General features: G+C 38.6%; 8 protein-coding genes across 17 annotated transcripts in view; 2 read left to right on the plus strand and 6 right to left on the minus strand.

Annotated features, from left to right (window-relative positions):
* Positions 1 to 388: 388 nt before the first annotated feature.
* LOC144085535 (polypyrimidine tract-binding protein 2-like) lies at positions 389 to 17,539 on the minus strand. The gene is made up of 17 exons (XM_077614904.1): positions 17,421 to 17,539; positions 16,912 to 16,933; positions 16,309 to 16,360; positions 14,703 to 14,866; positions 14,567 to 14,638; positions 14,409 to 14,480; positions 13,343 to 13,501; positions 11,749 to 11,859; positions 10,915 to 11,080; positions 10,451 to 10,528; positions 9,286 to 9,398; positions 7,226 to 7,259; positions 5,818 to 5,910; positions 4,912 to 5,028; positions 4,717 to 4,816; positions 2,682 to 2,759; positions 389 to 1,079 (listed from the first exon to the last, which is right to left on the minus strand). The coding sequence occupies exons 1-17, from the start codon at positions 17,426 to 17,428 to the stop codon at positions 950 to 952; spliced, it is 1,569 nt and encodes a 522-aa protein (XP_077471030.1). The 5' UTR covers positions 17,429 to 17,539; the 3' UTR covers positions 389 to 949.
* Positions 17,540 to 20,098: 2,559 nt separating this feature from the next.
* On the minus strand, positions 20,099 to 38,202 carry dpydb (dihydropyrimidine dehydrogenase b). The gene is made up of 25 exons (XM_077614903.1): positions 37,775 to 38,202; positions 34,681 to 34,791; positions 34,497 to 34,579; positions 34,206 to 34,293; positions 32,643 to 32,804; positions 32,146 to 32,342; positions 31,869 to 31,950; positions 29,997 to 30,084; positions 29,345 to 29,452; positions 29,110 to 29,279; positions 28,513 to 28,723; positions 28,249 to 28,433; positions 27,587 to 27,802; positions 27,341 to 27,505; positions 27,181 to 27,249; positions 26,690 to 26,773; positions 26,452 to 26,572; positions 26,223 to 26,342; positions 25,659 to 25,801; positions 25,486 to 25,540; positions 23,412 to 23,533; positions 21,924 to 22,073; positions 21,703 to 21,765; positions 21,517 to 21,594; positions 20,099 to 20,863 (listed from the first exon to the last, which is right to left on the minus strand). The coding sequence occupies exons 1-25, from the start codon at positions 37,802 to 37,804 to the stop codon at positions 20,699 to 20,701; spliced, it is 3,066 nt and encodes a 1,021-aa protein (XP_077471029.1). The 5' UTR covers positions 37,805 to 38,202; the 3' UTR covers positions 20,099 to 20,698.
* A 2,148-nt stretch (positions 38,203 to 40,350) lies between these two features.
* odr4 (odr-4 GPCR localization factor homolog) lies at positions 40,351 to 52,922 on the minus strand. Of its 3 annotated transcripts, none has more exons than XM_077614967.1 (14): positions 52,790 to 52,922; positions 52,371 to 52,474; positions 52,013 to 52,129; positions 51,837 to 51,929; positions 51,171 to 51,280; positions 51,061 to 51,097; positions 47,820 to 47,963; positions 47,653 to 47,748; positions 46,664 to 46,711; positions 46,356 to 46,478; positions 46,166 to 46,280; positions 43,400 to 43,603; positions 40,657 to 40,710; positions 40,351 to 40,455 (listed from the first exon to the last, which is right to left on the minus strand). In XM_077614967.1, exons 2-14 carry the CDS (start codon positions 52,467 to 52,469, stop codon positions 40,385 to 40,387), a joined length of 1,311 nt encoding a protein of 436 aa, XP_077471093.1. In that variant the 5' UTR covers positions 52,470 to 52,474; positions 52,790 to 52,922; the 3' UTR covers positions 40,351 to 40,384. The 3 variants fall into 3 exon arrangements, with proteins under 3 accessions (XP_077471093.1, XP_077471092.1, XP_077471094.1); XM_077614966.1 differs by having other exon boundaries at positions 52,371 to 52,477; positions 52,790 to 52,914; XM_077614968.1 differs by lacking the exons at positions 40,351 to 40,455; positions 40,657 to 40,710 and having other exon boundaries at positions 43,400 to 43,529; positions 52,371 to 52,477; positions 52,790 to 52,914.
* A 1-nt stretch (position 52,923) lies between these two features.
* On the plus strand, positions 52,924 to 86,135 carry LOC144085569 (nucleoprotein TPR-like). Of its 2 annotated transcripts, XM_077614965.1 has the most exons (56): positions 52,924 to 53,058; positions 53,312 to 53,477; positions 53,871 to 53,975; positions 54,123 to 54,187; positions 54,264 to 54,354; positions 54,958 to 55,061; positions 55,301 to 55,465; positions 57,227 to 57,319; positions 57,552 to 57,632; positions 58,148 to 58,235; positions 59,199 to 59,336; positions 60,180 to 60,274; positions 61,506 to 61,703; positions 61,790 to 61,897; positions 62,009 to 62,226; positions 62,897 to 63,060; positions 63,395 to 63,507; positions 63,575 to 63,723; positions 63,838 to 64,000; positions 64,778 to 64,912; positions 66,432 to 66,572; positions 66,672 to 66,852; positions 66,935 to 67,122; positions 67,198 to 67,338; positions 68,872 to 68,988; positions 69,170 to 69,373; positions 69,491 to 69,669; positions 69,802 to 69,949; positions 70,128 to 70,265; positions 70,778 to 70,909; positions 71,198 to 71,328; positions 71,519 to 71,729; positions 71,803 to 71,934; positions 72,851 to 72,964; positions 73,109 to 73,192; positions 73,329 to 73,520; positions 73,600 to 73,638; positions 73,724 to 73,915; positions 74,039 to 74,150; positions 74,234 to 74,418; positions 74,506 to 74,576; positions 75,738 to 75,937; positions 76,083 to 76,271; positions 76,392 to 76,507; positions 77,306 to 77,377; positions 77,559 to 77,780; positions 77,856 to 78,090; positions 78,173 to 78,372; positions 79,905 to 79,976; positions 80,222 to 80,313; positions 80,436 to 80,548; positions 81,745 to 81,843; positions 81,919 to 82,054; positions 84,716 to 84,843; positions 84,998 to 85,093; positions 86,076 to 86,135. In XM_077614965.1, the coding sequence occupies exons 2-56, from the start codon at positions 53,327 to 53,329 to the stop codon at positions 86,123 to 86,125; spliced, it is 7,476 nt and encodes a 2,491-aa protein (XP_077471091.1). In that variant the 5' UTR covers positions 52,924 to 53,058; positions 53,312 to 53,326; the 3' UTR covers positions 86,126 to 86,135. The 2 variants fall into 2 exon arrangements, with proteins under 2 accessions (XP_077471091.1, XP_077471090.1); XM_077614964.1 differs by lacking the exon at positions 52,924 to 53,058 and having other exon boundaries at positions 53,225 to 53,477.
* Positions 86,136 to 87,195: 1,060 nt separating this feature from the next.
* Positions 87,196 to 95,553, plus strand: dusp12 (dual specificity phosphatase 12). Its single transcript, XM_077615969.1, has 8 exons — positions 87,196 to 87,339; positions 88,160 to 88,433; positions 89,436 to 89,549; positions 90,953 to 91,071; positions 91,389 to 91,476; positions 93,268 to 93,359; positions 94,102 to 94,181; positions 95,192 to 95,553. Exons 2-8 carry the CDS (start codon positions 88,171 to 88,173, stop codon positions 95,357 to 95,359), a joined length of 924 nt encoding a protein of 307 aa, XP_077472095.1. The 5' UTR covers positions 87,196 to 87,339; positions 88,160 to 88,170; the 3' UTR covers positions 95,360 to 95,553.
* A 7,461-nt stretch (positions 95,554 to 103,014) lies between these two features.
* Positions 103,015 to 155,775, minus strand: col15a1b (collagen, type XV, alpha 1b). Of its 5 annotated transcripts, XM_077615965.1 has the most exons (45): positions 155,582 to 155,775; positions 155,305 to 155,369; positions 133,395 to 133,582; positions 132,938 to 133,147; positions 130,820 to 130,972; positions 127,966 to 128,040; positions 127,596 to 127,691; positions 125,998 to 126,106; positions 125,821 to 125,861; positions 125,560 to 125,724; positions 125,188 to 125,214; positions 125,050 to 125,112; positions 123,357 to 123,434; positions 122,562 to 122,624; positions 122,328 to 122,480; positions 121,909 to 122,064; positions 120,205 to 120,258; positions 119,653 to 119,688; positions 118,840 to 118,977; positions 118,705 to 118,764; positions 118,590 to 118,625; positions 118,484 to 118,525; positions 117,640 to 117,702; positions 117,013 to 117,048; positions 116,858 to 116,941; positions 116,471 to 116,536; positions 115,424 to 115,459; positions 115,075 to 115,137; positions 113,914 to 114,003; positions 112,741 to 112,776; positions 112,195 to 112,248; positions 112,076 to 112,132; positions 111,098 to 111,157; positions 110,650 to 110,694; positions 108,962 to 109,043; positions 108,844 to 108,869; positions 108,624 to 108,713; positions 107,898 to 108,042; positions 107,733 to 107,791; positions 106,355 to 106,486; positions 106,128 to 106,226; positions 105,979 to 106,053; positions 104,323 to 104,520; positions 104,103 to 104,218; positions 103,015 to 104,009 (listed from the first exon to the last, which is right to left on the minus strand). In XM_077615965.1, the coding sequence occupies exons 1-45, from the start codon at positions 155,590 to 155,592 to the stop codon at positions 103,787 to 103,789; spliced, it is 3,954 nt and encodes a 1,317-aa protein (XP_077472091.1). In that variant the 5' UTR covers positions 155,593 to 155,775; the 3' UTR covers positions 103,015 to 103,786. The 5 variants fall into 5 exon arrangements, with proteins under 5 accessions (XP_077472091.1, XP_077472088.1, XP_077472087.1 ...); XM_077615962.1 differs by lacking the exons at positions 155,305 to 155,369; positions 155,582 to 155,775 and adding an exon at positions 139,095 to 139,611 and having other exon boundaries at positions 107,733 to 107,788; XM_077615961.1 differs by lacking the exons at positions 155,305 to 155,369; positions 155,582 to 155,775 and adding an exon at positions 139,095 to 139,611.
* A 1,952-nt stretch (positions 155,776 to 157,727) lies between these two features.
* Positions 157,728 to 197,896, minus strand: LOC144086150 (solute carrier family 12 member 7-like). Of its 3 annotated transcripts, XM_077615966.1 has the most exons (27): positions 197,706 to 197,896; positions 197,290 to 197,445; positions 193,108 to 193,196; positions 192,576 to 192,701; positions 187,824 to 187,970; positions 183,160 to 183,214; positions 182,840 to 182,970; positions 182,618 to 182,754; positions 182,435 to 182,539; positions 180,432 to 180,643; positions 180,086 to 180,253; positions 179,887 to 179,985; positions 178,705 to 178,762; positions 178,459 to 178,633; positions 177,392 to 177,510; positions 175,558 to 175,656; positions 175,298 to 175,417; positions 174,055 to 174,159; positions 173,050 to 173,218; positions 171,815 to 172,010; positions 171,572 to 171,741; positions 170,146 to 170,277; positions 169,959 to 170,066; positions 169,702 to 169,871; positions 169,289 to 169,303; positions 164,669 to 164,802; positions 160,999 to 163,978 (listed from the first exon to the last, which is right to left on the minus strand). In XM_077615966.1, the coding sequence occupies exons 2-27, from the start codon at positions 197,426 to 197,428 to the stop codon at positions 163,887 to 163,889; spliced, it is 3,270 nt and encodes a 1,089-aa protein (XP_077472092.1). In that variant the 5' UTR covers positions 197,429 to 197,445; positions 197,706 to 197,896; the 3' UTR covers positions 160,999 to 163,886. The 3 variants fall into 3 exon arrangements, with proteins under 3 accessions (XP_077472093.1, XP_077472092.1, XP_077472094.1); XM_077615967.1 differs by lacking the exons at positions 160,999 to 163,978; positions 164,669 to 164,802 and adding an exon at positions 157,728 to 158,724; XM_077615968.1 differs by lacking the exons at positions 187,824 to 187,970; positions 192,576 to 192,701; positions 193,108 to 193,196; positions 197,290 to 197,445; positions 197,706 to 197,896 and having other exon boundaries at positions 182,840 to 182,981.
* An 11,342-nt stretch (positions 197,897 to 209,238) lies between these two features.
* The window catches only part of LOC144085981 (cysteine-rich secretory protein LCCL domain-containing 1-like), a 17,157-nt gene continuing 1,395 nt past the window's right edge, over positions 209,239 to 225,000 (minus strand). Inside the window, exons 3-16 of the mRNA XM_077615691.1 lie at positions 224,673 to 224,971; positions 222,897 to 223,015; positions 220,667 to 220,799; positions 215,605 to 215,720; positions 214,389 to 214,489; positions 212,940 to 213,110; positions 212,787 to 212,847; positions 212,641 to 212,707; positions 212,406 to 212,536; positions 212,286 to 212,329; positions 212,123 to 212,195; positions 211,920 to 211,989; positions 210,521 to 210,654; positions 209,239 to 210,061 (exon numbers count right to left, since the gene is read on the minus strand). Of these exons, the coding sequence (XP_077471817.1) occupies positions 210,010 to 210,061; positions 210,521 to 210,654; positions 211,920 to 211,989; positions 212,123 to 212,195; positions 212,286 to 212,329; positions 212,406 to 212,536; positions 212,641 to 212,707; positions 212,787 to 212,847; positions 212,940 to 213,110; positions 214,389 to 214,489; positions 215,605 to 215,720; positions 220,667 to 220,799; positions 222,897 to 223,015; positions 224,673 to 224,939 (1,539 nt within the window). The 5' untranslated portion in view covers positions 224,940 to 224,971 and the 3' untranslated portion in view covers positions 209,239 to 210,009. The remainder of the gene's footprint in view (positions 210,062 to 210,520; positions 210,655 to 211,919; positions 211,990 to 212,122; positions 212,196 to 212,285; positions 212,330 to 212,405; positions 212,537 to 212,640; positions 212,708 to 212,786; positions 212,848 to 212,939; positions 213,111 to 214,388; positions 214,490 to 215,604; positions 215,721 to 220,666; positions 220,800 to 222,896; positions 223,016 to 224,672; positions 224,972 to 225,000) is intronic.

Raw genomic sequence — 225,000 nt, forward strand, 5'->3', positions numbered from 1 at the left:
GCTATTTTATTAATAACACATTTAAAAAGGACCAAGACAGAAAATAAAAACTCTAAAGCCACATACGTGGATATTTTACAGTTGTGTGTCACAAATGTCTTCAAGTGGTTATTTCTGCAAATGAAGTATATATATTTATATGAGCTAAAGGATTCATTAAACCTTTGGTGACCTCTTGTGGACTACTAAGGAGGTGCACTTTGTCAATAAGGAGTATCCAGAACATTCGGTAATCTTATAACACAATTTGAAATGAAGTGCAGTAAAGTGTTTCTGTAAATTTGCATAACCAAAATACAACAAAATGCCTTCAACAGTGTACTTGGGTTTCATTAGAAAGCTACATTTAGCCAGACTGGAGTGTCTGAGAAAAAAAGTCAAGAAGGAAGAGAGCTGAAAAGTTTATTGACAGTAAAGATAAGGAAAATAGTAGGAGATAAACCAACACAAGACAGAATTCACCTACAATTGTTGGTTTAACCTTTTTTTTTTATTTATACTAATCTGAACACGTTTCACAAAGTATAAATGGTACAATCGGCAAAAAAAGATAGAACAACGAGCCGCCTGCTTTAAAGATTTCCATTTTTTTGCCAACACATTCTCATTTGCAGTGGTGACCTATCTTAGGTTTGAGCACTGCGTTTAAAGCAAAAAGTGTGTGGAGTGAAATACAAAATCAGAACATATTATTCAGTGACAAGAGTGTCAATTACAAGAAAGCAAAACACAGTCAGACTGCAGGCCTCACTTGAACAGTGGTATCACATCAAGGGCACTGGCATCACAGCCACTAATACATCACAAATTCCTTTAACTTCATCTTACAATAATGCTAACCTTCTGGTCTATTGGTCAAAGAATTAAAGAATTTGAAACAGTTTGAGGCTTTTATGTGGCTTTGACATTAGTGTACAATGACAGTGACCTCCTAGTTTGGCTGATTGGTTTAGATGGTCGACTTTGAGAAGGAAACTTTGAGATGGTGATTCCCACCCATGTCATAGTTATGAAGATCCATCAGCGTCTGGATGGCTTCCTCAACTGATGACATCTGAATCAAGGCCATTTTACGGTCCCTGGGGGATTAGACGGGGGAACAAAAAATAGGTTATCAAAATTTAACAAAAAGGTTGAATTTCACCAAATTGCACACCATTAGTGGGAGCCAATTAGTTCAATAAAAGAACTACTATATCTTCTGCTCTACACATCTTTTTTCACAGCCTGCCACTAATACTCAAGTGCGATTTTTTCTCTCTCTCTTTCTGACAGCCTATGTTATTTTTTAAAGCTATTATTATTGCTATCAGAAAAACTATTACGTTAAAATATGCCTATTTAGCCTGTTGTTCTCCATTTTTCTTTTGTTACTATAATATATTTGTTCTTGGTTTCTAATAAAATAAAAAAATGCCCTTCCTAATAATGCAACATAAATATTTTTTTTGCCTTCTCAGTGTGAATTCTTTGCTAGGTGTGACTTATACTCAGGCACGAGTTATTGTCTGAAAAATATGATAAACATTGTGTATCTGCGTGTGCGTGTGTTGGGGGAACCACTGTACAGTGGTACCTCGACCTACGATCAGCTCTACCTACAACATGCTCGTGGTACGATGAAAATTTCGATCAAATAATTCGCCCGCGATACGATCAAAATTTCGAGATTCGACCAAGCCATGTGGCCATGACATGAGGCTGTTTATCATTAGCGCACTGTCTTTTTTTGCCGCATCTCTTTCGTGTATAACAGATATCTACGAGCACTGGACGATTTATTCAGACGAGTTTCGACCAGGAAACGCACAACGCGCATGCGCGGGCAAAAAGAGGGCTTTCTGGGTAATGAAGTATACTCATGCACCCTTTCTCAGAATAAAACTTCATTACCCACAATCAATACGTGGGTAAAATCAGCTGTTGCATTTCCTGTTATTCTTTCCTTAGCCTTAGCTCCCGCGATCGCTCATTCAAGACTACTTCTCGTTGGCAAGTGGTCGTGCGTTATCCTATTGTGAGGACATTTGTGTGCATCCTTTTCGTAATATTTTAAAGGGAATACAACAGCAAACAGCCCATCGATAGCGAACGTGAGGGTGGAGGCGTGGCAAACAGCTAACCCAGAAAATGAAGGTAAAAAAAGATTAAAACAAAATTAGAATTCCGTTTTGTTTAAAGTTACATTAAACGTATGTTTGAGTGTCTGTATATATTAATCCAAGTTAATTTGAATTTGTTTGTTCGTTTACGAGTGCGTTGCGGCTAAAGTCTCCCTAACAAGCGTATGTCGCTGTCTCTACCCTCCGCGAAATGTGTCTAATTTTACTTCTATTAAACACATTTTATTACTATTAAACCACTAGTTGTGTTACTTTGTTAATAGATGGCAAATTAGAAGAAATAAAACATTGGGTGGAACGAATTAATTTGTTTTTAATTCATTTCAATGGGAAACGTTCGCTCGAGTTACGAAAAGCTCGACATACGATCTCAGTCCCGGAACAGATTAAGATCGTATGTCGAGGTACCACTGTAAATGCTTTCTAGTGGCACTGTGTTGCAATGGAGACTGCCTAAAGTCAGCGGAGATAAGTTTACCCTAGCCATAGCCTTGGACACAAAAAGCAGTATAAAATGAATGTGAGCATTTTGAAAAAATATTTGGAAGTGCTTCTTACTGGAAGAACTTGAAGGCCTTCACTGATCCTCCGCTATTGGAGAACAGGACTCGCAGGTCGTCCTCTCCCATACTGTCCCTGAACAAAAGGCAAACATTATTTTAGATAGGAAAACAACACTTTTGCACTCAACGTATAAAATTTCACAACCTCAGATACACCTGATACCCTTAAAAGAAACAACATTTCCTTAATGTATTACACTTTGGCAACCTATAATTCTTTAAAAAGGATCCCTCAACTGGTGGATTGTAAGTAAAATTATGAGATATAATTCATAAGTGTGACAAACATTTAAAGAGTGTGTGTGTGTGTGTGTGTATGAGTGGGGAGGTTCCAGGTTGTTTTGATTTTAGTATTTTTTTGCTCATTGAAGAGAAGTATTGTTGAATTAAAAATACATTGGAAACAATATTTACAAACACGTTTAACAAAGACTTAATGTGCATTTGATATAGGGTTTTGACTTTGAAAATAATTGTAATTTGGTGGGCAACACAAGATATTTAAAATAGAAAAGCTTAGAATGGAATGAGTATTTTTATTTAGGGGCTAAAACACAACTGTGTACATAGAGAGTTACTTTTTGGGCAATTTTGATATTCAATTGTACTTTACTTCTCTGGCCCTTTGCAATATATTTTAAAAAGTACACAAGTAAGTATTTTCTATTGGGCGCAATTAAAAGTCAAATTTTTTCCCAAAGTGACTGGGCACCCAATCAGTCGGTGGGCCTTTTGTATGTACTAAATTCAAGATTCTGTAGACGTCGCTGTATGACGCTGACCGCTTGATTGCTTGGGTGCATTTCTTTCCGACACGCTATATTTATATAGTGAAAATGTGGACGTCTGGCAAGTCCAGCATGTGAACGCCGAGCTTGGTATCATTCCGGGAGGCTTGACGAAGGAACTACAACCGCTGGACATTGCCATAAACAGAGCATTCAAAACGAAGTTGCGAACGGCTTGGGAGCAATGGATGTCTGATGGTATACGTAGTTATACATAGACCGCGACAGGCAGCGTCGGGGCAGTTACGCGACAATATGTCAATGGATTGTGGATGACTGGGCTCAAGTGTTGGCCACCACTGTTGTTCGAGCTTTCGCCAAAGCTGGCATCAAGTTCCCGGAATTCTCCGGCGACAACTCTGACAGTGAGATGGAGCATAGCATGTTGAACGGCAAACTCGCTCACTTGGGCAAACTTTTATATATCAGATACAGAAGATGAGGAGTTTGACAGTTCTGTAGATGTTTAACTGCTTCAATTTCTTTTAATGTGAGTGCCTTTTACCTCAATAGAGCACAATCAAGTTTACTTTTGCTCAGGCTGCCTTTGAAAAAGACACGCTAGCATAAGATACTCTAGTTCAGTGATTCTTAATCTGGGTTCGGTGAGTCAGTTCCAAGGGTTCAGTGGAGCCTCTGCCGCAGAGGTCAAGACACATTGACTCATCATGTCTATACTCGATAACATGCCCCGCTTGACCGTCACTGGCTGCAAATGATCATGTGACATTGCCTTGCCAATCAGTGCTGCGAGGAATTGATAGATCTTAAATTTGAAAAAAAAAAAAAACCTCATTTTATTTTACACTAAAGTAGGGTTCGGTGAATGTGCATATGAAACTGGTGGGGTTCAGTAACTCCAACAAGGTTAAGAACCACTGCTCTAGGATAGCATACCATACGCTAGCATAGTGTCATGCTAGCGCCCTTTGGGCTGAATCACCTTATCTATGGGCAAAAAACAGAACATACACCCGCAACTGAGACGGAGCCCTTTCAGGCGGTATGTCTTATAGGGGTGAAAATACGGTATGTTTATTGGGTAAAATGAGATTTAGATTGTTTTTCCGACTAAATTTCTCACTTCCTTATTAAACTGGTCTGCACCTTAGTGAATAAACAAAATTGACTAATCTAGAAGCCTGTGTAAGGAATAAAACTTAAGTTGCTTATTAGAATGGCTGAGATTGTTATAAGTAAAATTAGACTGAATGCATGCAGAATTAATTCTATGAGCTCTACCGGATGTTGGAGAGGTGAAGTGTTGCAGAAGGTGGAAAGATATTCTGAAAGTTTTTGGATCCAGGTTTCTTGAAGCGATGTAGTGGAGAGCCTGAAAAATCTGTGGAGAAAACGAATTTAAGTCAAGTGTCCCACTTTCTGAGATCTTTGTATGAAATTACAGTGTCATCATGAACGCCAAAAGACTGTGTTCACCTTTAGTCAAGAGCTGGTCATCCAGCCCTTCCCTGGGAAGAGCCACAGTTTGATGTTTGGACAGTGTCACTCTCATCACTTTACCAAAAACCTTTTGACCATTCAGGTGGCTCATGGCTATAGAGAAGAAAAGACACGAGTGGAAAAATTGGCTCTGCCCTGCCCGACTTGTATTAGGCTTTCACTTAAATTTGAACTTTTTTCTCTCTTCATCAAACAAATTGAAATACCAGTCAAGAACAGCACAAGTAAAACCAAATTGAAAGGTTTTATTGTAAAGGTGGAAAAAAAATCCTTAAACTACTACGGTTAATGTAGAACAAACATGGCCGCGATAATCGAAAAATCGCTAAGTAGGATCACCCCTATTATAACTAACTTTTTTTAATTCAGTGCTGAGTCCTAGTTGCACGCGGAAGACAGTGGAGTGGCTTCCGCTTACGAGTTTCAGCGTGGATTTTCACATTTTTCAGAACTTTTCAATTTTTTGTGAAAATATTTAATAGCAAAAAAAAAAATCACTTCTTTGCGATAAGTGAAGTCGCGATAATCAAGGGAAGACTGCACATGTTCCAGTGTTAAATATATTGATCTTGATTTGCCATGACGTGATCAGCTCATGCCAACTTCTGTTGAAACATTTTACCTTGATTAATTCATTCAACTAACTGTCTATATATCTGTCTGTTTCACTTTAGTAAGAAACTTTGAAGTGCACTGTAGTTAAAAGTTGTGCGAGGGCACATTTTCATCAGATGAAGAACATGTTTATATTCTTTAAGCAAATGGTCAAATAGCCTAAAAATTGGTTAAAATATGAGATGAATCGCCTAAAACATCTCACTCGTTTTTTTTTTTTACTTTGGAAAAGTAGATCTGCATAAATGTATGATAACGTAAACTCACCCAGCTGAGCCTGGTTACCATCTGATAACTGGATGAGAGCACTGTCCTTTTTATTGTACAGGATCTTCACCCGTTGCACGTCACCATAGACACCTAAATATGGAGAGATAAAGAGAGCGAGAGGGAGAGAAAGGTGGACCAAGACAGGGAGAGAGAGTAACAGACAGACAGAGCACAGGGTAGAGGAGAGCACGAGGACAGAAAAGACAGAGCAGGAGAGCAGGAGCGGATGTAGATAAAAAGGAGAGGTGTGAATGACGGAAGGAATTCAGTTAGTGCTAGAGAGGAAGGATCAGAAAAGACCGGATCTTCCCATTTGACTGCCACTTGAATACAACATTTCAGTACCACAATGATTTTCTTTTAGAACTGTCAACCGTCTCATGTTTAGCATCTGTGTGGGGAAAAAATGGCCTTTAAATCACATTTGTGCACTGACCTATAGCAGGAAAAGCTGCATAGGACGTCTGTTAAGTGAACACATTTACACGTGGAGCAATAATTTAGGAGCACAAAAGATAACAGCGGCTGGTTGACAGTGTTTTAAGATTGTGAGAGCAAAGTGTCGAGCTGCAGATGATCCGACTGCAGAGTTTCACTGTTTGACTGGAAATATGAAATAAAAAATTGTGAAGGCATTTGTTTGAAAAAATGTTGAGTTCAAAAGACGAGGAAAGATTTAACAAGAAGAGTCTTAAAGTGAACGTGGTGGCCTGTGTGATCAACGTATCCATTCTTTTGATGAGAACAAACAGACAAATCATTTGATCAATTTGGTGCAACTAAAAAAATGCGAACTGCAATGTAATGTTTTTATAGTTGGATATATACAAGAAAATATCTGTATTTCATTTTGAATTTTAGATTCAACTGTTATACCCTCTCTCAATGTGTGTCTTTGTCTACAACTAAGATTAACAAATTTGAATTTGAGAGCTACTTGGAGCCAGATTAAAGAGGATTTTTCAGATTATTTATTTGCTAAATGTTAAAACTGTCTTTTTGACTTTACAATTTGTACCCTTCCAATATAATAAACCTAATACCTTGTTGAATTAAAAAAGCCTTTTGCCGCTCCCTAAATTGAACCTTACTATATATAAACATTTGTCTGTGAAGCTATTGTACTCAAGAAACCTACAGATGGAAATCTGATTGTTGATATCCTTTAGTTAATGAAAGAAAAACCCACCACGGTCAATGAAATCACTTGGAACTTACAAAGATACACGCTCGCTTATCTTTTCATGTTGAGAGGGCAGTGAATACTTATTTTGAAAAAGTACAGCACGTCATTTTTGAGAAATTACGTGAAACAAGAATGTCCACGATACTATTGGAGAAAAAGTAGAGCAAACTGGATAAACAGAGAAAGATAAACAGACTGAAAAGTAGAGATTGAACATACCGAAGAGGGTAAAGAGACTTTGAGGCGTGACCATCTTTACAGAGAGAGACCGCAGAGTAGAGGACAGGAAGAGGAGGAGCAGAGGAGGAAGAAGAGGAGAGACGAAGGCAGAGATCAGACCACCCAGCATTGGACGAGGGGAGATGATGGTTTCCATGATGATGAGCATTGGAGCAAAGATTATTTGGGGAGAGGTCAACATTGTCACAAGTTGGGTGACACCAATTTATTGAAAGGGGGGGGAATAAATAAAAAAATAAAATGACGTAAACATACGATATTAAAGGTTACAGGGGAAATGGGATTGGCAAATAGACCGTGCATTGGAGCAGGGGGAAGCAGGGAAGGAAAGAAAGGAGAGAGGAAAAAAGACAAAAACCAAAGCAGAGGTCAGTAAACGGCACCAACGGAGTGAATGAGTGCTATCTTGATTTTCAACAGACACACACACAAATCCTAGGCGCACGATCACACACAGTGCAGGATGAGTAAATAAATTAGGGTAAAGAACATGAAAATGCGTAAGGTGGGGAGAAAAAAAATACTCGGACAAAACAGGTGTATTTGACTGGATAAAAAGGGCATAACAACACCTAACTGGAGGGATGTGTAAGTATATTGACTGGGTGGTGACACAATAACAGCAGATAGCATTACTTTATATACAAAACATAATTTAAAAAGCATAAGATACCCAATTTCTGAAAAATCAATCACGTGGATGATAATGCGGTTCAGATTGCTAGCAAATGTAGTCTTGTATATTTCTATCAACACAGAGTTTTGGCTTCCACTACATCTCTATATGAGAACGACAGCCTCACACACTGGATATTTTATCTACTTTCTACAATACGTAACCCATGAAAAAACATGGTCTGGATTTTTCAATATTGCGATACTAAGTTGAAATAATTTTCTACTGGGGATAACTAATGTAAGAACTAGTGTAATTAAGAAACAAGTAAAAAATATATATATTTGTAGGAGCATTTGTTAAGAACACAAATTCATATTTGATATGCCTACTTAGTATTCTTTTTTATTTGAACCACATAACGAGTTGTTTGACAGATAGAGGCTTATGCCAAATTCACAGCTAGCATTTTGAAAGGGAATTAATCCTTTATTTTAGGGGCACTATTGCTTCAGTAAACATTCCCTTATATTATAAGAATTTAATAATAAGCACAAAGGGGCATTTGACAGTGGTGAAATGAAGATGGAAACTAAACACTTCATGCGTTTCAGGCACAGTAGAACCTCTAAAACTGAAGGCCCATGTGTGGTTGTTTACTGTAGGAGATATAAAACTCAGGTGGATAACCATCCCAGGACAGATTACATTCAACTTTAGAGGTTCTGCTATACAAGCAAGGGACGCTACAGTGAGGCGTTTCATCACTCAGTGGCAATGAACGCGGCAGTTGAATGAAGACGATGACACATGGGGAGCGAAATGTGAAAACCACCACTCCGCTGTAAAGGCGTTCTCAATAGGGAGATGAGCAAGGATGGATTGAAAAAGTAGAAGGATAGTCTCTGACAGAAAGTAATTCATAGGAGAGATTGTTATTAAAGATAGATCAATGTAGAAAGCACATTAGGGTTGATCTAAAATTGAGTTAGAAGAAAATTACTTAAATCATGAATTTCAATTCCAAATTGTTTTATCTCTTAATTTGATGTTCTTTTATATTCATAAAAATGTTGAAATTTAATTGAAGACATTTTTAACCTGTGGCATTCTAACACTAACAAATAGGTGTGTAACGATCATCTTATGATATTAAGGGATACATCGATTTAAAGTCTTAACATCTAACCGTCTTGATATGTACTTGTCTTAGAAGTTGTGTCACATTGATTGTGCAGTAGAGAGTAGGAAATAATATTTTTAATTACAGAGTAGTCATATACTTTTTTAAACGTGCATATTTTAGGGGCAAATGAAAACCACACCACCTGAGTGTGATGGCAGGCAAAGGATTATTTTGGATGTGTACAATTATTTTGTAGACATGGGTCCTAATATTATTATTAGGTTTATTTATTATTACCTCTTCGTTCAGGTTGGATGCCAATAGCACCCCAGAAACACCGGACCCCGATAGAGCAACACGTCCCGCAGCAGCCGCCGCAGCTGCAGCTGCACTCAGTGGGCTAATGGCTCCTGTTCCCATAAAATCATAGAGAAAAAATACAGTTCAAACCAAGGGTTTACATCCACTACACAAAATGTTTTAAGACAATTTCAAATACAGAGATTACCAATTGTCAGAACCATGACAGTATGATACATGTGTATAATGCATTCTATAGAATGAATTACTTGCTTCAAAGTCAGAAGATCACAAAGGTTTTAGTTTAAAGCCTAGAATTTACATGAAACGTTTTGGTATTCTTCGTCAAGCACTCATAGGAGTTAGGAGTTTCAGAAAATTCTTGCTGATACAAAATTCATGCTTTGTACACTTTGGCCAAATTCAAGCACTTTCAAGACACACTCCAGTAGTTTTTATACATTATCCCAATTGTTAGTTTTTATTTTAACATGAGGCAGAAAAAAAATATGGTGCACTCAATTATGCAAACGTCTCCCAAAATGTTCAAACCCCAGAGACTTAAAAAAATATAGTTTGAATGGCGCCGATTCAAAAGGGTTGTATTCCCAGCTGCAGTGAGCATATTAAAAAGTTTGGGACACTTGGAAATGGCTCTGACACACTTCAATTGTTAAGCTAAATGATATCTCAATATTCATTTGTGTGAAAATGTGGTTCTACCACACCACAGCAAATGCACATGTATGCTTTTAAATACTACTGTAATTGTATACTGTTTGCTTGATTAAAATCCAACCTACTAACGGACGGACTCAAATACACTCACTATACTCTAGTAACAAGCAATGTGACGCAAACACCAAGGAAAAGCAACTTCAGAATGAGTGTGTATAAGCAATGAAGCAGATCTATTTTATTTTCCTTCATTCAATAATTAATATTTTTAGACAGGGCACTGAGAAATAGTGTGCCTAACACTTCCAAGCATTTTCAAGGACTGTACACAAAAGCGTTTTTTTTACACTTGAAAAAGCTTCAGTAAAGTCCTAGCATTTAAGGATCTTAAAGGGCCATATAAACACTGAAAATACCAACGATTCCAACGTCAAAAATAAATACACATATAAATCTTTATGTAAAAGTATCCCTAAAAAAGTACCTGCACTCTGTGAGAGGGAGAGAGAGGATGAGTAACCTGCTCCACCGGAGTAGGAAGCTAGCGCTCCAGATGGGGTACCTATAAGAAAGCATACATCTAATTACACCACAAACTGCAATAAAACAGTCAGTAAATAGAGATGCTAATCTGCAAAAAAGGTACTCCAGATTAAATATAAATTGATTTTACGTTTAAAAAAATAAAATAAAACAAGGCCTTGTGGGCCATTGCTCTACTTTAAGAAAAAAGAAACGTAGCTAACATTTTCTGAAGAAACCATGAATGCCAATGTTAAAATTTAAACTCGTCAGATGAAAATATACAGAGCATATTCACCGAATCTGAGTTGCCTACCGAAATATTCTGGTAGTGTGCATCTGTTTACCTATGACCTGCCTGTGAATTTAATTAGCATCTGGGGTACAGCAGATACACAAATGCACAAATGTAATTATTGTAATTACCCAATAAAGAATGATCTTTATTCGAATCTCCATCTCCTGTAGGTAAATCCGGTCGAGTATAATCTCGACTCTTATCGTTGTTGTATTTGACGTTAAGGTTGACAAGTTTACTGAAATCGATCCTCAACGTACAGCACGCATTATAGATGTTCTGTCCATCAAGAGACTGGAAAGAACAGATAAAAGTCAGAAGAGAGTCAGAAATGTAGTCGAAACATATTAAGCATCTTGTCACCATCAATGGTAGAGAATGAGTATATTTTGGTTTGTTAGGAAACTATCGAAATGAGCTAATCCACCGTCTGCCAACTGGGAGTAATCTCTACGATGAGATTGACCTTAGAAGCCATAGAATACAGTGAGTCCTCGGGTTACGACGTCAAACCGTACCTGAGCGCGATGTAACCCAAATTTTGGTGTAAGTCAAAACATAAACATGGAGTATAAAATACACTTACACTGCACATACAGTGCTATACAGAAACCACCTTGCATTACTATTTTACCAGATAATTTAGTATACATCACACAAATGTATACAATTGACGAGAACAAATCGGTATTGACCAAAAAAGTATATTTTTCCGTCCTGATGTTGAATAAAATTTGGAATAGATTAAGTCCATTTACGTAATTTGTCATGGGAGAAGTTGATTTTTTTTTTTTTTTTATCGGGCGTTCGTAATGACGAAATGACGCAATTTGAGACTGGCGTAACCCGAGAACTCCCTGTACTAAGAAAAACTCTATGCAGTAAATATTGTGTGTTGAGATGGTAGGGACTACAACTACTGCAATAAATCATTCCACATTTAGAAACTATGCTATACCTACCAATTTAGCCTGCTGAGCATTGACAGGATCACTAAACTGCAGAAGCGCTTGAAACTGGTTGTTCTTTGTGAAGGTAATTATCTTCATCACAGTTCCAAATTTACTGAATATCTGAAAAAAATAAAGCAATTTTATAGTTTTGGACAGTGTTGTTAAATCATCATCATTGTCAAAATAACTACAAAGGCACCGCTAACAAGTAATTTACATAATAGCAAAAAAACATCGTAAAATTACTACGAGGATCACTGCACTGGGCGATATGACAAAATTATGATCATGATAAAAAAGGAATACATAATATCAATAATTATCACAATAACTATCACATCTTTTTTGTTTCAAATGTGATACTTCAAACCTCTGTGAAAAGGTATATAAATTACTTTCCAATAATGTTAAGAATTGAAATGATTTTTATAATTTTTCCTTCAAACCGAAAGTTGCTGTGCAATATGAAATAAATAAAATAATCAACTGACAACATCATCTTTGGCAAGCAGACTATTTTCAGCCTCACATAAAAACTGAGTAAATTTAATATAAGGTCTTTATAGGGTTGTTACACCTTTTTAATTTGATGGATCATTCTCAGATGCCATTCTCTGTCAAATACTGCAGGGGAAGAAGCTCACAAAGTTTTCTTCGGAGGAAATACCTTCTCATATCCGCTAAAGACGCCATTGGGGGAATCAATGCTGACTGAGGCATTCACTCATACGCACACTCACACTAGACTTCTGGGGGCAAAAATGCTGCTCTGCTACGTACATGGAACACCACTCATTTGTCAGATTTGCACCAATATTTCACATAGTGCTGGAATCCCAGAGCCTTGCTACTACACTGTACTGTACTCTTGGGATCCGTGACCGGCCGTTTGGTCGCCCGGACCCAAACAACGGGCAACCAAACAACGGGTGACCAAAAGTCCGGCGACAAAACAAGGTAAAACAACACGGTCTACGCATCAATAAAAGCCAACAATGGCCCTGAGCAGTTTCACTGAGCGGACGTGTGAGTGTATAAGAGTTTGTATGTACATGAGTTATCCCCTTAGGAAGGGACGTCAGTCAGGGTCTTAACAAGTTCTCCAACAAAACACAATAAAAGTACGGGAAATTTGGAGCTTTTCTTTAGCCTAATAATTAATAAGGCATTAAGTATGACTAAATAATAATTCACAGTTTGTATTTAGGGAATTTGAGCAACAATTTTAAATGGTAATTATCAATACCTTCCGGGCGACCAAACGTCCGAGTACCCATGGGATCAGCAATGTGACATCAAGAGAAAGCAGCTTCAGAACGAGCAATCTTATTTTTCTCTCTTTGATAATTTGTATTTCTAGACAGGTTGCTGAAAAATATTGAGTGCTTAACATTTCCAAGCGTTTTCAACGACTGTATGCAAAATTGAAGCATATTCCTAACATTGAAGACATGACAGTGCACAAGCTTTTTGCACTAGAACATCTTGACAGTGGACAGTTGAAATTCGAATCACACCGCAGACCCTTTGGGTACGACCACATTATCAGCTACCTCTCCTACCGTATACACCCAAACGTGTGCGTGAAAGTCAAATTTAATACCTGTTGCAGAACATCGAGTGTCACGGGATAAAACATGTTGTCAATTATAATACGCAGGACAGGACTGGGTGGTGGAGCGAGGTCCAAAACTCCGTGGTCAGATGAAGGAGAATTTCCATCCTGAACTGCTGAAACTGCCTGGAGCACTGCCTGAGCTCTCTGGGGGGAGAACATAAGAAAATTCAACAACAGATTGAAGCAAATATTCATTTTTATTCAACCCATTTAGAAATTTGCATCTTCATGGCTTTATCTTAATGCAAAACATTTTCAAGGTCCAAAGCTTGGTGCCACAACAGAAGAAAGATTTAAGGCCAGCCATGGGATGTGAGACAAGGTTACAAAAAGGCTGTTAAACTAGCATCAGGCACTCAAGGGCTTTGGCCGATGCTTGGTGCCATTATACGAGGACGACAAGTTAAGGCTATCCACGAGCGGTTCAATAGATTTAAAAAGAAAGGAAATGCAGTCTGCCACCAAGAATAGAAACCATGAGTCACGCTTGAGTCGCACATGCATGTTGTGCAATGTGCAAATGTCGGCTTCAACATGGGATATTTCGTGGAAGACGAACCAATAAACTTCTGCGAGTGTCTGGATTTCTTATTGGAAGTTTAATCTAAATTGCCATCCATTTTGCGCTTAAGCCGAGCAGGCATATTGATAAGACTTACCAGTGCTGTGTACGCCTACTTCTTTTAGAAGAACCCCAGAAATTGTAAGATTTATTTCAAAACAAAATACTTCATAATCTTACTTCCCTTATGAAAAAAAAAAACGAAAATGTTAAAGCGATAGAGGTGACCTATGTAATCGATTGCCACGCTGAAGTCGCATAAGACGAATCATTTGTCAGAACTTGTAACTCAGATGATTTACAATGCACTCGTGTTACCAAATTCATCCGGTTTAGAGTGGAGTTGAATCAAATGCGGAAGTAAGATGTGGAATCCGTAGCGATGGTGAGAATTTGAGGCAATTAAATTGGAAATTTGGTACTTTTGCGAAATGGTTGCTTATGAGAAAAAACATTCGAAGTACAAAGATTTCCTCAAAAAGTAAATACCTGGTTAAGTGCAGAGTCTGTTTTCAATTCCTTATGGTTGGAGTATTGGATGAATACGGGACTATTTCTGACCTTAATAAAGGAATTCACACATTATGAAAGACATTCAGGACTGCATAGTAAAAACAACTAAAACAAAAAAATATCAAATTTCTGACCTGAGGTGTAACAGCTGTGTAGTAGTTCACCATTGTAATGGCAGCTTCCGTAGTACTGAGCTCCAAAAATGCCTTCAAGAGAAATTTTGTTATTAGAGGATAAAAAGTCTGTATGAAACCACATGATAAATTATACCTGGTTTTTCCCCTTCAGCATGAGTATATTGGTAACCTTTCCAAAAGGAACCCCCAGTGCAATGACTTCAGTCTCTGATACTTCATTGGGAAGTTTTCTGATGTGAAGAACCTTGGATGGAGGTGACTCATCCAGACGTTGCTTTTTTACGTCAGTGCCATTTGCTGGACAAACATGCAAATATTTTAAGCAAAAGTATGAATACAGTACAACATTCGACAAACTCAAGTAGTTTGACTGCAAACACTTATGAATTATTTTTCCTGTGTCGTCGAATCTATTAAATTGTACAGCTCAAAGACACAAGGCCTTCATTTACACTGATAGTAAGGTTCAAGGTTTTTACTCATTAGTTTGTCTCAACTAGGGACATTTTCGCACAACCATGTTACCTGATTTTGAGGATCCACCAATGGTTAGCCCTGATTTTATATCTTTGTGATATATTAAGGAGAGGGAAAAAGCACGTCTAAATGTTGTAGTTTTTTTAATTGAACAAAACTATCGTAACATGATAGCCATAGGGGCCAGTGCAACTGGTTTTGAACAGGTAAAAAATATATTTTCTGTAATCAGTTCTTTTTTTTTTACATAAATAATCTTGTTTAAAGAAATTAAATGCACATATTGCAAAGCATAAAAACGTCTTATAACCTCGGGAGTATTTTGGTGCCTGAGAGCAGTTAAATTTGAAAGATATGGAAAGAAAAAGATTTTTCTCCCAATCCTGATCATAAGAAAATGACATGATCGGGCATTATTTATCTAAAGGTGCTATGAAATACTACAGCAAGTGGCTTTAATCATAGCACACAATCAATTTAATGAAAAGGACAAAAGAGGGTCGAAAATGATCAGTTTTCAATTTTCAATTCATTCATTCATCTTCAGTACCGCGCATCCTCATAAGGACTGCAAGGGTTGCTGGAGCCCATCCCAGGTGATTTTGGGCAAAAGGCAGACTACATCCTAGACTGGTCGCCAGTCAGACGGAGGGCACACAGAGAGACAGACGACCATTCGCACTCACAATTATATCGCCACCATCACGAATTGAGCCCACACCTGCCCGCACCGAAGGCAGGCAAGTGAACCACTACAACATTAGGATGTTCCAATCTTTAATTCTGGTTGTGAAATCACAAGTACTGTTTGAAAATAGTGGGTGTTCCCAAATGAATAATTTGATGTGGAATAACTATGAATTGAAGGGGAAACAACATGTGGCTATAAAATGATAGCAGACCATATTTTGGACACAAATCCATCCAAAAAGTGGCGGAAGAGGCTTAATAATGATGAATTTTCAATCATCAATTCTGGTTGTGGTGTCAAAAAAATTGCTGAACAAGAGTGGGTGTTTCCAAAAGCACTGTTTGAGGTGGAATAACTATGAACTGAGGGGGAAGCAGCCATATTTGAGTGATAATTTATTTTTTTACATGTAAAATTACATTAGTGAATTCATTTTCATTTTTGAAATGGTCATCATTTGATAGCACCTATTAATAAAATATTGCATAATTTTCTTCATAAACAATCCAGAATAGGACAAGGCTTTTCAATCATTCTATCTTAAAAGAAAAATGCAAAACTTTTTCCTTACCGGTCATGGAGTTCGGGCTGCCACCATACATGCTGAGCTCCTCAGAGCCTCTCTGTAGTAAGACAAAAAAAGAAAAAGAAATGAGATACCTCTAACATCTCATCTCATTTTGTGAACTGCTTTATCCTCATTAGGGTGGCGGGGGGTGCTGGAGCCTATCCCAGCTGTCTCCGGGCCACAGGCGGGGGACACCCTGAATCGGTGGCCAGCCGATCGCAGGGCACAAGGAGACGGACAACCGTGCTCTCTCATACCCATACCTAGGGGCAATTTAGAGTGTCCAATCAGCCTACCCTAAATGTTTTTTGAATGTGGGAGGAAACCTGAGTACCCGGAGGAAACCTACGCAGGCCCGGGGAGAACATGCAAACTCAACACAGAAGGACATGACCTGGATTTGAACCCAGGACCCCAGAGCTGTGAGACCGACGTGCTAACCACTCGGTCCACCGGGCCGCTACCTGTAACATTTTCATCAGGATAACTTTTGATATATTTGCATTTGAAAAGAAATAACCAAATGGCTTAGTCGTACATACATTATTACTCACGACAATATTAGCCAGAAACTTGACAAAAATAGTAAAAAATAATAATACTTGCCTTTACACCAACCGCAACATCGCTGCCAATGTAGAGAATGGATACATATGGAAAAGAGAGAAGATAAGTAAACACAAGTCACGTTATATACATTTTCATTTAAAACTATAATATTGTACGTCTAATGCAAACATCTTTCTTACGTGTTCCAGTTAGTGTTAGTGCTTCGATTTCTAATTGTTTATACTCTGTCACACCCAAACTGCGGCACGTCTGTCATGTATCTTTTAAATGTATTTTGACATTTTAATAGCACACCATGCTTGCGTCCAATGTCCTTCTACAACTACAATAACAAATAGACTATATAAAACTACACCAGTTCATGGATGGACTTCAGATTTAGCTAGCTGGTACTGCAGCCGTACAGCTCAGCTAATAATAGTAGCATCTCCTAAATCGAGACTAGGGAACAGCGTCTCTTCATATGATTTATATGAACTACATGCATACTTTACAAAAATGTGTGTTTAAACGCATGCCTACAAAATTTAGAAATTTTATTTTACCCGTCCATTGCAGTTCTTTGTCTTCTTCAGCGTGAAAGTACGTCAAATACAATGCCCGAACAAGTGGGAGTAAAATGGAGGTCTTCGTCAGCAAGGTAGGCTCTTTACCGCCATCTTCAGCTTTGGATGATCATAACAGCACATGAGGATTTATTATTTCGCCCATGTAGCTACAATTGTGGTCAAAAGTTTACATTCATAATGTCATGGCTCTCTTGAGTTTCCAGTTATTTCTACAACTCTGATTTTTCTCTGATAGAGTGATTGGAACAGACACTTCTTTGTCACAAAAAACATTCATGAAGTTTGGTTCTTTTATGACTTTATTATGGGTTAACAGAATAAGTGATCAAATCTGCTGGGTCTAAAATATACATACAGCAACACGAATTAGCAATTGTGGTGACTTAGAAAGTTGTCAGTGAAATGAGCTTCATAGCATGGCCTCTTAACTTCTTGTGAGTGATTATGAGTGACTACAGCTGGTGACTTCTCTGAGGCCATTTAAATAGGGCTCATTGGATGCAAACGCACACAAAGGATACAATGGGAAAGTCAAAGGAGCTCAGCATGGATATGAAAAAGCGAATCCTTGACTTGAACAAGTCAGGAAAGTCACTTGGAGCCATTTCAAAGCAGCTGCAGGTCCCATTAGCAACAGTGCAAATAATTGTTTATAAGTATAATGTGCATGGCACTGTTTTGTCACTGCCACGATCAGGAAGAAAACGCAAGCTATCACCTGCTGCTGAGAGAAAAATGGTCAGGAGGGTGAAGATTCAACCGAGAATCACAAAAAAGCAGATCTGCCAAGAATTAGAAGCTGCTGGAACACAGGTGTCAGTGTCCACAGTCAAGCGTGTTTTGCATCTCCATGGACTGAGAGACTGCCGTGCAAGAAGGAAGCCCTTGCTCCAAAAGCAGCACCTTAAGGCTCGACTGAAGTTTCCTGCTGATCACATGGACAAAGATAAGACCTTCTGGAGGAAAGTTCTGTGGTCAGACGAAACAAAAATCGAGCTGTTTGGCCACAATGCCCAGCAATATGTTTGGAGGAGAAAAGGTGAGGCCTTTAACCCCAAGTACACCATGCTTACCGTCAAGCACGGTGGTGGTAGTATTATGCTGTAGGGCTGTTTTCCTGCCAATGGAACTGGTGCTTTACAGAGAGTAAATGGGATAATGAAGGAGGATTACCTTCAAATTATTCAAGATAACCTAAAGTCATCAGCCCGAAGATTGGGTCTTTGGCACAATTGGGTGTTCCAACCAGACAATAACCCCAAACACATCAAAAGTGGTAATGGAATGGCTAAATCAGGCTGGAATTAAGGTTTTCGAATGCCCTTCCCAAAGTCCTGACTTAAACCCCATTGAGAACTTGTAGACAATGGTGAAGAAAAAGTCCATGTCAGAAAGCCATCAAATTTAACTGAACTGCACCAATTCTGTTAAGAGGAGTGGTCAGAGATTCAACCAGAAGCTTGCCAGAAGCTAATTGAAGTGAACATGGCCAAGGGACATGTTACCAAATATTAGCGGTGCTGTATGTATATTTTTGACCCAGCAGATTTGATCCCTTTTTTTTCCTGTTCACCCATAATAACGTCATAAAAGAACCAAACTTCATGAATGTTTTTTTGTGACAAAGAAGTATCTGTTCCAATCACTCTATCAGAGAAAAATCAGTTGTAGAAATAACTGGAAACTCAAGAGAGCCATGACATTATGTTCTTCACAAGTGTATGTAAACCTTTGACCACAACTGTAGATAGATAAATCTACGGAAGTTATTGTAGGGATTCTTATTACATTCACCTTAAAAATAAAATTAAAAAAACCTGGGGGGTTTTCAACCACAGATGTAAATTAAGAAGAAAAAAAATTATTAAAAAACAACCCTAGAAAATAAATTAATTTGAAAAACGACAAAGAAAAATAATAATTTAAAAACAACCCATGAAAATATTAGTTTGAAAAACGAAGAAAGAAAAAAATCATAAAACAACCCCACAAAATGAATTAATTTGAAAAACTGAGTTTTCCCAAAAATAATTAATTCTAAAAACAATCCCAAAAATAGATTAATTTGAAAAATTTAGTTTTCAAAAAATAATTAATTCAAAAAACAACCCCAAAAATAAGTCTATTTGAAAGACAGCCAGGGCTGCTTAATTTTTTACGGTGAATGCAATAAGATTCCGTACTACGGAAGAAAGAAAAATAATTCAAAAATAACCCCTGAAGATGAATTAATTTGGAAATTGGAGTTTTCAAAAAACATCCCCAAAAATAAATGAATTTAAAAAACATCCAGGGATTTTTATTTTATTTTTAAGGTAAATGCAATAAGCCTCCGTACCATATAACTCATACAAATAAAGGATCCTGTTTTTTTCCCCAACTGATCTAACACAGTTTACATGCGATGTGAGGGACATTGAATCCAAGTGAACTATGTTCCATTTCTCCATATCTGAGGAGGTCGACCATAGCTGTAGCCATAATGTGGAGCATGCCTAGTATGGCGGCAATCCCCAGATTTGTAGATGGACACCATCTGGAAGGGATGCCCTCCAACTAAAGGAGTCCTATTTGGTCCTTATGGCCAGGTAAGTACATTACAGCATCAGTTATCAATGAGCACAAACATGGAGGAGTTCAGTGAGGCCAACCACTCAGACTAGCACATTAGATACTTTATTGATCATGAACAAAATTTTGGGAACCTTTTAATTGTTTAGTATTTAAAACAAATACAATTACTACACCTTTTTATCTCAAAATAAAATACTAACATTTTTTCATCTCCAGCTTCCCTGGGAAGATTAATTTTAAACTGTTAATTACAAAGAATCAAGCAAATGTTAAAAAGCCCCACCAAGAACTCATCTAAACTATTAGTGCATGTAAATTTCTCAATATTTACCCGATTACTTTTTCTCCAAGCTACATCATGGTATGGATGCGTAAAAATAGCTTGGTTTCCAGAGACAACAGTTTCCCAGGGAAGTACGGTTATACTGTGTTCTGGGATAATACTTAGAATTAAATAGAAATGAAAAACAACAACAACATGCAGTTTTCCAAAGAAATGTTCACAATAGAGAACCCACTTTTGGGAACACCTCAATGCTCTTCTTTTGTTTGAGTCGAATGAACAAAAGATACTCCCTGAACTCCCTTTAAAAAAAAGCAAAAAGGACACCGTCACATAACCAATACTCTTTATGCGAAAATAGCATTAACGGACGGTGATGTTTGGGTTCATTTATCGATCAGAAAACTGGATTAATTGGCACACCCCTCTTGGGTTGATAAGGTGTTGTCCTGTTGATCATCTTGATACAGTCTATGATAGGACAGACACTAAGGCAGAGAGTACATCCAGTACAGCTGTCTGTTACAAATGGAAGATGGGTCTCAGGGTCAAACGTTATAGCCTGTAAAGACAAGAGACAAAGAGTGTCTTAAATGCAATTCTTGGAGGGAAAAAATCACATGGTAAAAGAATAGTACATTCTTACAGTGACACTAATTCCCAACACACGTGTTGAATTTCAAATTTGAGTTTAAGAGAAAATACATTTCACATGGAAAGCCAGACACAAGATTCAAACTCTGAACTTCAGCCCTGTAAGACAGATGTGTTAACTACTCCAATACTGTGTTGCCAATTCAACATTAAGATCCAGAGAATCTATTTGTCAGTAAGGGGGGAGCGGATATACAATATGGATACAGGTGTCTGACCGTGAATGTAAAGCAAACAAGAAAATACAGTATACAGTAATCCCTCAAATATTGGGGTTAATGTAGACGAGACATGGATGCGATAATCGAAAAATTGCAAAGTAGGGTCACCCTTATAACTACGTTTTTTCTTCTTCTCTTCAGCGCTGAGTCCAAGTAGCAAGAGTGGCTTCCGCTTACAAGTTTCAGCATGGATTTTCACATTTTTATGAACTTTAAAAAAAATATATATTTTCTTAAAATAATTAATAGCAGAAAAAATCGTAAAGAAGTGAATTCGCGATAAATGAAGTCGCAATAATCAGGGGAAGACTGTATCTTGCTTCCACACAAGTATGTATACCTGATAGCCAGAGTCATTGCAGGTCATGTAACATTTCCCACAGTTGATACACATTTCTTCATCTATTAGAGCCTGAACCTGATAACGCAAACGATATACATAGTTAGACCATAGTTGTAAAGATTTTTTTTTACAATTCTTGCTCATATAAGCGCTTAAACAAGTAAACAATAATTATTTAAATACCTGTTCCATATTGTTCAGTTCTTGGTAGGCCCCAATGTAGCGCAACGCTCTTGCTATCACATCCTGCAATTGTCAAGAACCATAAACATAAAGGTATAAACATGCAGCTGTGCAGAATGTACACAGTTAAAGCTTTGTTTTGCTTTTAATTCATACTGGAGTAAACCAGACAACAGGTATATGTGCTGTATGTGCTGTATGTGTGAGAGTGCACACTCCACCTTGACAGCTGGAACAGGTTTTTTAGGTGAGGTCATTTTGTTGACGTTGTCTTCAATCACATCAGGATCAACAGTATCTCTGAGCTGCTTCTTATATTGCGAAATGGCCTCTGTCCTCCTCTGAAGGTATGGTCCAAAACTTGGGAGACTCTAGACATGCATATACATACACTGCCTGACACATTTATTAAACCAGTGTTGACCAAACACAATGTGAACCAGAAGATGTTTGGTTTCACGAGCTTCAAATTTTGGCAACGCAAGGCCGGCCGGCGTGAACACAAAACTGCTTTTTCTGTGTGAAAAATTAGACATTGAAATACTTGTTTTGTCTTGATTTGAATACTGGTGATAAAACTTTGATGAGAATCACTTTATATTCTTAATATAGTTGACAGTTTGAAATTTCAAGATCGTCAGCTGGTGGTGTGCATTGAGATTTTCTCAATGCAAAAACGTGCCTTAGCTCAAAAGGGTTGGGAAACACTGCATTAGACCACCTATAATTAAGACCAAAAGAAACCTTCCATAAAATATTTTGTTCACTTCAGTGTGTTCACACAAAAACTTTACACATTGAAAAGGTATCCCTTGATGAATATATTCTGAATATCAGTAGGACTTCCTGGTTGAATAAACTTGCCCTGACTTATATTTACAAACTTATGCATCTATCTTTTTCCTCTCATTACACTTTTAAGTCAAAGTATTTGAGGACAGTCAGATTGACGTTATTTTAGGATATGCTGGAATTAAATTACACTTGTACTATTGTTTCCTACAAACAGAGGGGCCCAGCTTCGCAGGTCCCACCTGCTTGGGCGACAAAGCCTCTCCACTTTCGATCCAAAATCGAGTGTTTTTATTGATTTTTAGTTCTGCAGTACAGATGACTTAGAATAACACAGTGTTTGCCTGTGTATTGTGCTATGGAAAAGCAGAGAATTATTGGTCTGGCTGTTTTGTGTGTACCGGAAAAATTGACCCAAAGTTGTAAAAGGCTACCCTCAAACTTGGCGACCATGCCTGGATGAATCGTTTTTTTGAAGGAGCTGAAACGGAAACCAACACTTGATCGTCACCTGGACATGAAGCACCAATTGAAGTAACAGAAGCCGGGCCCCTGCATTTGTTAGATGTAAAATGCACCTGTAAAATGTGCTGAACTTAATAGATTGTTTTTGAGAATGCACTCGAGTGTCCAAAATCGAGGGTTTTTATCGATTCTTAGCTACGTGCAGCCATTGACCTGGAAAAAGATAGACTCAAAATGTTTGCGTCTTCATAGTGCTTTAAATAAACAGTATTTTTTGTCGCATGTACTGAAAAAATGAGCCCAAAGTTGCACTTTTTTTACCTTAAAAATGTGACTCCCAGTTATAAAAATCTATTTTTTTTTAAAATTGGGGCCAAAATTAAAAATTGAGCGCGGTAACATCCTAGAGCCAGACATTTGCAATTTTTTGTCAAACCTCAATTTACTATTACCTTCCCAACCAGGTCTTCCAGTCTTGGAACGGGTTTCCCCTTCTGGTGTCTTTCTGTTGGAGGAGACTGCCCATCCCAGTCTTTCATGTCGAGGCTCTTCAAGTACAGCAAAGTCTTCAAACCTATTCATACATACAACACTCTTCATGATGTTGCTTCAAGCATTATTCTCCTATAATGTTTAAGCTGTGCAAATTCAATAATACTGTCGTACCTCTACTTAAGAAATTAATTGGTTCCAGAACTTTTTTTGAAAGTTGAAAATTTCATAAATTGAGCAGTACTTTATATGTAAATACTCTAATTCATTCCACGGTCCCCATAAAACTACCAACTACATAAACCCTTAAAATTCATCAAAGAGTCTCAATTTTATAGGAAAAGTGTGAAGACACAAAAATGAGGCAACATCATCATATTTTTTTTAATAAGCAATTAAAATTTCGCCGGGATTTGGTTGCGCTCGGGGGGTGATGCGATGTATCTATCACGGCAGAATGCCAACAAGTCTGAAATTATCACTTATTTGGGCCTTTTGCCCGGAAAGCGCACCTTGTGGAGAAGCACTACCAATTTTGTCATACGCAGCAGGGTATGATGACAATTAGGCTTTTGTCGAGTCAATGATGATGACGAAGCCTATGTCCGATTATTATTATTACAGACGCTCCCCTACTTACGAACGGGTTAGGTTCCGAGCGATTGTTCATAAGTTGAATTTGTTCGTTAGTTGATTCAGTGCTATATTTTGTATTATAATTTATGTTTAAGGCCTATATAAGTATATTGAAGGTTTATATAAGTGCATTTGTATGTTTAAGGCTTGTATAAGTAACCTGCATTGATTTGTACTGAAAAAAACATTTAATAAAATGGAGAGAATACGTACAGTACTGTATACATACTACCGACGGTCGAACGATTCAAGTTGTATGCCCGTGCAACGCTCACCATTTTCTCACCCGCATCAAGCTTCTTTATTATTGCCACTTTCGTTTCAAATGAAATGGCTTGCCTCTTCCTTGCACTACCACCCTCACTAGAAGCCTTTCGCTTTTCACCAACCATATTGATTTAATGGATGCACGAGATATTTAATGATAACAATGTTCTTTGCGCACTGGAGATACGTTCACGCACTGCAACGAACTGGGCAGAGGAAGGTGGATGCTGGGTGAGCTCTCACAGTGCCAGGTGTCAGTATTAGCGGCGGAAAGAAGCACTACAAGAAGTAGCCAAAAGAAGCACTACAAGAAGTAGCCGAAAGAAGCACTACAAGAAGTAGCCGAAAGAAGCACTACAAGAAGTAGCCGAAAGAAGCACTACAAGAAGTAGCCGAAAGAAGCACTACAAGAAGTAGCCGAAAGAAGCACTACAAGAAGTAGCCGAAAGAAGCACTACAAGAAGTAGCCGAAAGAAGCACTACAAGAAGTAGCCGAAAGAAGCCAGGCTCACAGAACAAAGAAAGTTGTAAAAACATTAAAGTAAAAAGTATAAAGTACAAAGTAAAGTAAAGAGGAATGTAAGAAGAAATATTAAAATGTAATTTAAAAAAAGATAGAAGGGCTGTAAAACACGAAAAACATAAGAATATACAGAGCTATTGTCACTGGCTTCCGCGTGACGGCACCATCTTGGGGGAAAAAAAAACCTATGCGCAGACATGTTCGTATGTACCGTTCGTAAATCGAATGTTCGTAAGTAGGGGAGTGTCTGTATTATTAAAATGAATAAACATGCAAAATCTATTCATGTTGAAGTGCATTGCACAAGTGTCAGGAAGCTAACATTAGGCAAGCATAAGTTTAAGCAGACAACGGCAGTCAAAAAAAAGGAGGGTTGTTGTGAGACAGCCAATGAGAGCCCAGTAGTGTAGAAAAATTGTTAAGCAAGAAACTGCATCCGCGGAAATTTTAAAATAAAATAATGGATATAGGAAATGTATTGATGTTTTTGTAACTTCGATCTTTTTCATATCTTGGGGCACTCATTCGCATCTCAAAAGATTTCGTAACTTGAAAATTTCATACCTAGAGACATCCGTAAGTAGAGGTACAACTGTATAGTTACTTACCTACACAGTAGTCTTCAATCAAGGTAAAGTCCTGGTTTTGAACAGCACTGCACACCTTTTGATAGACACAGCGAGCCATTGAGATTTGTAGACCTTTTTTGTGTGTCATTTAGTATAGCCATAAAAGTAAGTAAAGTAAACGAGCAAAAACATTGTCCTCTTGATATTGTCACCTGTAACACTGAGGCACCAGCATGAAGAAACTGTAAACCAGTTTCTGCAGAGTCTATTCCTCCCGTGGCCAAAACCGGGAAACCAGGAATTGCTCTAGCGATGGCTGATACAGCTCTGAGTGCGATTGGTCGGATGGCATTTCCTGTACACATAAAAAGTGCAAGTTATTTAATTATACATATACAGTTATTTATGTTGTCATTTTGAGGCTGGTGCAACATATTAATAGAATTGCTTCAGATATAGCGCTTTTCAGGTCCGTCAAATACCCTTTACATTGCATTATTGTTTCACACAACACGAAATGGTGGTAAGCCACACCGGCTCTGGATTGGAACCCCTAATCATTCAATCAATAAAAGACCTACTGAACTACTTGCACCGCTGTAGTAGAATTTAGTAAGTTTGAATTTTAAAATGATTTCTGTTCATAGAAATTTGGCGTAGGAATTGCAAATGGCTGTTAAGAATTGATTTTTAAAAATTATATCAAGTGTCTTTCATAGCAACCAAAAAAAACACATTACATACAGTTGATTCGTATTGTGCATGGGTCTTTTTACCTGACACTCCCCCATATGTAGTACGTTTGCCAGCTCCAACCCCTGGCCAGGGTGAGCCGTCTGCCTTCAGACCCATCATACCTGAAACTGTGTTTGTGGCTGTAACTCCATCTGCTTTACCTGTAATACACATTTACATGCATTTGATATTTATAATATTTGAGTTATGGAGTGTTAAATCATAGAATCACATATGAGAGCGCATTGGAATGGGGAGCTATGTGATTACCTTCGTAGGCAGCCATGGCAATATCAACAATGTTGGTCACGTTTGGCGTCAATTTGGCAAAGAAGGGGATGGAAGATGCAGCTCGCACCCAACGGCATATGTTCCGCACAAGCACAGGGTCCTGAAGTGAATATTGAAAACCACTAATCTCTTAAAAAGTTGGCTTATTACTTTAGTTAAGCATGTACATTTGTAAGTGTGTATTAGAGAAAAAGGCCAAGAGAGAGTACAAGTATACCTGCCCACAAGCCAGTCCCATGCCTCTCTCTCCCATCCCATGGGGGCAGGAAAGGTTCAGCTCCAATGCATCAGCACCTGATTTCTTAAGAGAAATGAGTTCATGTCAATTTTATCACCAAAACAACACATCTACAGAGCTGCCAACCTCCATCCAACCCCATTTCAGGATTCCCCTTGTCCCATTTCCAGAGTTTATCTGGAGTGAATGTGATTCACGCAAAATCAATATGCGCTGAAGTCGCACAAGATGAATCATTCGTCAGAACTTATAACTCGGATGATTCACAATGCACTCATGTTACCGAATTCTTCAGGTTTACAGTGCAGTTGAATCAAGATGGCGGAAGCCGTAGAGTTTAGGGAGCTTGTCCGGAGTCCCGGAGTTTGCCGTGTATTTCCGGTTAAACTCCTGAAATTCCGGAGTAGTTGGCAGCTCTGCATCTATAGCATTTGTGTGAGGTGATTCCACTTCACTACACTGCAGCTTACCACAGCCATCTGAGTTAGTTCTGTCCAGTCTTCCTTGTTGTAACCGCACATGATGCTAGCAATCACTACCTGTTTGGCAGGCAAAAGTAGCATGTTTATCTAAATAATTTCAGAAAAGCAGTGACGCTCTAATTGAAACATTGGTAGTGATGAAACTTACATTATTGGGAAAGTCTTTCTTTAATTCAACAACTGACTGACACCAATAGGCTGCAGTTTTTTCACTGATCAACTCAATGTTGAGGAATGATCCCTGACCTGGTCCATATACATGACCAGAGGTGGTACCACGCACAATACGAGGAGACACGTTCGTAACAAGATCCTGAGACGGGAGAACAAAACATCGTTATCAGTTATATTATCAAATGTATTATTCAGCATTATGAAACAGGTATGCATTTACTTTATCCAGTCCAAAAGTCTTGGTCAACGCGAAACCCCATCCTTGCTCAAAAGCTCTTCGAATCATAGCTGTGCTGGTGGTGGGAGGCGCAGAAGCCAGGCCAAATGGGTTGGGAAACTTTATTCCACAAACCTCTACACTGATATCCACCTGATCAATAGCACTGTAGAACAGTGGCATCTTTGGAGCTGTGCCCACTGTTTGGCCATGGAGAGACTGAAAAATGAAGAAGAAAGACATTAAAAAACGAAAAGTATCAAAACATAACATGTGTCTGCACATTAGCTCATAATTTTGCAACTGCTGTGTAATAAATTTTGAAGTTCAGTTTGCATTTCAGTCTCTTGAATCTGGTTGCCCGCCCCTGTCCTAACCCATGGGCTTAGAGCTGTACCTGGCTGGACCCTGTGAATGTCTCCATGCTCCCATTTTCAAGATCCCCTTTAAAATTGTCTGTAAACTAATCGTAGGAAATTTAAAAAAAAACGGCTATAATACTGTAGATTATGACTGGTGTTAATAGTATGGCATAATACAATGAGGGGAAATGGTCCAAATAGTAATAGTGAAAACAATTCATGTCTGTTAGGTAAGCACAAATAAGAAACATATCGCTACTTATTATTCATTATTTCTTTAAAAAAAGGGTTTAGACACAGTACCTGTAAGTATCTATGAATGTGCCATGATGCCTGTTTGCCATCATTTACTGACTCCACCGTGGTGTTTGCTAGTCCAGCAATGTCTCCTCCTGCAAACACCCAAGGCTCACTGGTCTGCATGGTTTCTGTGTTGACCTCTGGAGTACCCCAATGACTCAGCTTGACTGGAGACATGGCCTCACTCACTGCATGAAGAATAACCACGTGTCAAATGCATAGTTGGTACAACTTCAAATAAATAAAACAATATTAAAGTTTGCTTACCTGTTGGCTCACTGAGCATGGACCCAAAGGCACTGATGATGTAGTCTGCCTTTAACGTCATAAGTTGTTCTTCATCTTCCAACCACTTTCCTTCCTCATCCTGTTCAGTGCGACAAAACTGTATTGCGGCAACCCGTCCTTTCTTCATGATGACCTCCCGGGGAGAGAGGAATGGATGGAACTCGCACTTTTCCTCTTTAGCCAATTCCATCTGACCAGGGTTAGTGGTTAGGAAAAAATAAAACACTGGCATTAATCAATTTCTTTCTTAGATTCAGTCATTACAGAATTGGAGGATATATTTCTTCAAAACTCTTAAAAAAGATTTTCTCTTTCTATTTTTTTTGCTACACATTCATCAATAATTGCTAATGTGACAGTGAAAATTCCCGCATACGCGATGAATAAAGTTATCCAATCTAATCTAATCTAATCTATATTTGGATTTAGTCTCCAGACAAGTACATTTACTCAGAACATGCATGTTCTAATAATTTTTATGTGGATTGTTGAAAATTTGAAGTGTGGAATGTAAATTTTTCTTCAATTCTGGAATGACGGTTATTTACATCTTGATTCTTCTGTACATACTCATACCTCCTCAGGTACAGCCCTAATGTTGGTGAATCCCTTCCTGAAACAGACAAAGACTTTCTTGGCTCCACAGCGGAGGGCAGAGGTTGCACAGTCAAAAGCAGTGTCGCCAGAACCCAGGACAATCACCACTCCTCGTAACTCAGGGAGCGAAGAACGACAATGGCACATCCCTAAAGTGAGAGAGACAGGATGGTGTGACATCGGTGGACGTGTATAATTGCATATACTGCAATACCTCTCTTGCTTGCTGTGGCCACCATGGGCAAAAAATCTTTGGAAGTGAAAAAGCCTTGATCCATGGATAACCCCTGAAAGATTTTTGCTCTGTTGGCCTGGGGAAGACCTAGAATCAATCGCACAAAGAACTTTTTTTTTTACTATTTATCAAGGTAGCATAAAAAGATCCATTATGTTACAGGTTTTCTGAAATAATGCTTTGAGTATCACTGAAACTTTATACAGGCTTTGTGTATTCTATACATTTTAATTATCAATAAAAAAAAGGATTCAAATGCATGTAACACATTTATTATTACGAGTCATTCTTAAAATTCATTCTCCAACTATGGACTTTTTAGATTTTAGAGCCTTCAGAGTTCATTTTTGAGTGAGGGAGCAAGCTGGAGCATAGGCAGAAAATCCTGCCTGTATTAAATCCTCTAAAACAATCTAACAAAATTGATCACTCATTTAAGTATTGAAAACATTTTAGTTTATTCATTGTAGTCATTGTCCTTTTTAAAGTAAGACATTCCAGTTTAAGTTAACAAACATCAATTAATATCTTAAAACACAATTTAATTTCCTCCATGAAAAATATAAAAAAGGCTAAGGTTGCTTGAACATGGACCCCCATCCAATCGTAATATAATTTAAATTGGACTCACCAATTCCAATGAAGACTGCCTTGAATCCATCTTCTCTCAGAGAAGTTAGAGTCATTCCATCCATACCCAGACCCTTCTCACACACCACCTGGAATTATGCATTATTAAATCTCTTTTTACTTATATAATGACATTAAAAGTATTCAATAAAGATGCGCAGAGGCTTGGTAGATTACAAATCAACATCTCTTAAGAAAGGACAGCAAAAACATGAAAAGGGTTAAGTAGGACACCATTCACACTTACATTCATACCTTTGCCAGAGAACATGCAAAAAGGAAGGTCGGAACCCTTGCTCTCAGAACAGTGAGGCGGACGTGCTATACACTCTCTTGCTCCGACATCAATTGTAGAACACGAGTAAATTGGCAAGTAGACACATTTCTTACTATGAGACAGTTTTTATTACTGATGACATTTCTGCACAAAAGTATAACAATTACATGTTACTACTGTAGTAGTAAGGCAAAACTGCAGTACGTAGTTGATATTTGTGTGCAACTAATCATACTTCTTAGGGTTCCCAACATAGTAGCTCGCGGTCCCTTTCTAAAGATTGCTCATCTGTGATGGGACATTGTGATAATTTATATTTTGAAATCCAATTAATTACTTAATTAATCAAGTGTTTTCAATCGATTAAACTGTCATTTTCTCTTTGGGTTGAACCTGTCATGTCTCCGCTCACTTCAGAGGTTAGGGTCAAACTGTTGTTTAAAGCAGTGGTCCCCAACCACCGGTCCGTGGACCAGTACCGGTCCACGAGCTACCTAGTGCCGGTCCGTCAGAGTAAAAAATATTAACGTTTTCACTCTCGCCCTCCTACTTGAAATAAGAAAAGTTGTTATAATAATAATAAATAATTGCTGTTATGCTTGGACTTGTTTTTTTTGCCGTATAGAAAGAGCTTTTCCGGTCCGCGGTGAGAAAAAGGTTAGAGACCGCTGGTTTAAAATATACCTAATTGTTGTTATTTGTGTGCACACTATTATTTTTAGTTATTCCTACATTTCTTGGGATATATACTCTACAGATGTATATGCATTGATTCTTGGAGATTTTTTTTATTTTTATTTTCGACTTTTTTTTTTAATCGAAGCCTTGTGTAGGTTCGAAATTTGGCTAGTGATGATTGATGGTGCCAGTAGGTTATGAGTTAGCCAGTAGAGGGCAGCCAACAGCATGTAGCAGTGCATGTTCATTTAGATCAGGAGTCTCCAAACCAGGGCACGGCAATAAATAATTGGTAGAAAATTATTGCAATACATTTCCATGAATATATTTTTAGTTTTTGCAATATAAATATATTATTTTTTATGCTGAAAAATTATGAATTATTGGTCGCCCGACGGCTTGAGTGGTTAGCACGTCGGCCTCACAGCTCAAATCCAGGTCGGTCCACCTGTGTGGAGTTTGCATGTTCTCCCCGGGCCTGCGTGGGTTTCCTCCAGGTACTCCAGTTTCCTCCCATATTTCAAAAACATGCATGGTAGTCTGATTGGACACTCTAAATTGCCCCCAGGTATGAGTGTGAGCGTGAATGGTTTTCCGTCTCCTTGTGCCCTGCGATCGGCTGGCCACCAATTCAGGGTGTCCTCCGCCTCTGGCCCGAAGTCAGCTGGGAAAGGCTCCAGCACCCCCTGCAACCCTCGTGAGGATAAAGCGGGTCAGAAAATGAAATAAAAAAAGGGAACTATTAGGAATTTTCTTTTCCAGAAGGAACATTTCCAAACCTAAAAATAAATGTTTCACTCAGAAGCTAAATTTATTCTTGATTCAACATAAAAGTTAAAGACAAGTTTATGGCTTAGTAGACGTTCACACACTTCATATGCTTATGAAAATGGTACAGAGTGTACATAGAACTCATACCTTAACGCCAAGGTCTTTCATCAAGTCTACTTCAAACTGGACAACCTCATAAGGAAGGCGAAACTGGGGGATTTCCGATGTACTGCACGAAACCACAAATGTAACTCATTTCCATTATCCATCTATCCATAAAGCTTTGTTCCATACTGTGCACTAAATGACTCAAATAAAGTATTCTGAGATCCATACAACTCATACTACAGTGACTACAATTATTCTACATAATAATAATTATATAATATGCAACAGGGCATTAGATAACGATAAATAATGATACCTTAGTCCACCGGTGAATTTCTGCTTCTCAAATATGGTAATGTTATCATATCCAAGGCGGCCAAGAAAAGAGGCACAGCTAACAGAAGCAGGGCCACAGCCAATCAGAGCAATGGGCGCATGGTAAGACTCTGGCATCTCATGATGTGGTGGTAACTCAGGATTTCGTATCTGAGGGATTCCCATCTTACTAAAAACCTGTGAAGAAAAACATACGTGAATCACACTTGAAAAATGCATTTAAAAAAAAAATCACCACTCTGACCTACGTCATACAGCAGTTTGACCCTAACCTCTGAAAGTTTGATTTTAAAATCACTAAGACAGTCAATTTATGGAGGATTTAAAGATTTATATATCTTTGTAATGAATGCATCTGAAATGAATCTGTAATGGAATCCCTGCCCGCCGCAAAAAAGGATAAATAATAAACAAATTCAATAATATTGTAAAGGCGTAAAACTGTATTGTATGCCTGTGTTCCTGTGTCTCTCGTACCTCAGTAGCAAACTGCTGCAATCCTCCAATGTTAATAGGACCTTCTTCAGAGGCATACAAGTTGCAGCCCCCAACACACAGCTCCGAGGTTGGGCAAACCATTCCGCAGGTCAAACCAAGGGGATTGTCAGATAGAATAGCCCGTGCTGCTCCATAGTAGTTCTGATAAGTATGAAATAAGTAAACACAAACATGCTTCAAATTACAGCCATAGAAACCTTGTAAAGAATCACTTCCTAAAACACAAGTGCTATATCATATTATTTACCTACTGATTACACAACAGGAGAAATGTGGAGTTCACTAGCTTAAAGCTCAAGGATGCTTAGATGAGGTAGCCAGGTCGAAGTATCAAACCCGCAACCTCTGGGTTGGGGAACAACTACTCTACCACTGAGCCGAGAAATCCCAGGATATATGGACGTATGTATTTTTTTATTTAACATTTATTTGATTTTAATGTGGTTTTGAGTATGGCCCGGCGGCGCGAGTGGTTAGCGCGTCGGCCTGTTCTCCCTGGGCCTGTGTGGGTTTTCTCCAGGTACTCCGGTTGGCTCCCATATTCCAAAGACATGCATGGTAGGCTGATTGGACACTCTAAATTGCCCCTAGGTATGAGTGTGAGCATGAATGGTTGTTTGTCTCCTTGTGCGCTGCGATTGGCTGGCCACCAAATCAGGGTGTCCCCCGTCACTGGCCCGAAGTCAGCTGGGATAGGCTCCAGCACCCCCTGCGATCCTAGTGAGGATAAAGCGGTTCAGAAAATGAGATGAGATGTGGTTTTGAAATTAGAAGTTAGTAAAAAATGCTCTGTTAAAAAAGTTGGATTCTTAATAAAAAAATATTTTAACATTCATTATTTTTCTGAACCGCTAATCCTCACAAGGTTTGTCGGGGTTGCTGGAGCAAATCCGGCAAACTACCGGACCGGCACCAGGTGGGAGACACCCTGAATTGGTGGTCTGCCAATTGCAGGGCACAAGGAGATTGAGAACCATTCACTCTCAGACTCATACTTCGGGGCAATTTAGAATGTTCAACCAGCTTACCATGCATGTCATTGGGATGGAGGAGGAAACCAGAGTACCCGGTGAAAACCCACACAAGCACAAGGTGATCTCATCACTATAGTCAAAATACGTACAAGGGACAAGGACTCCAAGACGTCTCGGCATATCTCGTTTTGAATTAGGATAAACGAAACGTCCTTCATTGTTGGCAAGAAATGAAATGATGGTGCATCTGTCTAAACCAAGAATGCGCTCAAATTCAGCCAAATGCTTATCCTAAATGTAAGAAATGTATGATAAATGATAGTGATGTGCACATAATTCCAACAGTGTTAATATTTTGCCGAAAATATTAGCTTTTGCAGCCCCTACAAAATGATGTGGCAGGTTGGATCTGGCCTAGCGCCTTTAGTTTGACACTGATTCTTTTTTTAGCTAGGTCTACAATGTCTTGTGTGTCTTGGTACTGCAACCAGGGAAATTTCCCGAATACGGGATGAAATAAAGTTCTAATCTAATCTAATCTAATCTAATTCTGACTGAGTGTGTTTACCTTATTAGAAATGCTTGTAATAAATGACTTGATGTCCAAATTAGTGGGACAGCTCTTCTGACAAGGTGCATCTGCACATTTAAGACACCTAAATGACAGAATTTACAATACAGAGTTGATAACATAATCAGGTTGTGCTCTTCATACTGTATAATTGAGTATTAGGTTAGTCAAATATGTGTTTTGACAGAAGCCTTCTACATTGCGTGTATGAAAAGCATTGTTAGTGTCGGGTTAGATGGCACTATTTAATGGCATTGGTAACATATGTTGAGGCAATTTAATTCTCACCTTAAAGCTTCTCGAAGAGCTCCACGCTCACTCAGGGTTGTGTGTTTTATATCATCAAAGTTGCTCTCTAACTTCACACAGGACTGGGTAGGATAGAAAAGATACAATCAAATCAATCTGAAATACAAAGCAGGTATATACATTTATAAAAAAATAAAAAAAGGCTAGTGAAGAAAGGCATTACATCACAGTTCCTCTCAGGATTCCGCTTCCAATGTTTCTTTTCTTTCTTCTTGTTTGCAGTGGACATGATCTGAGCGTGAGTCTTGACCCTTGGGTTCAGAGCCAAGATGCTCTTGAAATAAATAAATAAAATAAAATAAAATCAGGAGAAAAAACATTCAACTTAGTTCTCTGCATTTATATTTTTCTCCCTTTTGTTATCGTTGAAAATATAATTTATGGCTGCTTTTAAAAAAAACATCCTACTTATCTGTCTTTATGGCCAAAACACGGATATTATGGAACATTCTGAGAAGAGTTTTTGTTTGAATGGTTGGGGTCAACAGATAAGTAATTGAACAGCTGTCAGGTCATTGCACTGAGTTTGTGTGTGGGGTGAGGGTCACAAAATACAATGATATGCAGAATTTACAAACTAGGAGAGAAGGCATTTTTACATATTAAAAAAACAGACTACTGTACAAGCAAATAAGAAATGCTAGCTAGCTTCATTTATGTATTTTTTGCCTTTGTTGTCATTTTAAATACTGATAAGTTATAACCAAGTAACAATTAACTTACACTCATTTTCTTAATGTTTTATTGTTAAGACTTCAGATGTAAATGTTCATGTTAATTTAGAAAACTGATGTATATAATTTATTATAAATATTTAATTATTATTTTGAGAATTATTTTATAAGTATTATATATATAAATAATTAATTATAAACAAGCAGTAATGTAATTTTCAAATATTTGTCACTTTTTTCTGCATGTTAATATGGAGGTGTGTCCTGGTTTGAATCTGTTATGTAATATTTCTGAAAATGGTGTTAAAATTGGTCAGGGTGTGGCTAATTAGGCACACTGTGCTGTCCCCGCCCCATTTGTTCTTCTTCTACAGCTAATAATGTGAGTGCTAAATAACTTATCTCAAAATAGACCACTTTTCCATTCTTAAGTTAGCCGCACCAAGCATACAGTATGTAAATAATAATAAAATCGGCCTACTCGCCTTGTTCTCAATCAACCTTTTCTCCCTCATGACCTCTACCACCCTGTTCGTCCTCTCTTGTCAGCAGAGATGAACTTTTCTCAGCTTGCTCGCCGGTGAAAGCCCGAAATAAATTCTGAGTTTATTCATTAGAGGGCATCTGGAAAGTATTCACTGACTTGTTTTATATTTTGTGACAGCCTCATTCCAAACTAAAATAAATGAGGTATCTTTCTTGTCTCAATAGACGTATTCTATAAAGAGAAACAAACTAATACTTTTTTCAAGGTTCCAATGTGGCCTCCATCATACGTAGGAAGAATAAGATGTCAAGGTGAACAACCGTTGACACTTGGTCATCTTATCAGATCTCAAACAACCTTTTGTAAGAGAGGAGAACCTTTCAGAAGGTAAAAAAAAAAATTCTGCATCTTGCGAGAAAACATTGTCGTCAGGTGGTGTGGATGTAAAAAAAAAAAAAAATATATATATATATATATATATATATATATATATATATATATATATATATATATATATATATATATATATATAAAGCAGGCCTTTTTATATAATACTTTCTTACTTCCCTTAAGTTAAGACTGAGTACACAAATGTAGACCATTTGTATTGAAAAGTTATTTTAATGGAGCCTATAACCTCTCTATGCTTGCAGAGTGTCGGTCAATGAATGGAACATTCATAAGACATTCCTGAGTCTGGTTTTGACATCAAACTCATCACCTGACCCATCATGTAGTAGGGACGTTTTTTCAGTAGGAGCTGGAAGAGGGAATTATGAATGAAGCCATGTACAGAGACTTCATGAATGTAAACCTGTTCCTTAGTGCGGAAGTGGTGAAGATTGACTTTGCAACAATGAAAACAACCCTAAGAACAAGAGCCAAGACAGCCAACGAGTACTTGTAGCTCCATGGCAACTCTGTGAATGTCCTCAAGTGACATAGCGAAAGCCCAGACATCAATTTGATCAAATTTCTCTGGAGAGATGTAAAAATCCTCACCGAGGCTACTGACTATGAGTTGCTCCAAAGAGGAATGGCAAAAACGTCCTAAATTTTGGTTCGAAAAGCTTATGGCATAGTAGTCATAGTTTTCAGGGTGGTATTACGAACAAAGGTAGTAACAAAGTATTGCGCAAAGGCTTTGAACACTCACAGTATGCAAATGTGATACACTAATGTGCATGTTAGCTTGTTTTAAGTAAATTTGCAAAATCATAAAATATTTGTAATTATGAAGTGTTGTATAGGGTTTTGATCGGGAAAATTTGTGTAATTAATTTTGGTATGACACTACAACATAAAATGTAAAAAAGTGAAACTGAATATTTTCCGTAAGCACTCTACATACAGTATACAAATTGAATACTGCATATTTGCTTAATAAACTACACTGTGGCTGCATACATATACACATATATGTATACATGTTTACATATATACATATATATGTATACATATATACATATATATGTATACATATATACACATACATATATACACATATACATGTATACATATGTGTATATATGTATACATATATACACACATATATATATGTATACATATATACACATATGTATACATATATACATATATATATGTATACATATATACACATATATATATATACACACACACATATATATATACACACATATATACATATATATGTATATATATACATATATACACACATATATATGTATATATATACATATATACACATATATATATATACTTATATACACATATATAGAGAGATATGTAAATATATATACATACACACACACACTACATTTATTTGATTTTTATGTGGGTTTTCTAAATTTACTTATTTCAGAAATTGGAAAAACTTCACAACAAAACTGCATTAAAATTTGGACATTATATTTTCATAATTTTAAGCATCTGTGCAATGAGAATCCGTAGTCAGAATAGTCTGGCTGCACCTAATTAGAATATAATAAAATATAATCATTTCTATATAAAACAAATGAATAATATGCATCTAGAATGGAAAACAATCAAACACAGATTTACTTTACACATCATTGTAGTCTGACCACCATGAGACAGAAAACACAAGCAGTTACCTCAATATCTGGAAGATCTTTACTTAGCATGATGACTCTCCTCGTGGCAGCAGCAACAAATATTTCCTGTTGTGTCAAACTGCTCTTCAAGACTCTGTAAATGAGAGAACTCCCCAATCTTATCAGTTTTCTGTTACACAACAGTCATTAAATGTACATTCTCTACCAAACTTGACATTTTCTTCTACTGGGCGGAGCTTGTTTTACTCACCAAAGCTCAAAGTTTAGCAATCCTGACCAGTGGTCAGACTTGAATGAGTCTTGCAGCAGTGTTGTGTATAGATTAAGCAATAACCACAGTGAATCATTGATTCCAAAATTCCCTCCCAATGAGATTTTTCCTTAAATATATCTTTACGTTGTTTTCCCCTCACGTGTAAATGCGAAAACTCTGAACTATAAAACCCAGTAATTTATGAATTTGTATAAACCAGGGGTGGCCAAGTCCGGTCCTCGAGAATGTCAATCCAGTCTGCTTTCCATGTCTCCCCTCCACCAACACACCTGAATTAAATAATTGGGATGATTATGAAGCTTCTGGACATCTTGCTGATGGTAGAGGAGGGAGATATGGAAAAAAAAGACTGGATAGCGGCTCTCGAGGATCGGACTTGGCCACCCCTGGTATAAACCATCTCCGACACATGTGGAAAATCATTAATGCTCCTAAAAAACCAAGACTAATAATTCTAAGGGATTCGTTTGAAGGAAAAAAAGCATTATATCAACACGATTTATTGTGTCGTGTATGTACTGCATGTAAAAGGACAGAACAATCCTCACATTATTTTTCACCTTATTTGAGCTTTTTAAATATATTTTTAGATTTTACAAAATGATTTTTGAACTAAAAACACAGAAAAAATGATTAAAAAAGATACAATTATTGATTTAAAAGGGGGAAATCAGGAAATTTAATATACAGCAATACTCTTCATTTTAATTTGATCCTAAAACAGCAAGTCGGCACTCATGATTTACTTTCCCGGGCCACACAAAATGATGCGGCGGTCCAGATTTGGCCCCCGGGCCGCCACTTTGACACATGTGCTCTAAATTGTCCCCATTTATGAGTATGAGAGGTCCTTCGTCTCAGTGTGCCCATGATTGGAAACGAATTCAGGGTATCCCCGCCTACTGCCCACATTTGGCTGGAATAGGCTCCAGCAGGCAAGTGAGGATAAAGGCTGATTTATACCAATTGCAGTTGTTTGCATTCACAGAGTTGTAGGTATTCTCAAGCGTACTAATCAATTGAACTAATTGACAAATTTCACCACCCGCGAAAGCGGTAAAGAATGTGGATGAACACTTTGAATCGTCCGAAGAGGCTCAGCACACATTGCTATGTCTCATATTTTGATAGATTGTTTTGTCTCATCTCATTTCATTTTCTGAACCACTTTATCCTCATTAGAGTCGCGGGGGGTGCTGGAGCCTATCCCAGCTGACTTTGGGCCAGTGACGGGGCACACCCTGATTTGGTGGCCAGCCAATTGCAGCGCACAAGGAGACAAACAACCATTCACGCTCACACTCATGCCTAGGGGCAATTTAGAGTCTCCAATCAGCCTACCATGCATGTCTTTGGAATGTGGGAGCCAACCGGAGTACCTAGAGAAAACCCACACAGGCCCAGGGAGAACATGCAAACTCCACACAGGTAGACCGACCTGGATTTGAACCCAGGTCCCCCACTGTAAGGTTGACGCGCTAACCACTTAGCAATTGGTTAGCGGGGGCTGCTGGAGACTAGCCCAGCTGACCAGGGGACACCCTGATTTGGTGGCCAACCGATCGCAGGGCACAAGGAGACGGACAAGGACGCACACACCCATACCTAGGGGCAATTTAGGGTATCCAATCAGCCTACTATGCATGTTTTTGAAATGTGGGAGGAAACTGGAGTACCCAGAGGAAACCCATGCAGGCTCAGGGAGAACATGTAAACTCCACACAGGTGGAACGACCTGGATTTGAACCCAGGAACCCAGAGCTGTGAGGCTGACGCGCTAACCACTCGCGCCACCGGGCCGCCCGTTATCAAAATTATGTAAAAAAAAAAAAACCAAGAACACACTTAGTAAATTGAATATGTCAAGTGAAAAGGTCTTGAAAAAGGCCAATAAATACTCATTCTCAGGTGTGATATTCTATATTTGTAACATTTTTGAATTTGCACATTTTCAACAATGTATCTCAAATAGGCAACATCAACGATATTTAAGCTTTGTACAATGGAACTTATAATGTTAAGCAGTTGTTGAGGGTGTTAAAAACGATAACAAGTGTATACATGTAAAGTGCCAATTTGCACTATTTTATCATATTAAAAATTATAGTGCAGTTATTTTGGCCCTTAGATTTTTGGGTCTGAACACTCATTTTAAAAAACAACAAGTATACTACTGTAAGCCATTATGATGAATCATTCATTCATTCAACTTCCATACCGCCCATCTTCGAAAGGGTTGCGGGAGTTCCGGGAGCCTAACCCAACTGTCTTCGGGCGAAAGGCAGACTACACCCTAGACTGGTCACCAGTCAGTCGTAGGGCACATAATGAATCATTTGAATTTGATTTTCAAGTACTTTATTTTGGTGCATGTGTCAAAAATCATTGAGGTACAGAATTGAGGCACCAGTGGCAAGGAGGGCGACAACAGTCGCCATGGCAACACCTAAACACAAAAAGGAGAATCAGAGCAGTGCGACTAACGCAATTGCGATGCACAATGTGTGTCAAAATGAAGCAGAACATGTTTTGGAATGACTTTCTTAACTGATAATGTGATTTTTTTAAAAATAAATAAATCTATCTCAGATCGTAAATACTGTAATAGTTAAAAAAACATGCAAGAAGATGTAGCTGGTGTCTTTACCAATGTAGTTGTTCTTCCTGGGCTCTTGCACTTCAACATTTTCTGCAGTGCATTCTGGAAACACGACACAACCTTTTAAACTAATAAGGTACTGAATTATGATGTACTAACTTACTTTAAAGAGGCCCTTTCAGAATTTTGCAAACTAATAATCACATTCATGAAGCATTGTGCAACTGAAAAACAGGAATGTTCGAATTTGATTCCCTAAGGGCAAAACTTTTTGCTTCAAAACTCAGAAAAAATATTCGTAGGTCAAAGAAATCGTCATCTGGCATATTTCGCAATACTTTGGTTCAGTGAGAATGAAGTAACCGCACAAGTATGTTTTGCTTTTTACTTTTTGTGTGTGTTTATTTGCAATGCCCTTTTCAAAAGCTATCCATGACGACAAAGAGGAAACTGGATCTTTTTTCAGTGCAGGAAAGTGCTATATTATTGGGGAAGAGACAAGTTGACATCTATAAACATAAAATAAATATGGAATGTACAAGGCAAAGTTAGCTGAGTTTAGGTTAAATGTAAAGTGACTCACATTCAACGACTATGGATAATTTATTCTGACACTAAATCTAAGCAAAGAATATTTTATATTAAGGATGTCACGATTGCATAATTTTGCCTGCAAGTTACCGTATTTATTCGAGTATAACGGGCAAAATTTTGTACCAAGAAACTGAAGCACAGTTCAGCTGGGCGTTATACACGAATGTCTTCGCTTTTATGACCAAATCCCGGTGAAAAATTGCCCTCCGCCGTTGAAAAAGTCCCTTCCGCAGCCGTTATAATAGGAGACGTAAAACCTGTCTTTGTCGGCCAGATGGCGATAATCTACCTTCTTTTTAAAAAAAACAGCCCTCTCCAAATAGCCTTTGGCAAGTTTATAGGGTAAAAATAAAAAGGGTAAAAATAAAAAGGGTAAAAATAAGAAAAAAAAGTTGCTCCAGGGAAATGTTAGCGGGGCACCTGCTCACACGAGTCCACCCAGGGAACACTATCCTCGCTCGAGAAGAATGAAATCAACTGTTTGCTAAATCTGATGATGATGAATCAGACTTTGAACATATTTAAATATTGTGATGATGAATTAGACTTTAAGGATTTAAAATTGTAAATTGCATTTGAGAATTGTGTTCATACTGGTAGTAGTTTGTTTTACCAGGTTTCCGTACCATATTGTGAATAAATGATTTGTCATGGCAACATATGTTCAGCATTTGCCAGTTACCAGTACCGGCGCAATCGTTGGTGTGAGCTGAGAAAAACTCACGGACGACCAATTTTAGTCATCAATTATGGGTGCGCGTTATACACGGTCCAAGTCACCTGATTTTGTGGCTCTCCAGATACCATACCATATAGTATGTACAGTCAGTTCAATAAGTATTTGAACACTGCTATTTTACAAGTTCTCCATTTTAGAAATTATGGAGACGTCTGTAATTTTCATCCTAGGTCCGTGTCTACTGTAAGAGAGATAATTTAAAAAGAAAAATCAAGAAAACACTGATTTTTTTTTGTAAACAATTCATTTGTGTGATACAGCTTCAAAGAAGCATTTAAACACATGATAAAACTAATGTTAATATCTGATAGAGAAGCCTTTGTTTGCAATTATACAGAGGTTACATGTTTCCAGTAGTTTTTCACCAGATTAACACACACTAAAGGAGGGATTTTGCCCCACTGCTCCACGGAGATCTTCTCTAGATCAGTCAGGTTTCTGGGCTTTGGCGATTTGAGATTGGCCTTCATGTTTAGCTTCTTTCATTTAATGATGCTAATGAGTGCTGTAACAGTCGATCTTTTTCGCCAAGCTGCTTGGCAATTTCTCCGTAGCTCTTGCCAGCCTTGTGGAGGTGTATAATTTTTTCTCTAGTGGTGTCTATGGACAGCTCTTTGGTATCGGCCATGTTACAGGTTTGAGTCTTACTGATTGTATGATTATGTACAGGTGTCTTTAAGCAGCTAACGATCCCAAATAGGTACATCTGATTGAGTTTTATACATAGAGTGGGTGTGGACTTTTAAAGATAGACTAACAGGTCTTTCTGGGTCAGAATCATAGCTGATAAAAGGATGGTAAAATAGTTATTTGCAGCTGTATCACATAAATAAATTGTTACAAAATAATCTATTGTAATTCCTGTTTTTTTTTTCTTTCTTTCTAGATTCTATCTCTCACAGTGGACATGCACCTACGATGAAAATTTCAGACCCCTCCATGATTTCTAAGTGGGAGAATTTGCAATATAGCAGGCTGTTCAAATACTTACTGAGCTGACTGTATCTTTGTGGGATATAACGAAAACAGTGATATGATCCTTTAAAAAATATTTTTAAAATTAATATGCTAGAACCCTTTAAGTATAGGTATTTATGTCATTTAAAGCTTATACTCTCTGAAACAGAACAATAAAAATTGTGTTAAATCCTAAGCAGTATTCAACAAACTACAAAGCAACCCTGATCGTGCTTTTTATTTTTTATTTTTAGTACATTTCCATTACTGATCACCAAAGAGTTGTATATATCTCATTTAATAAATTTATTAAATTATTTAGCCTTTTTAAACCTATCTTATAAAAAGCACCGACAACAGTAAAAAAATACTGTTAGATTCCTTGACAATTTTGGTTTGACAGGCCTAGCTATAGGCATCTCCAACACCCAGGAGTATTTTTTTTTTACATTCTTCTTCCTAATACCACATCTCCATGATCATTATAAAATAGTTCGTTACCTGCTGGTTCTCCACTTTCTATGATTTCAGCAACAACTTCCTGCTTGGTATCCAAGTCTTGATGAGTTGAATCGAAGTCCAACATTTCTTTTAGTCTGTCAATGACTTCAGTTGGGTCCTCGTCATTGAACTGGTAGTCACAAACACACAAAGTCCCACTCAATTTTGCAGGACAAAAGACACGTTGAGGGAAGCGGAATTGTTCTGGAAGACATGATCAATTGGAGTACATGAAGACCTGGACTGGTTCATGAGAATTTTACTACGTGGTATAAGCAGGTCCGGTTTTTGCTATGGGCAATGTGGGCCACCCCCCGGGGAGCAATCTAGGTAGGGGCGCATAAGAGCCCTCCAAATTTTTTTGGGGCAAATCTATTACGGCGGCCCGGTGAAGCGAGTGGTTAGCGCGTCGACATAACAGCTCTGGGGTCCTGGGTTCAAATCCAGGTCATGTCTACATGTGTGGAGTTTGCATGTTCTCCCAGGGCCTGCGTGGGTTTCCTCCAGGTACTCCGGATTCCCCCCACATTCCAAAAAACATGCATGGTAGGCTGATTGGACACTCTAAATTGCCCCTAGGTATGGGTGAGTGTGCATGGTTGTCCATTTCCTTGTGCCCTGCAATCGGCTGGCCACCGATTCAGAGTGTCCCCCCCTCAGAGTGATAAAGCGGTTCAGATAATGAGATAATGAGATGAGAATATGTTACCACTTGTCTAGACTATCATCATGGCGGAGATCAGCGGTCGCCAACCTTTTTCTCACCACGGACCGGTAAAGCTCATTCTATTTTCTTGCGGACCAGCTAATGGGGAGGGCGACAACTTAAAACAAAATTGTGTGGGGGTGGGGTCGGTGCACGAACGACACCCATGACGGCAAAAAAAGACAAGTCCCAAGCATAATAGCAATTATTTATTATTATTATAACAACTTTTCTCATTTCCAGTAAAAGGGCGAGATTGAAAACGTTAATATTTTTTACTCTTATGGACCGGCACTAGGTAGCTCGTGGACCAGTGGTTGGAGACTACTGGTTGAGATCATCTGCTCTGCGGCGTAGTTTGCACAGGGGCCATTGCCTCTCCGGTAGTGCACATGACGCCACTTTGAACACTGGCGCTAGTTCAAAAGCATAATATACCATATATACCAGCTTGCAACCATTCTAAAATTGTCTTTCACCTTAATGTCAGCTGTCAAACAATGTGTTGTTGCTGTCATAACTTCAGGAGTTGGTTAAACATAATGTTAAACTGTAACGTAATGTGAATTGTCCCTAGCAGACGGAGGTCAAAGTCAGTGAATTGACTATGGGTAGTTTGTATATACGGCAATATTTAACCACTGTGCTGCTCTTAGACGATGAACTCTGCTCTTTGGGTAGAACATGTATTTTCTATGAGGCAATATTATAAAATAATGTATATTGTAAATTGAATGTATTCTCATCTCATTTTCTGACTGCTTTATCGGCATGAGGGTCGCGGGGGGTGCCGAAGCCTATCCCAGCTGACTCCGGGCCAGAGGCGGGGGATATGGTGGCCAGCCGATCGCAGGGCACAAGGAGACAGACAACCATACACACTAGCGCAATTTAGAGTGTCCAATCAGCCTACCATGCATGTTTTTTTGAATGTGGGAGGAAACCCACAAAGGCCCGGGGAGAACATGCAAACTCCACACAGGTGGACGTGACCTGGATTTGAACCCAGGAACACCGAGCTGTGAGGCCAACGCGCTAACCATTCGTTCCACTGGGCCGCCTTGAATATATTTTAAACCGAAATATTTCGGAAATATTTTTTATCTTTAGATAAGAAACAATTATTATTCAGATTAAAAATATATTATTTACATTTTTGCATAAATAAACACAATTTAGACACTAATGATTCAGACACATTTTCTTATGTTTAGTTTTTAAAATCATTTTTTGTAAATATTCATTTTTAATGGACTTATAATTACAATAAATATTTGATCATATTTAGTACTGACATTTAAACAATGGATAATATAAAAAATTAAAAGAAAAAATACATTTTTATCTTGACCCACTATACATTAAATATGACAATGATGTCTGTTCCTCTGCTCATTGAGAACATTGACTATTTTCCACTGGTAAGGGTGCTTCTTCATTCTTACATCCAAAGATTTCTCTTTATAATGAGGGTCAAGTAATGTGGCTACGAAATAAACAGGCTCCAAATGGTGAAATGCGCACTCCAATAGTGGTCACTCAACTTTTTTGCTTAGAGCATGACAAGTGATTGTCCTATTTAGAGATGTGCCTTGGTTGCATATCTCTTTGGTTAGCTGCTCAAGGTGCAAGAACAGTAAATCTACTGGCGGGAAGTGATTGCCACGTATTCTCTTGTGAGAGCAAGTAACACCACTGCAAGTGCCAATAGTTTCACTGACCCAACACACCTCATTCACCTGAAATATTGCCTTTGGTAGCAGGAGAAATGCATACTACCTAGCATTGTTTGAACCAAAGCAGCTCCAGGTATCGGTAGTGGTATTTCAGTGAAAAAGTCTATCGGACTGAAGCCACATTTTTAGTCAGTTTGGTTGAAAAATTTCGGCCACCAAATTTTCAGTGAATCTCTCGGTGTAATCATTTAAAAATAGTAATTGTTCTATAAAGAAACCAACTAAAAAAATGAAAATGGTTTAGATAAGTAGCCACGGTCATTACGATACTCAAAACAGTTCTCGTTGATGGACAATGTTAATTATGCTTTTGGGGTGGGGTACCTGTTCCATGCTTTTCTCTGCTGACCGCCTCACTCTCATTTTCTGTAGCTAGAAGGTCATCAAGCAGCATCTGAACTCTTGTCACCATGGTTGAGACAATATCCCTCTTTAGGAACTGTAAAAAATATTTTTTTTCATGACAAAATAAACACATTTACCTGTCAATAAGCAATTACTGTGAAAAGGCTACCTTCTCAGCCAATGTGGCCTTTGGTTTGTTGTTGTGTATGTATGCTCGGCCATGGATGGATCCTTTGACTGACAAGCTCCCTCCACATTTCTCTACCACATCTGTAATGCTTTGCTGTTGATCCTGCAGAAAGATACAAAAAAAATTATGCCTTGATTTTTTATGAAGCAAACTGTGAAAGAGCAACTGTTAAAGCTGAGCTATGCATATCATATGTTTATCAATACTAAGTGGGGACCAACAAAACTTCATTATTGTCATAGTCATTGCATTGTGTTGCACAAAACAAAAGTGCGTGCGTATCTTACCGGTGTGAGTAGCAGTTGAACAGTAAGGTTCTGTCTTACATTCCTCTTCTGAAAAATGTTTATCAAACAGAAGATTTTAGAATACAACTTTGGACAACACCCCTATTCTTGTACAGTTTGCGTTTATTTTGATTGAGAGGTAAAAACTGTTGCATACAGCACTCAAAACCCCAAAACCTGAATTTGAAAAATCTTTCAAATTAAAGTATACTTAATGTTAATAGAGTGTGTCTGGTCAGAAGAGAATAATTTGAAAACCTGAGATAAACTACTCACGTCTCTTCACCCAACCAGTTCCATTTACCGTATTTTCTCGCATATAAGCCGTATTTGTAACCCCAAAAAAAGATGACTGAATCAAGGGTACGGCTTATAAGACTTACAGCGTTGCTATACTCTTTTTAACCAGTAGATGTCAGCAAATTAACATTTGATATTTGTTGGTTATTTCCTGTTTTGCAGTAAGAAAACAACCATTACTAGATGAATTACTATAAAACTGTTTTTTTCTGTATGTATCCATATTTGTTTTTTGTGCCTTTATTATTTGTCTGAAAATCCACATGTGAATATATACATTGCTTTTCCATGTCGCCTGATGACTTCCTTTTTGAATTCGTCCACGTGCAGGCAACACCCTTTCGGAATGTGCAATCCAGAAGACGATCCTTTGGATTCATACAGTATCTAAAAATACTACGTGCAAGGATTTTTCTTAAGATTTTCCCTTCAAAGTAACACATTTGTACTCCCTATTAAAACCCTGAATATGAAATTGTGAATCAGGGGGCGGTTAATACGAGGGAAATTGTAAACTTCAATCATTTTAAGGCAATTTAAGGGTGCGGCTTATACACGGAGACTGCTTATATGCGAGAAAATATGGTATGTTGTTTTCAATGTTTAAATGTGATATGTAGCTACGGTACATGACATAGTTTAAATACTGATATTAAAAGTTTAAAACTTTCTTTTTATTTTCATACAACCTGTCCTGCTGTGAGTTCTGCATCATCAGGCAGCTTCATGCCATCAATCAAACAGACCGCATTCTCTATCTGGTTTGTCCATTCTTTTAGTCCCCCCTAAAACACAGAGTACTCTGAGAATATATTTAGATAAAATAAGAAGTCTGATTTAGTGTCAGCACACATACCTTGAGACATTTATCCATGCTCTTTGAACAGGCTCTGTTTTCCGGTAGAGGAACAAATAAATCGACGTTTACACAACAACTCATCATGGACCAGGAGGAACACACATTTGACTGATACTTCCAGTCAGCAGGCTTGGCCAAACACTGGAGGAAGGTTAAAAAAACTTCAAGTGCCAGTACATTCTGTACATTTAAGATACAATTTTTACTGAGGTATTCCCCTTATTTGTTATACAGTATGCCCTGCGATTGGCTGGCCACCAATTCAGGGCTGGTGCCTATACAGTGGTACCTCGTGATACAACATGCTCGTCATACAACATGCAAGTGTTACGACGAAAATTTCGATCGAATAATTCGCTCGCGATACAATTAAATTTTTGAGATGCGACGAAGCCAGGTGGCCATGACATGAGAGGCTGTTTATCATTGTAGCGCACTGTCTTTTTTGCCGCATCTCTTTCGTGTATAACTACTATATCTCAGTGGCGGGCCATCAAGGCCTTCTCTGCTGGCTTAAGAAATATCTGAATCATATATTATATTTTGTCCATCAATACTTCTGAAATAATTCCAAATTGTCTGTTAGCTTCCTTTCATTGTTTTTCCCCCTGGTTGCACAGCCTCCAGATGTGTGTTTTCATATTGAAGCATTTAACCAATCACATTTCAGCCATTATTTGTTGCCAGGGTCAGAAATCTGCCTCAAGGCCTTCACAATCAGTTCTGCAGGCTCTGCTGCATTAAACAAGTGTCGATAAGACTGTTGCTTTAACCAATCAGATTTCGAGTTGGCAACACCACAATGCCTTCTTGCAGGCGTAGGGATAGGTCACCGCTTTCACCAACTATGATTGGCTAGTGATTAGCCAGAGCTACCAAACTGTATTTGGAGCGAGCTGCACAAGCAAATATATTGTTGTGTTGATTTAAAGCCATTTTCAAACGGACTATGCCAGAAATACGACAGGACAGGCTCGACTTTCACCATTAGCTTCGATGGCGATATAAAAGAAGGAAGAAAGAAAGAAGGATGGATATTGTGTACAGTTAAAAAATATTTTTGGTGAGTAAAATATGGCTATATTCCTAAATAATATTTCAATTGTGGGCCCGGTTGTAATGCTGCTAGGAAGTGGATTTTACCCGTTGAAGGCGCTACGAGAAAATGCACGGACCGCCACTGCTATATCTACAAGGACTGAACGATTTATTCAGACTAGTTTCGACCAGGAAACGCATAACGCGCATGCGCGGGCAAAAAGAGGGCTTTCTGGGTAATGAAGTATACTCGTGCACACAACACCAATAGCCAATGGCACCCTTTCTCAGAATAAAACTTCATTACCCACAATCAATACGTGGGAAGCTCAGCTATTGCATTTCCTGTTATTCTTTCTAAGGAAAGGAGCTCCGCGATCGCTCATTTAAGCCTATTTCTCGTTGGCAAGTGGTCGTGCGTTATCCTATTTTGAGGACATTTGTGTGCATCATTTTCGGAATATTTTGAAGGAAATACAACAACAAACAGTCCATCGATAGCGAACGTGAGGGTGGAGGCGTGGCAAACCGCTAACCCGGAAAACGAAGGTAACAAAAGATTAAGACAGAACTAGAATTCTGTTTTGTGTAAAGTTTCATAAAACGTATGTTTGAGTGTCTGTATATATTTATCCAAGTTAATTTAAATTTGTTTGTTCGTTTACGAGTGCCATGGATAAAGTGCCCCCGAACAGCCCCCCCCCTCCGTGTATGTCGTTGTCTCTCCCCTCCGCGAAATGCGTCTAATTTTACATCTATTAAACACATTTTATTACTATTAAACCACTCGTTATTTATTCCTTTGTCAATATATGGCGAATTAGAAGAAATAAAACATTTTTTTCCAATCCAATATCCTGTTTTTGGTGTTTTTTCAGAGGGTTGGAACGGACTAATTTGTTTTCAATTCATTTCAATGGGAAACGTTCGCTCGAGTTACGAAAAACTCTACATACGATCTCAGTCTCGGAACGGATTACGATCGTATGTCGAGGTACCACTGTAGTTGGCTGGGATTGGGTCCAGCAACCCCTTGCTATCCTCGTGAGGATAAGAGGACTGGGAAATGAATAAATTAATGTTATACAGTATAACATACAGTGGTACCTCGTCATACGACCGCTCGTCATACAATATTCTCGTCTTACGACGGAAATTTCGATCGAATAATTCGCCCGTCATGCGATCAAAATTTCGTGATGCGGCCAAGCCAGGTGGCCATGGCACTGTCTTTTTTGCATTTCTTTCGTGTATAACAATATCTACGAGCACCGAATGAGTTATTCAGACCAGGAAACGCAATACGCGCATGCGCGGGAAAAAGAGGGCTTTCTGGGTAATGAAGTATACTCGTGCACACAACGCCGACAGGCAATGGCACTCTTTCTCAGAATAAAACTTTACCTACAATCAATACGTGGGTAAGCTCAGCTGCTGCATTTCCTGTTATTATTATCTAATACGAGGAGTATTATATTACTTCTCGTTCACTGCTCATAAGAACATCAAGGGCACTGGCTCGCAACTCCTCGCAATAGCATCCCCGGTAGCAACTCTATCATAGGCGCCGTTCAAAGCGGTTGCGACCACAGATGCTACAAGCTAAAAGGGAGCCGCGAGCCAGCGCCCTCGATGCTCCCATGAGCAGCGGAGCGATCGCTGATAAAAGACTACTTCTCGTTGGCAAATGGTCGTGCGTTATCCGATTGTGAGGACATTTGTGTGCATCATTTTCGGAATATTTTGAAGGGAATAGTACAACAGCAAATAGCCCATCGATAGCGAACGTGAGGGTGGAGTGTTTGTTCCGTTTACGAGTGCGTGTTGTGGAAAAAAAAACGACGCCCCCTGCCCCTTTTGTGCGTCTCTCCCCTCGGCGAAATCCGCCCAATTTTAGTTAGATTAAACACATTTTATTACTATTAAACCACTAGTTATGTGTTACTTTGTTAATAGATGGGGAATTAGAAGAAAAAAAACATTTTTTTCCAATCCAATATCCTGTTTTTGGTGTTTTTTCAGAGGGTTGGAACGAATTAATTTGTTTTTGTTTTCCATTCATTTCAATGGGAAACTTCTGCTCGAGTTACGAGAACCTCGTCATACGATCTCAGTCTCGGAACGGATTACGATCGTATGTCGAGGTACCACTGAATAGCATAATTGAAATAAATGTTGTAACATGAGATTGAGGACTCACCTTGGGATCTTTTGTATCAAATGTTCGGCAGCTAATTCTGGTACAATGGATTAAAGATTTACAACAAATAACTCAGCTCTGTCTAGAAAGGAAGCAGTGTCAAAGGATACTTTCGGGATTTTGGGTTGATATGCAGTGTCAGGCAGTCTCTGACTTCATCGTTGTCGTCAGAGTTCCAAAGATCTTCAGAGGATATCAGCGATTGCACTGCAAACACCAACTTCACACAAGCAGACATGTCCCTAAATTAAAAATTAGGTAATCAAGTTTGAAGGTGAGTTTGTATGAATTAGAAAAGGACAGTGAGGAATGTGAGGGGGCTTTAGGATATTTAATTTCTTCTACTAATTGAGTCCTACAAAAAAGAATATATATTAATCCATCTCCGTTGTCTTAATGTTTTTCGTCATCAAATGCAAGGATTACCAAATCACCATTTGTGGTACTCTGGATTGACGTATGAGTAAACGAAATACTGAAGCACAAACTCTTGGTCTATACATTGTAGAAAGACTGGTTCACTCAAATGATTTTTTCCAACTATAATTCCATATATAATCTGAGAAAGTTCAGAGTACCAGTGTGATTTTTATGCAAGGATGAGTTCACTCAAATTACTGGGAATTCAAAAGTTAAAATGGCAACGGTTCATTTAGTTCATAATCGTGACATTCTAGCATGGGTTCTGATTAAACAGTTAATATATGGACATACATGTTTTGATATTGAGACTGTTTGTTGCAAAATCTAGTCTGAGATGTATAAATGCAACTCACCTGACGAAGTGAGGCTAATGTTTCCTTGGCATCTACATCAGTGATGACAAACACTCCTAACACGGATAAGCCTCCAGGCAACATTCTGGAAACCTGGAAAAAAATGTAAATAAGTTTGAAATATCGGTATTTGTTTCTTTGCATTGAGTAGAGTATTGTTCTTTTATATTTCCAACCTGTCTAGCATGCTCACTGATCCATTCCTTGTCCAGGGACTTTCCTACATCAACAAGGGGCTCTTCTCTCGAGGGTGTTCGACACGCCATCACTACAAAATCCCTTTGAGGCGAGTTCTGGAAGTCGGAGTAATTAAGGACATTTTTAATTTCACAATGATGTATAGTTATTAACACAAGTACATGTACACGTGTCCCTTCTTATTATGTTATAGATCTATTGTTGGTTTTATATTGGTGTTCACATAGTCCTCGTTTTATAACTTGACATTCATTATTTATAACTTTAACTTTTATTTATTTCCAGTTTTGATGCACATAAACAACTTGACTGGCTCCATAACAGATGTTAACTTACCTGTCCAATGACCAGGCCTGTGACATTATCCGATTGTTGTTCACATTGTTTGGACAGATACACCTCCACACTATCGTCTACTATGTAAACACGGCCCATGATGCCTGCTTAAAAATAGGAAATTAAATATCTCTTAATGTTCATTAATCGAGAGCCTGCTGAATGGCGCGACAAACGGAGACGTGGCAAAATAGAAAACAAACTACAAAACATCAGGCACGTTGAATTTTACAACACGTAGAAGCACAATTGCATGTTAAAATAGCTTTATGACAAATATAAGCCTAAATACAACATCTTACTTTAGCTAGCAGACTTCTGACAAGTAATTTAGCTAACGATAAGTCGGCTAAAATTAACCATTAACGAAATGACGTGGAGGCTAAACGGGAAGAAATAATAAAAAATATAAAATATACCTCCAGACTCGAGAAACCCGCAAAAATAGCAATTCAAATGCAAGAATTTGTACCAATTATTCTAACACGCCGAGACAGAACACCAGAGAAACAAAAACTAAAAGTACCACAATGCTTTGCGCACAGACTTCCGTCGCATACATCTGTCGCCAAATTTTAGCATGGGGAAAGCTATTTTTTTGCAATTGTTAAAATCCGTTTGGAATTTCCAAAATAAAAATAGCTGTAACTAGTTTTGGAATAATTTTGCCCGTATTTTATTGAAAATAGTAAGTATCCATTTTTATTCATAATTTGTATATTTCTATGAACAATTAAGGTAAATACAAAAACAATAGACCCCGTTAAATCAATTCCTAGGGATGATTTTTACATTTAGTTTGAAGAGCAAAGTTAACTTTCTGCTGTTGTATGTTAGAAAATTTAAGGCTTCATTGATACGCGTAACCATACGTTACTGAATGTCTACGCAGCACGTTATTTTATAAGGACTGGATTTAAAATATTCTTTAATTATTTTAGAAGGGGTAATTGGAGATGGCGGCCGTACTGCTGCAGGTTCTGGAGCGGACGGAGTTGAACAAGCTTCCTAAAGGTGTCCAAAATAAGATGGAGAGGTTTGTATCAGAACTACAGAGTGCTAATGAGGTGCTCCGGACCCAACAGGAGCGATTCAAAGCGGACAGCGGTGCGTGGGTACATTTAGTTTATTTCAATTGATCATCCCTGGTAGAAAAACTTAATAAGTTAATATTTATAGCGTATTTTATTTAATTATGGTTGGATCTAATATGTGGGACCATCATTGGCTAACAATAGCTTCATTGCTAACTTGGAGGGAAGTCTGCTCCAAAAACTTTATTTTCCAGACATACATTTGTTTACGGTGTGTATATGACTACATAGCGTATACTTAAAGATTGCTTCAGACACTAATTATATATAAAAATGTATTGCTAAGAAATCTATACATGACTTGAAGTTGTCAGTTAATTTAGCTAAGCAGGTTATATGAGATTCTACCACTGACTACGGTTTTTGGTTTCCAATATGTTTTTTTTGTGTTAATTCGGCTCAACAGAACAACAGTACTTTGACATCGATAAGAAACTTGGTGAGACTCAAGAACAGATATTGTGTGCCACCCGAGACCTGCAGTCTATCAAGGAAGAAAATAAAAAGCTTAGTAAGTTTTCACTCAAACTAAAATATACTTCGGATCGATACTTGTTTCAAGTCAACTGCTATAACTTTGATTTTAATTTGGACTCTTATAAACTTGAGTTCCAAGTCATAACCTCTGAAAAATGATAATTGCTCCTTCACTGTACAGATGAGGAGTTGAATGCTCTGAAGGGAATCGAAGGAGACACTCCTGAGGAGAAAACCCAGCAGCAGGTATGTGTTAATAACATTTAAGTTCTATAAAATGCAGATTTGTTAAAAATTAGTCTGTGTTTTTTTTTTAACACAGCAGTCCAAATCAAAGTATGAGCTTGAGGTGGAAAAACGAGAACTGGCACGAATGCTGGAGAAGAAAAATCAAGAGGTTGAAAACCTTTCTGGTATGATTGCAAACCACACAAGCATAGTTGCACAGCATGAAGGACTATTGTCATTGTTAGGTTAACCAATAGGCATTCCCAAATGCACGCACAAATAAAGAGACAAGACAATCTTCTGGGTTTTCTTGCTAGAGAGAATCGAACCTTTCAGGTCTCTGCCCAGGTTTGTTCTGGCGTCTCACGTATCGTTTCCTTGTTTATTAACTTCAAGGACCCTAGTTACAATGGACGTCTCAGCTCTCAAGGGAGGGGTGGGAAACAGGAGTGAGACGTCAAATAGTCAAGGACCCTAGTTTCAATAGACGTCTTAGCTCTCAAAACAAATGAAGGTCATGTAGAGCCGAAGGTTCTTCTCCACATTCCAGCAGTCCAAGAGGATTCGACCTTCCTGTTGTCTGGTCTAATTAAGGAGCAAAGCATTTACTTTGTTGCAAGCAGATGTACTATAATGACTTTTCTAATATTAATAAGCTAAGTAAAGCAAAGCGTTCTTCATTGCGAGCAAATATATAATAATGTAAGACTAATAACCCTAACAGTCATACATGTGAGTAATTGAATGATTAATCCCTAATTTTCATTTTTATGACCTGTGCATTTTAGAAACTTTAAAGAGCCTGAATGAGAAACTGTTGGAGACCAGCAAAGTCAAGGTGGAGCTGCAGTTAAAACTAGATGAGCTACAGTCCTCACAGGCCTCTGTGCAGGTATACTATGAAAAAAATATATTTCTCAATCTGGAAACCAATGTTAAACTGTTTGAAGATACTGATCTTAGTGCCATCATTTGAGTTGTCTACAAAAGCTCGCTTCAACATTTGACAGTGAAACGTAGGGATAAGATAAGAAACAAATGATCACAGACTGCTTGTTTCATTCAACACATCATTTAAACACTATTGACACACATGATTAAAATATGTACTGCATTTGTCTGTTCCTGTAGCACCGGGAGAAGCGTATGGAGCAGGAAAAGGAGCTGATGGATAAAAAAATGGAATGGTTATCTGCAGAACTGAAGACCAAAACTGAGGAACTACTGAGCTCTAATAGAGAAAGTGGCAAAGAGATATTGGAGCTCCAGGCTAGTGTGAAAAACAAGACTGAGCAGGTAACAATGAAACAATCAATAGTTTTCCGTTCCACTTATCTTCACAAGGATTGTTGAAGGTGGTGCAGTCTAACCCAGCCAACTGTGGGCACCAGGCGGGGTACACCCTGAATTGGTTGACAGCCAATCGCAGGGTACAATGAGACAAACAACCATTCACACTTAAACCCATATGTAGGGTTAATTTAGAGTGTTCAACCAGCCTACTATCCATGGTTTCTGGGATGTCGGAGGAAACCCGGGAATTAAAACTCTCAATCTCTCAACTGTGAGGCAGATTTCTTATCCACTCTTTCACCATGCCACAACAGTGAAACAATGTCGTTAAATTAAGAAATTGTAATGAAAATATGGTGTGATACCCAGACCATATGACTAAATGAGTAGAAAATTAATGAAGATGGAAAAAACACTATTTTTTCCCACCAATAAAAAGAAAAATAGCCTTAAGTAGTATGACGAACATGATGCTAGAGGCAGACCACTTACGGCGTTGGACAGGTCGACCTGTTATGAATTTTACTGGTTAACAAATGTTCCTATTACTGTTCAATTGTAAATGAGGTTTCAATCACAGTAGAATTTTTGACACAAAGAACTCAAAGCGCACTAAAATGCTTCAATTCAGCATCATGAGCAATGTTCCCACCAATTTCGTTACTCGCAGCTGTGTATGATGACAATAAAGGCTTTTGATTTGATTTTGATAAGCTGCGTGCGTGCGTAATTGCGCACCACTCTCGTGTTCTCCGTGCACATCAAACATGGAGCGTACAAAATAAAATCATACCTGAATTGTAAAAAAAAAATTGCATTTTGCAACGCAACTCAGAGAGTTGCATCCTGTCACTCATAAACGACAACAAATGGCCAATTACGGATAAAACTATGACTAACACTGTGTCCAGCCAATTATATGATGCGGTTCACGTCATGCGAGTTTACTTCTGCGGCATGAGTAAATGTTAACGACATTGATTGGCTGCATTAGTTATGCGCTATGCGTAGGTGTCTGTGTTTTACAGGTTAGCATATAGCTAACTGTTCATTGGAGCTGCTGCCAACCCTTTATCATGGCGAAACCACCCGGCTGTGGCAGAGCCACTCAACAAGCTAAAGTAAAATATAAAATGTGGTTCTTTTAAGATGGAATGGCTGTTGGAGTATGTGCAAATAGAAGAAAAATGCTGTGAAATTGGGTGAGTGGTCTCTGCAAAACATGCAGCGAAGCTCAAGTTGTAAGCAAGTTTTCCGATGAAAAAATATTGCATATAAATGTAAGCTTGACCATCTCAAGTGACACATTCAGCAGAAGTCATTTGAATCAGAAAGACAGACGTGAAAAATAAGGTAAAAGTTAAGTCAGATTTGTGCATATTCTAGTGACATTTATTAATATGTTTTATTCATAGATATTACTCCTTAAATTGTATTATGACCAGATCGTTTGTGTAGCAGACATGCACCTGCTTATGGCAGGTGTGATACTAGTGTGTGCCCATCGCAAGCATTTATGATGTTGCTCACACTGGTCCTCATTGTGCTCAGGGAGGTTGTCTGTATGCCCAGACATGAAAAATTAGAGGGAACATTGATCATGAGATGATGAATTAAAAAAAAAGTAATGATTTCGGCCTTTATTTTAGCAATGTGGCAATATTTGAGTTGCCCGCCGTCAACTTTGCACTGTAAAATGTTAAGAACAGCTGCTTTGCATGGTGCTATTGATTTATTTATTTATTTTCATTTTTTTCTCAATAGATGACCAGATTGGAAAATCAACTCAGTTCACTGAATCAATCCTCTGAAAACCAGAATAAACGAGCTGAAGACTTGAACAAAAAACTGAGACAGGTAGACTAAAAACTCAGTATTTGGTTTTGGTCTTGAAATCTTTGGACATTTTTTTTATTTAGTTCATTTATAATTTGATAGTAAAAGAATACAATATTGGAATATGACTATCAAAGAAACGTGGGAAAAGTAAAGCAAATTTGATATTCTCCACATTCTCTGAATGAACATTAGCATGTATGCCTGAACTCGCAAGTGGGACCTATTTTTACAATTCTGTTTCACACTATAGGCTAAGGATGAACTAAGTTCCATGGAGGAAAAATACCGGAATGAGCTCAATGCTCATGTCAAGTTGTCTTCTCTTTACAAGGTGACAAAAAATGTTACATTTTATTTTGGCAATATTTGTCAGATTCTGCATGGTTGGACTCATTAGTTATGTGGGTAAGATAGTCTCTATCCCAGCTAACCCTCAACTGGGATACAATTAATCACATGGCACCTACTGCGGATGGGTAGATTAGGCATTGAGAAGCGTAATGCCACATTGACAAATTGTACTTGCACAGTATCTGTAATATTTCACTACATTTTTTGATAGAGACACTTGCTGGGTCTTAATATCATTGGAAGCAACCTTTTTGAAGCTTCAAACTGACTAATTCAGTGGTCTCCGATATTATTTATATCACCTGAGGGGCTCAACGCATTAATTAATACACCCAGCTGTAGAACATAATGTATCCAAAAACGCCTCTTAATGCTTGCTAGTACATCGTAATGTGGAAGGTAACGTGCAGAATGAGGCCACATATTGAGGAATATAAATTTCATTGTTCATAAGAAAAAGTATGTTTCTCATTTCATTTTCTCATCAATTTGAAGGGAGTAGCAGCAGATATGGAAACTAAGAATCAAGAACTGATCAGAGCAGTGGAAGAACTTGGAAAATTGGTTAAAAACACTGCAGAAGGTTTGAGTCCATCCCATTATTGTCACCCTTATTGTTTTTCGAGTTTGATGTCCTTTTTTATTAATAGACTGTCATCATCTGGTCACTTAGGGTTCAGTGTTAACAGTATGGCAAAAAAATAAATCAAGATTTAAAAAAAAAAAAAATCACAATCTCAATTATTTATCATGATTTTTCTTTTTACATTGTTTCCAAACCATTGCCGCAAGATATCTGCCAAGAAGTTATAATATTATAAAAATAAAGGTAATATTCCGAGAGAAAACTCGTAATATTACAAGAATTAAGTCGTACGTAGTAATATTACAAGATCAAAATTGTAATTTATAAGAGAAAAATTGTAATATTATAAAATGCAGCATATTTTCACGTTACATAAACTGGAATTTGTTTTGTTTCACAAGCTTCAACTTTTTGCAATGCAAGATGTGTGTCAACACAACTTCTTTTGGTATCATATTAGGTGATTGAAGTAATATTGAGAGAAAAAGGTTGTAAAAATTCAGTATTAAAATCATTGCATTACTTATTTTTTTCACGTGAAGCGGAAGATGTTTTTTAAGACCATCTTGTAAACAGCATTTCTTAAAGGTGCTCACTTTTATACTAAAAATATTAATTATCATTTACTGGTTTTTGCATCTGCACCCTTTTTACTGGATGAAAAATTCTGCCATCAGATCAGTATGGGCAAACCATATCTTGAAAAAAAAAATCTGATCAGAAGTAAAAGATTTAACATCGGTTCTTGGTTTCTGAAAAAGTGCCCCCAAAAATGCAACCTATACTCCTCTGCAATGGAGCCCCTTCCAACACCCCCCCCACCATATTTTTCCCCCTTTTATTGTGCATTCTTTAGCAAGTGTGACTTATAGTCCAAAAATATGGTATATTGCCTCACCTTTAATATTGAAAACAATATTACAACTATCTTCTTTTTTTCTCATATCTGTGCACTTGTAGCTAACAAAATTCTGGAAAAGACGGTGTCTGATGCAGAGGAGCAAAAGACCCATTTAGAGGCAGAGCTTCACGAGAAGATCAGGAAAATGGAGAAGGAGCTGGAGAACACTTCATTGAAAGCCTCTGTCAAATATTGCTGTAAATATAGAGAAATATTTTATTTTACTCATTGTTCTTCCTCTAGTTTCTTTCCACGGCACAAAAACTTGAACATTAGATTGCTTCATAACTCGACCTTATCTGAAGTGAATGTTAGTGGCAATTGTTGGTTCTCTCTGACTGTCCTCTGAGATTTACTCATGACCATATTAGATTGCACTTCACTTCTCACCCAATTTCATATATATTTTTCATTTTATTCAAACCTTATACAGTAGGGCTGAACGATATTGGAAAGAAGTGACATTGCGATTTTGTTTAGTGTTTGCGATATTAAATATGGAAGTTTTTTTCAACAGATGACGTGAATTGCTCTTTTTGGGAAGACTGGTGGGCTTAGCATGACAAGTTGGGAGGGTAGCAGCTGAGACTGCTCCCGTCCCACCTCCATCAAAGAGTGCTGAATTGGAGTGTCAAAAATCAATGTATCACTTAATGAGCAGCTGTCACTGCTTGTTTATGTCAGGCAAGGCAGCCGTAACAAGCAAAGAGCTTGATATGCTCATTTAAAGAGCCACATATGTCTTGAGAACAATGACTTCTAATAATATCGCACGTCCTGCGATCTAAGTATTGTACATGCGCACATTGTGATGTCTCAGTACAAACGAGACATCTTTCAGGTTTATTTTACAGAATTGTGCAAAGTTTATCACTAAATGCTTAAACATAGTTTTCTTTTTTTTCCCGCTTTGTGAATTCCTCACTTTTTTTTTATTCCCTTAATTTGTCCCAAGATAAATCAATTTAAGGAATTTTGTAGCAAAATTGATATGCAACCTGCCAATATTAAGCATTGTTATAAAAATTGTTTTCGTTCAGGTGCTCCTTCACTGACTGAGGAGGAGCTTGAGTCAATGTGTCCTTCTGCTGCTGCCATTGCTGCTATTGTCAAGCCTGGAATGAAGTTTTTTGATGTAAGTTGAACAAGTTGATGTAAGTTGAACAAGCCAACCTGTGCTAACTAACCATCTACAACTCAATACAGGAAAATAGATTGTATATACATTATGGAACTCAAAATATGATAATTCCTTCCAACTATAAATGTATTGTATTATGACATTTTTCCTGGTAATGTTTGTTGTGACATCATAGCATTATGCAAGTAATTGTTTCCTGTAGACCAGGCAGGGGTGTTCAAATTATTCCACATTTCCATGGATTACACTTTTAAGACATTGGTGAAAATATTTCCTCTTCATTGGTTGAATTGGAATAAAAACCTGCACCCTCTCTGGCCCACGTGGACCGGTTTGGACATCCATGCTGTCGACAGTATAACCTCAAGATAATCAAGTTCCTGGCAGGGTTTTTCTTTTGAGTGCACCCTTCAGTGATCCTCAATCCATTTCATTCATTCATTCATTCATTTTCTGAACTGCTTTGTCCTCATTATGGTCGTGGGTGGTGCTGGAGCCTATCCTAGCTCACTCCGGGCCAGAGGCGGGGGACACCCTGAATCAGTGGCCAGCCGATCGCAGGGCACACACAAGGAGACAGACAATCATGCACACTCACACCCATACCTAGGGGCAATTTAGAGCGCCCAATCAGCATACAATTAATGTTTTGGGGATGTGGGGGAAAACCTGGAGTACCCGGGGGAAACCCATGTAGGCCCGGGGAGAACATGAAAACTCCACACTGGTTGACCAACCTGCATTTGAACCCAGGACCCCAGAGCTGGGAGGCCGACCCGCTAACCATTCATCCGCCAGGCCGCCGACTCAATCCATATTTCTGTTTATTAAGAATGTGTGTTTGACCTTATTTATCACAGTCCTAATTGTTATTCAAACTGCTGCATCTCTGTGAGCAATACTGTAGTTTTTCTTCATCACTGTGAAATAACTAAGGTTGTCAAAAGTATTTAAGTATTTATACTCATGTTGTATCCGCATACATTATTTGATTGCTAAAGTATTGATACCTAATATAACGGGAACTGTTGTTATTTCTATTCAGATAACATTTGCGTGTTACACAGTATTACCCTTACATAGTTTTCTAATTGGTTCTATTTGTTTTGTTCATTTATTTGTCTGTTTTTGCACTGAATATCGAGTTGAAAATTTAACTATTCCGACAATATTAGAAGTAATCATATTCCTACGACTGATTTCCTCCTTTTTTTCTTTTTATCAGCTGTATAATGCCTATTCCGAGTGCCAGACTCAGCTGCAACTAGAGAAGCAGGAGACCAGAAGGGTGAGCAAAGTGTTGGATGAGGTGGTCCAGGAGGTGGAATGCAAAGCTCCTGTCCTAAGACGTCAGAGGGAAGAGTATGAAACCATGCAAAGTTCAATGGCCTCCCTGTGGAATAAACTGGAACAGGCTCGAACGGTCTGAGACATTTTGAAAGCGTCCATTTGGAAAAAAAAATATATATATATATTTATATATACATATAATGTGTGTGTCATTATTAGGAGATTTACAGTTTGCAGAAAGAGAAAGATGAGGCCAAACAACAATGTGAAAACTTGGAGAAGGCCAAGCTGAGGACAGAAAGACTGTTGGATGATACATCTACACAAGTATGCTGCATTTAGCGACATACAGTATTCCAATGCAACGATTCTCTCAAATTATTTGTTTGTATACTGATGTATATTTCTCACTATGTAATAATTTTTCATTCATATTAGGTTTGTACACTGCTGGTTGAGCTTGAGGAAGCCAGAGGTAATCCCGTGACTAAGGATGAAGAAAGCCCCACCAATATTTCAGAGGCTGGTGCCAGGCCGTGTCAGGTTTCTTTCCGCAGTGTTGAGGAGCTTCAGATGCAAAACAGAAGCCTGATGGAAAGACTAAGAAAGCTTGAGGAAGAGAATACAAGGCAGCAAACCCAAGCAACATCAACACGGTAACAGTGGTATTACTACTATAAATTCTCATTATTATTATTTGTACTTTTAATCTAACACTTATAACGTCGTTACTAATTGTAATAGCAACACTTCAAATATAATTATAATTTGAGAAATACAACTTAAACCCCTTATTTATTATTATTATATATTATTTTTATTATTATTATTGTTATTATTATTATATCATTAATAATATTATTATTATCATTATTATTATTAAACTTAACCTCAAAGACCTTGTGTCCACACAAGTGGACATCACATTTTTTTTTGCATTATTGATCACATTATTACCATTTTGTATACAGGTGTGACCTAAATGACCCAAAATGTTATTTTGGCATAGGTGTGTTCATTCCTGAAAAGGCTAAATAAATCTCATTCATACGAACAATCGCATGTGAGTCGTGTTATTGTATAAAGAAAATTTGTTCTATGGATAGACACTCTCCTCCTCAAATTTTAGTTACTATGTATTTAAATCATCATCATCACCTTCAGTTTTTTCAAAAGCTTCCCCTTTAATGCCATATGTTCATTTTTAGTATGTGAATAAAATTCTGAATTAATGGTACCATCACTGCGTACATACTGAATCATAATGGTACTTTAAATGTTAAATCAAATAATGAGTTAATCTTATGCTCCTCTGTTATTTTCCAGTGTGTTGGAGTTGGAGACGAGTGTGGATAAACTTCAGAAAGAGTTGGAGCAGTTAAGAGAGCAGAGCAACCAGCAGAAACAACTTGCTGACTCCAATGCTAGACAGAGAGACATGTTCAAAGCCCTTCTCTCACATAGTACTGGCTTCAACATTCCTACTCAAGGTGGCATCTAGAATAACATCAGATTATTTTATAATCGTTCAAATAATATTTTTTATGCCTTTCATTACACACGCCGTGAGATGAGAATATGTTGAGAAAAAAAGAAATCCACACATTGAAAAATTCAATGTATCAGCAACAAAATGCGCCAAACACTCAGATTTTATGTTATATAAGTGAACACTTATATGCCAGGTAGTTATTTCATTAAAAAATAAAATGTTCAAACACTTACTTAAAAAACTCCCCCCACCATTTATGATTTCTGGCAATCAAGCGCAACTACAAAGAAATAACTTCTTGTTTATTTTTTAACATTTTTCTTTTACTGCAGATATTTTCTACTCTCCACCCGCTCAGTCATCAAGCCCAGTAACTCGATCAACACCTCCAAGAGTTGCTGTTGAGTCTGCACAAACTGCTCAGGCTAAAGCTGCATTAAAACAGGTTAAAAGTCTTAAATAGTATGATAAGATTTATTACCGATAAATTCACACGGTCTCTGCTCCCACAGCTAAGTGATGCCTTCACTTTGTATAAGAAAGAAAAGGCAGAGAACGACAGAATGTTTAATGACTCTAATGACAGACTAGAGAGGCAGTTGACAGAAGTTCGCTCAAGTAATACCAAATTGACTTCTCAACTGGAGTTCAGCAACAAGAGGTGAGCAAAATCACTGTCATGATTAGTGTAATTCAGTCGATTACGGTACAGTGCTTCATTAAAGACAATCTTGTTTTGGCAATGCCTTCAATAATTGCTTTTATTTCATGACAGGTATGAAATGCTCCAGGAGACCGTAACAGCATTTCGTAGAGAGACATCAGCTCTCCAGAACAGAAACCAAAAAATTGCTGCAACGGTCCAACGACTTGAACTCATTGTCTATACCATGTCCCATGACCTGCGGCAAGCTAATGAAAAGCTGGCACTAGAAGAGGTGAGGAACATCAATCTTGACCTAGCATATATTGTAGGCCTGAAACATAACAAAAATCTAATACAGTTGGACCCCCGGGTTACGGTGTCCCCATCTTACGTTTCTTTCTCGATACAGAGTGAAAGTTTTTCGTCACCTTTTTATGGCATTTCCCCCACTTTATGGTAGCAACAAGAATTTCTCTCGTGTGGCCAAAAAGTTAGGAAATTCAAATATGGCAGTCGGTGTGTGTCATGGCGTCGCTAAGTTGCTCGTTTGCTATTAGTTGGTGTCGCAATGTCACTAAGATGCTAATCCGCTATTTGTCGGGGTCACTAGGATGCTGGTCTGCTATTAGTCGGCGTCACAACGTCATTAAGATGCTGGTCTGCATCACTAAAATTGCCGAAGATTGGCCACAATCTCTCCCCCAATGCCCGAGAGAGATGCTGCCTCTCTCACTCTTTGTTTATCACTCGCTCAGTTCAGAGTCTCGCATGCTTAATTCAAAATTTAATTCTATACCTATAACAATAATTTCTATTGCCCACCATACGTCAATGTCGCATTACAATTACAACTCCGTAATGGATTAATGTCCTAACTTGGCGATCCACTTACTGGGAAACTATAGGAGTAGAAAACTTCAGGGATGTCAACCCCTATGGGTTTATGCCAAATTTTGTTTTATAAGATCCTCTTTCATTCAACAAAATACATGTGCTGAAATAAAATCCACCTCAATGTGCATAGTTTGTTTGTTCACCTGAACTGTTATTGCATGTATAATCTCCATAGGTGCGTGTTGAGAACTTAACTAAAGAGAGAGACATGCTAAAACAAGCAGAGAGTCGACTCGATCGAGAGAAAGAGGCCATGCTAGCAGAGCAACGCAACCAAAACCTTCTACTCACCAATCTCAAGACCATTCAGGTAATATCTCTTTGCTGAATGCAAATATTCAGAGAGACAAATCAGCTCTGTTGGTCGTTTGGGAACAGTTCACTACCGTGTGTCCCTCTGTCTCATTTAAACTACAGTGGTACCTCGTCACACGACCGCTCTTAATACAATATTCTCGTCTTACGACGGAAATTTCGATCGAATAATTCGCCCGTCATGCGATCAAAATTTCGTGATGCGACCAAGCCAGGTGGCCATGGCACTGTCTTTTTTGCATATCTTTCGTGTATAACAATACTACGAGCACCGAATGAGTTCTTTAGACGAGTTGCGACCAGGAAACGCACAACGCGCATGTGCGGGAAAAAGAGGGCTTCCTGGGTAATGAAGTATACTCGTGCACACAACGCCGATAGGCAATGGCACTCTTTCTCAGAATGAAACTTCATTACCCACAATCAATACGTGGGTAAGCTGAGCTGTTGCATTTCCTGTTATTTTTATTATCTAATACGAGGAGTATTATATTACTTCTCGTTCGCTGCTCCTAAGAACATCAGCGGCACTGGCTCGCAATTCCCTCTTTGTAATATTTCTGGTCGCAACTCTCTCTCATAGGCGCCGTTCAAAGCGGTTGCAACCAGAGCCATTTCAACGAGGGAGTTGCGAGCCGGTCTTTATGAGCAGCGGAGCGATCGCTAAAATGTACTACAAGACTATTTCTCGTTGGCAAGTGGTCGTGGGTTATCCTATTGTGAGGACATTTGTGTGACTCATTTTCGGAATATTTTGAAGGGAATACGTAGTACAACAGCAAACAGCCCATCGATAGCGAAAGTGAGGGTGGAGGCGTGGCAAACCGCCAACCCGGAAAACGAAGGTAACAAAAGATTACAACAAAATTAAAATTCAGTTTTGTGTAAAGTTACATTAAACGTATGTTTGAGTGTCTGTATATATTAATCCAAGTTAATTTAAATTTGTTTGTTCCGTTTACGAGTGCGTTGTCGTGGGGAAAAAAAACGAACCCCACGCCCCCAAACGTCTCTGTCTCCCGTCGGCGAAATCTGCCCAATTTTAGTTAGATTAAACACATTTTATTACTATTAAACCACTAGTTATGTGTTACTTTGTTAATAGATGGCGAATTAGAAGAAATAAAACATTTTTTCCAATCCAATATCCTGTTTTTTGGTGTTTTTTCAGAGAGTTGGAATGAATTAATTTGTTTTACATTCATTTCAATGGTAAACGTCCGCTCGAGTTACGAGAATCTCGTCATACGATATCAGTCTCGGAACGGATTACGATCGTATGTCGAGGTACCACTGTATATCCCTTGTTGTATCACAATGAAAATTCAACTCAGATTTCACAATTCAGATTAGAATTCTCATAAACTTTCTGAAATTCATAACCTTTACTTGGTTGTGACTGGGCAAGCACATCACAATGTTAACTAATTTTATATAAGTAATTAAAAAGTAAATTTTGCATTTATGCCTACTTTTATTTTGACCATTTCTTTTTCTTTCCTATAATTGCCCAGTTAACAATGGAACGTACAGACGCAGACATTTGTCAACGACTGAATAGTAAGATTGCAAATCTGGAAACAGAACTGGCCTCAATGAAGACTCGACTAGAGCAGGAAGTAGCCCAGAGACATGCGCTTGGACGCAACATGGATGTATGTAACCTTGTATGCAATTTGATGTTTGAGGTTCAACACATCTTGTGGATGATAATCCTTTTTTAAAAAAAAACAATTTCCTATTTTTACATAAAGGCTCAATTAATTGAAGCTAAAAAACAACTTCAGTCACAAAACACCTTACAAGTAAAGACAAGAGAGTTGTTGAAGAACTCTGAACAGCAAGTGGGTGCGCTGAAAGCTCAACTGGCAGCCAGCTCGTCTGAGGGTGTTAGCACAGTAAATCGAGCAGCAAATTTCAGAACACCTGTCAGAGGTACCTATTTCCTTCATGTGAAATAAGATGCTCTATTTCAATTTGCAATCATTGACCATGCTTCTGCCCTATATTTTGTAAGTGCGCTCCCCGGTTCAAACCACACAGCAGTCTGGCGTGCCCGAACTGGCTGAAGTCAAAAGTAATCTAAATGCTGCTGAGGAGCAGAACAACAAACTAGCAGAGCAGCTGAAAAATGCTAATACTACCGTTGATCAGTACAGGGCTGTGGTCCTGACTTTAGAAGACAGTCTGAAGAATGAGAAAGAGGTAAAGTTAATGTCATTTTTTTTACAAACACATTCAAGCATGAAAATTCACATTATTCATGATATCCAATGTCAGCAACGTGCTCCTCTTGAGATGAGGCTAAAGGAATCAGAAGACATCCAGAAGAAGCTGGAAAACCAAATATTAGAAGTTGAGAAAAAGAATGACCAAGCCCAACAGGAGAGGAGCATGGCTTTGGATACAGTTGAGAAACAAGTACGTCTTTTTACACCCTTTTGTAAACTTGTGGGAAAGCCATGCAGCTATATTTCAAGTTTAAAAGTACTGCACATCTTTTTTGACAACAGCTGATGTGTTCTAAAAAATATGACAAACTGAATAAAATAGATGCCATTGTGCTGCTGTTCCTGGATAGTGGTCATGGTCATATCTTTACTTTATGGTCCTCTACCAAAGACTTTCCCCAGACTTACAAACTGTTGCTATCAGGAACCTCTGAAATATCTACCACCAATCTGAGCTTACAAAATTGTTGCTAATTCTTAAATTTATTGTTGTCATTTTACGAATAACATTGAACGGCCTAATTTCTATTTGCTTTGTTCCTCTTATACCCAAATCCTCTTTTGTGACGACCTGACTGACGCGAATCTCTAAAATCTTACTGCAACGTCAGAGGACACTGAATTGCCGTATTTTCTGGACTTTAAGTAACATTTAAAAAATAATTTGGGTGCAATTTATACTCCAGTGTGACTTGTGTGAAATTACACATGGGCAGTAAAACGATACCAATAATTATCGTTAAGTAATTTTTGTCAACAATAATCAAAAATACTTTCGATAAAATTTCAAAGTTTAAACTGCAGTTACACCACCCAACCACCACAAAGAAGGGGGTGCTGATTTGACAAGAACGCAAGTGCCTGACCAAGTAGAAGATGGTAAGGAAAAGCTGTTTTAGCATGGTTAGCAATTGAGCAGCTAACACGGAGCATGAACACACAAGGACTATAACACAGCCAAAATGAGTAATTACGAGATGCAGAACAACACCGAGTCGACCAACTAAAAAAATCCAAGGGAAATTTCCATGTCATTTTCTTTCTATTTTTAAATGCGCTCTTAAATACATGTGCACAAACCAGTCTTATTGAAACGTTCCTTAACCCATTTTAACCCACTGTCCTCCATTGAGGACAGCCTGTAATAGTAATAATTTTCTTACTTGATATCAAGAAGTTATTTTTTTTAAATTGGATCTTGTTTTCGTATGTTGGGGCATATCAAAGGGTTTAGTAACCCGACACATTCGCAAGTAGAGGTATGACTCTAAAATAAATAATTAGATTTTCTTCTTAAGGTTTTATTAATTTATACATTTATTTACTCCCTAAAATAATTAAATATCTAGTAAAATTGCATTTAAGAAAATAAAAATAATTATGATTGTAGTTGGGTGGCCCGGTGGTTGAGTGGGTAGTGCGTCGGCCTCACAGTTCTGGGGTCCTGGGTTCAAATCCATGTCGGTCCACTTATGGAGTTTGCATGTTCTCCCTGTGTGGGTTTTCTCCGGGAACTCCGGTTTCCTTCCACATTCCAAAAACAGGCTGATTGGACGCTGTAAATTGGCCCTAGTTCATTTTTTTTTTTTTGCCTTTACAATTGCTTTTTGAAAGCCTTTTCAAAATGTTCAATTGTTTCATTAGTGTAAAAAAAAATATGACGGGTTACGTTATGGAGAACTGTAGTGTAATTGTTGTTGTTGTTATTTCTTGTTTATTGCAGGTGAGTGACCTGCAGCGCAATCTTAAGGCCAGCCAAGCAGAGCAACAGGAGGCACTGGAAAGGGCTGCCAAAGCTGCCACTCTGGAGCAGAAGGCTGTACAGGAGAGCCTGCTGCAGGTCAGTAGCAAGCATACACACAGGCTTGTGTTTGTTTTCCGGGGGCCCCTTGCGTTTTGGCGCCTGCATGCATAGGGGGCAATTCCTAGACCACAGTGTTGATTGGTAATAATGCTAAAGGATGAATTTTGAAAGATTGTTTTTGTTGATTTATTTATTTTTTGGGGGTTACTTTTCTTAGACTAAACTAGCTGGTGAGGCGCAAGCAAAATATGAGCGAGAGCTGATGCTTCACGCTGCAGATGTTGAGGTCCTCAAGGAGTTAAAGAAAACATTGCAACAAGAGGCAGCACGGAATAAGGATATTGAGGAGCAAATGAACAAATCTAACTCAATCTTACAAGAAAAAGGTGCATCCTGGACCACTTTGGAGAAGCAGCTAAAAGTAAGCTGAATACGTCAATGACATTTAAAGTAGAATATTAAATGTAATTAAAATGTATTTTTTATGTATTTTATGTATTTATTTTTTGCTTGTTGGTATTTACGTTTACTCCTTCAGGATGAATTGGCTTCTCAGAGTCGTCGCTGTGAAGAACTGGGAAAACAGAACACACTCCTGCATGAACAGATGGACGAAATGGCCGCAAAGAGTCGTCAACAGCAACCGCAGCAGCAGCAGCTTGACTTGTCGCTTACTGAAGAAGGGAAGACACTTGAGCAGATACAAGAAATACTCAGGTATATTAAATTAACCTACCCGTGCGAAGACAGTTTAGTAAAAGGCTTGCAAATTACTGGCTACAACAAGTAAGTCAGATGTTTAATTTTGTTAAGTAGCAAATAACTGTATTTGAAAAATGAATGATGTAGGTTTGTACGGAAAGAGAAGGAGATTGCTTTAGCCCGATGTGAGGCCTCTGAAGGAGAAGCTCTCCGCTATAAACAGCGAGTTGAACATCAGAACTGGGAACTTAAAGAGCTTCAGGACACTCTGAATGCTGAAAGAGAGAAGCTGCAGGTAGGAAATTAATTATGGATATTTAAATATCCAACTGAGGAACTTAACAGTTCATTAGTTTTTCCAGATTCTCTCTGAAGTCTGTTTTCTCCAGAAAAAAATAGATAAATAAATCAAAAATATTACATCGCATCTTTACATATGGACAAAAATAACTGCTTTTCTACCATGTTGTCAGACATCAGTGAAGAAGCTGGCTCAGAAAGAAATTCAGCTGAAGAACATGGGCAATATCAGCAATATCCAAGAGACCAACAAGATGCTGAAAATGGAGAGGGAAAAACTGGGACAGGAGTTGCAGCAAGCACAGGCAAAAGTAAAATTTTCCTCTAATTCCTGTTTTAGCACATATACAATGCTGACCACACATGCGCCAGCACCCAGTCTAAAGATATATGCCACAGTTGCCCTTACTTAATGAGCTTGCTGGTAATACAGTGGTAACTACTTACAAAAATCCTCCATTCCAGAAGTCCCAGACTCGGATTTTTCGTATATTGAGACATATTTTACATGGAAAAACTTTAATTTGTTCCAACCGTTCTAAGATCCCAATATTACCTCCAACATTTTAAAATAAATGAATAAAACGTTGTCACATGTTAAAACTGTGTGAACAGAAAATTTAAATTAATTCATTTGGACGACCAAGCAGTTTGCAGTAGAATAGCTGCCAGTTAATGGTTCAGTGTCATTGATGGCAGGAAACATCCAGTTCATCTGGACTGGGAGATGAATCATTTCTGTTCATCTACATTCTGAGCCTGTTGTAGTTCTACAAAAAAACATGTCTTAGTTATCATTTTTTTCCTTTTTTCTGTCAACCAGGTGAAGAATCTGGAGTTAAACATCAGCCCACTGCATGAGTCATTGTCTCATCTGTCTGACAGAAATGGTTCTCTGCAGGCCGATAAAAAGCTGTTGGAAGAAGATGTGAAACACTTAAAAGCCAAAGTACAGGTAGAAACCTTAGTTGCTTTGTTAAATGACTCCATATATCTGCAGTAATACAGTATCTCATGTCACTATCATCTGTAAGGTACTTCTTATATTAGAAAAGTATTGATACTGAAATAATGCCCCCTTTTGTCTCAATGAACTTAAGAATAGACATGATGCAAAATCCATGTCATTTTTATTCATTTCAGCAGTCTTGGTCCATTCAATCGCTACTGCTGTTGTGAAAAAAAGCCTATGTTCCTCATAGTTGGACAGAACAGTATATTGTCCTTCCCTCTATCACCACAGCAACTGGTTAGCCAACAGAAGGACGGTGATGTTGAGGAAAAGCAAAAACTCGCCGCCGAAAGGGAAGTACAGCAAAAGCGTATCTCCCAACTTGTTGAAGAGGCAGCCAAGCTAAAAACTGAGCTAGCCAGGTAAGAACGAATATAAAACTGCAAAGATATGCAATTCATTATTTTCTAATTCAGTATTTACTACAATATATGGCACCAAATTTGTTGGGTTCTACATACACTTTTTTATACTTCCATTATTTGTGCTGTGAAATCTAGTTGTTAAAATCTACTCCATTTTTTTGTCCGAAATGACATCATATCATGTCAGATCCAGCACCAGCAGCAATTCAGCACAGTCTCAGGTGAAAAGCCTTAGAGATTATTTGACCCGCCTAACAGCAGAGAAAGACACACTTAAAAAAGAACTGGCGACAAAAAATAATGAAATTCAAGAGAAGAGCGAGACCATTACACAGGTTAAGAAGATAGGACGCCGCTACAAGACCCAATATGAAGAGTTAAAAGCCTTGCATGACAAGGTGGGTCTGCAGTCATGAGATTTTTTTTTGAAGATGTTGTGAACAGCTGTTGTAAAAGACTTCTGTTTTGCAGCTGGTGGGAGAAACAGCAGTTAAAACACAAGGTGAAACGAGTCAGGCGGGGCAGCCGCAGGTCAGTAAAAGTCAAGAAGAGCTCAACAAGGTCAAAGAAGAGCTCACCACAATGAAGGAAGCGATGCAGGAAGTAAGCAACATTCCTTTTAATAAAAAAATACAGCCCCATTCAGGTGCAATATAAAGATAATGTATAGTTATTTTAGGAATAAGATTACATAATTATACACGCCTGCAGGCATTGGCACTCACATTCCCAGCTCAGACCACACGATTGTTGCCCAATTTGGGAGGAGAAAGGAGAGCTAAGGGATCTCTACGATACATCTCTACCTGAGAGATGTATCAGAGACTAATGCTCACCTTTCCATAGAAAAATTTGAATTAGGATTTGCGGTTCAAGCATCCCTACCTCTTGCAAATGTGACACCAGCGGTCCAGACTCCCCTTATTTTTCGTATTTTGTCACTGAACCAGTTCAAGTAAATGTATTATCCATTGCATGTGTGAGATAAGTATTTTTGCAAAATTGTTATTTTATGTATTCTCAATTTTAATCCTGAATTGTCAAGTGATTGTTCACAAATTAATAGAGAACATGACAAAGTTGAATTTTAAATGATATATATTTCATAGCACCATAGAAACCCAAGGATCACATAACTAAAGTCGGTTAAAAAGAAAAAGAAATAATTTAAACTTTTTGTATATTTTTTCTAACATATATTGCATATGTATGAACCTCTGAAATTTGTCTTCTAAGACAACCTGAACAGTCTAATTGCGAACGATTCAATGTCCAAACAATTGTATGGCCGGTGTCATTGATGATGTTAGAATTCCATTCTTCTGGCTATTTGCATCTTTTTGCTATAAATTTAAATTAGATTGTAAGGAGTAGATGGCCAATCCATTTGAACTGGGACGGCTGACGCCAAATAAACATTCATTAGCAGACATGCTAAATCAAAAGTATTGGACAATAATTGCCATCTGTAGCAGCCAATAAGTCTGAGGTGCCAGTAAAAATTGGTTTACTTTTTCAGGCCGAAAACCTAAAGCAGCAGCTTCAAAATGCCCAGAAGGAGAATCGACAGACCAAGGAAAAACTAGAGGACATACAAAACCAACTGACACAGAATCAGAATGAATTAACACAGGTAATTTAACTAAAAAGTTGTTATTGTTCTGAGCTTGAGGTTGTCAGGAAATTAAGTTTGTGATTTTTTTTTTTGTGGATGTTACATCATTATTCTCTGTCAAAGTGGATCCAAACCAATTTGTTAAAGATATTGTTTCCCTAGGCCCAATCCCAGTTGACCCAGACCCAGTCCCAATTGCAACAGAGTCAGAAAGAGTTTCAACAAGCCAAGACACACACACAGCAGGCAAGGATCAATTATTTAAGGACAGGCTATCAAATTTCCTTGAAAGTCTTTAGGGATTCTGACTAATGTTAATGAAATTCTCAACAGTAGCTGTCAAGTAAATCCACATTTTTAAAAAAAGTGTTTTAATTTTCAGCTACAAAACCAACTCAAATCATCTCAGTGTCAGGCTCAGGCCCGTCAAAACCAGATTCAACTCATGCAGAAGGAGATCCAGCAGGCTAAGGAGTCTCAGCAGCAGAACCTTACCAGCCAGAAAAAACTACAAGAGACTCATCAACAGGAGCTTACCCAACTTAAGACTTCTTTGGGCCAAACAGAAAGTCAGGTGAGTTTCTGGTTACTAGAGGGCTTTTTTTGTTTTGTTTTGTATTTTTATTTTTTAACATATACTTGCTTCGTCATAGGCCTCTGAGCTTCAAGGTCAGGTGGACACTATGCACACGGTAAGGAATATTTTACTTATTGTACTTGTAAGTGTATTGTACTTAAAATGGAAAATTCAACTGAAGAAAAACAATTGTCTTTCAGATGATGTCTGCTCAAGAATCAGAAAATAAGAAGCTTCAAGAAAAACTGCAGGAAGTAAACCAAGCCAATGAAGCTCTCAGAGCTGGGCAGGTGAACCAAAACCAGAGCCTGACTAGCCAGGCCAGTGAAGATATTGCCGAAACTGACAAAAATGCACCATCGCAAGTGGAACTTGCAAAACTTAGACAAGAGGTACATTTTAGACTTTAGCTAAAACGAAAGTTCTAAACTTTGCTGCAGCGTTATAAATCCCACATGACCGCCAGAACAAGGTGCCTAAAATTGTATGTATGTAATTGTAATACTCCCTTCCAGCTGCATGAGAGCAAGAACAAGGAGGAGCAGTTGAGGCAGCAGATGGCAAAAAAAGAGGAGAAGACTAAAAAAATATTTGTTGGCGCCAAGACTAAAATCAATCAGCTGAATAGTAAGTTCCACATGTAAAATTGTTTTGACTAACACTATACTACTAAGCTATAACATATACATTCTTTTACTGTTTCTTTCCAGCTGCAAAACAAAACTTGAGCAAGGAAGTCGAAGAACTTAAGCAGTGTAAGGAGGAACTAGAGGTAAGAATGAACGCTCTTAAGTCCCAATATGAAGGACGACTTCTTCGACTTGACCGGGAACTGAGGGAGAATCAATCACTCACTGAGCCAAAAGAGGAACCACAGGACCAGAGTGGGTCTAAGGTGAGCTTGACAGACTTTGCAATTATGGCACCTCCAATTATTACTGCATGAAGCTTTCATTTCAATTCACCATATTTTTGTGATTAGGTGGGTGAACAAAACAGATCTCTGGACCAAAGACCGATTTCTTTGAAGAGTCCAGCCCAGGACAGAGGCAGGTAGGTGTCTCCCATTCTTGCGTTTGATTTATTTAATCAAGGGACAATATATATTAATGAACATGCACATGGTTTACCAGACTCGTACATAAATGCTCTAGGTTATTTTTATCTATTTAAAATGACAGCACGCTGGTGCTTACCATATTTTCACCACTATAAGGCGCACTAAAAAGTCTTAAATGTTCTCCAAAATAGACAGGGCGCCTTATAATACGGAGCACCGTGTGTAAGCTCTAAAGCCTGACTGAGAACCCTTCTTGTCGACACGCTTCTTATATAGAGAGAAGGCGGACGTGGGTGGGGTCAGTCGCTAAAGGCACGCCCCTACAAGGTACCCGTATATAGTGGGGGCATGTGTTTATTGCAAAACAATTTCGGTTTGGTTTCTAAGGCCCCCCGAAGCAGCGGTGAAAAACCACGTCACGAAAATGAACTCTGAGCTTGCCGTCATTCCCGGAGGCTTAACTAAAGCGCCGGGCTAGTTACGCCACTATTTGCGAATGGATTGTGGCCGGCTAGACGAACGTGTCTGCTTGCACTGTTGTTAAAGGCACTAACAACAGATGCTTGAAAACCGCTGGACATCGGCATCAACACAGCTTTACGAAGGGTGGCAGGCAGCGCTAGGCTAGTTACGCTACTATACTATAGAGAGGGAACCCGGCGTTTTCGATGACTCATTTGGACAACTGTTCAATTCGGACACAGAAAATGAGGACTTTGATGGATTTGTGGGTGATGATTGATAAAAAACGTGAGTATATTGTAAAATGGCTAAATAAAGTACAACCAAACTCAGTTTTGCTTCAGTTGCCTTTTTAAAAACGTGTTTTTAGCGTGTGTCCGTATGTTTTAAGCTGGTGTATGTTTTGCCATGCCTGGCTGCGCCTTTAAATGCAGTGCGTCTTGTCTGTGGGTCAAATACAGAAATAGCACTCGTTACTGACACTGCGCCTTTAAATGCGGTGCGCCATATAGCCGTGAAAATACGGTAGTTCTCTATTGGCCAATATTAGCAATGCACATGGCTGTCCATCGTCAGCTCTTGGTGTCTTTCTCATCTTAATTGGTGCCACCCTTGCTGATGTACTACTACATTGAGTGTATAATAAAAATATCTTCTAATACATTTCAATAAAACGAGTACTTTTCTAACAGCTCAAACCAGACTGAACCACCCACTGCCAATATTCGCCCTACTCCAAGTACCCCGTCTCCTAGCAACAAACCAACACCATCCCCTGGCAGCAAGTCAACCCCCAGGGCCAGCATCCGACCTATGGTCACTCCAGCAGCTGTCCCCATGCCAACACCCACTGCCACTGTAATGCCAACCACACAGACTGAGAGTCAAGAGGGTAAGAAAAGAACAGCACCCCTAGGGGTAGACATTTCCTTGGACCTGTAACATATATCTTATTTAATGACTGCATGCCCCAAAATTCAAGTGGAAATGAGACGAGTGAGGCATTAACTATGTTTTCTCAATGGTTCTCTTTGCAGTGTTGACTGCAGGAGCCGCTGCCCACACTGTCAATTCCAGTATTAATACACTCACATCCATAATGCAACCAACCAGCTCTCAGGCTACAGCATTTGTCCAGCCAACTCAGCAGCAGGCCACTGCTCAGGATGTCGGCAGCAGTATAGATGCAGAGCGACCATCTACGTCTTCTGCTGTGATTGGAGCATGTAAGCAGTACAGCACCATCTTTCAGCATTTCTTAACTTTTTTTCTGCAAAACATCAACTGTGTTGCATCATGTTATGAAAACACTTATAATGATAGGTAAATATTGTTTTTGACTTCAGCGAGTTCTAAGCGAAATAGAGACGACGACATTGACGAAGAGGAGATCAGGCCAGAGAGTTCTCTTGCCCCTTCAACATCCAAAAAGATCAGACTGAGACAAACCATCTTACTTCAGGTAAAGACAAAAAATGCAATGTTCATACAATTGTTAATTTCTATTTCTGATATTTACTCGTATATCATTATTATTTATTTGTTTGATTAATATTTTAAACCGACAAAGGACACCTTTATCATGTGCATAGCTGCAGAAAGAATGTTGTATAAACCGTCTGCTTTTTGACCCTCGTTTGTCAGAGTTTTCACCCATTTTTTTCTTGAGTTTTTCGTAATGTGCTTAATGCATCTTTATTCTTTGTCTGTCATAATTTTTACCTAAGAAAGTTCTTACTGGTGTGAGTGAAAAGCGTGCTGTTATCAAAGTGTTCACGAGTCTGTGTCTACATGCGTATCTCCCTCCGCCAGATGGCGGCAAGAGCCCGTTCTACCAGGGCCGAAAGTACTGTTTTGACTGGTGGCCCGGTGGCGCGGGTGTTTAGCACATCAGCCTCACCACTCTGGGGTCCTGGGTTCAAATCCAGGTCGGTCCACCTGTGTGGAGTTTGCATGTTCTCCCCGGGCCTGCGTGGGTTTCCTCTGGGTACTCCGGTTTCCTCCCACATTCCAAAAACATGCATGGTAGACTGATTGGACACTAAATTGCCCCTAGGTATGGGTGTGAGTGTGCATGGCTGTCCGTCTCCTTGTTCCCTGTGATCGGCTGGCCACCGATTAAGGGTGTCCCTCCCTCTGGCCCGGAGACAGCTGGGATTGGCTCCAGCACCCACCCACCACTCTAACGAGGATAAAGCGGTTCAGAAAATGAGATGAGATGAGACTGTTTTTACTTATTTGTCATAAACTCATGTTACAGGTGGAGGGTCATGAGGCTATAGATGATCTTAGGGATGAAAGTGAAAGACAAGACTCCCCTGACAATAGTCAGGTCAGTTTACACCTTTTTTCAGTGTACTATTTAGTAATTCTGTGTAAGTTTATAATATTTTAGTATATAAACAGGGGTTGGTAACCTTTTACACGGTTTGATTCAATACACTTCAGCAGTTAATCGAATGGTACTTTGGACAACATGCTCTCAATCCGTCAAATTGATATCTGATCCATAGGAGCTTCCAGAAGGTAGTTTTCCTGTTATTCTCGAAGAGGAGGATGAAGGCTTGTCGCAGTCGGTCCCTTCAGATAGGACATCTCCTGAGGAGTCAGGTGTGACTGGTGAAGTTATTGTTATTGACACAGACAGCGAAAGCCGTGAAAGCAAAGCGGAGAAACTGGAGACCACAGCTCAAGAAGGGGAACAGGCTGAAGATGAAGAGGAAGAAGAAGAGGAGGTGCCACTCTATTTTGTTTTTGTATTCTCAGGTCAATTTCTCCTTTTTAAAGCACTACTTTACTCTACGTATAAGGTGGTGGAGGAAGAAGATGACAATGAGGATGAGGACGAGGACGAGGGGGATGATGATGATGATGATGACGACGACGAGGACGACGACGATGATGACGGAAGTAACCTTGCTTTAAAGGACGGTAAAGAAGGCAACGATGATGATGGGGATGCTGAAGCAGAGGGACGGGGGCCATCAGTTCACACAAGCGCTGATGAGGATGACTTCCAGTATCCCCCTGAACCGTCCCACAGCAGTGAGCAAAGTCAAAATTGATATTTTTTTTCCTCTCTCATTCTTGTCACATACTTGAGTCTGTTGTCTGTGATCTTTTCCAGCTGAAGCAAGCAGCAACGTTGAGTCAGAAGCACAAAGAGAGGCCCACCACAACCCCCCAACTTCTACCCCCGCAACAGCCTCCCCTTCCACTTCTTCACTCACACTCCGCCTACCCCAACCTCGCAGGCCGCCACACCCTCTTCCCCCACGATTGTATATCCAACCCCCTGCTTCAGACCTAGGACCCCCTCATACGCAGGTCAATTATTCAACCTAGAAAAAAAATCTCATTTTTTTCCCTTCATTTCTTGCCTCTTGTATTTATGATGTGCTTATTATTATACAGTATATTTGGAGGCAGAAGTACAGTGTTGTTCAGAAAGCAAAATAATATTTATTTGAAAGAAAAACAGGTATGTGAAGATGCAGTTAATAACAGTACCACAAGGCACTTAAGACAGTGAATGAGGTTCTCATTTGCGAGATGACAGCAGAGGCTTGCTTGGATGCCTGATTTTATTCTTTATTATTATTTTTGCTTGTTCGAATTCCCCAATTTACAAATTTTCTTCTACAGAGATGAAAGCGGATGACTTTATTTTGTAGTGTTCTCACCTTTCAAATTCTGAATAAAAGCGCTAGATGGTTATTCTCTAGGGGGGTGTTAGGGCATAATAGTATATCCAGAGCAATAATAGTGTTTTTCAGTGTTGGGATATTTTAACACTGAAAAACAACTCAGACAGAAAATCTCCCACGCCGCTCAACTGGGTGTAAGCAGGGGTCTGCATGTAATTTTTCTCATAACTTGGGCATTTCATCACCTAGATGCTTGCGGCACCCTTCGTTTAAAAGTGTTGAAGTGTTGCCTCACCCTCCTTTTTATCTGAAGTCAATACACCCCATAGGAAAACAGGAGATAATGCTATTTGATTGTTTCATTGCCCTATAAAATGCTGCATCGATCATGTGGTTATGTCCATATTTTTGTCATTTCTTTTCCCCTTTCCAATGGAAAATAGTGATTGTTTCTCGTGAGGACGAGAAGAAATGAGTTTTATCGAGGTGGATTTCGTGACAAAGTTTGCCAAATTTATTTCAAGTGGAGTGTCCAAGCGACTGTAAATTACTATCCATAAACTAAATTGGATTTCATTACAACAACTTAGTGAAAATGCATCATCTTATTCAGCACTATCGTTCTACTGTGCAGAACAGGCTTAGACCATACAATGAAGCAAGGCCAAAAACAGAAAGTTGTCATTTTGTTTTTCTGTTGCCTTTTGGAGCACATTGTTTTTGTGTAGTTGTAGTCAATATTTGAATAGAAAACACTTTCAAGCCGGCGGCCCAGTGTCACGAGTGGTTAGCGCGTCGGCCTCACAGCTATGGTTTCGAATCCAGGTCGTATCCATCTGTGTGGAGTTTGTAGGTTCTCCCCGGGCATGTGTGTTTCCTCTGGGTACTCCGGTTTCCTCCCACATTCCAAAAACATACACGGTAGGCTGATTGGACACTCTAAATTGCCCCTAGGTATGGGTGTGAGTGTGCATGGTTGTTCGTTTCCTTGTGCCCTGCGATCGGCTGGCTACCGATCCAGGGTGTCCCCCGCCTCTGGCCCGGAGTCAGCTGGGATAGAATCCAGCACCCCCCGCCACCCTAATGAGGATAAAGCCGTTCAGAAAATGAAGGAATTATGATAAAATGAGAGATTAAACGCTTTCAAGCCATGACTATAAAACTAAAAAACATTTAAAGTAAATGTATGGTTCTCTTTTGTGTGTTATTCAGAGGCAGTCTTCTCAGCTCCGTCGACCATCAGTAGGCCGAGGACCACAGCTAACACCTGGGATAGGCAGTATGGTAAGGAGTTATTATACCATGATTGCCAGGATTCATTCTTATGCCATGTTAAAACAGAGTAAGAACAAAATATCAGTAATTGAGAGTTGCATATTAATGTTTTACTTAGGTAGCTCTTCTTGTGCGTGTGTCTGGGTGAGTGTGTTGGGGGTACAGGGAGTTCATTGGATACATATTAAATTACTCTGAGATATTTATACTTTATGCTATTGTGAAATTATATTTAAATTGTGTTGCATTTGCAGCAACATTTCTTTGACGATGATGACAGGATGGTTCCAAGTACTCCTACGCTGGTTGTCCCTCACCGTACTGATGGCTTTGCTGAAGCGATACAGTGAGCTTGAACTTACTACCTAACATAGTTTCACTGAATTCTATATTTCTGACTGGAGTAATAGTTTATGACCAGGCTATCATTTTACTGGATTCAGCCACCTGCTCTGTCTATCACTTCAGCTCTCCTCAGGTTGCTGGTCTGTCCACTCGGTTTCGATTTGGACCTCCTGAAGATCTGCTTTCGCAAACCTCAGCATCACACTCTGACCTGGGACAACTAGCCTCTCAAGGAGGTATGACACCCAACGAGTAACAGTAACACAATTTAGTTAAAATCCACGGGTCGGTGGAATTTAGCCGTTAGAATGTGACCCTTTTGTTGCAATACACCCAAGGTCCTAGCCTCAAAAACATGTCATCTTATTTTAAAACTTCTGGGTTTGGTGCAGTATGCAGTGCTGCTGTAAACGGTTATAGAATGTAATTTGACACAGTCCTAGTCCACTTTAACACACGCTCACGCACAAGAATAATAATAAAAACCTTTGATAAGTCAATAAATAAAAACTGCAATTACATCCACTGAGGCGCTGATGCGACGTGAACGCTAGTTCCAGACCAACGTTCAGTGGATGAAGATGGCAAGGAAAAGCTGTTTTTAGCATGGTTCCCAATAGAGCGGCTAACCTAGAAAATGAAAGCAAATACAGCCAAAATGAGCGATTGAGATGCAGGACAACACATAGCCGACCCACTAAAGACTCCCAACTGAAGTTTCGCTGTCGTTTTCTTCTCTCTTTTTTTTTAAATGTCTCTTAAATGGGCACAAATAACAGCCTTATTGAAAAATGTCTTAACCCATTTTAACCTCATTCATTTTAGGACAGCCTTTAATTGTTTTTTATTTTACTTGGTATCAAATGTTGTGTATGCAAATGTTATTAAAGCATTGCAAAAATCGAAAACTTGTTAACTTGAGTTGAAATGGGTTAAATTCATCCAACTTTGAAAAAATTGATAAATGGCCACATCAGGTAAATTTATATTGTTTCTTTTTGTGGGGCTGGAAATAGTTTGCTTGCCAATGGTGATGATGTCTTCAGTTGATTATTTTGTGTTTCATATTCCACAGCAACTTTTGGTTTGAAGGCAAATTTATAAAAGTAAATATGCCTTTCTGCATGTCTTATTGTTCCCTACTTTTCATTGTGTAATGGAGGGAGTTAGTTGTCTTATCTTTATTGCACAACAGAACAAGAAAAACACTTTTTAAATTCATCATATTTTATATTGTCTTTTAAAGTAAGGTAATGGAATTACTTTCATAATTGAATGAGCTAAGTAATTTGTTTAGTTATTCAAAGAATTTTGAAGTTTCAAAGTTGAAAGACAAAAGATGTGATAATTATATTTGTATGTATTTATTTTCTTGGGATAACAATTTTTGTCATATCGCCCAGGCCGACACAAACCTCCTTTATGTGTTCAGGTCTAGGCATGTATGAATCTCCACTGTTCCTGCCTGCTCATGATGAGGATGGAGGAGGAAGAAGTGTCCCCACAACACCTTTACAGGTTGCTGCACCAGGTGAGTGACTCACACAAATTTTTAGTATTGCGTCTCAAAAAAGATTCACCCATGGGCCTTTGCCTTGTATTGCAGTGACGGTCTTCACAGAGTCTCTGCCTTCAGACAGTGGGGATAACATGGCATCCCAGTCTGTTCCCATGGTAACTGCAACTGCAATATCCACACCTGGTGATGATGTAGATGAGGTTTTCATGGAACAGGAGGAAGGGTGAGCTGTTAAACTTGCTTCATATCATTACATGGGCCATACCAAAATTGAAGGAGATTTTACATACCACCCTTTGAATTTTGAATAATCTACATACAATATAGTACAGTGGTACCTCTACATACGAGCATTTCGAGATACGAGTAAAATTTCGAGCAAATAATTATCTCGAGATACGAGAAAAATTTCAAGATGCGAGAAAGCCATGTGGCCAAGACATAAGAGGCTGTTTATCATTGTCTTTTTTGCTGCATCTCTTTCGTGTATAACATATCTACGAGCACTGGGCGGAGCGTTGCATTTTTTTCAGTGTTTTTTTCCGTCACTCAGCGTGAATGCCGGAACGATCGCTAATACGAGCAGTATAGTATATTACTTCTCGTTGGCTGCTCATAAGAACATCAAGGGCATTGGCTCTCTCCCCCGCAGCTCCTCTTGTAATATCTCTGGTCGCAACTACCTTTTTGTAACGTCTCTGCGAGCACTTAGCGGAGCGTTGCATTTTTTCAGTTTTTTTCCCCCTTAGCCTGTTAGCTCCCGTTAGCGGAGCGATCGCTAATTCTAGACTACTTCTCGTTGGCAAGTGGTCGTGCGTTATCCTATTGTGAGGACATTTGTGTGCATCATTTTCAGAATATTTTGAAGGGAATAAATACAACAGCAAACAGCCCTACGATAGCGAATGTGAGGGTGGAGGCGTGGCAAACAGCTAACCCGGGAACAAAGGTAAAAAATAATTAAAACAAAATTAGAATTCAGTTTTGTGTAAAGTTACATTAAACGTATGTTTGAGTGTGTCTGTATATATTAATCCAAGTTAATTTAAATTTGTTTGTTCTGTGCGTTGCCGTGGAAAGTCCCCCCCCCCCCTCGCCGCCTCCCTCTACGTGCCTCTCTACCCTCCGCGAAATCCGTCTAATTTTAGTTCTATTAAACACATTTTATTACTATTAAACCACTAGTTATGTGTTACTTCGTTAATAGATGGCGAATTAGAACAAGTAAAAATGATTTTCCAATCCAATATTCTGTTTTTGGTGTTTTTTCAGAGGGTTGGAACAAATTTATTTGTTTTTAATTCATTTCTATGGGAAACGTTCATATGAGTTACAAGAAAATCGACATACGAGCTTAGTCCCGGAACGTATTAAGCTCGTATCTCGAGGGCGGAGCGTTGCATTTTTTCAGTGTTTTTTTTCCCGTTAGTCAGTGCGAATGGCAGAGCTTGTTTGCTAATACGAGAGGAGTACTACTTCTCGGGCAAGTTGGCAAGTGGTCGTGCGTTATCCTATTGTGAGGACATTTGTGTGCATCATTTTCGGAATATTTTGAAGGGAAGACAAAAGCAAACAACCCTGGATAGGTTGCATCTGAAAGTTAGGGTGGAGGCGGGGCAAATAGAGCCAACCCGGGAGAAGAAAAGTATCAAAATTTAAAACAAAATTAGAATTCAGTTTAGTGTAAGGTTAGATTAAATTTATTTTTGAGTGTTTTTGCATCGTAATCCAAGTTCATTTAAATTTGTTTATTTTGTTACGAGCGCGTTGCCGTGCAAAAAGTGTCTCTCTCTCCCCGCCCCCTCTCTCCTTGTCCCTCTCTCTCTCTCTCTCCCCTCTGCGAAATCCGTCTAATTTAAGTACTATTAAACCACAGGTTATTTGTTACTTTGTTAATTAGATGGCGAATTAGAACAAATAAAAATGTTTTTCCAATCCAATATCCTGTTTTTGGTGTTTTTTGAGAGGGTTGGAACGAATTAATTTGTTTTTAGTTCATTTCAATGGGAAACATTTGTTCGAGTTACGAGAAGATCAACATACGAGCTCAGTCCCGGAACGAATTAAGCTCCTATGTAGAGGTACCACTGTACACAGAAAAATTCAGTTTTTAAGTAAATTTATTTGTCCTGAGACCCGATCTAAAACACTACAATATGTCTTCAAATACCTCCACTTCTGAAATTAATTGCTTCCAGAACTTGTTTCATAACTTGGATTTTTTTGTAAGTAGAGCAGTACTTTATATGTTGATTCTCTAATTTGTTCCACGGTGCTCCAAAAAACTGCCAACTAAACACTCTAAAAATGATCAGTCTCCCAATTTTGTATGGAAGATGTGAGAAACACAAAAATGAGAGAAAATTATAAGAAAATGATTTTTTAGTGTATTAAAATGAATAACAAATATGCAAAAACTTCATATTTTATTATTATATTTTTGTAGCCCTTAATTTAGAGATTGTAACTGACAGTTATAGACATCAAAACCATTTTAACTAAGAAGGTTGGTATTTAGTAGTGATCATGTTTCACTGCCATTGAAGGTAATAGACGTCTAATTAAATTTGAATGGGGGGAGTTTGCAGCAATTTTATTATGCATCCAAGTCAAAATGGATTGGATGATTATTATTGTCATTGGCAGCGAATGGGTTAATTATTAAAAATAAATAAATACATATATTTTTTTAAATTGTCATTTTTACCTGATTCTGTGAAAATTTTGTAAAGGGTCCAATTTCCGATCATATTGATCAGATCCCAGAGATCCATAGTTATGACCTATTATTGATGAATATGTAGAAAAGACAACCAAAAAAGTGAAGGCTTATTTTTCAAGACTTTGAAGGCAACATGTCCTCCAATTTTTGTTTCTCTTGTAGCCATACCGCGGGGGCTTCTTTAGACAGCCACACGGACATGGAAACAGCAGGACAGCAGAGTGATAATGCGTCACTTCCATCCACCAGTCAGGACCCTGATTCTTCTACAATTTTCAACACATTGTCCAGTAAGATATTTAAATAGAATCAAGAAGGAAATTTTCTTGTAACCTATAGAACTCCATTTTGACACAATGAATATCGCATGTAGTGTATCATCCAATGCCTATTTTGTCGAGTTAAAAATGTCGTCAATGCCTCAATGACCTGCTCTTCTGGCAGCCACCACCAGTGTTACTCAGAGGCGTGCAGTGACAAGTCAACCTTTGGCAAGAACCAGAGGGAGGGGTGAAGGACGCATGCTGATCAGCCGTAGAGGTAAGATACTCAAATGCTTTACACCGGGGGTGTCCAAACTAGAAATCCCGTGCCAACTCCGGCTCGTTGCCGAGTTTTTGTGCCGCTCAAGAAACTTAATTTCAGTCTACATTGCCCTGCTCCGCTTTAACACTTGATGGCGCGAGTCTAGAGACACAGACACGCACGCACGCACACAACCACACACACAGTAGATTTAGACAGTTCTCACCCGATTTCACTGCTTGATAAAAGGGCTGTAAAACACGAAAAACATAAGAGTGGACAGAGCTACTGCCACTGGCTGCCGTGTAAACGGCGCCATCATGGGGAAAGGGGTAAAAAAAAAAAAGTTTGGATTTTATTTACTGCGCGCCATATGATTGCTGCTGCGCGAAGAAGACGAGAGTAGTGCGCAATTGCGCACGCGCGCAGTTTAGAGGGAACATTGGTCCAAACCTCAGAACATAGTAAAACAAATGTAGAAAACTACAATTATTTCAGTTTTGTAAATAATAATGTATTTATTTTTAAATATGCTAGTACTTTTGTATTCTTTTGTTGCTTGTGACCCTTAATTCTTTCAATTCCATTGGCAGTTGTAGACATCAAATCCATTTCAATTTGTAGAGCTGGTATTGTGTAACTGCCATTGATGGTGACACGTCGAGTCCACTTTGACTGGGAGGGGTACCCACATCGTTCGATTTAGCCAGGTCGTCTATCGCCGCCGTCAGTGGCGTTGAATGAGATAATAATTAAAACAAAATTTAAAACCCGATTTTTTTTTTTAAAACCTGATTCATATCGTCTATTTACCAAATAAAAGTGGATGGATTTCAAGTCGGCCCTTGCATCCTTTGATTTTTGTTAATGTGGGCCTCAAAGAAAAACGTTTCGACACCCCCGCTTTACACAGTTTAGATGGAGTTGTTTATTCAGAAGCAACTTTAGACATCCGCTAAATATTAAGAATGTTTTTTTGTTTTTTTTTTTATGTCAGGGACAATTGGTCGATCAAGAGGAGGATTGGGGAGAGGGAGTTCCAACTGAATATCAGTTCCTGCCATCCAATAAACACCCAAAAGAAAAATACATCACAAGAATCAACATATTGTTGAGTTTGTTCACCCTTTCTTGAGAAAAAAAATGTACGATTGTATGTTGTCTGTGCTCATGTGATTTTTGGACTAGAGCTATGGTTTGTTTTTGACTCAGTAGAAAGCTTTTCCAGAAGCTTTTTTTTCATTCATGTATTTTGCTTAAAATTGTCGCGTTCTTATAATAAAGTACCATATTTCTGATCTTTGACATTTTCCTCATATCACCTTCCTTGCAAAATTGAGTTAAGCTAATCAGAATCAAGTTATTGCCAATTTGTTTTTTTCTGAACTCTGTGGCCTTTGATCTCGCTACGTCAAAATTTAATCACCTCTTTCGTTTCAAATTACATACAAGCATATCCTGCAAATTTTATAATAATCCCTTTCTTCATGCTTGAGTTATCTTGAACATGACAAAAGGACATATCTATGTACAACACTCATTGGACTATTTTCAAGGACTCGGGGCAGGCAAAAACGCACTTAGCAGTTTTATTTGATGTAGGCTACTTTTGTTGTAAAAGAATTGCCTAGATTAATTTTAACAATTAAAATCGAACTGCTTTCTTACAGTAGCATCTTCCTTGCTCTAATCAAACCTGGCACGTTCGCGCCTCACAGCGGTTGATGCTATGAACTGCAGGTTATTTCTCATTTGGGGTGCACGTCATAAAAAAAAATCAAAATATGACGTAACTATATATTTCTGTATTTTGGTGCATTTTGAATGATTTGTTTCTTCTTTTCACTCTCTATTAGAAATACTTTTTTCAGGGTTAGGGTGTTGCAATCCGGAATTATCTGTGGAAAATCGTGTCAAAGTTGTACTTGGACAATGATTTCTATTTAAAAACATGTATTTTTGACGCTTAATAATGATTACGCATGCTGTTAATTATACTGTACTTTACTATTTCCAAACTACCGATAGACCTAAATCGAAACCATAATACGTACGTAAAGTCTCGCAAACGGAACTAAATACTGGCGTATGTTTTACCCGGAAATGTGTTAGAAACAGACCAATAACACTAGCCTACTACTAGTTCAGTATAAATCTTTATTTTCTTGTTTTTGTACGTCGCAGACCTGTACGTGTCCCTCACCTTAATAATTTATGACATTGGCCACTTTTGGACGTATCACAGTGGACGAGTTAAAGAGGTAAGTCAATTGTATCAATTTTACCAAAATGCATTAAGGTATGTACTATGTATGCTGTGTGTGATTTTCGGATTGCTCTAAAATCTTGCGGCAGAGCGTCATTATTTTTTTTACCTATTCGAAACCTGAAACCTGAAACGTGCATGTCCAATGATCCATTTCAGAACTCGTTCTCTCGATACACCACAGGTTAAGCACTTGGACGACAAAAATGGAACTCATCTTTTCGCAATCTGAAACGCTCACGGGGTCATTAATGGCCCTTTTTATTTCAGAATAAAATCCAAATAGATCTGCCGTTATTTATGTATGTGAGTTTTTTTTTAATACAGCAAATGTTCAGCACATAAACTTTAGGTCATGTCTCATCTCATTTTCTGAACAGCTTTATCCTCACTAGGGTTGCGGAGGGTGCTGGAGCCTACCTCCCTGAATTGGTGGCCAGCCAATCGCAGGGCACAAGGAGACAACCATTCACACTCATACCTAGGGGCAATTTAGAGTGTCCAATCAGCCTACCATGCATGACTTTGGAATGTGGGAGGAAACTGGAGTACCCGGAGAAAACCTACGCAGGCCCGGGGAAAACATGCAAACTCCAAACATGTGGATGGACCTGGATTTGAACCCAGGTCCCCCACTGTGAGGAAGGCGCGGTAACCACTCGCTCCACCGGGCCGCCTATTACTTTTTCTAATTTTTTCAAACTTTTTTAAGAACACAATACACAGCTATAAAGTTGCTTTCAAATGTTATGAGAACATCAAGTTAAAGTCACAGTTTACATAATGACTTATATATATTCCATCATTTTTTTCAGCTCTATGAGTCATGCTCCTGGTGGATTCTGGGGTGTTCATTGGAACAGCAGCCGACCTTAATGACAATGGGGGTTTGGCAGAAGCAGCAATTACTCACATCGTGTCTGTGGACTCTGTGGACCCGGGGCCTCGATTGCCACTGGATTCTGGCTATTGCAAAAAATGGATTAATGTCCTGGATGAGGTGACATCAGACCTTCTGAGCCACTTAGATGAGTGCTACTTGTTTATTCAAGAGGCCGTGGATGGAGGTGGGGCGGCACTTATTCACTGGTAAGGGTGAAAATCATTTTTGGTTTTAAAATAATGATCAAATATTCAATGTGTTTCCATTGAAATGAAATCATTCAACCAGCCATTAAAAAAAAGTCAACCACTTGAAAAGCAGCCGTTTTCAAGGATTTTGACTAATCTCCCAAGGCCCTCTTAATATCTGTGTATTTTTACATTTACTTTATATTTTGACTAAGACAAATGAAAGAATTAATCCCCTTTTTTATCTGGAAAACACATTTGATGGGACCTTTATATGTGCAATATTATTCAGTGACAGAAGAGGATTGTTTTACAGAATGGAGAATGGTTGAAAAAAGACCAAGGACTTTAATACAATATTTTTGTTTACATGACACCAACCAAGTATAGCAACATTTGATTTATTTTTCTTTTTTTAATGGTAAAATAATATTAATTATCATCATCATGAGTGTTTTAGCTTAGCAGAATGCATACAAGGCAATACAAAAAGTTGTTAGTGTGAACACATTTTTGGGAGGGAAAGTCATGGAAACTCAGACAAATATGTTTTGGCACTGAATGAGCTGTACGGCCAAAATACATGTTCCGTGTTTACACTATGTTGACATGATGAAATTCCCCTATCTCTGACTATCAAGTCAAATCCAACAACATGGCACATTCCAAGATTTTACTGAAACTCATAATGATTGATCCCACATCTAGCTTGTCCTCCTAAATCCGCCTATTATAGGCTAACCTGTAATTTAGCAATATTCTATTATCAAGACTGGAAATAATTTGGATTTAAAAGACAGGAAAAATAATCGTTGAATTTATTCACACACGGCAGCTAAACCATTTTTTTGTTAATTGGCGGAAGGTATGTTATTTTTTATTTGTGCAATTCTGCTTATTGGAAACAGTACTGATAAGCAGATGGCTTAAAAGACTGGTTTCTTCAAAATATCGGACAACAAAAAGGGAGACTAATAAACGGCCAAAAATATGTCAGATATAAATGTGTGTCTCCTTCAGTCAGGCTGGCCGCAGTCGTAGTGCCACCGTTGTGACTGCTTACCTCATGAAGAGATACAAGCTGTGCTTCACTGAGGCTTACCAGAGACTGAAGACTGTCAAGCAGGATGTGCAGTAAGTGTCTCATCACTCTCTTTAATGATGTCCCGATTTGATACTCACTACAGTAATCCCTCGATTATCGTGGTTAATGTAGACCAGACATAGCTGCGATAAATGCAAAACTGTGAAGTTTTTTAATAGGGTTGACCCTATTAAAAAAAAAAACTATCAAATATATATATATTGGATTAGAACTTTATTTTATCCTGTATTAGGGAAATTTCCTTGGTTGCAGTAGCAAGACACAAGATATTGTAGACCACGTGTCAAAGTGGCGGCCCAGGGGCCAAATCTGGCCCACCGTATCATTTTGTGTGGCCCGGTAAAGTAAATCATGAGTGCCGACTTTCTGTTTTAGGATCAAATTAAAATGAAGAGTTTAGATGTATATTAAATTTCCTGATTTTTCCCCTTTTAAATCAATAATTGTAATTTTTTAATCATTTGTTTCTGTGTTTTTAGTTCAAAAATCATTTTGTAAAATCTAAATATCTAAAAAAAGCTAAAATAAACATTGTTTTAGATCATAAAAAACGAATATTCAGGGCTTTTAATCCAGTTCTTTTAATCCATTTATAAAAACAAAATCTAAATATTATATCTAAAATGGTCCGGCCCACATGAAATCGAGTTGACGTTAACACGGCCCGCGAACCAACCCGAGTCTGACACCCCTGTTGTAGACCTTGGTAAAAAAAAAAAACTGGAGCCACACACGGGAAGTCCACAAGGTGGGGAACTTCTGCAGACTGAGACTGAGGTTACCGCACAGTCCCTCAGTAGTTTGGAGGATTTTTTTTTAATTCAGTGCTGAGTTCTAGTAGCAAGCGGAGGACAGGGGAGTGGCTTCCGCTTGCGAGTTTCAACATGGATTTTCACATTTTTCTGAACTTACAAATAAAATAATTAAATTACCCCCCCAAAAAAATCCCCCAGAAAAAAAACGCAATTTAGTGAAGCGACGATAGTTGAAGTCGTGATATTCGAGGGATTACTGTATTGGCATTGGTGTTCGATACGGCTAGTTTTGGAGTATCGGTTTTGGTCACAGGTTCGGATCATGCAGTAGTCGTGTTTTTTTCAGTACCATTGTGCTTTTCGTCTGCTGAAAAGCCAACCACAAGGCAAACGTCTGCTGAGCGGGACTACTTTTTATGAAAGTCATTTTGGTAACAGAGTATGGTGAAATATTTGTCAACAAAGTATTTCTCGAGGAAGTACTAGCAATGCCCCCCTTAATACAAAACAATATTTTTTCATTATTTTAGCATTATCTCTTACTGATCTAAAAATGTTGGTATCAGATTGCTATCAGCAAAACATAGTATCTTAAAAAAACATTGTTAAATGATATCCCATTGCACTGTTTGTGCTGTGTACCAAAATGTAATGGGAGAAATGGTTGTGCTTCTCAGGGTCAACAGGGGTTTTGAGGAGCAGTTGTGTCTTTATGAGATCTTGCAGTGTGAAGTCGACACCAGCAATCCACTGTATAAACAATACAGACTGACCAAGATCACAGAGAAATATCCTGGTAAGCATATATGAACAAGTGCTCTTAGAACAGGGGTGGCCAAGTCTGGTCCTCGAGAGCTCCTATCCAATCTGTTTTCCATGTCTTCCTCCACCAACACACCTGAATCCAATAATCGGGATCGGTATGAAGCTTCTGGACGGCTTGTTGATGAGTTGATCATTTGATTCAGGTGTAGTAGAGGAGGTAGACATGGAAAACAGACTGGACAGGGGCTCTCAAGTACCGGACTTGTCCACCCCTGTCTTAGAATGATTCTTATTTATTTTTCCCCTCAAGTTCTTCTTTCATTAATGGTGTTCTTTGTGCGTGACCAGAGTTGCAGCAGGTTCCCAGAGAAGTGTTTGCGGCTGACCCCGCTCAGTTCAACTCATCTGAACCCTCCTATCGTTGCAGGAAGTGCAGGTAGCGCTGTCTGATGTGGTTCTGTGCAGTATGGAAAAAATCTTATCAGGAAATAGGCTTATTTATATCATGATAGCAATATTCCGCAATATCATTTAGTTTGAATCATTCATTCATTTTTTGAACTGCTTCTCCTCACAAGGGTCGTGGGGGGTGCTGGAGCCTGTCCCAGCTAACTACGGGCACCAGGCGGGGGACACCTTGAATCGGTGGCCAGGCAATCGCAGGGCACAAGGAGACGGACAACCATTCAAGCTTATACTCATACCTAAAGGCAATTTCAGAGTTTTTAACCAGTCTACACTGCATGTTTTTGGGATGTGGGAGTACCCAGAGAAAACCCACGCAAGTCCGTGGGAGAACATGCAAACTCCACACAGTGAGGACCCACCTGGGATCGAACCCTCAACCCCAGACGTGCTAACCACTCGGCCGTTGGGCCACCTGGTTTTAATCATTGAATGGAAAATTATAGGGTATTAAAACAACATCATTCCCCCTCACTCAATAATAATGAATTCAAACATGCATACCTGCCACAAATATGAAACACACCAAGTCATGCTGCAACATAAAAGTATCCAATGTAAACAAAAACAGCTCAGTAACATACATTTTGCACATAAAATATCGAAATATCTTTTCGTAGTACAGTCGTACCTCTACTTATGAAATTAATTGGTTCCAAGACTTTTTTGGTAATTTGACAATTTCGTAAGTAGAGGTGTACTTTATATGTAAATTCTCTAATTCGTTCCACGGTCCTCACACAACTACCAACTAAACCCTTAAAAATTGGTCAAAGTGTCCCAATTTAATATGATAGGTGTGAGGAGACACGCAAAAATGAGAGAAAATTATAATAAAATTATGTATTAATGTCTTAAAATAAATCAAGCATATGACAATGTGCCCTGCGCTGCTGAAATATCTCCCTCCGTGGCCATAATGGATGTAATACATACATAATTTGCCCGCCAGATGGTGGCAAGAGCCTGTTGTATCAGGGCCGAAAGCCGTCCATTTGTAGTACATTTTAGACTTTCACGTGTGCCCTATGTGTGTGTGTTTAAATATGCGCCACGTTGCATTTATAGTTTTTAATTGCTTAATAAGGGGATTTCAAAATTAAATAACGGATAAGAAAATGCATTTTCTTTTTGGGTTGATTTCGTAACTTTTTCGTATCTCAAGTCGCTCATTTGCATGTACCCTGAAACTTTCGTACATAGAGCCATTCGTAAGTAGAGGTATGACTATTATTGATAATGAGATTCATATTTGTTATCTGTCTGTTTGCTGCTATTCCCAATTGTTTTGAATGCATCATTCACTTTTGGGAAAGGGAGTGACAACATTGCAATATTCGTATAGCCAGGTTTGCCCTCAAGATAATACCTTGTTGTAATTTTATTCATTTTTTTATAGTTATATTTTTCAAAGTAATGTAGTAGTCACTGTTTGTATTCATCAGCATACATGATCTGATCTGTAAAACATGACGGTAGCAAGGATAGATGGCAATTGCTGTATGCTGGTAGTCATTTTATCATTGTTTCGGAGATGTATGTCTTCATATTGTCTCATAGGCTGGATTCATGTACTTCATGTCTTGTGAACACACCCATTTGTTGTATGTACATAGAAAATGTTGTATGTGCCTCTTGAAATGTACATAGAAAAGGAGAAGTGGACACTTCATCCATAGTGTTAATGTAGTCAATAGTCTTTCAATGTTGCTCGTTAGATGTTCGACTTTTTGTAACAGTTTCTGTTGTTTCTCCTTTGCAGAAGATCTCTGTTTCGTAGCTCCAGTCTTCTCAGTCACCCGGTAGGAGAAGGGGCGTCAGCCTTTGGCCACAGGAAGTCCGCTAACCTAACTGGTAAGGTGATGCCTATTAATGTGTGTCTAACACCTAAAGCAATGCGTATCAACATGATAATTACAGTATTTTCTGGACTATAAGTTGCACCTGAGTATAAGTCGCACCATCCAAAAAATGCATAATCAAGAAGGAAAAAACATAAGTCGCACTGGAGTATAAATTGCATTTGGGGGGAAATTTATTTGATCAAATCCAACACCAAAAACATGTCATCTTGAAAGGCAATTTCAAATTAAAATAAAATAGAGAACAACAGGCTGAATAAGTGTACGGTATACTAACGTTACATGACTGACATGCCTGGTGATGTCGTAACATTAACGACGTAAAACATTAAGAGTTATTCAGATAACCCTAGCTTAAAGAACATGCTAACAAGTTCACTAAATCCAATGAAATCGTCATCCTCGGTGTCACTTTTAAGCAACTCCCCTAATTCGGGAGGTAGACGCGATTAGCTTTTTTTGTTTTCTTCATTTCAGTAAGAGTAACCTCCACTTTTCGCCAGTCCCTTACAAGTTTCTCGCTAACTGCAAACTTTCTTTCTGCTGCTCGATTACCATTTTCGGCTGCATATTTCACTATTTGAAAATAACCTGAAATGATATAATGTGTTAATAATTTCACACATAAGTCGCACCAGAGTATAAATCGCACCCCCGGCCAAACTGTGAGCAAAAAACTGCAAGTTATAATCCGAAAAATACGGTAATAGAAATGGTATGTTTTCTTTATGCAGAAGCAGTCCAGTGTACCTCATATTTTATTGAACCAGTACAGTGGATGGAACAAGCTTTACTTGGTGTTATGGACGGACAGGTACAGTATACAATGGTACCTCGAGATACGAGCTTGATACATTCCGGGACTAAGCTCGTATGTCGATTTTCTCGTAACTCAAATGAACGTTTCCCATAGAAATGAATTAAAAACAAATTAATTTGTTCCAACCTTCTGAAAAACACCAAAAACAGGATATTGGATTGGAAAAACATTTTTATTTGTTCTTATTCGCCATCTAATTAACAAAGTAACAAATAACCTGTGGTTTAATAGTACTGAAATGTGTTTAATAGTACTTAAATTAGACGGATTTCGCAGAGGGGAGAGAGAGAGAGGGACAAGGAGAGAGGGGGCGGGGAGAGAGAGAGAGAGAGACTTTTTGCACGGCAACGCGCTCGTAACAAAATAAACAAATTTAAATGAACTTGGATTACGATGCAAAAACACTCAAAAATAAATTTAATCTAACCTTACACTAAACTTAATTCTAATTTTGTTTTAAATTTTGATACTTTTCTTCTCCCGGGTTGGCTCTATTTGCCCCGCCTCCACCCTAACTTTCAGATGCAACCTATCCAGGGTTGTTTGCTTTTGTCTTCCCTTCAAAATATTCCGAAAATGATGCACACAAATGTCCTCACAATAGGATAACCCACGACCACTTGCCAACTTGCCCGGGAAGTAGTACTCCTCTCGTATTAGCAAACAAGCTCTGCCATTCGCACTGACTAACGGGAAAAAAACCACTGAAAAAATGCAACGCTCCGCCCAGTGCTCGTTGAGACATTACACGAGGGAGTTGCGACGGGAAAGACAGTGCCCATGATGTTCTTATGAGCAGCCTCTCGCGTCCGATGTATGCTCGTTTATCAAAATTTGTCTCGTATCTCAAGATAAATATTTGCTCAAAATTTTGCTCGTATGTCGGGGCACTCGTATGTCGAGTTATTACTGTACACTAGTCCTTGCAGAGATAGACTTTATACCTATTTGAACTGCATATGAGATTGTTAGAAATAATTTTGTTCTCGTTGCTTTTGCCCCAGCTGCTGTGTCCTAAATGTCGATCCAAGCTGGGCTCCTTCAGCTGGTGCGGGGATCAATGTTCATGCGGCCGTTGGATCATGCCTTCTTTTCAGCTTCATAGAAACAGAGTGGATGAGATCCGGCTCATTAACATACAGAGAGAACTCATCGCAGTTGGAAATGAATGACTCATAATTCAAACAAAACTGTTATGACTCGCAAAGTAGGCCTATCCATCTAGTAAGTATTCTGCTGCCCTTTTATACATATTGAAATAAAATGAGGAGTGCATTTAGCAGACAACTATTGTTGAAAAGTACCAAATTGTCACCAAGCTACTTCAAATAATCTATACCATTATATAAAGGGATCTTTGTCTGTGCGTGTGTGTATCTGTTCTTTCCTTATGGACTTTGCGTCTCGCTGCCTCTGCAGTGGACAAAAAGAACACCAAGTCTCGCACTCGCAGTGAAAACTATCATTACATACAACACACTAGGAACTAAGTCGTGCCTCTGGATGTCATTTTTGAGTGAGTCTACCCGGCAAACTGTCCGTTGATGTCTCGACTTAAATTAAGTCTTTCTACACATCTTAATAATGGAGAGAAAATGGACAACATACTTTTTAAGTCAAATGGGAAGCGTCGTCGTGACGCTAATGCTAAGATAGCTAGTCTCATATGGCACACAGCCGGTGAGGAAAAGGAACCCAAACTTAAATTATTGACGGTGTGTTCAACCTGGCATTAAACCAACACATTTGTTGGCATTTTGGCTCAATTGATTCCTAAAAAAATCTCCAGGTAATAATAATAATAATAAAACTGCACTTAGGCCAGTAAATTGCTCAACGACTTACCTCGTTGGCGTGCCAGTCGTCCGTCAGCATAGAAATGGCTGTTCCAGAGAACACAATACAGACGCTCCCCTACTTACGAACGCAATTGGTTCCGAGCGATTGTTCATAAGTTGAATTTGTTTGTAAGTTGATTCAGTGCTATATTTTGTATTATAATTTATGTTTAAGGCCGATATAAGTATATTGAAGGTTTATATAAGTGCATTTGTATGTTTAAGGCTTGTATAAGTTACACGCATTGGTTTGTACTGAAAAAAAACATTTAATAAAATGGAGAGAATATGTACAGTACTGTAGAGAGAGAGAGATTTATGTATTAGAAACTGGCCAAAAGAAGCGACCTAATGACGATTGCACAGTTTTCTTCTTTTTTTCCATCATAAATGATGCGGTAGCACTGTATGGCATCATTCAATTGATTTGCAAACTTTGTGCAACGTTCAATATTTGGGTCCTGCTGCTCGATCTTTCTGTTTATAAATGGTACTGACGGTCGAACGATTCAATGCCTGTGAAACGCTCACCACTCTCACGCGCATCAAGCTTCGTTATTATTGCCACTCGTTTCAAATGAAATGGCTTGCCTCTTCCTTGCAACTCCCTCAATAGAAGCCTTTAGCTTTTTACCAACCATATTCAATATTGGATGCAGGAGATATTTAATGATACAAATGAAAAAGGTTCTTTGCACACGATACATTCACGCACTTCCGCATTGCAACGAAGAAGAAAGTAGATGCTGGGTGAGCTGAGCTCTCACAGCGCCAGGCGTCGGTATTAGCGGCGGAAAGAAGTACTACTCCGAAAAAGGCGCGAAATACAAAATTGGACCTGCGAACATTTTTGGACTTAAACGCAATTTGCAGACATGTTCGTATGTACCGTTGTTCGTAAGTTGAATGTTCGTAAGTAGGGGAGCGTCTGTATATAGTAAGGCTTTTTTCTTTAAAAAATCGACATAGTATAGTAAGGCTAAGAAAGTTGGAGAATAAATCTGACTTCTGATTCTTCTCCTAGTTATTGCTGTGGTCCAGTGGCAAAAATATTGGTTCAGAACTTGAGGTGGGAATCAGGAGTGAGTTTCAATTCCACTCTTTGCAATTCACAAATTGTTTATTGAGGTAATGAAAAGGATAAATATAAATTCCAATCACTTCATTTCAGAAGTCACTGTGGTCAAGTTGCAAAGACAAACAGTCAGAACTTCTGGTGGACTCAAGTTCAAATCAGGAGTGAGTTCAATTCCACTCTTTGCAATTCTCAAATTGTTTATTGAGGTAATGAAAAGGATAGATATAACTTCCAATCACTTCATTTCAGAAGTCACTGTGGTCCAGTGGCAAAGACAATGGGTCAGAACTTCAGGTGGACTCAAGTTCAAATCAGGAATGAGTTCAATTCCACTCTTTGCAATTTTCAAATTGTTTATTGAGGTAATGAAAAGGATAGATATAACTTCCAATCACATCATTTCAGAAGTCACTGTGGTCCAGTGGCAAAGACAATGGGTCAGAACTTCAGTTGGACTCAAGTTCAAATCAGGAATGAGTTCAATTCCACTCTTTGCAATTCTCAAATTGTTTATTTAGGTAATGAAAAGGATAAATATAACTTCCAATCATGTATAGGCGGGCCGCCTCGTGGTGTAGTGGGTCAGTCACCTGCCTGCGACATGGGTGTCGAGGGTTCACGTCCCGGTGTCGCCAGTCAACAACTGTATGGTGTCGGCAGTCAGCCGAAGGCTGACTGTCGAACACCACCAGGAACCCCCCCCTCCCAACTGTCTTCCGGTCAGCCGAAGGCTGACCGGAAATATTGTTTTGCTGAAAAAAATGACTAAGTCTTTATTTGAATGAAAAAAGGATTACCCATTTACTGAACTACTAATGTAGTGATTAGTCAAACAAGAGCGGGATTCGAACCCCATTTCCCCCATGGCAGTCAAATCCACTAACTTGAGGTCTGTCTGACCCATTGTCTTTGCCACTGGACCACAGTGACTTCTGAAATGAGATGATTGGAAGTTGTATTTATCATTTTCATCACCTCAATAAACAATTTGAGATTTGCAAAGAGTGGACTTGAACTCACTCCAGATTTGAACTTATGTCCAACTACAATTTCAACCCATTGTTCTTGCCACTGGACCACTGTCTTCTGAAATGATGTGATTGGAAGTTATATTTATCCTTTTAATTACCTCAATAAACAATTTGAGAATTGCAAAGAGTGGAATCAAACTCACTTCTGATTTGAACTTGAGTCCACCTGAAGTTCTGACCCATTGTCTTTGCCACTGCACCACTGTAAAGTTGGAAGTTGTATTTATCCTTTTCATTACCTCAATAATCAATTTGAGAATTGCAACAAGTGGAATTGAACTCACTCTTGATTCCTACCTCATGTTCTGACCCAATGATTTTGCCAGTGGACCACAGCAACAACTAGAAGGTGAAGAATCAGAAGTCAGATTTATTCTCCGACTCTCTTAGCCTTACTTGCTATGTCATTTTTTAAAGAAAAAAAGCCTTACTATACTATGTCGTTTTTTAAGAAATTAAGCCTTACTATACAATATCGTTTTTTAAGAAAAAAAGGCTTCCTCTACTATGTCGTTTTTCAAGAAAAAAAGCCATGCTATACTATGTCGTTTTTTAGGAAAAAAAGCCTTACTATACTATGTCGTTTTTTAAAGGAAAAAAGCCATACTATACTATGTCGTTTTTTAGGGGGGAAAGCCATACTATACTATGTCGTTTTTTAGGGAAAAAGCCTTCCTCTACTATGTCGTTTTTCAAGAAAAAAAGCCATGCTATACTATGTCGTTTTTTAGGGGGGAAAAGCCATACTATACTATGTCGTTTTTTAAGAAAAAAAGCCTTACTATACTATGTCGTTTTTTAAGAAAAAAAGCCATACTATACTATGTCGTTTTTTAAAGGAAAAAAGCCATACTATACTATGTCGTTTTTTAGGGGGAAAAGCCATACTATACTATGTCGTTTTTTAGGGAAAAAGCCTTCCTCTACTATGTCGTTTTTCAAGAAAAAAAGTCATGCTAAACTATGTCGTTTTTTTAGGGGAAAAAAGCCATACTATACTATGTCATTTTTTTAGGAAAAAAAGCCTTACTATACTATGTCGTTTTTTAAGAAAAAAAGCCTTACTATACATGGTCTTTTTTAAACAAAAAAGCCTTACTATACATGGTCATTTTTTAAGAAAAAAGCCTTACTATACATGGTCTTTTTTGTAAATAAAAAGCCTTACTATACTATGTCGTTTTTAAAGACAAAAAAGCCTTACTATACTGTGTCATTTTTAAAGAAAATAAGCCTTACTATACTATGTCGTCTTTAAAGAAAAAAGCCTATACTATGTTGTTTTTTAAGAAAAAAGCCTTACTATACTATGTCGTTTTTTACGAAAAAAAGCCTTACAATACTATGTCGTTTTTTTTTAAGAAAAAAGCCTTACAATACTATGTCATTTTTTAAGAAAAAAAGCCTTACTATACTATGTCGTCTTTTAAGAAAAACGCTTTACTGTACATGGTCGTTTTTTTTAAACAAAAAAGCCTTACTATACATGGTCATTTTTTAATAAAAACCCTTAATATACATGGTCATTTTTAAAGAAAAAAGCCTGACTATATATACATAGTATTTATTTTTTAAACAAATAAAAGCTTTACTTTACATAGACCACTTTTTTTAAAAGAAAAAGCCTTACGATGTCCAGCCATTCAAGTCATTTTGCATGCCAGCTTTACGTTTGTACCAAATCTCGGGGTATTCTTTGCTCAGTTATGAAGCACGTCTAATAAGATGAATAAATATTTGACATTATCGTCGACAAGGAAAAAGAGTGTCGCCAAACTTTCGTCAAAACATATACTGCGCATGTGCTTAATTTACGCACCTGTGTCGACAATAGGCGTAACCACGCCCTTATTGAATGTTTAAAAGATGGTGTTGCTTACCGCGCTCCACAAGGTGGTTTGTCCTCCCAACTCAATGTCCATGTTTTGAAGATGACGTAGAATAGTCGTGATTTATAATAATAATAATAATAATCGGACATAGGCCATGTCGTCATTACCACAACACAAAAAAGCCTACTTGTCATCACACGCAGAAACTGCGTGTGACGAAATTGATGGTGCTTCTCCATAAGCTACGTTTAATCGGCAAAAGACCTAAATAAGTGTAAGTTACGGACTTGTAATTTGTCATTCCGCTGTTGTGGATACAGGTCGCTTACCTCTCGATTTCATACAGGTCGCTTACCTCTCGATTACCGCACCCTGTCTGCCACTTACCTTCCTTCAAGTCAGCTAGGAGGCGGCAGATCACCAACCAAACATCTATTCATATGCCGCAGAAGGGAATGTGTGTATGTTAGCGCGAGTTTAGATGTCTGATGGATGTGGGGAAAAAACTGTCCTTAAGCCTATTTGTCCGAGCTTTGTGGGACCTATAGCGTCTGCCAGAGGGCAGCAGCTGGAACAGATTGTGACCAGGGTGGTAAGGGTCCCCTATGATGTGCTTGGCTCTGCTGAGGTAACGCGGGCTGGCAATGTCTTCAAGTGAGGGCAGAGAGCAGCCGACAATCCTCTGGGCAGTGTTAATCACTTTCTGCATGGCCTTTTTGTCTGCCGCCGTGCTTCCAGCGTACCACACTGTGATGCCGTACGCCAGGATGCTCTCTACAGTGGTTCTATAGAAGGTTCTCAGAAGATTGGAGCCCAAGTTGTTCTTCCTGAGCACCCTGAGGAAATGGAGTCGTGTCTGAGCCTTCTTCACCACTGCCGTGGTGTTTGTAGACCATGAGAGCTTGTCCGTGACGTGGACCCCCAGGAATTTAAAGGACTGGACCCTGTCTACACATACTCCATTTATGAGGAGTGGGGCCAGATCTGTGCCGTGTTTGCGAAAGTCCAAGATTATTTCTTTAGTTTTCGTGGTGTTCAGTGTGAGATTGTTCACCGAGCACCACGAAGACAAATTGTTGACCTCATCTCTGTAAGCCGACTCATCCCCTCCTGAGATGAGTCCGACCACAGTGGTGTCGTCAGCGAATTTGATGATGGCGTTAGACTGGTGGGTGGGTGCACAGTCGTAGGTGTACAGGGAGTACAGAAGAGGACTCAGTACACAGCCTTGAGGGGAGCCAGTGCTTAGTGTAATGGAGGAAGAGAGGTGGGGACCAAGTCTAACAGTCTGTGGGCGGTTGGTCAAGAAGTCCTTTATCCAGCAGCAGATTGAAGAGGATAGTCCAAGGTGGGAGAGTTTGTCAGTCAGAATGTCCGGTTTTATGGTATTGAAGGCTGAGCTGTAGTCAATGAAGAGCATCCTCACGTAGTTCCCAGGGTGTTCCAGATGGCTCAGTGCTGTATGAAGAGCAATGGCAATAGCATCATCAGTGGACCTGTTTGCCCTGTAAGCAAACTGGTGAGGGTCAATTGAGGGAGAGATTGTATTCCTGATATGGCGGGCTACCAACTTTTCAAAGCACTTCATGATCACAGGCGTGAGGGCAACAGGCCTATAATCATTCATGCTGCCAATGGTTGGCTTTTTGGGGACAGGGATGATGGTGGCAGATTTCAGACAAGATGGAATGATGGATAGTTGCAGGGAACAATTGAAAATATTTGTGAAGACTCCAGCCAGCTGGTCAGCACAGGCTTTGAGCACCTTCCCAGGTACTCCGTCAGGGCCCGCAGCCTTCCTGGTGTTCACAGACCGCATTACCAGTCTCACTTCCTGTTTTTGTGGTCTTGATGCTATAAAACAGTGTGTTAGTACACTAATTTTACCAAATATTGAGTAACATTTTTGCTTAGTATTTTACATCAATTCACCTTTATTCCAGTGTCCGATCAGCCTACCATGCATGTCGTTGCAATGTAGGAGGAAACTGGAGCACCCGGAAAAAAACCCACGCAGGCCTTGGGAGAACATGCAAACTCCACACATTTGGACAGAGCTGGATTTGAACCCAGGTCCCCCACTGTGAGGCCGACGCACTAACCACTCATTGATGCTTTTTAAAAAAATGTTTCGCAGCTGTAGTGGCAGTAAAGGTTTTATAGCCATAAAACATTTATTGAAGGTGAGATTGATTCACATGTAGCACTACTGAAGCCCTAGGTGGGAAATGCACGGCCCGCCACTGGAGCCTACCAGTGGTGGTCTGTGCATTTTCTCGTAGCGCCTTCAACGGGTAAAATCCACTTCCTAGCAGCGTTTAATGATTAAATACAAATACTGGAGCTTTTAAGACATCATAACCGGCGACAGCGGTGAACGTCGATACGTCCATACGCGAAACGGCAAAAATTGCAGCAAAATGGGGTAAAATCCACTTCCTAGCAGTATTTAGTGATTAAATATAAACACGAGCTTAAATACAAACACTGGAGCTTTTCAGATATCAGAACTTGGCCCACAATTGAAATATTATTTAGGAATATAGCCATATTTTACTCACCAAAAATCCTTTTTAACTGTACACAATATCCATCCTCCTTTCTCTCTTCCTTCTTTTCTATCGCCATCGAAGCTAATGCTGAAAGTCGAGACTGTCCTGTCGTATTTCTGGCATAGTCCGTCTTGAAAATGGCTTTAAATCAACACAACATATTTGCAATTTGCAGCTCTCTACAAATACAGTTTGGTAGGTCTGGCTAATCATTAGCCAATCATAGTTGGTGAAAGCGATGACATATCCCTAAGCCTGCGACAAGGCAATGCATTGTGGTGTTGCCAACTCGAAATCTGATTGGTTAAAGCAACAGTCTTATTGACGCTTGTTTAATGCAGCAGAGCCCGCAGAACTGATTGTGAAGGCTTTGAGGCAGATTTCTGACCCTGGCAACAAATAATGACTGAAATGTGATTGGTTAAATGCTTCAATATGAAAACACACATCTGGAAGCAGTGCAACCAGGGGGAAAAGCAACGAAAGGAAGCTAACAGACCATTTGGAATTATTTAATAAGTATTGATGGACAAAATATAATATATGATTCAGATATTTCTTAGGCCAGCAGAGAAGGCCTTGAAGGCCCTGACGGCCCGCCACTGGAACCTACACGTCAGACACAAGACAAGAAGCACATCACTATCGAGACTTGCTGAGACAAAAGAAGAAATTGTCTGGTGCCAAAACAAAATGCCTATTTATGGAGTAAAAAATACAACTTAAACATGAACATAACCACACAGTATATACAGTATATATTTTTCATCAAGATAAGTAAACCGCAGATTTTCAAAGTACTGTATATGTTGCTACAATATAAATTAATACAAATCCCAATTATATTTGACACTAACACAGAAGCTACACATTGAGGTTCAACTGTTGATGCACCAAATGTCCTCATACAAAATGGATTTACAGGAAAACTCCCTATTTACGGTTTAAACAATTTATTTTCTCTGATGATTGTCATTGACGGGGCATGGTTGTTCTTGATATTACACAAATTTACAGTTTAATGACATCAATGTGTGGACATTTTCAAATAAAGTCAATTTAAACTTTGTTTTAATAGTTAGTAATTTGTCTTACCCTATATGTAGTACTGTATAACAGAAGTTACAATGGAAAATTAAATCTGGAAGCCAGTTAAATTATATTTTAGTCAGACTGTGTAAGAGTACTGGTATGTTGTTCCTGTTCAAATTACTGTATTTGAAAGGTTCTACTTTGCATATTTGGAGCATCCTGCCCTTGTGCTGTCTTCAGACCCTCCGTTGATGGATGTCTCCGACGTACGTGTTTTCTATACACAGTACAATGTAGTGGTTGGAGCACGAACGTGTGTGTTGTCCTAACAGGCGTCCCGTTTGAAGCAGAGCAGCCTGACCCGTCACCGCCATGTCGGCAGTCCTCCATGCTTCGCAGTAGTTCATAGTCGTGCGGATTCCCACAGCACTTGAACCATGCCAGATCAGCTTTTCTGGCCTGAAATGGAAGGAGAAAACCGTTTCAAATCTGCCTTTTAAGAATCATTCGAACTCAAAACATTGGTCAACACATTCACTCACAAACACTTACCATGCTGAGTCAGTCATCACATTGCGCCCATCAAAAGAGTAAATGGGGATGGAGGGGTCAAATGTGCCACCGTTTCCCGAGAAAATGGACATCCAACTTTTGAACAGCATTTCACCCTGTTGGGGGAACAGGGCAAAGAAAAAAAAGTTAGAACAGGGACTAAAGTCTTGTACTGATTCCATATTTTGTGTACTATACTCATTATATCAAATATCCTCACCCTTAGATTAACTACAGGCATGTCGCTGCGGTCTGCCTTCCGCACAATGGTGGCCAGGTCTTGGAGGTGCGAGGACAGGAATGCTCGGTATGTGCTCGTCAGGCCCATAGTCCGTGCTTGCTGGTAGCACTGAAAGTCGGCCCCACGGATCCCTCGCATATCCCCCTTTAATGGAGCGTTTAGAGCCACTAGATGGAGCTACACAAGAGAAAAGAAAATATACATACACTATTTATGGAAAGCACACAAGGAGGCCTGATGCATATCGACAAACCACCAATGCCATTAAAAGAGCATGCTAGCTCGGGCTTTTGGCTCAGCAGTCAGCACGTTCAACCTTTCAATGTGACAGCATGGGTTCAAACCCAGGGTCGTATGCAAATGAGAAAACGAGACAATGTCACTACGACTCTCAGACAGGCTATATTAATCCCATGTATATGTATACATGTACATCTATGTGTATGTATGTATATGTGGGTTTATATATATGTATATGTATATACATATGTATATATATATTTATTTCACCAACTCGCATATTTATTTATATATCTATGTATTTATATATTTATTTATATATTTAGTTCTTAATTTATTTATTTATTAACTTATTTATTACCCTTTTTATTTATGTCTAAAATGTCTTTTCCTGTGTCTGTAATCTCACCCTCTTGCTACTGTGACAATGAAATTTCCCGAATACGGGATGAATAAAGTTATCTAATCTAACCTAACTAATGAACAAGGTGTAACGGATGAAAACCCTTTCAACAAGTCAACTTTAATAATTCAAATACGTAAATTAGCTGAGAGTTCTTCACTACCCACATAAGAATGTAATGGGTCACCTCACTTAGGTTGAACTATCGATAAACGTGAATGAATGCATTTTTACGCCTTAAAGACCAAAATTGTGCCTCTTCTTGGCCAGACATACTCACTGAAATCACCTGAAACATAATAGCAAGCTTTAGTCTTAATCTAAAAGTTTTGAGACAATTTGACATTAAAATTGGCGAGTGGTTAGCACATTGGCCTCACAGTTCTGGGATCAAGAGTTCGATCCAGGTGGGTCCCTACTGTGTGGAGTTTACATGTTTTCCCTGGGCTTGCGTGAGTTTTCTCCAGGTACTCCGGTTTCCTCCCACATCCCAAAAACAAATCAAGCCTTCCTGTTGGGTTTTTTTTCTCCCAGGAGTGACTCTATAATAGTATAATATTTGGCTGTTAACTTAATTATGACTATAACTTTACCCAGGTGTAACTTATATATACTTTTTATACTCCTCTGACAAGAGCTGAAGTAATACTAAAGATGGAAAAATAGATTTATATGTGATTTGGAGGGTGATGGAGTTGAATTCTGGTACATAACTGTTAATATATCACATGGACAGATGCGTATTTGTCCCTTTGTTCTCCATTTTATTCTGGTGAATATTATTACTATTTTATATCATGTTTGTTCTTGGTCCATGATCAAATAAACATTTCCCCATAATGCAAATTATATTACTTTAGTTCTTTCTATATTCCCAAAAGTATGGTGCTCCCTAAATTTAAACAATTAAACTTAACAGCACAACAAAATAAAACTCTAACAATTAAAAAAAAACTGCATTTCATATTGGTATGTGAAAGATTCAAACTCACCCCAGCAACGGAATTGAAGGTCTGTGGCAGTATGTTAAAACTTGGCTGATATCCTCTATTCCCCTCATGTAGCTCCTGTCCAACAATTACAAACCATGTTTTTTAAAAGCTGCATTTGCCATTTGTCTGTTTGTACTCAATGAGAATACCTGGCTGTGGCTCCTGTGTGGTCTGCTAAATTCTCCCAGTTTGCTGTGGGTGCGATGTGCTGCTGTGGATGGCGGTTCAGATCGGATCAAGTTTCCAAGCTGAAAAAGAATGCATACACTTAGGATTGCCATTATTTTACACACTGGTCCAGCATCAGGTGAGGTTTGTTTTGTGCTTAAAGTCAAGCGACTCTACCATACCAGTCATGTGCATGTACAATACACACCTGAACTTTGCGCCATCCACTCTGTGATCTGATGTAAAGCTCTCCTTCGCCATCGGACACATATGCCAATGTTCCCTCTGGAACCAAGTGGGTCTCTCTGGTCAGAGCATGAGTTGTCTCATAGCTGGACACCTGAGCAGACACGCCAGGCACGGAAATGTAAATGGGGTTTTACAGTTTTATTTTGAAAAAAATGTAGTACAGTCATACCTCTACTTAGGAATGCCTCTAGGTACGAAAGTTTCAGGTTACGATTTTTTTAAATATGCAAACGAATGACTCATGATACGAAAAAGATCCAAGTTACGAAATCCCCCAAAAAGTAAATGCATTTCCTTATCCATTATTTTATTTTGGATTCCCCTTATTAATTGATTAAAAACTACAAATGCAACGTGGGACATATTGTCAAACACACATAGGGCACACGTAAAAGTCTCAAATGTACTACAAAGTGGACGGCTTTCGGGCCTGGTAGAACGGGCTCTTGCTGTCATCTAGCGGACAAACACGGGTATTACATCAAGAACGGCCGCGGAGGGAGATATTTGAGCGGCGCAGGCAATGTTCCCTCTAATTTTTCGTTGGTCTGAGCAGAAAGTCAACCTCCCTGAGTGCACCGAGTACCAGTGTGAGCGACATCATCGGTACTCGGATGATTCGCCTAAAGACGTTTCGCCGACGGACGTTTGACAGACGGGCAGGTCGCCGAATGAACGTTCGGCGGAACGTCCATTCGGCGACCTGTCCGTCTGTCAAACGTCCGTCGGCGAAACGTCTTTAGGCGAATCATCCGGTCACGACATCATCATTGCTCGCTATGGGCACACCAGTATCACACCTGCCACAAGCAGGTGCATGTCAATGTTCCCTCTAATTTTTCCCTCTAATGTCAAACATGCTGTAAAACACGAAAAACATAAGTGGACAGAGCTACTGCCACTGGCTGCCGCTTAAACGGCGCCATCATGGGGAAAGGGGTAAAAAAAAAAAAAAAAAAAAAAATCCGATTTTTTTTTTTTTTTACTGCGCGCCATATGATTGCTGCTGCGCAGAGAAGACGAGAGTAGTGCGCAATTGCGCACGCGCGCAGCTTAGAGGGAACACTGGGCGCAGGGCACATTTTCGTATGCTTTATTTATTTTAAGACATTAATAAATAATTTCCTTATAATTTTCTCTCATTTTTGTGTGTTTCCGCACATCTTTCGTACAAAATTTGGACACTTTGACCAATTTTAAAGGGTTTAGTTGGTAGTTGTGAGAGAATTTACATATAAAGTACACCTCTATTTACGAAATTTTCAAGTTACGAAAAAAGTCTTGGAACCAATTAATCTCGTAAGTAGAGGTAAGACTGTACATGTTTTTTTTTTTACCAGATTTGAAATTCCTGGTGGACCAGGAGGACCAGGAGGGCCCGGAACACTGATTCCTGCTGACAACATAGACACACGTAAAAATCAACAATAACACAAACCTCAACTTGAAAAAGGTGAATTTCTAAATATATTCAATCTTTGGTGTCTGGTCCTTCTTAATACCTCCTCTGAAAGTAGCTAGCGGTCCTGGGTTTCCGGCAGGTCCAGGTGGCCCTCTTGGACCCGGGCGTCCAAACCCAGGGGCTCCACGTTGGCCCGAAGAACCGGGAGGACCTGGAGGGCCAATGACTGACTCCCCTTTTGGACCCTGTGATAAACAGATGCGTATATACACCTTAAATTAGAAATGCATTGATATGCATTAAGGACAGTGTTCCCTCTAAGCTGCGCGCGTGCGCAATTGCGCACTACTCTCGTCCTCGCTGCGCAGCAGCAATCATATGGCGCGCAGTAAAAAAAAAAAATCGGATTTTTTTTTTTTTTTTTTTTTTTTTTTTTTTTTTTTTTTTTTTTTTTTTTTTTTACCCCTTTCCCCATGATGGCGCCGTTTAAGCGGCAGCAAGTGGCAGTAGCTCTGTCCACTTATGTTTTTCGTGTTTTACAGCATGTTTTACATGAAAAATGGACAGGTCGCCGAATGGACGTTCCGCCGAACGTTCATTCGGCGACCTGCCCGTCTGTCAAACGTCCGTCGGCGTAACGTCTTTAGGCGAATCATCCGAGTACCGATGATGTCGCTCACACTGGTACTCAGTGCGCTCAGGGAGGTTGACTTTCTGCTCAGACCAACGAAAAATTAGAGGGAACATTGATTAAGGAACTGATGAAATATTTAGGATGGACACGTGGAGGAAGAACATATTTATTTGGTAGCAATGGTGAACTCACCACAAGTCCTGACCGGCCTGGTAGTCCCGGAGGACCGGGAGCGCCGCAGTCACCCTTTTCACCTTTGGATCCCTGGTCACCTTTACCACTCTGAAGATTTCACAAAGAAACTATGCAGTGACAACAATATTAAAAAAACACACACATCTGCCAAGACAAGCTTTAGATCAAAATCTGTTTCTGTTGCCCACCTGAATTCACTCTAAAAAATTGTACTCACCGAAATTACATCTGGAAACCCAGGGGCTGCCAAAAGAGAAGATCAGAAAACATCAAATACTGTGTCTACTTATGAATTAGTAGCTAACTAATGGGACATACTGTAGTCTAGGTTTTACCTGGGGTTCCTGGTTCTCCGGGTATTCCAACATCTCCTTTTTGGCCTTTAGCTCTAGCGACATCAATCCCATTCTTTGAATCCTACACAAAGAAATAAACATCAGCATCAGAATATGTGGTTGTGATGAAGAGCCAACACGCACACAGTGAATGCTGAAACAATATGAATTGTTAAAGACTGTACAATATACGATTAACATGGTGTTTCATTAATAGATTGCCCTTCTGTCTGTATTCAAACATCAAATTCATACAAATGTTAGGACATTGGAAATACAGCTTCGTTAAGGATATAAAGAAGGGGTGTCCTACAATGGGTCACAGTGGGTGAAGATTTTTATTTCAACTGAACCAGCACGGACAGTTTAACCAATAAGGTTTCTCCTGAAGACAAGTTTAGCGCCTGACTGCAATCAACTGATTACACTTTTAAGACACCAGATTGCTAAATGTGTATCCTCTTTATCGGGTGGAATGAAAACCTGCACCTACTCCGACCCTTGAGTACACCCATTATATAAAGTCACAATTATTTTCTATAATCGCGACCCTAGTGAGGATAAAGCGGTTCAGAAAATGAGATGAGATGAAAATTACTCTGGAATGGCAATTCAATAAGGTTTCTTTGTAAAAGTTGAATTAACACAGTCTATCATGCATGTCTTTGGAAGTAACCTATAATTGCTAAAGCTACTTTTTGTTCAATGCACACACTTTGATTGAAGCAGGACAAACTGTAGCAATATGATAAGTGGTAGCAAATGTGTGTACTGTAGATCTAGGACAGGAAAACTTTATCTGGAGCATTATTTCCAGTAAGATGTTCCTTACATATTATTAATTAGAATTGCCGCTTTTGTTTTTATTAACTGCTAGTGTTGAAACTAGTCTCAAGACAACACTTAGAGAGGGTTTTGTTCCTGTCTAGGTCTTGACTTCTTAAAGTCTTTGTCTCTGTTGGTCCTAGTCCTAGGGAGTTTAGTCACAAGCATAACACTAGCATCTGCCTAGTTTACAAAATATCTCTGGTTGAAAGCTGTCAGTCTTCAGTCACACTTAATTGAGTATTTGGCTTTAAGCTTGTTTTTGACATTGTTAAGGGAGTCAGATCACGTGGAAGGCCTTTGGTGAAAACATAAGGCAAGACAAATGCTATCTGTATAGATTGGTGTTAGGTGACAGTGTTAAGCACATCCGGCACGCATAACCCCACAAAACCTTGTTCTTTTTATGCACTCTTTACTACCTTTGAAGACACATAATTGAGCGGACGGAAAATCTCAAAACCCATCTTGCCTTGAAAGCTGGTTTAAATTGTTAAAAAATGCATAAAAAGCTATTTTAGTATTAGCTACGTTCATTTGGAAAAGAATCCCTTCACCACACCCAAGACAAAAAGTTAAATGACCAAACCCTTGTTAATGATTTCAGTAAAGCAGCTGTTTTATCACAGGGACCACATGAGATAGTTGGGGGAACCTTTCCCCCACACCCAAAGCCATAGGGTCTGAAATCCAAAAAATGCAATAATGAAGAAGAAGCCAGGCAGGGGAAAGAGGTATATGAGTGACAACAAGGTGCGGCCAGAGAGCTGCCATGCTGCTCTATCCACACCCCAACAGAACCATCAGATGACCATCCATTTCAAATGGAATTAGGCCATTCAGATGGACTGCCTTAAACTTACTGATCCCTTTTTGCAGTGCGGTCTGGGGCGCACGGGGAACACTGTCTTTAAAAGAAGAGCAAGTTATCAGCTTTGAAAAACGGAACCATCACTTGGGATGGCTCCACCAATTGGACTAAAAATTGAAGCGAAAACAACAACAACAAAAATGTCAAAAATGTCCCAAAATGTGGGAGCAATACAGTTGATACAATCGGTAATTTGGATGTAAAAGTGCCCTTATTTCTCAAAAATTTTCATTTGTTTGACGATGTGCAGCTAATGTTATAATGGTGTCAGTTTAGGTCTAACTGATTTCTACTTTCCAGTAGAACAGATGCCTCTAAAACTCATGAAAGAACTGAGGAAAACCAGTTTAGCACTAATTTAAAGATGTGTGGGAATTGTCATCCTCCCAAGCTATTAACATTATTAAAAATAAACCACAACCACAAAGATGAACACTTACTCCATTCAGGCCGAGAATTCTTCCTGGAAGTCCAGGTACACCAGGTGGACCCGGGGGACCCTGAGAATATAAAAATAAATAAATAAAAAATCAACATGCTGTAAAAGATACCATCCAATAAATAATATATTTTCAGTTTTGCAAAAGCAACGAGAACCTCTTTAACAACACTAAAACCATGTATATGCAAGCTCTGAAAGTATTGGACATAAAACCAAAAACGCACCACCACTTTCAGATATGAAAAAAACACAAATGTCTGAACTGGGAAAATACTGTTAAATATGCAGATGCCACCTTAGTTTACAAAATCTTCCATCACAAAGCTCCTCCTCCACTGCAAGATTTGTGTGGTTGTGGGCAATGTTCCCTCTAAGCTGCACGCATGCGCAATTGCGCACTACTCTCGTCTTCTCTGCGCACAGCAAATCATATGGAGCGCACGAAATAAAATCCCAATTTTTGAATTTTTTCTGCGAGACCTACGCGCGAACCACTCATCCGCCGGGCCGCCCAATCATTGATATTAATCATTACATTTTATTATTACTAAATCATTTATGTGTAGTAGACATGCACCTGCTTATGGCAGGTGTGATACTGGTGTGTGCCCATAGCGAGCAATGATGATGTTGCTCACACCAGTACTCAGTGTGCTCAGGGAGGTTGTCTTTCTGCCCAGACAAACAAAAAATTTGAGGGAACATTGGTTGTGGGTATGTCTATGTATGTTTCATCATTTATCTTCAACCTACACAAGAGACTAAAGATGGAAATTAGCCCTATGCTGCAATCTTCCATATTTACATATATATATGTTCATTAACATAAATGTGTTCATTAATAAGTGCGGTTCCTTGTTAAATAACTCAAACTCCAAACTCTAATTTATCTGCATTTACATGTTCAAATATTTTCATTCAATGAATAGTTAAGAATGGTGTTTTTCTAAAATAAATAAATAAAAAATTCTCTTACTTGTAGGCCAAAACAATCTCCTTTTTCCCCTTTCCTACCCAGCATACCAGGTCGTCCCTGTCAAAAGAGAATCCAAAAAGTTTTTGTATGCATCAATAGGTATAAAGTAAATTACTTACAGAGCGACCAGGAAACCCGTATTCTCCTTTTTGTCCGGGTGGTCCATATGGGCCCTTAAAGAATAAAAAGCAACATTTATCTTTGTATTTTTTAGATTAAATAATGACAGCAAAAACATATTTTTGGTGTCCAAAGCCTACATTCATTTGTATAATTTCTCAGTGCAGATTTGCCTGACCAATAACAAAAAATGCATTTAAATTAGTTGTGTCTGTTAGGGATTGGTTTTGCTGTTTTCTCCCCCTGTGTGACCTGTCCTTGTTATTTGCCCTTGAGTTCACCTGTTGCATACCTGTCAACCTCTGCCGATAACTGCCCTTATAAATGATTATGATTCCCCTTACAAACCCCCAAAAAACCTTACAAACACCGTACGAGTTGTACGGTGTTTGTAAGGTTTTTTGGGGGTTTGTAAGGGGAATCATAATCATTTATAAGGGCAGTTATCGGCAGAGGTTGACAGGTATACTGTTGTTTGGTAGTACACTCTCACTTCATGCTTCACGCTCTGCAAAAACTAACAGTGTCCCTTATGAGAAACTTACAGTGGGCCCTGCAGGTCCAGGCAATCCACGGGCACCCTGTCAAAGTAGAAAACAGTATTTTGTGAAGATAATGATTACATTTGGTGCAATCATTTTTGGGATCAACACATACCTCCTTCTAAAACTTCTACGTTACATTGCACAATATTTTACTCAACATTTTATGCCTGCATAGATTTTACCAGGTCATGCTAATTGTAAATTTGAGTGCAATATATTTGCAAATGGTTCACAATGGACAATCCAATATTTTCCAATTTTAAAAGTTGATTGTCATATCTGAAAAGTTGTTTTGGTTTTGATTCTGTTTACAACAGATAACCTGTTCCTTTATTTTCATCCAGGTTGCCGCAGCTCTGTAGACTATGTCAACTAAAGTTGTTTCCACATTAACAGTCAGAATTAACAGCGTCTTGTAGCATTCAGTCATTTTATAAACCGCTTATATTCGCAAGGGTCGCCAGGCGTACTCCACTAGAGTGAAAAACCTTTGTTCCGAATGTCAAATGAATCATGACAAATTCAGAAACAAAACAAGGATATTTCATCGAACAATGGCAAAATCTGATACCGAGGGAAAAATTGATAAAAACCGCCATGGTTGCACAATTTCTTCTTAAATGGTGACTTTTGAGTTTCCCTTTAATACTTCCTGGATGCTGTATTGAGAATTGGATTATGAACAAAATTGATTCGCTGTGGCGAGCCCTCACGGGAAAATCCATTTATCATAGGTGTTTCCTTTCCCATTAAACAAACTAGCATCCTTTTGGTTTGAAGTTTATTTGTTTTCAAGTAATTGTAGGTGAAAGGGATTTTTTTAACACTGAATTTTGTATGAATCAAAATGAATTTGTAATAATCCAATTGCAAAAAATGTACTTGCAATAATATAGAAGCAGAAAACATTCAATTTGCTGAGTGGGGACTAAATCCACATAACAGGTGATGCAACACAAGTGACCCTTACAAAAAAAAAATGTATTTAAAGATAAACATGATTAATTCACTAAGCTATATTACCAGAGCGTATACTGTAAAAATCTACCCGGTTTTACTTTTTAGCACACTGGTACATCACCATATTTGAAAATAAAAATACCTAATTTGATTTAAGAATCCTATATTGGTGGAAAATGTAGTGGATGTATAATTATAAGTGGGAAGGAAAACCTTAATGCCTCTGGGCCCATGTGGGCTTCTTGACGCAGTTAAAAGGGATCCATCTGCAGCAATGGTCACACCTGGCTCTCCCTTTGCTCCCTGTTAACACAGAAGGAAAATACATAATACAGTAATCCCTCGATTATCACGTCTTCATTTATCGCAAATTCACTACTTAGCGATTTTTTTCCGTTATTAATTATTATTATTATTTTTTTAAGTTCATAAAAAAGTGAACATCCATTCTGAAACTTGTAAGCAAACGCCACTTTTGCTACTAGGACTCAGCACTGACGTGACCAGACGTTTCGTCGAAAGACGTTTGGTCCCCGGACGTTTGGTCCCCCGGACGTTTGGTCCACCGGACGTTTGGTCGACCGGACGTTTGGTCGACCGGACGTTTGGTAGAACGGACGTTTGGTAGAACGGACGTTTGGTAGAACAAGACGTTTGGTAGCACGGACGTTTGGTCGCCAGGTTCGCTCGCTGTCAAATTATGACAGAGAGTTTACTGTTGATATTTCAATATTAGATAATTAGATATTAAACTCACTCTCTCTCTCATGATTATAATTTTGAGAGCTGGTTTCAACAGTAACAACCCGGCGACCAAACGTCCGTTCTACCAAATGTCCATTCCACCAAATGTCCGTTCCACCAAATGTCCGTTCTACCAAACGTCCCTTCTAACAAACGTCCCTTCTAACAAACGTCCCTTCTAACAAACGTCCCTTCTAACAAACGTCCGGTCGACCAAACGTCCGGTCGACCAAACGTCCGTTCTACCAAACGTCCGTTCTACCAAACGTCCGTTCGACCAAACGTCCGGTCGACCAAACGTCCGGTCGACCAAACGTCCGGTCGACCAAACGTCCGGTCGACCAAACGTCCGGTCGACCAAACGTCCGGTCGACCAAACGTCCGGTCGACCAAACGTCCGAGTACCCAGCACTGAAGAAAGGGAAAAAAAAGTTATAACAAGGGTGACTTCACGATTTTTCGATTATCACGGCCATGTCTGGTCTACATTAACCGCGATATTTGAGGGATTACTGTTTTGTGTGCCATAAAACGACAAGATCAATTACCCTAAAATGGTAAAATTTAAATGAAAATACATCATCACCATTGCAATTTCAACTTAATTCAGTCAATTTTCAATTTTCTCACCTTGAGCCCTGCTGACCCATGTATACCTGGAGGGCCTATGTCTCCCTTTGGTCCCCTGGGCCCCTAGATAAATGAAAAATATAGAAAGGTGAGTTGGAAGTGAAATGGTCTTAAAAAGCTGACAGTTTTATTAGTACCCGATTAATAGGATAATGATCCTATATGTTGGAAGCAGAAACACTGGCAACATTTCAAGTTATTGCTTAGTTTTACCTGTCCTTGAAGTCCAATGACAGCAAAAACAATTAGAAAAATATGTTATTTTACTGAAAAATTAAGTTTTGCACAGATGTGCAGCGTACATTTCTTGTGAGAATTAAGTGGACATGTCTGTGGAAAAAGTTCTTACCGGAAATCCAGCTTTGCCAGGTAGGCCCTCAGGTCCCTACATAAGATGCACAAACAAGTGTCATATTTATTCATCCATTCATTCATTAATTTACCATATCGCTTAAGTTCACAAGGGTTGCGGGGAGTGCTGGTGCCTATCCCAGCCAACTAGGTGCACCAGGCGGGGGACAGTCTGGATTGGGGGCCAGCCAATCGAAGGAGACGGACAAACATTCATGTTCACACTCATACCTAGGGACAATTTAGAGTGCTCAACCAGCTTACCATGCATGCTTCAGGAATGTGGGAGGAAACTGGAGAACCCAGAGAAAATCTACACAAGCTCAGGGAGAACATGCAAATTCCACACAGGAAGGTTAGAAACTGGGATTGAACCGTCGATCTCAGAAGTGTGAGGCCGGCCCGCCTGCTTTATTTACCACATGGATGAATTGTACGAAGTAGCTTTTAGAACACATGCAGAACCATACATAAATCCAGCTGTCATAATCAACCAAATGCCACAATATTACAAATCAATAGCTGATGCTTTGGGCGGCCCGGCGGCTGAGTGGTTCCAGCGCGTCGGCCTCACAGTGGGAGTCCTGGGTTCAAATCCAGATCGGTCCACCTGTGTGGAGTTTGCATGTTCTCCCCGGGCCTGCGTGGGTTTTCTCTGGGTACTCTGGTTTCCACCAACATTCCAAAGACATGCATGGTAGGCTGATTGGACACTTAGGTATGAGTGTGAGCGTGAACAGTTGTTTGTCTCCTTGTGCCCTGCGATTGGCTGGCCACCAATTCAGGGGGTCCCCCGCCTCTGGCTCGAAGTCAGCTGGGATAGGCTCCAGCACCCCCCGCGACCCTAATGAGGATAAAGCTGTTCAGAAAATGAGATGAGATGAGCTGATGCTTTAGTAGTGTTCGGTATTGGATGGATCTGCCTCAGGACAACAGAGTGATACTGAGGAATATTGAGTGGATATTTCTTGTTATGTTTGAAGAAGTGAGCATAGAAATAAAGAAATCTGCTGACTTTGCATTTGTTAATATTTTTGCTACATACCTCAGGCCCTGGTGGTCCTCTGATCTCAGTGAAGTTGAGTACATGCTCTCTGTCATTCAGGAGGAACTGCAAAATAACATAATAGAAACAGGAATACCTGTTTAAACTTGGAAGCATAAAAAGCCAGAAAAGGTATTTATACTGATGTGTCTTAATTTCCAAAGCAAAAGGAATACTTCTAGGGTTTATGGGATGACGACACATTTTATTAATTAGTTCGATTTTGCGTGTGGTGGTGGTTCTTAACATGCTCCCTCATGATTGAACTTTAGTCTATGTGTCTTCTCGATCAAGGAATTGCTCAAACTTTCCTATAGCTCAAGGGAAAAAAGCAATAGTAAAAAAATAAAGTAAATACTTGTGTAGGTAAAGAATTGGTGTGCATACATCTGTCATATTAATGAAAGTTCCAGGTGGCCCAGGTGGCCCTGGTGGTCCTGTGATGGATAGCCCACGAGTCCCACAATCACCCTGTAAAATAGAGAATATTGTTTGTTGTTGAGAACACTCGTTAGGTCATAATCAATTGGTTTTAATCCTACCTTTTGCCCTTGGTTACCCTTTTCTCCTTTAACCCCCTGCACATAGTGAAAACAGAGTTAGTGAATCTTGAGTGAGCCAGAAAGAACAATTAAATTGTAATACATGATGAAAAAAAGTTTGAAGATAAAGTCAACTAGTTCAATATCAAGAATCTGTGGTTTAAAATAACTCCTGTTAATTGGCATATATTTAGACATGTCAAACAATTTGCTGCTTAGTTCATCTGACAAAAAAATTGACTTTTTCTTGAACTATAGATTGGCGTAGGTTTCATATCTTCAAAACGCACCTGGGAAAATGTGTTACGAACCAATCAAAACAAGGTTTAACTTCAGAGACAAAAGTCAAAAATATTTGTTGGCACTAACCCCACCATGTGAGTCACCAAAAACAACATATCTACAGTATATAATCGTATTTCGGAGCTGCTTTTCTTCATCCGGAACTACGGCTTTGTTCAAGGTGGAAGGAATTCTGAACAGTTCCATCACATTGCTTCCCCACAATCTGACAGATTTTGAGTTTTTAATTTTTTTTTTAAACAGGAGCAGGGAGATTTTGTTATATTAAGATAGATCACACTGATAGACTCCAACCCAAAAGAACCAATAATGTTGTCTACATACCCTTGCACCTGGTAATCCAGCAGGACCTTGCAAACCATCTGTTCCTGGGTCACCTTTCCCACCCTAGAATAAACGAATGAAACCATGAAATGAATTAATAATGAACAATGAATCATTGTCAAATACTTAAAATCTCATCTCATTTTCTGAACTGCTTTATCCTCACTAGGGTCACGGGGGCGCTGGAGCCTATCCCAGCTGACTTCACGTCAGAGGCGGGGGGACACCCTGAATTGGTGGCCAGCCAATCGCAGGGCACAAGGAGATAAACAACCATGCACGCTCACACTCATGCCTAGGTCAATTTAGAGTGTCCAATCAGCCTACCATGCATGTCTTTGGAATGTGGGAGGAAACTGCAGTACCCGGAGAAAACCTACGCAGGCCCAGGGAGAACATGAAAACTCCACACAGGTGGACCAACCTGGATTTGAACCCAGGTCCCCCACTGTGAGGCCAACGTGCTAACCACTCAGCCACCATACTTAAAATAATTTACCAAATCACAGTGGTTGCTGTTTTTTTAATCATTTAAATTGTTAAATGTCCCTCCCTCCCCACAGGCGTGTGAACCACTGCACCATCAGGAGGCCTGAAGACTAATGTATATGATAGTGACTTGGGGCTGGATTGTTTAGGTTATGACTAGCTGAACAACTGTTAAAGTTTAACATTAGTAGATGCCTATCTTGTTGCTGTTATTATTATAATGAAAAATTTTGGAGATTTATACCCCGGCTTCTTCATTATGCTTTATCTGGCTGTTGGGACTCATACATACTTTATTTTTAAAAATGAGTATAGAAGTTTTAGAGAATAAAGAAAAAGAGAATAGAAGTTTTACCTTGATTGAAAGGCCTGGTGGACCCGGGGCTCCATCCTTACCCTATATAAAATAGAGCATTGAAATATACAATAGTGCAATACATAACATATATGAATCATACAACCTTGGGACCTTGTGGACCAGGAAGTCCAGGTGGACCCTAAACAATGGAGTAGACATATGGTAAAATAGAGTAAAAAATAAATAAATAAAAAATCAACCTACAAAATCCCACTGACCTGTGGACCAGGTACTTTTGCTTCAGTGAGTACATCGCTTTTGCCAGATCCCTCCATATCCTAATAGCAAGGTCAAGTGTTATATGAATAGTAGCAGTGAATGTCACTGAGTGAGTGGAGATAACTGAAAATCACCTCAATAAAAAAATTGGTTCCAGCAAGACTGGGGGGACCAGGAGGTCCTGGTGGACCCGGTGGGCCTGTTTTTCCCGGTGGACCACTGGGACCTTGAGGTCCTACAGACCCTGCAATGCCGGTGAACCCACATTCACCCTGAGAAAATTAAGAGGAATCAGGACAACAATTTTAGAGGCATAACGATGCACCAGTCTGTTAGAAATATCCATTAATTGGCTACAGTAGTAAAGATACAAAATACATTTTTAATTTTGCCGAGCACAATTGAATCAATCAGTCGGACTGCAAAACGTTGATCAATATCATCATCTCTCTGATGTGCCATTTTGTCTAAAAGAATGGTTTTCATTCAAATATCTGATATCTTTCAGTAACAAATTGTCGGAAAAGAAATATTTTATCTTTTTATTGCTTTGGTTGAACTCTAAATGATTGTGTTGATTGAGTACATATCATATTAAATCAATCGAAGGCTGGAATGAAATAGGTGGTTTACAACTCTGAGCTTTTAGCTGCCACCTTAACAATGGTATATCACAGTTTAAATCATGGGTCTCTAAACTAAACCGGTCCTCAAGTGCTAAAGCTTTTCATTCCAACCAATGAAGAGGATACATTTTAGCCAATCTGCAGTCTTAAAACTGTAATTAGTTGATTGTAGTCAGGCACTGCTAGTTTCAGAAGAAGTCTCATTGGTTAAACAATCTGAGTTGGATCAATTGGAATAAAAAGCTGGGCCCACTGTGGCCCCTTGTTGAATAGTTTGGACACCTCTAGTTTAAATGTACTACATGAAATAAATATATTTACCTTTGGCCCAGGTGGTCCAGGTAAACCTCTGTTACCCTAAAGATTTAATGGGAAAGGAAAAAAGAGGGTCTGTTTCAAAATGACTGTAATATAGCAGGAATGCATGCTGTATAGAACAGCTTCAAGAAGTGTAATCCCTTTTGTATTTTTCATATAAGCAGAAATGTTATGTGCATTAGGGCTGAGTGATATTGAAAAAAAACAGACAGATTTTTTGGGGTGTTTGCGATATAATGCGAATAAGCGGTATGGAAAACTAATGAATAAATATTGCGATGTACATGGGGGGATTCCCCAATTTGTATGGGGGGGACAGCTAAGGCATCACCACCAACGAGTGCCGAATTCAAACATGCAATAGCGGCACACTTTTGATGTGTCCAAGATCTATTCATCATTTAATGAGCAGCTGTCACCACTCGTTTATGTCATGCAGTGGCAGCTTAAAATGTTATTGTCACCAGGGAGAGAGAGAGAGACAAAGGTGCTCATTAAAAGAGCAGATACGTCTCCCGAACAATGACCTTTAATGTGCATTTATTTTTAGCATACCTTTTCCCCAATAGTTCCAGGAAGGCCAGGAGCTCCGTCAAGTCCAGCTCGACCCTAATCAAACAAACACAGGCTGTAATTGAGCACACTGTGAGAAAATTTAAATGAACAAATAAAGAACATGATGAGAAGCTGTTTGTTGAACCCTCAGCCATTCACATGTGAGGCCACATCCAAGTTTCAGTTTGTTCAAAGGAATACTCAACTTGCCAATATTGCCCACTAGAATTGAGGTGTTTCATGAAACAAGAGGAAATGAGTGATCACACTGAACCAAAAATGGAACATTTTTTGCCATAATTTTTCATGAACTGCCCTCTTAAGATGTAAAACTATATTTTCGCTATGTAAATAAAATGCCAATTTCCTAATTTGGTTTAGATTATTTTTCTAAATGTATCTTAATCTTCTCTTTTGCTGACATAAAAGTGTGTCAACCAAATCATAATTCTACTGAAGGCCATTATGTCAGCCGAAATAACTAACGCATTATCTGCAAAAACGATGTATTACGTATTTATCGATTATTTATTTATCATCACTATATATTGATTTTCTCAGTTTGTTTGTTTGTTGTTCAGTCCACAGACTTCGAATTAGAATTTATTTTTTAAAATGTTTCATATAATGAAAGAAAAAACAGTGAATAACTATTTTCAATAGCTTTTTTATTCATTTAAAATGAAAAAAACAAAGTACTAGGATTGCTAAATATTGTCTTTTTTGTTTTTTTATTTAAAAGTGAAGACATTACATTTTGTCTTTCTTCATTTTTCATCTTATTTTTATATTTATCGTATTTTCCCCATTATAACGTCTTGACAGTAAGAAAACAACAATTACTGGATGAATTAATTCCTTATGATATTGACCCTAATCATGTGCTTTTGATTCATACAGTATCTCAGAAATACCACATGCCATGATTTTTCTTAAGATTTTCCCTTCATTTGCACTCCCTATTAAAACCATGAATATGGAGGTGAAAATTGTGCATCAGGTGGCGGCTTGTACGCGAGAAATTGAAAAATTAAACGATTTTAAGGCCATTTCAAGGATGCGTCTTATACACGGGGCGGCTGATATACGTGTAAATATGGTAGTGATGGTTGATTCTCATTCTATTGGAAAGATGACAACTCATCAAAGATTGGATTTACCACTGTGTTCAGAAACACTTCATTCCCTGGCAGACTAAAATGTGGGCTTAATCGTCTTCATAATGTTTTCCTTTTCAGTATGCCTCGTAACAATGTGTTCACTGAGAACTTTGATATTTGCGTAAAAGTTGAATTACAGAGAAGCAAAACTGATGTTTGAATTGTGATAGCATGCATGTTTGTGTTCAGTTCCATTCAAGTGAAGTCATTCAGCAAAAAATGTCAAACCAGTCGGATCATCACAGGGTAGAAAATTGATGATGGTTTTCACATTTTTGCAAAGAGGCAGACCCCTTTGTTGGGGAAGAAAAGACCCAGTGGTCAGGTCGAAGTTAACATAAAATCCATAGAAAGAGAGGTTTCAGTCTTTAGCCAGAGTACTGAGGCAAGGAACATTGCTCATAATATTTTTACACAACTAAATGGTAACTTATGTTATCAAACAAGCATAAATGAAGAAACATGCTGACTCAGTGAACTGGCTTTAGACTGTAATACTGCATTATGGTTTGCTGGTTGATCAAACAAACCATTAAATGTATACCTCGCCTGATACCCAAACAGAGCCCAGATCAAGCCCAGTCCCAGAAGCAAAACCGGACTCAGAATCAGAACTGAAACCCGAGCCAAGGTCAGAGTACAACTCTGCACTCAAACCTGAACCACCAGACCCAGAACCACTAAACCAATCCTTAAATATCTGCAACAGAGTGAAGAGAAGGTGGAAATGTTCCATGTGACAAGTAGACAAGGGGAATGAGGTGGGGGACAATAAAGAAGGAACAGCTAGTATTTAACATAAGACAACTTCAATAAATTGAAGCAAAGGAAAGAGTTACAAAACGATACACAACATTTGTTCACTAATTTTTGCAGTAACTTGTAGCAAGAATACATTAAATGTTACAGCACTATTCATAACTGATTAACACTGTAATGTATTTTTATTTTTAGGTGACTTACTGGTATTCCTGGTTGGCCTTTGACTCCATTTTTACCGGGGGGACCATGGGGGCCAGCATGTGTGTGAGCAAAGCCATCAGGTATGTCAGCTGATGAAGGGTTGTTCCCTGCAGGCCCAGGTGGTCCTGGAGGCCCAGGTGGTCCAGGAGGACCCTGGAGAATAAAGTTATACTCATTTACCTGTGCCAGTACTCAACTACGGCTATTGGATTTTACAGCTCCAAGTAATTTTACCCTGATCAGCTCAGTGTCACTGTCCAGGTCTTCAAACCCAGAACCCAGCGCATCTTCTCCATACTAGAGAATAATACAGAATACACGCCCAGGCACATGAGATACACAGATATGCACAGCCAGCAGACACTGTTAGTAATCCTATTTATATTTCTAGATCAGTGTTTCCCAACTACTGTGCCGCGAGCGATGGTCAGGTGTGCCGCCAGAAATGACCTACTATGAAGTCGTACATTGTAATATTACGAGAGAAAAATTTTAATTTACAGGATTCAAATATGACAAAGAATAAGCCAATATTTTAATATTAGAAGATTAAAATGGTAATGTTAGCACATTAAAGTCGTTTCGTTGCTTGTTTTTAATGTAATGTGAAACAGATGTTTGGCTTCAAGGGCATACATTTTTGCCGACTTGAAGTCTGTGTGACCACAAAACTGCTTTTCGCGTAATATTAAAAAATTGAAGTAATCTTGGGAGAAAAAGTAATACAATTATGAGAAAATTGGTACATTACGCATTTTTACATCACGTGATTGGCAATGTCAAGTCGGTGTGAAAAATTTGATATTGAAATACTTTCTTGTCTTTCTTGAAATAGAATGACTTTATATTTTAAATTTAGGTGACACAGTTTTTAAAATAGAAGAATTTCATATGGTGGTGTGCCTTGGGATTTTTGCAAAACGAAAAGTGGACCGCAACTAAAAAAAACAGTTGTTCTGAAACATTGATTTGGCATATCTTATTACTTATCACATACTATAACTTATATGTTAACAATACAGTGCTTACAGGTACACTTCGTGATTTGAGAGGTCCAGGTGGACCAGGTAGGCCGGGTGGGCCTGGTAATCCAACTCCAGACTCTCCCTGTAGGAAGAATAACATAAAAATGTACATTTTTGAAGAAATGGAACAAGGCATTTCTATTTTAAGGTGAAATTGCATTACTATTTTTCTTTTTTCAATTTAATGAAAATATTTTTTCAGCTTCAACTTAAATATATGGAATGGATTTTCAGTCCAAATTTGAAGTGGATAGAATGTGTGGCAAACTAATTTAAAAGTAGAAGCATGAAAAGAGGCACGTGATTGGAGGTCATACAACCATACATTACATTCTTGTGTTAGTCCAATAAATAACTGCAACGTTAACATTATAAAAAGCTTTTTAATTATTAAATTAAATTGAAAAATGAGGTGGCCCATGCACATTCGCTTCAGTTTTGAGATTGAGGGTTCAATTCCAGGTGGGTTCCGACTTTCCCGTGTGGAGTTTGCATGTTCTCCCTGGGCTTGTGTGGGTTTTATCCAGTTATTGTGGTTTCCTCCCACATCCCGAAAACAAGCATGCTAAGCTGGTTGAACACTTTAAATCACAGGTGTCAAAGTGGCGGCCCGGGGGCCAAATCTGGCCCGCCGCATCATTTGGTGTGGCCCGGGAAACATAAAGTGCCGAAACATGAGTGCCGACTTTCTGTTTTAGGATCAAATTAAAATGAAGAGTATAGATGTATATTAAATTTCCTGATTTTACCCCCTTTTAAATCAATAATTGTAATTTTTTAATCAATTTTTTCCGTGTTTTTAGTTCAAAAATCATTTTGTAAAATCTAAAAATATATATATAAAAAAAGGTAAAATAAACATCGTTTTAGATCTATAAAAAAACTGAATATTCAGGGATTTTAATCCAGTTCTTTTAATCCATTTACAAAAAAAAATCTAAATATAATATCTAAAATGGTCTGGGCCACGTGAAATCAAGTTGACGTTAAAGCGGGCCGCAAACCAACACGAGTCTGACACCCCTGCTCTAAATTGTCCCTAGCTATGAGTGAAAGCGTGGATGGTTGTTCGTCTCAATGTGCGCTGCAATGGGCTGGCAACCAATTCAGGGTGTCTACCACCTGGAGCCTATAGTTAGCTGTGATAGCTTCCAGCAATCCTGTGACACTTGTGAGGATAAGCGGTACAGAAAAGGAATAAAATCAATTTAAATATAAAAAGAATCCCTGGTCTCGACTCTCCTAAGTCTAACCCTGTCAGGTAGAAGTTAAGCAACATTAACCACTGTTAAAGGAAATGGACTAAAGCCCATTCATTGGTGCAAATGAGTCGGTGATGTTTACGCAAGCAGCACATTTCGCACTCTTCCCAAAGGGCATATGTACCTCGCCTGCCTACGAAATTACAAAAACCTAGTGTAAAACACTCCTTCACATGATACACACTTGCACTGGTCCATAAAAAAGTACTCTGAAAGTTAGTTTTTACTATACTTTAAGTGTATGCAGTCTGCTTCGTTGTGACAATAATTTCAAACATTTTAACCATGCCTTTCAATAAGTTTTTCTTTCTCTTTCAATGTTACATTTAGAAGAGAATGTGCAAGACACTTTGGAAACAAAATGGTTTTGAACAGGCTTTGTGTTTTTCATGGAAAGAATAGGTAACATGACAAATAAAAGCCAATTCATTTTACCTTCTCTCCTTTCATGCCAGCATCTCCATTCAAACCTGGAAATCCTTGGGGTCCTCTCTGACCCTGAAAGTTTCATTATTGATTAAACTATAAAGCACATCAAAGATGACAAAAGAAAAACTTAAAAAAAAATCTTACTACATCTCCATTGTCCCCCTTCATTCCCTGTAAAATACAGAAATACATTGCATTTATTCATCTTAATGTATATCTGAAAACTTGGGGTATATCTTTATGGATATCATGTGCGCAAATACTAGATTTTCCTGATTTGGTTTCAAGCACAAAACAAGACTGGCACTTGGATTGGAACATTTTATGATGACTTGCTACAAAGAGTTTAGAGCAACAAAAACTCTCATCACTCACGAATTGCAGGATCTTTTAAAAGACAAAAATCGCCCATTGGAGAGTGCGACATTTCAGAGAATAAGAGGAACCGCAGCACAATTTTAAACCCTGTGGTGAAAATCTTGAAAATAAACACCTCTTTGGACTTGATGCACTGACCTGCTGTCCATTTCTCCCTGGAATTCCAGGGATTCCTGGTTCTCCTTTTGGACCCCCTGGTCCTGGTTCAATTTGCCCAGGCAAAAGAGTGGGCCCAGGGGGGCCTGGTGAACCTGGTATTCCAGAATCCCCTGGCTCTCCTTTTAAGGTGTGCTTGACAAGAACCTAAGAGTTAAATAGATTGATATTTTTACAACAGGTGAACACACAATTTAAAGGAAAGATTAGAAATATTAATATTCTATATTAATCTGAATTTACATCTTCAGGTACTTCCCCAGGCTCGTCTGTCTGCTGAGAACCTAAAAATGGCAATGTACAAAATTATGACCAGTATACACAATTATTAATTACAATAGAATCATAATTTTAGAGGGCATCATGATTAATAAATAAAAGGACAAATACACTATAAGATGTCACAGTTATGCCTTTTACCATTTTGCAAGAACTCTTTGGTTTCCACTGAGGTCTGGTGATTTGAATTTTTTTCACTCTCCACCTTTGGAACCTCTGTTGGTGGTGCAATTATTGGAATAGTGTTTTTCTGCAAGAAATTAGAAACAATTTTAAATTTGTCATAGTATAAAAAGCAATAAACAATCAAAAAGTTTGTTCAGTATTGATACTTCTTAACAGACTGACTGTATGTGTAAGCTAGACAAAAGAACAGTTTGCACCAGTTTTACATTTAAATTAAAATAGCATAGAAATCTCACATCAATTTTGGATACATACACAGTGTTAGGAAAGCCAGACAAAATATTGCACTCTAGCATTTCTGTCTTCTTTCAAATCAAAGCTATTGATGTTCTGACTCAGTGAAAACTGAATTTCTTTTGAGGCTTCAAGGACAGTCTGTTTCATGGGATGTTTAGAGTCAAGCTGACTTCACAGATGTGGGAGGAAGAGAGATGACAAACAGGCAAGTATTTACTTGGATCTGGGTTCTTTTAGATCATACAAAAAGTTTTAATTTATAGCATTACCTGACAAAGCCAGGCAATCATCACTTACTAATTCATGTAGCTGAGCTGAATTGCAAAGCTTGCTACCATGTATTTATGTTTTTGAAGCCCATTATTACAGTTATAGTACTTCTACTCACGAAATTAATTGGTTCCAGAACTTTTTCCGTAACTTGAAAATTTCGTAAGTAGAGGTGTACTTTATGTGTAAATTCTCTAATTCGTTCCACGGTCCTCACACAACTACCAACTAAACCCTTTAAAATTAGTCAAAGTGTCCCAATTTTGTATGAAAGATGTGAGGAAACACACAAAAATGAGAGAAAATTATGAGGACATTATTTTTAAAAAGATAAAGCATATGAAAATGTGCCCTGCGCCGCTGAAACAGTTTTCTCCATGGCCGTTATACTGGGAGACGTAATACATGTTTGTGCGCCAGGTGGCGGCAAGAGCCCATTCTAGCCGGAAGCCGTCCACTTTGTAGTACATTCTAGACTTTTACTTGTGCCCTGTGTGTGTGTGAAAATATGTGCTGCATCACATTTGTATGCTTTTTAATCGCTTAATAAGGGGAATTCAAAATGAAATAACGGATAAGGAAATGCATTTACTTTTTAAGGGATTTCGTAACTTGGATCTTTTTCATATCTTGAGTCACTATAAAAAAAATTCGTAAGTAGAGGTATGACTGTATTATGATGAATAATGGAATGTACCTTACACTCCATATCTAAATATTGGTTGGATTGTATTCGTTAGTCAAGAATTGAATGCTTTTATTGTCATTTTAGAACTATAATGAGATTTAAAGCTTTCACCACATAGGGCACTAATAACAACAACAAACAGACAAATAAATAATCAATAAATAAGAAGTAAGTAAATACGTGAGATTAGCACAGCAGAGAGAAAGACAACCACGTCTACTTGTAAAAATAAATTGTTATAACAGCAATCATCACAGTTGAAATGATGATTTGATCTGAATCATAGTCAAATGGCAGTGAATGAGTAAACATTCATGTAGTGTCCCTAAAAATGTAATTTAAAATAACTTTCAATTACCTGTGGAGCTTGGTGTATATTTGCTTCTGTTTTCTTTATTTCTTCTTCTGTCTCTCTGTTATCAACACCATCATCACCACTGGTGTACCCAGAAGCCTTCAACAACATTTGTATATTATTATTATTATTGGATTCAATAATATATATTTTATATATACAATAATATTTCTGCAAAACAATGTCATGGCAGTCATTTGGAACTTGAGGAATTTAATAAATATAATGAATCTCACTATTTATGCACACAGAAATTCTTCTATGGTATTGGTTTTCAGGTGAAATATATATTTCTTATAATTGGATTAGGGTCATCTGATCACTTGGAGAACTACTGCATATATGTATGTTTTGTACTTTGTGTACTTCTCACATCTGGATCATCATCCTCGCACTGTTCCTCAGCTGCTCTGGGATCATCTTTGATTACCAGTTGCTGAATGACTCCCTGTAGAGAAGTTAAAGAGACTGATGAATGGTAAATGGTAATGGTAAAAAGTATAGTATAGTAAGTATACATACGATGAAGGCTTCTTTTAGAATACATCCTAGAATAGAAAGTATTTTCTCTGTTCTTCAGCAGCAATGTGTCTTAAGAAGCAAAGGTTTGACATGGCTGTTGCTCAAGAATTTAGTTCATGTAGCATCTGATATTTCAATCAGTGCTTACTAAATGCATGTATACATTTTGTGTTTAATAGGTGTAGTTGAGATCAAAGTAAAATTTGTAGTAACATGGAATTCACGTGCATGTTCCTTCTAATATTGGCATTACATGTGTGGGTGTGTATATGTATATTTTTATGTTTTCATGCAGCCCGGCGGTGTGAGTGGTTAGCACGTCGGCCTCACAGCTCTGGGGCCCTAGGTTCAAATTGGTTTTCTCTGGGTACTCCAGTTGAATGAATATGGTTTTACGATAGATTTAATATCTTTGGGTTGATTTGTAAATTATCTTCAGAAAAAAACCTTTAATTTCTAAAAATTTGAATGTTTTGACTGCTAAACCATTGATATTCCTTTTCGTCATTCATTACGTACAAACATACTAATTCTCTTGAAGGAAAATGTCACTTAGTGAATGACAATTATCAAGCTGATTTACAAAATGGAGGAAGAAGACTGTCTTAGTATCTTTTCTTGGTAAAATAAATTCATTAATTCCTTTTCCGCATGTTTAACTTCACAAGGGTTGGGGGGATCGGTGGGGTTTGCTAAGTTAGTTCTTCATACGTGTCCTTCCTTTATGGTTTTGGACACAATCATGTGAGAACAGAAAAGTTCCTTAAACGTCTGTACACATATACTGTCCATAATGCCAAGGATTCCTTTGATCTGACCTAAACTAATCTTAATGGGATGTTTGACTTCCTAATCCAACATCTTACTCCCCATTTGCGGACCCTTTCCCCATCGGAAGCCACTCCACATCCCACTTCCCCTTTGTTTGTACCTAAAAGATGTCAACAAACCATGTCAACATCCTTTGGAATGTAAATGTCTGGATTCCTAAGGATGTTCAGTGCTCATGACTTACAGTATATTATTGGTGCTGTAGAGCAGGGGTCGGGAATGTTTTTAATAGAGAGAGCCATAAAAAAATCATATTTTAAACGTTATTCCATGAAAGCCAGACTCAGAATTTAAAAGTAAAAATACATGGAAATATATGCATTTTTTGTCATGCTCCACCACTTTTAAAGTACATTAAAGTCTCCCATCACTCCCAAAGTGTACCCATCAAAAGCGTCCCATATGGCTCCCTAGCCATATGTTCCCTACCACTGCTATAGAGCAACCTACAATGATTATGCGCAAAATTTACAACTGGTAGTTTTGTCTGCACTATGCCTTAACACCAACCCAAATTGTCCTTAATATTACAGTTACAGTGCTTACGTCAATAATGTGGTGTGGAAGTTAAATTTCCCCCAAAATGATGATGCTATGAAGATCAAGAACGTGGTCTTAGTACTTGGAAGGAGAGCTTCAATATGGCACGCAGTGTGCAACAAAGTGTGCCGGAGATAGATGAAAACATGGTCATAGCCATCGAATTTGGCAATCATCTTGTCAAAACCATATTTGTACCAAAAAAGGAACAGCTATCACAACTCCTCACCCCCATGCTCCTTGTGCGCCCAAAACCTCCTACACAACTTCCCTCTGCTGACCATACGACACTTCTCGAATGTGATGAAGCAAATTTACCTGACTTGGAATGAAGCTCTCAATACCCTGCACACTCAATCATCATCTTCACATCACCTTAATTGGACTGCACATGTCTCTCATCATCCTTTTTGGGATTAAGATTAAGCAGAGAACAGCTATTTTCAGGTGAGTACTGAATTTAAATTATTTACACATTAATTAGATGTACATTCTATTTAAATATTAATAGATTAGAGTATTTACATATGCATATAATTGTGTAACATTCAGTTACACAATTTTTTCTTGAAAATTTATCTTTTAATAGTAAAATATAACAAAGAGATGTTCGGGCGGGGTATTTCTAAGGTTGACGTGTGCACTGTCCACACAAGACGTTTTACTTTCACAGAAAGAATGGATTTTTTTTCTCAATCATTAACCAACCACGAACCAACAAATTATAGGAATAAACTATTACAAAAAAAAAATCTTATTAAAGAAGTGCCTATTGATACAGATCGTTTTGTACAGGGTGTGTCATTTTTAAAATTGTGTGTTTTGATGCCCTCAAAAGTCTGTTTCATTTCACCCGCAGTAAAATTCTTCTTGTATTTTCATCAGTAGATTTTCTTCATTTTTAGTCTTGTATCCTAACCACTCACAACTTGGGTCTCCTTGTTCATAGCATCGCTGGTTGGCAAATATGGAACATGCAAGTAGATGTAAATGTCTGTTTTGTTTGGAAGTGAGCCCCAAAGAGTTAATGAACATCCTCAACCAAGTGCTCGCCAAGCATCAAGCTTTGAAGACGCTAACAGTGCTTTATGTTTTATGGACGGGAAAACAAGTATGGTAGAAATAACAGGGGTGATCTTACTTCGCGTTTTTTTTTAAATATTGCGGCCAAGTCTGGTCTGCATTATCTGCGAAATTCGAGGGAATGATGCATTTCTATTTTCCACTTATGCCCTACGGCTGACTGGTGACCGGTCTAGGGCGTAGTCTGCCTTACGCCCGAAATCAGCTTTCGAGGATGTGCGGTATGGAAGATGAATGAATTTTCCACTTACCACAAACTTCTCAAGGCCAGTTCCTCCTGCATTTGCAACAAAAATGCCTGCATTTTGTGAAAAAGTGAGTCGTTTTGGTCTTCGGTGAAAAGTTTCTCTCTCAGCCTCACCACAGTCCATGTAGAGACGCACTTCATTGTGCTCTACAACAACCTATAACGGCAAAAGAGAAATTGAAAGAATGAACACTAAGAGATGTTTAGTACTTTGGCCTTTGCTGGCGCACACACTAAAATAATTGGAGTGATCATATTTTTGCTCAAATAATCTTATATGTAATGTCTATCTACAATACATACGATTTCACATTATGACCACCAATGTTCCCTCTAATTTTTTGTTTGTCTGGGCAGAAAGACAACCTCCCTGAGCACACTGAGTACCGGTGTGAGCAACATCATCATTGCTCGCTATAGGCACACACCAGTATCACACCTGCCATAAGCAGGTGTATGTCTACTACACATAAATGATTTAGTAATAATAAAATGTAATTATTAATATCTATGAATGGGCGGCTCGGCGGTTGAGTGGTTCGCGCGTCGGCCTCACAGCTAAAAAAAAAAATTGGAATTTTATTTTGTGCGCTCCATATGATTTGCTGTGCGCAGAGAAGACGAGAGTAGTGCGCAATTGCGCACGTGCGCAGCTTAGAGGGAACATTGATGACCACCCAAAAAAACCATATGCATATAGATTGAGTAATTCTACATGTCCAAAAAAGGAATGCGTACAAGTAGTTTTTAAAATACCATTTATGTCTGGAATACCATGTAATTTTTCTCTTGTCATATCCCAATTGACAAAGAAAAAACAAAGAAAATCAGATTAAATAAAATCTAAGATAAATCTATCTAGATAAATCTAATTGTTCTTTTTTTTAATTGCTGTTTCTTGTAACTGTGGGAACTGTTGCACCACAAACAGGAAACTGTCACCATAACTTTTTTTAGCGTAGCAAAAGAAGCAATGATATGATGGATTTGACATCAATTTTCAAAAAGAATGGGAAAAGCTATTAAATGGCCTCTCCTATATTTTGATCGCATTATAGCATACAGAGTCTTATTTGAACATCCACTTTACCTCATGCAACCCTGTTGTGCATATGATTAAATAAATAAAAAAATCACTTATGGACAAAAGTGTTTTGGTACTTTTTTCCCCAAGCAGTAACCGTAACGGTTAGCTGCTACTGCTGTGAGAAGGCTAACAATACACACCATATAGTGTAAAAATAAAAATATTCCATGCATTTACAAAGTGAGCTTATTACGTGTTATAAAGGTCATTCATTATATATTATTTTTGTATTTGTAGCAGAAAATCGGAGAAGTAAAGGATTATTTCGTTCAATAATTTCAACACTAAAATGTGCTCCAATTCGATTTGATTTTGATTTATTTATTTAATAAGGGACAGCACATATTAATGAACATATTCTTATTCATGTTAATGAACATATATATGTAAATATGTAAGATTGGTCTAATTCTTGAATTGTAGATTTTTTTGCATAAAATGTCATCTCATCTCATTTTCTGAACCGTTTCATCCTCATTAGGGTCGCGGGGGGTTCTGGAGCATATCCCAGTTGACTTTGGGCCAGAGGTGGGGGACACCCTGAATCGGGGGCCAGCCGATCGCAAGGCATAAGGAGACGGACAACCAAGCACACTCACACCCATACCTAGGGGCAATTTAGAGTGTCCAATCAGCCTATCATAAAATTAAATACTTCCCCCCCTATAATTTCAAAGCTAAATTGTACGCCAATTCTGGAATGATCCTAATTGGGATTGAGATTGGTGTCAAAAGGAAAACAAAATCCAGAATATGCATGATTCCAAAAAATAAAAACACTAACAATGACAAAAAATAACACTTGCCTTCACTGTAAGTTGACAGAAAGCAATTTTCAGAGAAAAAAATCGGATCATTACAGAATTGGAGCTCGTTAGCTTTGAAATTATGGAGAAAAAAATAGAAGCATTCACTTCTTTGATTTTCTGCTACAAATTCAATAATAATATATACATGCTTTATCAGATCAATTTACAAATCCCCATTGTTTTTTTTAACTATTACTATTATTATTAGAGTGTATACTTTACTTACAGTAAAGCGAGTCCACTGGTCCGTCATTTCTGGGACACTGAAGGCAGCAACTTTTTGGCTATGGGATGGCTGTTTGCTGTCAGTGTAGTATAATAAGATATTCTGAAAACCTTCATGGACTGGAGTAAGGGCCAAGCCCAACTCGACCACCTTTTGGTGCACATCTGTGATGGCAAAGAGCGTGCCTCCTCTCTGGCTCGCTGGCCGGATCTAATATACATGAAATATAAAAATAACTGATTACTATTGAAACAGTCAAACCAATAAAACAGCAAAAACGTCAAGTAACAAAAGTTCCAGGAAATTAAAAATGTTGCCTGAAAATTTCTTTACACATATATATTACTACATTTTTTTTACACTTTGTTATCAATTAATTTTTTCTCAAGAATGTTTATGATTTTTTTTTATAGAACGCTTACAAATTCATGTCAGAGTTCAAACTCTGAATTGTTACCGTGACGATGATGGCGAAGTCAATGTAGAATGGGTCTGGGACAAAGGACTTGGCGAGCCTGCCTATGTTGGCTTCGGGCCCAAAATGGTACGCTGGAAACCCCTCAAAACCAGGCGTGAAGGAGACAGAAGGAGGAAGTGGCATGCCAATTAATGCTGTCAAGTCCACATGACCTCCGGAGCTTTGCTCTGACAGACACAAACAATGCCAAACCTGAGAAGTGTGGAGTAACATGGTCATGTCATTCATTAAATGCATCCTATACACAGACGCAATGCAGAAGCCAATATTTTTTTCAGAGCCATTCACGTGCCTTCGCACCTCTTTCGTCACATTGTTTCTTGAGTTTTTCTTAGTGTACTTAATGCAGCTATATTCTTAGCTTTGTATTATGGGCCCAAGAAGGTTATGGTGATAGTGAAAAAAGGAGCATGCTGTTATTCCACTTTACACCCAATTTGAGGAAAATTGCCTTGCACATTTTAGGAAATATATGAAAAGTTGCCAAGGGTAATTGAGTTGGATTGATATTTCATGAAATGTAACATTATTCGAATATAACGCACACTCATCCGTGTATAACGCGCATCCATAATTTGTGACTAAAAATTGGTTTAATTTTTTTTCCAGTTTTTCTCAGCTCACACCTAGGATTACACAAATACTGGTAACTGGCAAATGCTGAACACATGTTGCAATGAGAAAACATTTATTAACAACATATGGTACGGAAACATGGTAAAACAAACTACTACCAATATGAACACAATTCTCAAATGGCATTTACAATTTTAAATCCTTAATGTCTAATTCATCATCATAATATTTAACATTTTTCAAAGTCTGATTCATCATCTTTAGATTCAGCAAACAATTGATTCCATTCTTCTTGAGCAAGGATAGCGCTCCCTGGGCGGACTCGTTTCCCTGGGGCAACCTTTTAATTTTTTCCACTATTGCCCTATAAACTTGGTGAACGCTATTTGGAGAGGGCTGGCTTTTGTAAAAGGTAGATTATCGCCATCTGGCAGACAGGTTTTAGGACTCCCTTTATACATAACGGCCGCGGAGGTGACTTTTTCACCGGCAGAGGGCAGTGTTTCACTTGGGTTTCGTTTATAACGCGCACCTGAACTTTGCTTCAGTTTTTTGGGTACAAAATTTTGCGCGTTATACTCGAATATATACGGTAATTGTAAATTGTTATGTGTGTGTTTTTGCATGTTTAGTCAGCTAAATCCCCCATCCATCTCAATGGAAAAGGTATTATCATGTTTTAATAAATAACTTTCTTCTCTTTCCTTTCCAAGGGTCACGGAGGATGCTGGAGCAACAGGTGGAGGACACCTTGAATTGATTGCCAGCCAATTGCAGGGCACAATGAAACAGACAACCACTCACGCTCACAATCACCCCGTCACTGAGTAGCAATCGAAACCATACCAAAGTCAGACGGTGGAACCACCACACCATTAGGTGGTATGTTTTGCATGTATTTCATGCAAAACTGTAATACTTGTATTATTTTTAATGGATTTCGGGGTAATATTGGGGGCTTTACAACGGTTACGAAACCAGTTCTGAAACAAATAATTTCGTAAGTAGAGGTACCACTCACTGTATTTTTTTTCCGTTGTGTGGTAATTATACCATTTTTGTATACTTGTGTAGATTGCACCACATTTTCTTTATTTCACCCTACCATTTAGCCTGTCTCCCAGAGTGACCAAGTCTCACCCCTGCATTCCAGCCAACATCACCCCTGCTACAGTATTTATATCTACAGTCACGCATACACATTCTCGGTTGCTACCCAAGTGAGGACTTATTGACACAAAACACGTCCTAATCCCCCCTCTAACCTTGAGCATCACAAATGAACAATCGCAATGAGGCCAATGTTAACCCCAAAACTTCTCTTAATCATCGAAGTCATGGGCCTGGTGCTAGACAGGGGGCCACACATGCTAGTTTTTCAGCTATATGAACAAAAGCTACAGATTACACTAGACATGCCAAGGATTTGGGGTTCTCTAATTTATCAGCCTGACCAACTGGAAACGTACCTGATTAGAAGCTTTAGTGTTTCTGCTAAAAGGAGAGAAAGAGGGAGAATAACAATAATAATAGAAATACTCATACCACAATAGGGGCTCAGCATTTGTAGAGTTGATGTTGCCAATGCAAAGAAAAATGTATGTACGTTATTATTAAAATGTGTCCATGATTTGATTAGTATACACAACTGTGTCTTGTCATTGTCTTCCTTTTATGTCCTCTTTATGTATGCATCAGCGTGGCTGGTTTATTTCAAATTTGGGGTTTCACAAACTAAAACTAAAACATGTTATTTACGATTAGTTTTTCTTGCCTTAAGACCTAAATAAGATAAGAGAAATGAATGCTTGAATATATATATATTTTTAAAATACCAAATTACTCTGGTGTACCCGCTAAAATGCAATTATCTTTTTCAGTTCTAATTAAATTTGATTTGGAATGTTATATGTTTCATTCCTGTCTATAGTGGGATTTTTTTCTCCAAAAAAACTTAATATTGCAAACAATGATTATTGCTTTTAACAACATTTATCCACACCACCTTGACAATAACATTTTTACTGCGGTAGACGGAAGCAATGAATCACATGATACACTGCACTTGAAATCACCAGTTTCTAAAAAATATGGGTTGAACAGATGAATACTTTCTTGTATTATCAACATTTTATAACATCTAGTTAGCCTTAAATGAATGTCTCACTCTGTTTGGTAAAAATCCTGTCGTGCATATGATCAGAATAAGACCATGTTTTGCGTCAGTATTTCGTTACATATTGAAATACTGTGACATCTAAGCATGTGAGAATAATGGCAAGCCAGCTTCTTCTAATCTTTGTAAAGATTTGCAACATTGTTACCGGCAATTGCAATTGTAAACCAATGTCTTTTTTTAAAAACAATTTTTAGCTGTGGAACACTTTTTGCTTTGCAAAAATCTCAAGGCACACCACCAGCTGAAATTCTTTTAATTGAAACTGTTCTATTTAATTAAAACTCTTATATTGACACAAAACACGTCCTAATCCCCTCTCTAACCTCGAGCATCACAAATGAACAATCGCAATGAGGCCAATGTTAACCCCAAAACTTCTCTTAATCATCGAATTCATGGGCCTGGTGCACTTTGCCAAAAATTTATGCCTTTGAAGTCAAGCAACATCCAGTTGACGTTACATTAAAAATAAGCAACAAAACGTCTTTAATGTTGTAATATTACGATTTGAAACTTGTAATACTATATGGACTTATTGCTCATCATATTTTAATTTTGATCCCGTAATTACAAATTTTAATATTACAATGTATAGTTCTTGTAATTTCCTGCGGCACACTTGACCATAGCTCACACCACAACATTGTGACGCGGCACAGTGGTTGGGAAACAAATCATTTAATAAAAAAAAACGACATTGATCTATAAAATGAGATAATAAATCCCTTTAAAAGGTGATTACTTATTGATGAGTATGAACATCAGAAAAATGAAGTGAATTTCATCGTCAAGATGGGTAGATGTCACATAAAAAATGTGCTGCATTTCTTGTGCTAGTCTGTAATGGGTTAGCATCTTATTAACGCACCTTTTTTCCTTTAAAACTTATACCTATATACATATTCACACACACACATATATGTATATATATAATATATATATACATACATATATACATATATATATAATGTGTGTATATATGTGTGTGTGTGTGTATATATATATATATATATATATATATATATATATATATATATATATATATATATATATATATATATATATATATATATATACACACACATTTTTCCACAGTAGGACACAAATTGGGGCCATCCATCTCCAAATCAAAATCCTTGCAAATGTGGTACTTGCAGCCCCATGTCCAAAATCATTAAGACTTTAACCTCTTCAAGTCACAGCATCTCTCTGACCAATGTGAATAAACACATTAGCATCCAGAACCTGAGTCACACTAAGCTCTCTCCATAAATAAATAAAAACATTTCTACCCTGAGAAATTTGAAAACGACTGAAATGCAAAATCCTTGATCTCATTTTTGAATGCATGCCAAAACATATGACATTGCCTTAATAAAGACTAATGTCTGTCCATTCACCAATTCAGTACATTTGTGACCTGCAAAAGCTGTCCCTTACCTGTGGACATTTTATTCAGGAGACTAGAGTTAATGCTTCATCAAAAAAACGTTGCTTCAATCAGAAGTTGCATCTTTTCCATTAATCTGTCAGCCATTAAACTAACTTTGAGCCACAATTTCTACTCTAAGTCTCTCAAATTACACCTAATCCTCATCATGTTGGCCACATGAATGCTTGATCAGCTTGGCCAGATTTATAAAAACCCACCCCCTCCGTGTTCCCGCACATAACCTTTTAAACCCACCTTGACCCTGTCATGCCACACAAAAGCTTCCCGCTGTTTGGCCCACTCGACGTAGATTTCTCAGGCTCCCAAAGATTTAGTGCAATGCACATCAGGGAACGGCTATGTCACATACCAGCATGCTACCGAAGCAAAAGCGAGCGCTTCAAGAAGGAATGAAGTCTGAGTCACAGTATCTAAAACTATATAAATGTACCCAGTAGACTATCGGATATTGTTCTATGTCCATTATTCTATTTAACACATTTTAATTGGCCAAAAGGTACTCCAAAGTGATTCGTTGTTAGTTAAAGATGCGCGTTATTATTTTCATTCATGAGTGTGACATGCTACAGATTTTAAGTTATTAACGATTGCATGTTGAGAATGTACAACGAGTTTGGATTGGATGTGTTTATCGGTGTTCGATTGTTGATCCCTTGATCCACATGGCAAGTGTGTGGCATGTTAAAAAGTATCGGTATTCGATTATTGATGCCTTAGCACATAGCTTGGCAAACACGGGAGATCTTCCTCATAACAGTAAAAGTTGGATTGAAGAAACAACAACGCATCACTGTTGTGATTATTTCTCCCTGTGTTTCAAGATTAAATGCGGGGTGCAACTTGAACATCAACATTTTTTTCTCTCGCATTGAAGTGTTTGTAATTGGACTCTTCTGGTTGCATTAGAAGACATTCATCTTAATACGATTTTTTAGGACGTAGCCCACCAGTGCTCTAGTACAAGTACAAAATCAGTGTTGCCACAACTAGACTCGTGCATAAACTTATGAATCCAGTTGGGACTGGAGTCAGAACATCTTCAATGATATAACTAGTAGAATGAGGAAAAAAAGCCTCTAACATATTGATTTAAATATTTGTGGAAAATCTAATGAAACTAACGATGATCTTTTATGATACAATTTAGGAAATATAGTCTGGGAGAAAAAAAGTCATAATAACCATGATACCATGCCACAACCCCAAAATAATATTTTTAAAAAATGATTTATTCTCCGAGCTGCTTACCCTGAATTGGTCGCCATCTAATCGCAAAAAGTACTAAATCAAAAAACGAAATAAAATAAAATGCAGGGTTGAGTTTGAGAGAAGGGTTTATCATCTTGGTCAAGAAGTGAAGTCACCCGGATCTTATTATAAATCATTTATCGATTGCAATGATAACGAGCCACAATTTCATGTCAAAATCTAATGTAACTGTTGTTTAATACTCTCGAGGTTGTGCACTCACCACTTTTCCAGTGTCTCAGTGGTTTGAAATGGGATCTGGTCATCAGTACTGTCATCATATCTGTAGGTTGCGTTCCCCGGAAAGACGTGGGCCCTTCTGGGTTGAGAATAGTCATCTCAGTGTCAGTCGGGATGACACTACTGGAAATAATTCCCGTTGTTTCTTCCTCCTTTGCCTCCCATTCTTTTGTCCCTCGCATTCCCGAGGGGCTCGGTGAAGTTAAGGATAGGGTAGAGGGGCTCGGGGTGCTCTCGGGGCTAGACCAGAAGATTTTCCACCACTGCGCTTGGATAGGTGTGCACAAGAGGAGGAAAAGAACAAGAGAGATGCAAAGTGCACCCATTGTCCCCTCTGTGTGCACAAAAGTACAACAAGATGGCTCTGGTGAAGTTGAGGAATGATGGACTTCTCCAAAACGCTGAACATGCAGAGTCAATAACAAAAGGTCCAAAAGATGAAGAAATGTAAGCAATCTTCTGCCTTCTCACTGTTCCTGCTTCATCTATTCCCATGGTTTTTAACCACCCTCTATTTTTTGCCTCACTCCCCTCCCCGCCTCACTCTGCAATTAGTGACTCCCCCTCATTTAGCACTCCACAACACAGCAGACCTGATTTTCACTCCCTTGTCCGTTCACTCGGGTGGAAGGACAGATTTGAGAGAGAGCTCATTACTCTTTCCTTCTCTTCCTCATGCAGTGTTTTGCACACTCGAATCATTTAACTGTCCTACGTGAATGAACAATACAATTTAGCTTTTTCTCTGTTTTACATATAGGCTAGAAGTCAACTGTAATCTGTATGCACCTGGAGGAAAATGTAGCAGGTACTAAATTGTGGTTATGGTGGGTTAAAGCCTAGTGCAATAAACGTTGATGCAAGAGATGGGATCGACACTGATCCAGTCTTTCACTGTGTTGACACTTTCACACGATTGGCTATGTTCACAAAATGTCAACACATTACCATTAAGGCTTTTGAGCGCAAACGATAAAGAAGTAACATCCAAAACTTATGTTGAAGTTATATGTACTCTAACATGCTCCTAGAAGTGTTACTGGGTTTATGCCAGCGTTCGGTTCCTATGGGTGGCAAAATAATCCAAATTTGCAAGTCAAAACGCACTAGGTTCAATCAAAAACCCATGATTTGACTTGATTGTGATTTGAATGCTGTATTTTGGAGTTCCAGGAGAAAAAATATGAAAAAATACAGTAGACATAAAAAGAGAATGAATAAAGAAAAAACAAACTATCAAATAAGCAAACAAGCAATCTGAAATCTGACAAAACCAATAACACACTTAGGTTAACAAAAACGATAGTCAGCACAATAATATTAACAACATAATTTAGTTAGTATGCCCAAAGAAGGAGTAGAATTAAGAATTAAAAAAACTATTTTAACCTACACCCCTTCTCCACTTTCTAATTAACAATCAATCATCATGTTATGAATCCCATATTTACAAAAGAAACAAAATAAATAACCATATACATAAGCAATGGTAACCACATGGTTAATATATATATATATATATATATATATATATATATATATATATATATATATATAGTATATATATAAATGTGTGTACGTGTGAATGTGTGTGTGTGTGTGAATGTGTGTGTGTGTATGTGTGAGTGTGTGTGTATGTGTGTGTTAACGTGTGTATGTGTGAATGTGTGTATGTGTGAATGTGTGTATATGTGAATGTGTGTATGTGTGTGTAAATGTGTGTGTCTGCGTGTGTATATGTGTGCATGTGTGTTAATGTGTGTATGTGTGTATGTGTGTTAATGTGTGTATGTGTGTATGTGTGTGTATATGTGTGTATGTGTGTGTATATGTGTGTGTATGTGTGTATATGTGTGTGTATGTGTGTGTTAATGTGCGTATGTGTGAATGTGTGTATGTGTGAATGTGTGTATATGTGTGTGAATGTGTGTGTCTGCGTGTGTATGTGTGTATATGTGTGCATGTGTGTGTATATGTGTGTATATGTGTGTATATGTGTGTTAATGTGTGTATGTGTGTGTATGTGTGTGTATGTGTGTGTATGTGTGTATATGTGTGTATATGTGTGTGTATGTGTTCATGTGTGTATGTGTGTATGTGTGTATGTGTGAATGTGTGTATGTGTGTGTCTGCGTGTGTATATGTGTGTATATGTGTGCATGTGTGTGTATATGTGTGTATGTGTGTATATGTGTGTTAATGTGTGTATGTGTGTATATGTGTATGTGTGTATATGTGTGTTAATGTGTGTTAATGTGTGTATGTGTGTGTATATGTGTGTATATGTGTGTGTGTGTATGTGTGTATGTGTGTGTGTGCGTGTGTATATGTGTATATCTATGTAGTGTAAAAGAAATTATTTTAAAATATACAAATGGTGAATAAATCTAAAGCAATGACATTAAAAAAAAGTCAACCGATATGTCTCTCATATCGGAATTTGATATTTAAGATGTAGGTCATAAATGTGGTAAGATTTACCAGAAATAACAGTCTGTCCAAATGTTGAATCCAACTGAAATAGCAACTTTAATAATACAACAAGAATTTTTAAGCTCAGGTGATAGATTAGAGATATTGAGTATTTTAGGGGTTGAAACACCCACAACAAACCCCAAGGTGTGTGATCTCAAATACAGGAAAACCAGCTCAAAACAGAGAATAACGATATGATTTGATTATTTCGCCATCCATTATCTGTACCACTCATCCTCACAAGGCTCAGAGGAATTCTGGAGCCCCGGCTGACTTTAGGCAGAAGGTGGGTTCCAGTCTCAACTAGTTGACAACCAATCGCAGAACAAAAATATAAAGACGAGTCATACCAATGGACCATTCAGCACATCCAAACAACCTTCCTTGCATGTTTTGGGAATGTGGGTGAAACCGGAGAGGCCAGAGAGAAGCGACCCAGGCACGGGAAGAGTGTGTAACCTGCACACAGGGTGCTGGAGCCGGTGTTTGAAGCTTTGTACTCATAACTGTGACCATAGCTCTAGGAAATTAGAGTGGGGGTGTGAATATCTTCAAAATGAGGTTGACGGACACAAGTAAATTTGGTGCTGAGGCTCAATGATCATGTCAGCCAGCTACATGACATGATCATCGGATTGTGTTGTTGTGAAATAATTCAAGTTCATATTTGACACCATTTACAGAATTGCAAAAGTGCTAATCTCAGTAAAGACACATACAGGTATGCGTAGATGTAAAGCTATTGATAAGCATATAATGAACAGGTTTGAATTGGGCTTCACGCGTATTATGTTAGATGGTAGATGTTTTTGATATCAGTTGTTCATGTCCATTGCTTTCTTTCCGGCTACTGTATTACTTGCACTATAAGGTGTAACTAAAGACGGCAGTGCACCTTATAATTTGATGCAGCTTGTATATGGATCAATACTGGTTAATTATTGTCTGAAACTCCCTTTAGCTCAGCTACATTTAGTTCATGTATAACACAACCCCTAACCACTACTACTACTACTACGAGAGCGCCATCTAGTGGATGTATAACAAAACACCCACTAGTACCGCTACTACTACTGGCATTACTACTATTACTACTACTGGCATTACTACTATTACTACTACTGGCATTACTACTATTACTACTACTGGCATTACTACTATTACTACTACTGGCATTACTACTATTACTACTACTGGCATTACTACTATTACTACTACTACTACTACTACTGGCATTACTACTATTACTACTACTACTACTGGCATTACTACTATTCCTACTACTACTACTGGCATTACTGCTATTACTACTACTACTACTACTACTACTACTGGCATTACTACTATTAATACTACTACTACTGGCATTACTACTATTACTACTACTACTACTACTGGCATTACTACTATTACTACTACTACTATTACTACTACTACTACTACTACTGGCATTACTACTACTGGCATTACTACTACTACTACTACTGGCATTACTACTACTACTACTGGCATTACTACTACTACTACTGGCATTACTACTACTACTACTGGCATTACTACTACTACTACTGGCATTACTACTACTACTACTGGCATTACTACTACTACTACTGGCATTACTACTACTACTACTGGCATTACTACTACTACTACTGGCATTACTACTACTACTACTGGCATTACTACTATTACTACTACTACTACTACTGGCATTACTACTATTACTACTACTACTACTGGCATTACTACTACTACTACTGGCATTACTACTATTACTACTACTACTACTGGCATTATTACTATTACTACTACTACTACTGGCATTACTACTATTACTACTACTGGCATTACTACTATTACTACTACTGTCATTACTACTATTACTACTACTACAGCACCCACAGCGGCCCTCGAGGACCGGTTTGGAGACCTCCGTTCTAATCTAACTACTTGTACAACAATTTAAGGGGCATTACTTTCGATAAGGCCATTTAAGGAAAACAGGAAAAATGTTTATGAGCCCAGTAGATGGTTTTTGTGGGGTTGATTTTGGTGACGTAGTGATGGCAAACATAGGGATTCCTAATTCAGCCAAATTGTCAAATATTTTTTTATAAAAGAAAAGGGAAGACATTGAAAGCTCAGATTTATGACGCAGATGTTCTTAAAACTAGTCAGTATGTAGTGTCTATATATTATGTATGATACACTAGTGACTAGTGTATCATAATGTATGGAACATTGTGTTCAAATTAATGTTATACCATTTTAAAAGTGGTTTGTAATCAATTCCAACCCATGTGTACAAAGGTGTCTACTTGAGATTGTAGTATGGGTTTCTCGCATATAAGCCGTTGGAATAAGCACTGGCTATTGAAATGACTAATTGTCTGAATGGTGAAACCAGGGTGCGATTGTTGTTAGAATACACTAATAGATAATGGGAAGAATGGTCGGATACCCTCTAATGGAGCAGATGATAGGTTTAGTGTGGCTGAGGAAACTGGCCTTTGGCTCGAATCCTTGTGGATTAGTCACAGAGGAGGGATAGAAAGTCTGGGGTGGTCTGCTAGGCTTTTAAGGTTACTTTAGGGATTTGTTAGTTCAGATAAGAGAGTGAGCTGCAATGGGTTGGCTTAAACAGATGAACTATCCTTGTCTCATCCACCCAGAATGATAGCTAACGAAAATTTGGTAAATAAGATTTCCATTGCAGTAGTGCTGTGAAAGAAGCAACCATACATTTACTTATAATACTCATCTCAACAATTGTACATGAAATTTCCCGAATACGGCATGAATAAAGTTATCCAATCCAATCCAATCCAATTTCTCTATAGTCACAAAAGGCAAGGAAAGTGTATTTTTATGGCCCTAAATTAATCAAAAGATCCCCAAGTGCTTCACACTTCACACATTTGAAAGACAGCTGACATTAAACAGTGAAATAAATGAATAAATAACACTAAATTAGCAATATTGATAAATAAAATAAATAAATATGTTATTAAATCAAGCCACAGCAACATTATTAATGACTTCCTTCAAAATACAATTGGTGGTAGATTATAAACACTTAAACATTGAGTCAGAGCCACTGTCCATTAAGGGTGACCCCATTTAGGGCCTCTGGATTCCAGGGAAAGTAACCCCTTCACCTCCCTCTCACTTTCCGCTCTACCCAACAATTATGACTAAGAACTCTAATTGGTTTACTGTCAGAACCAATCAGAGTAACTAATATAAATTTATTATGACCTGTAAAATGGCTTTGAAGCCCATATTTTGAAAATGTTAAAGATTGCTGGCATCACAGACACAATGTAAAGTGTATTAATGGTGTTTTATTTTTAGATTTTTCTCTCAAATGGTTAGAACTGGAATAGTTACTTTTACAGTCGACATTTATGCAATAGAAAAGAAAGTACGTATTGCAATACATCTGAGGTGTACCGTTGCCCAGCAGAATTGACCCAAACACGGGGTCTTATTACCCTCTAGCGGTCATAAAAAACAATTCAGGACAGGAACAAACTCAAGGACTCCAAAAATTTGAGTGCTGAAATTTGTCAGTACTGATGTCAATACATTTTAATGATTTTTTCACCTTAAATATGCTATTTGATACGGGGATACCTGCCTACAGTTCTTTTCTTTGGTAAAAGGTATGACATCTCAGACAAATTTTGATTGGAACTAACTTTCTTAATACAAAACAGCATACTGAACATTAAGCAAGCATTCATTCACCCATTTTCAGTGCAGATTTTTGTATAACAACAACATGACTTTGTGGGAGAAGTGCACTCCTGAACTAATTGTCCAGGAATAGAATGGGACAAAGAAGGGAAAAAAACGACACATTACACTTAAAATCATACTTATGGAAAATTCAGCATCTTGAATTAATGCACGTTTTGAGACGTATGAGGAGGCATGCAAAACTTACACATAGAGGCTGGAGCCAAGATCCGAACCCCAAATAGATGTGTCAATTAAAGCATGACCCAAAAAAGTAAAAATACAGTAATCCCTCGAATATCGCGGTTAATTAATGGCCGCGATAATCGAAAAATCGCGAAGTAGGGTCACCCCTTTTATAACTACCTTTTTTGTCTTCAATGCAGAATCCTATTAGCAGGAGTGGCTTTGAGTTTCAGCGTGGATTTTAAAATTTTTATGAACTAAAAAAATAAAAAATATAAAAAAATTAATAGCAGTAAAAAAATTGCAAAGAAGTGAATTCGCAATAAGTGAAGTTGCGGTAATCGAGGGAAGACTGTACATCACTGTCTATATATTCAAATAAAGCAGAACCATGAACGGAAGGGTACAAAGGTCAAACAGAAAGGACCTGTTCTCAGGTAATGGGATACGTCTTTCTCTCATTTACCCTCATTCACTCTTGCTTTTACACTACACACACATTTGCACACATGCGCAGCCATTAATCAATGACACCAGTGTTGAAACCTAACTTTTCTCATGCACTTCCCCCAGCTTCCCCGCTCTCTTCCCCTCCCCCTACGATGTGTTTTCATTTCATATTTCTTGACCATGTTCAGTCAGGAAGGGCAGAGCAGCTCTTTTTAGAAAGTCCAAAGGAAGAAGAAAATATATCACTGTGTGCAGGAAGGAGACACGACACTCAGAAAATAGAAACAACTAAAACTGGCATGAGGCATGTGATGTGAACACAAGAGTAAAGAAATTTTAAGTGTCATTTTTGGCTTGGGTTGAACTTATTTAACTGTTTCCAGAACGTAAAGTGGCAGTAGTAAAATAATAAATTGAAATTGGTTAAAAGTGGACCCTGATCTGTATAGGTTTTCCTTATGTTGATACTTGCCACAATTTGAACACTGTTAGAATTTTGATGTGACACAAGCAAAACTGATCTTTAAAGCAGGAGGGAACAAAAAGAATATTTAGGGTAAAGGTGAAAATAGGTTATCGCAAGTGGATGCCTCCCCAAGGCCAGGATTAACCCAAACATTTGACCCTGCAAACAATGCCATGAGTCCTGATCCAGGACCTTTTCTTTGACTTTTACAATTGTCACCACACCAACATCAGCATCTTCAATGAGAGCACTTTCAGCTGGATGAGTTAACAAAATTATGTTGACTGTTTTTTAAGTTATAATTTATTGTTTCCTTAATGTTATAAAGGATCTTAAAAGAATTATTTGACAAAGAATTTAGATAAGTCGAAAAGTGAGAACTGTGTTGTACCGCTGATGGCGCCTGTTTTGTCATCTTAAATGACCTCATCTCATTTTCTGAACCGCTTTATCCTCATTAAGGTCGTGGGGGGTGCTGGAGCCTATCACAGCTGACTCCAGGCCAGAGGCGGGGGACACCCTGAATCGGTGGCTAGCCAATCGCAGGGCACAAGGAGACAAACAACCATTCAAGCTCACACTCATGCCTAGGGGCAATTTAAAGTGTCCAATCAGCCTACCATGCATGTTTTTGGAATGTGGGAGGAAACCGGAGTACCCAGAAGAAACCCACGCAGGCCCGGGGAGAACATGCTAATTCCACAAAGGTGGGATGTGACCTGGATTTGAACCCAGAGTTGTGAGGCCGACGCCCTAACCACTCGTACCACCGGGCGGCCCCTTAAATTACCTTAATAGGTGTAAATCATCAATTTCATGATGATACTATGATTTTAATTATTTGGATATTCCTTTATTCATTTGGTCGCAGGGGATGCGGGAGCCTATCCCAGGTGACTTCGGGCACGAGGCGGGGGCAAACACTTATTTGGTGACGGGCAAATCGCAGGGCACAAGGAGACGGACAACCATTCACGCTGACACTCATACCTAGGAGCAATTTAGAGTGTTCAACTAGCCTAGAGCGCATGTTTTGGAATGTGGGAGGAAAGCGGAGTACCCGGAGAAAAGTCCCATGCAACCCCAGGGGGAACATGTAAACTCCACACAGGTAGGTGTGGACCTGGGATCGAAACCTCAATCTCAGATTTGTGAGGTTGACATGTTAACCACCAATCTACCGGGCTTCATTGTGTGGGCATCATTACAATAGTTACCAAATTCAATTCAAGTGCATTCAATTAATGTAATGCAATATTCTGGAAATATTTAGCACAATAAGTGATATTTGGAAAAAAAAACCAATAAAAATACAAGGAAATTTTCCCCATGTTAATGAAACCCATTATAACAAAACGTCAAACCTAAATTATAATAATGCAGATTTGTGTTTTGTGCTGATTATTGACAGGCACAACATGACCTTCCCCTTTAGGCATACAGATAAGAACTTCACATTGAAAAATCAAGCTGCATTATAATGCCAGTGCTGCATTTTAATCAGAAAAGACAGAGGCTCACAAATTCCACATTAACATGACCAAGATGATGTTGTGAACATACAGCATATGTAGTCTACAACCTATCTACTACATACCCAAAATTAAATGCAAGCAAGGTACAGTCTCCAGGTGTGTAGGTGAACTACTGTAATTTTGACATGTAAGCGCACTAGCAAATAAATATTTAATTTGGTAATGCATTGACAGCATCCACAAAAAAGATTTTATTTCTCTATCTATTTTAATTTAAATTGCCAACCAACATATGTACACGTACGGAGATGCATTGTCCGGGTGAATTGACCTCGACGCTAAACAATGGCACTTGAGCATGTCAATATTGTTCATATTCCAAATGTCCATATGTTGGTGTCAACCCAAATATCCATTGCTTCACAATATACCCCAACTCATGTTAACCGACACACTGCTCACCACAGACTGCGATGCGAAGAAACCAAACAAACCATAATGCCGGTGGCTACGGAAGCCTGATTTCTGCAAAAATCTGTGTGATTTCAGAACAGGTTCGGACCCCGTTGCAGTCACTTTTCCATCTTGGAACAGAACCAAAAACACCTATACGGTGAGGTTTCAAGACAGTTGTTACCCGTGACCGGACGTTTCGTCGAAAGACGTTTGGTCCCCGGACTTTTGGTAGAACGGACGTTAGGTAGAACAGACATTTGGTAGAACGGACGTTTGGTCGCAGGGTTCGCTCGCTGTCAAATTATGACAGCGTTTACTGTTGATATTTTGATATTAGATATTTAGATATTAAACTCACTCTCTCTCTCTCATGGTTATAATTTTGAGAGCTGGTTTCATCAGTAACAACCCGGCGACCAAACGTCCGTTCTACCAAACGTCCAGTCGACCAAACGTCCGGGGACCAAACGTCCGAGGACCAAACGTCTTTTGACGAAACGTCCGAGTACCGTTGTTACCATAGTTCACTGGGTTGTATTCACACCAGCTCAAAAGGTTTCCACCACTAACTTTTTTGGGTTTAGTCCAGACCAAACAGTGCAGGTGACAATAAGCCAATATGTCTGCCAGACATAATCAAAACAAATACTAAAAACAAAACCCAATTACTAGATGGAAGCAGATCATAGACAGGCCATGTTTTTACCAGCAGCCCTTGAGTGTTAGGTTATTAAGACAATTGTCAAGCTTGATCACATAAGACACTTGCTTTCTCAACAGCACACTGCAAGGCCTGGAGTATAATGCAGACAAAGGAATGCATTGTTTGGCCTTCGGAGATCAGAGGTGACCATCTGCAGAGCACTTGTTGCCATGACACAGAGTCCCTCGGACCTTTATCCCATCCTACTTGTCAAAAACCCCTGCCATCCGTCCGCTCACCCGAATTTCACCCCCTGAAAAGCACAAAGAGTTTCATCCAGTGATGTTTTTGCATGGCTTGTGCCCACTGAAGAAAGTGGAGCAATCTGGTTGGCGACAGACTCTTACTGTGCGCAATGAAAGACAACCTTCTGAGAAAATTTAAGAGGAAAATATTATCTCATTTTTGGTGCACGGTGTCATTGGCAGAGCACCAATATAGATTGCTCACTTGACAACTATTGTTTAGAAGTCTCAACAGCAAGTTGTGACAATCATGTTGGCTTCATTAAAAGCTTAATGGGCAATCAACTTCAAGGGATTTTTCACATCCTGTTAGGTTATTTATTGTTACTAAAGGGCAGCTGATCCATCTCATTTAGTCGGGGTTTCTCCATTGTTATGACTGAAAGACTGTCAACTAGTTTCCGATGTTTTTGGAAAGTGATGATGACGTGATCTAAACACATTTTCAATCTCTTCCATGGTTGCCATTATACATATATTTTGCTGTCTGTCAAATTCAGAAAATGCCGATTTGCATTTACTACATGTACAGTGTGTACATGTATATTGTTTGATACTATGTTTTGTAATTATTTTTGTTTGTGTATTTGGAGTAAAGTGAGTCGAGACCTTTCTTAAGGGTCATATCGAATTTAGAGGACATTTTGGCCTTCAATTTTTAAATTTTATGATAAGTATTCAAGCATGCTTTCACTCAGTTTGGTCTCTTGACAAATAATTTTATGTTGCAACGGCATCTTTTAATATTTTGTATGTTGATTATTTCAAACTTGAATGTTGGGAAGTAAAATGTCTTCCAATTCTGGACACAAAAGGCTTGTTTTGAACTCTAAAAACGCACAAAGTACCTTTGCATCTACTGTTTTGTATGTCATTCAGAATTCCTCACAATTTCTGGGTATCTTACCTACAACTATTTGGTTAATCAAAGTGTGCCTGCCCATCGTAAGTAAATATACTACATAATCCTAGTGAATTTGGCTTCTCACACACACCTCTTTGTGTTACTTAGGTAAGATAAGATCAACCTGTCAGTAAGTGCTGGTCCACGGCATCTGTTTCGTTATTGACACCCACTTTCATCTATATTGTGTTGGTCAAAGGTTCTATTCAGACTTCATCCGAGTCTTGATACACAAACATGCCATTGATTGACAGAAATTTATCAGCACCCTATTTTTTTATTTAAATTAGACTGTTCTGTATTTTAAAGTCAAATGTGTGTTTTACCAATAAATGTATTTGATGTTATGTGACCAGTATGTACATTTTGGATCAATACGAAGTTTTTTTTAAATTATAAAACTGATCATTTCAAACTTCTTGCAAGTTTTAGATGTCACAGGTTTATGAATGTACAACTGCTCTTTCAGGACAAAAAGCTAGATAATTGAAGTGTATCTTTTCATGCTATAAATTAATAGCTGATTGGCATATTTGTATCAAGAGCTAACTAAAATTTAAATGAGACCGTTTTGTATTTTGAATTCAAATGTCTTTTACCAGCGATTCTTGTGTGATCAGTATGTAAACATTGGATTGGGTCAGCAGTATAAACTTGGTTTTATTGTAAACCTGATAATTTCCAAATTCTTGTCAGTTCTTTATGTCACAGTTATATCTCTATGAACATAAAACTGCTCTTTCAGAAAGAACACTTAAAAGCTGTGATTGAATGTGTTATTTAGTTACTTGAGAAAAGTATAAATTGTGAACAGAGCATCATTTTAGATGTATCCTAATGTAAAATTATTATACTTATACTATTTTATTACAATAAAATTCAACAATCACTTACATTAAGCACACAAGAGATGCATAATCAGTTGAAGGCTTTTCCGAACTCTATGGAGTCGTCCAATTAGTAAACAGGCATTCTTTGCAGCCTTTCTGCCCAAAGCATAGCATGTATGACGCACACAATGATAATGATTCATGATTAACTTTTTTAAAGTAACCATGGAAATGGGAGATACAAACAGGAGCAGTCACTCATGTACGTACAATAGAGTGAATGAACAAAATTCGGCCCAAAAAAAAACGTCAAAAGACAGTGCCTGCCATTTTCTAGGTTGCTGACTTCAACATGTCTTCAACATAACAGTGGGAACTAAGGTTGTACTTTGTCACATCCCATTATGAACAACACAACGTTGTTTTCTTTAGGGATCCAAGTTTCCACTGAATGATATTTGTTCCCATTAAATCCCAACTGGTTGGCTGCTGTGCCATTACCTTTTACAGTTGTCCCATTGTATTCAACTGTGCTCCAAATCCAAATCACTGTTGCTCATTGAAAACATTACAGACCCTACCCTGAGTCGGTCCAATCCTAATGTACTGACGACATTTAGTAGGACCCTCTCTCGTGTCATGAGCGACCAAGCCATGTAAACAGATCCGGTTTCTGTATGACAAAATGCTTATTGGAGCTGGCAAGAAATCATGTCAAAGATGGAAACTGGTTGAAAAGCAGACAGTGGATTCAGTGTTAGAGTTATGAAGAAAGACAATTACTGCAAATATGGAAAAGTTTATGTCTGTTTTCACACGCTTACCATGAATTCAGATTCCTAAAACATATACAGTGCTGTTATTAACCACAATATGAGTTGGATTATCTACTGCAGTAGCACCTGGAGTAGGTTGAAAATAAAATCCCCTTTCAAAGTCAAGCAAGCGCAATTTCAAGTAAAGTCTTATATATTTATATAGTCAACAATGTCTAAAATGGCTTCACTCATACCTGTCAACCTCGGCCAATTAATTCCCCATTTAATGATTGCAATTCCCCTTATTAAGTGATAATAAACCATACAAATGCAACACGACACATATTTATTCACATAGGGCGCATTTAAAAGACTAAAATTTTCCCCAAAGTGGACGGGGTGCCTAATTAGTTGGTGCGCCTTTGCACTGAATTCAAGATTCTGTAGATGTCGCTGTATGATGCTGACAGCTTGACTGTCTGGGTATATTAGTTGTTGACGCACTATTTATATATAGTGTAAAGGCGGACCCGTGTTAGGGGAATGCACGTGCGCATATCATGCTTAAAGGATGACAATATAAGCAGTCGACGATGACGTTTTCGTCTGCTACCAGTGACCGAGACGATCCGGATTAGAGCCGAAATATGTAAAACAAGATTGGTTTGACAAAAACGTATTTTAAAAAAACCGTACAAAAGTTATTATTTGGCGTACACATTTTGAAATGATAAAAAAGGTATAAAATACAGGAAAAACATAAAGTTGACAGGTATGCCTTCACTGGCCCACACTTGTTTAAATGACTAAAAAAGCGAACAAGTGCACATCTCATTTCATCTCATTTTCTGAACCGCTTTATCCTCATTAAGATCTCGGGGGGTGCTGGAGCCTATCTCAGCTGACTCTGGGCCAGAGGCAGGGGACAACCTGAATCGGTGGCCAGCCGATCGCAGGGCACAAGGAGACGGACAACCACACACACTCACACCCATACTTAGGGTTAGTGTCCAATCAGCCTACCATGCATGTTTTTGGAATGTCCGAGGAAACCTGAGTACCCAGAGGAAACCCACGCAGGCCCAGGGAGAATATGCAAACTCTTCACAGGTGGGACGTGACCTGGATTTGAACCCAGGACCCCAGAGCTGTGAGGCCAACGCGCTAACCACTTGCCCTACCGAGCCCCCCCAAGTGTACTTTACCAACATATTTTTAGCTATTTTCTAGATTCTTCATTAATATGATAAAAATATAGGATACTTACTAACCATCCACACTTGCAGGGCATTTACACATATGGAATATATAAATTGCATTTTTTTGGAAGCAGACACTACAGGAAAGTCAGAGGCTCAGATGGACGTTCTAACCTTCAGAATATTGGGCAGATAGTACTATGCCTACCATAAAAGAAAAACCAAAAAGAAGGGTAGTTTCAGATAATGGGGCAATTTTATGTGCTAAAATTGGTCACCTGTTCTCAATGAAAAAATGTCCAAGAGATGCATTAAACTACTGTAGGCCATGTTGGAAAACTTACAATTTAGAAGAGAATGTACAAAGCGAACAATGCTTTCTATTGTACAGAAAGGTTCTTATAACTAATAACAAAACGTTCACTCTGGTATTTTTAAAACCCAAATTTTGCCAGTTACGAGGTAGTTACTCTCAACCTGGCAGTGGTTTTAATGAGCTGTTTAGTATGCGGGGAATAAATAATTTGACCATAAAAGTGCTAATGTTTCCATAAACTGAAATGCCAAAATGCACATGCTTGAACAAGAGTGTCCAAACTACGACCCGCGGGCCAACTGCTGCACAGTTGTAATTGGCCTGCAGCAAATGAAGAAAATATCAATTAATATGGCCTCCATAAAAGCTTAAATTCAGCCTGCATTCTGTTTAACCTCTCATCTTTAACACTGGGGCTTGTCACTTAAATAGTGCCTCTTCATTAATTAGTTCAGGGTTCAAATGCTGACATGTTGAAGTCAACGTAGAAAACTGGATAGAATTTCAGTATTTGGATTTACATTGAAAAATCCATAAAAAAAAAATTATCTGATGAGATAAATTCTCCAATTTGTGTGGTTCCTCGTCTCTCACCTATGCCATTCAAAAACAATAGAACATGTTTTTGCATGTTTGTTTTTAATGATTTTCTTATATTGTTTCCCTTATGTGTGTTTCGCACATCTTCGATACAAAATTGGAACAGATTGATCAATTGTAAACGATTTAGTTGGTAGGATATTGAGGACCATGAAACAAATGAGAGAATTTACCTATAAAATGTGTCTCTACTTGTTAATAATCCAAGTTATGAAACCACTTATGGAACTAATAAATTTCCTAAATAGAGGTATGCACATGCAATGCCATTGTATAAATTAAACCTCTAGATTTTTTTGTTGCATTAAATCATTCACTACCATCAACAGTTATGGACATTAAATCCATTTCAACTGGGAAGGCGGTTAATGAGGGATCCTGTTTTTCAACCTTTTACGATAATAGACTTCAAATCCGGGCGGCCTGGTGGCGCGAGTAGTTAATGCGTCGGCCTCAAAGCTGTAGGGTCCGCGGTCCAAATCCAGGTCACGTCCACCTGTGTGGAGTTTGCATGTTCTCCCCGGGCCTAAGTGGGTTACCTCTGGGTACTCCAGTTTCCTCCCACATTCCAAAAAAAACATGCATGGTAGGCTGATTGGACACTCTAAATTGCCCTAGTATGGGTGTGAGTGTGCATGGTAGTCCGTCCCCTTGTGCCCTGCGATCGGCTGGCCACCGATTCAGGGTGTCCCCCGCCACGGGCCCGGAGTCAGCTGGGATAGGCTCCAGCACCCACAGCCCTAATGAGAATAAAGCGGTTCAGAAAATGAGATGAGATGAGAATTAAGTACAGTTACTCTGTAAACTAACTAAGTATTTGCACACGTTGAATCACTATAGCAATTATTTAAAATCCACGCACTAACCAATCAACTGCTGGAACATCTTCACTCTCTTCAATAAACATAAAGTCCCAAATATGTTTTTAAGAGTCTGAGGGATTTGTTTGTGGGATCTTCACCGAGGAGAACAATAGGTCACTGATGATGCTAACTATCAATTTTGTAGTTTATCAATCTGAAGTTAAGCCATGCTTGTGTATTTTATCTATCTTTGTATACTGTGAAAACATCATACTGGGACATTTATGTGTCTCCCTTAAACTATTTCCATTTTCCACAATGTAAGAAGCATCAAGTTTTTAATAAATGTTTTTGTAAAATGATGCATAAAGATACATTGAATGATGCTTTGAGCCCAAGAGCTAATCAATACAAAATTTAAGTGCCTTTATCAAACAAAACAAACATTAGAAGATAACATAGTGTTTCTGGCAGGGAATGCAGTGTTTTTGAATTTTTGCGACAGCGGTTATATTCAGTAGGCTAATTAGATTCTAAACAGCTTTTATAAGTAAAAGGACAGCATGAGAAGAAGCACGAAAGTTACCTTCCGAAACCTGCGAAGCCGCAGAGCCACAGCACAGAAGGACAAGATGCACAACTTGAGTCCACCTGAGGAGAAACACCAGCCATTAGTTCCGTTTTGTTATTAAATTTAGAGTTTAAATCTGTGAGACAAGATAGCTCCATGTATATTGAGAAAGGTGAGTTTGAATGGACCTCTTGTCTAAGGTACGGTGATGTATAGGACTGAGAGACTTTGAGACAAAATTGGTGATAAAATAGCTTGTTTCTATAACACCATGCAAGCAAATTAGTCTTACCCTTGCAGCATTATGAAAGCAAATGTTTTACAAATCCACGGGACAAATCCAAGTGCATATGTGTGATTAAATTCTGCCTAAATTTGTGCTCCCCCTGTCTCATAGCTCTCCCTCTCCCTCTCTGCAGTACAAAAGCTCTCTCAGTTCTGAGTTGAGTTTTCAGGCCCACAGAGTTGGGAAATGTGATTCCCTTGGTGAGAAACCCCACCCTTAACCCACTCAATTGACCCTCCCGCCCTCACTAGGTTACTTCATGGTCAATTTTCTCTCAATAGTTTTAGTATGATGCCTTCATAAAAACAATCAAAGTAGCCGACTAACTAACTAAGAAACAAACAGATAAACAAAACTTACCTTCAGATTTAATGTGTCACGTTTTTCCTTCTAGTTTATAGTTAATCCATCGAACCAAACTACTTTGTATGTACAGTGGTATTTCTACTTACAAATGCTTCTAATTCCATATGAAATAGTGAGGTCACAAAAAGCTTTGATGGGAAACATTTTTTCCAAGATTTGAAAAAAAATGCAAGTTATGGAACGTCTTACGATATCAGGCATCCCCCGAAACATAAATACACTTCCTGTATCCATTGCAGTGGTACCTCGACCTACGATCAGCTCTACCTACGACATGCTCGTGGTACGATGAAAATTTCGATCGAATAATTCGCCCGCGATACGATCAAAATTTTGAGATGCGACCAAGCCAGGTGGCCATGACATGAGAGGCTGTTTATCATTGTAGCACACTGTCTTTTTTGCCGGATCTCTTTCGTGTATAACAGATATCTACGAGCACTGAACGATTTATTCAGACGAGTTTCGACCAGGAAACGCACAACGCGCATGCGCGGGCAAAAAGAGGGCTTTCTGGGTAATGAAGTATTCTCGTGCACACAACACCGATAGGCAATGGCACCCTTTCTCAGAATAAAACTTCATTACCCACAATCAATACGTGGGTGAGGCTATTGCATTTCCTGTTTTCGCCCTAGCATGTTAAATCCCGTTGGCGGAGCGATCGATAATTCAAGACTACTTCTCGTTGGCAAGTGGTCGTGTTTTATCCTATTGTGAGGACATCTGTGTGCATCATTTTCGGAATATTTTGAAGGGAATACGTACAACAGCAAACAGCCCATCGATAGCGAATGTGAGGGTGGAGGCGTGGCAAACAACTAACCCGGCCAGAACGAAGGTTAAAAAAAATTGAATTCAGTTTTGTGTAAAGTTACATTAAACGTATGTTTGAGTGTGTCTGTATATATTAATCCAAGTTAATTTAAATTTGTTTGTTCGGTTAAGAGTGCGTTGTCGTGGAAAGTCCCCCGGAAACCCGAACACAGGTGCATGGGACAATGAGCATTGCAGACGTTATCAAAAAGGGCTGACAATCTCTGATTTTCGCATTTGATTGGATAAAATAGTACTAGTATCGAGAAAATCTCACACAATTCCCAGAAAAAATGTCTTTTGCAACAAGAGTCGTTTTCTACACAATTATGCATTAGAAAAAAATATTTCTGTTTTTTTCACTTTGATGCACACCTTTCCTTGATGATAAAAGTGTTATCTGTTGTTTGTGTATGTGTGTATTTTCCTCAACGTGATGGGTTTGTCTTCGTGCCAGACAAAGCCAAAGGGATCAACGGGCTCAGAGGGCGTTGCTCCGAGAATGCCCATGCTATGATGTTAACACCCCATTATTAGCAGAAACAGGAATGATAATGGCCCTGGAGAAAATAATATGTGCCCCGCATTTCCTCATCCTCTGGCTCCCTTCCTCTTTGTGGAAAACATTCCCTTGCCAGAGAGGCAGGCCACTTTTGTTTGACCTCTTGAGCTCTTCTCCTAGATGGAGCTGTCAGATAAACAACCTTCCTCAAGGAAAAGGATACTTAGCCCAAGCATCAGAGACTAAGAAACAATCAAGACAAAGACAATACCTGGAATGCGGGGGAGTATTCCTTTCCCATTGGCACCTAGAAGAATCACATGAACACAAGAGTTTAACTTGTGAAAGATAAGATGATTATACAGGATCACATCAGATTTAAAGAGTTTCTTTTTTTTTCATTTCATTTTACAAATCGTTTTATCCTCACTAAGGTCGCGGGGGGTGCTGGAGCCTAGGGGTGGCAAGGGACACCCTGAACTGGTGGCCAGCCAATCGCAGAGCACGAGAAGACGAACAACCATTCACTCTTACACTCATACCTCGGGGCAATTTAGAATGTCCAATCAGCTTACCATGCATGTTTTTTGGAATGTGGGGGGAAACCGGAGTACTTGGAGGAAACTCACGGAGAGAACATGCAAAACTCCACACAGGTGGACCGACCTGGATTTGAACCCAGTACTCCAGAACTGTGAAGCCCACGCGGTAACCACTCATCCGCCGGGCTTCCGATCCATAGCACACAAAAGATATATAATTTTCCCTATTATTTACTGTGTTTTACATAAGATAAGGCTGACGCAAAACCCCACAAGTTTAATATGTTCCTAAATTAAGTCAGTAAATGTTTTCAACAACAAAATGAGAACATGAAACACTTGAAATACTGAGCGACGCTATCTAAACCTTTCATTCATTCATTTTCTGAACCACTTCATCCTCACAAAGGTCCCGGGGTGTGAAGGAGCCTATCCCAGCTGACTTTAGGGCTGGCCAATCGCAGGGCATAAGGAGACAGACAATCATTCACGCTCACACTCATACATAGGGGCAATTTCAAGTGTTCAATCCGGGCCTACCATGCATGTTTTCAGGGTGTGGGAGGAACCCGGAGTGCCCAGAGAAAACCCACAGAAGCCCGGGGAGAACATGCAAACTCCACACCGTGAGGAACGACCTGGGATAGAACCCACAACCCCAGAACTGTGAGGCCATGGCGGTAACCAGTCGACCGCCGGGCCACTCAGAATGTCTAATTCTGCTAATCTTAATCTTTCCTTTTTTTAACAGTGCACAAAATTAAGTTATCCAATGGCACCCATTCAGTATCTGTGTATCAAGAATGTAGTTTACCAATATACTGCTCCTACCTTTTTACAAAACTGTAGATTTTTGTTCAGTTTTACATGTTAAATGTCACAAGCTCAGGATCTCAATCTGGGAGCAAAAGATTGAAGGAACTCTGGAAAGAAATATAATATGTAAATGAGACCAGTTTACTTCATAATACTCTTACAACATTACTGTCAGATTTTATTTGTGGGTGTGTTGTGTGCGTCCTGACCCAGCAAACTAATGGCTGCTACTCACAAAAAGCCATTCACTGACAGCCAACTTTCCCTAGCCTGACAAGAACAATTTAGGAGTATAATTGATTTTTGGAAAGTGTATTTGCATGAGCCTGTTAGGTAGGAGATGCCAAATACGTATTATCAGGGACACTGTCAAGAATGGAAGAACATGAATGCAATACAATATGTTTTTCATTTATAAAACAATGTGCATGACAAAAACAAACAAATAAACAGGAAGTTGAAACCTATTAGGGGCGACAGTGCTAAAGATGCTTGAGGGGGTTATCCATTGAATGGCGGATTGGCAGTTCAAATCCAGCTCCCATCAGTGCTCATTGTCGTCTCTTTGGGAAAGGTACCTGCCTGTGTGAAAGTGGTGTCAGAATTAATGGTTGATCGAGGTGAGGTGGAGCAAATTTGGTGCCTCGCTTCTTTCTCACAGCCCCAGTTCAGCCGGGGCTACAATGGTAGTGAGGTGAAACTATAATGCCCTGTCCTTGAATGTCTTGAAAAGTGCTAAGTAAATATCATAATATATATTATCAATATAAATTAAGTAATATTTACTGTGAAAACATATGGCATTGTCAAAAGGGAACTTTTAAGAAGCCAAAAAGAAAAATCAGTAATTTCATTCTTCAGTCCTTTTTCCAAAACCAGAAACTACAACGAGCCATTATGAATTGCATGGGATTTCTACGTCATGAAGATTAAGCACTCTCCTCCAATTTCAAGATCCCTTCATCCCTTCAAGATCCCTTCATCCCTCCAAACATACACCCACCCTCAGTCGGGCAAAGAAATTATAAACTTTGGCTGCAGGAACTTGGCTTGGTTGAATCTTCTTTGGTATCACTTTGATCTTTGGGGTCACTGGTAGTTGGGAAGCCGAACAAATGCTGCATTTACGACTCCTTCAACTTCTAGCGTTGAGCGTCGCAGTGGCCTAGTAACAAGCATGCCGAGCAGACATGCTCGTTGATTCTAAACTGCCGTGTGCGGTCGTTTGGTCGCCGGTCTTTTGGTCGTCGGTCTTTTGGTCGCGGTCTTTTGGTCGCCGGTCTTTTGGTCGCCGGTCTTTTGGTCGCCCGGACCCAAACAACGGGCGACCAAAAGACCGGCGACAAAACAAGGTAAAACAACATGGTCTACACATCAATAAAAGCCAACAATGGCCATGAGCAGTTTCACTGAGCCGACGTGTGAGTGTATAAGAGTTTGTATGTACATGAGTTGTCCCCTTAGGAAGGGACGTCAGTCAGGGTCTTAACAAGTTCTCCAACAAAACACAATAAAAGTACGGGAAATTTGGAGCTTTTGTTTAGCCTAATAATAAATAGGGCATTAAGTATGACTAAATAATAATTCGCAGTTTGTATTTAGGGAATTTGAGCAACGATTTAAATGGTCATTATCAATAACCTTCCGGGCGACCAAACGACCGAGTACCCTAAACTGTGGGGTGGGCTAAAGCCGTCGGCAGTAGTGTACCTCCAGAAAGTCTGGCCAGTCAGGTGACAAAGACCGCTATACTCTAGGCCAGGGATGGGCAATTAATTCCCAAAAGGGGGTGCACGTTTTTGTTCCAACCCATAAGAGGAAACCTTTCCACCAATCTGGTATGTTCGATATACAATCAGTGGATTGCTGTCAGGTGCTTGTTGTTTCAGCAGAATTCTAATTGGTTAAACTGTCTGTGTTGGATTGGTTGGAACAAAAACCTGCACCCACAGCCGCCCTCTAGGACCGGATTGCCCATGTCTGCTCTAGGCTGTTTCCACTTTTACACATAACTCCTGAAGCAGAGCCTCAACATGGGAGATGGATTTGTTATATTTTACGACTGCAATATTCCAGAGCCAGAAGGGAAGGGCAGGCTTTGCCAACAGACTTATACCTGTCGCTGGAGCAGTAGTTAGCAGCCATTCGAATAAATACAGATGTATTGATGATGACCTTGGCGATGATAAACGTTCACTTTCTCTGATCAATTGTAAACTAAAATTTTAGTACAAATATTTGACAAAGGACGCACTGTTTTTGTAGTTCGAAGGGGTTCGCCAAGATTTCAATCATTCTCTACTTCGCCTGGAGCGGTTGGCTAGCGAAGATGAAATGAGGGATGGCGTCAAGTTCACGGAAACATGGCAAAAACTAGGAGCTGGTGCAAACAAAAAAGTATTTATTCAACATAAACGTATTCTCTTAAAATTGCCAGAAACAAAAAAAAGGTCACAAAATTGAAAGGCATGAACTAAGAAACTTACTGGGGCGGAAAACATCACAGAAAAGAGTAATGGAAAGCATGACACAACAAGGAAAAAAAAACATGACATGGATAAAAAACAAAAAAACTCAAAGCTAACATTCCCTTATGAATTCGGTGCTAAACTAATGACAGATTGGATCACTGGAATGTCAATCATTGCCTCACGAAGTACTTGTACCTGTTTTAGAAATATTCTCAATTGAACATTGGATAATAATTGTAAAAAAGACTTTAAAACCATTGTAGGAATGCTTTAAAGAAGCATCTTGTTATCCTAACAATGTCCAGATAGTAAATATTTAGATTAATTTCTTTTGTATGTACAGTATGCTTCCTGTTGAACTATTTCCTGCTATTTGTCTAAATTCACAAGCATTTCCAAGTATAGCATGTATCACTAGTTCATACAAGGCATCAACAGCTGAAGCTCCTTTTAGGGATTTTTCAGCTCCAAACCATGCTCACTTATACTCCCTGTGCTGTTGGTGTAAGACTATTCTTGGTATATTCATGAGAGGTACAATTAGGGCCATGTCAACAATATTATTTTCATTCAGGCAGTTTTTAATAGGTTAAATACATCAAAGTGACAATTGTGGAATTTTATCCATTTGTGATAAAGAATGACAGGCCCTCATGATGAGATGTAAAAAGGCAGTACTTCCTGTTAATATTTTACAAACAAGCAATTTTAAAATAGACTAATCCTTGACTTTCTGATTGGCACGTTGAACACATCATTAATATAATCAAAAACGATAACAGACAATAATGCATAAGTAAAGTCTCTCAAATTGCACGTCGATTTGAAGTCACAGGAAATAACAAATACAAAAATAATTACACACTTTCAATGCTCCAAATTTATAAACAGGACATCTTCATTTTACTAGAACTTACCGTATTTCCCTTATTACATGATTAATCACTATATTTACAATACATACACGATCAATTAACAAAATACTGATAAAGCATGGCAATAGATGGAATCCATTAATTTTGTCCCATTTGAAATTAAAGATAGGATTTTTGTCACTTCAGAAACAATGATCAGTTGATGATCAGTCATTCCTGGCACAAAGGACTTAACTGTCAGTGATTTTTAAATACAACATAATAAAATAGAGAGCAAATGGTACTTAGTTTCTTCTCTTGCCACATGGGGTATAATGATGTGGATTGCAGTTCATGGACTAGCTGGTATATTACAACATACATTAGATCAGGGGTCGGGAACCTTTTTGAAAGAGAGAGCCATAAACAATTCCTATTTTCAAATGTTATTCCCTGAGAGCCATACTCACAATGTAAAAGTCAAAATACATGAAAATGTGCCAATTTTTTAGTCATTTTACCACTTTTAAAGTACAAAAAGTCTTTGAATTCTTTTGACAACATTGTTACCCTGTTCCTAATCAATGAATATCAATGAGTATCAATGAGAGAATAGATGCAGAAGACTCTAATGAAAAAAAAGTCAATGCCACAGTGCCGATGTGACGTTCCTATTGGTGCATTCGGGACTCGGCTCTCTCACCACTGGTTTCCATATTTTAGCTCAGAGCCATATGCAACCATCAAAAGAGCCACATGTGGCTCCCGAGCCATAGGTTCCCTACCCCTGCATTAGATGGTTCAACATCTTCTGAGAAATGCATGGACATGATGGGCTGACATCACTTAAGGCGAATTCACACCTGTTCTGTTTGTTCGGAAACAAACCTATAGATTGTTTCATTTGGGCATATGTTGGATGCCAAAGGGTAGATCATAGGCTGTTAGATGAGGTGATCTTGGCTTGATTCCATTCAAGCTCTGCAGGGATTCTTTTAACACCCTGAGTCCTATGATCACGGCACCTAACGTTGTGTTAATGGTCCCACTGGTGTTAGGTAATGTCCACAAGTTATATAATCCATACACATACCATTAGCAGAGCTGCCAAATATTCCTGAATTTCAGGAGTTTACCCGGAAATGCAAGGCAAACTCCGGGACTCCGGACAACCTCCCTAATCTCCGGAAATCCCCAAAAATTGTCACTTGATTTTTTTTGAAGCCACTATTTCGGAAAAGTACCACATTTCCAATTTAAATGCCTCGAAATTCACACCACCGCTACGGCTTCCGCCATCTTGATTCAACTGCACTGTAAACTGGAAGAATTCGGTAACACAAGAGCATATTGAATCATTCGAGTTACAAGTGCTGACGGATGATTCGTCTTGTGTGACTTCAGCGCAAATTGATTTTGCGTGAATCGCATTCACTCTGGATAAACTCCGAAATTGGGACAAGGTTACTCCTGAAATAGGCTGAACGGAGGTTGGCAGCGCTACTTTAGCTAAAAGTCAACCATTTCTTAATCTGATTGATACAGTAGTTAACAATAAAAGCCAACTTATTATAACATCTTATATTTCCACCATGCCTGTCATCTGGGTAAAGCAGGAGGAATTAAAGGACGGAAATCTAAGGAATCGATATCTCTTGGACGGTCCTTAAAAGAAGGCAGGACAAACACAACTTCAAAGGCAGTTTTCGAATAAAAATTTGCGCCGACAACTGAAAACAAGACAACTCAATTGATTTGGCCCCTGAATCGAAACAAAACAAACAGTCTACAGGTGTGAAAGCGCCATTGGTCAGACTTTTTTTGTTTTAAATTTCAGACAATTTTAAGGCATAAGCGTCTACGAAAATGGTCCATGTCGAGTATGCACTCCATGACTCCACTTTTCTTCTTCCAATGCGGCCCGAATTCGGGATTGATTTGGCTCTAAGAGTATATGGTGATGACCTCACATCCTCCTCCACGAACCAATAACACACGATCTAGTCCTTCCATTAGAACTTCTAGAAACTCCATATCTTGTAGACAGCCTCTTGAGGAATGCAACAATATACATAAAGACGAAATATCTAAAATATTTTTCAGTATAGCAGAACCTAATCTATACCAAAAATTGCACAAACTATATTGTTGACATAAAGGGTGTTATCGAAGCCTAAATGTATAGATTTGATTAGAAGAACCTTTGGCGTAGGTAAGCATTGTTGCTTACGTTTTTTTTTAATTTAAAGAAAACAATTGCTGGAATTTTATTATTATAATTACAATAAGTTTTTAGTGTGAGTTAGTACTTTTTTGCCCTTTTGCTATTCTTTTTTCCTTAATGATTTACCATAAAATTAAAATACCACAGAGACGTGTGCAATTACAGGTTGTAGGCCGCCCTCTGTTGTCTAGCATGTCACCTACAGGCAACATTTTTACGTCTACACTGCCCTCTAGTACTTACCAACTCGGAACCGAAAGGGACAATAGATCAGCAATGAATTAATCAGCCATGATACAAAAAAAATCTAAACAAAAAAAATTGGGCTACGAGGATTGATAGATACTGGCACATGCTAATTAGCTATCAAGTTTCAAGAGGATCTTGAATATTGGAGAAGTAGGACTTCAAAGTTATTGTCCACATGAAGAACAATATCCTGAGTGTCAACTTAAAAGGCCTCTAGCCTGTAAAAAAATAAAATTGAAATAAAAAAGGATACAGTTCTCATCGCCTTCCTTGTTCTTTGGGGGGCCTGGCATGTTGAGCAACACAAGCTGGGAATCTCGGGATTTCTTGACCACCACCTCATTCAGCTTCACAGCTGTGTGCATCCTTCTAACATTCGACTGGTTGCTATACTCAATTAACATGAACATGAGACAATATCCATTATCATTGGTAAATGTTCACATGAGGAATGTCTTAAACTGCAGAGAGTCCCAGGTTACGATGTCCTCGACCTACGACATTTTGACTTTACGACGCCCTTGCCTCGCCTGCCATTTGAGCTCCAACGCCAAAGTTTGAGCTTGTCTGTGTTTGTGCGCCGAGGATCTTTGCCTTTAAAGACCTGACTTATTTCACATTATGGCCCAAAAGAAAATATTTGGATCTTCTAGCTAAAGAAAAGCAATTACAGTGGGAATTTAGCTTATCAGCGGAGAAAACAGAGACACGGATGAACATCAGTAAAGACATATTGCGTTCAAATCAAAGTTAAACTGCCACGTTAAACCCGCCTTACTTGTTGCCAAAAGAACTTTTGTATTGATATAGACTGTATGTGGCCAAAAGTCGAAGTCTGCAAAACTTCCGGTTCATGTGACGTAAAAATAAGGACAATTAAGTAACAAATTGGGTTGCATATATGCTTCAGATTGCAATGTTGATGTTGAGTTTTGTGTTTTCTGGGTCACTCTAAACCCACCACGTGTAGTAAGAGAGGGAGCATGAGGGGCTTTTGGTTTCTTTTTGTTGGAGTCACAGTGTCTCGTGCTTTTGGGTACAAAGAAACCATTGAATACCATAACTCTCTATTTACCTCTCAGCAGTAATGGCAAGTATTCTTGTTTTTTAAAAATGTATTATTATAGTATTTTGGCGAATATTTTCAACTTAGACAGTAAAAATACTACTTTAGCAGAAATATGGGTCGCGTCACCAGCGTAGGAATGAAGATTGTCGTAACTCGAGGACTCCCTTTGCTAACATCTACAATGGAGAAGTAGTACATTGCCTCCACCCGAAACATAATTGGTTTCATGCAAATATCAATCAAATGACACTTAATGAATAATGTCAGGAATAACAATGTGTTTATAAGTGTGGATGTACTGTAGGTAGTGCTGTAATAATTTTATGCAATACAGACACTCCTCAACTTACGAACGCAATTGGTTCCGAGCGATTGTTCATAAGTTGAATTTGTTTGTAAGTTGATTTAGTGCTATATTTTGTATTATAATTTATGTTTAAGGCCTATATAAGTATATTGAAGGTTTATATAAGTGCATTTGTATGTTTAAGGCTTGTATAAGTAACACGCATTGGTTTGTACTGAAAAAAAAAAATTTAATAAAATTGAGAGAATATGTACAGTACTGTAGAGAGAGAGATAGATTTATGTATTAGAAACTGGCCAAAAGAAGCGACCTAATGACGATTGCACAGTTTTCTTCTTTTTTTCATCATAAATGATGCAGTAGCACTGTATGGCATCATTCAATTGATTTGCAAACTTTGTGCAACGTTCAATATTTGGGTCCTGCTGCTCGATCTTTCTGTTTATAAATGGTACTGAATGTGCAACGCTCACCACTTTCTGACGCGCATCAAGCTTCGTTATTATTGCCACTCGTTTCAAATGAAATGCCTTGCCTCTTCCTTGCAACTCCCTCAATAGAAGCCTTTAGCTTTTTACCAACCATATTCAATATTGGATGCATGAGATATTTAATGATACAAATGAAAAAGGTTCTTTGCACACTGGAGATACATTCACGCACTTCCGCATTGCAACGAAGAAGGTAGATGCTGGGTGAGCTGAGCTCTCACAGCGCCAGGCGTCGGTATTAGCGGCGGAAAGAAGTACTACTCCGAAAAAGACGCGAAATACAAAATTGGACTTGCGAACATTTTTGGACTTAAACGCAATTTGCAGACATGTTCGTATGTACCGTTGTTCGTAAGTTGAATGTTCGTAAGTAGGGGAGCGTCTGTATTGTCAAAGTGCATTGTTTTTATTTAAAATTGACTTGATTAGCGTCTTTTCTTGTAAAATGCCTCATTACTTTATTCAACCCATGAATGAAGTTTTCTTACTTTTAAGGTCCCCGTAAAGCTAGTATATGAATAGAGTCTGTCAATCAGTCAATTCACATGATAAATTTGGCACGAGTATTTTTTTTACACCGGATGCCATCCATGAAACAGCCAAGCGGAAATCGAACTCGGGAATTCAACTAACCACAATGGTAGTCGGGCGCTCACACCACTAAGCTACAACAGGTTTTATACTAATATGCATTCACAATAAAGGTCGACTAATATGTCAGCCAGTCGATATAGTATGGACTTTCCACATCAGCTATCGGCCTATACAGTAATCCCTCGAATATTGCGGTTAATGTGGTCCAGACATGGCTGCGATAATAGAAAAACCGCAAAATAAGGTCTATTAAAAAAAAAAAAATCAGTCCTGAGTCCTAGTAGAAAGAGTGGCTTCTGGTTACGAGTTTCAGCATGTTTTCACTTTATTTATGAATTTAGAAATAATAAAAAAAATAAAAAATTTAAAGATGGAAAAAAAAATCCCCCAGAAAAATATCTGCGATGTAGTGAGGCCGCGAAAGGGCGAGGGATTACTGTATAGTATACAACGCCGATATAATAGAATAACTGACATGCTCACCATTTGGGTGATGATGAAGGTCAACAGATATATCAGCTGGCTGACACGGTCTTTTTTAAGGGTGTCAGTCAATTTAGAACTCAAATTCAGATTCTTCCTGAGTTTTTTTTTCCAGAATAAAAAGAAACTGTAGCCATAACTATTGTATATTAGTTTTTTCCAGAACATCATACATTGTATTAAAAATAAACTAATTTTAACTTCAATCTCTTTTTTTCCTGGAAAAACGAAATCAAGAAGTGATACGCATCTAATCTAAATTTTGGAGCTTCCTTCTTTGGGTCACCCTGTAAAAGAATAACTGTTATATTCACTGTTTGTGTGGTGATCTTTCTGATGAATTTCTACCTATGTATTAGCTAACTGATATATGGACTTTTTTTTCCAAAACTTGCCAATATAACAAGATACAGACGCTCCCCTACTTACGAACGCAATTGGTTCCAAGCGATTGTTCATAAGTTGAATTTGTTTGTAAGTTGATATAGTGCTATATTTTGTATTATAATTTATGTTTAAGGCCGATATAAGTATATTGAAGGTTTATATAAGTGCATTTGTATGTTTAAGGCTTGTATAAGTAACACGCATTGGTTTGTACTGAAAGAAAAAACATTTAATAAAATGGAGAGAATATGTACAGTACTGTAGAGAGAGAGAGAGATGTATGTATTAGAAACAGGCCAAAAGAAGCGACCTAATGACGATTGCAGTTTTCTTCTTTTTTTCATCATAAATGATGCAGTAGCACTGTATGGCATCATTCAATTGATTTGCAAACTTTGTGCAACGTTCAATATTTGGGTCCTGCTGCTCGATCTTTCTGTTTATAAATGGTACTGAATGTGCAACGCTCACCACTCTCACGCGCATCAAGCTTCGTTATTATTGCCACTCGTTTCAAATGAAATGGCTTGCCTCTTCCTTGCAACTCCCTCAATAGAAGCCTTTAGCTTTTAACCAACCATATTCAATATTGGATGCATGAGATATTTAATGATACAAATGAAAAAGGTTCTTTGCACACTGGAGATACATTCACGCACTTCCGCATTGCAACGAAGAAGAAGGTAGATGCTGGGTGAGCTGAGCTCTCACAGCGCCAGGCGTCGGCATTAGCGGCGGAAAGAAGTACTACTCCGAAAAAGGCGCGAAATACAAAATTGAACTTGCGAACATTTTTGGACTTAAACGCAATTTGCAGACATGTTCGTATGTACCGTTGTTCGTAAGTTGAATGTTCGTAAGTAAGGGAGCGTCTGTAATTCTTATGTTCACTGTTTGGGTAATGATCTTTGTGATGAATGAAGTACCAGAAGAAAAAAAATACTTCTAAACTGCTCTTTTTTTTTTTAAATCATCGTCGTCTTATTGATAGCTTGGGTGTGAATAGACAATCGGTCTTTTGACTATGATAATTTACTCTGTAAAATGTATGTTGTATTTGTTCACTTTCGTGTTAATCATCTTAATGGTGTATTAATGAAATTGGTAATTTTGCAACAACGTTGTACACATTCTGCTTTAAACGAAGCCTCCAAATTTCAGTACAGAATGTTATATAAAAGTTCATTGATGCTCTTTTTAAACGAACATTTGTCTGTCATGCAAAAATAGATCTGAGCTCTTAGAACACACATGCAGTTAGCAATGTTATCAATCAAAAGTGTATATCAGTTTTAATAACATCCACTTTGTTAAATATGTTTGTAATCTTGTAAATGTTAGTGTGGTTTTGTGATGTGTCTAAATTATAGGCTCAATGAAATTGGCAAATGTTTTTCACATGTTCTGCGGCTGCGGATGTATTGAACATATATTTTTATAAATCTATATATTATGCACTTTGACACGATGATTGTCATGCACATGCATACACAGAAGACATGCACATGTCAGGAAGGCAAGATAAAAAGCAAAAACACTTACAGATTCCCCCACTCACTATAAGGGTGAGAAAAAGACAACATTATTGCACTGACATGGTAACGTGGCTCCTCTAAATTGTCAGATTATTTCATTGATGTTGACATGTCCTGTTTTAGGTCAACCATCAATCATGGGACATGAATTTAATAAAAGAACTACATTTGAAATAAACATTTCAGATAACAAAATAAGCTAAGGGTATGTATCAAGAATGACAACAAAACTTTTTAAATTGACTAAACGAATGCAGAAAGAAATCCTTTTTTAACTACAAAGGGAAAGTGTGGTATTCATAACTGTATGTATTTATCTGCAGCATAAAAGAATATGAAAAAATATAAACAAATAAAATTAGAAAATATTTTTTTTCAAATGTAATTGTGATTAACCAAGTATAATGACAATATACTCACGGTTTCATGTTGAACATGTCTTTTACACCCATTGCTTCCCTATGTTTATTTCTCTCATTAATCATTTTGTCTTTCGTCCAGGTCATTTGGACATGATCCGGTTTATCTGTTAAAGTTTTGTCTTCCTTTGTGGAATGTGACGCTGTATTACGATCATGGATCAATTGGGCCTAAAAATGAAAAAGGTAAAAAAATGTGCATGGCTTTGTTTTCTTTAAAATTTCAATATATATACATTTTTGTAGGGGTCAGTGTACCTCTCTCTCCCGTTCTGTGCGTGATAACTGCATTTGTTTGAGCATTTGAGATCTTTGCTCCATCATCAGTGTCTTTTCATAGGTGAAAGCTGAAATGTCACTGTCGTGCTAGGGTGGTAAATATAATTAATTTTGACAAACATGTAATTTGATAAATCAGGTAATGTATGTATAAAAATCTACCCACCATTTCAACCACCTCCACCACTGCATTTAGACGTAAATGGTACAAAAACATCTGGAGATCTTTCTTCATTTGAATGGAATTGTCATCCATTTGAGCCACTGTGAAGATGCGCATTTTACACTTCTTCCATACCTTCAGAAGACAAAAGAAGTTTAATTTATAATTGAAGATTTCATTCTGAATTTGTAGAAGTACTTCATACCAGGGGAGAGTGATCTTAAATTAATGTAACATTGACAGCTCACACACACACTTGACCAAAGATTTCACACACATAACTGTAGTCAGTGTAGCATGAAGTAGTTATAGATTGCTCCATCATGAACTGATTTTTATACAGCTTGTTCTTACCATTCTTTGCAGGCGCAGTAAATGAACTGGATATGTAAAGACAATAAAAAAGATTTCAACATCCATCCATAATTATGGCCACGCTTATAGTTTCTTAAAAATCAAAGTTTGTAAATCCAAAAGCATTCATTGTGTTAAGAGTAGTGGATGACTAATGTTACACTAGAATAGAGCCCACTAGATAAATCCCCTAACCCAAAATGACAGCCAGTTACTTACGCTGCAATCGCCACCTTTAGACATCTCGCTTTACATGTAATATCTAGGCGCTTGATTGGCTACCATCAGGAACAAAAATTTGATAAATGAGTTAGTTGATTTTGATGCTGTTTGGTTGAATTATTTTATCACTGAAATATTTTATTCATTCTCTGTTCTGCATGTCCTCACAAGGGTTGCGGGGGTGCTGGTGGCCATCCTAGCAAACTATGCCCACCAGGCGGGGTACACCTTGAATTGGTGGTCAGCCAATCACAGGGCACAAGTAGACAGATAAGCACTCGCCCTCAAACCTGGAAGCAATTTAAAGTGTTTAACCAGTCTACCAAGCATGTTTTGATTGATGTGGGACGAAACCGTGGTACCGTGAGAAAACCCAAGCAAGCCCAAGGAAAACATGGAAACTCCACACAGGAAGGTCCAAACCTGACATTGAACCCTCAATCTCAGAACTGTGAGGCCTCCGGGCGGCCCATACAATATTTGACTTACATTATTAATTTGATATTACATACTTCATCGTAGACTGGTCGCCAGTTAGCCGTAGGTCACACATGGAGATAGACAACCACTCGCACTAACAATCACACTTCTACCGGGCGAGAATCGATCCCACGCTTGCCTGCACCGAAGTTAGACGGGTGAATGATTACACCGTCATGTGGCTTTTATTTGGTATTTAGAATTATAAAATTCTTCTGTAGTTTATGGATACAGTTTTCATATCTACTAACTGACAACATGAGGAAAATGAATAACAAAAACATTATACAACAAAGTAAAAATTTAGTGCATTGGTATCGCTAGATAGAGATAGTCATCTGACAAACATAACATATTAACAATAGATCCAAACCTTATGTTGACTGATTAAAAATGGCAGCAGCATTAGGAGTCCACCATCATGCACAATCCACCACACATCAATGGTCCCTTCCTTCAGCCGGTCTTGGTTACTTGGAAAGTGGTCGATGTTCTTAGCAACCAGGAGAGCCTGATGGGCTTCTGTTGTCTCCCTCACGGTCTCTAACGTGAAAGACGAGTGTTTTAGTTGAAGTGGATTAAAAAACACAGATTTTATTCATTACTTTTAGCTCACCAATAAAGTTCCTTTTCGAAGAAAAGTCTCTGGCCTGCTTCCAACCTGCTGGCCAAGCCATCAGAACGGCATTGTGCTTCATTCCTCCCAGCCCAGCTGACTGGATGAGCAGAGAGAAACCATCTCGCAGGTTGGAGGACACGACGACGTGGGAGAAACCTTTGGTCTTTTCTGCAGCCATGGCTGCTTTTAGGTTCTGCAGATGAATTGTGATCCAAAGAAATGTTGATGTGAGAGAGAAATCATAACAAACATCACATTTTGAAGTGTTACATGTTCATTTTTAAAGCATGTGGTCCATATTTATTCATTTCATCTGCTAATAGAGAAACTTAATGAATTCCATAAAGATAGATCTCCATATATGGTTCATAGACCTTGGGGCCACTTTTAACAGCAGCTGCCATACTTCAATGTGGATTATCCAACAGACCCTGGAAATACTTCATTCATCGAATATTGTCCTTGCCTTGGTCACTGTCTATTCTTGCTTTGTTCTATGATCCATCATATTCTTCTTATCTAGTGAATTTGTGTTATGTTTACTTTGTAAAGAAGTTTTTTGAAATTTAGCATGTATTTTTAAATCTAGTACTGTATGTTTAAGGGCGGCCAGGGGATGAGTGGTTAGTGTGTCGGCCTCACAGCTCTGGGGTCCTGGGTGCGAATCCTTTTGTGGGAGTTTGCATGTTCTTAGCGGCCACGCGTGGGTTTTCTCCAGGTACCCCGGTTTCCACCCACATTCCCCCCCAAAAAATGCACGGTAGGCAGGTTGGACACTCTAAATTGCCCCTAGTTATGAGTGTGAGCGTGAATGGTTGTCCGTCTCCTTGTGCCCTGGGCTCGGCTGGCCATCGATTAAGGGTGTCCCTCGCCTTTGGCCTGAAGTCAGCTAGGCTAGGCTCCAGTACCCTTTGTGAGAATAAGCGGTTCAGAAAATGAATTAATAATGCAATGGATACTGTATGTTTAGTGTGCCCCTCTTTGCCTCCCGAGTCCGCTATCCCCTTTCCAGAAGCTTGACTGTAGATTACCTCAAAATAATAGGGTTGATTATAAAAAATCTCGTGGATTTGTATTGCTACACTTTGGAGATGGAAAGCATCAGGCAGACCAAGTATAGCTTACAATCAATGTTGCTCAGTGCGAATGAATCACAACCATCACTTTTGTCTAATTCCGTTCATTAATTAGCGCTGTGAAGTAATGCAAACTGAACACAGAAATAGCCAAACCTGCTCTCCGGTCTTTGCATCAGATCCTCGAGTCATGTAAGTTCCTTCCAGTACAGAACAGACAATGGTAAGCCCTTTGCCTGCTTTGAGCTGTGTAGTGAAGGACAGGAGGCGTGGATGTTTCAACGCCAGGTGCAAGTCGAACTTGCACAATACTAATAGCTGGGGCCTGATGGCATGATAAAAGGTTTTCATGAAAAATGAAACAATGTTCTTGTCATCTTTTGTTTATCCAGTTAAAAAGTAATAATTGTAATAATAAGGTCAGGGTCAAGTCAACCACAAATACCAGGTTTTCTACAAGGCTGTCATATTCTGAGTTAGGGTGTATTCACATTTTCCCATTTGGTTCAGACCAAACCCAAAAAGTTCATGGTGCGCAACTTAGAAAAAAATGTTATCATATTTAAAAAAATTACCAGTCGATATTGATAATTATCACGATAACTATCATATAATGGAGCACCGCAGAGGTTCAGTAAATCTCAGTGTGTTTCACGCATATTAATAAGTAGAGATAAACTGTGTTATCCCGCTCAGACCGTATTGTGCAATGACAGAACAATATTTGCCCATGTGTGGGTTTGTTGTCAAATCCTGGGTCCCTTGCAAAAATTGCAACGTGAAAAGGTACATCATCAAACCAAAAGCATACATTGTATCTTAGTTTGGACCAAAGAAGACGAACTATGCACTTTCCTGGTGTGAATACGCCTTTATTCACATCATTATCTCATTCTACAAAGGCTGTCTATGAATGAAATACTATGCACGCTATGAACTTATGGAACACGATCATGGCCACAGCAGTCGTGAAAGAAATGCAGAAATGCACCTGGACGGCCTTATGGGTCAGATGATGCAGGTGGCAAGGTTGTTTACTATAGTATTGATAGTTTTTAACAGAATAATATTATAGTAGCGGTTTTAAGAGTTTAATTTAGTCAAAATAAGATTAAGACTGAGATCCAGAAGCATGACCTGCCACGGAAATACACAACTCACCTCCAGTTCTTAGTGTGTAGTGGGGCTTCCTCGAGATGAGTTAGAGCATAACGTGCTGCATTTAAGGAGAGACCTCGAAGACCGTCTCCCCACTCCTTTTCTGCCCTGTGCACAGGTTCTTAATTTCACGTCTATCCTTTCTACTAAGCATAGATCTTGGTGCATTGAGATAAATTATTTCAGAGCATGTGTTGAGACAGACGGTATTACCCCTCTAAATACAGCAAGACTGTGCTGTAGGTACTATTTTTGCAGTATATGTTACAGTGGTACCTCGTCATACGACTGCTCGTCATACAATATTCTCGTCTTACGACGGAAATTTCAATCGAATAATTCGCCTGTCATGCGACCAAGCCAGGTGGCCATGGCACTGTCTTTTTTGCATATCTTTCGTGTATAACAATATCTACGAGCACCGGATGAGTTATTCAGACCAGGAAACGCACAACGCGCATGCGCGGGAAAAAGAGGGCTTTCTGGGTAATGAAGTATACTCGTGCACACAACGCCGACAGGCAATGGCACTCTTTCTCAGAATAATACTTTACCCACAATCAATACGTGGGTAAGCTCAGCTGCTGCATTTGCTGTTATTTTTATCTAATACGAGGAGTATTATATTACTTCTCGTTCGCTGCTCATAAGAACATCAGGGGCACTGGCTCGCAACTCCCCGCAATAGCATCCCCGGTAGCAACTCTATCATAGGCGCCGTTCAAAGCGGATGCTACAAGCTAAAAGGGAGCCGCTAGCCAGCGTCCCCGAAGCTCCCATGAGCAGCGGAGCGATCGCTGATAAAAAACTGCTGCTCGTTGGCAAGTGGTTGTGCGTTATCCGATTGTGAGGACATTTGTGTGCATCATTTAGATTAGATTAGATAGATTAAACACATTTTATTTCTATTAAACCACTAGTTATGTGTTACTTTGTTAATAGATGGGGAATTAGAAGAAATAAAACATTTTTTTCCAATCCAATATCCTGTTTTTGGTGTTTTTTCAGAGGGCTGGCAAGAATTAATTTGTTTTCCATTCATTTCAATGGGAAACATCCGCTCGAGTTACGAGAACCTCGTCATACGATCTCAGTCTCGGAACGGATTACGATCGTATGTCGAGGTACCACTGTACATGAATATCTGTTTCTATTTCCACATGGAGGAAAGGAAGACTAGTAGTGACAGATAATTACAGAATGAGATAAACTTTTAAACATGGGTCAATTTGATTCATAAACTCACCCTCTGAACTCAATGTACTTGTATATGACGCCAGCAATCACCATGGCAACCAGGGCATAATACCAGGAGGAGATAAACATGAGTGACAAACACAAACTCATCCCCAAGAAAGATAGGGTCCTAGGATTCACAAAGAACCATTATAACAATATAATTTTAAATTTATATTATATTCTTTTATAGATTAAAGATTTGGGAATTGTAATGTGTTTGTATCTAAGTGATTGGGACTAATATGAGAAGCAAAGAAATGTCCTCACCAGTGATAGAATTGGAAGCGAGGTCTCCAGTTGGGGGTTCGAAGTAATGTCTGGACTGCACAGGCCAGGTTTACAAACAAATAGCACATGAGAAAAAACCTGTGGATATGCAATAAAAAGAAATAAGAAATGAAGAGATGTGACAAAAAAGTTTGTGCAAGTGTGTGTGTAATTTTTCTTCAATACACCTTACTAAATTTGGAATATACAGTAACTATGAACTTGTAATTGCAGAGAAGCCTCAGCCTTTATTGAGTTCTAACATGAAAATAAAAATATAAAAAGGCCATTCATTCATCTTCCGTACTACGCATCTTTGTAAACTGCTGGAGCCTATCCCAGGGGACTTTGGGCGAAAGGCTTACTACACCCTAGACTGCTCGCCAGTTAGCCATAGGGGACACAGAGAGACAGACAACCACTCACGCACCCAATCATACCACCGCCGAGTGGGAAGCAATCACATGTTTCCCTGCACTGAAGTCAGGTGAGTGAACCCCTTCCAATAATTGATAAATAGCAATTAAATAAAAAGAACAGTTTTTCCCATGATTTTGAAAATAAAAGGTTGTTTTGCTTTGTTTAATTGATAGATAGCAAGTAAATAAAAAGAAACATTTTTCCATGAATTTCTGAATAGCAGGATAATTTGCTTGGCCAAATGGCAATGTTAGTGTCCTGGGTTTAAGACAAAAGACTGCATGTTTATCAATTACTGAAGCTATCCAACAGCGATAAGCCTAAACAAGCATTTTATGATGGACTTCAAACATTGACCCAGCCATTCAATTTTAACTCTTGGCTGTGGACGAAAGGTGGACTACACGCCAGACAGTAATATATGTTTGGCATGGCTGTAAATGTTATGTTATAATATTTGTCCTAGTTCTTCAATTTAAACTAAAACCTTAATCTCATCTTTCATCCATCTTCTTAAAACAATGCCAAAGCCCCAAAAAATCCATATCCTGCATGATCAATCATCCTTAGTTTCATTTAACAATCCTTGATGTGTTATAGCATGATGCTCCCCGCTAATAATATTTGACACAGTTTATTTGATCTCATTCGATATTAAAAGTGGCAAGGCTCTAAGTTAAGATTTTAGGTCACCCGTCCGATATTTTGTTGTCTCGTGACAAACTTGATCTTGCACTCTTTGTTCAAGAACAGCAATTTTTTTTTCCTTACCAGAGACAAATGTTGCATTGATGCAAACACTTATTCCTTTGTAGTTTTTGGTTGCTAAATCGAAATCTGACCCTATTTTTTTCAGCAAAACTTTGCAAAGTTTTAGACTCCAGATACAGGAGACCAACATTATGGAAAATGTGACGTGGTGTACTGCACTGCTCAGAGGAAAAGACATGGTGAAATGAGATATCAAAAATAATCTAATTACTTCTCCAAGACAAGTAGTTTGAGATTTTTATGACACCAAAATGGGATAAAGATTTCTTTTTCCTGTGTCTCAATTACTTGTGTGTCTCTCTCATCTCAGGCAGAGTTGTCTACATGAGCACAGTTTACACACATCCCAGTTTTAGCAACTCACTCTCCCTTTAATAGACGATACAGTCATCTCATATCTGATCCACTGGTTCTTCTTCGCTTTCAAACCTAATTTTGTTTTCACCGCCAATTAGTGCGGAAGACCGAATTTTTTAAATTTTTTATTTATTTGCTTGCACTACTGTGCTTGCCCTATATAAAGGGCGCTTGGCCGGGAGTTTTCTTCCTTGCCCCAGGCAATCAGGAAGCGTTCAACTTTGAGCTCTGACTAGCTTAAAAGTGCTGATGGGTTTCTAACAATCTGTCAACCTGTCATACGTACATGGAGAGAATGGGAGCCACAGCATCCAGCGAAGCAATGAGTATTCCTATTTCACAGATACCGACTGTTAGCAACAAAGCCCAGGTGGGCTCTCCATTAGTTTTGCCATGACCAAAAATCTAAGAAACAAAAGAACAGAAGAGAGAACTTTAATTTGAACGTAGAAAGCAACATCACCCAGATCATTCAAATCTCAAAGTGAAACTTGTCCATATTTATCATATATTTGCTGCTTCATGTTTAGGTTGCTCTAAAGCAGGGGTCGGGAACCTTTTTGAAAGAGAGAGCCATAAACAATTACTATTTTCAAATGTTATTCCTTGAGAGCCAGACTCACAATTTAAAAGTCGAAATACATGAAAATATGCCAATTTTTTAGCCATTTTAACACTTTTAAAGTACAAAAAGTCTTTGAATTCTTTTGACAACATTTTTACGCTGTTGCTAATCATTGAATATCAATCAGTATCAATGAGAGAATAGATGCAGAAGACTCTAATGCAGGGGTCAGGAACCTTTTTGATGGAAAGAGCCATAAACAATTCATATTTTTTTAAATGTTAATCCTTGAGAGCCATGCTCCGAATTTAAAAGTCAACATACATGAAAATATGTGCCTTTTTTAGTCACTTCACCACTTTTAAAGTACAAAAAGTCTCTGTATTCTTTTGACAACATTGTTACGTTGTTGCTAATCAATGAGTATCAATGAGAAAATCCATGCAAAAAAATGATTATAAGGCGCTGGTGTAGTGTCAATGCCATACTACCAACGTAAAGCTCCTATTCCTGCGCTTTCTCACCAGCAGTTTCCATTGTTTACCTCACAGGTTAGTGGAGAGCCATATGCACCCATCAAAAGAGCCATATGTGGCTCCCGAGCCATAGGTTCCCTACCCCTGCTCTAAAGTTTCCGAATTTATAGCTCTATATTCCTCAATAAAAACTGTTAGTCACCTATGATTATATGTAGACTGAAATATCAGAAAAATATGGTACTAGCCATGTTTTACTCACAACAATATGCATTTTGACAGTTGTTTAAAACCGAACTGTGTCAACCTGACCTGTAAGAATGGAATGATTCCATCACGAGCAATGGCCTGTAAGAGTCGGGGGGCTCCAGTCAGGCTTTGAAGCCCCGCCCCACAACAGGAAAAGAATGAGCCAATTACAATAACCCAAGGTGATGGCCAGGCCAGCACACCAATTACTGGGTTTTTCTTGACAGAGTCCCCAAACCTGGAACCGGCAATACATACATTATTTATTAACTGTACAGTTATTGAAAAAGTTGATAAGGATCAACTTACTTGTCTCTCAGTACAACTCCCTCTATACATGCACCAAACAATAGCACACAGGAGATGTCTGATACAGAAGTTAAGGTGAAAATATATAAAATATATTGTGTACAACCTTTTTTTATTCTCCACGCCTAGCCATTTGGAAAATGCAGAAGAATAACAATTTATACTCACTCTCTTGTATCCTCTTTACAACTGCTTATTTTTTTTTTTTTTAAATGGTATATACAGACGCTCCCCTACTTACGAACGAGTTAGGTTCCGAGCGATTGTTCATAAGTTGAATTTGTTTGTAAGTTGCTCAGTGCTATATTTTGTATTATAATTTATGTTTAAGGCCTATACAAGTATATTGAAGGTTTATATAAGTGCATTTGTATGTTTAAGGCTTGTATAAGTAACACACATTGGTTTGTACTGAAAAAAACATTTAATAACATGGAGAGAATACATACAGTACTGTATACATACATTAGAGAGAGAGAGAGAGATTTACTAGAAACTGGCCGAAAGAAGCTATCTAATGACGATTGCAGTTTTCTTTTTTTCATCACAAATGATGCGGTAGCACTGTATGGCATCATTCAATTGATTTGCAAACTTTGTGCAACGTTCAATATTTGGGTCCTGCTGCTCGATCTTTATGTTTATAAATGGTACTGACGGTCGAACGATTCAAGTTGTATTCACGTGCAACGCTCACCACTTTCTGACGCGCATCAAGCTTCGTTATTATTGCCACTCATTTCAAATGAAATGGCTTGCCTCTTCCTTGCACCTCCCTCAATAGTAGCCTTTCGCTTTTCACCAACCATATTCAATAATGGATGCACGAGATATTTAATGATACAAATGAAAAAGGTTCTTTGCGCACTGGAGATACGTTCACGCACTTCCGCATTGCAACGAACTGGGCAGAGGAAGGTGGATGCTAGGTGAGCTGAGCAATCACAGCGCCAGGCGTCGGTATTAGCGGCGGAAAGAAGCACTACTCGGAAAAAGGCGCGCAATACAAAATTGAAATTACGAACATTTTTCGACATAAACGCAATTTGCAGACATGTTCGTATGTACCGTTGTTCGTAACTCGAATGTTCGTAAGTAGGGGAGCGTCTGTATATACTCCAATAAATACCTTGGTTTCAAATGTTTCCTTTTCCAATGCATTCATTTGTTTATGGAGGATACAGAAGAAAGATGTGGTGAGAATGGCCATTATAGTTCCAATTGGTATAGACCGCTGCGCATCTCTTAGATCACCAGATCTGTTTGAGCCAGCCATTATGCCTGGATTTAACAAGAGAAAAATAAAGTTCAGTTTTAATTGCAAATGAGGCAATGGGACATATTCCACTGCAATATTAGTTGTATGAGTATGAGTATTCACCTGTAACTGAGGGGAAATATATTCCCACCAGTAGTGTGAAGAAGGTGGTGATATCACTGAAGACATAGGGTTTATATATATCACCAGAAGAGTCTTGAGCTGGTACTGAATCCTGATTTTTCTTTTCTATTAATGTATAAGCTGGACCATAGTCACCCCACAGGTTGTCTGATTCACAACAAGATAAGAACACAACAATCTTCAATGGGAATAGACATACTATATACAAACCACTATTTTGTATTTCAGACACACTGGGGAGAGGGTGGTTTTAGCTTCCCTGCTGAAGCCCCATGCCGTGACAAGACCTCATATTAGTGGGAGAAAATGAAGGAATAATGCTCACCTTTGATAACTCCACTTAAGAGGCCTGGAATAGCTGGTATCTCTGTCACATTATTCAGACTGAAATAGTCATCACAGGTAGCATTGAGGTGTTCGCTGTTACAAAAAAGTCTCCAGAGATCGGTGGTTAAAGTCTGGTTGTTCACTATCTGCGTCTTTGCACACACTTCAAATTCGTCGTTCTTCAGAGAACGGTTTCCTAGAAGACACACACTAAAGCCCATTTCAGACATAGGAGTAAGTCGGATAATGTACTGGTATTTACATGGCATTTACAGAGCTGCTGACCTCCTTTGACCCCATTTCAGGAGTACCCTTGTCCCATTTCCGGAGTGAATGCGATTCACGCAAAATCGATACAAAATGTAAGAAAAATAACGTAAGACAATTTAAATCAAACTGCTATCACGTTTTTACATCAATTGAAATATTGAGTTTTTGGAAACTATTGAAAAAGTACAGCACAATGAAAATAAGTTTATCTTTGTGTTTGGGTCCTTCTACGTGCATTTTGCAGTCAGTAATTCCACCACTATGTGTCATGCTGAAGTCGCACCTTCATGTTGTGCAATGTGCAAATGTCGGTCCTTTTGGAGATGGTTTCAACATGGGATATTTGTTGAATATGAACCAATAAACTTCTGCGAGTGTATGGGTTTCTTATTACAAGATTCATCCAAATTGCCATCCATTTTGTGCTTATCCTGAGCAGGCATATTGCTAAGACTTACCAGTGCTGTGTACGCCTACTTCCTTTAGAACAACCCCGGAAATGATAGGATTTGTTTCAATACAAAAGACTGGTGGTTTAGTCAACCTTAATAATACTTATTTCCCTCATGAAACAAAACGAAAAAGTTTAAGCGATAGATGCTACCTATGCAATAGATTGCCACGCTTATGTCGCAAAAGATGAATCATTTGTCAGAACTTGTAACTCGGATGATTCACAAAGCAATCGTATTCCCGAATTCATCCGATTTACAGTGCAGTTGAATCAAATGAGGTAGTAAGATACGGAAGCCGTAGCGATGATTTGAATTTCAAGAGATTTAAATTGGAAATTTGGTACTTTTCCGAAATGGTTACTTAAAAAAAGTTTGCGTTACTTGCAAACTCCGGAAATTCCGGAGAAGTTGGCAGCTCTGCATTCACAAAGTCGAAATGCAGTTTTGTGGTTCAGCTCATAAGGACGTTAGCTGCATCTTTACCAGCTTGTGACCTACTAGTCACAAGTCCGTTACATTACTGGGTTGCGCTGTGTGTGAAAGTAGCACGTAATTTCCCGCTAATCTATATTGATAGGAATTAAACAAATAACATTACATAAGACAAAAAAAGTGTATTTTCAATCAACCTCTCCGTTTCTCAGTAAATGTAGTTTAGTCTTTCCTTCCAGATACTGAATATCTGATTGGGAGTATATTGTTTTGTCAACATGTGTCACTTCATTGCTGGTGTAAAATAGCTGTTGGTTGAAGATTTATAAAACACTTGGATATATATACACATGTCAAAGCTATTTGTTAGCCCATTCATGGCATTTGGAAAAATGTGGTAGTATTATTTTAAGGCTGTGGTGTTTGTGTTAGCAGCCAATTTATCTGGATAGAATTTTTTAAATGTTATTGGTTATACACTACAGTTCTAACTATGAGAGGTAAAGAGTTCAGCGCCTCTTTGTTAAGAGAGGTGCTTAATTATAAAACAGCTTGTTTCTGGAAACTACCTAACTCTGGTATCTTAATGCACTATTGTTTAAGACAGTGTCGTCAAATAATGAATGTGGGAGGATACTCTGGCCGATTACTCCTGACAAACTCTTACTTGCTGGGATGTGAGCACCCTCAATGTAGTATCTTAGTTGCCACCACAGAGTGGTACTCAATACAAAAAAAATGCTTGTTTCCGGAAACCACCTAACTCTTGTATCTTAAGGCAGTGGTATTTTAGATAGTGTTTTAAAACAATGAATGTGGGAGGCTAAAATGGCCGATTACTCACGTGGCCTCCGAGGGCTCAATGAGTGTCTTGATAACACCTGCATAGGTGGCCATGATTGAGAGCATGACACAGGCCAGAAAGACTAGGGCCAGTTTGTTCACATACCTGCAAATGAGCAAAAGAAACAGTCTAATATGTGTTTAATTGGGTTAGTGAAGTGTTACGTGTCATTTGGATACATACTTTACCCCCACAAACACAATAAGAGCCATCAGAAGCAAGCAACATGTTCCATACACTCGCGTATTGTTAAGGGCTGCTGATTCTTCACCTTCAACAGTTTTGGCCTCAAATAAAGTTGCTGTTGGAACAATGTATGTCTGCCAATAGAGAGTAAGTAGATGGTTACTGTTTGAGTCAATCAGTTCAAGTCTTGCATTGTAACCGTTGCTGTGGGCCACATACCAGCAGGATCTCAATGGTGCCCAGTATGTAAAGGGATCCAGCAAAGGTGGTACCCAGGTAGAAACACAGTCCAACTGCACCACCAAACTCTGGTCCCAATGATCTGGAGATCATGTAGTAGGAGCCTCCCGCTTAGAAGAAACTTCATGTTGGTTAGAATTCAGATACTCAAAAGACCATTTTGGATTGTGACAATTGTTGAGTATACATATATCTATTTCTTTTGTGCAAGACAGCAAGCACACCATCATCATTAAACCTATTTTAGGAAATATAAATACCAGTACACATAGTATGTCCATGATTTTGACTAAACGTACCTGGGACAACTCCATTTGTTGCTATGGCACTCATGGATATCGCTGTGAGTAATGTCTGCCAAAAAATAAAAAGATACAGGCTAAGTGGGAATAACATACAGTGGTACCTCGACACACGAGTGCCCCGACATACGAGCAATTTGAGATACGAGTAAAATTTTGAGCAAATATTTATCTTGAGATACGAGTAAAATTTTGAGCAAATATTTATCTTGAGATACGAGACAAATTTTGATGTACAAGCAGACAGCGGACGCGAGAGGCTGCTCATAAGAACATCATGGGCACTGTCTCTCTCCCCGCAACTCCCTCGTGCAATGTCTCTGTGGTCGCAACTCCCTCGTGTAATGTCTCTGCGAGCACTGGGCGGAGCGTTGCATTTTTTCAGTGTTTTTTTCCCGTTAGTCAGTGCGAATTGCGTATATACTAATTCTCGTTGGCAAGTGGTCGTGCGTTATCCTATTGTGAGGACATTTGTGTGCATAATTTTCGGAATATTTTGAAGGGAATACAAAAGCAAACATCTAGGCATGTGAAAGTCAGGGTGGAGGTTGAGAAAATAGATCCAACCCGGCTGGGAGAGGAAAGGTATCAACATTTAAAGCGAAATTAGAATTAAGTTTAAGTGTGTCTGCATCGTAATCTAAGTTCATTTAAATTTGTGTATGTTATGTTACGAGCGCGTTGCCATGGAGTCAGGGTGGAGGCGGGGCAAATGAAGCCAAGCCAGGAGAAGAAAGGTATCAAAATTTAAAACAAAATTAGATTTAAGTTTAGTGTAAGGTTAGATTAAATTTATTTTAGTGTGTGTCTGCATCGTAATCCAAGTTCATTTAAATTTGTTAGTTATGTTACGAGCGCGTTGCCATGCAAAAGGTCCTCCCCCCTCTCTCTGTCCGTCTCTCTCTCCCTCCCCCTGCGAAATCCGCATAATTTTAGTACTATTAAACACATTTTAGTAATATTAAACCACTAGTTATTTGTTACTTTGTTAATAGATGGCGAATTAGAACAAATAAAAATGTTTTTCCAATCCAATATCCTGTTTTGGATGTTTTTTCAGAGGGTTGGAACGAATTAATTTGTTTTTAGTTCATTTCCATGGGAAACGTTCGTTTGAGTTACGAGAATATCGACATACGAGCTCAGTCCCGTAACGCATTAAGCTTGTATCTCGAGGTACCACTGTATTTGCTAAGTGTATGAAAGCAAAAATGTGATCACAAACTGGCCTGTTCCCAAGCTTCCAGAAGGAATTTAGCACACAATCAAAGCGATTGTGGGGGTTTTACTGTGAAACTATAATGAACCCTCTGACAGTTAAAGTTCCTGTCAAGTCATTTCCATGATTTGTTTCATTCAACTTGAAAATCATAGGTCAAATGGAAAAGCCATTGGTTAAACATCCACAATGGTTTCTGCAAATACCTTAGTGATCATATAATGAACAGATATTTGTCTTGAACTACTTTTGAATTGCATTTTGTAATAAGAAATAATAGGCGGGAACAGTCTTTTATTTCTGTATTACAGTAATCCCTCAAATATCACGGTTAATAGTAGAAGAGACATGGCTGCAATAATCGAAAAATCGCGAAGTAGGGTCACCCCTATTATAACTTTTCTTTCTTTCTTCCGTGCTGAGCCCTAGTAGCAAGAGTGGCTTCCGCGTACACGTTTCAGCATGGATTTTCCCATTTTTATGAACTTAAAAATAATAATAATAATAATAGTAATAATAATTAATAGCGGGAAAAAATATCGCGAAGTAGTGAATTCGCGATGACTGAAGACACGATAATCGAGAGATTACTGTAATATAAGATTTTAATGTACAGTTATTACAACTAATCTTTTAGATTGTTTCATTGTAAAATTCATTGTATTATTTACATAAATAACTATAACAAAATAAATAATATAAACTAAGTGTGGGACAAAAACAATTGTTCAATTGTGCATAAATCATAAGTCATGTGATATTTTGTGCAGTACCACATCATCTTCCAGCACTTGAGCATTTATGCGTCTGAGGAGAAGTTCCAAGCAGGTCAGAACCGCCTTAGTGTTATCACATTTTAAAATTAATAAATACTACAGTAAAATATACATTTCTAGTCACAAATAATGTAGTTGACGTCTAAAACAAATATTAATGCAATTGAGTCAAATATGTAGACCATCAATGGAAAGCTTTATCTCATTTTATCTAAAAGGATAAACATTGTGTGGCGTGGGACGCTTGCTGAGTGCAGATTGTTCACTTTATGTGTGAAGTGAAAACAATAATCTCTCTGTATGGCCTCCTTGAGCAATTGACATAGCACTCAGAGAGACTGCAATCTCATTTTGATGATTTGCTTCTAAATTGCTGAATACGTATAATTTAAGGTAAGTGCTGAAAACAATTGAGTGCTAACATCTCTGAGTTACAGGCAAAACTCTCATTGTCTGAATTTGTTGTCAGATTTTTTTAAGGCGTGTTTTACGGCATACTTTATGGCCAGGCGCCACCATTTTCTTGGTTATTCAGTCGGTCTTGATTTTAGCAAATACAAATGCATACCTGTCAATATATACGTTTTTCCTGTATTTTATCAGTTTTTTGATCATTTCAAATTGTGTATGTCGTATAACAACTTTTGTACAGGATTTTTTTTAAGTACTTTTTTTGTAAAACCGATCTCGTTTTACCCATTTCGGCTCTAATCCGGATCGTCTTAGTCACTGGTAGCAGATGAAAACATCATTGTCGACTGCTAATATTGTCATGCTTTAAGCATGATATGCGCAAACGCATTCCCCTTTCACAGGTCCTCCTTTTCACTATATAAATAAAGCACGTCAGCAAGCAATGTACCCAGAGAGTCAAGATATCAGTGTCATACAGCGACATCTACCGAATTTTGAATTTAGTGCATACAAAAGGCGCACCGACTGATTGGGCACCCCGTCCACTTTGGGGAAACTTTTAGAGTTTTAAGTGGGCCCTATGTGAGTAAATATGTGCCGCGTTGTATTTGCACTGTTTATTATCACTTAATAAGGGGAATTGGAATCATTAATAGAGGGAGCAATAGGCCGAGGTTGAGAGGTATGCAAATACCACAATGCCTTTAATATGCAAGTTCCCGGGATCTCACAATGCACTATAGAACATGTTTGATGTTATTTAAATTATCAAAATGGGGCAATAAATAAAGACTTCTGATGGATACACAGATAGATACATTTCTAATGGAAAGTAAAAACACTCCCGCCCCCTACTCCAACACCTGCCACACACACACATGCACACAAACACACACGCACACACACACAAACACACACACACAAACACAAACACACACACACTCACAAACAAACACAAATTGGAAAAGTTGGTATGCTCTGTTTTGGAAAGTGATGCGCTGCTGTACTTAACTAAGAAAAAAAAGTATTTAGGTAGGGGTCCTGGGTTCGATCCCAGATCGGTCCTCCTGTGTGGAGTTTGCATGTTCTTTCCGGGCTTGCGTGGGTTTTCTCCAAGTAGTGCGGGTTCCCCCCACATTCCAAAAACATGTATGGTAGGCTGGTTGAACACTCTAAATTGTCCCTAGGTGAATGGTTGTCCGTCTCTTTGTGCAGTGCATTTGGCTGGCCACCAATTCAGGGTGTTAAAATAAATAATGTTAGCACAATGTTAGTCTCAATTCTGACTTAATTTACTCTACTGTTCCATAATAAATTTATAAAAATAAAGACACCTGTCAAAACTTCTGCAGGTTCTTAGCTCTATTGCACAACAGAAGAATAAAAATACTTTTTAAAGTCATCATATCTTATATTCTCTTTTCTTATTAAGTAAGGTAACACACTTTCATAATTGAATAATGAGGAAAGTAATTTAGTTACGTATTCACAGTAGATTGAAGTTTCAAATTTAAAAGAAAAAAGATGTGATAGTTATCGTGATAATTATTGATATCGACTGATAATTTTTTTATTGTGATAACAATTTGTGTCATATCGCCCTGATCTAGTAGTATGATTGACAGTCAGCACGGACATTCCTACAGTGTCTTAGAGCTAAAAGAACAAAGCCTTTTTAAAGCCTGGTTACACATACTCATTATTCATTCAAATTTGGCAAGGTTGTTAATAACAAGCTTTACTTCCCAATGCAACAATTTATATATATTTTTTTACTTCCAGTTTACTGCCCCTTTAATGAACTAAATAAAACTACTGTAATATTCCCAGCTTATACTCACAAGGGTCACAGGGGTGCTGGACCCTATCCCAGCTCATTACGGTCACCAGGCAGTGCACATAGAGATGGACAACCATCATGGTATACTTTACTAATGTGCGTTTGTAATTTCTAAAAGGAGAAATATTGTACGTTTCCACTAGATACTGAGAGAAACACTGAGAAATACGCTGTCTTCTTCAGAATTACATTCTGGCTCGGATGGTTCAAACATTTGGAGGGTTCAACCAGCCTACCCTGCATGTTTTTGGGATGTGGGAGGAAACTGGAGTACCTGGAGAAAACTGCTCCAGTAAAATCAATGGTATATATATGTATGTTGACAAGATTCTCATAATTTTTCAAGTCTGAACACATCTTTCCTCAAAGACGGATCTCATCCCAGTTTTTTCGTGACGTTTTAATAACTCACACAAATGCAGCACATGGAGACAATGGCGAAGGAGCCAAGGATTCCTGCTGTTCCGACAATCCAGGTGAGACGCAAGAAAAGAATGACGCCCAGAATGTTCTGCAGGCAGGGCAGGTACACTCCAATGAACGTTCCCATTTGAGGCACCTTGAAAAGCAAGAAACATCAGCTGTCAGATGTACAGTACAATTATTTACTCATTCATACAGCCTTTCCACCATCTAAATTAATGTTCATTCATTTTCAAAACCATGTATTTTCTAAGGGTCGTGGTGGGTGCATTAATTTGGTTAATTAGCCTACCGTACCATGCATGTTTTTGAGACGTGGGAGGATACCAGCAATTCGCAAAACAGAGTTGGTTATTGGTGAGAGTTCCAACTGTGCAAGCAAGCAGTTGGGAATCTGAGAGAAAATTGATTTATCTAAATTTAAGGGAGAGGTGGCCCAGGGGCTTGAGTGGTTAGCACGTCGGGCTCACAGCTCTGGGGTCCTGGGTTCAAATGCAGGTCGGTCCACGTGTGTGGAGTTTGCATGTTCTCCCTGGGTCTGCGTGGGTTTTCTCCGGGTACTCCGGTTTCTAATAGGAGACTCTAAATTGCCCCTAAGTATGAGTGTGAGTGTGAGAGTGAATGGTTGACCGTCTCCTCGTGCCCTGTGATTGGCTGGCCACCAATTCCGGCGTCCCCCGCCTTTGGCCCGAAGTCAGCTGGGATAGGCTCCAAATAAAGTGGTTCAGAAAATGAGTGATTGGATAAATTAAGTGAATTGCAAAAACATTAAACATATCCAATAAAATAATTTAGAACATTAGGAATAAGAAAGCAGATTTTAAAAAAAGACTATTTACTAAGAGACATTTAGGTGGGAGAAGCCAATGGCAGAAATATAATGTCTACCATTATTACTTTAACTTCGTTGGGTCCATTTTAATAAAAGAATCATAATAGCATCATATCAGCAACAACACGTGGAAAGAAACCTGAAGGAGTCAAGTTTATTTAAATGAAGGCAGCGCGCTACTCTAGAAGAATAAAATTATTAAAAGCACTCCTGATTTTTAACTTTAATAAACTTCAGACTGTAGCGCCCTTTTAAACACCAACAAGTCAGAAAACAATCAAGCACCCAAACACCAGTTTTCTGATGTGGTTTCCTCCCACATTCCAAAAACATGCATGGTAGGCTGATTGGACACTCTAAAATTGCCCCTAGGCATGGGTGAGTGTGCATGGTTGTCCGTCTCCTTGTGCCCTGCGATCAGCTGGCCACCGATTCAGGGTGTGTCCCCTGCCTCTGGCCCGGAGACAGCTGGGATTGGCTCCAGCACCCCCCACGACCCTAATGAGGATAAAGCGGTTCAGAAAATGAGATGAGATCTTAATGCAGAAGGAAATTGGTTTAATATTCATATAACTGTACTTAAACCTACCAATCCAGCAATGATAATATTCTGATATTTAAAAAAAACTATCAGTTATTTATAATTAAGGGTTTTTGTACACATAACATTGCTGCAAACTCAGCATGCAGAGATAAAGGTCACTCTTCCAAACCTGTAATTATTGAAACCAACACACTATCTCTGGTTATGATACCTCATTACACCCTTGAAGTCCAACATAACTCCTCAGGTACAGTACAGAAGCTACACAATCCATAAACTCTACTTCCCAAATAAAAACCTACATGTACGTACCATATTTTGAGTAGTAATAATGTTGTTCTGGACTTTATCCATGGCTTTCAGTTGTTTGTCAACATGTTGCAAATGCCCTCATGTAGACTTCCAAATGTCCCACATCTCCTGTCTAGTAGCCGCGGTTGCGCTTTACTTAATTTCCTTCAATTGGTTTGCATTGCACTGCTCTGCTTTGAAGTTATGAGCCCAAGATCTCAAGTGTACCAAATAAAGAGCAAAGCTACCATGGGAGGCGGGATTATGACTGAATTTATGATAGCCACTGAACAGAACAGCTCTTTAGAATTCTATAGTCTTTCTTTCAATAACTTGAAATAAGATTGAGTGAGGCTGTTCTTGAACGTCACAGTTAGTATATTCTATTACATTTTAAAAACGAAATATTGAGCAAGAGGGGATTTTTTAACTCAAGTTTAGAATGGCACTGAACATCAATATCCACAGTTTATTGACAATAGCCCATTTTTCCTTCGACACCACATTTTGAAATAGTACAAATGTTTTACTGAATTCAAAGAGAAGAAATGAAATTGTGGGTTGTTAAATAACTAAAAGGAAAAAGAAGATATTTGTTGTGTTCTACCAAGCAATTGGTAAGCATTTCCAGTCAAAGCTCTTTTTGTCTCGTGTCTCCAACATGCCCCTAAAACCTTTTTGACATACCACGCATTATTTTTTTAAACAAACAACTACTTGTATTTGCTCTTTTGTTTTACCTCATAGTGTGATACTAAGAAATAAACTCTTCCAATGCCTGCGAGTATATAACTTCAAAGCAAGTTTTAGGGTGTTATGTAGCATCTGCAACTCAATCAAGTGAGAATTGGAAAAAACTGAGTACAGTAATCCCTCAAATATCGCGGATAATGTAGACCAGACGTAGCCGCAATAATCGAAAAACCGTGAAATAGGATCACCCCTATTATTACTACCATACTACATGTTTTTGTGCCTATACAAAAATCCAAGTACACTTATCAAGAAGTGTATTTATTAAATATTACAGTTATAATCAAATGAAAAAAATATACATATGTGCGTATACATATGCGCGTATACATATGCGCGTATACATATGTACGTATACATATTGTTAGGACTAACTTGTTATTGTTTTTCCATTGCTTTCTCCCCGTGTTCTGATGTTTGTTTCCCTACTCTTGTTTGTCCCTCCTGCCTTGCCGTTGTGCTCGCGCAGCTGCACCTGATTCAAAATTAGTTCCTGTTGTGTCTATTTAAACCCCACTGATTATTATGTCATTTGTCGGATTGTCTGCCTTATTTCCCTTGCCATGTGTCTGCGTTACCTCGTTCCTCGATTCCCTGTGTTTTCCCTAGTCCGGTTTGGTTTTGTGATTTGATACCTAAGTCTTTGTTATTTTCTAAGATCCTGCCTAAGTTATTAAAGTGTCTGATTACGAGCACTACTTCCCTCGTCCTCGCCTGCTTCCCCGCGATTGTGTCCTATTCCTCGTAACCTCGCCTCGACGTCTCACCAAGGATGTAACACATATACATATACAGTCGTACCTCTACTTACGAAATTAATTGGTTCCAGAACTTTTTTCGTAACTTGAAAATTTTGTAAGTAAATCAGTACTTTATATGTAAATTCTGTAATTCGTTCCACGGTCCTCACACAACTGCCAACTAAACCCTTTAAAATTGGTCAAAGTGTCCTAATTTTGTATGAAAGATGTGAGGAAACACAGAAAAATGAGAGGTTTTAAGGAAATGATTTATTAATGTCTTAAAATAAATGAAGCCTATGAAAATGTGCCGTGCACCGCTGAAATAGTTTCCTCTGTGGCCGTTGTTATGGAAGACGTAATGCCCGTGTTTGTCCGCCAAGAGCCCGTTCTACCAGGGCCGAAAGACGTCCACTTTGTAGTACATTTTTAGACTTTTACCTGTGCCCTGTATGTGAGCGATGAAATGAGAGCCCAGAGAGGGTAGCAATGTTCTAAAGTGAGAATCAATGCATCCGCGACCATATTTTCAAAATAAAATAACAGATAATGAAATGCATTTACTTTTTGGGGGATTTCGTAACTTGGATCTTTTTCGTATCTCGAGTCACTCATTTACATATAAAAAAAAATTGTAGCCTGAATATTTCGTATCCAGAGGCATTCGTAAGTAGAGGCATGACTGTATTTTATTTAGAAAATATTGTCGCGGATGTATTGATTCTCACTTTAGAACATCGCTACCCCAACCACCGGTCTGCAAGCCACCTAGTGCCGGTCCGTCAGAGTAAAAAGTATTAACGTTTTCAATCTCGTCCTCCTACTTGAAATGAGAAAGGTTGTTATAATAATAATAATAAATGATTGCTATAATGCTTGGGACTTGTTTTTTTGCCGTCTTGGGTATTGTTCGTGCACTGATCCCACCCTCACACAATTTTGTCTTAAGTTGTCGCCCTCACTATTAGCTGGTCCTCGAGAAAGTAGAAAGAGCTTTACCGGTCCTCGGTGAGAAAAAGGTTGGGGAACGCTGCTCTACTGGGCTCTCATTTCATCGCTGCTATTCTATCTCATATAATGACAATAAAAGCATTCAATTCAATTGGCTGTCTCACAACTACCACTATCCATGTTTCAAAATTCTCTCTTACATACCTGTCCACCTTGACTAAATGCTCCCCTTATTAATGATTGCAATGCCTCTTATTAAGCGATTAAAAACCGTACAAATGAAACGAACATATTTTCACACACACAGACATAGGGCACAGGTAAACGTTTAAAATGTAGTGCAATGTGGATGGCTTTCGGCCCTGGTAGAACGGACTCTTGCCGCCACCTGGCGGACAAACACAGGCATTACGTCTCCCATAATAACAACCGCCGTAAAGTCACAACTGCTGGAGCTTTATCTGTTAATTTTTTTTTCCGGTGTGTGTTTTTCCTCACACACGTTCATAGGTGGTTATATTTTACAACGCTTCAACATCTTTGCAATTGGTGTTTGCAAATGGTCACACCCCACTAAAAAAAAGAAACTTTTTTTCTTGTGAATCAACAGTTTATATCAAAAGTGCATACCATGATGGCAAACTTTCTGATCCCATCTTCAGCCGCTTCATGTTCCCGAACACCTTGGGTGAGGTTGGTGTAATGGGCTAGCTTGCTTAGAAGAGATGCCACCATAGGGTTGCTCTCCATTTCTTCCTTCAGAGGAGCACAGAAAAGGATCAACATTAGATACAGTTTTCTACTTCATATATCTGGAACCAAATAAGCCAAGCTTGAGGTATAACACAATTGCTAATGTTTACCTGAAATTTTCTTATACCTAGAAAGAGAGATGTCAGAGTTCTAGAGTGCACAAATGATCATGGATCCAGTCAACTACAGATTAGGGTTTATTGATTGATTCCCCAAGCGTTCACGTCTATTTTAGGTAAAATATATCAGGAAGCAGGCAACAACCACTGGCCATTAATCCTTTATAGCCTGAGGGTAAGTCCAAAGTTGCATTTTAAATTATATAAGTTCCATGTATAATGTCATTGTTTTCCAGTAGTCATGTAAGAACAATTTGCAAGCTTTATTCAACTTGCTTTTTGAGCCTTACCTCAAACAAGGCCATGTTTTTTCCATCATACTGTTCCTTGTCATCATCTGAGTTGATAAAAGGCCGCGACTCCCTTTGAATGTCATCTTCTTGAGGGATTCACAAGTAAAACACAGATATTGTTACATTGTAAAGGAAATTACAGGAACAACAGTAGAATCAGATTTTTAAAAATTAACAAGAAATACTACAATGCTATATATTCATTCTGGTGCTGAGCCGGTACCAGAAATAATGCATATAGTACCGCAATCTGTGCAGTCCGGACCGCATACAATATTGCTCGTGTATCCGTTTGCAGTACAGTTTGTGCGGTCCATTCGGTAGTCAGGAGTTTCGGTACCCCAATAGCTGAGCAAGCGCATAATCCAACTTTGGTAACATTTGCTACAGCCCTCTGTGGTTTTTGCTGTTCTTGTATTTTTACTTTGGTGATCGCCATGTCTACTGCCTAGAATTATTTTTCAAAGGTGAGTATACGCTAAATATTGAATGAGTGACTTCCAAAATACAATAGTTGATTGATCCTTTTTTAAATCTTGTATTTATTTATTTATCATTACTATATATTAAATATCTATGTGTTTGTTTTTGTTGTTGAGTCCATAGACTCAGAAGTGGTGCTTTCAACAACTTGGCGCTGAATGTCTCCAAAACCATGGAACTCGTCCTGGACTTCAGATGGAACAAGGCCGATCCGCTCTGCTGATCTCACTTGGACTACTTATTTATTGATTATTTATTTGTCTGATTGTTTGTTGTTGTTATTTGTGCACTACATGGTGAAAGCTTTAAATCTCATTATCCTTGTATAAAGCATTCAATTCAATAAAAAAATAAGGCATCGGTCCGCAAACCTTTTCTCACCGCGGACCAGTAAACCTCTTCCCATTTTCTCACACACCGACGTATGGGGAGGTCAACGAATTAAAAAAGGGGGGCTGCAAGAACGACGAAAAAAAAATCAAGGAGGGAGAGATTGAAAAGGCTACACTAATTTTGAGGAAAAAGCGGTATGAGAGCAATTTTTCAAGTGTTGCGAAGCTCGGAAAAGAGCAAGAAAACACATACTATATGTACATCGTCAAAGTAGGCGATTCCACGACTCGAACACTTTTTCACAATGTTTTTTCCACGAAGTCGTAAAGTTGGTAAAATTTCTCCCCCATTTTTTGTTTTAGAATAGTTAGAAGCATATTTATTTTAATGAAAGTGTTAAAACTTTTATCTAACAGAGCTTTCTTTCTAAATTAGATTTTATGAACAAATATGCTTCTGACTATTCTATTAATTATGCAGTGCTCTGTTGGGGATACGGGAGCACGGAGAGGGACAGGAACAGGCTGAATAAGCTGGTAAGGAGGGCCAGCTCTGTTCTGGGCTGTCCTTTGGACTCTGTGGAGGAAGTGGGAGAGCGGAGGATGCTGACCAGGATGATGTCCATCATGAACAGCACCTCCCACCCCCTGCATGAGTCTGTGGAGTCCCTCCGAAGCTCTTTTAGCAAAAGACTGCGGCACCCTCATTGCAGGAAGGAGCGCTTCCGCAGATCCTTCCTCCCATCAGCTGTCAGGCTCTTTAACAAAAAAATGGCTGAGTTTTAAGACCTACCGTATGCATGCATGTACATCTATGTGTATGTATGTATATATGTGCTTATATATATGTATGTATGTGTGTGTGTGTGTGTGTGTGTGTGTGTGTGTGTATGTGTGTATGTGTGTATGTGTGTATGTGTGTATGTGTGTATGTGTGTATGTGTGTATGTGTGTATGTGTGTATGTGTGTATGTGTGTATGTGTGTATGTGTGTATGTGTGTATGTGTGTATGTGTGTATGTGTGTATGTGTGTATGTGTGTATGTGTGTATGTGTGTATGTGTGTATGTGTGTATGTGTGTATGTGTGTATGTGTGTATGTGTGTATGTGTGTATGTATGTATGTATGTATGTATGTATGTATGTATGTATGTATGTATGTATATGTGTATGTACACGTATGTGTGTATATATATATATATAAGCAACACATTTATTTATTTATATATTTATTCATGTATTTATTTATTAACTTACTTATTACCTATCTATTCATGTCTAAAATGCCTTTCCTATTTCTGCATCCTCACCCTCTTGCTACTGTGACAACAAAATTTCCCAAATACGGGATGAATAAAGTTATCCAATCCAATAGTCAAACAACTTGGCTAGCTAAACTCTAAATTAATTAGTGTTGCTATTGTAATTTTAAAAGAAAACATATATAACAATAGTAGTAATGTAATAAATAATAATATATTAAGTAAGTGAGAGAACTGTTATTATGATTAATAAACAACGGTAAGGTTTATTGGACACAATTTGGTAGAGATGGCCATCAACTCCTCTGCTGTGACTGGATGGTTATCGTTTGCTTTTCCACTCAAGGGTCGCAGGAGGGTGGTGAAGCCTACCCCACCGAACCACCGGTAGGAGGCGGGGGACACCTTGAATTGGGTGGGCAGTGCAGTGCAACATGAGTTTAATTTTTTACACTACTCACACCCAAAAATTCTAAAATAATCTTTCCTCATTAAATTGAGGATAAATTCAATGAATCCACCTCAAACATCAAAATTCACAACCAATCTCAACAGTGTTGTTTAGTATAAAACTACATAATATTAAAAGGCCTTTAAAACAACAAAGCTAATGGTAACCTAATACTTTTGGTAAGTGCTGAATGTACAGTGTAATGTTATCTGGGTAGTTTACAAGACAATAATGGTCATAGAGGCCGGTAACTGAAAATGCTGGTATGTGATTGCTGATACGTAGTTATGACATCATGCCCAGTCAGCAATGTTCAGTTCCTTTTGGACTAAATGTGCTTATCACATAATCACAAGGACATGACAAATACGGAGATGTCCAAAGCATTCCCGTCATCACAGTTTTGACACTCCAGTAAGTGTTTAATTAAAGCATTCCTAGAGAAGACTTTATTTTGCACAGTGACACTAGGGATTAGCTTACATCAATAAAGAAACCTTGAATGAAAACAAAACTATATATATATATATATATATATATATATATATATATATATATATACACATATACATATACATATATATACATATATATACATATACATATATATATATATATATATATATATATATATATATATATGTATATATATATATATGTATATATATGTGTATATATGTATATATATATGTATATGTATATATATGTATATATATATATGTATATGTGTATATATATATATATATATATATATATATATATATATATATATACACACACATATACATATATATACATATATATATATATATATATATATATATATATATATATACACACACATATACATATATATACATATATATACATATATATATATATATATATATATACACACATATACATATATATACATATATATATATATATATATATATATATATATATATATATATATATATATATATATATATATATATATATATGTATATATGTATATATGTATATATGTATATATGTATGTATACACACACACACGCCCGCCCACTCCAGTGTCCTCCCACATTCCCAAATCATGCAAGGTAGGCTGATTCAACACTAAATTGCTCCTAGGTATGGGTGTGATTGTTCATGGTTGTTTGTCTCCTCTTGCCCAGCGATCGGCTGGCCATCGATTCGGGGTGTCCCCCGCCTCTGGCCCGGAGTCAGCTGGGATAGGCTCCAGCACCCCCCGCGACCCTAATGAGGATAAAGCGGTTCAGAAAATGAGATGAGATGTGATTTCTGCTGAGAAAACTTTGATGACAATGACTATTGTTACTATAGGCGACATAGTTTGAAATTACAAGATTTTCAGATGGTGGTGTCCCTTGAGATTTTTTCAATGCTAAAAGTGTGCCGCAGCTCAAAAAAGGGTTGGGAAACACGGGTCTAGGTTATGTAGGGTTCAATTGGAAAGTTTACTTCATTTACATTGCCGGCACGATCAAGCGAGTTGAATAACCGTGCATTTGAAATTGCAGGCTTCCTGCATGCGACGGCATGGGATTTTATTTACGTGTCAGTGCAAGGAAATGCGAGAAAGAGCACATGATGACTAACATTTTCCACTGTCCAAAACAGTAGTTACTCTACGGCGTGTAGCTCCTACCTGATTGAGATCCATCTGAGTTTTCTTCATCCCTAAAAATATTGTCGAGACTGTTAGGTTTGTCACCTCCAGTTCCCGAAGCATTGTTGCTGTTACTCTCTGCATCATTTACTGGCACCACAGTAAAGTTGGTGGGCATTTTGATCCCATAAATGCCTGTGAAATGGATGGATTCGCGTTAAAGAAAAATCGAGACAACTACAAACAAGTTTTGACACTTCAAGTTGTTGTTATCAAGGTGGGTGAACGTCTTCGTGCGCGTTATGAAGGGGAAATATATCCCCCTGATCACGCTCTTTCTCTTTGTTTTCCTTTCAATCCTCCATTTTTAATATTTGGATAGAAATAACTGCAAACAAGGGAATAATCCCGCAGCTGCTCCCCGCCCTCTTTTAAGACTTCTCGCTGGTTCTCACCTTAGTTAGAGTTCCAAAAGGTAGTGAAATAATTCACACAAAAGAAAAGCCAAGAAAACAGCCGCACCAGAGACCACAAGAACTACAAAACATTAAGAAGAAAGGGCTAAAAAATAATACAATTAACGTTCTTGAGTTTCCACTTAGTTTCGGTGCGGGAAAATCAAGTTCGCCTCGGATTTCCTACTAGTAAACAAAATGGGTGAGATGGGTGTTACCTTTCCCAAAGTGCATTATGGGTAGCGCAGAGGTGTTGAAGTTCAGGGTAGTAATATGACACACCCCTCCAACACCTAGAAAATTTCATTGGAAAAAGAACGTGGATTCTATCCATAAGGAAACCAATGAGGAGAAACAATGGGAGTTGTAGAAGTTTTAACCCTTTATGTGTTTCAAGTGACTACTTTTGTCAAGAACATTTTTTAGGGGGGTATGCATAATGAAAATACAGTCCTGCCTCTACTTACGAAATTAATTATTAACAGAACTTTTTTCGTAACCTGAAAATTTCGTAAGTAGAGCAGTACTTTATATGTAAATTCCATAATTCATTCCACCGTCCTAAAAAAACTACCAACTCAACCCTTTAAAAATGACCAGTGTCCCAATTTTGTGTGAAAGATGCGAGAAACAGACAAAAATTAAAGGAAATGATTTATTAATGTAATTAGATGAATAACATGCAGGTAAAAAGTTGTTCTATTCGTGAAGTAGTACAGTACAGTAAGGAAGAAGCTAACATTCACATGCACATGAACACACATCTTAACTTCAAATGATGAATTAAAATTAACTTAGCATTAAATACAACTCCAAAGGAGTAAATATCTGTTCATCTTGCCGATTAGTACGGAAAGGCCATGCGATTGGCTGACCCCAATTCAGAGTGCCCGGTGCCAATAATTGCCTGGGATAGGCTCCATCAACCCCCACAACTCTTATACTATAACTAATTAATTAAATTTTAACAACTGCTTGTGAAACCAACTGTTGGCCAAAATCAAATCATGTACACGAAAAAGTTTTCTTCTTTTATTGCTACCTCACTTTGTGATCGATCATGGAGTTGTGCAAGTGACATATTTTTTTTTTTTAATTCAAATGTTACACAATGTAATAAGCCAATTACATAATGACAAATGACACAGTTTGTTGGATAGTCTGGATGTAGTCTAGGAAATGAAACTGTCCAGCCATCTGTTTCCTAAAAAATATCCTCTTTTTCAGATGAATTAAATGACCCCACCTGGCAAGACGGAGCAGGGTACATTCATGACTGGTCGCCAGACAATCACATTGTACACAAGGACAAAATCCAATGTACACTCACATTGGCACCACTGACATTTTGATCCAAAGTGCATGAGATTATGGGGAAACATTGGAAACTCCAAGATTGGCGATGGAATTCATACTATCTATCTAGCTATCTCAAAACTGTGTGTGATGTAATAACCACTTCAACACTAAGCTTGTAGGTTGCATACATATCATGCATTCACTAAACACTGTGTCATTAAAAAAGATCAACAATCATATAATATGTAAATCCATAGAATAAACATTAGCTCGGCACACATTTATAAAAACAATAAAACAAATAATTTCACACAAGCAATACAACGTAATAAAAATGCACTGCAAAAATGTGTTGTAGTTATCTTTCCAAAAAGTTAAGTGCAACTCTGTTAGCATTTTGTCAATGAAGTCTATTTAAAAAAAATGCATTTATTTGCATACTGTTTTTTTCATTTTAAAAATCTTCCATACACACAAAATTATTTCAAATGCAACTGCACACTATCATTACTATACAGCACACACCATTCATATAGTAAAACTTCTATTGAAAGTCAACAAAAATATAGATTTAGAAGGCTGTTGTACTGTAAGAATGTTTAAAGTGTAATACGTGTACTCCTAAAATTATTATTCATCTAGTTTATTTAGTCTGGATTCATCTCATGGTTTGTCAATGGATGGCGCTGGTGGTCCATGTTAAAAACAGCACAAATGGAAGCTATTGCGCCACTGTTAACAGTAAGGGGTTATTATTTTTGGTAGAGTGGGGTGGTAGTTTCCAAAAAGGCTTCCAACAAGAGCCCACTGTAAGATTAATTGATGAGAAGAGGAGCTTGAAGATTAGAATATTTATTATATTTATTTTCAAATAAAAAAAGAAATGCCTTCAAAATCACTTCAAAATAAATCATAGGGGAATATTTGCAATTAAGAGGCTTAAAAAGTGGATTCTGATATTTTTTAGGCCAACAGTGTCTTGAACAATTACTGTGAATCAAATTAATGGCGTGATAATAGAGACAATTAGTTGATGAAAGCTTGGCAGGTTGGGACACATAATTGCCACCCAACAGAAACCACAACTACAATTCTGCCTGCGACAGAGCTGAGTTTTTCCACTCCTCGATGATATAATAAATAACGTACAAATACAAACATTAATAATGTCATGAAGCAAAACATTTGGAATCAATGTGTGAAGGAGCTACAAACACTTTCCCACTACTGCCTGAAATGAAAATTAGAAAAGGGGCATCTAAAAATCCCTTTAGCAAACACAAAAAAAAGTCAGTTCTGACGCACATTAGGAACATGTAGCACTCCAAGACCGTCTTGTTAAGTGACCTAATTCTATTTGTAGAAATCTTACCTGTTTACAGAATACTCTCCAAAACCAGTTACCTGCACAAACACGCAGTAGGGTTTCGGTTTGGCGAACCTCTTGTGTCATCAAACACAGGATACACTACAAATGCTTGCACTGTGCTGAGTTACTACTTTTGTGAGTGGAATGAATCAATCAAATATTTAATACAGTATATGTTATAAGTAGCATAACCTTGTCCCGGGGTCATAGGGTTTGATTATAGGATGTATCAAATATGGTATTTACTTTTTGAAATAAATGATTGCGCTAAAACTGATAGCATTATTAAAAACCACAAGATATTTAAATAAATTGGCAATGAAAACAGAAAATGAATGGCACTCAGGCCTGAAAAAACAATAATACAAGTAAGTGGAAACTTCAGGGGAAACTTTACCACTCATCTCATCTCATCTCATTTTCTGAACCGCTTTATCCTCACTAGGGTCGTGGGGTTTGCTGGAGCCTATCCCAGCTGACTTTGGGCCAGGGGCATGGGACACCCTGAATTGGTGGCCAGCCAATCGCAGGGCACTAGGAGACAAACAACCATTCATGCTCACAGTCAGGAGCTGGAGTTCGGAGCTGGACAAAAGTGCCGGGAGAAGAGGCAACGCTTCTGACCAACCATTCCATCATGGGATAAGATGGAAGAGCCGTCGGCATTTACCAGCAACGGAGTCGAGGGGCTCTACTCTGCTACTGTTGTCTTCAGCTCCAGACTACTGAGGAACTGTGAGGATAAGCTCGGAAGAGTGACTTTGCATATTCTCTACCTCGGTCACAGTCTGCAGAAGTTCCCCATCTTGTGGAAGACTTCCTGTGTGTGGTTCCAGTTTTTGTCCAACTTTACGTCTTTTGAGTCTGAATCCGTTTTTGCTACCGCAACCAAAATGGCGCAGCTCAAGTGGCAGCCGGTGGCGTTAGCTCCGTCGTCCACTCTTGCTCGTTTTGTGTTTTTGCTGCTTTTCTGACTTAATGATTTGATTTGGTGATCCTTAATGATCCCATTTACTTTGATTTGCTTTGTACTTTGTGCTTTTGCTTTGTCACAATGAAATTTCTCGAATACGGGATGAATAAAGTTATCCAATCCAATCCAATCCAATCCAATGCCTAGGGGCAATTTAGAGTGTTCAATCAGCCTACCATGCATGTTTTTGGAATGTGGGCGGAAACCGGAGTACCCAGAGAAAACCCACGCAGGCCCGGGAGAACATGAAAACTCCACACAGGTGGACCGACCTGGATTTGAACCCAGGTTCCCCACTGTGAGGCCGACGCGCTAACCACTCACTGCCGTGCTGCCCCACTTTACCACTATCGACCTTTATTTTATTTTTTTCTTTATTTTTCAATAGTATGTGTATGATCATGTGTATCACACGTCACAGAAAATGTCCCTGGATATAATGGATTGTAAATAATGGTAAGCTAACTTTTTACCCAAATACATGTTTCAAAAGTGTTTCATCAAAGAGCCTTTGATTAAGGACAACTAGTAAATAGACTATTCTGTGTTTGCTGCATCATACTGTGTGTTAATATTAAAAATATCTCCATAATTTGTGTATACATTCAACATAGTGTAAGCGACTGAAGGGCACCAGGGCTGCTTTGGCCAGGTGTCTACTTACTACTTTTAGAAAATGTGGAAAATTTTGGTGGCAATTTTGCAATGAGAGGTGCAAGCAGCGAGGAAGGTGTGTAAGGAGAGAGTCTATGAATTTGAGAGTCTGTGGGATGCAGTGACCCTCTGTCTCACTCTGCTGCCAATGGTGCTCTGTATGTGGTTACCAACAAAACAGGATTACGGGAGACGTGCCAAACCCATGATTTGAAGTTTGGATTGGTATGAGTGAGTGTGTTTTTAGAGCACGGGAGGTATTGAGTGTCACTGTAGCAAAAAGGCTTTTGTTCTACAAAAGATAGAATAATAACTATAATTCATTTCAATATGTACTGCATATATTATGGAAGCGTGATTATCTCAGTAGTCGGAACACCCCGCTGCCGTTTGTAATGCCCTGAGTTTCGTTACCGCATGTGGGTTCTGTAAGGAAGTGCATCCGGCATAAAAAGACAAATCTAACATGTGTATTGTGTGGTTCACTGTAGGGAATCGCGGAGGTGAAAAGTTGAAATTGAATCATTATAATATCCTGATTTTGGCCTATATGCAGGTAAATTTAAGAAAATCTTTTTTTGTGCTTTTTTCTTTCTTTTGTGGGGGGTGGATAGAGTATTTAAAATAGCTAATTTCCCATCCATCTTTTTGGTGCACTTGAAACCTTGTTAACAGCCTTTTAATTTAAAAAGAAAAGAAAAATTTCCCACTCATTCATGTTGACTTCCATTGTGCAGTACCTATAGTTAATAGAATAGTTTTCATTCATTCATTTTCTGAACCACTTTATCCTCACTGGGGTTGCGAGGGGTGCTGGAGCCTGTCCCAGCTAACTTCGGGCACAAAGCAGGGGAGCGCTTGAATTAGTGGCCTACCAATTGCAGGGCACAAAGAGACAGACAACCATTCACGCTCACACTCATACTTCGGGACAATTTAGACTCAGGCAGGGGTGTCAAACCAGTCATCAAAGGGCTGCAGTGAGTGCAGGTTTTCATTCCAACTCAACAAGAGGATACCTTTTGCAAGTGTGATCAGTTAATTAAAGTCAGGTGCTACTTATTTCAGAAGACACCTGATTGGTTAAAATGTCGGCACTGGATCGGTTGGAACAAAGACCAGGACCCACTGCGGCCCTCGGCGGAATCGGTTTGACACGTGATTTGACACAGCAATTTAGAGTATTCAACCAGCCTACCATGCATGTTTTTGGAATGTGGGAAGAAACCAGAGTACCCAGAGAAAACGCACGCGAAGTGGTTTTTCTTTCCTTTGTTCTAAACTGTGCTGCATTAAGTATATAGTACATAATTTATAAATCATTTCTTTCCATACATTTGATTTTGTTAGCGCGTTGGCCTCACAGTAGTGGACCTGTATTCAAATCCAGGTCGGTCCACATGTGTGGAGTTTGCATGTTCTCCCCGGGCTTGCGTGGGTTTTCTCTGGGTACTCCGGTTTCCTCCCACATTCCAAAGACATGCACGGTAAGCTGATTGGACACTCTAAATTGCCCCTAGGTATGAGTGTGAGCGTGAATGGTTGTTTGTGGTTCAGAAAATGAGATGAGATGAGACATTTGCATTTGAAGTGGTTTTGTATAATTATTTTTGTCGCACAACCAGTTACTGTCTTTGCCAGTCTTTACCTCAAGAAATCCAACCTAGCGCTACTCTTCGCCGTCTAAACTGCTGTGAGTTACTTTTTTCGCCAGGAATACGTTGATTAAAAGATTTCAAATGAACTGTCTTCTACATCCTCTGTAACGGTGATGATGCATTTGGAAAAGCTTTTGACACAGTATTCCAGCAACTTCTATTTCAGCAATGGAAAACGCAATGAATGTTACATAACATATGTTAATATTGAAAAAAGGCCATGATAGAAAATAATTTTGCAATCTGCGAGTGTGAGTGAAAATTTCTAACATTTTTAATTACAACAGTTCCTGATATGCAGTACAAAGTCAGCACAGAAGTTTGTCTTTGCACATATAGTGGAAGCTGACTTTTATAGCATGCTCTTGAATTGACCTCCTGAAAGTAATTGAAAAAGGTAGTAAAAATAAGTTCCGGCATAAATTTGAATTGAAAAAAAATCATGACGTTTTACTTTTTAGTATTTTTCTGTTCTGCTTTGTACTTTAAGAAAGTACATTGAAATGGTTATAAATAAGTTTAACCCGAGAGAAAAACCAACTGAGATGATTACCATGTTTCCCAACCAAAACACAGCTGTCAACTATGTTAAAAAAAACATTGTCCAATTTTATGAGTAGTGGAACCCTGAGGGGATGTTGTACCACACGCACCACTCGATGCGAACACACACACACACACACACACACACACACACACACACACACACACACACACACACACACACACACACACACACACACACACACACACACACACACACACACACACACACACACACACGCACAAACAATAGTAGCCCACAGATAGCCCGCATACATGGTGTCCACCCAGGAGTTGACCGCCTCAGGAGCCAGTTATAAAGCGTGAGAATTGCTGTGCAACTCATATTTAGAAACGCCCAACGTTTACAGATGCCAGACACACGTAGAACTACACACTCATCTACAAAAGTGCTCACACACACACATGGCCTTTTAGTGTGTGTCAGCCATGTCCAGCTGTGCTCAAATTTCAAACATATTTCAACACCCCCAGTAATTGCTATGTTACTCCGACACGCACAATCAAAAACATTTCATAGCTATAACCGGCAACACAGGAGCATGTTAAAACAACAAAAAATAACAGCCAGGTTTATAGTATATAGTCAAATGCTATGAAAAGCCTCCTGAAATTTCAATGCATTTAAATCTTGTGGGCCTGTAACTACCAATATTTAAGGGATCATGAGATGACAGTTAGGGCTATGATTATAAAATATAGTTAAGTTTGGTTTGAGGTCAAGTATTTTTGACTGTGCCACAGATTTACTGACGTATTCAATGTATGTTTCAGTTTGCTGAGTAGTGTGGCTAACAAACTCATTTGGGGCCTTTTCAAAGATGTCTGGCTATGTTGTGTAAGTTCAAATAAATCAAGGTCAAGGAGCTAAGTCTCCTTTCTTGTCAAAAGGCCCAGAATTCCTAGGAGGGCAACTGATTTCCTGAAAGTACAGTCCTTCTGACATGATTTAGCATTTTTCAGTTACCAGACTCACCACATAACGTCTTTCAGTGTATGTACAAGTAAATATGTACTATTAGGGTTCGGTACTCGGACGTTTCGTCGAAAGACGTTTGGTCCCCGGACGTTTGGTAGAACGGACGTTTGGTAGAACGGACGTTTGGTAGAACGGACGTTTGGTAGAACGGACGTTTGGTAGAACGGACGTTTGGTAGAACGGACGTTTGGTAGAACGGACGTTTGGTAGAACGGACGTTTGGTAGAACGGACGTTTGGTAGAATGGACGTTTGGTAGAACGGACGTTTGGTAGAACGGACGTTTGGTCGCCGGTTACTGTTGAAACCAGCTCTCAAAATTATAATCACGAGAGAGAGTGAGTTTAATATCTAAATATCTAATATCAAAATATCAAGAGTAAACGTCCGAGCGAACCCGGCGACCAAACGTCCGGTCGATCAAACGTCCGGTCGACCAAACGTCCGGTCGACCAAACGTCCGGTCGACCAAACGTCCGGTCGACCAAACGTCCGGTCGACCAAACGTCCGGTCGACCAAACGTCCGGTCGACCAAACGTCCGGTCGACCAAACGTCCGGTCGACCAAACGTCCGGTCGACCAAACGTCCGGTCGACCAAACGTCCGGGGACCAAACGTCTTTCGACGAAAGGTCCGGTCACGGTTCAGGTTTAAGTTGATAGTAAGGTAAAATGTATTGATATTCTGTTTAAGGTTGTACAAGAGCAACAACCTCTTCATAAAAAGAGCATTTAAAAAAAAATCACTGTATTTGTCATGGCAGCACGTCTGCATCACAAATTCTGAGATCAAGAGTTCTTGGCTCTCCTGTGTATTTGCATGTTCTCCACGTGTTGCATATGTTTTCTCCAGGTACTCTGGTTTCCGCTGATGTCCCAAAAACATGCATGAGAGGCTTGAGTAATCCAAATATTGTCCATAGGTGTGAGTTAATTATTTTTTTAAATCTCACTGTGTCCAGCAAACAATCCTCAAAAACCTGCAAGTTGTGTTTGACTTGAATGTTGGTTGACTCACTGTTTCATGACTAGCTGTTGACCATAAAGACACTAAACTTGTTTTCAGGAGTCTCGTACCAATGGCCACCTCTGTAACACACACCTGTGAATTTTGACACTCCAATGCTTTCCTTTCATTCTTCACGGAGACATGGTTGAAGCCCTGTTGACATCAACTAATAGTTACTAGATTTTTTAATGTGCTATGTACACTATTTTACGGACTATAAGTTGCCATTTTTATATCGTTTGGCTGGAGGTTCAACTTATACATGTTATTCACACAATATGATATACAGTGGTACCTCGAGATACGAGCTTAATTCGTTCCGGGACTGAGCTCGTATGTCGATTTACTCATTACTCAAATGAACGTTTCCCATAGAAATGAACTAAAAACTAATTAATTCGTTCCAACCTTCTGAAAAACAAAACACCAAAAACAGGATATTGGATTGGAAAAACATTTTTATTTGTTCTAATCGCCATCTATTAACAAAGTAACAAATAACTAGTGGTTTAATAGGACTAAAATGTTTTTAATAGTGTTAAAATTAGACGGATTTCATGGAGGGGAGAGAGAGAGGGACAGAGAGAGGGGGGGGGGAGACTTTTTGCACGGCAACACGCTCGTAACATAACATAAGCAAATTTAAATGAACTTGGATTACAATGCAGACACACTCAAAAATAAATTCAACCTAACCTTACACTAAACTTAATTCTAATTTTGTTTTAAATTTTGATACATTTCTTCTCCCGGGTTGGCTCTATTTGCCCCACCTCCACCCTGACTTTCAGATGCAACCTATCGAGGGTTGTTTGCTTTTGTCTTCCCTTCAAAATATTCCGAAAATGATGCACACAAATGTCCTCACAATAGGATAACGCACGACCACTTGCCAACGAGAAGTGGTATATGCTTCTCTCGTATTATCGAGCAACCCCAGTGCTCGTAGAGACATTACACGAGGGAGTTGCGACCAGAAAGACTAGTGCCCATGATGTTCTTATGAGCAGCCTCTCGCGTCCGCTGTATGCTCGTATATCAAAATTTGTCTCGTATCTCAAGATAAATATTTGCCCGAAATTTTACTGGTATATCAAAATTTGTCTCGTATCTCAAGATAAATATTTGTGCGAAATTGTACTCATATCTCAAATTGCTCATATGTTGGGGCACTCGTATGTCGAAGTAGTATTACTGTACCGTATTTTCACACCTATAGGGCGGACTGACTTAAAGGGCGCTGTCTCAGTTGCGGGTGCAATTTCTGTATTTAGTCCATACACAAGGTGCTCCTGCTCAATGGGCGTGACATATGGTCATGCTAGAATGAAATATATGATAGCATTCATGCTAAAAAATGGCAGCAGGAGCAGAACTGAGTTTGATTGGGCTTTAATGACATTATGTGTACTCACGTTAATATAAGTCAAAGCATTAAAACATCTACAAATTGGTCAAAGTCCTCATCTTCTGAATCCGAGTTTGGCCAAATTTGCTGTTGGGTTCCATCTATCCATTAGAGTCAGAGTTGTCGCCGTGGGGTTCCGTGAAAGTGATGCTCTTATGTTCTCACCAGCCCATGGAGATCGAAAAGGCTGTATTGTATTTACACAATTCATTTTTAAATTGTTTTCTGTCCGTGTTTATATGAATTTTGACATTTGAACGTTTGTTCTTTTTAATTTTCTGGGTGGAACAGATCAACTACTGCCAGGTTTTATTGGGATGGTCAAAAGACTTGGCAGAACTACAGGTACAAACAGTATCAAGATACATATATAAGATTTTTTTTTATCAAAAGTTAAATCACGGATAAAATTCGGAAGACTATTCACCAGAAAAATTTTGAGCATTCATTTTTGTGTGATTAACAAATATGTACCAACTGCTTTTAAAATGTTAAACTACTTCATGTTTCAATCATTCAAACAAGGGTCGCAGGGGTTGCTGCAGCCTATCCCAGCCAACTATGGGCAGTAGGCGGGTAAGAGGCTCTGAATTGGTTGTCATCATATCACAGGACACAAGGAGACAGACAACCACAACTGTCGATCTCAGAACTATGTATGTTGTAACTAAATCAGTAAAGACAATTTTAACACAGTTTATTACATTTTTGCAAGAAAATTGGAATGAACTTCATGACATAGATGTATTCATGTGACTAATAAGTCACAGATCATTCAAAAAAACATCAACAGTTTTTCTTTCCCAAGAATTAAAAATAATTAATAATGAAAAACAATTGACATAAATTCAAGTTAATGCGGGTCTGGCCCTCAATCACAATAAAATAATTTCACGTGGCCTCCGGTTAAAAATAAGTGCACAGGTTCAGTATGATTAATAAAACTTATAGTGATATCTACGGATTTGTTTGGAAAAATCTAAATTGTTCATATAAAAATAATGAAAAGAGTTGAAGGTAATAATAATAAAAAAATTCAATAAAACATCGAACCCCTGGTTTGCATTGGGTACGACCAAATACAAGCTGACACAATGCTGGAGAAAAACGAACAAACAAATTTTTATATATATATATATATATATATATATATATATATATATATATATATATTTATTTATTTTATTTTTTTTTAAAAAAATTTCTCTGCAAGTAATTTACATGCCTGGCCAGCCAGGAGTCAATTGAGATATATATGTATATATATATATATATATACATATATATATATATATATATATATATATATATATATATATATATATATATATATATATATATATATATATATATATATATGTTTATATATAGACATACAGTGGTTTAAAAAGTTTGGGACGCCAGATGATTTTCATGATATGCCATTATGTAGTTGGATGAATCAGCAATTTGAGTTAAATATATCAATCATATAGCAGACAAACAAAAATCAAATAGTAATGCGTGTCTACTGTACTAAAATTGCTCTTCCAGACAACAAATGATTAAAAAAAAGTATTTCTTTCATTTTCTATTTATATATTAGATATTAAATAGAATATATGATATATTGTAATATTCATTAGATATTTAATAAAAATATTCTATATATGTGTTGTGTCTTTCTTGCTATTCAACGCTGAAGTTAAGGTGGAAATGTTTGGGAACAATAAATGATGATTACAAAATTAATCTCCCATGGTAAAGATGGTTAGTATTTACAGCATTTTGAAGTATGTACAAAAATATACAAATGTTATTTCATACGTTCTGTATCGTAGCAACATATTCTCAAAAGAAATTAAGGATGAAAATGAATGTACCTGTATTTTAGATTCCCTTTCTATAGCCACAAAATAATTCCCTTATGACACAACACCAGATGTTTGTGGACATCTGCGACATCTATGGAGTTTAACTTAAAATGCATACATGAAAAAACGGTTTTGACATTGATTCGCTTACTTCAGATGCATTTTTTAAAATGACAGTAGCCAACAGTGCATAATTCCTCTCCTTGGGAAACGGACCAATTGCAGCTACCTTTCATAGCAGGGTACAGCAGATATTTGAAGAGCTGGACTTTGTGTGTGTGGGGCCTTTTGTAATCAAAGCACATTTTTAAGGAACTAAGTGGGTAGGATGCGGTATGAAAAATCAAAACAGGTTGCTATGTTTTCCTTGTGCTTGACTTTAGTCTTCAGATGTAATAAACATATTCGGCCAGGTTATAAAACACAAATATTTTAGTTCAGTTCATTTCAGTTTGGGTGCACCTTTGGGATCAATGGTTGACGAATGCAATCATTTTTGTTGGTGGAAAGCTGTATAAGGAGATTGTCCTTTTTGTATTTCAGATAACAGCAAAAACTCGAAAGGCTTTTCCTCCCATCGGGTTTAGTAAGCTGTAAAAACCAAGGGAAGGATAGAAGTTATTTCATTATGCTTTACAGCTGTCAATCAACTTGAATAAATACATGCTGGCAGTGAAGAATTTTTCTGCCAAATAGCTAATAGTGTGTACAAATATAGAAATTATATAAATGATTTTGATGCAGGGATATTGAGTAAAATCTAAATGAAAACATACTACATTTGAATAAAATCAAATTATTTTTCACTAATTTTTTTCAAACACTGATCATTTTTTGTTTGTTTTTTTAATATTCACTTATTTTTAATTAGATTAAATTTTAAGAAATTATACTTTAGTATCAATTTTACCTCATTTGGTTTTGGATGTGGCATAGTTTTCAGGTAGATGAATAGAAAGAACAGAAATACACTTACACAAAAGCATACAGCAGTAGCTATATTTTACTGTGTTCTGTTAAATCGTTGCTTGAGTATTCTGTACATACTACCTTTCTGAAGTGATGCCATTTTGATAGTTGCCGCTATACTGCCTCCTGCGGTCCACTGGCATGACATCAATGTAACCTCCAGATTCATTTTGGATAACTCCTGCATGAAGGGCTGCTCGGCAGATGCTTGATTTCTAATGATATTAGGGAAATATATTTCAAACAAATGCTCCGCATTGTTTCTCAATACAGTAAACTCAGTGGCGGTCCGATTTTCATCGATACGTCCTTATACGTCCATACGCGAAACGGCAAAAATTGCACTAAAATGGGGTAAAATCCACTTCCTAGCAGCATTTATTGATTAAATACAAATACTGGAGCTTTTCAGACATTACAACCGGGCCAGGGGGGTGATTTCCCCGGGAAAAGACAGCAATGGACGTCAATAGCGAAACGGCAAAAATTGCACTAAAATGGGGTCAAATCCACTTCTTACCAGCATCTAGTGATTAAATACAAACACTGGAGCTTTTCAGATATCAGAACCGGGCCCACAGTTGAAATATTATTTGGGAATATAGCTATATTTCACTACCAAAAAAACCTTTTTAACTGTACACAATATCCATCCTCCTTTCTTTCTTCCTTTTCTATCACCATCAAAGCTAACGCTGAAAGTCGAGCCTGTCCTGTCGTATTTCTGGTAGTCCGTCTTGAAAATGGCTTTAAATCAACACGACAAAATATTTGCTTGTGCAGCTCGCTAAAGATACAGTTTGGTAGCTCTGGCTAATCACTAGCCAATCATAGTTGGTGAAAGTGATGACGTATCACTACGCCTGCGAGAAGGAAATGACGTATCCCTACGCCTGCGACAAGGCAATGACATCCCCACGCCTGCGACAAGGCAATGACGTATTCCTACGCCTGCGACAAGGCAATGACGTATCCCTACGCCTGCGACAAGGCATTGTGGTGTTGCCAACTCAAAATCTGATTGGTTAAAGCAACAGTCTTATCGACGCTTGCAGCAGAGCCTGCAGAACTGATTGTGACGGCCTTGAGGCAGATTTCTGACCCTGGCAACAAATAATGGCTGAAATGTGATTGTTTAAATGCTTCAATATGAAAACATACATCTGGAAGCAGGTAAAAGCAATGAAAGGAAGCTAACAGACAATTTGGAATTATTTAATAAGTATTGATGGACAAAATATAATATATGATTCAGATATTTCTTAGGCCAGCAGAGAGGGCCTTGAAGGCCCTGACGGCCCGCCACTGAGTAAACTTCAGAAAATGAAATTCTTTCAAATGAAAAGTATAATACAACATCCTTTGTAATGTAAAATCGGAAGAAATGGATGTTTTACCAGCCTCAGATTATTTGACCTTGGGTATTCTAATTCTAAAATATAGCCCAGCCAATACCATAAAAAGAATGATAAAAACTTACATCAGCGTAATATTTACTCCCAATGACTCTGGCCTGACTCCCATGCAGACAGTTTTTAGGACAATACAACCTAAAGAAAAATCCAGAGATCACAATCACGGCATCTTTTCACAATAGCCATGTTCATAGTAACACCCGCCGCCTCTCGGCCAGATTTAACTGAAACATCATTTCAAGGTTAAAAAAAAGAATAGTTCGGTTACCTTGGACAATGTCGCACTGGCTTTTTAAAGGGACAGAACAGTGCGACTGTGGTGTCACAAGCTACAGCCTTGACTGGAAGAAAAATACACGGCAAAATGCCCTCATCAGAAGTTGTTCTAGAGAACATTGTTATTTAAAATACATGTAATCTAGGATTCCTACCAGGCACAGTCTGTACTTTAAAGGAATTTGCACTTCTGTTCTTACTATGACATGAAAGAAAATTCATTGCATGGCAACACCAGAGAAAACAAGCAATTTGATTTTTATACAGAAACATACCCTATTGATTGAATGCCATTCTTATATGATTTGGTGAATCGTTGTTTTCGACCCAGTCGGGTCACATCTAACCATCCTCCATCATTGTCGATAATACCAGCATGCAATGCGGCTCCACACACACTGGATTGCTGTGATAGTTTGCAAAACAAACGAGTCCCGCAACATTAGAAATCAGTATGTACATGCCAGTGCTACAAAAAAAATGTATGCATCATTTTTGGTGTTCATTTACCATGTCGTAAGACGTAGTCCCCACTACTTTTCCGTATATCTCAAAGCAGCCAGGTGGACACTCATACCTATGGGTAGAATCAAAAGCTGTCACCAATATTGCTTACTGATCAGCAGTAAATTTATTGCAGGTTCCGATGCCTGTACCTGTTACATGTCGTTCCTTTGCACCGATCCCTCAGCTTTGTGTCACAGTCCATCTGTTGGGCTGTCGTAACAAATGGCCGTGAGTTACAATTAGGCTAACATCTGCTAGAATGAGTTCATAACTGTCTTTCTGTCACTTGATTGATTGCTTACACATCTGCTCAGTGCTTACGACTCGTTTTCTTTCTGGAATCTCTGTGGGTTGTGCAGGGTTTGGAGTTTGGGCCCTGGGTTGGGGTTCCTCCTCTCTTATTGCATCGGGCTCTGGTTCAATGTAATTGGTTTCCTCAGTCTCTGGAGCAGGTTGCCTGTCAATGCCTCCATCTGGAAACAGACTTTCCATGTTATGTGGAACTTTTGTCACTTCAGTCAAATTGTTAGTTATTAGCCCCTATTTTTATTCAATCGAGGCCAGAATTTATATCCACCAGTTGAAGTGGCATTTTAGACCGTGTTTTGGCATCGTAATTTTGTGGGCATCTTTTAATCCAACTCAAATAAAACTTGGGCACTTCCATCAAATAACGTGTGTCCATGTGTGAAACCACGTCAGTAAAAATATTCATTCATCCGTTTTATGAACTGCTTATCCTCGCAAGCAGTGCTGGGGCCTATCCCAAATGACTAGTACACCAGTCCTCCTTTACACTCTGCAAAAATCCAAACTTGACTTTTCTTAGTGTTTAAAGATCTCATCTCATCTCATTTTGACGCTATAGGTCCCACAAAGTACGGACAAATAGGCTTAAGGACGTTTTTTTCCCCACATCCATCAGAACTCTAAACTTGCGGTAACACAACACACAATCCCTTCTGTGTAATAACTTTGGGGTGAGGTAACATGAAAAGATCTTTGGGTGGTGATCTGCCTCCTAGTGGCTGACTGAAGGTAAGTGAAAGACAGTGAGAGGTAATTGATCCGCTCGGGGGGGGATGCATTGTATCCATAACGGCAGAATGCCAAATTACGAGTCCGAAACTATCACTTATTAGGTCTTTTGCCGAGAAGACGCACCTTATGGAGAAGCACTATCAATTTCGTCATACGCAGTTTCTGGGTGTGATGACAATTAGGCTTTTGTTGTCGATGATGACGACAGGGCCTATGTCCGATTATCATTTTCTGAACCGCTTTATCCTCATTAGGGTCGCAGGGGGTGCTGGAGCCAATCCCAGCTGTCTTCGGGCCAGAGGCGGGGGGACACACCCTGAATCGGTGGCCAGCCGATCGCAGGGCACAAGGAGACGGACAACAATTCATACCCACGCTCATACCTAGGGGCAATTTAGAGTGTCCAACCCGCCTACCGTGCATGTTTTTGGAATGTGGGAGAAAAACGGAGTACCCAGAGGAAACCCACGCAGGCCCAGGGAGAACATGCAAACTCCACACAGGAGGACCGACCTAGATTCGAACCCGGGATCCCAGAAGTAACTGTAAGGCCGACGCGCTAACCACTATTTTAAAAATAACAACACATTTAATTAATTTATGTGATTAGGGAGTTTGATGCAAACTATTTACTATGTATTTACGTACAGAGAAAATGCCCATAGAACTTTTTAGTGTTTTATAAGGAAATATCCATCCCTGTAACACACCTTTGTAGCAGAGATTTTCCCTGCATCCTCCAGCATAACTGGCTGGACAAGCAGAGCACGGTGCGCCATACTTATAGGGAGCGTGACCCCACCAGTTTCCTCTAAAATAAAAAAAGAAACATTCAAAACCTTTGAGAAAATGTGTGTGCTCCAGCAAAAATGGAAATAATAAATGGATTTTGCGTTGTGAAGAGTAATTATGATTACTTCAGAATTGTTGGACATTTTACATAGCATCCTTCACATGTTAGATAATCTACAAACAAAATAAAGTAAAACATGTAGTGCAATTATTTAAAATATGTTTTAATTTAAAAATGATGATGTATAATATTTATCTGGTGCTGACATTTCAACAATCACAAGATGAAATCAAATTTCACACCAAATTAAATGTTTAACTTGACTTACTGGAGAGTAAAAATGTTTGTATGCTCTTTTACTGTAAGTACTAATTGCTGGGTTACGCAAACACACTCATTAACCAAACATGTTACCTCTTTAGCAACAAGAGGATAACATGCACACTACTGAGTTATTGGCCTGCATTAACACAACTTTACAGTTAACCTAAATGTAATTCCAGTGAAAATAGTGTTTTAGGGCTCAAAGAGAAACCAAATTTTTAGTCACATTTCATCAAGTGAATTTTTGGCGCATTGTTACTTATGACTGAATATGAAGAAAAAAATGTTTGAAAAATAGTTTTAATTTTAAATACATATACGAAATACCATTCAGGAGTTCCCCCCTGAATGTAATTGCCTCAACAGCCAAATTGAATTTCACTCACTCTACCTCATGATACCCAATTAATAAGATCAGAATAAGATTTATCTTCCCTCCAATTATTTACCTCAGTAAAATTTTGCTCTTAGCAAATGGTAACAGGTGTTCTCCTGAGAAAAATCCAACATTAGCATTGATTTGCAACTCTGTGACTGAGATAATACCAGGTCATTAAATACTACGTACTTAAATAATGGAATATATACCGTTTTTTTCATTTTTTTTTACCATTGATCTGTAAATTAAGATAATCAACCTGCACATATTTTATTACCAATTGCTGACGAATGTGTAGCAGAAAACCGGGAAAGTAAATGAATTTTAATGAACTTTGAGGCCCAAGCCTTCTTTAATTCTGGAATGAATTTGGTGTAATAATGTTAATGTTAAATCTTTTTAAATCTTATTTTAAAAGGGGAAAACCTACGGTGGAGAGTAGTTGCAGACGAGATAGACAGCTTTAGCCCAGATCATTCCCCACACGTTCATGTTGTAACACACATTAATGGCACATCCAATACGATTGCTTGTGGCCCAAACCAACTGGAAAAAAAACACATATTAATAATGCAAATGTCAGCAGTAGTGCTGATCTGTAATCAATGAAACCATCATATCCTGCAACAGGCTTATTTATTTATTTACTTATTTGTTACCTATTTATTTATGTCTAAAATGTCTTTTCCTGTGTCTGTGTTCTCACCCTCTTGCTACTGCGACAGTGAATTTCCCAAATTCGGGATGAATAAAGTTATCTCATCTAATCTAATCAATTATCTAACATTACCAGACAGTTGGGAATGTATATGTACTTGTATATTATCTATACATAATCTTGCTGTCACTTTACTGATCACAGTTTACAGGACACAATTAATGTATCACATGGATTTCATCACATATGGGTCTAATTTCTGAATATTTCATATATATATATATATATATGCGTCCTGGACTCTTGAAGCGGCACAGTCTACTGTTTTGTTTAGACTCCCGGTATAGAGCTGAAAAGACATTTAGTCAGCCAAAATAAATAAAAGCCCTTGAGTAGCTACCCCATTTAGAAAGCATTTTTCTCTTTTGCTGCAAAGGAGGATCACTGGTTGGTAGCAGGGGTTGGAAATTAGAGAGCACAGAGAAATAAGCGGGAAAAAATAGATAAGACCTCACAGAAAAAGTCAGAAGTTAGCTAAATAAATCATGCTCACAAATGTTCACGTTACATTTATGCCCAGCTCAGACTACACACGATTTCAGCCGATTTTGGCCTGACAGAAATATCATGGAGAAACGTAGATTGGTGGGGGAGTTCCAATGCTTCATGTAGTGTGACATATTCTCGACTTTCGATGTGATTTCTCGACACCTTTTGGCTAAATTACAATGAGACTGACGTATCAGGATCTCTGCTTGTTGTGCCGGACAATGTGACATGTTCTTCGTGTAGCTGAATATTAACAGATCGTGTCACTTTGTGGATGGTATAATCTCTCTTTCTAACTCTAGCTTCTTTGTATAATTCATTCATTCCTTCATTATTAAAACCACTTAGGGTCACGGTTCGCTGGAGCCTGTCACAGCTGACCTCGGCTGAACGGCAGATTACACCCTAAACTGGTCGCCAGTCAGTCGCAGGACACACATCAGGGAGACAGCCATCCGCATCCAGGATCACAACGCAAGTCACACGAAGATAGGTGAGAGAACCACTGGACCATCAGGTTATACTGAGAGAATGGATGGGTTAGCGATTTTAGCTCCCCCCATTGAATTTTGCTCTGAAACGCGCCTGAGCACGGCCCGGTGGAGCAAGTGGTTAGCGCGTCGGCCTCACAGCTCTGGGGTCCTGGGTTCAAATCCAGGTCATGTCCATCTGTGTGGAGTTTGCATGGTCTCGCCGGGCCTGCGTGGGTTCTCTCCAGGTACTCCGGTTTGCTCCCACATTCAAAAAACATGGATGGTTGGCTGATTGGACACTCTAAATTGCAACTAGGTATGGGTGTGAGTGTGCATGGTTGTCCGTCTCCTTGTGCTGTGTGATCGGCTGGCCACCGATTCAGGGTGTCCCCCGCCTCTGGCCCGGAGAAAGCTGGGATTGGCTCCAGCATCCCCCGCAACCCTAATGAGGATAAAGCGGTTCAGAAAATGAGAGAGAGAGAGTGAACCTGAGCATGTGCACAGCCACCATGCCTCCCAATCACAGGTCAAATGTGCATCGATATAAACTATCATTCTTATATTTCGTGGAGTTTGCATCTTCTGCCAGGGAATGCGTTGGTTTTCCTTGAGTACTCCGAATTTTTCCCACATTCCAAAAACATTCATGGTGGGCTGCTTGGACACTTTGCCCCGAGTTATGAGTGTGTGTGTGTGTGTGTGTGTGTGTGTGTGTGTGTGTGTGTGTCTGTGTGTGTGAATGGTTATCCGTCTCCTTATGCCCTGCGAATGGCTGGCCACCGATTCAGGGTGTTCCCCGCCTGGTGCCTGTAGTTAGCTGGGATAAGCTCCAGCACCCCTGTGATGATAAGTGGTTCATAAAATGAATGAATGAATGAATAATTTTATTTTATAATGCCTTTCAACATCTAAATTGTGTAAGCAATTATGTATGCACAAAAACATCAAAATACAATATTGATGATTTGGCAAGAAAACGGCTGCGGTTGAGGCACCCCGCGGGACTCCTATGGAATGGTAGTCAAACTTTTATTAATCCCATTATTGGAACACTATCGAATATAATAAGAATTAGCAGGATCGGGAACACATAAATCGATTTTGATGTCAACATGTATTAAACAACATAAAGGACCAAAGCGTCCATTTACGAGTGTTATTTTTAGTTTACTAATACTATCTTGAATTGAATTGGCACCTCAATAGAAATACAATATACAGACACTCCTCAACTTACGAACGCAATTGGTTCCGAGCGATTGTTCATAAGTTGAATTTGTTTGTAAGTTGATTTAGTGCTATATTTTGTATTATAATTTATGTTTAAGGCCTATATAAGTATATTGAAGGTTTATATAAGTGCATTTGTATGTTTAAGGCTTGTATAAGTAACACGCATTGGTTTGTACTGAAAAAAAAAAATTTAATAAAATGGAGAGAATATGTACAGTACTGTAGAGAGAGAGATAGATTTATGTATTAGAAACTGGCCAAAAGAAGCGACCTAATGACGATTGCACAGTTTTCTTCTTTTTTTCATCATAAATGATGCAGTAGCACTGTATGGCATCATTCAATTGATTTGCAAACTTTGTGCAACGTTCAATATTTGGGTCCTGCTGCTCGATCTTTCTGTTTATAAATGGTACTGAATGTGCAACGCTCACCACTTTCTGACGCGCATCAAGCTTCGTTATTATTGCCACTCGTTTCAAATGAAATGGCTTTCCTCTTCCTTGCAACTCCCTCAATAGAAGCCTTTAGCTTTTTACCAACCATATTCAATATTGGATGCATGAGATATTTAATGATACAAATGAAAAAGGTTCTTTGCACACTGGAGATACATTCACGCACTTCCGCATTGCAACGAAGAAGGTAGATGCTGGGTGAGCTGAGCTCTCACAGCGCCAGGCGTCGGTATTAGCGGCGGAAAGAAGTACTACTCCGAAAAAGACGCGAAATACAAAATTGGACTTGCGAACATTTTTGGACTTAAACGCAATTTGCAGACATGTTCGTATGTACCGTTGTTCGTAAGTTGAATGTTCGTAAGTAGGGGAGCGTCTGTACACATTCCAATATCCCAACGCTTCGACTTGTGGCTACGAGTGGAAGATGTGATGGGACTCACGATCACAAAACAACAAAATGGAGAGTGGTCTAATAGATGAAAGCATAGTGACAGAGGCTGCCTCGTAGTATAGCGGTTCACTCGCCTGACTTCGGTGCGAGCTGGCTTGGCCTCGATTCCCGCTGGTGGCGGTATGATTGTGAGTGCGGATGGTCGTTTGTCTCTCTGTGTACCCTACGGCTGACTGGCGACCAGTCTAGGGTGTAGTCTGCCTTTTGCCCGAAGTCATCTGGGTTAGGCTCCATGAATGAATAAAGAGAGAGCTAAACATGAAACTGCGCAATAATGATGTTTTGGTGAAACTAGACATACTCAATGGAAGGTCCCAGATGTTAGAAAATTTCATGAGCGTGGAACGTGACGGCGCCATTACTCAATACGTAGGGTAAAAAAAGGCTAATATACCAGGTATATTTGTTATATCGTCAATTTCTTTGCACTAGTTCTTATTAAAATGGATAATTTCAATTTCAGGGGCTTTATTCACTTGAAATAGTCATGCTGAGAACAATTAATGTACTGGTTTTGTTGTGATTTTATCCAATCCAATGCACTACTTGTGTTAAGCAACTTGACTGTTATAACAAAATCAGGACGAAATGGAATAACATATTTGTGTTGGGTCTTTGTTTCAAATGTATCATGGCATCCTACAGTATATTCCTCATTTTATAATTTTACAGATAACTCATTGTGTCACTTTGGTTTGAACTGCATAAAACTTTAATCTAAAAAGAACACTCCATTAGGTTGCCTAATGACTAACTTAAAGATGTATGTAAAAAGAAAACCGAAGTAGGTATAGGATGGGATCACGCTTTTCACAGTAATTTATAATGATAAGGCAGTCTCTAGTCTGGTAGTGTGGCCACTCGTGACCGGACGTTTCGTCGAAAGATGTTTGGTCCCAGGACGTTTGGTCCCCGGACGTTTGGTCGACCGGACGTTTGGTGGAACGGACGTTTGGTAGAACGGACCTTTGGTAGAACGGGTTCGCATGCAATTGATAGATTTTAACATTGGGTGAATAGGGATTTAATGACTTATTTAACATTGAGTGAATAGGGTTAGGGTTAAACAAATGAAAGTCTCTTGACTCAAACGTCAGGACTCGCGAACCCGGCGACCAAACGTCTGTTCTACCAAACGTCCGTTCTATCAAACGTCCGGTCGACCAAACGTCCGGGGACCAAACGTCCGGGGACCAAACGTCCGGGGACCAAACGTCCGGGGACCAAACGTCCGGGGACCAAACGTCCGGGGACCAAACGTCCGGGGACCAAACGTCCGGGGACCAAACGTCTTTCGACAAAACGTCCGAGTACCGGGGCCACTCAACCATTCCTAGACACATCCCACGACTCCACATATATTGTAATATGAAACATTGAACGTTGAGATTGACCTACAAAATTGTGTAGTCTGAGTCGGGCATTACACCAACCAATATTATTTTTGCTCATATAAATAGAAGATTTTAAATAGGAATAGAATTTTTTTTTTATATTGTCTTGTGTTTGTATTTTTTTTTGTAAGTGTAACAAAAACAGGACTCGCTCACAGCTATGGTAACCATTTTCCTAACCAGATCGAATCCATAATTTGCGTCATCCAAAGGGATTGAAGTGAGGACATGAACTAAATCTGATAGCCACGTGAATGTGAGAGCACTCATTACCTGAGTGTAGTGAGTGCAAACAGGTCCTGAACATCTAAAAGGACAGTGTGGGTTACACTCCTGGGAGTAAGGATAGCTGTAGTACCTCACTTCATCATACCAAGCCTGCACGTGGTAGGAGGGAGGGCGGTCCCTGGGGAGATGGAGAAAGTGCATTACATTGTCTCACATTACAAATAATATCATTAATTAATTATAATTAGTAATTTGAAAAATGCAACCTTTAGAGCAGTGTTTACCAACCTTTTTTGAGCTGTGGCAAACTTTTTGCATTGAGAAAATCTCAAGGCACATCTAATTTAAAATTATATCGCCTATATTAACAATAGCCATTCTCATCAAAGTTTTTTCAGCAGGATTCACATAAACCTCCAAAATCTAATTTTTCACACTGACCTAATGTCACCAAAAGTTGATGTCTACGGACCCTGAACAACTTCCTGTTCGAGTGATGCAAAATTAATAATGTTTGTAATTTCATCATTTTATGAGTTTTCTCCAAATATTACTTAAATCTCCTAATATTACGGGAAAAAAAATTGTGCTCACACAGACTTTACGTCAGCAAAAGTTGATGCTCTAGAAACCAAACAACTTCCGATTCATGTTAGAAAAAAATAAGCAACAAAATGACATTTCACAATTTGAATCTTGTAAATAGTCTAATCTATAATTTAACGTTCATTATATTTTGATTTTAACCATGTAATAGTTCAATTTTAATTTTGTTACTATATTCATATTAAACTCTCTGAATATTACATTGTATGACAGTGTGCCACGGCATAATGGTTGGGAAACACTGCTTTAGAGAAGTTGCACATTAACACTGAGAGAAAAGTAGCTCAACTTGTGCCCGATGGATTTGACATTAATTAAAAATAACCTACCTTTCTTGACATATACACAAATTAGGTATGTCTCATTTCCCATATAAAAGAAGTAGTAATAATAAAAGCTCATGACATTACAGATCTTTTCTGAAAGGCCGGGGCATTGTATGAAATAACACCGAAGCCATATTGACTGAACAATCTTTGACAGCAAGCGGTATAACAATATTGTGAAATGTCACTGGTAAAGAGACTGGTTAAAAGTCTTGCTAAGTACGCATGCACTGAGAAAGGTCAGGCTTCCCCCAGCTGCCAGGGGAAAAGTACCTCAACTGCTGAAGTTTACATCATCAATGATGCATTTATATGGTTAACATCACGGTATAAAATATAAGAAGTTAAAATTTCTGGAGGAATTGCAAGCGAATGCGTTGCTCTGCTGGTCAGACTCTTCCTAAATGTCCGAGTGTCCTAACAAATAATGCTGACTGATTTCAGGAATTCTAAAACCAGCCATCTTGAGTTCCTTGCATGCGTCTAGACAACATTAGTTTGCATTACTAGAATATAAAACTGTGTTGCATATTTTTTTCATTTCGACTGCTTTGTGACTGCATCTTAAAATAGAGTTTACACTGTTTTCTAAATACCTTAATATATTTACTCATGCTATTGTTTTAATTATTATTTGTATATATGTTGAATTCAGAATTTTTCTGTGATTGGTCCATGTCAGATTCTTCTATTATTTGGTTCTCAGTTTATTCTCTGTCAGGAACTTTAAGTCTTCTTTCCTGTTCTGTGCCTGCTTTTTTTTTTTTTTAAGAACTGTGTCCAAGTACTCTGAGGTGCTCTTCTATTCTTCAGCTTTCAACATTGTCTACCTCTACCTCAATGACTCCCTCATTGTTATCTGTTGTTATGATGCAGAAGTAGTACTTTATAGATTATATTAGAATTTTATTTCATCCCGTATTCGGGAAATTTCTTGGTTTCAGTAGCAAGACAGACACAAGACACACAAGACATTGTATACCTAGTTACAAAAAACTGGAGCCACACACAGGAAGTCCACAATGTGTTATGCCCGTTTTCCCTTAATTTTGAAGTAGACAAAAGAGGACCCATTCACATTTCAGCAACCCGATCTACATCTTCATTCGTGGTTTGGTTAAAATAGAAGAAATGTGTCCCACTGACAAAAGCCCTGGTGTAAAACTGCCACTGCCAGACCCAACAATCGGGACTTTATAGAAAAAATCAAGTTATCAAGTAGTTACTCTGTTTCTAATCCTGTTGGAAACATTTAAATTCTTAGTCTACAATATATTAGGATGGTTGGACGTTTTTTTGCTAAAATTTTGTTACTGTCATCTGGTAGATTTGTACATACACACCTGCCGAAGTGTGCGCCAAGGTTCTGGCCTATTTGAGTCAACATGTAGCTCGGTCCATGTTCCCATCGGCATGTATGGGCCCAGTGCTCGGCGCTTCTTTCTAACTCGTAATCCCACACCTGATGGGGGAGAAAACAAAATTCTAAAATAAAACACCTAAATGGACTTTAAGGTTATAGATAATAAAATAGATAACAATCAGTGGTAATCGCTAGTCCATATCATTTGTAAAAAGGATAGTATGTACGTATGGATTGTAAAAAGAAAAACCCTAAGAATAATGTGAAATATTAATTGACTCTATACAGCACATATGTCAAAGTGGCGGCTCGGGGGCCAAATCTGGCCCGCCGCATCAGTTTGTGCGGCCCGAGAAAGTAAATCATGAGTGCCAACTTTCTGTTTTAGGATCAAATTAAAATGAAGAGTATAGATGTATATTAAATTTCCTGAGTTTCTCCCTTTTAAATCAATAATTGTAATTTTTTAATCAATTTTATCTGTGTTTTTAGTTCAAAAATCATTTTGTAAAATCTAAAAATATATAACAAAAGCTAAAATAAACATTTTTTTAGATCTATAAAAAAACTGAACATTCAGGCCTTTTAATCCAGTTCTTTTAATCCATTTATAATAAAAAAATCTAAATATTATATCTAAAATGGTCCGGCCCACATAAAATCGAGTTGACGTTAATGCGGCCTGCAAACCAACCCGAGTCTGACACCCTTGCTATACAGTAACGTTACAGCGAACACTGCACACAATTCTCGCAATTTTGTCATGGTATGGTCAAAACTAAGACTCCCCTTTCAAAGTAACACAACAGGTGGGATAAAAAGCATAGAAGTTTCACTACGCCATCAGTTTGCAGTTTTGTGCTAAGCTTTTTCTTGAAGTTTTGGTTCACAAAATGAGAGATAATTGAACTAGTAAGTGCTTGTTACAATATTTCTGAGACACGTGGTACACAAAATTAATCTGTAGGGGATTCAAACAGCATTTGATTCTTGAGGAATAAACTTCTACTCTCTTCTGCTACGGCCACCACTGCTATCGAGGACGGAGGATTTAGTACGAGGCTCTTTACAAGGTATGTAGTATGCCTCACCTACATTCTAATACTTAAAATATGGTGAAAAAGGGTGTAATTGAATGAAGTCTGAAAAAAGCTTAGTAAAAGAGACAGTGTTTTGTGCAGAGTTGCTTTTTCATCAGCATAAGGTGCGCTACCATGTAGCGATGATGTTCATGCAGAACGCGTTGACCAGAAAACCAAGAACTTGGTCCTCATCAGTTCCCTTCCCAGCCACATCATTATCATCAGTAAAAGTATCCCTCGCAAAAGAAACAGTGGATTAGTGTAAACAAGATACATTTACACTAACATGGCCTACACTTCAAACCGCAAAGTTTGACTGACTTGAAATCGATTCACCACTGCGGCAAACCAAATGAGATGGATGGAGGATGAAATAAAAGATAACATTGGTCTCTGAGGGTTTGGAGTGGGTTGAAATGGATGGGGAGAGAGGAGATGAGCTTGAACATGATTGAAGGTGGAGGAAAACCAGAAGGGAGGGGAGTTTTATGAGACTGCAGATCAAAAAAGCAATGCAGGTCAAAGGTAAAAAGGTCAGTGAAAGAATAAGGGAAAGGGTCAGGGGTTAAGGTAAGGAAATACATTTCAGATGAACCCAATAACTAAAATTGTAAAAGGCTACAGTTTGAGGTGCCCAAAGAAATACAAACATAATTACAAGTGTATGCACTGACCATGTACTCCATGTTGGAGGCTGGAGGGTGAACTTGACCTCGCAACTTGTTGTGCAGATCCACGATGAGGTGCATGTCCCCTTCACTGATGGCCCTCTTCCCTCTTGATCTGGCTTCCCACCAATTTTCATTATTGTCCCTGTATTTTTCCAGAATGGACTCCAATCGTGTAGAGTTGGTCAGGACTGCAGATTTGACAGTGTGTGCCAAACATAAGCAGAGGATCACTGCCCTAAACCATCCTGGGAAAGGAAGCGGCTGCTTCATGTTCAGTACAATTCGTATGCTGCGGTTTTTGTCTGTTAAAAAAAAGGATTCTGGTAAGTGT

Source organism: Stigmatopora argus, chromosome 12 (assembly GCF_051989625.1).
Source record: "Stigmatopora argus isolate UIUO_Sarg chromosome 12, RoL_Sarg_1.0, whole genome shotgun sequence".
NCBI lineage: Eukaryota > Metazoa > Chordata > Actinopteri > Syngnathiformes > Syngnathidae > Stigmatopora > Stigmatopora argus.

Excerpts from the sequence above, each read along its gene's own strand:
- LOC144086150 (XM_077615966.1), bottom strand. The coding sequence starts at position 197,428 with ATGCCCACCAACTTTACTGTGGTGCCAGTAAATGATGCAGAGAGTAAC. Across the intron at positions 180,644-182,434 it reads ATTGAGCCCTCGGAGGCCAC|TGTGTGTCTTCTAGGAAACC; the intron begins GTGAGTAATCGG and ends AATGGGCTTTAG. Across the intron at positions 173,219-174,054 it reads CTACACACTAAGAACTGGAG|GCCCCAGCTATTAGTATTGT; the intron begins GTGAGTTGTGTA and ends TCATGCCATCAG.
- dpydb (XM_077614903.1), bottom strand. The coding sequence starts at position 37,804 with ATGCTAAGTAAAGATCTTCCAGATATTGAG. Across the intron at positions 28,434-28,512 it reads CATGCTCAGTGAGCCAACAG|TGAGTGAGGCCATGTCTCCA; the intron begins GTAAGCAAACTT and ends TTCTTCATGCAG. Across the intron at positions 21,595-21,702 it reads AACTGAACAATATGGAACAG|GTTCAGGCTCTAATAGATGA; the intron begins GTATTTAAATAA and ends TTGCGTTATCAG.
- odr4 (XM_077614967.1), bottom strand. The coding sequence starts at position 52,469 with ATGGGCCGTGTTTACATAGTAGACGATAGTGTGGAGGTGTATCTGTCC. Across the intron at positions 52,130-52,370 it reads CAGGCCTGGTCATTGGACAG|AACTCGCCTCAAAGGGATTT; the intron begins GTAAGTTAACAT and ends TCCGACTTCCAG. Across the intron at positions 47,964-51,060 it reads TTGATACAAAAGATCCCAAG|TGTTTGGCCAAGCCTGCTGA; the intron begins GTGAGTCCTCAA and ends ACCTTCCTCCAG.
- dusp12 (XM_077615969.1), top strand. The coding sequence starts at position 88,171 with ATGCTCCTGGTGGATTCTGGGGTGTTCATTGGAACAGCAGCCGACCTT. Across the intron at positions 88,434-89,435 it reads GGGGCGGCACTTATTCACTG|TCAGGCTGGCCGCAGTCGTA; the intron begins GTAAGGGTGAAA and ends TGTCTCCTTCAG. Across the intron at positions 89,550-90,952 it reads ACTGTCAAGCAGGATGTGCA|GGTCAACAGGGGTTTTGAGG; the intron begins GTAAGTGTCTCA and ends TGTGCTTCTCAG.
- LOC144085535 (XM_077614904.1), bottom strand. Across the intron at positions 11,081-11,748 it reads ATGCTCAGCAGGCTAAATTG|TCTCTTGATGGACAGAACAT; the intron begins GTAGGTATAGCA and ends TGTTCTTTCCAG. Across the intron at positions 2,760-4,716 it reads CTTCACCTCTCCAACATCCG|GGACAGTATGGGAGAGGACG; the intron begins GTAGAGCTCATA and ends CCTTTTGTTCAG.
- LOC144085569 (XM_077614965.1), top strand. The coding sequence starts at position 53,327 with ATGGCGGCCGTACTGCTGCAGGTTCTGGAGCGGACGGAGTTGAACAAG. Across the intron at positions 64,001-64,777 it reads AAAAGCTGGCACTAGAAGAG|GTGCGTGTTGAGAACTTAAC; the intron begins GTGAGGAACATC and ends TAATCTCCATAG. Across the intron at positions 74,419-74,505 it reads AGGACCAGAGTGGGTCTAAG|GTGGGTGAACAAAACAGATC; the intron begins GTGAGCTTGACA and ends TTTTGTGATTAG.
- col15a1b (XM_077615961.1), bottom strand. The coding sequence starts at position 139,437 with ATGGGTGCACTTTGCATCTCTCTTGTTCTTTTCCTCCTCTTGTGCACA. Across the intron at positions 110,695-111,097 it reads GAATTCTCGGCCTGAATGGA|ACAGTGTTCCCCGTGCGCCC; the intron begins GTAAGTGTTCAT and ends CTTCTTTTAAAG. Across the intron at positions 106,227-106,354 it reads GTGGATGGCGCAAAGTTCAG|CTTGGAAACTTGATCCGATC; the intron begins GTGTGTATTGTA and ends ATTCTTTTTCAG.